This window comes from Phaenicophaeus curvirostris, chromosome 2 (genome assembly GCF_032191515.1).
Source record: "Phaenicophaeus curvirostris isolate KB17595 chromosome 2, BPBGC_Pcur_1.0, whole genome shotgun sequence".
NCBI lineage: Eukaryota > Metazoa > Chordata > Aves > Cuculiformes > Cuculidae > Phaenicophaeus > Phaenicophaeus curvirostris.
The window spans coordinates 87389492-87677849 of NC_091393.1; the positions used below are offsets into that span (position 1 = coordinate 87389492).

At 37.3% G+C, this 288358-nt stretch overlaps 3 protein-coding genes across 17 annotated transcripts in view; all 3 read left to right on the forward strand.

Annotated features, from left to right (window-relative positions):
• ESRRG (estrogen related receptor gamma) overlaps nucleotides 1–39240 on the forward strand; it is a 402243-nt gene extending 363003 nt beyond the window's left edge. For all 14 annotated transcript variants that reach the window (XM_069852777.1, XM_069852783.1, XM_069852780.1 and 11 more), the window contains 2 exons: nucleotides 23766–24035; nucleotides 35565–39240. In XM_069852777.1, coding sequence (XP_069708878.1) covers nucleotides 23766–24035; nucleotides 35565–35809 — 515 coding nt within the window. In that variant the 3' untranslated portion in view covers nucleotides 35810–39240. The remainder of the gene's footprint in view (nucleotides 1–23765; nucleotides 24036–35564) is intronic.
• A 33125-nt stretch (nucleotides 39241–72365) lies between these two features.
• On the forward strand, nucleotides 72366–228505 carry LOC138718343 (usherin-like). 2 transcript variants are annotated; one of them, XM_069852768.1, is made up of 29 exons: nucleotides 72366–72426; nucleotides 73058–73737; nucleotides 78880–79045; nucleotides 107595–107724; nucleotides 108906–108969; nucleotides 111485–111779; nucleotides 112861–113045; nucleotides 116119–116340; nucleotides 117628–117721; nucleotides 126886–127081; nucleotides 127901–128031; nucleotides 140297–140492; nucleotides 143733–144374; nucleotides 149486–149669; nucleotides 154742–154905; nucleotides 158969–159127; nucleotides 163242–163736; nucleotides 165310–165582; nucleotides 166999–167156; nucleotides 168427–168571; nucleotides 178263–178493; nucleotides 210872–211002; nucleotides 217046–217172; nucleotides 217564–217665; nucleotides 219175–219363; nucleotides 219872–220002; nucleotides 225373–225646; nucleotides 228177–228307; nucleotides 228425–228505. In XM_069852768.1, the coding sequence occupies exons 2-28, from the start codon at nucleotides 73217–73219 to the stop codon at nucleotides 228251–228253; spliced, it is 5682 nt and encodes a 1893-aa protein (XP_069708869.1). In that variant the 5' UTR covers nucleotides 72366–72426; nucleotides 73058–73216; the 3' UTR covers nucleotides 228254–228307; nucleotides 228425–228505. The 2 variants fall into 2 exon arrangements, with proteins under 2 accessions (XP_069708869.1, XP_069708870.1); XM_069852769.1 differs by lacking the exons at nucleotides 210872–211002; nucleotides 217046–217172; nucleotides 217564–217665; ... (3 more) ...; nucleotides 228177–228307; nucleotides 228425–228505 and having other exon boundaries at nucleotides 178263–178501.
• Nucleotides 228506–245939: 17434 nt separating this feature from the next.
• LOC138718342 (usherin-like) overlaps nucleotides 245940–288358 on the forward strand; it is a 220836-nt gene continuing 178417 nt past the window's right edge. Inside the window, exons 1-7 of the mRNA XM_069852767.1 lie at nucleotides 245940–246046; nucleotides 246749–246862; nucleotides 249220–249381; nucleotides 273950–274109; nucleotides 274601–274772; nucleotides 279148–279295; nucleotides 285841–285992. Coding sequence (XP_069708868.1) covers nucleotides 249273–249381; nucleotides 273950–274109; nucleotides 274601–274772; nucleotides 279148–279295; nucleotides 285841–285992 — 741 coding nt within the window. The 5' untranslated portion in view covers nucleotides 245940–246046; nucleotides 246749–246862; nucleotides 249220–249272. The remainder of the gene's footprint in view (nucleotides 246047–246748; nucleotides 246863–249219; nucleotides 249382–273949; nucleotides 274110–274600; nucleotides 274773–279147; nucleotides 279296–285840; nucleotides 285993–288358) is intronic.

Sequence of the window (288358 nt, forward strand, 5' to 3'; positions counted from 1 at the left end):
TGTTCGGTTGGACTCGATGATCCGGTGGGTCTCTTCCAACCTGGTTATTCTATGATTCTATGATTAGTCTCTGAACTTGCTACAATTCAAGCTATATCCAATAACATATTGAAGTTACCATGGCCCTTGTGTCTTTCATTAATTAACTGCACTTGCAGTGAGGAGAATTATGAGTCCTTCCCCATATCAGTCTCTTGTAAAAAGCCATTCTACTCTGTGATCCATTCTTCACTTTTTACTACTTCGAAGTTTCCCAGAGATAAAGTTAACTGTTGTGTGTAGATTCAGGAGCGCATCGTTTAATGTCAGTGACTCTTAAGCTATGGATTTAACATGCAATATGCATTATGAATTCCAGATGATCTTCATTCAGTGGAATTGGTAGGAGTCTATTTTGAAGAAGATTTTTTGCATTTTGAGTTATTGAACATTTTCCAGACACCATTAATGGCTTGTGCTCAACACTTTGCCTGATATATTCAGCACAAGTTCGGAGTTCACAGTGGTCGCAGGATTGCATCTAGCTCTTCAGTGATGAGTAAATTACTGTATACTGTAATCCTCATATCTGAAGCACACCATGGTCTCTGTAATGAAAAGGCCAATGGTAAACATGGTGCTTCAGAAAGGCACTAGGCAGGGGATGCAGTTAGAGCTGAGGCAAGCTGTGCACACGTTGTGCACTAATGCCATCAGTATCATAAACCTACAGAGGGCAGTGTCTGACCAGAGGCTTAGATGGGCATTTCAGGAGATAAAAGTCAAGAGATGAGGGTGTTGACAGGGAATATTTGCATACTCATAACCATAATCAGCCAGCATAAATGACAAACATACAATCTTTCATAGAGCCTGCCTAAAGGAAAAAAATATGACTAAAAAGAGTTAATGATGAGGAGGTAGGAACACAGGCTGCATGGGTTTCCCAAGTTCCAGTGCTACAGCCAGCACAGGTGAACTAAAATTTGCCATTGATAGCTACATGGACAAGTGTACTGTCTCCGTGGTAGAAAGTGGTAGCTATTTATATACTGAATGGCAACACTAAACAATTTAGGAGAAGCAGTGAAGTGTGTCCTATCCAATTAAAAATGCAGTGAGAATTTTAGGTAGGCTAAATGTAATTATTTAATTGGAAATTAACTGGGATGCTTTTCCACTGTTAAAATACATATAAATTAGATGAGCTGTAAAACTTTAAATTATGAAAATATTTTGAGGTCTTTGAACGTGGTAATTCGAGCTATATATTCAACTCTTTTTTTTTTTTTTAAACTGGCACTTCATAATATATATTCCCTAAAGCAAGTTTTTTGTTGGTTTGCTTTTTTTTTTTTTTTTTTAACACTATCGGATATCCCTCAGCAAAGCAAATTAGCAATCGGCCTGGAAAATATTTAAGTAGTACAGTCACATTATTTACACAGACACTTCCATTGTGCAGAGTTATATGTTCCCAAATATTTGTAGGATCACTTCCTCACTGTCAATATTCACACTCGAACCTCCCTCTTCACTAATGCTCTATGTGAAAATCCACTTAAGCCAATAGAAAGACTTGCCTTGATTTCACTGTGCTTTGGATCAGTCCCTAAATATGCAGGTCACAATCTGAAACCTGTATGGACCTCAGAGCTTTTTATTTGCCTTCTGCTTGACTTGCCACTTTTGTTTAAATGGGGCAGAGGGAGGGGGGCTTGGTGCAATTCCTTCCACAAAGCTTTTTTTTAATTATTCCTAAAAAGGAAGAGAATCCTACTGTGGAGAATTAGGGTCATTTACTGTAAGCTGAATAAGACTCTGCTCTTATCTAGAACCATATTTCAACCCTTACGGAAACATCAGCATCTGGCCAGCATACGAGGATGTTTATTGTGAAATATATTATTTAACAGTTTATATTATCAATACAGTGCAGATAAAAATACACAGAAAGCCTGCATTTAGTGTTTGGGAGGATTTAAAAACATCCTCCAGTGTGCCTCTGGAAGTAGATTCTCTGATGCTGTGGCTGTGGACAATGATTCCAATTGCTCAAATCATATTGTCCAAAATACACTCCCCAATTTATTTCCCATCAGGCGGAGGAGTTCCAGGTATTTGTTCTGTAAGTTTTGTACTTGTCAAGAGTATTTTACTGTAGTTCTCTAAATTAATCCCACTTTTCTTTTGTTATGAAGTTCTTTTTCCTCTCACTTAGTAGAGGCTTTTTTATAATTGAATTTTGCTTTTTGGCTTTTTTCTCACTGCTTTTTAAGGATTGAAGGCACAGTAAGTCCTATCCTGGTGTTTCCATTGATACATTTCTACAGTACTGAGGTACAGGCTCCATGTTATATCCATACTTGGCTCGTTATCCTCTTATCAAGCTCTTTGCATCCCTTTGTTTATTTGAGAAGACAGGAAGACTGTGAAGGCTGCTTAGTCAGGGATATCAGCGTTGTTGGCAGGGGAGTGATTGCCAGTTGAAAAACAAGGCATTATTGCTCATTTTTTCCCTCTTATTAGTTTGATTACATTTGCAAATCAAATCAATCCATCAGACATGATCAGGCCTCGTCCGCATTTTAAGGAATAGTAATCTCCGTCTAATAAGATGCAAATGTGTCACATCGGTAAGTAACCAATAAATCATCGTCTTGTCTTTGGCAATCATTAAATATCAGAACCAACAGTCAATTTTTAGTATTTTCAATTTGCGATATGCCGCTGGAATATAAAGATAGATGGACGTAATTACACAAACCAAACACTATTTCAGTTCATTCCAGACAGCAAATTTAGTGGAAGGTATAACTGGCTTGTCATCACACTACATTATTCCTGGCGGTTCATGCAAAGTTCACAGACAAGCTTCAAATGGACATTGCTTTTTTTACTTCCCTTAACAACATTCCCACTACCACCACCAAACTTCAATCAGTGACTTGAAATGCTGTAGGACATCACTTCCATCAGTGCACAGAAAGGTACAGAAAGAGAAACGTTGCTCCTTTTCCCAGTGCAGGCACCTTGTGCAGGCATAGGACTGAAATCCAAAAGTTTCCTAGTACTTGCAACATTCTTCCTCTCTCTTTCTTTTCTTATTAGACATTTTAATCTGAAACTTCAGGTTTTCCACGTTCACAGAATATATTTTTCATAATTTTTGCGAGTTAACTCACATACAATAATTTTGGAACATAGTAAAGACAGTGAGAATGATTAACACATCAGCTTCCCTCTCACTCCTCCTCCTCTTTTTAAAGGAGTGGAAACTCAAATTGGTTTTGGTTTTTTTTAATAGATTTTGGATTTGGGAAAATTGATTGCTTCATGTGCATCCCAAGAATTAATTGATACGTCTGTTTTCTGATTCCCAATGTCTTGCTTCTCATTAACGGATTAAGGATTTGTATAAAACAATTTATTTGTATATAAGAGTCTCTGTGCTTTTCAAAAGAGAAAAAGACATAAGCTTATGTCCTGGCAGCACTAGTGGCAAAAGAAACCCAGATCTTGTCTTAAACAGCCTAGCTTTTAGCCAGATATTTTAGACTGATTTAATAGTACAGGGTACAGACCCTAGAAGTACAGGCTTGCAAGTAGACTGCTGATTTCAACAAGAATTTGGGCCTCATTGAAATTACATTATTGGACCTTGTTACAGTGCTGAGTGACATGAGAGAGAGTGCAAAACAATGTCTCCCTGCTATGACACAATTGGCTATGTGGAAATAAGAAAAGAGGATTATGTAGGCTTGTGCTGACTTATGTAGGTTTCCAGCGCACTAAAGCTAGACAGTGGGCTTACTGTATTTGACCTTAAGAAACTTCTTGCCATGAGCTGTGTGCCCTGGATGGACCTGCTGCTGCAGCATCCTGCCAGTTACGTTTGTTTCAGCTACCTTGCTTTGAGAAGCTGAACCTCAGGTGCTTTGGAGTGCCTTTGGGAGAGATCCTCTAGCCTCCTCCATGAGAAAATAGCTTTCAGAGTAACAATTTGATTTGGTTTGGTAAATGAATTAAATGGAAATTTGGGAAGAGGCTTGCTTGTGAGCACACTTGCTTGCTTTATGTTCCATGACGTGTTGAGTTCCTATTAAAGAGCAAAGTGTGAGGAGTGTGATTTTGCAAACAAGATCATGTAAACTCTTGGGTGGTCACTGCATGTTATTCATTCTTAGCATCAAAACTCTTGTTCTTTGGTGAAGGAGAATTGTGAAGACGTACTTGGGAGCTAAATGTGGTGTTGATTTTACATGCCAGATTTAAATAATTCAGAGTGTACGATCATTTAACAAATATTTCTTCTTGTTATTTTGAAACAAAATATATTACTACCTGTGGGTGAATTTTTATCCTCAAACTGCTGTAAATTTGTAGCAGCTTCATGAAAACAAGAGGTTTATTCGAGATCTAAAATGAAGCAACCAAGCAGCTTAACACAGTGATCTTAACACAGTTTCAGCTTCCTGGCACTTTTTTCTCCAAAGATCTCTTTGCATTAACATATTCCTGGATGTTTTATACCTCAGTTGCTAGACTAATGCTGCCTAGGTCTCTTGCAAAAGTCTCCCGTTTCCATAATCTCCAGACACTTTGGTGAGTAAAAGCTGCATGCAGAGGCCACGTGCCTAAGAAGTTCAGTACCAGAATGTTATGTTCTGTCTAACCAATTTACGTACTAAAAAGGTATGTTTAATTTGCTTTTTCATCAAATCAATAATATTTCTAATTGAAAAAGTTGGCAGAACTAGGCTAACTACCAGTGGCAGTGTTTTCAGGAAATCAGAAATGTTGCGCATCTATGCAAGTGACACCTGTGTTGGTGATGCACCTCGGTTACAAATGTGTACAGAAACAAACATTACTCAGGTGTAGCATCTGTACCAATTGATCACTATGCTATCAGAATTAATCACCTGGTATTCAGCTCAGAGAATAACATTTACATCTTAATGTATGACACTTATTCCAGCACACACATGTACTACTAAAAATGGTACTATTCACTCCTGTTTGAAAGTGTGTATCTGTTTTCATAGGCAAAGCCTAATAATTTTGTTCTTAGCAGATTCCCAAGCATTTGGGATGGCTGCTTTTATTGAGTAACATCCTTTCAAAGACAAACTCATACAGGATTGTGTAGTACAATAGATTTCGTCCCTGGAGTTACATCTCTCAAATGTTGCTTTCACTTTCACATGAAAAAGGGATGCTTGAGGATCTTCAGAGCTCTGCAGAAAACAACCCATGTAAAGATAAATAAACAAATAAAGTTTGGCACTGTACAAGATTGGCAGGCCTTCAACAAGACGGTCCAGCAGTGTTGCAGGTGCATTGGCTAACAGTGTGGAGAAACTTGTGTGAGAATAGACAAAATTGTAGCGCATGCTCCCAGTTCCTCACCAAGACAAGCATTCTGTTAGTGCTGCTGCTGCGAATGGAGCTATGAGGCTGGCAGAAAGACTCCGGCCAGGTGCATCAACTGCAAGATGAGAATTTTAAAATATTAATTTTAAAAGAAAGAAATGTGGATTTCAACTTTTAAGTTCTGTAAAATTGCAGAGCTAGCTGGATTTTAAGATATGGCAAAGACTTAGCCATTAGCATAGAGTAATCACCTTTGCTGTTTAAAAACAAAATAATAACAATAGAAAAGATATTGTACATTGACACATGGAAATTTAGTGCTTTTTCAGAGAAATTTTGTAGGGATTTTTTATTATGTGGCTAATTACTTATTTACATGTAATAACACTAGCAGAGCCATTACAGTCCATTGGGTAAATAATATGCATTTTAAAAACTATTTATAAATATGTATTTATTTGATGGACCAGAACGGCTTTTTGAAGTCATTCTCATCCACTGAGTAAATAATGTGTGGATTGCTTTTAAAATAAATATGTATTTCTCCAGTAAACATTCTAGGCAATAGGGTAAATAATATGCATTTTTCAAATATTAAAACCCCCCACATACAAATGTATAGAAACCTGGCCTAAATATGTAACATTCTGGGAGATCAAAATGACTTGAAAGGTGTCAGGCATAGCTTCGAAATTTCTGTTTTGAATTGTCAGTCTGTGTCACAACCTAGAGTTAATTAAATGTGGTTTATGCATTTTCATACATACAGTATAATATCCATGTCTGTTTTCAGTTTTATAACACTAGTGCACTTGACCCTCTTATTCAGTGTTACAGAGTCAGCACTATGTGGTCAAGATCCTAGTTTTACTTTGTGTTCATCTTAATGCAATGCAAGATGCATTCCTTCTGTGGGCATAGCCCTACATCCATAGAAAAACACCAAAAAATAACTGGTCACCTTGGTAGAAGTCATCTCAAAGGACGGCAAAACTTAAACTTCCTCTTAATCGCAATCTGGTTATGTTTCTCCAGTCTTTTTCTGAGGATTGGCTAATGGGCAAGGTAAGATAAAACATGAAACCAATTTAATTATGTGGGCTTCATTCAGGGCCTATTGACGTGATCAGGACTCTTTCCATCAGCCTCAGAGGGTTTTAGTTCAATCCAGACGTAAAGACCTGCCATAATCTGTAGAGGCCAACACAAGAAGCTGAATCCCAAGTCCTTTTCTTGACTCTGCCACTGACTTGCCATATGACCTTGGGCAAATCTTTTAACTTCCTCTTTCAACTTTTGTTGAAACTGTGATTTATACCTCCATTGTTAGGAGTCCATTGAGAGCTATAGATTTAAAACATTAAATTATGATTCACAGCATGCTAGGATTGAAAGATGTGAGCACAATGCATCATTGGTTTCTTTCTTTTATATACTGCAGGCTGGAGTATATCCATCCTTTTCTAAACATTTTAGCCAGTGTATGCTTTCATCCATTCAATATACTTTCCACAAGTTGAATATGCTTTGTAGGCCTTCTTTCCCTAGAAAGATTAGGTTTTGTTTTCAAGTATTAAATGAAGAAAGTATCACTCCAGCCCTGTGAATTAACGTATACAAGGCCGAACATAAAAAAAATGAGACTGACTGTAACTCTCTTTTTTTTAACAAATTAAGAAGATCAGCTATGATCACTTTCCAAATAGTGCCCTTCTGAGTTGACACACAGCCACATAAGATGCTGCTAATGTTCAAAGCAATTCCACGCATCATTTTCTGAATGGCTGTTGAGGCTCTCTGTCACTTTTACTTTCACATTTTCTACCAACAAAAAATTAGTTCCTTTGAGCACCAACTTTATATTTGGGATCTCTTCACCATCAGTCTCAGTCAGTAATTGAAAAGTTTCTATCATGGATTTCTTCAATTTCACAAGAAACTTGATGTTAATTCACTATTCATTCTTGCGCACCAACATTTTCCAGACAAGGGTAGGAAAATGTCTATATTTGAACATGCATCCACTCATACTGAGTGAAATTGAGCCTTGTCTCACTGTGACAGGTTAGAACATGTCTCTCCCCCCACTCTTGGTTCCCGAGCTGTAAGGCTAGTCTCAGTTTTTTTGTGTTGTATCATAGCTTGCACAGAAAAACTGGAAGACAGAAGGGAATTAAATGACTCCAACAGAATAACACATAAAATCAGTGGTAAACTTAGGAGACTAAGTTGTCTTTCTCCTATTCTTCCTGTATAGTACACTTCATGCTTCATCTCTTCCTCCGACATCATCTGTGATACACTCCTGAAAACTGCTGATTTTAGTAAGTCAGTTGTTTGACAAGGGTGTATCTGGGAAGTGCCAACTATAAATGACGTGTGACCTGTGTAGTCAGGATAGCTGAGTGGGATCCATTGTCAATCTACTAGTTACTTTGATACTGAAGGAATGAAAATGTAAATGCATAGTGAGAAATTTTCAGCTGACACTCTATTACAAAGCCAATCGTAGCAGCAGTGAAATATTACAAATGAGGTTTTGAAGTCATCTCTCATAGCTATTCCTTCACAAACATTACTGAGTTGTTGTTAATTTGTTGTTGATATCCAGCATTGCCTGAGAGCCCAGCAAACATGATGTTTTCATAGAATCATAGAATAATTAGGGTTGGAAGGGACCTTAAAGATCATCTAGTTCCAACCCCCATGCCATGGGCAGGGGCATCCCACTAGATCAAGTTACCCAAGGCCCCATCCAATCTGGCCTTAAACATCTCCAGGGATGGTGCATCCCCACCTTCCCTGGGCAACCTGTTTCACTCTCATGGTGAAGAAATTCTTCCTGATGTCTAGTCTAAATCTGCCCCCTCTTCAGTTTATACACATTCCCAATTGTCCTATCACCGCAGGCCTTTAAGAATAGTCCCTCTCCAGCTTTCTTGTAGGCTTCTTTCAGGTACTGGAAGGTCACTATAAGATCTCCTCAGAGCCTTCTCTTCTCCAGGCCGAACAAGCCCAGCTCTGTCAGCCTGTTTTGACAGAACACCTGAGGAAATTCTCACCTCCTTCCTTCTCATATCACTGATAAGAACAGACAAAGTGCTCATGGAAAGACATGAGTGGCTGGTCACTGTAAAGAAGAATCAGCCATAAACAGGCATTTGCAAGCAAATCATAAGAAAAGAAAAAAGCCAAAGGAATGAAAATCTGGCGATATTCACACATGAAAATTGTTTCAGACCTCTCTAATGGCACAACCCCAGAAAGCACAACCATGCTTTCTCTGTAATTTCTAAAACTACTGACAAATATGTCCAAACACCAGATGCTAAAGCTCAGCACTTTGTGGTTGCAATAATGTAGAACATAGGATGAGGAATGCAGAAGAAATCAAATCCCAACTCTCATGTCATAAAGTAAAGCTTTGCAGAGCACTGAGAGCTGCGCAGTGGGAAAAAAAAAAATGTAGGTAAATTAGTGTGCACCAATTAAGGACAGAGCATCCACTGGTGACACTTTAAATTGACCTACCGGTGTCCAAAAGGAATAAGAGGGTCTGACAGGAGAAGAATGCAAAGAAAGGAAAAGCTGAAAGCAGTGATGAGAGAAACGTGATTATGTGAGGTAGCTCAGAGGATACCCAATGCTTCCTTTGTAAAGCACATAAGTAACTGAGATATTATTGACTGCCTACTTGGTTGTTATCAGTCATTGGTTTGCCAAGACATAGCAGTGGGAGCAGCTCATCGTATTGAACATGAAGGAAGAGAAAAAAGGTGGTGATCTTAAAGATCAGCTAGAGAAGGATATCTGTACATTAAAAGATGGGAGACTTAAAACGTGAAGATGATGAGGGATAAGGTGGCACAACTGTAAAAGAGAGAGTATTAGTAACTTAGTCACTCTGTGGCCATAATGAATATGACTGTTAAATTCTCTGTATAATTAAAAGAGATAGGAGCATTCATACATTTTGTTGAAAATGGATATGATCTTTTCTGTCAGTGATCTGAATAAGATTGTACTATAGTTTTTAATTTAACAGATTAAGAAGCACAATTAAAATATCATGAAAAAGATCATAATCTCAGCCTCTGAGTTCTTTTTGCTTATCCCTGCCAAGCAGATAACAAGAGCCGGTATATGTAACAATTACCTCCACTACTGTAAATTTACTCTAGTTTGTGGGCTGAAGTGTTAATAAATACCTTGCAGTATCCCAGAGGGAGAAGCTTTCCATCTAATTAATAAAACTGGGAAGAATACCCAGGACACTGAACCATATCTTTCTTATTAGTGTTGGCTTCTACAAAGGAGAATCCCTGAATCTCAACACATTAGTAAATGTCATACTCCTGGGTTGCACAGAGACCTCTTGAAAAACTGCTGATTTGCTGTGGAAAAAAAATCACCATAGACTTTAGAAACAATTCAGCTAGGGAATACCAAGTGTAGAAAATCAGTGTAAAGCATGGCATGTATTATAGCAGCTACAGATTTGTGCCACATTTGGCGAAACTTGAAAGCAAGAACATGCAATTATACCTCCAGTTCTCTTCTATTCTTGTCTGCATTTATGCTAATATATTTCTCTCTGTCCAAGTATGGTCTTACTGCAGTTAGCTTTTTTCAAACTTAGCAAAAGCTCTTCCACATGTTCTCCAAAACAGTTTCCTAAAAAACACTTGATACAGATGCATAAGCTGCATATAACTGTATATTAAAAAAAAAAAAATAATCTCTTGAATAAGGAAAACGTTTTAAGGCCAGTACTGAAAACCTTTGACAAAATATGTAATGCTGATTCCCTTCTCCTTTGCAGTACCCATATTTGGAAAACTTAACAATTTCTCATTATACCTAAGCCAGTTCTGTTTCAACGTAGTTTGCAGTAAACCCTAAATTAACAGCTTGACTTTCTAACCAGCACGTAATTCTTTGTTGTACTTTATTAAAAATCATAGTGGTAATCATACAGTATGGAATTTTGATATGCATTCTCTGACAGGAAAGACATTTACCAAAGTAAGTAAAAATTCACGCGGTTCTTTTGTGGAATAAAAACTGTAGAGTGGGATATATGTGACCATATATCAAGGATCCCCAGCACTGGTGCCGGAAAACCTGAATCACACGTTCTTTTGCCTGTTTTCACTTACAGCTTTGTTGACCAGCGACCGTTTGTGACTCTGTTCCCTGTTGCAGAAAATAATTCTCTGATCTGACCTGGGTGATTACATTATTATTTTATCCTTCAACAAGACAGTTTTCTATGTTTAATATAAAGTGTCTTTAATAAGCAAAGACTACAAGTAAATGAGCAGGTTATCCTTATTCATTTTGGTAGCTTTTAGTGTACCTTGAGTTTGCTTAGTAAGATCACATGCCTACACAGGTCTAGGCAGTCACATGCTTGTACATATACCTTGATGATTTTATGTATATAGTACTGTGGCTCATCTGTATCCATTATTTTTGTCTTTCTACAGTAGCTGTTCCTGAGTGAGAGCTCAGCTGCTGTGATTTTGAAATTCTTTGCCTGGGGCACACCTCTGTAAGCTCTTCTGTTTTGAACTCTTAATTGTAGGATTAATCTCCAGGCACCTCAAGGAAGGGCAGCCTAAATTCTGAGGCTTCAGTTTTTAGGAGACTGGGAACTGAATGATAGGTCACCAAGATAGAGTCTACTTTCTTCAGCAGTGATCACCCTCAAGGGAGGAAATGTGGACCGCATAGTAGGCAGAAGCCTCAGGAAAACTTTTTCCACTTCTTTATGCTTAGAGATTAGACTAGATAAGGAAGAAAAAAATTATTGTCTTTTTTATTTGGGTTCATAGCATTAGATCTTAGCTTTTCTGGCTCTCTGTATAAGCATCAGCTCCTACTTGGCTTCAGTGACATCGTTTGGCAAGGAGTTTCTGAGTCCAGCTATGTTATGAATTAAGAGGTTTCCCTCCTTCCTTCCATTTTGAATTTCCTGCATTTCACTGTCTGTGTTCTGAGATAGGGAGGATAAAAACTTTAAACCTATCTTTTATACCATTAATATGTATATACTTTTACTACATTCTCTAATTCATCGCTGTTTTGAGGAAAAAGTTCTTGCTTTCTGAGTCTTGTCATAGGAGTTTCCCCAAGTAACTTGTTCCGCTTTACTTTCTCTTGAATCTTCTCAAAATATGTCATACTTTCTTTGGAAAGGGCTGAGCCATTCTATCATTAATATTAGAAATCAGAGAGTATTGTTGGTATTTTCCTTTTAACCTTTATTGTCTTCTGAGGTGTTTCCTCAGCCATGAGCATGACATCAGCTTCACATCTGACCTTGAGCTGCTGTAAGGGGTACTAATAGATGCAGTTTTTAAGCTAATGTTTTCACACTCTTCTCTTTACTCTTTCATTGGTCAGCATGGTGCCTTTTTCTCACCTAGAGATCATTTAGTTTGCCACTTCTCACTCTGAAGGGACTAACAACCCATGCTTGGAAGGCTGTCTGTCTTAAATTAAAGAGGGCATTGATGGAGGTCACCCCCATAAAGTATATTCTGGTGATGCAAGTACCAAGATCATATATAGTTCCCTTGTTCGTTTAACTTGCACTGAATTTTGAAAAGTATTTTCATTTTCAAACTGAAAATAAAATAATGTAGGACAATGTTGCATGAAATTGCATCTCCGATGCTGCCTCCAGTGAAAGCCTATCATCTAACTCTGTGCATCTGCTGAGAATAATGCTTTTAGAAATCAGGGTTGTTTTGCTTTTTTCAGTCTTGGAAGCAAGTGACCTGGATTCACTTTTTAAGAACATGATTTCCAAACTTGTTGACTAGGATTCTTCATTTAGAGGATGAGATGATTTATCCATAAAAAATCCCCTTTGTCAAATCTAATAGATGGATAAAGTGACCTTCCATATAAAAATTCATAGTCCTTAAATAAATGTAAATTTTTTTGAGAAGTATAAGAGGATTTTACATCTTTAAGAAACCAAACAAATTCCAAACCAAATAGGAGAGACAGAGAGAGAAGGTTGCCTTTCTGAAAGCCGCCAGCTTTCCCAAGCGTCTCATCCTCTCCCCTCTGTCATCCTGAGGCAATGTGCCTGCATTTGTGTGTAGATTTATAGTTTATCTTTATCTATGGCTTCATCTGTAGGTAGCTATTATAGCCGCCTTGCCTGGATATTGTTTGGGCCTGATAGATCTGTCTGTAGTTCATCAAAGGGGAGCTGAGTGGCTAAAAGCCATTGGGTCCAGCTGAGGATGAAATACGAGCCATCAGCCTTGGTAATGGCTGTAAAATTTCATAATTACACGGCCTTTATTACATTGCATAATGATCCTGAAGCAGTATGGAACAATTAATTAAGATTTTCAACTGTGGCTCTTTCAGAAATTAAAAGGTGCTAGTGGCTGAGAAATGGGGAAGTGTCTTGTCCTAAAAGCATTAGGGATGCTTAAGAAGTACTTCCTGTGTACTTAAAAAAAAAAAAAAAAAAAAAAGAGAAGTGAAGGAAAAAAAAAACAAGAAAAAATATCAACTAGTTAAACAGCTAATGTCAGAGTACCATTTTTGTGCTTTACTGCTAATTCTTTATGTCAAAGCTGGTTCTAAAACTCCTGCAATAGTAACTACCATAAAGCTGTTCTTTCTCTGTTCTGTAAAAAATTTCATGCCTTTTTTTCCCTCACGTTCTGTTCTAGCCATTTGTCACATTTATAGAAGTTGAGCTCTGCACATTATTAAATAAATGTATGGCATGACTTAGGAGGGTCACTTAGCTGCGTATTGGGGTGTACTGACCAAGGATTTTCTCTTACGCACTTTCTCGTGTCTGAGGCCATTGAAATTCTTTGAAGATCTCTGCAGTTTGACAGACATCCCCAAGGATGACTTTTTTTTCCTTACTGTTTTGATATTTTTCTTCCTTCCTTTTTTTCTTTGTAAATGCAGCATGTCAGATGTAATACAGTATTTTCCATGAGATTGACCTCAGACCTGATCAGAAGTAATTAGATTCCTAAGATGCTGCAAAGGTGTCTCATGGGTTTCTGATGTACATACTGAAAGGAAAAGTGTTTATGTATGCATAGGGATACACAGGGAGAAATGGAAGGCCTGGACCCGTGCATGTACACATTACCTGTTGTGGTCAGTCTCTGAATGTAGTTCTGAAGGCCAGCAAATTGTGCTCGAGGTGGGGTGTGGAGTCCTTAATGTGCTGATGGTAGCAAAACTGATGAAAAGACAGCAAAAATAACCTGGGTGTTCTCCATGCATCATCAAAACTTTCAGGTCTTACAGGAAGGAATCTCCTTTTCACTACATGCCTTTCGCCCCCCTCAAACTATTTTGATTCATACAAACTCTTGGTATAACTCTTAGATAGAATAAGCATTGAGTATTATTGTATTTAAATTGACCAGTCATCATGTATGGTCCTATCATTCTAAATATTTTATGAGAAGCTAAGGTTTCCCTGAGGCACCTCTAATAATAAACTTTCTGCAGAAAGGATTATGTGTTTCAAGGAGGTGCTGGCTGCTCGAAGTAAGTTCTCTTGTTGAGTCATTTATTCCCTTAATAGGAATTTTCTGATCTGCTGTCATTCTTGTTCACACACTGGGTGTCACTGCCTCTAAAACACTTGTCATTCTTTAATGGAAACAAAATAGTCATTGCAGTCAGAGCCGCAATGTCATTCCACTACCCCTTGCTGCGTCGGCAATAGTGAAAATGACAGAGCGGCTCTCAGTAGGGGTAATTAAAATGTAAATATTGATATTTTATTATTTGAAATTACTTTCCAGTGCGGCATTTAATATCTCTCCATCTGTGCGGCTCTGTTTAGCGGTCACTTTAGTGCAGCTCTGGGATGCCAAGCAGCGGCTTGATCCCCGTTATGTCAAAATGCTTGTTGCTGCTTAATTTTGATATCTAATTAAGTGGAAAAGTACAGTCCACACTGTAATCCATGGCATCTTAACCAGCTGCTTGGGTATATTTAGAATTAATCTCCACTATGGAATCATCCTAATGTATGCAATTAAGAGTCTGCCGATGGCTAATTAGGTGTATTAGAATCAGGCAGCTTTCTTTTTTTTCCCCTTTCTTTTTTCTGTCTTTTTTCCCTGTGTGTGGACTGTTGTAGAGTTAAGGCACAGCCTCCAGAGATTATCTTAATGGTACATATACTCTCAACTAGGCAAACTAGAAATTTCGCATTCACTTAGAAGAATATCTGTGCCACTCTTCCTTCAAACCAAGGGGACTATAAACATCATTTGACTTTTTTTGGCATCTGCAGCACATTAAGAAAATCAAATAACCAGTAGAAAAGTTTTAAAACCTGGAAAGAAGAAGGAAGAGGTGTAGGACTGTGTTCTGAGCTATAATTTTCCTGCCACAGGGCAAAAGAGCATATTTACCCCAGATTTTGGAACCTGAATGGTTTGCTTTAGCTAGCTCAGCACATACAGGGTTAACAAAGATATGTTGATTGGATTGTAAGCATGGTTGTCTCCTTATGCTAATACATTCCAGTATTGGATTCAAATTATTAACATGATGGGGGAATTCCTGGGAACCTGACTTTGCCTGATGGAAAGATGGAGAGAGCAGTCATTGCCACAGCTCTTTGGTGAGGAAATAACTGGTGGTTTCCTTAGGGGAGCAAAAGGCAAACAACAGTGACCCAGTGCTCTTTGAGGAAAAGTGCTCTCAAAGCAGACCTGTAGAGGTTATTGATAAAAGGCAGCCCAATACATTCCTCTTTTCAGTGAAAGTAAAATTGCAAACAAATCTGATATAAAATAATCCAACAAACTTAGACTTGAAGACTGATGTCCACCATGCTGAAGTAGCTTCATCTCTGAATTTTTTGGTATTGGCAGTCTGTGATTACAGTTGTAGGGAGGCTGATGCATACAATGTCTGAAGAGAGCAATGCCTGAACTGACACTCATCATTGTTACTGCTTTAGTTTGGTTACACTCTCAAGTTAGTGTCCTTTTTTAAAATATTTTTTTGTTCAGTAAAAATGGAAAAAAGGTAAAAGGGTTGTGGACTCTGTTTAATTACATGACTGTAATTCCATTTCTGCTGGCTGAACTGTTTGAAGGATCTAGGTAAACTGTACACACACAGGGTATGGACATGTTGAGATGACTCTTCTCAGCTGAACTGTTACTGTTTTCTGTGTTGGACTTAAAAACAGAGAATCAGCCCTACTCGTGATACTTGTTTTTCATCTAAAGTCACTTTACTAATGACAGAACGTAGCTTTTATTTTTTCACCCATAAATTTGGCTTTAGCATACCTATACTTGAATACATACATCCAAAACAAATTGAAGGAAAAATTATGTGAAATCAGTATTAATGTTGAAAATATGATTGATATTTTACATAGGTTCCATGAAAGAAAACAAGTAGAGTCATAAATATAACCCTGCTCCACTTTCTCCCATCAGATGTCTAGGCACACAGGTGATACCTCAAAATATGCCAGACATTTTAAAAAGCAGATTTCATGTAAAATGCCGTACCCTAGCCACAGACTTTTCAAGTCTAAGGGCAAAGATGGTTTTAGGAGCATGCCGTGTGATGTCATCTGCCTCTGCTATCTTCAATAAGAGGACAAAAAATCCCCAACCCCGCAGTCTAACCAAATCACATTCAAAGGTTACAGTTTAAATAACTGCAAGAGTTAACTTTAAATAAGCAGATCAGATCATATATGTAGTGCGTTAGAAAGATTGCCCTGAGGAATCTGCAAGTTAATATTGCAGACCTGAAGGAGACCTACAACTACTTCGGGCCATATTGGATCGCTAGTCTGAATTTTAAAATTTTTTCATTGTCCGTATCTTCGAATTCAGAACATCACTGCAGAAAAGGAAATGCACAAAGAGTGCCAACTCTCTAACATACAGGAAAAAGAAAAAAAGCAAACAGTTTACTATTTATCAGGTCTTCCTCTGTTCTTAGAGGATCTAGTGATAAATCAAAATATCTGGCTTGTTTTTAGTATATGGCTGGTATGAGTTTGGGGTACAGGTATTTAAAATTGTGGAAGTTCCAGTGGTAAAACCAGGCAAAGGGAAAATCATTATTAATCTGTTTAAATCTATTGTCTTATATTTTTCTTTTTCTCAGTGAATATTGAAATAATAAGGTGTGAAATGAAAAGTACAGTAGTTCAAACCATATATTTCCAGGAATGCCATTGTAAAGTGCTCCATACATGGAGGTCTTACCAAATCTGTCCTGAAGCAAGGATAGCACCCCAGTTTGGTTTTTTTTTTTCATCTGTAATGTTCCACTGCAAAGTATTAGCAACTGAAGGTGGTTATGTGAAGTCAGGGTGACATTCTTAATCAGTCACGTTTCCCAGCTCCCTTCTGTTACTTTTGCTAAAGAAGCAGCTCACAAGGTCTTGTGCTGTAACTATCAATAAGAAATTTAAACATAGCTGCCTAGAAATACTTGGGTAGTTGTAGACAGGTGCGTCTGATTTAAATATTGAAGTCAATTTGAACTATATTGAGTTACATCTCACTATATGCATCTTACCCCAGGAAAATTCGCAAGCTTAAATTGCTCGTGTTTAGTGTTATCATGTAAGGTTTCACAGGGTAAAAGACAGACCTGAAATATTTCTAACTGGTATTCAAATTTTATTAACACCTTTTTGTATAGCTTGAGTGAAAGGTCACGCTAGACAAGCAGCATCTTCACTGTTTGTAAATGTCTAATTTGCTGTTTTTAAATTGCTGTGAACTTCACTTACTTAGTCCTGCTGAATGAATCCAGTGTTGCAAATACTTCTGACAAGCGAATATTTGCTTAGTGAGAATCCATTGTTCATAATGGATTGAGAGGGACATGCACTGTGAATGCATTTTTATTGCCGTGCCATCTCTCAGCTATTGTTTCAGTGAGATGAAAGTAGCGTTGTGATAAAAGCCCCGGGTTTCTTAGTGCTCTGTGTGGCATTTCCCGTCTTACTGGTAGGTCTTAGTGAAAAAATGCTTATCGTAGGCATTTTTTCATGTTATAAAAGATTTAAAAAATATATGTTTTATAAGAACTTGAACAGCAAGAGTTAGGAATACAAACACACTTAAATAAAACCTGAGAAAGTGCAGAGGCTGGGCTGAAGACATGCCATATTTTTCGAATGCATTTTGCTTTTTGTACTCAACTCAGAGTAATTCTTGGGCACCTCTGTGTATGCAATCTGATCTTCCCTCTCCCGCAGCCGCACAGCTAACAGATGGCAGTCACAACTTCTAGCACAGAGAGTGCCACTCAACAGAGCCCTAGTGCTGCTTTTGCGGTGCTCTGCTCTAGGGGCAGAAGGAGATGCTATATAGCAAAGCATCGCTCAGAAAAGGCAGTGGTTTTACTGTGCAAAAGTTATTGGATGAAACTAACTTCTAAACATAACTTTAATTGTAGTATGTCAGTTCTAAATAGCTTGGAAGCTGAATCCAGCAAACAGTGTAAGTTGAGCCTTTGGCTGTATTTCTGGTAAATTGTAGTTTGTGTTTTCAGACTTGATTTTTGATTTTCATGTTTGGGCAGATACACCTTTTGTTTCATGAGCTGACACATTTCACATGAAAATCTTCAGCTGGACTTAAATTTCAGCTTACTATGGCATCATGTGCTGTTATTAGCCCTTTGACCAGGTTTTCCATGAGCAAATGGATATGGAAAAGAACCCCTGAAATAATGAGTTCACTCTGGCATAATAAGTTGTATCTGTTTCTGTTCCAGCTTTCACTAAATTTCATCCATAATCTGTAAAATATGTTTGGTGATTAGTGAGAGCACTCTCCTTCTGTTTAATGGTTTTCCTAGCCACTGAAATGTTTATGGGTCTTGATAAGTATTTTTAGACTACAGAGTATTTTGAAATGCAATTAAAACAGTTTTTTCTTGGATTAATATAAAGAAAAGAATGTCTTAATTCAGATCTGTGTGGGAGATTCAGCTCTAGGCGTACCCTAAAAAAATGAATCATGTCACCCTCTTCCTTGGATTTCTGAGAGAATAACAGTAAGTGGCAATCAGGCTGTGAAGGTTTCCTTCAGCAACTGCTGTGATCATGTCCAGGAAACATTATGTAGCCCTAGCAAAAATCTCACTGCTGAAATTTCCCTAGCCTTTGTTTACATCCCTGGAAGCCAGCTGAAGTTGTGTGATGGATCTGGGCAAGCGCTGAGTGCATGCCAGGAAGGGAGAGGAGGGCAGAGTGACAGCTGTACATCTGAGAGTGCACTGGGTCTGAGTCTGATCTTGAAATGGCATGGAGTTTCTTTCCACTCAATTCTGTGCAGCGGGTATAAGCCTTTGGCCCGCTGTTTGTCATTTGACCATGAGGCCCTGCACTTTCTAAATAATCTGGGATGAAAGAAAAGGTATTTTTAAAAATAAATTTAGAATACCAGTTTGTTCTTTTGACAGTGGTGACTATACATAATATTTTAAATAAGGGAATTACACTAGAAACGTCTCTACCCATAAAACATGTAGAAGAGAGTTAATCTATCAAAATTAAGTGTAAAAAATTTTAAAATCTGACTGATATTTCAACTGTTTAAATATATTGAATTTGCAACACACTAGCGAACATGTCATTTCAAGCATAGCTTTGATTATAAAAAATGTAAATGAAGATATTTGAAGTACTAACCACGGCAAGCAAGAGGAATATTTTACTCATAAAACTAACAGTTACAAAAACAACTGGTAAAGCAAATAGAAGGTGATTATCAGATAAAGCAAGTAACTCCCAGACTTGCCCTCAATTTCATACCTGGTTTGATCAAATATTCATATTTCTAAACACATAATAGAGAAGAAAGAAAGTTCATTCCCTGCGAAGTGATATAAACTGAGATTCAAGTTGAAGTAGCCTGATAGACATTGCATCAGATGTTTAAGACTGAAAATAATGGTAAAGTCCAGCCGCTGTCTTTTTTGTTTTCTGTCCAGTAGTTCTCAGAGTGCTGTAACACAGATCTTACTTTGGCACTTGACCATCTGCAGCTGCTTCACTCTAGCCCCTAGTGAGTTAGTGTCCATGAAGTCCATCTTAATGAAGTAGAGAAAAGGTTCTTCAGGAATATAAAAGATTTACCCTACTTAGCATGGAGCTGCGTGCAGTGTGAAATAGAAAGCAAGTGGTGCATGGACTGATATTTGAAAAGATCTGTGGTTTAAAAATCCCTGTCTAGGAGACTGCATACTGTGTTTAGAGCTGGCTTGGAGTGCTCAGCGCTGCAGAGTGTGGTCAGCTTGCTGCCATTTCTTCCTATAATAAAGATGCTAAGGCCTTTTTACCTATTTATTTCTGCTTCCTTTGAGCTTTGGGTTTAGTGGTATGCGAAAGAAAAAAAAAAACAAGCATATGTTCGGTTGCTCAATCAACCTTTTCTCAATCCACACTCGGTGATCTCAGTGAGTCATTACGGCATAATTACAATTTGAGTGTGATGCCCTGTTTGTAGAAAAGTATCTATTTTTAGCTGAAGAAACACTTCAGTCCCTGAAAGGAGGAGGAAAAAAAAAATCAAGAAAAGAAAAGGAAGAAAATCTGAAACCAGCAAATCAGTGGTATTGTTAACTGATATTACGAGACACCCTGTAGATTTACAGTGTTTGCATTCAGACACATAAAACTGCACTGAAAAGAATGCCTACAAGGGGTTAAATTCATATGCCTGCGCTGCAGCCTATTTCTGTCAACACTCAGCTCAGGAAATAAACATTTATGCTTTCTGAAATGAAAGTGTATTTTTGAAGACTAGCCGTCAGATATTTTTTGCCCTTCACACTTTCAAATGCTTAGCCTTTTTTGTAAGTTGACTGCAAAGTGCATCAGTTTGCTAGGCAAAAAGAAGAAAAAAAAAATCTTGACAAGTGCCCATGGCATCATTGTCAAGCACACGAGCGTCTAGTAGAAGATGGCAGGAGAGTTGGCACAAAACATGCTTCCTTCAAGCTTCTTACCTCAGGGGTACCTGACTCTTGAGAAGCCTTTCAATCCTTCCAAATGACGTTATTGCAAACTGTCATCTGGTTTATTTGGAGTGCGCTGTATCGCAGATAAACATGCTACTTAACTGCAGGTCAAGGTACAGTCATTCTGCTGGCAAATGCCTGAGATACATTAAATGGCATTGACTTGGGGAGGGAGATGGAAAGAGATCAAAGTTGTCACCGATATAGTATATGCTAAGGGGGAAAAAGGTACACAACATTGTATTTTAAAAAGCCATTATGCAGTTCTACATTTAAAACTATGACCTGCGAGTCTCTTAAGGATTAAGGAGCCACACAATGCACAACAAAGTTCAAAACCATCCTGTCATGCAGCATCTCAGGGTGGTTTGGAAAGAGCATACAGTTGTGACTGGGAAGGCTACCACCTGTCCAGGAAGCTGGAAATGTATTTACAGATAATTTTGAGACTTTTTGTTTTAATACAATTGCATTTTAAAACAGAGCATGTCCACTTGTCACAGAACGTGGCTGCTCTAGGGGATTCATATAACAAAAGCTCAGTGAATCAGAACCCAGTTTAGCATGAAATAAGTATAACCTTCAAACAATTAAAAATAAATCTCCATATGTAAATACATATACCTATGTAATTATTAATTTAACTGTGACTTGCTGAACTGCTGTTAAAAAGGGCATTCGGTGTGATACAAAAGACATGCTGGATTCTTTCACATTTTCTGAAAAATCAAAACAAAACTAGATTAAATTCAGCTTGATACAGCTTTACATTCCCAAGAGAGATGCCTTTAAAAGTTAAAACATGCTTTCACAGAGCAGGCTTTTAAGGGAAAGTTACTTCGATCAGGAACAAGATAATCATGTTTATTTGATTTATTATTGGAGAGCAGAATAGTGTGGTTTGTATTTGCCAAATTTTCTATAATATAAAAAATGTGGGGGTTTTTTTAATGTGTCGTAGGAGAACAATTAGTATATTTGCTGCACCAGAAAGCAGATTTTTCAAGACTGCAGAACAATAAATTATAAGCAACATTCCATTTTTCCTCCTCACAGGGCATATGTAATTTCCTTTGACTGTGGCATGCAATAAATGTTATTGAAACATAGCATTATTTATTTGAAAAAAAAACCACAACAAACCTGCACTAAAATAGATAAGTAAATAAAAGAAGGAAATCTGGAGTTTTCAGGGGAAAAAAAGAATAGAGAGAAATTGCAGGTTAAACTTTTTTAATCAAAACTTATTTTATTGCTTTTTGCTTAATTAAGCTCCTCGGAAGTGTGTGAAACATTGTTATATCTGAAAAATTGTTAATTTGTAAATCACAGGGACAAAAGGGCTCCACTGCAACTTTAAAGTTTCTTTGCACGTAAATGTCAATAGAGTGCCTTCTCCATCATCAGCACTAAATTCACATTGATGCCTCTTTTCTTCTCTGTATTGATCCTTCCATGAGAACGTAGATTTGTATCTGTTAATTAATGCGTCCTGAAACAGCGTTTGTATTAATCAGGCAGATAAGAAAAATTGGATGCCTGCACCCTCATGACAACCGTAAAAGTGCTGGCCCTGATAAAATCGTGGATGGACCTCAATAAAAAAGTTCCTCCTTCCACTCAATAAACTAATCATCCTGCTTTTAATTATTCGGCAGAAAGATGTGTGGAGATTGGAGAATGTGTAAATCTATTTACTAACAGCAGTGTCTGGGAGGGAGAATGGGGCTGTCACAGGACGGTGCTGCAGGCTACGTTCTCTGTCCATCTGCTGCTGCAGAAAAACTGGTTCTTGAAAGACGAAACAGAAATGTTGAAGCTAATTGAAATCATGAATTCCTCCTTATAACCTTTCAAATGATTATTTCTTCTCCATTTCCCTCTTATTTATTTTAATTGCAGATGTGTTGTTTTCCACTGTCACCTCTTCAAGGGTTTCCTGTTGTTGTTGGCTCAGTTTTTGTTGGGGTTTTTTTGAAGGCAGAGAGCTATAGTTCTATCACGAGACTCAAAAGACAGTAAGAGAAAATGAAAACAAATAAGGAGGGGGAGGAAAATGAGAGAGAGAGGGAGAGCGAGAAAGAGAGGCAGTATGCAGCCAGTTTTATGTTTCTTTTTTTATGGATGCCTGGTGGTTTGAATGTGGGGTTTTCTTTTTTATTGTATTAGTTTTGCTGCTTAGTGCTTATAGAGAAAATCTTGTTTGGAGTAGATGCCTTGCAGATTTGCTAGTTTATGATATATTCCTGCTTGACTGTAACTCTCAGCTTTCAAAACAGAAAAATGCATTTAAGTGTAATTGAACACCAAAAAGAATGTTCTTGCAGCGGGAACCCTGTCAAAGGACATGTAAGCAGCTCCATAAACAACTAAATGAAAGCCTCAGACATGTCTTAAGACCCTTTAAGGAAAGCTTGACTAATCCCCTTTGATGATTTTATTAAGTACTTGTGGTTGATGGTGCCAACTGGCAAACTACTCGGTTTCACCAACAGGCCAGGAAAATCACTTCCTCTCCCATATTGTTTTGTGGCTCTTAATGTGATTGGGATATTAGCAGTTTGATACAATAAATTAACAGGTTCTGTAAACAAGAGTCTGGAAAGGTAAGACAGTAAAGACCTTTACCCTTAGTGATCCTATTAGGAAAGACAGCAGAGGGAAGGGGAAAAAAAGGCAAAGGTTAAATTCATTAAGAGGCATTTATTAAATTTTTGGTCACCCTCAGAAAAAGAATGGTGTGACTGCTGTTCAGTTTGCACTTTAATATGCCACCCTGTTATTTCAACAAGTGGAGTAGAGTCAGGAGCCATTACAGAAATAATTAGCATCTTTTCTGAGAAGGATAGGTGTTACTTCTCTTTCCCCTGAGGTTAAAGTTTAAAGAGTATTTTCCTCTTTGTGATAATCACCTTAATTCTATTAAAACATCAAATCTTCCCTTTTAAAAAGGTTGTTTTTTCTTCTCTTAAATTCTATTCCTTGGCTTATGGTAATGATGAACAGTCATCAGATCTGTGCTTCACAGCACCAGGTCTTAGAACTAAGCATGAGTATTTTGGAACAAAGAAGGTATCATAGAAATCACAGACTGTCACTGCACTCCCCAAATTAATATGATTTTTACAGAAGGAGTCTGCAAATTCCAGCTTATTTATAATTTTATGTGTCAATTAGAAAATGTTTGATTTTATATGGATTTACTTCCCTGTAGTAGGGTGAGGAGGAGAGGCGCAAAAGCAAAAGGAGTACATACGTATGTTATCACAATGTATATTAAAAAAACCCACAAAAACAACTAAACAAACAAAAAGAGGAGCGATTTCTGACAAATTCAAATGTGCTAAATATTTTTCCTGTATTTTTTTCCTGTTCAGGATTCTCCACTTTGTCTCTAGCTGACCAGATGAGCCTTCTGCAGAGTGCTTGGATGGAGATTTTGATTCTTGGTGTTGTATACCGGTCACTTTCTTTTGAGGATGAGCTTGTATATGCTGAAGATTATATTATGGATGAAGACCAATCCAAATTGGCAGGCCTTCTTGACCTCAACAATGCCATACTGCAGCTGGTGAAGAAATACAAGAGCATGAAGCTGGAGAAGGAAGAGTTTGTCACCCTCAAAGCTATAGCACTTGCTAATTCAGGTTGGCAGAATGGCATGACTGTTGCTACATTTTTAATATATAATTTTTTTTTCTCCATAATATTTTCTGCATGCTTGTTTTAAACGCAGTTTAAGAAATTGTTTGTCAGACCTTATACTAAAAGGTAACAAACAATGCAGTTCAAACTAATAAGAACTTTCTGATTCTAAGTAATTTTGGAATATGTTCCTAAGGGAGTGAAGGATACTGCAGTGTAAGATCTGGAGAGTTATTTTACAGGCAAAGATCCCTTCAAATTGATATAGATGTCATTCTCTGAAATCCATTCCATAATCCAGCCAAGTCTGATCATTGCAATTAAAACAAACAGAAAGGATGCATGAGAATATGTTATATACGTTCTCTTTAGAAGCAGCTACTGAATTCAGGGTGAATTCAGGGAATGGGAGGAGGGAGGAAATTCTTATTTCATCTCTCAAAGGCTGCACCTTACCTTACGGATCCTCTGCATTTATGAGACTGCTTCTGTAAAAATTATTACCTGTGCAGCAAGGGTTAAAAGCCTCAGAAAGATTTTTTTTTTCTGCATTTGAATTTAAAAGTGCTGAAGCAGTGAATACTATCAGATAAGTAAAAATCGGTTTTGCTTTGTTGTTTTTCCTTTTGTGTCTCCTTAATGCTTTATTGTGGCCTTAAGTCCCTTTTAGCATTTGCATAAAGTTCACATAGATCCCTCTTTAATGACGTGCCGATCATTAGATACCTGTGTGTCAATAACATGCTCTGATGCTATGTTCCATTGACAGTCACACCGTGCCCCTCCATCTGCTTTTGTTTTGACCCTATCTTTGAACTTTATCTTGGTTGCTGGCCAGTAGTTTTCCCTTTAATTACAAGAAGGAAACTGTCAATAAAATCTGTTAAATGGGATGCAACGAGTGGCTTGAATGGGCGGACGGCTATTTGTTCAAATTCTGCAGCATTCAAGGTATTGACAGTTTGTTTTCTGGGGCCATATGTGACGATCAATCTCAGGCTGGGCTCAGCCGCGCTGAAAAATGAAAAACCAGATTGCTTTTGCTTACTTGTGGATGACGACTTGTGATTTGGCGCGGTCCTAGTGAGATGAGACCTTCTGCCCAAATTGCCCCCCTGAGAGCCAGGACGCGTGACTGTTTTTAGAAATAATTTTTTAATTGATTTTGTAATTAACAGTTCATCTACAATATTGATGCATGAATCCTCAGATTGATAGGAGGGAAATTGTTTTCAACAATGAAGTTGTAGTTTCCTATTTGTCTTTGTAATGTGATTTAGCACTCTGCATTTTTAATTGGAAATATAATTCAAAAACATGCAAAGCCAAAATGCTTATTAGTTTCTTTGTAAAATATTCTCCACCCCACTAACTCTGCCCTTTAGTATTATCTTATTTCTGGAATAAACAAAGTGCCGAAATGCCCCTCAAAGATCTTTTTTAATTGAAGATTTATTCATAGTTTTTGACCACTGTAAATAGACACTTAAGAATACTTTGCAGCTACAAGAAGGATATTTCTCAAAATTGGTCATGCTTAATAAGCAGAGGCAGAAGTTATCTGGAATTAGCAGTCTAAATTGAGAAGTTTTTTGTAATTAGTTTGATTCTTTAATTCAAAGACTGAATTAGAAATTTTTCTATATTTTACTTCATAAAAAGGATAAGAGGCTAGAATATAGTGTTTAATTCCACTCACATCCCTTGTTTCCCCACCAAAAGACATACAGTGTCAAGTAACAATAAAAGATACTGCTGCCAAAAAAAAGTTTAGTCATACATTGTGCATGAAGTGTGTCAAAATAATCTGTAGCTTCATTAACTTCACTGGGAATTACAACCATGATAATATCAGAGATAAATACAATTCAGCATGCTAAAATTCAGGGCACATTTAAGTTAAAATGTTTCTTTCCCTCATCTTAAAAGAAATAAAAATGCTGATTTAAAGTGAAAGTGTTGCAAGGAGGAGTTAAAAAGCAGCCCAACCACTTGACTTCCTTTTCAACAGAATGTTTTGACTGCTGACATTCAGCATTTCTGCTTCAGGTTTTACGTGCAGCAGGTATCAAACTTCAGCTGTAGCTGCACTAATCCGTAGATGTAAAATAGCACCTGCAGAACTACAGCCCATCAAATAATATCAGACCCCTAGTGTTTTAATTTACAAATGCTGCTAAAATTAATGTAGAATTAGAATTAAAGTAAAATTAAACTTTTTGTAATTTATAGACAAAACCAGAAGTAGCTTTAATTTCACATAACTATGAACTTGATAAATGCAAATGCAGCTCTATCTGAAAAAAGTGGCATTATAAAATCAATCAGTTAGCAATTCGCATTTTAATATTTTTGTTTTAATATATTTTGTTTAATATATGTCTATTTTCTTCCAAAACTTCCACTGTTTACTTTTTCCAGTTTAAAATATATTAGCCTTTTTATCACTGTGGAGAGAATGGACAAAGTATAATAAGAAATCTTAGGCGTTTCAGACATTTTTGCCATATCTGCTCTATCTAGAAAGATTTCCAGGTAGACTCTACTGTAAACAGTAGAAAAAGATGGTTTTATGGTATTGTATCTGTGTTAGTGATTTATGATACAGTGTCATAGTACTTTCCCTGCTGGTGTATAGAAGCTGGAAAAAAGAAATGGTGGATTGTCTTCATAAATTGATTGTATTTTGTTTGAATAAATACTACAAGCTTTGTTTTGACCAACAAATCTCAGTATTGTGAGCATTAAAACACCCCAAATGCTCACTTTTCTCTCAGCCTGGATTCTACTTGTGCAGTTCTTGATCTGAGATAATGCTGCCATTTGGTTTCTCAAAAGTGGGGAGGAGGAGCTGTTTTTCAGGGAGGTTCTCTGAGAGCCATTATCAAATGTTCCCATTGCAGGGCTGGCCAATACCATCCTGCTTCTATAAATTTACAGAAATGCAAGAAGCGGCCACCTTGTAGATCGCCACTGATTTCAAACGGAGTGCATATAGCATCTGGAAAGGTTAAATACATTTGTAAGAGCACAAATTCTGTGTAGACATTTCAGTCCTGTGTGTGTTAAAAGCCTCTACAGGCATGATTTCAAGAGTTAGGTTTAACTTGTAGTGCTTAATAAGGAGTTTAACAGGTTAAACGTGTACGTTGATTTGACGTAATTAATACAGCCTTTATGCTTGAATGCCAGAGAAATCCCTCTCACCACAACATTGCCCTTGTCCTGTCAGTGTCACCCGCTTCTTCCCTCTTTTACCCTCTTTACACAAAAGCAAGTAGGACCCCTCAAGCTGCCGGATGCAACTGCCCTGTGTTCTACCTCACACCGCCCAAATGAAGGAAGCTGGCACCAACGAGCACTTTGTTTACCCACGCAGAAAATCAACTTTGAATGGTTTCCAAAACATGCATGTACCAATTACTTCCTCGTGTGTAAGGGAAGGTGAAATATTTACAAAATATGTTTTAAATGTACACAAGTGCACACATGCACTCCTGAACGTTCCAACACATAAAAGATGACCTGATCGTCTCTTTTGTATTAGAAAATGCTTTCGTGTATCGATTAGGTAATACCAAACAGGGAGTTGCAGGTGAGCAGTTTTTTGAAATTGCCTAATCGGGAAGGACTAAATTGTGCCTCCAGGCCAAATGTTACAACCAAGACCAGATTTTTAAGAGAAGCTCAGTTCCCAGCTAAGACTTAACGTAAGGAACTAAAGTGTCAAAATGCATGAGCAGATTTGAAAATCTGATCTGTATGTATCTGCCTTATAGGCTGCTGACATCTCGAAAAATCTGGCCCAAATATGGATACTAGGCACTTAAAGGTATAACCCTATGCACTGTTGAAAATTTCATCTTAAATGCTGTGTCAGTGGTATCACCAACAGGAGAAAAGGACTTCCCCTCACCATCACAATTTCTGGTCTCTCTTATTAATTCTCTTAAAAAAAAACTCAGCACCCTTTCTTCAGTACTGAAGGAGTGAGAACTAAGCAGTATCTTATGCATTTTAGCTTAATGAAGCACAGTTCAACATTAATGCCAGTAAAGTCTCGTGATCATCTATCCTGGTAAAAAAGGAGTGTATTCCTATAACTTATTTAGCTTTCCAGCCACCGAAACTGTGTACTTGAAACACTAGATTCTCACCATTAAGTAATATTATCATAATAAAATTAATTGGTATAATTCCATATAAGTCACTTATTCCACAAAACATCATCTTTATTCCCAGTATAGACTGGGGCTTATCTTATGTCAGAACATACCGTATTTAGTTTCTACTAATGCTGTATTTAGTTTTCATTTGATTTATTTAGTCATCTTGTTACTGTTAGAATTCATGATTAAAACATCTCTGTCATGAACAGGAATATATAGACTATCTGTACTCATCTGTGTGTTATTGATGTGTTACCAATGTTTATTTTGCCAAATATAAATGACAAGTTCTCTTAATTCTTTCATTTAATTTTGTAAAAAGAATGGTACCATATAGAAATATTTTCCGAAAAGGAAACTGCCAATATAATCAGAGTTTTCATGTTGCTTGAACACAGTTTCTTCCTCATGTTTCATTTTCACGTAACCAGATAGATGGCACCCACAAGTCTTAGAGAAAATAAATAACTGTGCTACCATTTGCTTAATGGTAGCATTAAGCAAATGGTAGCACAGTTAATTAATGATGTAATATTTTTTTCTTTTTCTAGTAGTTGTGTTAGTAACTGAATAACTTTGAGATAGTCCTCACCTAGTTATTAAATAGATAGCTGTTATTGACATGTTAGCAGCCTGAAACTCTCAAAGTGGAAGCAGTGAGGCCAGCCCAGCAGCAGCTAGGAGGACAGAGTTCTGGGTTCCTTATTGCTGGGTAGGACTGTAAGGGGAGTGCTGTGCTGTATCTGCCGAGGACCAGCTCTGTGCTGACAAGCAGATTTTCTGGGTAGGAAAGCAACGGTGTGGACTGTGGTGTCACCAATGCAGTTGCTAATCTTCACTGTTATTCATCCTGCTTTTCCACCGCGCTAAACGAGTGGCTGTCAGTGGTAATTATGGCAATTATTATATCTTGTAGTGGATAAAAAGGATTTTGAAGCATTCATTCAAAATTTTCTTTTAGTTGGTATCTTACGCCCCAGCTCTATCATTTGAGTTGCCCTTTTCCAGAATTTTAGTAGACTTACTGAGTAGGTACTAGAATCAATTTGTAGTATGCAGTTTGTTCTACATCGCAGAAATAGTCCTTTATTTATTGCCCTCACTACTTATCCTACTGGAAAGTTCAGTCATCTCAGGAATAAAAAAAAAAGTTGATTTTCTGTGTTTTAACCTTTCTATGCCTTTGGTTTGCGTTCACTGCTAATCCACTTAGCCCCTGAAATAAATAGGCATGTTCTGTGGTTTCCTTTCTCCCTACAACTTCATTTCCTTCTGTGTTTTAAAAGCTGTTTTGAAGCCTCAGTTTTCATGTCTCTTCTTAAAAATAGGCCAAACCAGTGCAATCCAGACTAAGACTTAGTTTGCTAAAATCAATCATAGAAGCCTTGGTTTTAGTTTTTGTTGTTTGTTTCCACTGTGTGTAATTCCTACAGACAAGGAGTTCTTGATTTGTTCCTCTTTAATTTCCAGTTTATATTCTAATTGAAATGTCTGTTTCAAATAGAGTAATCCAAATGTTGGACCATTTTTGCCTATACCTTTGGAAAATATTCTGGTTTTCTATGCACTTGTCTCCTAGCCTCACCATGCTGACCCCAGCAAATAATTCTGTTCAGGAAAAACAGGAGAACAAGCCTTGTGAGAGGTGGCTGAGGGAACTGAGGTTGTTTAACCTAGAGAAAAGGAGGCTGATAGGAGACTTTATCACTCTCTACAACTACTTGAAAGGAAGTTGTAGCGAGGTGGATGTTGTTCTCTTCTCCCAAGTCACAGGTGATATGATGAGAGGAAATGGCCAGAAGTTGTGCCAAGGGAGATTCAGATTGGACAGTAGGAAAAATTTCTTCACCAAAAGAATTATCAGGCACTGGGACAGGCTGCCCAGGGAAGTGGTTGAGTCACCATCCCTGGAGATATTTAAAAGACAGGTAGATGAGGTGGGTGGAAGAAGCGCTCAGGGATATCATTTAGTAGTGGACAGGGATGGCTGGACTCGATGATCTCAAAGGTCTTTCCCAACCAAACAGCTCTATGATTCTATTAAATGGGTGGTCAAAATTAAGTATATTTGTTGAACCTACACAGGGAGGACCAAATTAAGTTTCTGGAGAAGTTTCAGTTCTGTACTAGAAAAGGATGGGAATTCTTCCTCCTCTTGGAAGGAGGAATCCTCTTGGAATCCTCCTCTTGCTATTGACAGTTTCCATGGGTTCTTTCTATCTTAAGCGATATGCTTTTCAAAATGTCACTGTGTTGTGTTTTTCATAACATTTATACAGAAACACAATGTGGGCAAAGCCTTTGGGAAAATGCAAGTTTCCCTGTGTAAATCTAGGACAAATCTCAGGCAGGAGAGGAGAGGTCTCTGTAATTCTGAAAACACATCACCCATCAATAAATGCTGCACTGTTTTTGTGGAGTTTTTGAATTGGCGATACAATCTAGATAATAAATTCCTCTTATTTGAGACATAATCCAGATTAGGATTTTGTCCTTACGTAAAGCAAAATCCATTTTGCTTGCTGTTCTTACTCTTCATTCCATCCAGTTCTTCCAGGATCCTACAGCATTCTAAACTGACTTATCTGGTTTAGGTTTATGAATTGCTTAGATATATGGAATCACAAACATCACAGCAATTGCTGTCTTTCAAGTATTTGTTGATATTTGCCTCTCTGATGTGCTTTATCAGCATCTTAATGTGTGCGTTCACTGCTGCATACTCCCTGCTGCTTGATTCACTATAATAATTTCTTCCTTTATACTGACTGAGTTTTCTGACAAGAAGAAATACTCTATTTGAGACCCTTCAGTTTCTACTGTTTCTTAATGATGTTATGTAAAAAATACATACATATTAGCCTTTAACTTTCCTAGAGCAGTATTTTGAGAGGTACCCTGCCTTCAGTTCAGATGCTCTCCACTCTTTAGCTACTTGTCACCCTTTTTGATGTGTTCTAAATGATTCCTGGGTGGCTGGGTGTTTGTTTGTTGCATTTGAGATTAAGTTTGAATTTTAAATGAGGTAGATTGCAATCTGAATTTCTATCTGGACTTCTCAGTGTTTTTCTTGGATGAGAACTCTAGTTTTCTCCCATTTCTGCACAATGATATCGTCAATCAGCTGATCAGAAGAGGTACAATTCTATTTTCCCATCCTGTGATTGTGAAACAAAGCATTTTCAAGGATTAAACAGCATTCTCAAAGTAGAGCTCAATGAGTCACTATCCTCATTTGTTGATCCTGCTCTCTCCGTCGCAGCACTGATCAGTAACAACTTTCCCCCTTCTAGACTGACATCCTATGTTCTCGGCAGCTTGCTGTATCAACAAGTCTTGTGTTTGTCTCAATTTCACCAGCCTGGGATCCCTTTTTTGGAGGGAGTTTAAGATCAGTTGCTGCTTGCTTTCAAATGACAACACTTTCACATTACCCTGTTTAATGTAATTCTTTATTTTGACACTGACTTTTATGCATGTTACATCTGGATATAGGTTTCGTATGGATATCACCTGTGTAGGATGTAATTGTAAACTATCCAGACGGTCTACAAAGCCACTTAAAAAAGAAGGAAAAGGTGGTAAAAAAAAAAGTATAATTTCTAGGTTTTTTCTTGGTATAGGAAGACTATTCAAATCTTTGTAGGTAACTTATAATTCAATTTCATATTGTTTGTGGGATTATTTCTTTATTTCTGGATTGTTGCACAGACTGCATTTCCTTAAATTGTAAGTGGTTCTTGTTGACATTGCCCCCTCTAACTAGTGAGGACTGGGTTTATCAGCAATAAGTTAACCTGCTCTGAATTCACTTCTACATCTACCAGGCAGTAGTTACTGAAAAGGTTTCTCTCTTCTTTTATTTTTCCTCCTCTTTTCCCCTTGGCTGGTTCAGCGTTTTCAACCATTTTTCTTATTTTCAAAGGCTTACACCTGGGGGATTAAGATCTACATTCGTTTAATATCGGGAATAAAGTAGAAGTTCCAGACTGCAAGGCTAAAACTTAAGAAAGATTTTTGTAGAGATTAATGTTTTCCTGAGCAATCTGTGAGCTGAATCATGGTCTAATTAAATAGCACAGATTTTGAAATGAGTTTGAATCTTTCCTGTAAATGAGAAGTTAAATTATCCCAGTGATTTGATTAAATAATTTTCAAATCTTTTGAGCTAAATTGTCATTTTAAAAGAACAGTTTGAAATCTTAATCGTTGTTTGGAGTGCCCCTCTCTCTGCTATTTTTTCTTACCCCGTTTCCTATGACAAAATCTGTTTCCCAAGGCACAGCTTCCTAAACTGCTGCTTGAACCACTGTCAGGCAGCAGAATGCTTGCATGAGGCCAGTGGAGAGCTGGCTGGTCACGTTCTTCCCAGCTGCTAAATTGATTTCAAAGGCAGCAACGAATACATTAAGTGCTTTACTACTATTACTTTTCTGTGTAAGCAATTGCTCTGTTTACCAGAGAGATGGTATACAATCACCCCTGCAAGGAGGGGATAAGTTCTCTTGTTTTAAGATGTTTTCCACACACAGTGGAACAGTTTGAGAGCATGGAATGTAATAGCTGTATCAGAGGGCAGGTTTTGATTCACCTTCCTTTCTTATATTTTGTGGGGATATTCTCTTCCTCTTTTCCCTCCTCACTCAATTTCTGTGTAAGAAATATGTAGAGCATGGATATTTCTAATGCTGCAAGCCAAAATACTCTACAAACTACAGAGCTAAAGATCTCAAGGAAGTTTCATCTCTGTGTGAAAAAATATTTTAGTCTGCACTTCATTTGTAAACTCAAACATGGTTGCAATTACAAATGGTGATTCTGGGGAGAATCAGACTGGTTTTGTACAGGGTTTGAAAATAAACATTTGTTGTCAGGTTCTCTAGAAAGACCTGTCTCTTTATGCAGCATGATATAAAATAAATATTGACAAGAACAGTCGGTCTGCGACTAGCCAGGCATTTTTTTGCTGATAAAATGTTCTTATTTGGTTCACCAGCAAACTTGACCCTGGCACTGTTGGTCTGGGGCGAGGAGTAAAAGATGTATGGTTTCTGCACAAACTATGCATAGTTTATAGAAAAATTATTTAAAGTAGCACATCATGTGTTCTGTAGCCAACAGTGAATATCCAAGTACTTAGTAAGAGTCAGAGAGTAAAGATGACAATTTGTTTGGAGTTTGCATTCCAAATTATGCTGAGTGCTTGGACACTATGCTTAAGACATCAGTCACGTTTGTACGTGTGTGTTAGCATGTCTGTATTGATTACATCTGTCTGTAGGACACAGAATTCACGGATTTGCTTTTATTGACACAGAACTATTTAATAGAATTGCTGTATTAGAAGACTATCAAAAATTTATAGATTTGGGGAATGGTCTCACATTAATTAGAACTAAATTTTGCTAGAGGTAATAGTTCCCCTGTCATCTCTTTTAAAATGTTGTAGCCTCTTTTTCCCTATAGAGATATTTTTGTGTTTCTCCACTTTCAGCACAGTGCACTTGATGCGCAGTATCACATCCCTGCAGCATGTGTCTTAACTGCATGCTTCTTAGGGCATGTATTCACTAAGACTCAGAATTATTAAACATGTAAAATTCCCATAGGACTCCATTATGTGTAATTAACAGATAAACTGTCATCAGAATCAATAAAACGTGCTAAATGATCCAAACTTGTATATAATTAAGTGTCTGGTTTAGAGCAGGAGCTGTAACTTTTTTTTTTTTTCTTTTCAATTTGCACATTTGTTTTGACAATAGAAGCTGGAACATTTATGTTAACCTGTTACTTACTGGTTTGTGTTTTAGTTTACATGTTTGTGTTTGAAAAGAAAGAGGTATTTACTGTCTGGCCTAATTATCTGAGGAAATAGTTGCACATCAGCTTTTAGGAAATGAATCTTAGACGCATCTTAATTCTCTGACTGTAATTCAGGTATTTGAAGCACGTGCAAAATTTGATGTTGTTATCATCAACAGGGTAAAACATGAGGCTTTGTCAAAATACTCATCCAGGGCATCAGACTGCTTAATACAGGGCTTGGCAACAGTGATAGAAGTGGGTTCTTCACCGTCCAACTATATGGGAACAGGAGCTTTATTCCAAAACCGTAAATTAAGACACAAAGCAGTATTGTACTTAATAGGGTTTTCCAGGATGCACTTTAATAATGCTGTGTCCCAGTTCCAGCCTGAGCTAAGCTTGCACCGCATAGTCTATCCCTATGACTTATACCCCCTTGCAGCAGTTATATTTTCATGTGTTGCTTTATTGGGTCTGCAAGTCTGTCAAGCATCCAGGTTTTGGTAGCTGATAGCGACTGTTTGTTGTCCGCTTTCACCTGTGACTGTTCTTTCTTACTTGCATTCACCTCACTTTGGACCACATCAGGAGTTTTTTGGCATTTATGACTACATAAAAGTCAGAGAATTAAGGTTGCTCATCCAAAGTTATCTCAGCATGGTCCAGTAACTACATGTTCTCAGGGACATCTTCCCTTTCTGTATCTGTGCTGTTGAGGGTTTTACAGTTTTTTCAGTTAGATCTTTTCCTTTTATTTCACACTTGCATTGCTTTAATCTTCCTGGGTCATGTAGCAGTTTAGTTTACTTCCTGGTGTGCCTTGTGTCTAGGCTTGTCACTCGGTACTTACACCACCAGAACATCTCACCTGGAAAGGTACAGGGTGAGGTGCTTGCTCTGAGTGATTTAGAAAAAAAAAAAAGCAAAACCTGAACAATACCAAGATAAACCACCCTCTGAGTGGGTGCGAGAGAAGGATTAGACCTTGTAGGAGATGTTGGCTTCATAGAACAAAAGCTGTTCAAGAATGTGCTGAGTTTGCCTGTCTGTCTGAACTTGCCTGAGGGAGAAAAAAATCAAACCTGCTTTTCCCTTGCAGTGGTCTTAATCCCACAATCAGCATCTCTGAGCAGGGGGCAATGACCATGGCTTCCAAGTTCACAATCTTGGAGCCTGACAGATTTTTACCAAGCTTTTCCATAGCAGGGGAGGCTTTCTTGCTTCCTTAGTAAAACGCAGACCTCAAGTCATACAGCCCTTTGGCACTATCACTTTTTCAAAGCTAAGAGATGTCTTATGGAGCAGCGAGAGTGACTGTTTTACTTGTTTGAGGCGGATGACGAGGATTACTTACACAAGAGTTCATTATACATTTGTAGTTCCACAGTGGTTCCAGATATTCTCCTGAAGGTCAGTATAGAAATTAGTGGGCAATTATCTTACTTCTTGGAGAAGGAGGATGGATAGAACCCATGAAAGTGTTGTGCAGCCATAACATTGTCTGATTTTCAGTACATCAAACTGAAACCTGATCTTGCTCCTTTTGTTTTACAGACTCAATGCACATAGAGGATGTTGAGGCAGTGCAGAAACTTCAGGATGTCTTACATGAGGCTCTGCAGGATTATGAGGCCGGGCAGCACATGGAAGACCCACGTCGCGCAGGCAAGATGTTGATGACTCTCCCACTTCTGAGGCAAACCTCCACCAAGGCTGTGCAGCATTTCTACAACATCAAACTGGAAGGCAAAGTTCCCATGCACAAACTTTTTTTGGAAATGCTGGAGGCCAAGGTCTGACTAAAAGCATCATGGGCTTCCCCATCATGCACGTTTTAAAAAAAAAAAAAAAAAAAGGGAAAATAAACAGGATAATAATGGCAAAGAAACTTAGTGTTTAATTAAGGAAAAAGTGACTGCACTGATATTTAGCAGCAAGACTGTGAAGCAGCTTTCAACTTTTACTTCTGTGTCCTTCTGATGCAGTTTTTCTTTTCCTTTTCCTTTTCTCTCTTTTCCTTTCTGTTCTTTCCTTTCCTTTTTCCTTTTCTCTTTTTTCTTTGCTGCTGAACTTTTAAAAGAGGTCTCTAATTGAAGAGAGATGGAAGCCAGGCCTGCCAAAGGATGGAAATCCATAATATGGATGCCAGTGAACTTATTATGAACCATAATGTCCCCAATGACAAAGGAATCAAAGAGAGAACCATCATACCTAGCAGTACAGTACAACATGATGAACTGACTGAATGCAGTATTAGATTTCATAGGAGCAGTCTCTAATTAGACGACTAAGCGACGATGCATCGGCTGCTTCTTATCATTGCATTTTCCATCTAGATCAGTTACAGCCATTTGATTCCTTAATTGTTTTTCAAGTCTTCCAGATATTTCTTAGGTTAGATACAATGTAACTTTTTCAGGGAATAGTTTAAGCTTTATTCATTCATGCAATACTAAAGAGAAAGAAATACTGCATTTTTGTGCTGGCTTGAACAATGATGAACAATAATGAAGGACAAATGAATCCTGAAGGAAGATTTTTTTAAATGTTTTGTTTCTTCTTACTAATGGAGATTTTTTTGTACCAGCTTTACCAGTTTTCAGCCATTTATTAATGTGGGAATTTATCTTACTAAAGCAATAGTCGAAGGGAAGGTGCATATTATCACGGATGCAATTTATGTTGTGTGCCAGTCTGGTCCAAAACATCCAGTTTCTTAACATGAGCTCCAGTTTATAACTAAATGTTCACTGACTCAAAGGATTAGATTACACCTACAGTATATAAGAGTAGTCTAACATATAAATACTCCATGTCAAATACCAATCTTTTAAGAGACGGCGACCGTACAAAGGTACAGCTGCTACGTGATTTCTAACTGCTTCAGTTGCAAATGAACAAGATATTGCCTGTTTGCAAAATTATAACCTCACACGCAGAAAAACCCTATGAACCAATAGTAGCTTAGAGGCAATAAGGCAAATGCCGACATTTGCAAAATTAAGAAATCAGAGTAGTAGACTTCTGACCAAATTGAAGAACTTAACACTTATATACCTTATTTATTGATTTAGATTTTATTTTGTAAATGGCAATCTTTAACAAGTAGCTAAACCAGTATATGTGCTTTTCAACCAGTATTGTCACAGCATGAAAGTCAGTCAGTTTCAAGACTGTTACGAGGTGTAATCTAATGTATAAACCAATTAGATGCCCCCAGAAAACTACAGTCGCTAAATAACCAATAAACAATAACCTCCATCAAATGCTATACCAATGTACCAGTGTTAGTAGCTGCTCCCTGTACTATGTGAACATCCTTATTCTATGTACACAGATGTAATTAAAATTGTAATCCTAACAAACAAAAGAAATGTAGTTCAGCTTTTCAATGTTTCATGTTTGCTGTGCTTTTCTGAATTTTTATGTTGCATTCAAAGACTGTTGTCTTGTTCTTCTTGTGGTGTTTGGATTCTTGTGGTGTGTGCTTATAGACACAGGGTAGAATTAGAGACAATATTGGATGTACAATTCCTCAGGAGATTACAGTAGTATATTCTATTCCTTACCGGTAATAAGGTTCTTCCTAGTAATAATTAAGAGATCGAAACTCCAAACAAATACTCATTATGAACAGATACACATTGAAATCATAATATTTTCAAGACAAGGGATAATTTCTGTAACAGTTTATTATAGAATACCAATGTATAGCTTAGAAATAAAACTTTGACTATTTCAAGATTATAGATAAGTCTAATTTTTAAATGCTGTAAATATAGCTTTTATTCAATCATCTCTCAGATGTTGTTATCTCGCTCTGTGTTGTTGCAAAACTTTTTTGGTGCGGACAAGTTTCCAAAACTATTGCTACGTTGTGTGCTTTAAACAAAATAACAATGGGCTTGGTGGATGCTCCATCAGCCTCATGCTAGGAAAAAAAACTGTGTATCTATCATTAGCTATATGGGACTATATTGTAGATTGTGTTTTCTCAGTAGAGAAGTGACTGTAGTGTGATTCTAGGTAAATCATCATTAGCAATTCATTCAGATGGTCAATAACTTGAAATTTATAGCTGTGATAGGAGTTCAGAAATTGGCACATCCCTTTTGAAAACTATCAAAAAAAAATACAACTCCTGGGAAAAAGGTGCTGATTCTATAAGATTATTTATATATGTAAGAGTGCAAAAAAAAGTTTATTTTCCAGAAAGTTTGTGCAGGGTTTAAGTTGCTACTGTTCAAGTACACTATATATATATAAATATATAATATAAATATTGTTTTTGCTGTATCACATTAAAGAACTTGGGCTTCAGGGTCAAAAGCCAATCAACTAGAAGTATACAAAAAACACACAAAAAATGGAGATGTGTTAAAGGCACACGGTGCAAATTTTAGTTTTCATTTTCTGTAATTTTTTGGAGCTGCAAAAGAACAAGTATCTCAAGACTGCAAAAGCATTACCTGAAACATAGCTAAAAGAACTGCACGGGCTTTATAGTGTTCATCTTAAACCTTGCTGGAGAAGAGTTCTTTCAAGACCACTTACTTAATGTGAAGTGTTGGGAAAATTTCAAAGGGTGTATGTTGTAGCCATAACGATTTAATTTCTATTTTTGCTTCATTTTTTAATTTTTTCTTATTTAAAGCAATATGATTGTGTAACTCCCAGAAGTTACACATTTGTTTCAATCAGATCAGATTGTTGTATTTATTCCACTATTTTGCATTTAAATGATAACATAAAAAGATATAAAAAATTAAAACTGCTATTTTTCTTATAGAAGAGAAAATGGGTGTTGGTGATTGTATTTTAATTATTTAAGCGTCTCTGTTTACCTGCCTAGGAAAACATTTTATGGCAGTCTTATCGTGCAAAGATCGCAAAAGGACAAAAAAATTAAACTGCTTATAATAATCCAGGAGTTGCATAATAGCCAGTAGTTAAAAAATGAAACAAATCAACAAATAAAAACAAACATGTCTATAGCTGTAGATGGGCTTCACATCTGTATAGCAATCAACTGTATATTTTTGTGATGTGTATCATACCGTGTGCTCCAACCAATGTCCATTTGTGTAAATGTATTTATTTTATATTGTATATATTGTTAAATGCAAAAAGGAGATATGATTCTGTAACTCCAATCAGTTCAGATGTGTAACTCAAATTATTATGCCTTTCAGGATGATGGTAGAGCAATATTAAACAAGCTTCCACTTTTGATTGCTTTTATTTTATTTTTTGTGCTGTGGGGTTTTTTTGGTTTTATTTTCATTTTCAGAGAAGGAAACAGAGCAATTAGCATTATTTTTGTTCCTTCCATTCAAAGAGGAGCCAGTGTTATCCCTTCTCCCTTAAAGTACAATATGCGTGTAAATAAATGCTATATAAAGCCTTGTCAGAATGAATTCCAGTGTGGTACAAGACATTTTGCATACTCTTAAATATGCAAAATGTCTCATAGCACATTAGAATTCAGGCTGACAGGCCTTTATATAGCACTTATTTAATCTTAAAGCATCTTCACATCAACCTGCATTACTCAAAATCATTGCCTCTCTGTCAATGTCATAAAAGAAAACTTTCTCACTATTTTAAGATCGCGTTAATATCATCTAGAAGTACTTACTTGCTTTCTCCATCGACAACCTACTCTATCATTCATTTCCTTTTGCAGGAGACTCCTTTTATGTGTTGTGAGTAAAAAAGCAAACAAACAAAAAAAACCATTAAAAAATATCAGTATTATTTGATCCAGCTTTTCTGAAAGGAAGTAAATAGCCGCTGGAGCAATAATACAGATTGGTGTTAATGAAGAGCACTGATAAGCTGTCAAGATGCAGGGGGGTTAAGCAGCAGGGCTGCACACGGGCAGGAAGAGGCCTCTTACCTTTCACCTCTGACAGGCTGGAGTCCCGTCCTCTGGGTCAGCCCCTCTCTCCTCTAGACCCTTCTGGAACCATCACAAAAGTGCTAATGTGTGCTTTTCTTGCTTTTTAGCCTATCTTGGTAGTATTTTATCATTGTGTTTGCCAACGTATTTCTCACCTTCGCTGCTGGCCGCTCTCTGGAGGTTCTGACCGATGATGGCACAGAGGCTACTGAACAGAACGAGGATGCTCAGGGACGGGAATTGTTTCAGCCACGCTACTGGAGTGGTTTTTGTGCTTCGCAGTCATTCAGTAGCATGTTTTGAAATGGAAGGGCACCTCTTTCCTCCTACCAGTACCTTCTGTATTTTAACTATCCTAGGAAAATAGGCAGGGTTTTTTGAGCAGGAGTGGTGGAAGGATAGATGAACCCTGCGCAGACTCTTCAAAGGAGGTCAGAATTGGAGTTTTGTGTTGATGCTGCTATGTACATAAGCATGCGTGCACAGAACTGGTTTCCCCCCATTTTTTAGTGTTCTGATTTTGAATTATTGCAAATTACCTCTTCAGAGGAAAACTGAATACTGTGTCTTGACTTATAAGTGAAAAAATATGTTAGGAATTTTAACACACAAAGAGGAAAACAAAATGCGACTAGTGGTACTTCTAGTCTTCCTCAACATGGGATTGTCTCCAATCATTGGTTAAAGTTTTCACATAAAATTAAAAAATCATGATTAATATTTCAGTACCATTTTTCATGAGAGGATCACAGAACAACCAAACAGTCATAAATTTAGCATTGCAGAAGAGAAAATACAGGGAACACTTCTAGGGATGCAGCTCTGTGGAGCTGTTTTGGTTTTTTTCCTTTTCTGTCTTCTCCTGACTAAGTCTCTGCAGTAAAGCCAGGATGGGCACAGAAATCCACCAGAAGCATTTCAGTAGGCAGAAATCTTTCAGTAGGAATCTACAGGGAATTTGACTAGGAGCACAAACCTCTCTAAACTGTGAAAATAATAAAAAGGAGGGGGTGTTGTACTTGGGGCAGTGGCATTCATAGCTGGACCAAGACATCCTTCTACAGTTTTTAATTGCTGCAGCCCCAGCCTGAGGCTGCAGGAACTAAAAGATTGCTAAAATAAGACCAGCAAACTGACAGACTCTTTCAGTTGTGGATATGGCTTAGCTCAGCAAAACTTGATGTGGACTGACATGGTTTACACAGCCCTTCCCCTCCCCTCCTCTACCCACCTCCCCCCTCAATAAAAGAAGCCATTGCCAGCGGAAGAACACGGGGTTGCCACTGTAGGTGCTTGTTTGACAGGTTTCTATGCTCACCACAGTGCCAGCCAGGCCGTGGAGTGCTCTGCTCCTCCCACGCTGTTCCATTGGCACCTGTGCCTGCTCACAAGCTGGCCGATGCCGTCAGTATTGATGCAAAAGGAAAACGCGCCACTTGCTGAGATGGCTACTAAATGGCATGGGATTTGACAGGCTCTGAGCTTTCTTAGTTGCTTTGCATCCAAGTAATCGTCTTACTTGATGTCATTTGGGCTTTTTGTTTGGTCGGCTGTTGTTTTTGTGAGTTCACAGTGTGAAAAGGTCTGGCAAACACCAATAAAAAGTAGTCTGGTGTCGTCCAGCTGATCCTGTCTTAGAGATATAAAGAGCATGAAAATGCTCTGTACCTGCTATTTCACATGCAGTTATATATGCTTCTTAATACACCCATGCCAATGCTGCTGAAATACTGACAGAGGTTAAATATGTTAAAAACAAACAAACAAAACCAAACAAACGAACAAACAAACAAAATTACCTAAACTAAAGTGAAAGATGGATTCTGAAAGGTAACAGAGATGGAAATACTGTCTTTAGTGGGACAAAGACCCACTTTTTTAAAAATGTTTTTTCAACATTACCTGTCCTGGGCACTAATCTCAAGAAAGGGGTAGCTTTCATCTCTATTCTGAATTTTTATCTACAGCCTTTGTTAACAGCTTTTTTTACTTGCACCTTTACTTTGCATTTCATCTCTCTTGTGTAATGTAGGTCTCTGATTTCACATGGCACTTGGCTAATTACTATATCCTTCATTATCCAGCCTGCCTGCTGTAGCTGCATCACAAGGCTTGCGTTTTTCCTGTCTGATAAGATGCTGATTCTGTGTGTACAGGTTGTCTCTGACATATAGATCATAAACTTCCTCCTTGTGGTTGCTATTAAAGAAGAAGGAAGGAAAAAAAAATAACCATAGGAAATGATATGGGTACATTTATTTGGTTTTAAGGTTTTTATTCTTAAGTGTTCAAAAGTCTCTGTGTTGCCACATCCCAGCCATTCTAATTGTTACTATATTGTGACGATGAAAGGCCGCTCGTTCTTACAACTCAGATTCCCAAGCCTAGTTCCTTACAATCTCTGTTAATATAAAAAAGCAAGTGGCAGTAGATTGATTACACACAGGCTCTTATTATTAAGCAGAACAGAAAAGAAAGGAATTTCAAAATATAATCCTCCGTTCCCAGGAGTATTTGTCTTGTTCTCCATGAAGTTAAAGGTCTGAAATAATGTGCCCATCAGGAGCTCAATGTTGCATGTCCATGCCAGTTGGTCCAAGGGCTTGTTATGATGGTAATGACCTGCTGAAACGTGAGCTTTGATGGCAACAATACAATTGCTACCAGCTCACCCGCTGGGAGAAATATTTTATTATTGTCAAATGCCCTCCGCAGAGATTTGTTTTGCCTGTTCCTGTTTAAATTAAATTCAGAGCAGAACTGCATTATTATTTCTCTAGAGTATATTTGAAATAAACAACTAGTTCCCAAATTTAGGATTCCTGGTTAGTTTAAATTTTCTTATTAGCAGAAAAATTACAATAGGTGACAACATAGCTGCAGGAATATTACGGCAGACATACAAGATTTACACATGGAGAGCATGGCCTAAAAGCATAAGAACTCCCTTCTACTTTAGAAATGCCAGCCAAATTAATAATTAATTGTGTCATAAATTCTCTAGCCCTCAAGAATGATGTCAATGCTCTTCTGTGTCACACTAGAGGAATTTTGTCATAAGACTAAGTGGTGTTCTTTATAAAGAGCATTACTTATATGCAGAAAGTGGCCCAAGAAAACAGCCCTTGCCACTCCATATTACAGCAGCTCAGCAAACGAGTGACAGTGGGACTTCAGAGTCATTTACTGCTGCTTTCTCAAGGCAAAACTATCTCCTTATGTCCGTGAAACAGAGCAAATTTTGTTCCCCATTAAATGGGCCAGATTATCTCTTCCACAAGCTAAAGAGACAACACTAAATCCCAGCTCATGTAATTTCCTTCAAAATTGTTCTGCTCAGGCTGGGTGTTCCCAGGAGCGCCACCAGCAGAATTATCCAGCGATTCAGCAGTACTTAAATTGGCAGATGTCGGAGATTTAAGACAGTCCCAAAGCCTTAACACAAATCCTCTACTTCTGTACTGCCTTGTGGCCTCTCCTCGCTCATCAGCTGATGCCACTGTTGTTGCCCACTGCCGAGCAGCTGATCCTGTGGACTGACAAGCTGCCAGGCAGGGCCGTCATTGCCTTGTTCAATCCAGCACCGAGAGCCGGGGAAGAGGAGGGGGCAGCCGGCGCGCTGTGGGTTTGAATCTCCATCTTGCTAGAAACAGTCTGTAACCCTGCCCTTCTCATTCATGAGGCCTAGTTTTCTGCTTGCCTTTTCCTCATCTTCTAAGTGTTCGTGCCAGTGAAAACTGCTCCATCTCAAGACTGGGTGATTTTTGCACTGCACTTCGCTTGTAAATATTTTGGCACTTGACTAGTACAGAGCAGGCATCTCTTACCACAGACAAGGTGATGGCTGTAATCTAATGGTGCGAGAGCAGATTATCTCCCCCATATCAAAATGTCAGAACTCTCTACAAAACTACTGAATCACGGAATCATAGAATCACCAGGTTGGACCCACCGGGTCATCGAGTCCAACCATTCCTATCAAACATTAAACCATGCCCCTCAGCACCTCATCCACCTGTGCCTTAAACACCACCAGGGAAGGTGAATCAACCACCTCCCTGGGCAGCCTGTTCCAGTGCCCAATCACCCTTTCCGTGAAAAATTTTTTTCCTAATGTTCAGCCTAAACCTCCCCTGGTGGAGCTTGAGGCCATTCCCTCTCGTCCTGTCCCCTGTCACTTGGGAGAAGAGGCCAGCACCCTCCTCTCCACAACCTCCTTTCAGGTAGTTGTAGAGAGCAATGAGGTCTCCCCTCAGCCTCCTCTTCTCCAGGCTAAACAACCCCAGCTCTCTCAGCCGCTCCTCATAAGGCCTGTTCTCCAGCCCCTTCACCAGCTTCGTCGCTCTTCTCTGGACTCGCTCCAGAGCCTCAACATCCTTCTTGTGGTGAGGGGCCCAGAACTGAACACAGGATTCGAGGAGCGGTCTCACCAGTGCTGAGTACAGAGGGAGAACAACCTCCCTGGAAGAGGAATAACCTCCCTGAAGAGCGAGGAACATTTAGTGGAGAGGCAAGGACTGCTGGGTACTTTTCCTCTGCAGTAATGCCCCCTCATCTGCAGTTCCCATCCCTTTGCACAGCTGCCAGCCACTCATATCAGCCGTGGTTTGAGTGGCAGAGACCAGAGATCACTGTGAACAGAACTTTGAGCCAGCATGGTTGAGGATGGGAGTCTCTACAGGCTCTCCTCGCAGGCAACACAGGGGAGATTTGCAAGCTTTGTGGGTTCACTGGGCTGGGCACTGGGGAACCTGCTGCAATAGCCCCCACACATACTTTCTAGAGACATAGTTAGACGATAATTGGCAAGTGAAAGGGGTTAAAAGAAAAAATATGTTGAAATCACAAGTACTTTATGAATCACACTCCTAACACTCTCCAGTGCAATCTACCATGCTCCATCTAATTTCACAGCTTCATTGGGGATGTCCACAAGGTGAAGGATGTGCCGTCAGAGGAAATCAATAAGGGCACAATTCTCATACCAGGCTGCAAAGGAGTCACAGATGTGCCAGTATTACTTGCCAGAGGTCAGCTTGGGATCTACAGGGCTCCTTGATGGTACTGAATGGAAAAACTCCAGAACATCCTCAGTAGTTTCCTTGTTCACTGCTACTCTGATTTAAAATTAAAAAAAAAGAAAAAAATACCTGAGTCTCTCAATCCCAGTGAGCATCTCTATATTTTGACACAGAAGTGCTTCAGTCTTCCCCAGGGCCTGCAAGCTTCCTGCTCCACAGACTTAACAGGGCACAGAGGTCTCTCTCCTTGCCCACAGATGAACTTTCACTGAATATTTTGTCCTTCCTACATAACAAAAACATCTTAATGAATCAGATGCCTACAGCCGATCAAGGCTGAGCTGTGTGGCTTTGTGATAGACACGGAATAACCTCCTCAAGCAGGGGTTGAATCTCAGATCATACCTCAGTTTCCACCTCAGTTAATTTGCAGCAAGTTGTTCCCTTTCTGCGATGAAACACTAGCACAACCACACAGTGCTTTTCTATGATCACAACAAAAAAAAGTGGTAAGAAAGAAAATCCTCTTTCCCCAGCCTTTTTGCTTCCCCTTCAGGCTTCCCCTACTCCACCTCTCCGCAGGACCAGCACTGGATTTAAGGGGAGACTGGGGGAGGTAGGGAATGATAATGATAATTTCCTTCCAGAAATTATGCTTTCCCCACCCTGCTGCCCAGCACAGCTCTTGGCTCGTGGCTTTGTGCTCAGGGCCCCAGCTTACACTGTTGTTTTCATCTGACTGAAGTACCTACAGTATCAGCATAAAGCTTATCAGGGCTGGCCCTGGGTATGCCCTGGAACAGAGGTTATAAGTGTCCCCAAGATTTGTTTGAGCGGTATTTAGCAGACATTACAGCTGCTCTAATCTCAAGCTTGAGGCAGGGCATTACAATCTGGAGCTGCCTCACTAGAAATGCAGAAAGCAGTCCTGCTGGTTAATATAGAAAAAGGCAGGGGTCTGATACAACTTGATTTGTGTATTATGGAAAACCTACTGGCTGCATAACCAAATTCTCTTTCCCCTCCCTGGGAAATAATAATAATAAAAAAAGATTAGCCATGTAATAAAGCATCCTGGGTTGGTTCCTTTCTTCTGTGCAAGGTACCCTAAAATCTGTGGCATAAGCTTTGTGCAAGAGCAGCTGCTTCTATGAAGTTTAAATCTGTACAATAGAACATGAAGAGCTTACAGCAGTGCCAGCAACCTGGCCATGAGTTTTTTTTCTAGCGAGTAGCAATGGGGTGAAGGGCTACAAATCCGTAATAATCAGTTCCTGTACTGATCTAGTCTGGCCATGTGAACTTGGACATCCATTTACTGCCTCTTTTCCACCTCTAGGGTAGAGATAAGCTCCTGTGTCCCACTAATGCTGTGGAAAATAATGAATCAGTCCACGTATGTAGAGAAGGACTGATATTGTCTACATATTCCACTCCTTACAGATGGATAAAATAAACTATTCTCAGAGGGAATAGCCACTTTTTGAGGCCGACTCTGCAAGCTATAAGGTAACAACGAAGGTTGCGGACAACTACAGCACTGCACTGGTTTTGCTTTGCATCTCAGATTAAAGTAAAATGAACAAGTTCTTCAATTTTTTTTCCATGACTTTTTGTCCTTTCCCATTTATATCTTATCCTCCAACTACAGCAACAAAAGAAAATGTGTCTTTGATATATTTGAGCTTGTGGTACATTGATGGATTTCGGGCAAATTGTTAAGATGGACTTTGATAATGCTGTAAGATGTAAACGTGCCTATACTTGCAATATATGAGGTTTTACATAGTTCCTACATTGATTCCCTTGCTCCTTTGTCACCTCGATACAGAGACCCACTCACAAGGTGACCATGACGAAAGTGTACAATGGAGAGGGGGATCCCTTCCCCCTCCTTCCTTTGCTCCTTTACATTGACCAAATGTCTTTCTAAATGACTTGCTGAGCCAGGCTATTCTTATATCTTACATATAAATGGACTCTGTCTTACAACCAGAAGATTCAGAGGAAAAAAAATTCAGCTCCCAATGTGAAAAGATTAAGGTCAGTCACTTTACACTACAAAATATTTTCACAAGAGCAGCATAACAAAAGGATCTGCAAGCCTATCTGCGACATGGTTTATAGCTCCAAGAAAAACAAGAGTCTATGGCATCCTTTTAGCGCTGTACCACTTCTTTATAGACTTACAATAGAAACAGCTGGGGTAAGGAAGGTGATGTCAAATAGGAAGTAAAGCTAACTTGTATCCCTGCTTCATTTACTTACTGATATATTTTTTAATGAGGAGAACATCTGCAGCGTAGTTGAGCGTGCATGATTCATAGAAAATATATCACACTTGGCTCACATAGGGTCACACCGCAGTGAATGCAACAGTACCTGGCAACCAAATCACTACAATGTGTGACTCCAAGGCTTTATTCATCTTTGTTCACTCTATCAACATCTAAAAGCAGGTGTCAGAAGCTATGTGACCCAATAGCTTTGAAGCGCAACACACTCCTTGGATTGAAACAGTTCAAAAGTGCTGTTCTTGAAGTCAAATGATCTTAACAGATGTTTCAGCTTCAGGATAAATTATTTGTATTTGGCACTGTGATCCAGCCATACTGCACTTCTTTCAATAAACTTCATTTTGGCAAAACAGTGAATATCAGAAAGGACTTCCCAAACGTATAGAAAAACTAGTTACAATGTATAGACAATGCCAACAGCAATGGGGGTCTGGAGCAGCATTACATACAAATATACAGCGGCCAGAAGGGGTAGCAAACAGAAGTCATCAAGCATGCTCAAGGTTTGGAAGAATCTGAAGTTGAGGTCATGTTCACTTTAGAAGAGGGAAGTAAAATCTGCAGAAAGGAAAAGGGAAGAGAATAAAGACTGTAGCTTGCTTTATTTGTTATGTCCATTTTATAACAGCCCAGTCTAAGGAGTTATATTGATTTATTATTTTTTTTAAGTCAGTGCAGAATATGAATTAGGCCTACAAGGCTGAGAAAGTAGCTGGCAGATGCTGGGATAGAGAGGCATCTTAACAGAAAACCCAGAGCACTGGAATTTGATTTTTTAGATAGAGTGGCAGATCTAACTTAGGTTTTGTTTAAGAAGCAGGATAATTCAGGAAGGTGTGAAGAGCCATAGTGTCCTGGCCCTGTTTTCTGCTTGCCACTGCCCTGGGCAAAGGACAGTCTGAGCTGGGCTCTTCTCTAGAGCTGATGGGGCTGTTTGGGTCTCCACTTAACACCTGCACACAGCACAAGTCTTCCAGGTGCTTTACCCTAATTTGCTGTCAGTTGGTGAGGGTGTAAGTAATGTCCTGGGACAATTAAGCCTGAGGAAGAGGAGGCCCTAATCCCTCTGTATTTAAGACAGAAAGAGGGAAGGTGATTTTCTATATTGACTCAGATGTGTTTTAGATTTTAGGTGTAAGATCTAATCTAGGTACTATTGAAGAGGAATGCTGGCATTAGTAGGAGCCACTTCAAACACATCAGGTTGGTGGTTTATTCTAACTATGATTAAAAGTCTTGGCATCCTGAAACCTGTGTGGATTATCACTGTTCAGACCGGGTGGGTGGTAAAGCACTTATAAGCACATACAGTGAAGGGAATTCTTATCTGGAGGCTTTAGAAACTTATGTATATCATGGAAGGTGAAGCATAATTTAAAGAAATGGTGAGTGGGTACAAATAACAGTGAGAGGATCCTGATCAAGTCACCATGTACTAAGTGTTTAATCAAGTGTAAGGGCTTTTCTTAAGCTGAGAGCAATAAAGTTCCAGTCTGGGCAGTACGCATGTTTTTCTGTGCACTTTGATAGCTGAAGCTGAACTATGTGAAGGGAAGCTTGATGTCTATGTTCCACCTTCTATACTAGCAGTTATTTTTGGAAGCTAATTACCCCTGCTTAGGGAGTCAGGTTAACGTGCATTCGTGGGACACAGAATTAGAAAGCATAAGTGTCAATATACCACTTACATTACTTGCAGAGGCTTCTCTTTTACAATTAAGTCACTTGATTTACTGCAGGTATGACTGCTTGAACTGAAAGAGCTAGGGGGGAATTTTATCTTCAGGGAAAAGGGAAGAACTGACAATACTGTTCACAAACTATACCTAAGCATAACTGCTTATTTCTCTTAAGTTATATAAAGAATTCGATTAATACCTGGCTCCGAGCCTGGTGCGAGGAGAGGGGCTTTGGCTTTTTTGATCATGGGGTGGCTCACGCACCCCCAGGCTTTGTCGCTAAGGGCGGGACACATGGGTCTCCTAGGGGGGCTAAAGCCCTTGCTAGAAACCTAGCCAAGCTCATAAATTGAGCTTTAAACTAGATGTGAAGGGGGAGGGGGTTGAGCCCAGGCTAGACATCAACGAACCTGGACGTAGGGAATTGGTGATTGGGAGAGGGTGCGCGGGTGAGGACCACCAGTACCTCACCACACAGAAAGTGGGGGAGAACACACCTCGGAGTGCTAAGGGAGATGCAGGCACTCTGGTGTTAGCTACTCCAGTTACCAGGCAGTTGGGAACGAACTCTGTTCCCTCTAAGAGGGCTGAAGGCTCAGCAGCTCAGCTGAAGTGCATTTACACCAATGCATGCAGCATGGGGAATAAGAAGGAAGAGCTGGAAGCTGTCGTAGGGCAAGGAGCCTATGATGTCGTTGCCATCACGGAAACGTGGTGGGACGACTCGTATAACTGGAGTACAGCTATGGTGGGGTATAAGCTTTTCAGGCGGGACAGGAAGGGTAGGAGAGGAGGTGGGGTAGCCCTCTTTGTAAGGGAGGACTTGGACTCCATTGAGATGGATTGTGGCGATCAGGAGGTTGAGTGCCTGTGGGTCAAAATCAGAGGAGCCCACCAGAAGGTAGATTTTGTGATGGGAGTCTGTTACAGACCACCCAGCCAAGGAGAAGCAGCTGATGAGCTCTTCTATGAACAGCTGCGGTCAATCTCTAGATCGATGTCTCTTGTTCTTGTGGGAGACTTCAATCTGCCTGATATCTGCTGGGTGTACAACAGAGCAGAAAGGAAGCAGTCTAGGAGGTTCCTGGAGTGCGTGGAAGACAACTTCCTTGCACAGTTGGTGAATGAACCAACAAGGGAGGGTGCCCTCCTGGACCTGCTGTTTGTGAACAGAGAAGGCCTTGTAGGGGATGTGGCAGTAGGTGGACGCCTAGGACTAAGCGACCATGAGATGATAGGGTTTTGTGTTCTAGGTGAAGTGAAGAGGGTAGTTAGCAAGACGATAGCATTAAATTTCCAGAGGGCAGACTTTGATTTCTTCAGAAGGCTGGTTGGCGAAGTCTCATGGGAGACAGTACTCAAGGGCAAGGGAGCCCAGGAGGGCTGGGAGCTCTTCAAAAGGGTGGTCCTAGCAGCTCAGGAGAAAGCCATCCCCATGTTCCGGAAAAAAAGCCGGCAGGGGAGAAAGCCAGCTTGGTTGAATAGAGAGATCTTGAGGGATATCAAGAGGAAGAGAAACGTTTATGGTCTCTGGAAGAAGGGACAGGCCTCTTGGGTGGACTACAGGAGGGAAGTGAGATTGTGTAGGGAAAAAATCAGGAGGGCTAAGGCTCAGCTAGAAATTGGATTGGCCAAGTCAGTGAAAGATAACAAAAAATCTTTCTACAAATATATAAATAATAAAAGGAGGACTAGGGAGACCATACGGTCCCTATTGGACACAGAAGGAACAACAGTGACAGGGGATGATGAAAAGGCTGAGGTACTTAATGCCTTCTTTGCCTCAGTCTTTAGTTGTAAGGAGGATCGTTCCGTCTGTGTACAAACCCAGGAGCTAGAGGAGCATAATGAGGCTCCCGTGATCCAAGAGGAGGTGGTCAGAGCCTTGCTAGCCCAACTAGACAGCCACAAGTCTATGGGGCCAGACGGGATTCACCCTAGGGTACTGAAGGAGCTGGCAGGTGTGCTGGCCAAACCCCTTTCCATCATCTTCCAACAGTCCTGGAAGACTGGGGAAATTCCACTGGACTGGAGGCTGGCTGATGTCGTGCCCATCTACAAGAAGGGTCGCAGGGAGGATCCAGGGAACTACAGGCCTGTCAGTCTGACCTCAGTGCCAGGGAAAGTCATGGAGCAGGTGATCTTGAGTGCTGTCATGAAGCACATGCAAGAGAACTGGGTGATCAGGCCCAGTCAACATGGGTTCACAAAAGGCAGGTCTTGCCAGACTAACCTGATCGCCTTCTATGACCAAGTGACTCGGCTGCTGGATGAGGGAAAGGCTGTGGATGTGGTCTTCCTGGACTTCAGTAAAGCCTTTGACACAGTTTCTCACAGCGTTCTGCTTGAGAAGCTGTCAGCCTCTGGCCTGGACAAGCGCACACTCTCCTGGGTAGAAAACTGGTTGGATGGCCGGGCCCAGAGAGTGGTGGTAAATGGTGTGAAATCCAGCTGGAGGCCAGTGACAAGTGGGGTTCCCCAGGGCTTGGTGCTGGGTCCAGCCCTGTTCAATGTCTTCATCAATGACCTGGATGAAGGCATTGAGTGCACCCTTAGCAAGTTTGTGGACGACACTAAGCTGGGTGGAAGTGTTGATCTGCTGGAGGGTAGGGAGGCCCTGCAAAGGGATCTGAACAGGCTGGACCGCTGGGCAGAGTCCAATGGCATGAGGTTTAACAAGGCCAAGTGCCGGGTCCTGCACTTGGGGCACAACAACCCTATGCAGTGCTACAGACTAGGGGAAGTCTGTCTAGAAAGCTGCCTGGAGGAGAGGGACCTGGGGGTGTTGGTTGACAACCGACTGAATATGAGCCAGCAGTGTGCCCAGGTGGCCAAGAAGGCCAATGGCGTCTTGGCTTGTATCAGAAACGGTGTGACCAGCAGGTCCAGGGAGGTTATCCTCCCTCTGTACTCGGCACTGGTGAGACCGCTCCTCGAATACTGTGTTTAGTTCTGGGCCCCTCACCACAAGAAGGATGTTGAGGCTCTGCAGCGAGTCCAGAGAAGAGCAACAAAGCTGGTGAAGGGGCTGGAGAACAGGCCTTATGAGGAGCGGCTGAGACAGCTGGGGTTGTTTAGCCTGCAGAAGAGAAGGCTGAGGGGTGACCTCATTGCTCTCTACAACTACCTGAAAGGAGGTTGTAGAGAGGAGGGTGCTGGCCTCTTCTCCCAAGTGACAGGGGACAGGACAAGAGGGAATGGCCTCAAGCTCCGCCAGGGGAGATTTAGGCTGGACATTAGGAAAAAATTCTTTACAGAAAGGGTGATTGGGCACTGGTAGAGGCTGCCCAGGGAGGTGGTTGAGTCACCTTCCCTGGAGGTGTTTAAGGCACGGGTGGACGAGGTGCTGAGGGATATTGTTTAGTGTTTGATAGGAACGGTTGGACTCGGTGATCCGGTGGGTCTCTTCCAACCTGGTTATTCTGTGATTCTGTGATTCTGTGTGAAATTCTTATCAAATTGCAAGTTTACATTTATGCTTGAAAGATGGTTATTCAGAAGGGAGTGTATTTTTGCCAGTTTGGGCTTTTCTCTGCTTTTTACAATTGCAATGTTATTGCAGTGAACGGCTTGCTGACTTCTCCTCTAAACAATTAGAGCATCAGCCCTCAAACTGAAGGGATGTATCTTTGTACTGGGTTGAAACGTGTATCTCAAGGTGGACACAGAGATGTTAAAAATAAGTGGGGGAAAAAAAATCTACCTCCATGACTCTCTTGAAAACACTATCTCATGTTTGCTAGGCATATGGAAGAAGTAACATTGCTATGCTTTATCCAATGGACAAAAATTTGTCTTGAAGTATGTCCTGCACACAAATTCATAGTGTGTAACACCTCCTCTGTCTCTCTTAAGCCATTAGTAAGGATGAACTTTCATACCCAATGACAATGAGGAAACTATTTCATGTTATGTGAAGGAAGAACACAACACTTGCAGGTCCCTCTAGGGAGAATCTAAGGTCTCTCACTGAGCAGAGACACCTGTGTGACAACATGCTCTCCAAGCAGCCTTAGAGCTGAGGCATCAAGAGTGGATGTTCCTGGTGCTGCTAGTCCTTCACACCCTTTTTTTGTGGAGAGGAATTCTCACTACAACAAGGTGAGCTGCTGGGAAAGGGGCAGAATAACTGTATTTAATCAGCTAAGTAAGGCAGAATTGGTGTTGCTAGGGCCTGATTTGTAATCATTTTGTGTAGGGAAGAAAAGGAAGGGCAGGGCATTGAAGTGGGGAAAAGAAGACAGTGTGCGTGCCTCCAAGAAGCTGAGCAAGGCCAGGTTATGGAAGGCGTGTGTGTTCATGGCTGGGTGGAGGGGGTCCAGATGTCATGGAAAGTGAGCAGGATTTCATCTGAAAAATTATCGAGTAGGAATCATGCTAAGAATAAAAGTCCTGAGCTCAAGTGTCCCTTCCAGCTATTTCTAGGAAATACTCAGGAATAGCTGTGGCCCAAGTAAAGGAAGGAAGGGAAATCCATGCACAGGCAGGGCAATTCAGGCTTTGGGTAATGGCAGGCAGGAGTTTTGTCACTTGTGGAGATTGTTTTGTGGGGACAATGCTCCACTTTAGGTCTTCTAGGTACTACGTTCTGTGTCCTTTCCTTCTACCTTTGGTTTTCTCTGCAGTCTGCAACATGGGTATTCATTGCTTTTTTATTTTATTATTTTTTCTAAACTGCTCTGCACTAGCTCCTGCTCAGAGTACAGGATTTTCTTAATAAGCACATATGCCATTTTAACACTAGCTAAATGAAGAAAAATCTCATATAACACATCTTCCACTCTGATTTTTTTTTTTTATAAATATACTAAACTGAAGTAATTTTGAAGCAGTTTTAGCAAAAAAACCAAACTAAGTAGAACTGATCTGCACAGATTAATTTTGTTCTCCAGCCCCTGTCTATGGGGCAGCAATCTTGCCATGCTTATTGATTATCAGACAAGACTACTAATCCCCTTAAGGTCATTATGTGTACTTAATTAAAGAGCAGTTAGCGAGCTTCTCTTTACCAAGTTAATAGCAGCTGTTAAAAGTGATTTGTACATTACCAATATGGTAGCCATTAATCTAAAAGTCAATTTGTCATTTATATTTCCCCAAACAAATACATTCAGTGGACTGCAAAGAAGGCTAGAAAGCATTAGCATCTGTTCTTGCAGTTTGTGTAAGGAAGAAACTCTGCTTACTTAAACTGTAAAGCTTAGGCTGCAGTAATTTCCACCTACTCTGTTCTATAACCCACTGTCCTATTCCATCCTGAATTGGCAGGGGCAGGAGAGGATAAAAATGCTGAAAATATTCAGTTCTGACAAGTTTCATGGAAGGTAACGGCTAGATGGAGAAGCTCACAATGCCTTCTCTGACAGAAAGTTTGAGGATCAGTGTTACTTTCTTTGACTTTTTGACTATTTGTGCACAAGAAGTTTCAGAAAATCTTCCCATTAAAGTCAAAGAAGGAGGATGAAGGTACGGTTAGGGTGGCTTAAAAGATATGGAAGGGGAAATCAGGGATATTGATGAGAAAGGAGAGCAGGGGAATGCAGTTCTTTAGAAATCTGAATTTCATTGTTCTGTCAATATCAGATTTTTTTTTTCATTACTCTATGTAAACATGAATACATATAAGTTTTAATATGATATCTGTTTCAAGATTAAATATATATAACAAAGTACTTGATGTTTTCTGGTTCTTATTGCATACCTAAGTCATTTCATGGGACTGATATATATAGGTTGAATCTTCAATATAAATGTTTCATTAGTAGAAACCTATTGCAGCAAGTAAAAGTAAAAAATCTTTAGCAAAATACCACGTGTCTATCATATACTCTGTTCTACAGGCTTACACTTGCTTTTCATCTTAAATTACATATTTATCTAGAAAATTATGGACCTCAACTGAGCTTCTTTTAGGGTGCAGGGCAAGATGGGCATTTCACTGGGTACAGGGGTGTAGGTGTGGGAGTCATTTGTAACAGAAAGCTGCCAGCAGGTACCACTCAACAGTGCTTAGGGAGTGCTTAGCTCTTCCTTTAGGGATTGCTGGCTGGTGAGGAAAGTAGTTGCTTTTCCTGTTTGACTTGAGAAGGTAGGTAGCTTTGCAAGAGTGGAAATTATATTTTCTCCAGTCCCTGAACTTTAAAGATAGAAGACTCAGCTGCAGAGTATTTCAGAGTGGGGAAACTTGCAAGGATAAAATGTCAGTCACAAATGTATTGTTTTAACCTATATCATGGCTCATTTATTTACCTCCAATGTTTTATTTTTCTGCTTTATCCAACTTACATATGTATGTATATAAATCTTTTGCAAAGGTAGAACCCTATGTTGCAACCTTCTTTTCCCATTAAAAAGTTCATTCTATACATGCCAAGGGGATAGAATTCTCATTTTGATCTCTAGATGCAAATATATCCATAAGCCAGGATAAAGCATTATCTGTCCTGATCATACAACCAGTGTCATTCTGGGATAACACCTGCATTTCAGAACTTCTTTACAATGTATTATTTTTGCTTTACTAATAAAGCCTGTTTAGAAAGTTAGCAGGCACCTTGACTTATAGTGAAGGTCTGTCTTTGGCAGAAGTGCTGGTTTAAATCTTTTGTATGCTCTGGTATGTCATCAGCTTTTAATGGTGATGCTGGAAACAAGACTAGGGAACTGATCTTGCTTATATTAAATAAAAAAAAAAAATGGCCCACACCCCCAATAACAAAATAAACAAATTACTCCTACCCTCCTCCTCTCTAAAATTGGCAAAAAAAAAAATCTGCTCAAAGCAAATCAGTTCTCCAGATAAGCCCAAGTTTTGACTGCACAAAAAATTACTAAGAAAATGAAGGTTGGAAACAACATTATAGAGAGGAGAATACTGTGGTGGAAGGGAGGAACTGTGATTTCCTTCATGTTGGTACTATTGCTGAGAAAATGCATATAGCAAGGTGGAACAAATGGTGTGAAGTAGTGCAGCACCCACCTGGGAACAGAAACTTGTTACCTGTCTTTAATACAAGATTAAGAGCACAACCCCAGATGCATACGTTCTTTTTCAATTTATTCTTATGGTCAAGCACAATAGAAAACTATCTAATAATTACTTGTGTATAGCAGAAAAGAAAGATAAAACCTTTTAGTTATGAGGCTTTTTCAGGTTTTGTCAAAAGACAAACTACATGACTAAGAGCTAAACCAACATCTCTCCTGAAAAAAACCTTGATTCCCAGCAAGGAGACAAAGAGGTTTTTCACCACAGTGGGCAGGGGCAGCAACGGGCTTGAGGCTCAGCTGGAGCACCTGTGCAGTCAACTTAATTTTGAAAATGTATATACTGTTAAATGACAGAGATCCCTCCTCCAAATACATTTAATTTGTAAATTTTCAAGCAGCTTATCTGCTAACAATCTTTTAATATTCTATTTATTTATTTAATATTGTTGCTTGGGCTGCTCACATAATCAGATAAAGGTCATTAAACCAAATTTATGATTAAATAGGATAAAACTATTTATTCTCTTTACTCAGCCTACTAATGTTATAGCTTATGCTGACTAGATGTCGATATTTCAAATGAAGTTTCTGCGTTTTTCAAATATCATAATTATATGAAAAAGCTATATTATCTCATTGTGAGGATTACTTTCCACTACCTTATCTACCATAATGTCTGCACATATTGGCCTTCAGATTTCCTCATGTTGCTAACTGCAAACATTTCTCTAAGTCTCCCATCTGGTATCTGCATTAACCTCCACATAGTTTTATTTTGTTATTTTATTCTTTAAGTCACCATTAAGAATTTGAGACTGTTTTATACATTAGGTAGGCATTGTGTTTTCAGGTTGGCTTGTGAAACAAAGTATCATGTTTTCTTTAAATGCCACCAAATTGTTTGCACTATAAGAATGTCACAGTGAACTGTTTTGTGATCGTGGGGTGAATTAAAGTAAGAGTATTATTTCAAAGATATACTCTTTCAAAGATATATTCACTAAAAGAGAATTTATTTGAGCACCTATCTCAAACCTATGGACTCTTGCAGGCTTTCTGGTTTGGGAGAAACAGACCTTCAGCTATGTATTTTCTATGCCAAACTGAAAGAGACCACCCTAAGGCACAGTGCTTCTTGCATCTCCTTTTGCTTTAAAAGCTCTGCGGTATTTGAGGGCTTTCAAAGGAAAAGTTGGTCTTTTGCTGGCTTGTTTGGGTTTTTTCCTCCTTTTTAATTGCCTATGTCCTTGTCTTCAGAGGGGTTTAATTAGAAGCTCATAATGGCCACAGCGATTTGATGGGTTTTGTGTAAATGCAGACTGCAAAATGGTAAAGCTGAGTTCCTCAGACTGTCCCTATTGTTGCAGATAGGTGGCCAGTTAACTCCAGTTTTTAAGATGCCTGACAGATCTGAACCTATCCGTATGTGGTAGGGTCCTATAGGTCTGGAAGTGAAGTGATGATGTGACCAGCTTATGTACAAATGACATCCTCCTGCCGTGGATGCTGAGGCTGAGTCTCCTTATGACAGACTGGTGACCAGAGAGCAGCAGAGTAGGTCTGGCTCCAGCAACAAACTAAAAACATGGTAGGAAAAAAAAATTTTACCCAGAAAATATTTTATGATACTCTCTTTGAAAGGTTCCCAGATAGTTAAAAGTAGAAGCAGAAATAAGATTTTTATAATAACTTACAATTTTTATGCTGAAAATTTCTAATAACATACCTTACAGTTCTTCGAAAGAGTGTTTTTGCTCTCCTCCAGTTTGTCTGCTTTCTTGTATGTTTCCTATAACAATTAGTCATTGCTGACTTCTGTCTTCACTCTCATATTCCTCCAGTTTTTTCTTTTTCCTATTTTCTCAACAGCTGGCCTCAACTTCATCATCCAAAACTTCATTTCTCTAGGCAATCAGGCAAATGAATTGTCTTCATCTATGTTTAAAACAAATTCATTCTAAATTACTCTGTGCCCCTTCAGCGTTAATTTTCCATGACTATATAGTCATTGAGCTTTATAGCATGAACACAAGCAAATATTAAGTTTGAAGCTTTAATGTTTTTCAGTGAATTTTAAATTGTGGGCTACATCTTCAGCTGTAATTTGAGTCAGTAGGAGTCTTCAGAGCCACTGGATATGGTTTACATTTGTGGTAAGAATAGTGTTATGTTGTCTTCATGCTAGTTGAAGAGCTAGCCTGTAACTAGTCAAAATAAGTTCTGGCTGACTACGATCTTGACATCACTAATGAGTTCACTTGTATTCGTGATCATCGGGTCCAGTATTGCATCCCCTCAGTTGGGGGTCTCCATTAGCTGCATTAAGAAATTACCTTCAATGTACTCTAGGAGTCTCCTGGACATCCTAAATCCATGACAAGTGGTGTCCTTCAGGGGTCTGTACTGGGACCAGTGCTGTTTAATATCATCATCAATGATATAGGCAGCGAGATCAAGTGCACCCTCAACAAGTTTGCAGATGACACCAAGCTGAGTGGTGCAGTTGCCACACCGGAAAGACAGGATGTCATCCAGAGGGACCTGGACATGCCGGAGAAGTGAGCCTGTGAGAACCTCGCAAGGTTCGACAAGGCCAAGTGCAAGGTCCTACAACTGGATCAGGGCAATCCATGGTTCCAATACAGGATGGGGATGATGTAGTTGAGAGCAGCCCTGCAGAGAAGGACTTGGGGATGCTGATTGATGAGAAGCTCAACATGAGACAGCAATGTGCTCTTGCAGCCCAGAAGGCCAACCGTATCCTGGGCTGCATCAAGAGAAGTGTGGCCAGCAGGTCAAGGGAGGTAATTCGGCCCCTCTATTCCTCTCTTGTGAGAACTCACCTGCAGTATTGTGCCCAGTTCTGGAATCTTCAACATAAGAAGGAAATGGAGCCTTTGGAATGGGTCCAGAGGAGGGCTACAAAGATGACCGGAGAGGCAGGAGCACCTCCCATATAAGGACAGGCTGAGAGAGTTGGGCTTGTTCAGCCTGGAGAAGAGAAGACTCTGAGGAGACTTTATAGCAACCTTCCAGTATCTGAAAGGGGCCTACAAGAAAGTTTGGGACTGTTTACAAAGGCTTGTAGCGATAGGACTAGGGGGAATGGCTGTAAATTGGAGAGGGGCAGATTTAGACTAGACATAAGGAGGAATTTCTTCATAATGAGGATGGTGAGGCACTGGCACAGGTTGCTCAGGGACGTTTTAGATGCCCCATCCCTGGAGGTGTTCAGCCCTGGGTTGGATGGGTCCTTGAGCAGCCTGATCCAGTGGGAGGTGTCCCTGCTGATGGCAGGGAGGTTGGAATTACCATTCTATGACTCTGCGATTAATAGTAACAATTTTAAAAACAAATTACTTAAATTACTCAACTATGGAACCAAAAATGTAAAATACAGCAAAGTATCACTTCAGTGTAGTTCAATGAGTGAGGTCCTCACAAGCCCACTTCTCCAGCCTGCCCTGTCCTTCTGGTGCGGCAACTTCTCCACTCATTGAACTACACTGAAGTGCTACTGTTCGCTCATTTACGCTTCTTTTGATCTGGGATAGTTGGCTGAAAACTCTTTAATATTTATTACAATAGTAAGCATTTAAATATGAAATGCATTGAAGAATTTTGCAGTTGATTCAGAGAACAGGATGTTCTCATACAACAGTAATGTTTTAGAACATTTCTTACATCTAAGTAAAATAGACCTCTGACATATTTACTATTCATATGACGAAATCAAGATACAAACCTTAGAGTCAGACGGTACCAGATGAAGCACCTTGGTTCCTCATCTCAACTCCAAAGGAACATAATTTAGGTGGACTAAATAAACCCCAGAAAAGCCTCTCTGTACTCAGCACAAAAGGCATATAAAGCTATTCATCATGTATTTAAAACCTGTATGACATTATTCTACCTGCAGCTGCTTAGTTGGGAATTCCACAGCTTTTAACATCTCCCCTCAAGAATTAGGGAACCAGTAAATATTATTAAGTTGCTTAATATTTGAAGCAAGGCTCAAGAGGAAAAGGAATGAACAGGAATATTACTTTGGTCCTATGTATATATTTTTTTGAATTTAATACTGCGTGATGGAAATATTTAATTCCTTGCCTGCTGGTTCAATTTGATATAGTTTGATTTGACGACAACAAAGTTGTTATTGTGTGATGCTTGTATAAATGTAAATTTATCTCAATAAAGATACGTCTTGGAGGGAAACAACATAAGTATCCAAATGAAGTAGTTTCCATTGAGCAGATATACTCATCACAGAATTTGTCCCCCTTGTTGGCTTCCTAAAGAGAGAAGTAAAAGGCTGAGAAAACATGGACTGAGTACTTACATACAGATAGGTCCTCCACATCCAGGCTAAAGTGTGTTGGAAACGCATCCATGAATACTTCATTTCTATATTCATCTGCAATACAGTCAAATAAGCTCTCAATATTTCCACTGGGGAGGGGGTAGTTTCTATAATAAAAAGCTAGTGTTCCGTCTGGCAGCTTCAAAGGAAGGTTTTCAGCATCTTTGAAGTTCCTGATCACTGCCGTCCAGCTGTCATTGTGGACTAACATATCAAACAGATTCCAGATGATTTCAGTGATGCTCAGTGTTTTATTTAAATTTATAGAAGTGTGTCCTACTTATCAGACTAGCAGTGTTTCACATATGCCTTTTATAGCCAGGAGTATTTGGCTTCGTGGCATCATGTGAAACAAACACCCTGCTCCTCATGCTATTTCTGCTCTCTTCATATGTGTTGCTGTTGGTGGTTTAGTTCAGGCTTCCCTGATGTATCAGTGGACACCCTCAGGAGCTTTACGTGACACAGAGAAGAATCCTACTTCTTAATTATAAGAGATTGACATATTGGTCACGAATGTTGAAGACTAGCGGGCACTTCATACTTTATAGAAAAGCCTTTATAGAAAACGCTCAAAATAAAAAGATGGGGAGCTGAGGAAGGGAGCAAAGCAAAGACAAGATGCTGTATCTTGTCAGCTTACTTTTTATTCTATTTGCCTACAAGGAGACTTCCTCTTATTCAAGTAGGAGGGAACACTGGCAATGGGAAGAGAGGCCAAGTCTGATACCGGAAGATGTGTATGACACTGCATGGGTTATGGGGAGCGAACCCTTCACCACAGTTCAGTTTTAGTTATTCTTTCATTTAAAAAAGTGCCCAGGAAGGATTATGAATCAACTTTATTGAAGCAGGCTTCACTTCAGCAGCATCGGACTACTCTGTGAATCTGTCAGAAGAGAAAGAATGTTTCTCAGATTGCACACATAATTTTACTTTGACACTTCAGTTTAACAGTTGAAATGAGTAAAATACAGAGAAACAAGACTTAAGCTGGTTAAGCTGGGTAACCTTTTTTTTTTTTTTGTGTCATCCTGAAGGTCGAGTCAATACTCTGGGCTACGTCCAAACACCTTGAAAGTTCAAGTCAGCTTCAGAGTTTCACAGATTTTGCTGCTGTTGTACAACTGCTCTGAGTTCAACCATATAATGACTTCCAATTTAAAGTTTCTATTGAGCTGCTACAGATATTCATACCATTTGTATGTCCCCCAGCCCTTATGAGTAAGTTTTCTCACAGGTTTCGATCAGGTTATTGATAGAAGGCCAAAAGATAAGATAAATTTCTGAATTGTGGAGGACATAACTTTTTTGGTCTCAAATTTCATTTTTTGGCTATCCAGGCAAATAATACCTTATTGTCAAAAATAAACTGGGAACGATAAATCTTAACTATGAAATATCTTTTAATATGATATATTATAATGTGTTGACAGGATATATCCTTCAACCTGCACAGCAGGTTAAGGACGCATTTCGTGATGGGAAAAAATTATTTCAAAGTGCACTTGCGATAACTACAAATGGGGTGGCCTTAGTCTGTCCCATAGAGAGCAAATACCATTAGAAGTACAATCTAACGCTTGCTTACAAGGATAGTGAGGTCCTAGTTTTGTTTGGCCTTGGAGAAACTATAGTACTTTCACCAATATGACTAAATATCAATGTTTTTGTAGTTCAAATACATTCTTGTTTTTTGCATTAACTGAAAAGAAAAAGGAAAAAAACCAAAAACCCAACCTTTAAAGTTTCTTTATATCTTGATTTTAGGTAAAACCAAGTTGGAAATTTGTACCAGTTGGGCTCTATGTACAGAGAATTAAAAGCCAGCAACAAATTTTGATGGCATTAGAAACTTCTAAGCATTTTCCTTAAATGGACAGGGACTTTGGTTGCAAGGATAAAGATGGAAACTTATGTCTGTTCTGAAATCACTTAGATTTCTCCTTTTTATTTAAAGAGAAAAATCTCCCAGTAGAATAGAAATGATGTGGTGCGGGTGATCCACTCTGCCCACAAATAATGAACTGTCAAAGGTAAAAGAACCACCAACCTGTCATCTCTTCATCTGAACCCTGATGCCATTACTAGCTCTCCTGAAAAGTTAATAAGCCTCAACAGAAGATCAAAGTTCAGTCCTCCTGGGATGGCTGGCAAGATCAGAGCTACAGCTGGAACGGATCTTTATGAACAAGCTTATAAGCTGAAATGTATTCAGAAAAGTTTACATAATATCAAATTCTATTCCTTGAAGGATCTATTAACTGAAACTAGGAAGGAATATCACCAGTCATTATCATTCATAACAGATTTATTTCTAGGGTGGACTACTGAAGTCAGTAGGTTTTGCTTTCTTCCAAATATACAGCGCCTTCTACACGAATCTTTCAAACATTTGTTAATTTTCTCAGCTGTAGGAACACTAGATTGTTATGGAGGAAACTGGATCTATTTCAAAATTAGAAATAATCTTAAAATAATCTCAATTGTTAAACTTCTGGAGTAGACAACAGAAGTGTCAAATCACTGGATGTACAGTGAAATGCTTACATGACTGAGTTAATTTTTAGTGAATTTGAAAAAAATTAAGGTGAATATTTCTGGGTTTTTTTCTTAGACAATTACTTCTTGAATAATTTGTAAAGATTTGTTGAAAAAATAATTGTTGCCTTCTGGAAATTAGTTTCAGCAAAAGCAGTGTGTATTCCAGGTATTTCTGGAGTCTATTTTAGTGAATAGGAAGTAAATTGCACCTTTTCAATATTAAAATAAGAGTATTTATTAGGAATCGTCTTGCTCCTGAAAGCCGGAATGTTTCTCATTCTTACTTAGTTGTACTCATCTTATGCTGATAAAATGTTGGCATCTTTAGTGTTACTTGGTAAAATTTATATAATAAATGAATATTCCATGTGTGGAAAATTGTGGTTATGACTTCTATTCATCCTAAACATCCAAATGCTCAAAGGCACAAATATAGACGTTTATGTGATTTTTTAATTTTTTTCCCCCCTCTTTTTGTCAAGGTGTCCTTGAATGAGAGGATTTAAACCTCGACACTGTTGCTTGGGCCCATGCCAAGCCATGTGTTCTCACTGGTCTTGAGGCTTTTCCTGTGAATGCAGCTGTCACTCTCCTTTGCATTGTATCCTAATGGTATGAGACTTCTCTGTCTAGTCCCTGCCTAAGACTATGGATGTGTAGCTGAGGCTATAGGAACTCCTGGCTGTTTATCAAGTCTCACTCGAGCTTGGTGGTTTTTCATTGCTCTGAGACCACCTCTGCAAGAAGAATCTCTTAATTATGAGATTTATAAAATATATATTAAGCAAATATTCCTGATTAAAAGTATATACTTATATCATATTTAACATAAATTGTGTACAAAATGCAAAGGGATCATTGCCTGCTATTAAAACCTTCTCTGTATGCACAGGCTTCATTTTTTTTAGTGATACCAATAAAGCTAGAACAGTGCATCCCCTAATCTTCAGCTATATCTGTATAAGCATATTGATGCACATACAGTTTATTTCTCTTCCCTTGGGGAAACTGGGATATTATGATCTACCTTTCCTCAGAGATTTCAAAGAGTCAATTGGACCATTGCTGTATCAAATTGTTTGCAGATTTTGCATACTCTTGATAAATACTACAGTGACATTTGCACATATTCATTAGGATGACCATGACAATGCAATGATAATGGTATGAAGTAGTTCTACATCTCACAAAACAAATGAAATGTACTTTCCTATGGTTTTGTCTATTTAGTGATGTCCTGTTTTCCTACTTACACACTCTGTCCCATTTCCTCTGTTCTCTGATGTATCATTATGATCGTGGGTGAAATGCTGTGCCTTCTCAAGGAGATACGTGTAATCATAGGTGGGCTGAATACAGCCAAAAGGAACATATCATGACTGAGTTCTTCCTCCTTTTCCATCAACGGTATAACTAATTTAGATATCCCTCTTTGACTTAGCTGGTTGTTTTTGAGTGGTTTTGATACTTAAAATTTTCTGGGGCCTCTTCCCCTCTAAAGCTGCTGGGAAACAGACACCAGGAAGCATAACGTCTTGAAAGTCATGCCTCTGTACGTAACTGGTTCAAAAGCTGCCAATTGTTCTACAGCCTTGGAAAGAGATTTTAAGGATCAAATAAATACACACCTTGGGATATGTTTCCTCAAAGCAGACTGAGGCCATCTATAGCCTTGCTATGTTTCACGTGGGTGATTCTGTTCTTGCCAATACCCCTGTACCCGACTTTGGCACTTGCTTGACTCCTTGGTGTGTGGATTCAATCTGCTAAATCCTCTGGGTGGAGTGGGACTGCCCATTTGGGCAGCAGTCAGCTGTTAGATTGATTCTGCTGCATCCTCTAGCAGCCCCCTTTCCCTGGGATTGTCCTGACATGCTTCCTGTGCTGTATCCTTACCTCCCACTGGACTTGATTCTCATGCTTTCTAGATTGCCTTAATTATTAAATTTGAATGAGGTTAGATCAGCCTTTCCTCAAAGAGATACTCCACTGGGAGTTTTGTGGAGAACAACAAAAGGACTATTTCCTCTACAGTAACTTCTCTTACTGTGGGAAGCTCCTCTGCTTCCCCATGCCATCACCTAGCACTTTGAAGGACTTTCTAGTCTTTCTCCTTTAGAACATCTTCACCAGTGGAGATGCAAATCCATGATTCCTTGCTGTGACTATTAGATTGTATTTTCATGTTATTGATCCTTTTTCTATTTTAGCTGATCCTATAGGGGACATTTATAAAGATGCAGGATCCTACTATCAATTTTCTTTTGCCATGGGATATTAATTATTGACTGCCCTCTGGCCTTTCATAGCACGGGTCTCTTGGAGCATTCACCCATCATATGACACTTATATTTTTTTGACTTTTAATAGTAGATCTTTTTGTTAGTAATTGCAGCTAGATTTACTGCTAAGTTAAGCACTTTCCTGAACTTCAGAAAAAGGGTTCGTTTTGACATTTGACAGTTAAACTGGGAAATTTTACTGCACTTGGTAATTCGTTGGTATTTTCTTCCTTCCTGAAGACATCCTAGTGCTTTGCTAAAGTGACTATCAATTTTCTTGATTTGTAGAAGAGGAAACTAGGACACAGACATGCACAGTTTCTCATTTCTGAGCTCTGATTAGAATTTGGATTTTCTAACTATTTTGTTTCCTCTTCAGATAGCCTCCCTTAATCTAGCATCTGAATTTTATTATGAGAAAGATGTCCATTTATTTTATTTAAACTAGCCTATACTTATCCTGCAATTCTTGAAAAGTACAAAATCCTACAGTGTATGCTAATGCTTCTCTGAATTTACAATATAGAACAAGGTGCACAAAATTACTTTATGCAAAAATGTGTATGCAGTTACAGCAGATATAATACTTGTTGAAGATAACTGGGAATAATGAACATCTCAAAGTTAGGAGGATGAATAATGTTAATGTGTTTCACTCACAGGTGGAAGTGTAACAAGCTTAACTCAGTGGCTCTGGGGAGACGGCTGTCTCGTTAAATGAAAGACATTTTTTAAACTGTTCTTGAAGAAAAGTGGTGCCAAGGAGCAGAGGAAGCACTACTTTAAAGAAAAGCACGTGGCTTCTACAGGCACTGCATGCATTTAAAAGATGGCATATAATATAACAGGGGAACTTTGGAGCAAAATAGTACTGATGGTAAAGTTCTTGCTCCATATCAGTCTGAAGTCAACTGTGCTATGCTTCTGTGGCAGCTGTGTCCTTTCAGGGCCAGGGGAGTAAATAAGTCCTGGTTGCTGGAAAATAATAGAAGAGATAATTGTTACTTGAGAAGGCAATACTCACTGTGCTGACACAGGTGAGCTGTAAAGGGGTGGGAGGAAGGGAAGGAAACAGGCCTACAGCCAGCTTGATTTCTTCTTAGTTCCTCATGGAGTGGAGCAGATAGGGAGAGAGTATCAGCTCTTTCTTCCTTATGTTTTACTCTTGCTGCTTACCAAGGATTTAATTGGTGCAGTAGGAAGGGTTTAATTGTTCCCCCTGTCATGGGGAGAACTTGAATGTGTTTTGTAAAGGAAAGAGATTAAGATTCTATCCTGCTATTATTGGGTTTATTGCCCTGGCAGCTAGGTAATGCATAGTGATAACATTTTTTCCTCCAGGTGTCCCCCTTTGGACATAGAGAAAACAAAGAGCACTTGAGAAGAAAAAGAATTTACCACAAAGTCTGGAGAACTTTGGACTGAGGTGAGTTCAGGGTGAAAACTTTTAGAGCAAAGGGAAGCTTAATAGGAAGAGAAAGGGAACACTAAGGGTGAGAGAATTAGTGAGGACTGTGTGCTGTGAAGGATAGAGAGGCTGAAAAGCAGAAGAAGAAACTGTTGGGAAATAAGGATTCAGAGGGCAGAAGATAAAAGTTTGAGGGACCTGATGCTGGTTGAAGAGTTGGTCTGAATAAGAAAGTGAAAAGATCACTACAGGAGCAAATAGGAGGAAGATGTTTGGGAAAGTAACATGTCCTTGGGAATGATAAACATGAGTGAATTTACTGTAGTGATTTGCAAGAAGAAACAGGAGGGCCTGTGAAATAAAAGTGAATTTAGGAGCTGAAGGATACAAATGCAGGGGTTTTGGCAAAAGATATGACAAAGATTGGTGAAGTATTTTGAGAACTGTGAAACAGGGATTTTTCAGGAAGGAAAAGCAGAAATTGAGTATTTAGAAGAGGAAACAAGTATGCTTATGTTGTGTGGTGCAGTTTTCAATCAAATAACAAGTTAATCTGTCTTCAAAAAATTGCTTACTTATATGAAACTTGGACAAATCCTAATGTAACTTTCTAGTTTGTCAATGTGCTAAGTCAAAGTTTCACTGGTGGTAAATTTTTGTGTTTGTTTTCTTTTCAATAATGGCAGAACAATTTTATCATTCTTTGAAAATAAGGGAGGGGTAGATTTTTGAAGAAAAATTCTTTGGTGAATCCGTCTGACACTTGAAATAAGGATTGTCTTTTTTTTTTTTTTTTTTCCTGTAATGTCTCAGGTGTAATTTCTTCATAGAATTTTTGCTGGTTGGTTGCTGAATGTTCCTCATGGCAGGGGAGGAAGCAGTCCTTCTCTGCTGTTACCTGAGGACTATGCTGAAGACATATTGACAGTAACTAAAAGCAGAGAAAGGAGGCAGCTGCAGAGCTGGAAGATCTTCCTTTGGGATGAAATGTAACATTGGAAGAAGACGTGGAATCATGTTTTACTGAAAGAAGGCTTGGGGCAAGGAAGGTGAGAACAGCTTGAATGTTCAAAGTTGAGGAGGATGCTTGTTGCTTAATGATGATAAAGCAAAAGAGGATGGAAGAGACTGCCTGGCAGAGCAGCTATGGATTAAGCAGACATCAAATAGGGTCTAAAGAGAAATGAAGAATAGGGACAGGGATTTGACTGTGAGTCTGGAGAAGGTGTTGGTAATCAGTTGATGAAAACAGAGACTTGATTAATTAGGGACACACAACGTATTGAAAAGGTTGAAGGCTGGAGGATGAATTGGAGAATGGGGGTATTTTTTGAGAACAGGCTAATAAAGGAAAAGAGAAGCTGTTACTTGGGCTTCTATGCTGGGATCTGGTGGGAAAGCATATGATGGATGGAGGCTGGGGGGAGGTGTGGAGATGCTGTAGGGAAAGGAAAGGTTGATTATTAGAGCCCAACCACTTCAGCTGTATACGATGGCCCTTCCTGCCTGGACAGGCCAGTATTATAGCCTACCTTGGGTCACGCAAAAGAAAAACTTTGAAAAGTCTTTGCAGAGGTTTCCTTTCACTGGATTTACTGTGTGGAGATGTACAGTCTGGATTGGTATTTTCAGGTGAAGGAAGCCTGTAAAATTTGTTGCCTAGAAGAGTCTTTCGTTTCTGTCTTTCTAGTAACAAACAAAGGTTTTGGTGCTAAAATAAGCGATGTGATGTACTGTACTTCTAAAGCTGTTAAAAGGCTCTTAACAGATCTATAAAATACTTGCCGCCTCCTCCTGTGCTTTCAGAAAATTTTACTCTAATATTTATTTCATTGGCTTATGCAGAATTTCCTCCCCTTTAAAACATAAGTTGTTAATTATTTCTGGGTTGTCATGATCAACTCCCCTCCAGCTATTAAAATGTACCTGCATTGTAGTTTTATTATTACTTGCAAAATACTGGGAAAAATAATTTTGCTAGACAGTTAAATTTGAAATAAATATTGACTCAGTTATGCAAATGGATATTTTATGTTAATTTCCTGCAAATATTCAAAGGATGTAGTTTTATGAGAAAAAGCACTCATAAAACCAAATCTTTATGATTATCCACTGAAAGTGAACTTTGAATTGTACACTTGAGCCCAATCTTTGAAAGCCATGTTGCACGAGTTAGTCTCCATAGGTCACTTCATATAATAGCAAAACTCATAGCATGCGACTAGTCAACACTGCACAAATAAAGCTAATATTGGGATAAGGTGTTTGCAAAACATGATACAAATGGAAGGTTTGGATACATCACAAGGTACTTCAGTTTTTCAGAACGCTTTAGGAGCAGCAGAAGAGGCAAAATTTACGAATGAATTAGTTGCAAAGACTTTTCTCACAACTAATTAAAATATTTAAAAGCAATTGTGATGTGTCAGAAACATCCATGCTCTTTTGGGGAAAGAAATGGATTACCTGAAACTCTGCCTCAGTAGTTCCTGGAGTTATAACTCAAAGGAATTATTTTAAGTTGGTATTGGACTGTATAAGTATAAAACACACCTGTACAATAGTATGCTCTGCAGGCTAGTTTTCTCTTATTGGAGTTTTCAGTAAGTGTTTTGCTGCATTCCCTGTCTTGCTTCAATCCTTTTCCCTCTCCTACCAGATTATAATAATTACAAAGTTGAGCACATTGAAGTTTGGAAATGATTGCGTGAAGTTTGCTCTACATGCAGACTTAAGTATCCCCTGTGGTTTTACCACCTCCAAGAAGATACTTCACCAAGCATGTGCAAAATTGATATTTTTGAGGGCTTGTAACTTCATATAGAAAGATGACTTCTCATATCAAATCCCTGCTTCAGAACATACAAATTTTAGACATGTAGCCTTCAAAATGTTCTGGTCGAGGCACAGATTGCTGTATAACAAATTAGGCTATATGATTTCTTTTCCTTAGTAATACGCTTCAACTTCCTGGAGTGGTCAGTGGGTCCAGAGACCCTGCTAACCATGGATTAATAAAGCAGGCATTATGGAAAGCTTTTTGAGGTGATGCCATCTGCCATGATAAGGTGCTGAATCATTAGGATTAGGGTCCCAATTCCATCACAACTCTGAGGCAGATAACATTCTCCAATGGCATTTGTGTGCCTTAAAGAACCTCAGTTGCTATTGAAGGCTTTCTTTTCTGATGAACAGTTGTAACTAAAAGATTGAAACATTCAAATTGAGTAATTTTTCTTGTGCTGCAATTTTAATTCTGCTAAATGGGCATAATAAATTCTTCACAGGACTTAGTTTCATGATACTAGCACACTTTCTTGCCTAGTAAGATTCCATGTTTTTATATAAGTATATTAAAGAGCCTTGAAAACACTTGTGAACGGGACTCATAATATTTCCTTCATTTTCACGCTAAGGTTTTTTGTTTGCAGCCACGAACAGGCATGCAATATAAACTGTACCATAAAGGCCTTTGGATGCCTTCTCGTCTATTTAACCTCCTGCAGGTAGCTTACTGATAGTATTCCAGATGTAAAAATTGTGTCCTTGACAAAGCTGTTGTCATCTTTGACCTGGGTAATCATGCTGTTGGCATGCAATGTGAGTTTGCAAGGTTTGTGCTATCGTCTTGTGTATGTAGATGAAATATGTAAAGGAGGAAAAAAATGTGATCTCTGCTGGGCTGGTTATCTTTGGGGACAGAGGGTGTGACCTGAGTCAGTGCCATTTTCCCAAACTGAGCACTACAGAAGATGCTGTGGTGCACTTGGGAGATGGTGAGGCTGTCAAGTATTTGCAGAATATAACAAAAAGTGCATTTTGTGATTAAAGCGCCTCAAATTTCCTTTCGGACACCTTTTAGACCTAAAAGGGTTCTTGGAGCAAGTCTTCTTGGTTGCTAGAAAGAAGTGAGACAGAGCAAAATCTAATTTTTATATTTCAGGAATGCCAGGAAATACAAGTCATAGTCCATAATTTTTAGCCATTTGTTGAGTTTCCATTTTTGCCAAGTGAACACTCCATGACTCACAGCTGTTCCTATCTTGTTTGACATCCTGAGATGGTTGTTAAACTGGGTTTTTATTTCTGCATTGTTTTCCACCCTCTTTCCATCGTGTTCTAAAAGACGTGGCTTGTTCCTGATGTGCACAAGCTTCTACTTTTGTATTGTTGATGGTATCGTGGAAGCCTATGGTCTAACTGTTTTCATCTAGAAATGCTTTATGTGTTGAGGTGTTGCACGGTGCCTCAGACCAATGCTTTCCCCCATCCCTTCTGCAGTAAATAAAGTTCTTTACATTTGAATGCTCAAGCAAACCCTATTCTGACAACAGAGCTAGACGTCTAATGGCTACCAGAACATGAAAACACTGAAATATGACAGATAACGCTTTAGCAGGAATTACTATTTATCTTTTATGACCTTTGGAAAAAGATCTGTATTAAAGCTGAGATTTTCTAGGAATGGTTGAGGAGCTTGTTTGATGCGGGATGAAGGGCTTGTTAAAATGCATTAAGAGTTATGACAGAGGATGATTTCTTAGCAATTTTGTGTGTTGCCAAAGAATGTTGTCGCTATGTAGCTAGTAGAAGTCCAGACATTCTAAGGTGACAAGTTAGTGGAGGCAATTTCAACAAAATCATTGCGAAAGATACCAGCCAGTTTGCAGCTCGTGCAACTTCCATAAAAAAGACAAAATTTATAGATGCTTTATACCCTCAGGGAATGTATTAATTGGTGCTTCTCTGTCCAGAAATACATATAAACAACCTATTGTAGCTCATGCTCAGCTCACCGATGACAACTTTTCAGCTTGTTTGTACTTGCTTTGCATAGCTGTACCGAAGAGAGAAATGAGCTTCATGTCAAAAAACATTTGAAAGACCTGACAATGTTTCTTCTTTGCAATTTTTTCTTTTTTTTCTTTTTCTTTTTTTTTCTTTCTCCCTGTGGAAAGCATACGTATGGCACTTACCTGCTCCTCTCTGTGCCCTCAGGAGTCGCTGGGGGAACTGGGATTGCTTAGCCTGGAGAGGAGGCTGAGAGGTGACCTTACTGCTCTCTACAACTACCTGAAAGGAGGTTGCAGCGAGGTGGGTGCAGGACTCTTTGCTCGAATAACAAGTGATAGGACAAGAGGAAATGGCCACAGTCTCCACGAAGGGAGTTTAGATTGGATATTAGGAAAAAATTATTCATGTGAGGCACTGGAACGGGCTGCCTGGGGAAGTGGCGAAGTCACCATCCCTGGAGGTGTTCAGAAAATGTTTAGATGTAGCACTTTGGGACACGGTTTATTAGGCACAGTGGTGTGGGGCTGATGGTTGGACTTGGTAACATTGGAGGTCTTTTCAGCCCTAATGATTCTGTAATTCTTCTGTCAGTCCTCCGACTCTAATCTCCCACTTACTTTCAGCGTGTAAAAGAAATTCACTCCCCTTTCCGGACGCGCTGAAGGGCTGACCCTAAAACTTGAGGAAAATCGGACCAAGAGACAAATAACTCGTCGCTTCCAAAACTTTACAAGGCAGACCTCGACCGAAGGCCTCGCACCGGCCCCAGCAGGCGCTCTGACCCCGCCGGCTGGACCGGGGACCGCTGCCAGGGCTGCGTTAAATATTTCATAGCCGCCCTCCTCGCCCCGGGGGAGGCAGGGAGGGGGTGTGAAACCGAGCCGGGGCGGGGTGGGGAGAGGAGGAAGGCCGGGGCTGCGGAGCCCGCTGCCGCTTTAAAGGGCGGCGGGGGCCGGTGTAGGGGGGGGGATGAGGTCGTTGCCGGGTAACGGCGGGCGGCGTCGCGGCCGGGATGCGCTGGGTGCCGCGCAACCAGCCGCCAGCCGCGCTCCCGGCGGGGGCGGATAACGCGGAGTCAACTTTATTTAACCGGCTGCCGACGCGCGGTTCGCCTCCCGCCGCTGCCCGGCCTGCCGGTGAGCGCCCCCCTTCTTCCCCCGCCCCAGCGCAGGCGTTCGCCCTTAGGAAGACGCACACGGGACAGATGGGGGGGAACGCGGTTCCTAATCGGCTTTGCCGAGCGCTGACGGGAGCGGGGTGAGGTGGGCAGCGGGGTGAGGCACGAAGCGGCCCCGGACGCTTGAGGGTGCGCTGGATGCGCGTCCCCGGGAGCCGGGGGCACGGGGGTTCTCCCTCGGGGCGCCCTGAGAGAGCGCGGCGGCTCCCGGGTAGCTCTGTAGAGCCGAGGTAAGCACCGGGGCGCCGCACACGTGAGACCGGGCCAACTGGCGTGAGAAACAACCCTCAGGGAAGGCGTTTGGGCGCTGGAGTTGCGCGCCCCGGTTTGCCCCCCGCGCGGCGTCAAGCCGAGCGTCGGGCTGGCGTGACGCGACGGGATAAACCGCGCTTGGACGCGCGCGTGCGGGCTCGGGTCGGCCTGGTCCCGTTGCCCTCGCTGAGAGGCGGCGTGGCCGTAGCCAGCGGGAGGGCGGGCAGCAATTTGGAAGGAGAATTCGAACCCTTAGAGCCCCTAGCAAGGCCGTCACCTCTGTTGGTTCAAAGGGGCACGTTCCTCCCATGGACTGTGTCTGTTTTTGTGGTTTGCAGGTACCAGCCGTCTCCCACGTGTGTCTTGCTGGCTGGAAGACATAGATGTGCCCTGCGACTGAGTCCTTGGATAAGTGTTTTGAAGATGAAACGCTACATAAACTCTTAAAGCATACCACCTGAGGACATTGCTACCGACATGGACATCGTTATTTATTTATGGATGCTTTAATTAGGAGGAGCTTTTTTGTAAACATGAATTGCTGGGCTCTTTCCTTGACGTGTCGTTTCTTGTTTCATGCTATTGAAACATTAATCTTAACTTATTATGACTCTTCCCTGTTGGTCAGCTCTCAGGGACATTTCCCTAGGCTTGAAAATGTGGGAGCTTTCAAGAATGTGTCAATTGTGCCAACTCAAGCCACTTGTGGGCTGCCAGACCAACATACTTTCTGTCATAGCTCGGTAGCTGTTGAAAGTATTATGTCTTGCTCCCAGAGGTTTTGTGTTCAGGAATGTCCGTACAGGTCATCGCCTTCTTCCTACAAACTGCTTCTTTCAGAAGGCCTTGGTACCTGTATCACAGAGGACAAAAGGGACTTGCATCCAGGGTCCTTCAGCAACAATTCCAGTTTTATTTTTCATAATCACAAGGATTGCTTCTCTACTCCCCGTTCTCTGAGACTTGCAGCTTCATTTACGTTAACTGTATGGTTGAAACCTGAGCAAGAAGGTGTAATGTAAGTAGTATTGAAGGTGTTTACTTTCCTAGCGCTCTTAAAAAAATTAATCATTGTAGTCATGGTCATTATTAGCAAGCTATTTAAAATTTTAAAAAGGTACAGTGAGAAACTGTGACGTTTTAAAGCCGTATTTAGGCTGGGGTCTTAGCAAATGTCAAGACAAGTAGGTTCGATTTCAGTGGCGTTGACTCAGATGATAGTCCAGTTACTTTCAGTGGGAACTGTTCATACATAATGTTCGTGTCTATTCTTAAAAAGCTAAACTGGTATTTCTAATTCGTATTTCTTCTAAGGCTGTTAGAAAAACATGTCAGGGATTTGTGCTGTTGCTGTTTTCATGATGGCAAAAAAATGATACAAAATTTTACAAGTTTACTCCTTAAAAAACAAACAAGGGAACTACCCAGATCTTCCAAAACGAATATTTCAGAGCTATAAAAAAGTGGTCATAGTCTTTCTGGAAGATCTGGGGAACACTGACTAAACAAGAGATCATGTTGCTACTTCAACAAAAGATCCCACTATTCAAAGTTCTAGAAAAGTTTCACTAAATGGTCACAAAATAGATGTGGCTAAGTGTACGCTCTTTCTTATTTACCAACACATCACAGTTTTAGCAAATATTGTTGTTAGGAGTGGTCCTTCAGCTTGACTGAGCCTTATTGTAATGAAAAACTTGCTTTTTGAAAAATGCTTTGCAAATCCTGCAAAAAAAGTTCCTTTCATCTATCACAAAACACAGATCCACCGTACTCTTCTAACCCTGTTGTGCAGATCCTCTTAACAGTGAAGCTCACAAAAACTATAGTACATTCACTCAGAGTGAATGTCAAAAGAATGTTGTACTCAGAAAGTAATGATCTACTATGTTGTAGTATTCTTGATACTTATTTTGCATGCTGCTGGGAAGCAGTAAGTTGTTTAAGGGTGTGAAAATTATCAGAAACAGTAGAAATGCCTAAAATTGTAAAAATATATGTAAACTTATAGTCCACTTTATGTAAGAACAACTACCTTAAAAAAAATCAACTTAGCTATAGAAATTGTTATGGAGGGGAAATAAATGAGATCTGCAGAGCAAAAGTGACTTTAGTTTGATCTAAAGCTAAATCAGCTGGGCTGAAAGTATGTGTAGCTTTGGCCTTGTGTCTTTTATAGACAACATTTTTTATATAGTATTTGAATCTTGAATGCCAAGATGACCCCATTTCTGGGGTTGTCCTATGCCCTGAGTTCATGTCCACATGCATGTGGGTGTGTCAGAGTTCAATTGACCATATGCCTAGCTTCAAGCAGAAATGTCCTGCTAATTTCTAAGCAAACTGTTGGAGTGATGTGTTGAGTGAGAGCCACAAAACTCTTGTCAATGGCATAGGCTTTTGCTTGCATGGAGCCTAAAACAGTGAAATGTATGTCCTTAGTTTCAAATGATTAAGCACTGTGCAGAAACCAGACTCAACCCATGTCTGATTATCCATGCACTAGTGTAAAACATTAGCCTCCAATTGCTGCTGTGTTAATAACTACACAACGTACATATTCCTGTTCACTGGGTTTTATAGATCACTTTAAAATCTAAATGTTTTATTCGATTTTTGCAATAGATCACTTCACTCTGCCTTGTGAGATTGCTGCTACTCAATATGTAGAAACGACAATGTTAGAAACCAGTCCTGAAGACTGAAGTTGGACAACAGTTATTCCAGGGCTCAGGGTGATATGTATGCCACCATGCAGTCTCTTTTCCACTGTTCACAGAAAGAAGCATGCTAATTTTTCAGTTTTCATAGAATGAATGCAGAGCTCCAGTTGTGGTGAAATAGTAATTGCACAAGGTTAGCCACAGAAGAGAAATAGTTTAACAGCAATGTAAAATGTTTTTGCTTTTCATTGGTTTGATTTAGTGAGTTCTTCAGGTTGGCAGAAGGAGTTTAACTTACCAGATGCCCTGTTTTTTGCAGTCTGATGGGGAATTGTCCCTGTTAGATGTCATTTGTGAAACCTGTTAAACCTCATTATCGCACAGCAGAAGGACTTAGTGGAACCGGTACTCATTCTAGCAGTCATTTCACTGTCACCAAAACACTATGAAGATGAGCCAGAATCAGCTGCTCATTTTACTAACAGAATAATTGAAAGCTTAAGAGGGTATTTTTTTTACTGGCAAAGTACTCTTACAACAAGTACAGCAGAACCGTGATTTTTGAACATGCCATTCTGATGTGTTTCTTCATGGTGAAGGTTAAATACTCTGGCTGCTAGAGAGTGCTTAGGAGAGAAGTTAGGAGTGTTTCTATGTAGTATCCCATTGTCTCCTTGTGAAGACTGATGTTCCTCTGTTAGGCATATGCCCATGTAAGAGAATAGCAGGATTTTTCTCCTTGAAGTTATTATGTTGGCTGATGTGAGAAGAACTGGTGCAAGGATCCAAGGTCTGAGGATCTCTTAAAGATTGTGGTGTTCTGGGGGAGCAACTATTTGTGGGTAATCAAAGACAGCAAGAATTTTCTCCATCTATTTCATACTAAGTTTTCTTACGTGAACCTGGGAAGGAATAGGCTTTCATACAAATAGAGAGGAAAGTCAGGTTGTGGTACAGATTTCTTTGAAGCCATAATGTTCTTCTAAGATGTATAGCATAGGTATCTGTAGATATGCTTTTAAGTTACTGTGTACTGGAAATCTTGAAAAAAGTGCAAGAGAATGGTGAGAAAACACTGACGTTTGTTCTCCGGTCTTTAAATTTACTTTCCCTTCAGGCAGTTAGTGCAATAAGTGAGCAGAGCTCTTGTTCCTCAAGTTTATCCTTTCCCCATGCCTCCTCTCTTACTACGTGTACTCGTCAGTTCTATGAATACTTTTTGGTAAGCCTTGGGAAAATACAGAAAATTGTTTATGAGGATGAGACTTTGCAGTGGAATAAGATAAGAAAATGAGTAGAAGCTTAGCATTTATGAGTAATCATTACAGGCAGTTTATATCAAGTAGGTGTGTAGTTTGCTAGCTGTAAGTTAGGTGACCAGAAGATATTTGCAGTGGGAGGGAGGTAGGCTGGGGCTTTTCAGACGCAAAAGGGTCAGGGGCAATGGACTGATTGTGGAGTGGGCAGTAAATTTTTTTTTTTTTTTACCTTTATTTATCAAAAGGACTAAAATAATATCCTATTGCTTTATACCCATGCAGATATTTTACATCAGGAATTGAACTGAAAGGGACTGTTTCAAGGGATACCATACATCTCATTTTGAATCCACGTAGAAGTTCTGATTTTCAAGTGCTCTAGTTAATGTGTGCGGATCACCAGTGCAGCCACTTTAGTCTCTTGCGTATTTTTCTCTTTGAAAGATGACCATGCAGACTAGAGTTTGCTTGTTTTCTCCCCTCCAACCTAACACTTGAGAATTATGGTGGAGACAGGAATTGTCTCCATGGGGCTGCAGTTTGTCAGAAGTTGCAAACTTCACTGGGAGCAGTGGTTTCGCTCTGTAGTCATAGATGGAATGGGAAATCATGCTCAGAGTCAGGAGTAATGCTTATGCCTATTTCACCTGTGTTAGCAGTAGTTCCCGTTCCTCCTCTGTTTTCTGCTCTGCATTTTTCTCTTTTGGTAGTGAGTCACAATTCACATTTGTTCTTTCCAGTTTTCAAAGTGATGTTTATCAAGGTCACTTCCCTTCTTAAAGTCGTGATACCTTTGGGGATAAAAACAATGTGGGGATGTTTGTTTTAGATAACTAAAATAAACAAAAACCTGGATTATCCAGTTATTGTTTATCCAGAAACTAGGTAAATCCAGTTCCTAAATATTTTGCTACTTAGCTGAGCCTTCTCTCACGTTTATTATCTAGCAAAACTAGCATGTTTACAAGCAAACAAAATATTGAAAAGATCAGTCGACAATATATTAAGAAACGTGTTTATAGTAAGGTTTGGAAAACAGAAGTCTGCATTTTGCAAGCTGCTTTATTGACAACGTTCCAGCAGGCCAAAATGGTAATAGCTAAAATGTATTATTTTTTCCCTTGGATTTAAAGGTGAATTAGTGTATAATAGCAGTATCAAAGAGCAGCCTTTTGATAGTTTTATTTCATAAATGCATGGTAGGTGAAGGCGCTCATTGGTAGATAGGGGTTTGGTTTTTTTTCTGAAATATGTCTAAGTAAATCCTAGTCTCAAACAAATTTTATGTTTCTGTCTTGTGACTTAGTGCTAGTCTGGTGTAACTGTTAAAATATTTAGCTTTTCATAGATCAGTAAATTGGGGACTGAATTTCTCAGGCAGCTGAAATGGGAATGTAGAACTTTTATGGGTTTGTTGTACTGATGATAACCTTACTAAAATATGTAGGTGTTTTACAAACATGTATTGCCTGAGCTTTCTCAGAACCCTTGTCATCATAGTGATTGGATTGACAAAAATATTTTGGCAGGTAGGTTTGTAACATTGGTTGCTATTTGTTATATTTGTCATGTCTTATATGTTGGTGTTACATTTGATATTGATATGAAATCCTTGGGGGAAAAACAACCTAACAAGTGGCTGGGTACCCTTCTTGGTTTTTTTTCCTGATTCTGTTGGGTTAAAGAAAGGCTGTATCAGAGAGGGAGAATAGGGAAAGTGGTAGTGTTGTTTCCTTACCTGGACAGATTTGGTGGAAAGATGGAAATTTTTTTTCCAGAACGTCTTGTTCATACTGCTTTTTGTGGTTATATTACATTTGTCTTGTTAGACTAAGAAAAATGTTAAGTGCCTCCACAGTCTGTACTGTGTTGTGTTGCACAGCTTTGTACTAAAAGTGCAGCAGAGACCTGCATGGTTTCTGTCATGGAACCCTGAAGAGAGGAGGCAAAGTGGACCCCTCTTCCGCACCTAAGTAAACTGAGGTTGCATGCACTAAATTAAAAAAATCCAAAACCATATCCTACAGATTAAGACAGAAAATATCTTTGTTAAAGTTCTTGTATGCTTACTACATCCTGTGACTTTCACTTTCAGTGAGCGTTGTCTCAAGAGCTGTGTTTTTAACGTTTATTTTAATGTGTTCTGGTTAGCATCACTTTACAAGGTAGCACCTTGGCAAGAATGTGTATATGTGTGTGCCTCTGACCTTATGTTGTTTTTCTTGGTTATTTCCAAAGGTGTGTGATAGAAAAGGCTATTGATGGGCAGACTGTGTTCAAACTCACAATCTCTGAGAAAGAGACCATGTTTTATTATCGCACAGTAAATGGTTTGCAGCCACCAATAAAAGTAATGACACTGGGGAGAATTCTTGTGAAGAAATGGATTCATCTTAGTGTGCAGGTGAGTAAAATAAAAACCATTTAGTCTTTGTTGAAATACAACATTTGTGTGAGAATGGTGTGGCTGTATAAATATAAAAGGGTAAATTGGGGGATGTAAATGATAACTCTTGAGTCTTGTACATCAGGATGTTAATTTGGGAGCTCACTTTGAGGCAATTACTAGTTTCACACTGGGAAGAAATGCTGTGCGTATTCTTCTGAACAAACACTGAAAATTCTCACCGTTTTATATAAAAGCTGCTGATTTCTAAGATTACCAATAAGACTCAGGTCTCTGAGATTATTTCCTAAGAAAAGAGAATGCCATCCTCATCTGTACATGCTAATGTACTTATCTTAGAGATGTGTGACACTTAAATTTAAAAACTTCAGTGCACATAAGTAAATGTGTTCGAGTTTGAAGGATCAATCACGCTACTAAGTTAGAGCTATTAACTTTTATTTTAAAAATATGATTCAGAATTATTAAAACACAATACTTGTGTTCTAGAAGTCTTCTGTTGACGTAACTTTTTAATAAGTGTACAAATATCCACTGAGGATAGAGCAAAATTGAGTTTGTTAAAATATAAACTGTAGGTACAAAAAATCAGTAAACAAACACAGAAGAAATTAAAATTCATTTATTTGCATGTCTTATAATTCCCAACAGACACTCTAGTAAATTCTATTTGTACGCCAAGTTCAGCTAATAATTATAAAACACAATTATCAGGTACTGAAATGTTTATCTTCTTCCTTCATTTCCTTTATCCATTCTATTAAATTTCATTTCATTTACAGCACAATCAAGAACAGTTTTGCCGCTTTCTTGAAACTTGCTAAAAGGTATTGACTGTGATTTGGATTTGTAGTGCTGATCTTGTCACTTGTAAGAAGTATCTAAGCTGACGTCTTGATTTTTTTGCAGTTTTTCTTTTCCAGGATAACAGCATAGTAGTGTGAATAAGATTTTGCCTGTCGGATTAAAAGAGTGACCTTAAGGTAGAACTAATGAACTTTACACTTCAAACACTCCAAGGGTGCTGTATTACTGCTGCTGCTGTCAGCCTCATTTTGTACAAGCCTTAGAAATGCTACAGCCTGGGATAGCAAAGAGAAGAGTGAAAGGGCTGGATTTAAATACACACTTACCTTAAATTGTATTACAAGGAACTCTCAAGCACTCTGTAGAATTTGGCCGTTTGTTTCTTTGGGGAAAGTTGTTCACTGCATAGCAGGAGTAAGTAAGAGTAGCCTCTAGGCCTTTAAAGGACTACAGGCTTAATATATTTTCCAGGTTTCCAGGCTTAAGGTAGAACCTTACATTCTGTGATTTGTGGTATTGTAGGATTCAACTTACCATTAAAGATGATAGTGGCTGCAGCAGGATCCATTTAGCACTAGGTCTGGCTATGAAACTTTGGGCAAAGCGTTTTTTTTTTGGTGGCAATGATGTGGTTTTTGTTTGCTTGTTGTGTTTTTGTTTGTTTGTTTTAGAGACTGAGCAAACGTATTTATTTCTGTAAGTGGAGAAATATGTGGAAAAGTGTCTATGTGTTCAGATGATACTAGTAGCTGATGATAATGTATGATTCTATATCATGATTGCATATATTTGACTATAGATGTTTCCTTAGTTTGACAAAAAATTCTTGAACATAAAGCACTATGTAGATTTATAGGCATTAGTTAAAGGCAGTGGGAAAACCTGGAGTTTGCAGCTGAAAGTACAGATCTTACCGTAAGCGTGACTTATGACTTCTCTGACCTGCCAGTCTTCTCCTGAGGTGATGCCTATGCAGTGGGTATGAGCACTGCAGTGTGGAGGAAAGACGGTTCTGTAGGTGAGCTACGTGGGACAAAGGCAATGAGAGGGCTGAGTGCAGTCATGGCCTCCTGCTACTTTGAGCATTTCCAAGTAGGTCATGCTGTTTAGACTTCCATGCTGTCTTCTAATACCTGCAAAGGATTAGTGTTCTCAGTTCTGTATTGCTGTTGTAGGCGTAACCTTTGTTTTGTCGCACAGAGAAAGCCCTACAGCCAGGTTTTGTGGCGAGTAAGTTAGAAACTTTTGCATTCATCTTATAGTTGTGCTGGTTTTGAAGTAGGGATGGCGTTATCAGTGTTGTTACTATACAGCTGCCTCCTACAGAAACAAAAAGGAAATCATTGGATGTGAAATGTCATGTATGTGGCTGTGATGTTTAGCCACAGCTATTAGGTTTAACTAAACTGACAGCAGATTCAGCACCTTTTTTTTTGTTCTTTGCAGAATTTGGAACTCTTTTTGGCATTCTTTTTACTGGGGATCTACCCAGAGCTGGGTGACATGTCCTGATGTTAAAAAAAAAAAAAAAAAGAAATAAAGATCTGTCCAGACTTGTTTGACAGCTTGCTTGATATGATTATTGGACTAAGAGAAAATAAAATTTGTGAATGTTCTTTTATGGGGCAGCTAAGTGCTCTTCCTGATAAGAGAGCTGAAAATGTGGAATGAATATTTGCATTCATGTAGCAGAACTTGTATATGTGGAAAAAGTGTAGTTATAATAAAAATAAAAAGACAAATAGCAGCATAGCCATACTTGGAATTGTAGGACTCGTCAAAACTTCATCTGTAAATTTAGGAGGGAGAGGGCTGGGATGCAATGGTGCTGTGCTAAACAGAATTTTATATAAAGAAATTTGTATTCTGTATCCATGAAGCATAGTAGGCACAAGCTATTTAGATTCTTTTAAAAAGAAGTACGTACTTCTACAATTCTTGGGTAATCCAAGTCCGATACCAGTAGTGACTGAAGATATACGTACAGATTTTGCTTGTTATGAAAATGTTTTAACTCTGTGCCAGAGATGTGGGCATCTGACCTATTGACAGTTGGTTTGGTTTCCCCAAAATTTAAGTTAAAAGCATTAAATGCTACAGTTAATAACCCTGGCCTTCAATATGCATGATTTTTCTGGTAAGTGAAGTCTATTTGATCCTTGTTTTCCCTGAGGCTACAAAGCTTTTTATGTCTAGCTTTTCTTTTAAATTCTGTGGTGGTTTAGGTCTGTGTAGGAAATGCAGATGACAACAGTGGGACAAAACAATTGTATTGTAAACTGTATTGGATATAGCTTGACCAGATACTCTCCACAGTGCACTGCAAAGTATTGTTCAAAGCCATGCACAGTGTTGCTTGTTTGGCTGGTAGACAGAGAAGAAAATATTTTTGGCGTGATGCTTTGTTGCCTAGTGGCTGCAGACCAAATTACCCAACTAATTTGGTTTGAGTCTGATTCAGAAAAAGAGATTTCTACTGAATGCTAGCACTCACTAATATGGTTAGCAAATAGGGATGTGTAACACGTTCTTCCACTGAGGAAAAAAAAGCAATACTTGTTGATTGTCTCACAGGGAATTTATGCATCTTGTTTGTGGTGGTGCATGCGTGAAGGACAGGGTGGGCTGCCTGGTACACACAGTGACTCCAACTGAAGAACTGGGGGTTGAGGCACAGGGTGTTGCATGCCACGTTGGTGTGAGGAATAAGAGCTAAAGGAGGCTGTAGAATTTTATTTTGATAATGTTCATGGCAGACTGGTGAGTTTTTGCATTTGTTTTTTAGCAGTTTGGTTATAGTTTGTGAAGAGTGTGTGTGTGAGTGATGTAGCTGACCTTGAGAGAAACTGCCCTGCCAAGGAGCTAGGGTCCAGGTCCATCTTGGAATACAGTTATGCCTAATAGGAGACAGATTTGGGCTGAAGGTCTCCAAAGCCCAATAGTCTGTAGGAGCTGAGTGCCTGCAAGCAGGGGAGTTCCTATGGTCAGTAGGAAAACCTGAAATACTTGTGCATAAATCTAAGCAACAGACATCATGATGGGGGGGGGTGTATGGTACTGGTTGCAGATGTGAAACGGAGTTTAAAGAAAGCAGGAATCTGGTAGGATGACAGATATGTTTGCAATTCAGGTATAGAAACATATGCCTATTCAGGAATGATAAAAATGAAAGCTAAATGGTGTAATAGCACCAAATAGTAATTAAATGATAAGACGGAAGGAAAGAAGAAAGGGCAGCACAGATTGAAAATAATTTCTTTGGAATAAAATAATTCCAGGGGAAGAGAAGGCTAGTAAATGACATCTACCAAGGTAATCTAGGAATTTACATCCTTGGGTCTGGATTTAGATGTGTAATTAGTTAGAACTACTACTAAGAACTGTGTCATTGGAGAGACTTATTCTCCAGTTTATAGCTGAGAAATTAAAGTTCTGCTAACGTGAGCAGGGCCCAAACATTCCTGTATGTACTGCGTGAAGTATTTCTTCATCAACCAGTCACTGAAGCAGAAAAGTCTGGATACCAGCTTTAAGTAATGAGGGTGTTATTAGAGATTTGGGTGTCAAAAATAAAGTTGAATATTCATAACTAGATTCAGATGAAATAGAAGAATAAACATTTCTTTGGTTCTATAGGTACACTTTTCGGTTCTGAAGAGAACAAAAGGATAGGGCTGCTTTAATAAAACAAGGTGAACTGTGGAGCCCAGAGATTGAACGGATCAAAAGTACTGTAGGTTATTAAAAAATAAAAATAAGAGAATTAAGAGGAATCTGTGCCCGTAAGAAAGGAAAAAATTGCAGATGTAATTCCCAGGCTTATCTGAGTGAATAGGCACTTTTGCAGTTAGAGATGGCAGAGTCTGGAAGCATGGGTGAATGGGGAAGCAAATTCACAGAGAACGTTATGGAGAAATAGACATAAAACTGTGCAGATGTCAAGCTGAATTCAACTTTGCCATGATTGTTAAATAGTAAAAAGTTCTTAATATTTTTTTTTTATGTGAGAAGGCAAAACCTGTGTACAGTGAAGGTGTGCTTTAGACTAAGGATAATTTGAGTAAGGTCCCCAAACTAAATAAATACTTTTCTCCTGTTTTTGGTAAGGATGGTGGTAACAATCACAGAACAAAAACAAGCTGGGTAACAGAAATGAGCTTGTTGAAAGTGAATCAATCAGATGGTCTTTGTCCAAAAACTCTGAAAGAGCTCATGCATAAAATCCTTTGACAAGGAGAGACTTCATGCAAATCTACCAAATCAGAGGTGGAGCTATAATACTTAGATTTAGGAAGAGTGTCATGCCTTGATGCTTGCTAGTCGCCAAGCACCTAGGCCCTCCACAATCCTGCCAGTGGAACGGGGAGAAAAGTAGGAATAACGAAGTGAGAAAACTCATGAGTCAAAATGAAGACATTTTAATAGCTGAAATAAAAAGAGGGTGAGAGAGGAACACATGATGCAAAGGTAGTCACTGGCCACCTCCCACAAGCAGACGAGTCTCCGAGTAGCAGCCGCTTTGGAAGTAAAACCCCTGGCTCCTCAAAGTCCTCCTTCTACCACAGATTTTACTGCTAATCATGAGGTTATACAGTCTGGAATATATTCCTTTGTTCAGTTTGTCATCTGTCCTGGCTGCATTCCCTCCCCAGCTTCTTGGACCAATGCTAGCTTACCACTGAGGTGGGATTGTGGGGCAGAGTGGGAAAACAGAAAAGCTTGACATGGTTGACTCTTCAGCAATAGCTAAAATAAAATTCTCAGTGCTGTTTTAGCCACAAATTCAGAACATGGCACATACAGGGTGCTGTGAAGAAAGTTAACTTCATCACAGCCAGAGGCTGTACAAAGAAGAAGGGAAAAGGATGCTGGCAATGCAGAGCTATTTGTCTTGACAAAGTGGCATATAGGGATTTAAAAAAGATCTTTGGAGGAATAGATAAAGATGTGGAGCTAAATGAAAAAGGGGATAAAATGAAGCATGGATTTACTGAAGATAGCTCATCACTGTCTAACCTCTTAGCTTTTTTTGATGAGAAACCTGATTTTCAGGCAAAGTAAATGTATCAGATTTCCTCTATCTGGAGTTCAGTATCAATGTGACAACGCATGAGAAGTTGTAGGGTCAAAGGGAATGCTCATGGGGAGGCTTGACCATAGGTACAAGCAAGTTCCTTTGAGCAGTAATCCCTGGGAGGTGGGAGAGGCAAAAAAGCAGTTGAAAGTCTTGAGAATTTGTCTTTGGACCAGCCTTGTATTATATTTTCATTAATGATCTTGGTGGAAATATTAAGAGTATGCTGTTATTACTAGCTGGTAACATAATGTGGAGAGGTGTCATCAGAAAGAGGAACAGTAAGATGTCATACAGGACGAATAGCAGGACTGAAAGGACTAGGGTAACTGGCATGAAATAACATTTGGTATTACAAAATGCAAAGTAATGAACTTGAAATCCCTCATCCTCAGTGAAGCAGCTAATGATTAGAAAATGAGTGGAATAGTCTCGTGTAGTGATGTTGAGTTACTGGCATGATGTGGCCACAGAAAAGGCATATTGGGGAAACCTATCAGGAGAGGCATTCTGGGTAACGAGAGAAAAGCATCATTGCTACTGCTCCAGACTACTGCTCCAGATTTGGTGCAAAGCGTTAGGTACAATTTCAGGCATTCATGTTTAGGGAATGTAATTTAGAACAGAGCTACTAAGCCTGTGATGATAGCAGAAAGCGCTATGCAGACCTCACTGAAGATAATTAGGAGAACCTTCATTTGGGAATTAACTGTAGTGAGGAGTAGGAATTCATACAGTTTTCTTCTAAAGCTGTTGGAGTGTAAACACCAGGCCAAAAAAAAAAGACTATTCAAGTTGGAAGTGAAGTCTGCTCTATTGCAGCAGAGTACTTCTGAAAAAGTATTCTGATCAGAGTACTGAAGATAAGAAAATGTCTGGGTTGGGAATTTTTGTTTTAGTTCCCTAACTTTTGTAAGAAAGGTAATATTGTATAGTGCATACAACAGGAAAAGATGGGGATTCATGTAAATCGGTTGCTATGTAGGTGGACAGTAGGATTTTTTTCTCTGCTTTTCCTGCATATTACTGTACCAACCATAGCCAGCAGGATGTTGGACATGAGTCACTAATAGTCTTAGAATGGACTGTTGGAAAAGCTACTTAAAACTAGATGGCATCAGTCTAAAAGTAACATCATATTTTTTAATAGTTTATGCAGCCTTCTTAATATGCAATACATTGCTGACAGAGCTATTTACTATCCATTTCTTTGTTTATTATACCAATTAAGCATTTGAAAAAATCATCCTGGAAAAGCTCTGCTGAGGTAAGTTGAAGTGGATTTGCAACAAAGTGATTTTTGACCATTTTTTCTGCACTCTAATTATTATAACATGACTTCTTTTTCTCCAGTGATGTCTGCCTGTATTTTCCACTGCTTGGGATTTGTAAAGGAACTTTTCTTTTTGTTTTGCAATTTCAAACAGTTTTATTTGGGGTTTTGGTTTTTTTTAAGGCTATAGGTTTTGAATCCTGTTTCCTTGAAATTACTGCCACTATTCTAGTTGATTTCAGTTGAATAGGATCAAGTCCTTCAGGCTTCTGAAAGTTTGAGTCCTTTTGTGTGTTTGATCTAATGATATTTCTCACTGTAATTTTTTTAGTTTTTTTAGGAAAAAAACTGATTGACGGTACAGAGTGGATTGGAGTATATATAGCCTTAAATGAAGAGATTCTGATATACACTGAAGTGAAACCTCAAGAAAACTGGTGGTGTAAAAAATAAATTTTTAAAGAAATAAAAAATATGAAAACATAGCAATGCATAAATAAGGACTATTGTGTGCCTTATTATCTCTATGTAGTGATACCAATATCAGATTTGTGTCACTTGGTAATAGCAGCTCCATTATGTATTTTCTTTTCAGGTACACACTTGTTAAGTGCATCTCACTTTTCCTTTTGTACTTCAGACTTTATTTAACCAGTTAAGAAGAGTGGAATTTAAACATGAATTTTCAAATACAGCCAAGGCTGCTGCAAACAGGAGATTCTTTGAGATCATGGCAGATTGATGTATTTGTTTCATACATAGTGTCTGCAATTATAAAAATAATCTTTTTACTAGCCTTTATTTTGCCTGATCATATCTATGTAACTCTGCCATGTTTTGGCAGACTGCTGCACATTAAAAGCTTTAGAAAGTAAGTTTAAAATCTAAATGCAGAGAGGTAACCCTGACTGAATTACTCTCCTGGGAGGAAAATGCTCTTAGAGTGCCTATTGAAATCAGCATTATCATTTCAATACATGTCAAATACGAGTAATTTCTTAGTTTAGGCAAAATTTCTTTATAAATCTTTAAATTTTCCAGTTCTTTCAAGAAAAGGTTAAAGTACTTATGATTTAATGAGACTGCTTTACATCATAACTGTTTGACTATCAAGAGAAAACTTGTCCTTTCCAATTTGTGAAATACTTTTATTTTTCAGCACAAGTTTTTGAATACTTTAAAATATATATTTAAAGCAAAGAACCTGAGACTTGAAAGTAGGGAGGAAAACACTTACTCTGTACACTCTCTGTGTATAGGTAACTAAATATGAGCTGTTCTGGACTGTATATTCCCTAAGTTTAGTAAGGATGTGAGAAAGCAAGGAAGCATTTTAATTTAACAAATCACTTTGATCTCCTGTTTGAAGTCATCACATGCTACTACGAGTGGTTTACCAGTCCCAAGAAGAGAGGGGAGAGTTTGCATCAATTCTACACAATAGAGCTTCTTGTCCATTAATTGCAACTGTGTGTAGAAAATATTTAGGAAGGTGCAGTTTGTCTGTGTGGTTGGTGCTGTGCTCACAATAGGCAGCAGAAATAAACCACATTACAGTCTGTATAATGTATTTGAGTGTCTGTTTAGAGAACTGTTCATAAAAACAAGGAGCATAGCTCTCCAGGCAGCTGGTTCATCATTTGATCTGTTACATTTGCAGGCCATTCAGATACTGCTGCCTAACCTGTAGCCTTGGTGTTCTTTGATAATAGTAACTTGCTGCACTGCATCCAGAAGTCCTGCTGTAGTGACTGCCTCTACTTCTCCTGATCCATGGGTGCTAGGCTGTCAATTGTGTTGCTTTGAAAGCTTTTTTTTTTGTTACAGCTTCAGCTTCATGGGAAACTGGGATATTTCCTAGACACCTCTGTTTTCTCTTTGTTACAGTGTCTCTTAAAGTACTTATTTTCTTGCTGGAATATGAGTTCCGTCAAGTTCTTGCATAGTGGCAGATTTAAATTTACTGTCTAATGGCTCTCTGGGAACACAAGACAAGGAGCTTCATCTGAGCCAAGATTGTAATTTGAGATTGTAATTTCAAAAATTGTAAAAATACAATTTTTGTCAATGTCATCATGACCACACTTCATGAAATTGCAAATGTTTCTTAATTGCAAATGCAAATCCCGCAGAAGTCTGCACAGACTCTATATTACATATAGATGGAATGGAATTAAGATGACCAATGCTGGGAGGAGGTAGGTATAGATTCTGTGAACTATTCAGTACTGCTTTGTCTGGAGAGTTTCAGATGAGATTTGAAATCCATCAGGTTTCGACTTGTTTTGTAAGCAGTTTGTTTCCTTATGCAAAAATATGAGGCAGCAAATTAAATTGTACTTTTAATACTGGAAGCACTATGTTAAAAATTATTTGCCTTCTTTTCCCCCTGTAATCTCAAATCTTCAAATGTCCTGCAGTTCTTAAAGTTCCATTTTTGTCATTAAGTGTCTTTTTCTTTTTTATTTAATTTTTAAGATAAAAATGAGAAAAGCAGAGGTGGTCTGTGCTACTCGAGAATTGTGGAGTGGGTTTCTTACACAGGAAAATAGCTTTCATTCATCTTAAGCATACCATAATTTTCTTTTAGCATGGTTAGTAGCTGTTAATCAAAATTCTAGTGACCATTATATTATGCAATACATATATTTCTGTCACGTGTAGTTATAGTATGTAAAATATCACTTGTGAACATATTTTTTATTGGGGAAAAATGTTATTTAATGTTATGGTGTCATATGAATCTAAAAGGTATGCTATGCTGTGTGGAAGTAGCTTGCCTACTACTTAGAGGAGAAGGTTCTGAAAGTTAAAGAAAAGATGGTGTTCTGTAAGTGTTTGATTCAATATTAAGAATAATAGTAAAAATTGCATATCTGGAGTTAGAGGAACTGGGAGAGAGAGATAAGTGTGCTGTTCAACAGCATCCTGTGAATTAAATAGTTGATTCCAGTGATACAGTTTATAAGTGCTTACATATGTATTGCTTGATGTAAGTTTAGGTGCACCTCTGCAGCGATATGACTGCTCTTCCATTTGTGTGTTTGTGTGCTCTTGAGTTGTGTAGGGAGTAAACTGTGAGAGACTGGAAGTAGCTGCACAACAGCTGATATGGCTGTTGGTATGAAACATTGAGGTGACGCTCGTGGTGTACATCAGTGTTGTCAGTTTTGTGTCCATGGAGAGTTGTTTTTGATACAGATTTGTCTTATGTCTATTTGGAATCTTGTATTACTGAATTTGATTCCTTTTGGGGACCAAGCCTGAGATTGTACACTGGAGTATCACAATTTAGAGCACACTGTTTGCAATATGGGCAGAAGTTCCTCCAGCAGGTAGTTCTTGGCATGCACAGTGTATGAGCTGGAAACTGGCAACAGGTTTTAACAGCTTTGGCAAAGATAGGTCACAGATACTGCACCATTTTCCTTCCCTCTTTATGCTGTGCCAGTTGCTGTGCAGATGTTTTCATAAGGTACTTAAAATGTTTTTAATAAGAGTCTAAAAACTTTGAGTACAGCAAAATAGAGAAGCTTCTGCTTTATCTGTGGGGTTTTTTTGTTTGTTTTTTTTTGTTTTTTAAGTAACTACTACATTTGATTTAGGTTTCTTTAGCTTAAAGACTGAGATGTAAGTCAGAAGTCTGATCAAGAAATGGAAGATAAAAACTTTCAGATTGTCCTTTATACAACCTCTTTTATTTACGTGTGAACTCTCTCATGTACATCTTGCATTAACACCTGTGCATGCAGCAAATGGAAGGTGACATTAATGACGTGTAGATCCCATACAAAGTAAAATCCATATGTGCTGGTCACAGTCCACAGGAGGAATCTCCTAGTAAGTCTTCTCATGTTTCGTTTTCTCATGGAAGCAAAGAATATTTCCTGGAACTGAACAGCTTGTCAGCTTAGCTGGAAAATCATAAGTTCTGGGATGGAAGAAGGAGAAGAACTCCTGTCCATGTATCTCATTCTAACATCTGACTTAAATAATGCTGTAATTTTTGCTGGTTTAAGGAGTCCTGTGTTGGTTTGGCGGTCTGTCTAGATACTCTGTGTATGAAAGAAGATTAAATGCATAGGAGACTAGACTGTATTGAATAGGCACTGACTGACCTATTTTTAGTTTAATGGTCTACTGCTTTTTTTATAGTTTATATTTTGGTATTGCTAGTATCTTGTGGCAATGAAATTATGGCTGTATGAAATTGCTCTTTATTTTAAGCCTTTATTATCTGTTAATTTCTTTTTGCTGTTTTCTTTGTTGTGTTCTATTTATCATTCTCATGCTATCTGATGTTTTGGTAGTAGAACTTGGTAAAATTATAATTGTTTATAAACTGGATCTCTCCTTATATTGAAGCCATTCTACGGTTTGGTCGTCCTCACTGATCTTTTCTGAAACTTTCGGGGTTATACTGTTAGAATTTTGGGGATTCAAGCGTCAGATCTCCACTTGTTATTCCAGACACTTTGCACCATAAATTTCCAAACAAGAGTTTTGTGGTTCTGTTTTTCATTTCTTTCCCAATAAGGAATGTGTTTCCTCTTTTGTCATTGAGCATTTTGCTTATTAGTGGATGACTATCTACAGTAAATCCAAGACCTCGTTTTCTGAGCAGTGATGATTCAGAACATAATGTTAAGTTTACATAGTTAAGAATATTTTTCTAGGGTCTTCTACCTTGTGGTTAACACATTTAGTCTGCTGCTTTATTTCCTATTCCTTAACAATGTTGATTTCTTTTTGTAACTTTAAAGTAAGCTTTGACTTTTACTGTCTGGATGTATTCACTACATCCTTTTTAATCTCATTAATGACTGTTTTCAAGCCTACATGAAATATTAAATAGAAGAGATTGTTGGAGTTACCTACTGATAAACTTTTGTCTGTGTGAAATGTGGCAGTTTAATCTCTGCAGAGTTTGAAATCTTTCTGGAAAGCCAGTATATTTTGCTAGTCAGCTATTCTGTATCCACATGCATCATAACTACTTCAAGGAACTTGAAACTGGATCTTGATTTCCTTCCACAAAAGCGGTGTTAGATTTTCCAGAATACAGTATTTATCCATGTACTTTTCCAGCCAGTTCAACGTGCATGGACTTGACTTGATAGATTATCAGAACAATTGCTTCAAGACCTGGTCACGGATCATGTCTATAATCTTAATTTCTGCATTATTCTTTGATTTGTGCAGGGCTAATTGGAAATTATATTTTCTATTTCTGCTGCTTTTGTGATCTCCCATTGAAACTGAAGGTGTTCTTTTTTTCTTTTTAAAAGATTGGCCACAATACCAGCTTCTGTAGTATGTTTTAATACACTTAGCTCATTTACTTTATCAAGATTTGAACTTTCTTTAAGGTATAGCAACACTTTGTCAGTGGTATGATCTATTTAGTTCCTAATGTTCAGGTTTAAACATCTTAGGCTTTAGATTTCAAAGATAGCAATATTTTGTAACAGTCTGGTGTCTACATAGAATCATAGAATGGTTTGGGTTGGAGGGGACCTTTAAAGGTCATCTATTCCAAACCTCTGCAATGAGCAGGGGATATTTTCAACTAGTTAGGTTGCTTAGAGCCCCATCCGGCCTGACCTTGAATGTTTCCAGGGGTGGGACATCTCCATCTCTGGGCAAACTTTTCCAGTGTTTCACCAGGCTCAATGTAAAAAATTTCTTCCTTATATCTCATCTAGATCTATCCTTTTTTAGTTTTAAACCATTACTCCTTGTCCTGTTGCAACAATTATAAATCCTCTTTAAGTACTGAAAGGTGGCACAAGAAGGTGTTCCCAGAGCATTCTCTTCTACAGGCTGAATAACCCCAACTCTCTCAGCCTGTCTTCATAGGAGGAATGCTTAGTTATGACTTTTATTGAGATACATTTAAGTTTTTTTTTTTCCTAAACATGATTGGTTTATATCAATATTGCTCCTAATCTGACATTTCAGGACTGCAAGCTTCTGTTTCTTTCCACTGAAATTCTTACCCTGAAGATTTCCCCTCAGTACTCAGAGGTATGTGCCCTTTATTTCTAGTTTCATGACCATGTCCCATGGGACTTCTGTGATTCTTAGGGTTAGAACTGGTCAAAAGAAAGTCTCTCATATCTATGAGCTTTTCTATCAAGACTGCTAGAGTCTTGATAGTAGATACTCTGTCTATTCAAGTTACTGTTTGTGCCTTATGCATGTACCTCTTGCCTGTAAGTCAGGAAATTATGTGTGTATAGGTTGATAGAATAGATTACCACTCTTCTGCTGGACTTCTAAGTTTATTTCATTATATTTGAATGGCTTTTATCCTTTTTCTTAATCTGTGTTTATTGACATCATCTTTGGTGTTGATCAGTAATCTAGCCTTTCTGTGCCTTATCTTGAGGCCTGTATTCTAAAGTTCACAGGAAACCACCAGGAAAAAAAGCCTTCTGAAAAGCCTTTCCTGGTCCTCTCCTGGCCCAGCTCCAAAAACGTGTGAGGGAGCTGCTGCATAAACTTTTTCCTTTACCTTTTTCAGAAAATAAGCTACCAATGGTGAGTTACCAAAGCAGTCTTCCTGAGTCAGGTTTTGTCCGCTTTCAATTAATGGCACTAGTTGGATCTACTGTAAAGCTTTGTTGGCAAGATGCTTAGTAACTCTGGAGAAAAGCAGCTATTAAAAAAAAAAAAGAAAATTGAAGCTGACAGTAAATTGTCATCAGAAAGAGTACTGGGGAGTTACAGTACAAAGGAATAGTTGAACGACCATTTCTAAAGGAGTTTGTGATGGAAGTAAGAAAGTAGGGCACAGGGGAGGAAGGAAAGGCCTGAAATGAAGTTTTTGGCAAGAGTATGAGTGGAATCAAAGGTGGAATTTTTTTGGATCCTTGGCCATGAAGGGAAACTAACTTTTCTTGAAAGAAAAGATCAGACTTCATTTGCAAAACTTGCTTTACTGCTTGCATAGAACTTTTGTGGCTAGTCATTCAGATGGCAAGAATAATTGCTTGCTTATTGTGTAAATCATCACAAAAAACTGAAAAGGCAGAGGGATGGATTTTCAACCTTCTAGTCCCAGCAGAGCTATTCAGCTGTCGTAGAACCAGTGTATTCTTGCATTAAATTTGGGAATGACTTATCAATCCCAGTACAAACAGTGCAAATAGTGCAAAATTCTGTACATATAATCGGTTCAAAAGACTAGAAACTGATTTACAGCAGGTAGAATAATACAGGGTTAATAATTGTACATTAGTAACAGCTCCCTTCATTTGTGTGGGTATCTGCTTATTCTTTGACGAGTGAAGCATAGAGACTTTATTCAGAAGGGCTGTTTCATTTGACATCTACATCTCATCCCTAATTTACATGATTACAAGTAGTTCAGGAAAATTCAGAATCAGTGGTTGTATTTTAAATGGAGGGGGCAGAGAGAATAATGTGCATTGTTATGAGATTATCTGAAATGTGCTTTCAGACATTTTGTTACAATTAATTTTGGCAAGTCTGTTTTATGTAACTGTTTTAGCTGCTAAAAAGCAGCTTGTTGAATCCTTAACACTTGTCTCCTTTCATGTTACTATAGTGATCGTCGGATCTTGGATCTGATTTGTTTTGTGACTTGGGGAAAATAGAGTCATTATGCAGCAAGAAAGCAATTGTTCTCCATGTATTTTCAGATCTGATGACTGGGATCCTCTTATTATCTTTTATTGTTTGGACCTCATTTGCAGCACAAGAGTCACTTATTAAACCTTCCCAAGTAAAAAGAATAGAGATTGATTGATGGTTAAAATTAGTACTTAGAGCAAAGCTTATTTGTTAATGACTTCAATTTTTAACAGAACTTCTATTTGCAATCTTAAGCTCAGATTCTCTCTGCCACACCCCTGTCCAGATACACTTTTTCTGTCCTGAGGCATCTGTAATATATTGATAGAGGTCTACTGACACAGACAATAAGGTATGTTTTTCGTTGGTACAGTGCTGCTTGGGGTAGATTGTGGCAGAGCTGCAGTTCACAGTTTTAATATCACTTCATACTACAGAAACACTGGTAATGTACTCACCAATAAAAGATGAAATGAGAATTGCCAGTTGATAATTGGAATGCTTACTCTGTGGCTGAAGGATCGCTAATCTCCAATTAAACTGTTTATTTTAAAGCAACATTTACTTATTTAAATACTAATTATTTACAAATACCATTTCAAAAGCTGTCTGTCTTCACAATGATCTTTCTTTGCCTTTGGCCTTGTTTATCAGATAACTGGCAGTGTGGTTATATCACTCAGTTTTTAACACAACACATGATTCTTATTTTGGATCCTTCTTCTTGCTCTTATTTGCGTTTTTGTATCTTGATGGCTTTATTAATGTCTTAAGCCTGTAAACCACCTTATGGATCAGTCTGCATTCTAGTTGCTTTCTGAATTCACTGTTTGGAGTCAAATTTATATTAATACATGGCTTGTCCTTGAACAGAGAGTTAAGTTGCTTGAGGAGCACTTCAGGGTTTCATGTTTTTTCCCTTCTCCCCTCCCCACCTTTTTTTCAAATTTATGTTGTTCTTCAGGGAATTTAAGCTGAACTAGTGGATCTGTGCACAAAAAGAAAAGCTTGGATTGAAGGAAAACCATTTCCCGTTGAGAAGGGATTAACATTGTAGGAGATAGTAAAAAAAGAAGAGTAAGGGAGAGCAAAAAGAAAAGCTAAATATCTTTTATACAAATGCTAGGAGCATATGTAATAAGACTGCTGAATTGGAGTGACATGTTTTCAAGGATAAGAAAGATATTATTGGAATAAGAGAGACAACCAGGAAAATGAAGGGGGATTTAAAATGCCAAGATATACAGTTTTAGTGAAGGGAGAGCTAATATAAAGCTGGAATAGATGTAACAATATTGCTGAAGGATGATACTCGATCAGAAGGAAACATCCCTGCTCTTCCCCTCCCCCATTCCCCTTCCTTTTTAAACCAAGTTCAGTGGTTTGCGTACCAGGTAAGGGCAATTCGATGTAGTTGTGATTCTTGGCTGTTACGCTCAACTTGCAAGTGGTCAGAAAAAAGGCCAAGAAGTAAAACCATTTAAGACATAAAATGGGTCCCCAAGAAAACCAGAACTTTGATTTGAAGAACTCTGGGTTATTGAGGAGGAGACGGTGGGAAGAGAGATCGTTAGAGATCAGTTAGAATATTGACAGTTTAAAACTACAAATGAGAGCATGTCTCCACTATTGCTGTAAGTTTGTTGCCTTTATAATCTTATTGAAATAGTATAGAATATTGTTGTTGTTATGGAAAGATTACAGAAATAAATCTGTATATGAAGATAAGAAAGAAAACCAAATGTTCATAAAATCATGAAATTTGAAATGGTCGTGGGGTGGAGGTATGTGCCAGATGGAGGAAGCAGCCCTGAAGTTATTGATTTAAGCAAAGCTAACTTTGAAGGAGAGCAAAATGCTCCTGGGATTTTTGCCTGCAATCCTATGATGAATGGGAAATCCACTCCACACAAGTCGAGAGTACATAGTGTATGAAACACGTAGAGAGGCCACAATTAAAATTCATCCCAGTTAAGTCAAGAAAAGGAAAGGCCGATATAGGCCTGAGGCAAAAGAAGGAAAGGCAAAGAGACAACTTGCCCCTCCCGACCTCATGCTTTTTCCTTCCCCTTTGCTCTTCTTTACCAATTCTTCTACTGTCCCTTTATCCTCTCCAGCCCTTCTGTTTTAAGACAGTTCTGTCGCTGTGGTCCCCTGATGAGGTTTCTTCCTCAAGTCTGTTTTTTGTACACTGAATTTCTCAACACATGGGCATAACTGTTCAGAGTACTCATTACACGGATGTGAATCTCTTTTCCCCCTGTCCCCTCAAAATACTTAACACTGTGCATCCCCTTAAACATGATTGCAGATTGTATGTACTCAACATATTTCCTCTTCCCTAGCTTCCTTTATCTGCTTGTGTCTCTTGAATGCTTTCAATTCATTGTACAGTGAGAGAAGCAATGAGGTGGCATGAGCTGAGGAGGGCAAACAAGTGTGTACCTATCAACTCCTGTAGACAGTGGGGCTATATGAAAATTTTTATGAAGAAACCACTGTACTGCACTAGAGCATCTACCACAGAAATGGCAGGCCTTCTCTGAGAGAGAAGGGTCAAACAAATGCGTAAATTGTTGCTAGGTGGTGTTCATTTTATTTGTGCAAAGTTAGGACCAAACTTGGGTCTTCGTTTGGGACCTGGTATGCAAGATGTTTTATTGTCAAGTATCCTGCATATACACATTGCTATACCTCTTGTTTCAAGGTGTAAGGAACAGCTATGAGGAAGGAAGTAAATTTAACATATTTGAAATATGAATCTTGGAGGGTGTAAAATAGCATTGCTGAAGCTGATAATTTTATAGTAGCTGAAGATCTGTCCCTTAACTAAATAAAGCAAATGGTTTGAACAAATTTTTATCTGGCATTTTATTTTTAAATGCAAACAAAGATGATAATGGCAAAAGTGGATTTCAGAGAGATTTAAAGGGACAGTGATGAACGATCCAGTGGTCATTTTCTGTCAGTCAATCTATATTCTCTTTTTTAAGTCACGGTGATTTGTTAACTGCAGAAATAATTGGCAAAAGGCAAAGATGACCATGTGCTTTTGTGGCATCCAACTAATGACTGCTTTCTGAAGATGGTATGAGGAATCATAAAGTTTAGTTGCATGTGTATTGTGATGATAGTTGCATCTATATTTAAAGCTTTCTGTCACTGAAGCGCTCTTGGTGTTGTCAGATGTCTATTGGACTGGATGAGCTGCAACTTCTTGCAATTGAATGTCAATAAGACCAAAGCAATTTTGGTTGATTCATAGCACCAGCTTAAGCATATTCACTTGCACAGATTACATTTGACAGATAGTTACCTTCAGCTGAACTCTGTGGTTAGAAGCCTTGGTATACTCTTGACAGTGAGCTTAGAGCTGATGCCTTATGTTTATTTCATATCCTGGTTTTGCCTTCCTAATACTGCATGTGTATGTCTACATTTAAATAAATTCACAGCTGAAGTACTAGTCTGTCCACATGTTATTTCTGGACAGAATGTTGTGATGAGTCAATTTTAGTATTTAAATAATGGTAGATTTTCCCATGTAGGTGGTTTTAATTTCAAAAACCTATCTAATAGAGGATTTTTTTCGGTGGTGTTGTCAGTAACTCCTACAAAAGGGCCTTTCAAAGTCTAACAAGAGTAAAAGAAAGAAAAAAAGTAGAGGATGAAACAAAAGATGAAAAAGCATCCCTTTGTACCGTTTTCCTGGTATTCTACTGGTTTGCTGGCCTGCAGGAAAATATATTCAACACAGATGTTCTTGCCCTGTTATATTAGTGAGAGTTAAAATCCTCCGGATTCTGCAACAAGATTGTACATGGTGTCATCAAGTACTGATGTGTGTGCATATCTCCTATAAATCTTAGAAAGAAAGGCACCTTTCCAAGCCTTTTCTTGTAATGGTTCAAAAGTAGTTGAGTTAAAATATAGTTTAATTCACTTGTTAGTTCAACTGCTTATTGTGAACTTGTGCATATTGAAACTTCATTTGGAGCATACTGAAGAAGAATTAAATTTCTGAATTATTTCAAACCATGTACTCATGCAGGCTTCTACTCAGCATAAAGCAGCATTTTGAAGAAAAATTCAGTGACTTAACAACAAATAGCTTGTGTGTGTAGTTTCTGTTCACTCATAACTTCAGTTTTAGCTTTTAAAGGCTGAAGGAGGTTTTCCTGTAGAGTTTACTGAGGTGATGAAAGGAAGATTCTGGATTTTTTAATTACCTTTCTCAGGAAAGAATAGGAATGCAGCATCATCCTAAAATTCTGATATTGATAAACTAAAAATAAACTACTTAATTTAGTAAAACATTTGTAATTGCATATGAGGTCTGATGCAAAAACATAGCTCAGGAACCAAGAATGGGAGAGGAGAGACAAGGAGATGGTTATAGAAAATGCTCTAACCTCTCATGGTGAGACAAGGCTCAACTCAGTGGCTTCACACAGTACGAGTGGCTGGGTGCTCAAATATTGACGTTTGCCTATCCTTAGTGGGAAAACGTTGGAGTGCCAGAGTGAACAGTGAGTTAACACAAGGTTTCTTGTGAAACTGAAGAAATTCACGATGGAAGCTTTTCAATTATTGACTCAGGCTTATGGTAATGAGATCACAAAGATCAATTCTGTGCTCAAAGGAACCCATTTTTTGTTGGTAGAAGATGTGAAAGCACAAGTGACAGATCCTCAACAGCCTTTCAGAAAATGATGTGCAGAATTGCTTTGAATGTTAGCAGCACAGTGTGCAGCTCTGTGTCAACTCAGAAGGGCACTATTTTGAAGGTGATCATACCTGAATTACTTAATATGTTAAATAAAAAGGGTTACAGGCACATTCTCAGAGTTACAGAGTTGAATATAGTTTTGACTAAGTTGGATAATGAATCTCGGTTTAGAATTGCAGTGGCGTGGCTTCCTGCTGAAAGGGGTAGAATGATTGGAAGTAAAGGAGTCTCCCCTAACCACGAATGCTAGATAAGCACTTGAAGTCCATGACCATGCTATTATGTAAGTCAGTGATTGCGATGAATGACCCAAGCCCTCTTTCTTTTCTTCCTGTAAAATACTCTTTGGCCTGAGACCAAGGATGCGTGAAAAGCATCAAACTGAAACCCACATAGATGCCAGGGTTGCAGCTTGCCTCTGTTGTTGTGTGCACTTTCCTGTAACCTTGCAGCCAAGTTGCTTCAAAGTTTTGAAGTAAAGAGGGTTGGGTAGCAGGTTTGAGTTTGCTTAGAGGTGCAGAGTTCTTATATCTTAAATACTTCATTATTTGCCATGTGAGGGTAGTATGGGATTTGAATATGGAAACACAGAAATTTAGAAGAGTGAATCAAGCTGTTTAATAATAGATAAAATAAACTTTATCATTTGTCTATGTTTTGTACTTACTATAAGATAATGAGCAAAAAATTCTAAAACCAGCATGAAGATTTTAGGTAACTGCAATGCCTGTTTGAGGTAGTACTCATTTTATCCTGCAATTGGTAAGAAAGAGAAATGCATTTGAAACTGAGACAGGGTCCCAATAACATGGTTGTCAGCATCTTTTTTTGGTCTGTTTGAGAACAGGATCCCAGACAAATTCTTCCTGACATGTTTTTTTTTTATCATACGTTTGCTACATAAATTCATTATCTCTTGCCAAGGTTTAGATCTGCCAAGTTCCCCCTGTGTTGTCTCAATTGTCATTCCAAATAAAAAAAAAAAATGCAAAGAGCGAAAGACTGAAACTGAACTCTTTATCTTAGGGTTGTAAGCTTTGCCTCTGAGAGGGGAGAAATAAAAAAAACCCCAACACAGGGAATTTTGATGTAAGCCATCTGCCCAAACAGCCCTAGCAATATCATCACTGCCAAAATGCACTTGCACTGCAAAGTGTATAACAGTGTTTATTCCTTAATTATCCATTCAGTAAGGTTTTAAACTTAGATTGTGCTGCTTGTGGTGAGTTGTAGGCAGAGATAAGCAATATAAGACTGTATGAGCAGGCTGTGCATCAGTGCTGGTGAGTAACGTGTGGAGTAGGAGGTGGTTGTGAATGGTGTGGAATCCTGACTCATCTGCAGAGCTTAAGCTGTGGAAACTGCTTCACCTCTTTATTTTCTAAAGCAGACATAAGGTGGCTGACAGAGATTACCTGAAGGCTTGGGAGAAGTAGAGGAATTTTTGGATAAACTGTTTATTTTATTTCCTGTTTGCATTAAAGTTTTTGAGAAAAATAGTCCTCGGGGTCATGGAGGCTTGGAATCTGCTCCCACCTGTATTAACTTTTTTTTTTTTTTTAAAAAAAATCCAAGCTAAATGTGAATATAGTAGATTAAACAGGGGAAATATAAAATCGGTAGAGTAATGCAAAATAAGAAGAATAAGGCAGAACTGGAGGCTAGGAAAGGAGCCTTTGAGATGGATATTCAAGATGTGTTGATTCTACAATTTATTCTGTGAATGAAGGTGTTGAATTGTGGCAGAAAGTTGTTTGCCATTTCTGATGCATAAATTTAGGGGCAGGTAGACACCCAGATTTTAAAAAATATGTAAAATGCAGGATTGTGATTTTTGGTCACTAGGTCTGCTTAAATCACAGCTGATAGTAAAGTCTGACTCATGCTAATGGTTTCATCTTATTCTCCCCTCCCCTCCAATAAATTCCATTCGTTTACTTTGTATTGCTTAAGTCTGTATCACTGACCTTTCCTCTTTACAGAAATTCCCTTACGAAATATTAAAGCTGTGTGGAAGCCTTTGTAACTGCAGCTTCAGCAAGATTTGCAATTATGCAAGAAAGTACCAAAGTGTATACCTGTGTGTCTCATCTCTTTGATATGCAAAACCCCTTTCCTGTGTCTTTTATTAACTATTACGCTTCTGTTCCACACCTGCTTTTGCATGGTAGAGCTGTGAACCTACGCGTCCCCCAGTGGCAGAACATGCTGTAAATCTTTCTATGAGCAGCAAAAAAGAACATATTTAGACGGGTTGAAGGTGAAAAAGATTTTTATGCTCAAGTTTCTGATTAGACCATTACAGCAGCATCACTAATTCCCTTCCTTCCATCCATTGTCTTCCCTCATCTGTTGTCATCAGTGACCACTGTTGATTTGTTGACTCTATTAAAATATTCAAGGAAGCCACGGGCCTGTCATTTTGGTCATAACCTTAATCTGTTTTCTCACCTTGGGAGAAAATGTGTTAATACGCTGTCTGTTTCTATAGAGTGAGCTCATTGAAAAAGTTCCTGACACAACAAATCTGCAATGTATTTAGAAGAAAAAAAGGTTTGGTTTTTTTTCTGAATCCTGGTTATTTTAACAGATAGCAAGCTATATTTCGGTAGCAACTTCTGTAAGAAACATACCAAATTAAGTGACAGGAAGCAATTGTAATGGTACATTGTGTAGTAATTTTGGAGCTGGATGAGTCACAACTTCTGATTTCTTCTAATCTCTGATTTCCTCATTATTTCTGAATGATTAAGCAGATCTTTTATGCTAACTTGTGTTTTCATTTATATCTCTGTAAAGCCTGTGTAACTTTATTGATTCTGGAGTTGCTTTAGCTTTTATAGCAAATAAGGGAAGGGGTAATTTCTGCTGCTTTGCTGTTTTGGAAAATAAATGGACCATCTTTTTCATGCATTACAGGTAAATTATGTAGTTAACGAATTGGTCACCAAAAAGCACTTAAATTCTTCATGTAGAGTATCAACTGCTTTATAATAATAAAATTATTTTTCAGGAACTTCTTACTGTGCAAATAGAGCTTATTTAAAGGATAAACTTATATAGGCTTGTTTAAGTTTTCTTACGCTTTATTTTCTGTTCAGTTATTTTGAGGATAATTTGCTTGTTTTCTTATATTGGGGCAACAGACTTCACATTTTAGTTTGTATTTAATTTTTAAATTTAGCTTGCATTTGCAGCTAGCAGAATTTGTATCTGTCATATTAAAAATTAGCTTGCTGGGGGCTGGGTTTTACTGTTTGATTGGGTTTTGTTTTATTTATAATTTTAGTTTGGAGGTGCGTGATGTTTGGAAGAACCATAGACCCCATAAATTGCTTTTTCATCTTGTTTGAAAACAGCGGTGTCTGTTACGTGTACCGTAATGTATTCCATTCCCTAGTATTTATCTGAAGATGAATGTTTGGGCCTTGTCCTTGTTTTATGTGTGTCGGTCATTCTTGCCCCTGCCATCTGAGACTTTCTTTGATGGTATAAATAGCCTTAAGAGCTAAAGTTACAGTTGAAGTGTTTGCCATCACTAAACTGGCTGGATGACTAAATAGGCCAGAGTTGGTATCATTTGGCTTGAATGACTGGAAAAGAATTTTTCCTTTCATTTTCAGTGCCAGTTTTCTCTCTGTTGTGGAACTCCTCATTTATGGGCTGGAAATCTGGGAAGAAATCCATCTGGTTTCTTCATCTGTCTTGTCAGACACTGTGATCTAGTTATTAGAACAATAGAGGATGAAGACAAAACTTAAAGATTAAATTGTATTTTATGGTTACTAGAAGCTATGATGAAGAGTAAAAAAGAATATTTAACCAGTAGAAGAGATTAATGTTGCCTTGAAATAACATGCTTTAACTTATCTGTAATATTTTAATAAATCTTCCGTGTGCCATTAAATATTAGGATAGGAAAAGTAACCTAAAGGGAAAGATTGTAGTTAACTAAAACACACTTATGTCTTTGAAACATGTAATAATTGTAAATTCTAAACCATTTGGGGAAGAGACTACGGCATCTGTTGGTGGAATGGCATTTAGTACAATCGAGTTTTGATCTCTGGTTAGTGATCTTGAGCTCTGCTGTGATATATTTAGGTATTCTTTATTTATTTTTTAAATGGAACATAAAGGATTCTTTTCCATGTCTCTCCTTCCTATCTTATTTTTAAGAAATAATTTTGCAGAAGGTATGTGGGTAGTATTAACATTAGGACTTATCTTTAATGGAAAAATCTTACTGATGCAAAAAGATTGTGGTGTCCACTGAATAAGAATTCACTTAACTTCATTTATTTTGGCTGAACTGATGTAATTCAGTTCTACATGGAAGAGACTGAAATTGTCTCAGTTGCGTTTATATATATGTAGCAATGTGTTCAGCCTCTGTGTTAATAAAGAGGAATATTAGGCTTTTTTAGAAAAGCATATTGAGAATTTTTATTGAAATGCTGAATCTTTTATATGTGTTAATCTGTTTATTGATAACTCTTATACTATTTATTTACTTATAAATTTATTATGCCATTTTTCATTATATCTGTAGAAAACAGTATAGTTCAAGGCTTAAAAAAATAAATAAAAGAGAAAGGAAAATCCTTGGTATTCTTTCATTGATCTGTACAGTGGGAGCATTTGGGAAAAATGCAACTTTTTGCATTCAAGGAACAGCTATACAAAATCATGCAAAAGGAATCCATGGAAAGCTACGAAATGTATAGAAATCGTGGCTTCCTGATGAAGTCTCCGAGCTGCCAATGGTTTGAGATTCAAAGAGTATTCAGGAGCAGCACCATACATGCTTATTCTGCTTTTTGATATATGCTCCCCTCGCTTCAGCTTTTTGTTTGTCCCTTAGTCTTAGCCACTACAGCTATTCTGAAGTGCAGTGATTGGTTGTGTTGCTTCTTTTTTGCCACACAGGTTACTGCAATGTAGAGGAAGTTTGTGTTAGCAGTTAATACATGAAAATACTGGCTTTTGTTTACGTGATAACTCTGCCTGATCCAAACAAAGTGGCAAAATTCATACGAGATTTCATCGTTATATTTTCATGCACAAGATCTGAGTAGCACAGATCTTTAGGTGGGAAAGTGAACAGTTACAATCACTTTTTTGTCCCTATCTCATTTTATTAGCAGCTTGTTCTTCAGTGTGTCCTCATTCATTCTGCACTACAGTGACCCATAGGGCTTGGAATTTTTCCTAGGTAAGAAGTGGTTGTGTTTGGTGTTGCTGGTTCTGATGAGCAGTTTGCTTGTGATGGAGGGACTATAAGAGCTTCATTCAGGATACGCTGAAGGAACTTGCCTATCAGCTCATTGGCCCAGTACCTCTCATCTTTGAAACTCTTCTGGATCACAACAAGAATGTTATTAGAAGATGGTGTGTATCTTTCACCATCTCAGTTCACCATGAAATGGATTTTCCGTTGCTTGGGATTGGTCTTAGGCTCTGAATTGGCAGAGGCTAATGTAGTTGCAGGGTGAATTTATCTTACTAACTAATCCTTGCCACCTCCCTCTGAGGTGATTAACTAAGTATCTGACAGATGGGGAAGCATGGGAGGGAGAGATGGCTTCAGACCTGGGATTACAGTGCTAGTGTCCCAGGCTTCTGGTCCTATGCTATGCACAGCAAAGAGAGCAGCCTTTCTTACCCATCTTGTGTTACTCTCCTGGGGCAAATTCCTATAGAATGTTATTAATAAAGTCAACAGAGGAGTGATCCTATTGTCCTAGTCAGGACTGAAATTCATCTTTTATTTCTATGGTATTGTATGCAATTTAATGCTAGCGGTCAGGAGACCTTAAATAACCACATCAAACAGCTGATTCAGTGCCAGCCTTCCTTCTTACTTAGCTTAGTCTATACTGACACCAAACTTTGAGACATTCCTCTCCTCCCACAGTGGAGAGCCACTGGGATTTTTTTATACCACACATGGTTTCCCTTCTACATTTTCCTCCCATGTCAGATATTCATACCCCCTTTAATAACCAGCAGGGGGATCATTACATTGAGCTACTGCCAAATGCATAATGACTGCTGCCTTTGCCTTACACAGTCACTGCACTACTGATATCCAATTCAGCATTGTAAAGTGCTTAGGGCTACCTTGGGGATGTGCTATATTAAACCCAACTATTCTAAATCCTATTTAATACAACGAGATTGGTGGTGGGGGAGGGGGGACAGAGATTTAAAATTGTCGTTAGTCACTTATTTTCAACAAGTAAAAATACCTGGTCATTTAGGGCTCAATTCTGTCACTCTAAAGTGATAAATAGTTTCACTGATTTTAGTAGGAGGTGCATGAAGGCATGCACTCTGCTTACCAATGAGGGAGGCAGAATCAGGTCCTATAGAAGCTGCAGCTGAGACAGTAAATTTAGAAGGAGCTGATGGGGGTGAGTATACCCAGTTCTGAATTCCATGTACAAATGTTTTACAGTGAAAACAGGAAAGTGGAAACATGCTTCATATCTGACTAAAAATAAAGGCACTCTTAAACTTGTAAAAGACAACATTTTTATTTGAATGATATGACAGAGCTGCCACAGGAGTGTTACCTGCTATAAAGAAAGCTTAAGAATTATTACCTTTATTAGACCAGTGACACTGAGCTTTAGCCATACATTTCTAACTTCTGTCCCTCTACAGAGACAATTTTCTTTTCTTAAATAAACTGTCATGCTAGTGTTAATATATTGTTGGCTCCCTCATACTCTGAGAATACTGCTGATATAAAACATGTATATGTTAGATTGGTAATAGTATCTTTAGTGTAGCTGACTAGAACAAATGTGTTTCCCTCATGGCTGTGCTAATGTGATAAAGGAAAATTGGCTGTTCATCAGCTTTTGGCTGGGTAAAGACAGTAGAGATGGAACTACATTCTTTTTTATGCATTAATACCACTGAGAACTTTTCACTAGTTATATTTCATGTGTGGGCATGTTGTGCAAAGATGTTGTAAAACATGAGATAATGCTACAAATAACAAAGTAGAAAAGCCTGTATCTTTTATGATGATAACAGTCAAACACCAAATGACAGTAACAGGCTGTAAAAAATGTGATGCGGAAAGAAAATGCAATGTAACCACAGTACACACATATACTTAGGCCCTTGCAAATAGGGCATCAGATGTTTAGAGGGCTTTGAATTAAAATTAAATAAAAAAATGTTGTATTTAGGTCATTGATGTGTCAACACAAAAGATAATTTAAAATGGAGAGATGTATTTTGAGTGGTGAAACTCATATGCGATAACTTTTTGAACAAATCTCAAGGCTTAGTAATTATGATAATAGCCTTCAAATTTCCGTCGGTGGAAGGGTAATAAATATTCCTGTCTAAATTCGGGAAATATTGACTGAATCTGGAAATGACAATAAAGCTCAGCATGCATCTGTATGTTTGAAAGTGCAGTTTTAGGAGAAAAATTCATCTATACAATTTTGTGTGAAGCTTGAACAAAAAAAACCCCCAAACACATCCAAAGAAACCCCTCCATCTCATTTCATATTTTCTTTTTTAAAGTACTGATAGATTCATGTTGCCTTAGGCACTGACGCTGATCATCTGAGCTCAGATTTGTAGATAATTGTGTGAGTTTATCTTGGTCTGAAATTTGAAAGACTTTATAGCAGAATAACAGTGTGAGTGTTTATGTTGTGGTTTTAAACTGATATTTTTCCAGGTTCGAGATGTCCTCTTTGTAACAATTTATTCTGGCTTGTAAAGCTTCAGTCTGTACTCACATGTATATTGTTCTTATAGAAGCGATTATTCTAGGTTTATTTTGTTTTGATTATAGTGGGTATCAAGACAAGCTAAAGCACTTGAGTTTTATTTGGCCTCTCTAGGCATGATTCACCAGGCATCATATCTGCAAAATGGAAATAACGCTCTGTAAGCTGGCAACAACAAAACGATGTTACAAACTCTGAAGGCTACCAAGCTCTCATGTGAAATAAGCCATATGCAACCTAAATATTGCTAAAAATAGAGTAATTTCAGTTTTGCAAGTAAATAATTTTCTGAAATAAAGGAGATTAAGTTTGTTCAGTGAACAATTGAACAGGTCAAAAGTTTTTAATACGTTGAACTTAGTTTCTCTAATTAAATTCATTAATGGGGAGCTGAATGTAGCCACAATTGCCTCCAGTTTTCATTTTGTATATGCCTGTATTTTTAAAATGAGTATTAAGTTTCTTAACATATAAAGCTGAAAAGCATGCCGATATTATTAATCTTTTTCTAATTTTATGTAACCTAAACATGAGAATTTTTTAATTTGAAAAAGTACTTTGTAAAAGCTCAGCGTCTTGTGACTTTGTGGAGCTGGGAGAATGCCATAAAGTATTTCTATGTATGTTAGCTCAAATTTAAAATGAATTGGCAGGGAAGGGAATGCTTGCAGAAAACAGTACCCTGGGGTGCTGGCTGAGTGCATATTCTTAGCCAAGGGTTCCCTTGATGTAAGGGAATTACCCACTGGGTGTAAAGCAGATGTAGCCAGTTCCTATACCATTCCCTTCAGCTCTTGTAGAAAGAAACATGCTAGGGTTAGGGCGGCATTTTGGAGGGGTGTTAGAGGCCTAGCTGAAACGTGCTGCATTTGGTTATCTTGAGTATGGTAGATAGCCCCCTGAGGCCTGTGTGAGCTGATGTGTATGAGAAGAGCTCTGACAGCTGTAACATGTGCCCATGGCCCGAAGTGGTGATGTAGCTGTAACCAGCCTCATACCTTGTGAAACGGACTCTTCTCCTTTTCCTCTCTTCCCCCTCCTTACCAGATCACTGTACCGTAGATTCTTCTTTGATTTAACTGCTGTAGAAATGCTATGCTTTGGGCATGAGCTTATTAAATGGGTTGCTAATGGATGGGCAGAAAAGAAGTAACTACTTTCAGTAGGCACCAAAAATAAAGGCAGACAGCAAGCAAGTTGAATTAATATTAGTGGTTAATAAGTGGTAGACACCACATGTAGAGAAATCAAAGTGATTGCATATTGAAGTATGTGTTTGCTTCTTTACATTGATTCTATAGGTGCATCATAGTAGAATTAGTTTCTTCCTGAATGGCTGGGAAGATGATGGCACACCTTTTGATTCAAGGATTCTTGTGGGATCAGTTGCAGATAAAGATGGTACACTGCAAATTGGACAAAGCTTCACAGGTAAATCATAGTATTTTAGTGGAATGCACTGGAATATTCAAAATGTGATGCTCACAGTGGGGTTAAAATATGTGTATGAGTCATTTTACATTATCTATATGCTGAGAAGTAATATCTTCCTGTAGGAGAAAATTCCTATTGTACAGTTAGTTTTCTCAAAAGATGGGCTGAAAGATGTTTTGTAAGCGATCCTGTAGATTCACTGTTTATTCTATGTGTTACTGCATATAAGTAGGTTTTTCTGCATTCTCCAAAACATAGATTGGTAAAGTGACACATTCCATTAATTTATTATCGTAGTTTTTTTCTGGGTAAATATAGAAAACTATTTTGGAGTGGAGTTGTGTGTGGCCACTAGACTACGCTGCTCTCAGGGGCTGGTAAGAGAGCTGAAGATTTCTGGCTGTTCATGTTCTTCAGTTCTATCAATACTCATGTGAACTGCTAGTAGAATGAGAACCCCTTCAGCCTTTAGTAATGCCGGACGGTGTTACCCTTTATCTACATCTAGAATTTTGTATGCACTACAGAATGACGTGATCATTGCTGAACAGCTGTGGGATGTTTTATTGCTCTCCACAAATTCTTGGCTCTGCAGATGTAAGAACACCGATCAATCATCTTCAGGAACATGCACAATTTAAAGCTAACCCCTAAAATATAACTGTATGTCACTTAAACAACTTTATTGTGTTCTTGGTCAAGAATGTGATTCTGTGCCCCATTTCTTAAAGCTTATGTATTGAGATGTGTTTTGTTATGATTTTGATTCTGAATACTGGAGAACTAATAAATGTATAAAAGAAAGGAATATTTTAAAATGCTTTTTATCTTTATTGTATAAATTGATAGGTACAGTTGTACCTGCTGTATCTCTTCTCTAATTAGAGGTGGCACATGGACTGGCTCATTACTTCTGTCTAATGAGCCGATCCTTGTGCCACCTCTCTAATCAGAAAAGAGATGGGTACAAAATGTTCTTATAAAGTTATTATAAATCATTCTTTTTATCAAAAAATTAAGTCACTACCTTCTATAGTTTTGTCCAGGTCCAAGACGGTTTCATTCAAGAGGGGTAATTGTACAAGAGAGATCTCTTGAGTGCTGAATTAAAGGTGCTCTCATGCAGTACAAAGCTGCCTTCTGCTCAATAAATTACTTATTTATAGCATATTTCTTAGGTTTAGAGCAATTTGTTGGAAGAATGCAAGATTTTCGATTTTACCCAGTGGCACTTACAAACAGGTAAAGAACTTTTTTTTTGTTTTGTAAAAACTGAGAGTGTGGTGAGAAGAAAGAATAAGTAACAATATGCTTATTTCCAAAAGTATAGTGCTTTCCTGATGCCTTCTTTAGATTATTGCTTATGATGATGTGCTTCACTGAACTGCTTTTCGAAGATGACTTTTAATCTAAAAAAACCTTGACTTAAAATAAATCCAGCAACTTAATGGGTTTTTGCTTTTCAACTTTTGCTTAAATATAGCTAGTATATATCCTGCTAGGTATGGTATATATGTAGTGAAACTCAACACTCTAATAAACGTGTACTTTCCTTGTTATTGTTGTCCATGTTACAACGTGACTTAGTAAGTATTCTTGCAGAAAGTAGATTTAGTTGCTAGATTTTAATGCTTATAAACTATCTAGGTGTTATCAACTCATCATGATTCTGACATAATCATGTGTGCTGCTAAGCTTAGTCCTACTGGATGACACTTGATGAGCTTTCCTAGAGCTCCATGTAAACTGTGGGGTGAGGAAAGGGAGCCTAGTGGGCCAGTGCAGTTTAGACCACTTTAATACTAGTGATCCACATGGAGAGGACAGGCACTCCAGCTGGTCAGCATACTGGCTTTGTGGTTGCAAGTTTGGCTCCCGTGCTTAGCAGTTCCTTTCCTCTGGTTGCAGCTTCCCCGTGGTATCAGACATCTACGTCAGGTATTCTTGATGCTCCTCCCATCCCCCCGACCCTGAGGTGCTATTGTCTTAACTGTTCATTACTTTCTATATTAGATTGTCACCATAAGCCACCAATATCTTCACTAGCTCAGCCCACATAGCCTTGGGCAATTGCTTTGACCTTCTCCATCCCTGAGGCCAAATTACAGTTGCCACTGCAATTTCTGTTGCCCTCCAGCCTCCCTCCCTAGTGCATTACAAGGAAATGTTACCTTTGTTATCCAGCTCATGCTGGATTAATCTAGTCAATTCAGACTGGCCAGAAGTAGTCAGGTCCTATTTGTCTGCATGGTGCTTCTGGGTAGGCTACACGCAATGACGCTCGTGACTGCAGACCTTAAGGCTACTTAATGATAGTCTTTTAGTAAGATGTAGAGCAGTTTCCTAGGAGCTCAGCTGTCTGCAGGACATTAAATTCATAGAGGCTCAGTTCATCTTAATGTATTAATATAAATCTACGTTCCAAGTTACATGAAAATCATATTGTCTGTATTTTTTCAGGGTATTGCTTGTCAAATGCTTTGAATGACTGTTTAAGTTAGTGAAGTGAAAACAGTTTAAAAGGTGAAAGATAACATTTTTACAAAGTGTTGTGACCTAATGATGTCTTTGTAGGTGTAGTTTTATATGCACAAATAATGTAATCCAAAACGCTTATCTGGGATAAACTGTGAAGGAATGCCTTGTCTGCATATCAGTTAATTTAAATCTATGGCTCTCTAAAACGTCCTGTAACTTTTTGTTCTGTGGAATTTCTAGTGGCAGCTAGAAAGTATTTATTTGCTTAATAAGTATACAAAAATTATGTTCTTACTGATAAAGTAGGAAGATGTGAAAAAGTAAGAGACTTTTAATTAAAAAATTCAGTATCTTCTAGGCTCACAAAATCCTTCTTTTACTCTAGAGAGGAGCAGATAAAGGTTCAGTAACGTGCCGATGCCATAAAATCATAGAGTGGTTTTGGTTGGAAAGGCCCTTAAAGATAATGTAGTTCCAGCCCCCCTGCCATGGGCAGGGATACCTTCCACTGGACAGGGCTGCTCAAGGCCCCATCCAACCTGGTCTTGAACACTTCTAGGGAGGGGGCATCCACAGCTTCCCTGGGCAACTTCCCTGTTTCAGTGTCTCATCACCCTTGTCATGAAGAATTTCTTCCTAAGGTCTAATATAAATCTCCCCAGTCCAATTTAAAGCCGTTACCCCTTGTCCTATCACTATATGCCCTTGTAAAAAAGTCCCTTCCCATCTTTCCTGTAGGACCCCTTCAGGTACTGGAACGGTGCTATAAAGTCTCCTTGAAGCCTTTCCTTCTCCAGGCTGAACAACCTCAACTCTCTCAGCCTGTCCTCATAGCAGGAGGTACTCCAGCCCTCTGGTCATCTTTGTGGCCCTCCTCTGGACCCTTTCCAACATTTCCATATCCTTCTTAGGTTGAGGATTCCAGACATGTCATTCATATCTGCTTGTCTACCTACCCATCCATACATCTATTTCAGTTGCTGATATCAGAGGGAACTAAAGTGACTCAATGGCTTTGATATGGGCTGTAAGAAGCAACTAGAGTCGTCATAGACTGGGGCAGCTAAAAAAGTGGGCATTTGTATTGAAGTTATTGAAGTCTGGGTGGCCTGATTCCTAGCCGATTGTCCCATTTATGTGAGATGAATCCAGGCCTTTAGGACTTCTACTGTGGACTAAGCTGAATCTTGTTTATTCCATGAGCCCAGAGATGCAAAATAGCCCTTGTCCTTTTTTTTTTATCATGTATGTAATTATTTTTTTTTATGTGCTGTGACAGAGACATTTTAGAAGTATTCTCTGGAAAATTTCCTCATTTACATACACAGTCTGAGTGCCGCTGTCCTGGAAGTCATCCCCGAGTGCATCCATTGATACAGAGGTACTGCATCCCTAACGGTGCAGATGATACCACCAATGACAGAGTGTTGAGGTTGGATGCAGAAGCGCATCCTCTCTATTACATCAATGATGATGACATTGGGACCACCTGGATTTCATCTGTGTTTGCTAGTACTGAAAGTCTGGATCATGGTGTTTCTATCACAATAGATTTACAAAATGGACAGTATCAGGTAATGAGAAGATTACATTAGCTATTTATTAGATAAAAACTACAAAAAATATTTTTGTAGACAATTCATTACAGTTTTGAACAAATTAAAACCTTATGCTTTAAGACATTGTCCTTTGGGGACCAGGAAGGAAACTTCCTTTATTAACATGAAACAATGCAAAAGGCAATAGAAGGCAATTTAGAAATATTTTGCTCTCTTTTAACTTCACTTTTGTAAATTTCCACTTTAATTTTAATTTCTATTAAATCTTGAGGTGTTTGTTTTATACCTCTAGGAAGCTGACTGCAGTTTAATGGAATTTAATGTGTCTGTAGAACACCGACCTATCAGAGAGAATTTCTGGTTTGTAGATGTTCTTCACTAAGAACTTCACTAAGCTGTTGAAGAGTGTCAGGATGTCTTGGAAGGAGGGACTTACCAGTAGTGAGGCTGCATTCACAAGAGGGGCTTTACCAGATTTCCATTGTTAGCTTACTTTTTTTCCTTTGTTTTCATTAATGGGGAGCAGAGAAAGAATATGATGAGAGATTCTGGCTACATGAGTAAGAATGAATCCTTTAATTAAAGACAATTTCAAGTGTCTGAAGTTCTAAAATTTGGCTTATTTAAACATATACTTTTCTACATAAGCATTATGCTGGGGGAAGCGTGCAGAGCTTTTGATGAGATTCCAAACTAAAAATAGAGAGATTCCTAAAGAAAAGTCTTAAAAAAAATTATTTGAAATCAGACAAACAACTCATCAAATATTTGGCAACACAAAGCTATGCCCTACATTTTTTTTTCCGAAATAATATTACTGTAACAAATCATGGAGTTGACTTTGTAGCACGTTTTCAAATGTTCTCGGAGGAAAGGTGAAGTTCTAAGGCAGCAGTTCAGTTGTTCTGTAACAACATCTGAGACATCAATGAACTTACTTAAAAAAAAAGGTTATCTTTGTTTTTATTTGGGAATATGTGAACTGAAATATTGGTCTTTGTGAGTGGTAAAGCAAGCTGTATTGTCACACTGAGAAAAAAGTTTATATTTTTTTTATTTTACAATATCAATTTATAAATTTGTTATCTTCTTGTAGGTATTCTATATTATACTGCAGTTCTTCAGCCCACATCCTGAAGCAATAAGAATTGAAAGGAAAAAAAGAGATGATCTAAACTGGGAAGACTGGCAGTATTTTGCTAAAAATTGCAGTATTTTTGGAATGGATAACAATGCATCTCTGGAAAAACCAGATTCTGTCAACTGTCTCCAGCTTCCTAGGTATGAGTGACTATTATCTGCATAATACAGATGTTTTTAACAGGTAACATCCTGACACAATTCATTTCTATGTCCCAAGGAGATAGAATCTTTTCATTTGGTATACTCATTTACTATGGGCTGCTGAGTATATAAAAGGTCCCAAACCTGACCTTTCAACTGAAAATTGCCAAAAGGTCATCTGTCATTTTCATCAGACATTGAGGAATGTAACACAATTGATTCATGTTATTTTTGAGCTAGACCTCTCAAATTTTACATGCTTGTGTTTTCAATGGTTGTTGTCAGTAGGATTACAGAACAGTGAGATGAAGAGTAGAAGAAGGCAGGGATATAACATTGTTTAAAGGTATCTCATGAATGCAAAAGTATACCTTCTGCTCTCTGAGAGTGCAACTTGTTCTGAAGCTTAGAAACAGGGCAAACTTAGGGATAAAATGTAGTCATTCAGCCTTACTACTAATCATGCAAAACATGTAAGGAGTGGGTTGAAAACTGCATCTTGAAGATTTCTTATCTTTCTGAGAATCAATATAAAACTGGGGAGCATGAGAGGGGTCATTACCTTTTAGAAACGTGTTGCAAGCCATTTTACAAGACAGTTAACATGTGCAAATTTAGAAATATTTAATATGTACAATATACATTTCACAAAGCTAATGCATTAGATATACAATATGTAACTATATAATTTTACATACATGTGCATATATGTAGACACACATATATATTTTTGAATCTATACCACTACCTGTATTCAGATGCACAATCTCTTGCGTGATTTCAGATGCCAGTCAGTATTAGGCTTGTTTAATACTAGACTGGAAATCAGACAGAAAATAAAGTACTGGGTGCTATAGGCTTTTTGCTTTTTTTGTTGTTTTGCTTTTGTTACCTTCTGAAGACTTTTCAAGTGTCAGCATCTTTGTTCTGTAGGAGTTCAGTATTCTGAGGAGAGGAGCATAAGGTCCTCTGAGTTACACCAGTTTTCAGCAAAGGACTTTGAGCTTTATTGCTGATCCTTGGAGCAGAGGGTGGAGGAGAAGGGAAATATCTTAAGTAAGCCAAATATTTTTGGATAAATAACCTAAATTATGTGTAATGCCCTTTTCAGCCCACTAATAGGTATTACTGTATTTTCTAAAAAGAACTGAGGAGTTAAGCTTGAGCTGTTTCCAGGAATGTTTTGTAAGTAGCACTGCTTCTCCCCATCGATGATGGTGTAAATGATGGCAATGAATGAATGATTTTGGGTATAGCTGATGTACAGAAAGCTTTGTTTAAAAGCTAAGAAAGATACCATGTAATGGTGAGTATACTCTGTACTCAGAAGTTACTGTTGGAAAAATGCTCCAAATTTGTCAGCAGTGTGGCAAAGCTCCCTGCTGAGACATTTATTGGGGGGAAGATGATTTTATTGTAAAACGAAACTGGTTTCTCTCCCTCTGTCATACCTACATACTTGTAAGTGCCAAGACATGTCCAAATTGTCTGTCCAGGATTTAGACAAGAGTGTGCTTGTATCCTGGTGGCCTAGCTGGGTGTCCTTTAGTTGACATGGAAGGCAAGTGACCTTGGCTTTGACACCCTTACCAAGGTTTGAAGGTTCTTGGTTTGGTGACCATCTGCTAGCACTGAATGGACACTTGTGTCCTTGAGGAGGTGAATAAGATTAAAGTTTTTGTACCACCTCTGTAAGTTAGGAATTATGCACTGTCCTTTATCCCCCTATGAGAGGCTTGAGTTTTTGCTTAGTCTGGATGTTGGCTGACCCTTGTTTTAGAATCTCTTTTGTTTTCTTTGTTTCCTGAGAAGCTGCATGTAGATGCCCTGAGATCTTCATGACCTGCTTATCTAGATGCTGGCAGTCTTACAGTCCTTCTGCTGTTCCTTCTGGTGCTTCCATACCAAGATGGTGCCATCTTTCTGCCATTTATGCTTGCCTTAAATTTTCTGTTGCAGCTCTGTATGTTATGGATGAAAAGTACTTCTTTTCACTTTATGTGGAGGGGAAGAGATGTCCATATCCCCCAGAGAAATAAACAGCTATATTCCACTGAGATTTTTGTGAAGCACTGACTTGGATAGGGGCACAGTAAATTCAAAGATCCTTCATGAAGACATAGCAGTATAATGCAGCAGACCTAATCTAACAATGAATCTCACATTTCAAAAGCTCAGAGATATTTTGAAGTTAGGAGATTTACATTGTTTTAATGTTGTATATCTGGTGCCAGGTGTACTTTGGGATACCTATTTTTAATTAGCTGACATGAGTGTGTAATAAGCAGACATTCTTACCTCTTGCAGAGGCAAGTTGTGCTCATGGTTAAACTCTGCCTAGTAAATGTACTGACATGTTTCATACCAAACTGTGAAAATGTGCTGTTTATAGATACTTGTTTACTCAGCCTTTGCTTGATTTCTCAGGACTGTCCTTCCCCTTCTTGTGCTTAAATGTGCAGTTTTACTCTCAATCGTACTGTATTCTATTAAATTCTCTTGCTCTTCACTTGCTGGAAGATCGCATGCGTTTCTAACAGCTCACTCACTGGATGAGATTATACAGTCCAGATACTCTGGAATTCAAAATATGATTGTTTCTGCGTGATTTTTATGTGTTTAGCAGGTATATAATTAACAATATGGGCATGTTAATTATCATATTAATAATCTGAATTATTTCCTTGTGTATTTCAAGCATAATTCATGTTTCTCCAAGATAGTATTTAACTTTTTGAAAACTTACAGAAGATGGCACTGTATCAGTCACACTTTATTCGTATTTTGAAGTTGCCCTTTAGAGGCTTTACTTCTGCTTGGAAACTTAGGGTCTGGAGAAAAGCATGGCAGCTTGGCCCAAACCAAACATATAGAGGATGTTTCTTTCCCCTGCTTGAATTCTGCTTATTGGGAATCCACCAACATAAGAATTTTTCCCAGGGAACACAAAAGAACACCCTATGTATGGTTAAGTGGAGATCTTCTCTGGAAAAAAAAGGATGTTAGGAGATAGAATCTGTGAGATGTGTGATCTTTTGGTTTTCACTTGTCTTCCTCTCTGTTTAAACAGTTTTACACCGTATTCCCGTGGTAACCTAACTTTCAGTGTTCTTACTCCGGAACCAAATCAGCGACCTGGCTACAGTGACTTTTACAATACTCCATCTCTCCAAGAATTTGTAAAAGCTACACAAGTGAGGATTCATCTTCATGGCCAGTATCATACTAAAGAGTCCTGGGTAAATTTTAGGCATAGATACTATGGAGTTAATGAGGTTACAATCAGTGGAAGGTAGGTGTTATGGAACTCTTCCCCCACCTATCACTGCCTCTGACTAATACAGCTGTGCAAAGTATGTAATGACCTACCTAAAATTTAATTAAGTTGTTCTGCTTTTACATTTACAAATGAGAAAGGAATTTGGTTTGAAGCAGTGCATCAAGTTTGAAGTGATTGGTGTACTGTTTTTTTTAAAACATTTGCTCACAAATTATTCTAAAATTAATTGTGCTTATTACACAGGTCTGTCAAAAGCAATCCTTTCCTTGGAATTACCAATGCCTCTAAGAAAAGGCTTATGACTGAAACCATGGCTTGTGCTTTATTTCCGTAGCTCTTTAAGTTTCATTGTAGATTTCCACACATGGCAATTTTAACAGTCTTAGCACAGAGCTCATTCTTTGTTTTAACTGTAGTTTTTCATTTAAAACTGGGCATCTGTCAGTAAAGTATTACATTATCTGTGACTGACAACTTTATTATATATGGCAAGTGTGCTGTCTTGTGGAAGGGCTAATTATGCCCTGTAAATAATATGCAAATTTGGCAATGAAATGGTGTCCAAGAAGCATATGTTGCTAGTTTTGTTAATAAGTATTATTCCTGAATTTTGGTAGTTGAGATCTCATTTTCAGAGAAAGCATGCCATTAGAAGTTATGTTTACCTTAAAATTTCATGCACTACTACTATGTTTTGATTATTGATTTAGATTTGTTATAATGCTTTTACTAAAATAGCCACAGTCTTGATGACTGTATAACAGTAAAGTGATTTCAGCTGTAGCTGGTAAAGCTGTGCCATGCTCCAGAAGAGCAGCTGTTCAGGTAGAGTTGAATGGCTATTGCCTATTTAGTAAGAAATTAACGTTTTAACTGAGCTAAAAATGGGTTAAACTAGAAGATTATGCTTAATATAGTTGAGATTTCTTGAAAAACTATAGCCACACTGTAAGACTTAATATTGATGAATAATTGCCATTTCTTTAATAGTGTTTTATGTACTAATGTTATGTTCCAAAATATGGTTTTCATTATGTATTATACAAGGTAACTGTAGGTCTACTACATGCTGGTTTTTATTTTCTTGGAAAACAGTTGTTGATTAAAAAATATGTTGAGCGAAGTAGTTTTTTGTAGGTTACTGCATTTAAGAACATCCCCTTTGGTGGTGTGTGTTTGTTCTTAACAAAGAAACAGACTATGAAGTACACAAAATTGTCTTTGTGACCATGTTATATATTGTTGGACAGATGTTTTTCCGTGTTTTAATTTTTTCTTCAATTCCTATCACTCTTTCAGGTGCAATTGCCATGGCCATGCTGATAATTGTGATTCAGCTATGAAACCATATAGATGCCTGTGCAACACGGAAAGTTATACAGAAGGAAATAATGTTAGTCTCTCCTTTATCTATGTCATCTATGAATAGCTTCAAAACTGGGGTTTTAGTTCTGGGAAGGGATGTGTGTTGTATGTGTTAGCTTTTATAGGCAAACTCTCCATAGCAGTCTTTGTATTAAAAAGCTCCCCTCCCTCCCACTCTGCCCTGAACCAAAAGCCATTTAATCAACTACTGTTAGGAGTGCTGTGTTCAGGGATTTGATTTCTTTTTAGAGGGTTATACTGCTTTCAAACATTACATGCAAACCTGAATTTACACTGTTGGCACCTAATAAAGATTATGCCTCTACCTCCTGTAGCAACTAGCAAATGATCTATAGATTGAAAAGATAATGAAGATGCACTGTTCACAGCAGGTGTGCTTCAGGTTTTCTTTGGGTTCTTTTGGTTTTAACTCTACAGTAGTTTTGGTCTGGTCCTATGGACTCCAGGCCTATTTAGTAGCTGGAGTGCAGTAGGCAAAGCCTTGGAGTTAATCTTCCAGTTTAGTTTCATTTGAAAGGGAATAGTTCAAATGGTCCAACACAGTTCTGTGATGCAAACCAAAGCAGAGCAGATGCAGAAAATTTGGAGATTTGCTTCAAAACAGCATGCGTAGTACAAGGTAATACACTGACATAGATATGCCTTCTGATGCTTGGAACATCTGTAGATGCTTGGGATCTGTAGATTGCAATCTCTGACTTGAGCTCACAGTGAGATCTTTTAATGCAGTTGTTTTAAGCGTGTCTAACATAGGAAGAGTTGAAACATTTTGGACTTGATTTTAAATATCTCTTGCATAGTTGAACACAGTTAAGAAAATACTGAGACATGTCCGTACATATTTGTTTGGAGGTTATTTTCTTGTGTGTCTTATTCATTATTTTTATCTAACTCTTGATGTGGGTAGTGGCTTTTTAAAACATTGAAAACTAAGCTTTGAAATTATTTATTTATTTAAGGACAGCCTGGAAATGTCAGTTTCCGGTACTTTTTACAGTCAAATATAACATTTGCTTACCTTCAAAATAATGTGTAGCAGCAACATTACAGTTCTAATAAGAGAACAACCTTAATATTATTGTTTACTGCTCTGAGTTTTTAGATAGTTGATAGTAAGGTTAAGTTTCTTGGAATTAATTAAAAGGCCCCGCTAAAAAAATCTAGATACACTCTAGAAAATACATTCCTTTCATTGCTTTGCTTTGCTCTGCTCTTCGTAACAGCATTTCTCAATAAAGTGGGATTTGGTGAAGCATAGTGTGTAGCTGAACCTTACCAAGGTGCAAAATTACAGTTTCCCTACTAGTTTTATAATTCTTGGCCATGGGAGAGCCAAAATAGAGATGTTTGGTATAAGTCATGGTCTTCTAGAGAAATACGTGAAGGAGAGCTTAGAGTAATGGGCAAGATTCTGTTGCTAGATTAATTATTTCTCTCAGAAAAAGGGAAAATGAGAAAGAAAAAGACAAGTAGTTGAGGTTGAGAAAGAAAGGCTTACATCAAAGGAATGAATCTCACAATCCTGTGAATGTTAGATTTCCATCATGAGTATGTATTTTATTCCTTATTTATTTATGCTTTTTGGAAATAGGCTTTCTGAAAATTAAGAAGGATTTATGGAATAGCAAAAGCAATAACAAAGGGGAAACTAATCTCACGTAAAAAAAACCCCAGTCACTCTATGCAAGATGTATTAGTCTGACTTTATGTTTGAGATTGCTCTAATGATCATGTGAAAGATCTTTGTAAAATTTCATAGGGGATCTAAATTTTCTATTATTTTAAGTTCAAGTGTAAAATATTTTGTCTAAAGATCTACAGAAATGTGAAGGTTTTAGATGGATCAAATTAGGAAAAAAATCAAAACTGACAATGTCCTTTTAATTAGAACACACATTGTGAAATGTTACTTTGTAGGGATTAATTATAAATATTTAATAAGTACTGGAAGTTCACCAAGCACTCTTGCAAGACTTATAGTACCTTTTGAAAATAAACCAAATACATTTTAATGATGTATCTGCCTTATCAGATATTTTCTGTCAATGTTAATGGGTTCTTCCAGCACGTGTCACATTTTTAATTTGGCACTTAAGCATTGTAACTATAATTGAAATGCTTGAATTAACTGTTTTCTTTCGGAGTAGACTAAGGATGTTGTTTAATTATTTTCCTCATTCTTTAATGACCATGTCAATATCTTCTAAATATGAAATAAAATACAAGTATTAATAAAATAGAATTGATATTTCCAGTTATATCACTAACTACTTTGAATTTTATCAAGGGTTTCCATAAAACCCAAACAGCTTAAAGGTATTGATTTTTTTACAAGGTAAACATTTAAAAGCAAAACTAAAATTTGTTCTGATTTTTTACTATTACTGGCATCGATAAAACTCTCTTATAGACACGCACTTATGTTTCTCAGGCTCCCACCTCAGTGAATTAGACATTTATTTATTTTTTTTATTATTCTGGATTTGGTGAAACATTTGACAAAACAGCTTTCCGAATATAAAAATCTTTTGGCATGAGTGGGCAAAGTTTTGAGAAGAAATTGCACTGTTAGCAGTCTTTTTTAAACTTTTGTCCTGTTACCATAACTGAGGGGGTATAAAAAAGTTTTTGGAGGTTATTTTTTTTAAATTTTGGACCAGAAATCAGAGATCCCTTGACAAGTTCTTAACATATGGCAGAGTGTGTCCTTGTCACATTTACACTTAATACCACTAAAATTACCATCTTGAATTTATTTGGCGTGTACATCTGGATAACTGGTTTGCAGCAAAGCAATACAAGAAACTAAAAATTCACTTGATTCATTACAAATGGAAATCTTAATTTCATTGTTTGCATCACCATGTTGTGAAATTTGACGTACCAAATGGATTTTAGTTTTTTTTCCACCGAGTTCTTTTTTGATGAAAAAATATGTTGCTATGAAATTTGAGATGATAGAAAGGAGTGCTTAAGAATGACTTGCAGATGTTGAGAGGCCAGAGTAGTAAAGAAGCAGAAATAAATCCTTACAGATCTTGCCTCTCATTTTATGAAAAAAATGTTCAGCTTCTTCATTTACAAGTTATTCTGTAAATGCCTTGTGTCCTACTTTGAGAAATAGCTCTGCCTTTCACAAATGGAAACTGAGGCACCAAGAGTACCATCTAGAGTTTGATAATATTTATATGCAAAGACATATAAACATATATACATGAGTAATAGTATGTTCAAAAACTTCGCATGATGTCACATGAAAAACTGGAAACAGCCCATGAAAATAAAAACAAAGAAGGTCAGCCTTACCATATAGCCTCAGAGACTCCTTTAAGTGGTCATGTAGAACTTAACAGAGAAAGGTGATGGCAAAATATACAGACATAATTGTAGAAATCATAATAGAAAATAGAATATAAATGCTTGAGAGGATAGGAATTGTAGTGAGATTGTGACTAGATACAGTATAGGCATCAGGTCTTCAGCGTTTTCCATGCAAATAATTAATGGTCTTAAATATCTGCTATCTGAAAACTGGGTATGGTATCGTTGATTTACCAAGAACTGGATAAATAAGGCTTTTTGTGTGGTTACAGAAGAATTTATCTAAATCTTAGTTAAAAGTCAATCTGTGTCTTCCTGTTACATATTGGAATTAATGATACATAATACCTGAGGAGCTGTAAATATTAAGGACAGTAAGTGATTTCTCACTTAATTACAAAGACTTGCAGCTTGCAGAACGAAACAAGCTAGCAAAAAAATGCTATTTTTGTTAATCTGTGTGATGTAATTTGTGTATCCAAAGAACAGACCTGGGAAGAAGCCGGTTATAGCAAAATATAAAAAAAAGGAAATAAAGCAGGCAGATGGTTGACTGGACTTTTAGGAAACAGCAAGTGGAAAGGCACCCAGTCCAGTAGTTTTACCTGCCTGAAAATTTTAGATAACTTTTGACATGTCTGTAGAAGTTATGGATTTGCCCATGGATCCATCCCTGGAACACTGGTGTAATTTCACAGTTCAAAGATCCAGGCTTCTGAAACAATTTGTGTTTGAGTATTGCTGAAATACTGAAAGAACTTGTTGCAGTCTCAAATACCTCATGATTTGTTGCACAGGTGATGATATGCCAAAGGAATTGTGAAGAGGTCATTATCCCTTATACATTTTGATCTGATGTTTGTAAGATTTACTTAGGAGGTAGGCAGATGGTAACCAACATTATGGTTGTCACTGTCACCTCTCAGAGACTGAGGAGGCTGTTGCAGTCTGCAAATAATTTCGGGGGCTTATCCACTCTGCAGGTTATTTATTTCATTTAATGTGAAAGGAAACTGAGACACAAATGGGCTGGTGCTTCACTGTTGTTGGAAGTGTCTGTTGTAAATCATGGTGAATCTCTATGATTTTTCACCTATTCCATATAAGTGCCCAAGGGGGTTTTTAAATTTTTTTACTGCACTAAAACTATTTAAAAAACCCCACCAAACACCATGTAATAACTTCTCCAGAAGAGTGAAATTAACTCTAAATACTTAGTAACAGTGGCTACAGCAACCTATAATGTTACAGGAAAAGGGAATGGAAACGCTTATTCCAAATAGTAGAAAGAAGGAAAAATAAACACGTGAGATCTCTTACAGTTTAATATCCTGAGAAAGTCTGAGCTTTGGCAGAACAGAATGCATGCCAAACTTCTTAGCTGCAAAACATACCTTCTCCCTCTCTCTTACTTTGCATAAGTCCTACAGAGCTGGAGTCTAAATAAGAGTTAGAAGGAGCAGATGTCTGATTTGAAAATAGCTTTGAATTTAATCTTGGAGAACTTAATTTACTGAGTGGCCTTATTGTCAGAATTCATGTGATTTTGCAGGACTAGCATGGCTTCAGGTAACTTCACAAAAAAAATACGGGTAAGTGAAAGAGGATTTGAGTGGAAATGCATCTTATGCTGCCTGACAACATCTGTGTTAGTGTTTGCGGTCTCAGTTGTGTCCCATTATTGGAATCTGGCATTAGAATCATAGATCTTATGTTCTTTGCCAGTCAGGTTATTTGTCACTCACTTTGCCATTGAACACAGCAGTAGTATCTTTTCTTAGAATGTTATTTGGCATGCGGTATTTGTAAACCATCTGTTACGTCTGTGCTTAATTTCAAAAATTATGTTGTGTCCTTTTAAGGTACCTGGAATGTTATGATGTAAGCCCATAAGAAACTCCTCTGTTGTATCTTCCTTATTTACTTACACTATTCTAGGTTTTGGGTTTTTTTTTCCCCCCTAATAAAACTTGTTTTTTGAGTTTAATTGCTCCTTGGTCTTTTGGGAGTTCACAAATGACAGACATGGTTCAAAACTCTGCTAACAGGTGGTCTTGATAGATAGTCAAATGCTGTAGTGAGGGTGCTGAGGAAAAGCCATGAGGAAATTAAGATGACTGTTTTCAGAGCAAGGCTTAGCTTCACTGGAGTGGGTATGCCTAGAAGCCATATTTATATGGCTAATGAAGCTAAATGGAGTGAAAGCATACTGTCCATTTGAGTACAGACTAGGATCTTATAGGAAGAAAAAAATAGCATGTGATGAACTATTCTAATATAATCAACACTATAAATAAACATAGTTGGTTAATACACATCATGGAGTTTTTCAAAGACAAAATACTATTTCAAAATGCATGAGAAGGTGGCATTCTAGTGTTGATATTACTTAAGTGAGTTTTTAACTCAAGTGAGTTTTTAACTCAATGACCTATGTATATTGTAGAAGCATATGTATAATGTAAGTATTATAGGTGTGTATATACACTAATTATTGCAACTGAACTTTGACAGGGGTGAGATGGGAACTCCTAAACAGGTTAGGAAAAGAAAAAAGGAAGAATAGATTCCACATGACACAACACAACATAACATAACAGGATGCCACCCAGAGGCAAGCTGTGGCATATTTTAAAAGTATTGGAGTAGAAAGTCCTAGTTGATCACAACTTACTGCAAGTCATGAAGTGTTGTTACCATTGCCTTCTGAAGTATTTCTTGGAATATTTGTTGACTGTTTCTTCAGAGGCATTGTCCTCAGTATTCTTAGGGACTAATAAGGGTCTTGGCACACAAATGCTTAGATAGAATCACTGATGATCTTTCTGTAAGCATGCTGGATTCAGGAATTTTGAGAAAGTTTTTCATAGTATTTTTTGTAAAAAAAATTAATCCTGAATTCATTACTGGAAATAAGTTTTTAATCATAATTTTAGACTAATGAAGTGGGCCAAGATGATCTAGGTATTTTGACTGTCTGGCTCCATTTAATGTTTCCTCAGAAAACTTTTTTTCACTGCAGATGATACTATATCTCAGAATGACATGTTTGGGTTTTTTTCCAAAGGGAAATCCATATATTTAACATCTTTTCTGAAGGGTCTAGGTATAACTGAGAATGAGGGCATCTGCTCATTTGTGAGTTTACTGTTATGAAGAAAGTCTTGTTTTGTCAAGAATTAACATTTTGGGTTTTTTAAATCTGCCACTGGAGACCTTGTTCAGGTTTGTAAAAAGATTTTTGAGAATTTGCCAACCATTTTACACGATAGTCACGAATTGAAACCTGGATCTCACAGTCCCTCGAAAATCTCAACAGCTATGCTTTGGACAAATGCAGTGTTCACATCTGGTGAATGAAAACCTGAGTTTTGCCACATGTACATCATCATGCTACCAGAAGTGAAGGTTGCACCACAGCAAGTCTAGAATTTGAATGCAATTCTTAACCTAACAAACTTAGTAGGATGAAGTAAGGTGTCCAGTGCGTGTTTTTAATACATAGAAATATGAAAACTACTGGAATAGTAATTGTATCAGTCATTGCCAACTTTTTTGGCAGGGCTTTTAAAAACTTTTGTCAAAGTTTTAAAACTCACAGAACAAGAGACATGACGCCCCATGATATGTAATCAGATGCCGTCTTATCCTTATGCCTCTCTTATCCTTTGTGCTTGTGTGTCATTTAAGAATAGGTACAGGTATAGGTGTGCGTAAGTAACTGATCTAAGATGAAATGTGAAATGAAATGATGAATGTGCTCAGCTTTTATGTGGCTGGTCATGCACAAACAGAAATTCGGGGATGGCAGGTTGGTAACTATTCCAGTACTCTTTTCCTTTCAAGGAGGATGTATTACTGTAGACATACTATGAGGAAGAAGGTGCATCAGTGGGATGATTTGACTGGGAGCTCAAGTTTCTTTCTTGTGCGGTTCAATGCTCTAATGAACATTTGTCTCCTGTTGCTGGTGCTGTGCAATGCTGATTTCCCTCAACCTAGGGACAAAGGGAGTGACTAGAGAGAGGAAAGATGCATGTGAATGAGGAAAGGATTTGAATATGGTTAAGCTATGTAACTTGTGTAACAGTTATGGTCAAAACGTTCCTCTTGGTGTACTTAAACTGGACTAGTTGCAATTAGGCAGTGACTCTTCTGATAAACAAAGATCAGAATTCAAGATCTAAAGTGAAGCCCTGCTAATTTTCCTCCTGAAACGGTATTCTTTCACAGTGGTGATATTATTTTTTTTGTTGTTTTGTTTTTAACAGATTGAAAAAGGTGGCTATTCTTACATTAGCTCTTACTGTTATTTTCATTTATTTAAGGTAAAGTTCAGCAGATAATTTTTGTGCTTTCAATTTCTCTCCCAAGTTGCTTTTGTTGTAAGTTGTGAGTGCTCCTCAGTTCTTCAGCTGTCTTAATCTTACATTTTCTAATTCAGTTTCTCATCTTACCCAAAGTTGATGCATTCCCAGCAACAGCTGTGAGTAAAACAGTTTAGAAATTTCAGTAGAGTTTGCTAATTTTGGTGTGTAGATGTTGTAGGGACACCTAAATAATTATAATAGTGCTTGGAACTGTAGACATGGAGAAAGATGAGGGCAATTCGGGAACTTAGGACATAAGAAGTTGCACAAATACTTTACAGAAGCAACTTATTTTGACATATTTAAATTCTTTTTGAAAGATTGGACCTCAAATTGCAATGCATCTTATTTCTTAGATCCAGCAAGGTACCGGTATTTTGGGAATGGACTTTCGATAATGCTAGTTGAATTAGAAAAATTCTTCAAAATAAACATCTCTCCAGTGGCAGCATGTACCATTCTGTGGGCCAATTTCATAAAACCTAGTTGGAATGTTTACCATAAAGATGATGTAATTGTGCGAAATGCTATCCATTCATTGACTTTAAGAAATCCAGTTTGGTTTTAGTTCTTGATGAACCAGTGGGCACAGTAAATTCTCTCCTTGAAGTTTTGTAGAGTCTGTTATGAACTGAAGATTATTCCAACTTCATATTCTTCACAAAGCTCTTAGAAGATACTATTGTGAGTTCATCCAAGTAAAAAATGAGCTTCTGAAGTACTCCCAAACTACTTAAAAATATTTTTACTGGTTTGGATTTAAGCTAATTAAAAGTTGAATATCATTAGTCTGTGTAGCTAATAAGTTTGAAAAGAATTGAAGAAAACAAGATAGATTATTTGTTTATTTAAAAAATGTACATGGTATCCAAATACTGCATTTGTGTCATATTTAAAATATAACTTGATGGAGTTGAATATGACTGGAGATTTGCATTTTGTTTGAATATTTTTCTCAGAAATTTCATGAGATAAATGCAGATTCAGAAATGCTTATACAATGTCACATATTCGGTCATAGCAGACCTTTTTTATGGCTCACAAGGTCAAATGGTAACTGTACAAACTACAGGTACTACAATACTACAAAGTAGAATAATGGGTATTAATTAAAATGCATCCAAATGGATGTGTTAGATGAATGTCTTCTGTCCTTCAAATAGTATTTGCACCGTATTACATCTTTAGAGGTCTGACTAAATCTGAATCTCAGGATATTACCTGGCGTTGAGTATCTAAATATTTATTCTTCTGCCTACCTTCCTATATTTTAATCTGTTTTTGAAAGTAACTTTAAAAGATTTTAAAAAAATAAGAGATGGCTTTGTCATTTCCCTTTATGCTTTCTCACTCAAACCCCCAATGTTTTTAATATTTAAATGAGAGAAAACACACAGGAAGAAATGTGAATATGTAGAGTATAATAATGTTTTTATAAGGTAAAGAAACAATGATTTTTTTTTTTTAATTTGTATTTCAGTGTAATCAGTGTTTGCCGTTGTACAATGACAAGCCTTTTCGTCCAGGTGACCAAGTTCATGCCTATAATTGCAAACCTTGCCAATGTTACAGCCATGCAGTAAGCTGCCACTATGACTTAGCAATAGACCCTTTTCCTCAGGAACACTACAGAGGCAGCGGTGGAGTGTGTGATAACTGTCAACACAACACAACGGGTAAGTCACATGAAAGAGAATGGGCTGGTTTTTTTACAGTCACTTTTTGGCTAGGTCTTATGTCAGATGAAATTAGTAATGCTCAGTGGCTGACGTTCCAATAACTTCTCATGTATATACATTTTTAAACTCTCCAGATAGTGTGGTAGTTAAAATTGTGTCAATACTCAAGCTACAGGAAAATAGCTAAAATTTGATCGAATCTCGCATAAAGTCTTCTGTACTAAACACATTCTAATGAATAATTAGAAAGTTTAGTTTCAAAGCTATTTTCATTGCATGTGCCAAAGCATTTAACTCCAGAAGGCTGTCTTTCTAATCAAACCAGTTTAACAGATAACATCTTAAAAATATTGTTGAATTTTGCTGTCATGTCAGTTTCTTGCTGGTTGAATAAAAGTTTCTATTCCATGTAATGAATCAAGGTTTTTATTCTGTGTAAGCAATATATTTGAATACTTTTGAAACCAATTCTACTTCAGATTTCTTGGCTTTCTTTAGTAAAGGGATAAAAGAAAAGTTTCAGGTTCAATGGTAATTTTTCCAAAAAATGTATAGGCATTTGCATGGCACAGCTTTTATATAAGTGTGGTATTATATAACAGATGGAAGTTTAATGGAGTAAAACATAGTTTGTAACAGGTTCATTGTTTCATATGCTCTGGATCACTAAATTGGCAGGTAGAGATGAAAGGTGCATTAAAATGGACGTCCTGAAAATTATAGAATTCTCTCAAAGGAATAGAGTCTTTAATTTTGAATTATACAGCTAATTTTAATGAATTGGAAGCCATAATGCATAACCTTTCTTTCATGCAGGACGGAATTGTGAGCTGTGCAAGGATTTCTATTACAGACAAGCAGGTGCAGATCTTTCAGCCATTGATGTTTGCAAATCCTGTGACTGTTATGCAACAGGCACCAAAAATAAAAGCCTCCTATGTGATAATGTAAGTAGACTCAATACAGAAAAATGACAAAACATTATAATCAGTTGGGTAGTCAGCAGTAAGATTTCACAAAGTGTATTTAGGTGGTAACTAGTTTATAAAAAATGCTTAAGTTCCGCCTTTTCAAAATGATAATTGACTAGCATCACAGACTGAATGCTGATAAAACACACAAAGCAATTTGAGATGTGCTGTTGATGAGTTCTTTGTCTAGATGAGCAACAGATGTGAAAAATACTGTATGAAGTTTCAGAAGTGAGTAGTAGTTTTGGAATACTAACGGGTACTTTTGCACTGAGTAATATTAAAACATCCGAGTTTGGAGTGTTTCTGAAGGTCTTGATACTGTCTTAAAATTACTAATAGGTTTTGAAAATTCAGGCAATAAGTTGAGCCTGAAACTGAAGTAAAATTAAGCTAGTTTTCCCTGTAATAAGGCAAAGATTGATCTCATTTTTAATTTATGAAGTCAATTTGAAAAAAAAAAAGAAACGTACAAAGTGATGCTGAAAAGAGAATGCCATCAGCTATGCTTTTTAAGCATATGAACATCATTGACATGCAAGACATATAGTCCAATAAGGGATCTATCTGCACCTTTAAAAACACACATGTCAAAGAAAAGTGAGAGAATTCACTGAAGTCTTGAAAAGATATTAAAGATATATTGTGGTTCATGTTCTATTCATGTAAGTCCTGTCCATTGCCAAAATCCAAATTTTGTTAGGATAAGGGAAGAAAGATCTTTGTCTGAAACAATTTTAAAGACGTCTTAATAGTTGAAGTTGTTCTACAGAGTATTGAAATAGGACTTTTTCTGCTTGTTGCCACGTTTCTCTTCTCTGCTCTTTTCCAAACTTTTCTTCATAAAACAGTCTTTAGCATTTTCCATGTGTCTCTTGCTATTGCATTTTATTTAACAGTGAGGTACTGTGTATCCTGTTTCATCCTTGGTTGTATAGTAGCCCAAATACAGGTCCGGTTTGACTTAGTGCACTGTCATAGGACTCATGCATTGATGCATATGCTGAATGATATGTAAATTTAGCACAAAGTGTTTCTTTAAAATAATGCCCTGTAGAACAAATAGAAACAAATTTATAAATTCCTGTCTTCTGAAGATTATACTTATTGCCAGCATTACAAAAATGAAAAAAAAACCCAACTTGTAAAATACAAGTATCATGTTAGGGTTCTTTTTTAAGGAATAGGAAAAATGAAAGCAAATACTGGTTTGTGTGCCCATGGTTTGTGGTGAAATTTTAACCTAAACCAACTTAGATGTGATTAATAATTAGAGGAAAAGTAATTTAGAGAAGTCCCTGCTTTATACAGAAATATACAAGAATGTTGATGATGCTTGACTATGGAAGTATGAATGGGGAGATAAAAAAGGAAAAATGGGAGAAACTGCATTGCTTTATAAAACACCAATTGACTGCTGCAGAGCAGGGACAAATTATTGAGGCATTAAAAAATAGATTAATAAGGCTGTGGACTAAAGGCTGAAATTAATTACGTGAAAGAGGAAGGCGTTGTTGAAAGAAGTGTTTCCAAATCTGACCTGTGGAAGATGGAATTGTAAGGAATAAGGAGCCTATTAATGAAAATTAATTTTCACATCACTATAATAATTTTCAAGGAAATATACCAAAAATGGGACAGAATGCACTTTTGCTGCGTATCTTACCATTTCTGCAGTTCATCAAGATTTTTTCTTTCTGCAAAGTTCCAGTTGTGTCACCAAATTCCATGAGGGAGAGTTTCAAAATGAATTAATTCAATCACAAATTATCTAATGAGTCACACAGAAAGAATAGTTGCTCATTGTAATGCAGATAGTTCACAGCTTACTGTAAGATGGTTACTCCCATCTTAGTTCTTTGGACTGATCATGAGAACTTTCCCTGTTCTATTCACTTGTTTCACTCTACTCTTGGTGAGAAATACGTGTAGATGTGTAGCGTTTTGCATGGGTTCTTAGTTCTCATATATCTGCAGATCTTGCTCACTTATAGATCAGTGTGTGATTTCATTTAAATTTTAAAGTGCAAACTAACATTAAAGACTTCAAAATTATAACTTGATGGCTTATAGTAATGATTGGGGTTATAGAGGAGTGGTGAGCAGTTCATTAGCAGAGAGAGGTCTTCCCTGGAGACTGGTGGGTACAATAGAGAGACTTATCATAGAATAGCTTGGGTTAGAAAGGACCTCAAAGATCATCCAGTTACAACCCTTTGCCATGAGTAGGAACACCTCCTGCTAGATTAGACTGCACAAGGCCCCATCCAGCCTGGCCTTGAACACTTCCAGGGAGGGGTCATCCACAACTTCCCTGGACAACCTGTTCCAGTGTCTCACCACCCTCATCATGAAGAATCTTGATCTGGGCATCGAGCCATTGACCACTACATTCTGAACTGACCATACAACCAATTCCTTATCCACTGAACACTCTACCCATCAAATCCATGTCTCTTCTATTTAGAGAAGGATGTTGTGGAGGACTGTGTCTAAGGGTTTACAGAAGTCTGGGTAGATGACATCTGTTGCTTCTCCTGTGTTCACTGATGTGGTTACCCCATCATAGAAAGCCTCTAGGTTGGTCAGGCAGAACTTGCCCTTGGTGAAGCCATGCTGGCTGTCTCAAATCATCTCCCCATTCCGCGTATGCTTTAGCATAGCTTCAAGGAAGCTCAGTTCCATGATCTTCCCAGGTACTAAGGTGGGTCTGATGGGTGAGTAGTTCCCAGGGTCATCTTTTCTACCCTTTTTAAGAATGAACACAAAGTTACGCTTCCTCCAATCACTACAGCTGAGTCCAATGGGATGAGGTTTAACAAGGCCAAATGCCGGGTCCTGCACTTGGGGCACAACAACCCTTCGCAGTGCTACAGACTAGGAGAAGTCTGGCTTGAGAGCTGCCTGGAGGAGAAAGACCTGGGGGTGTTGGTTGACAGCCGACTGAACATGAGCCAGCAGTGTGCCCAGGTGGCCAAGAAGGCCAGTGGCATCTTGTCTTGTATCAGAAATGGCGTGACCAGCAGGTCCAGGGAGGTTATTCTCCCTCTGTACTCGGCACTGGTGAGACCGCTCCTCGAATCCTGTGTTCAGTTCTAGGCTCCTCACCGCAAGAAGGACGTTGAGGCTCTGGAGCGAGTCCAGAGAAGAGCGACAAAGCTGGTGAAGGGGCTGGAGAACAGGCTTTATGAGGAATGGCTGAGAGAGCTGGGGTTGTTTAGCCTGAAGAAGAGGAGGCTGAGGGGAGACCTCACTGCTCTCTATAACTACCTGAAAGGAGGTTGTAGAGAGGAGGGTGCTGGCCTCTTCTCCCAAGTGACAGGGGACAGGACAAGAGGGAATGGCCTCAAGCTCCGCCAAGGAAGGTTTAGGCTGAATGTTAGAAAAAAAAAATTTACAGAAAGGGTGATTGGGCACTGGAACAGGCTACCCAGGGAGGTGGTTGAGTCCCCTTCCCTGGAGGTGTTTAAGGCACAGGTGGACGATGTGCTAAGGGGCATGGTTTAGTGTTTGATAGGAATGGTTGGACTCGATGATCCGGTGGGTCTCTTCCAACCTGGTGATTCTATGATAGAGAATTCCTCGTATCTGCCACAACTTTTCAAACATACTTTCTGCGGTCTGATAAAATTTGTCCGGTTCATTGCTGGTTATTGATAACGGACTAGTGTAGAAATTATACACATTGATTGCATCTTCCTTGTGATCATATTTCCCAAATATTTCAAACAATCAGAAAGTCCAGGTGAATTATTTGAGTTGCATGGGTTTTATGAAAGAAGAATTGTCTGCCTTCTTCCCTTCTCCTTAACCATTCACACATGAGAAAATTCTGCCAGAATACCACTCGTGATCATTCTTGCTCTATATAGAGAGCTGAAGATTAATTTCTTCTGGCCTTTATACCACAATCCTTGACTCATTTTCATATGCAGCTTTTTACCCAGACTGCTCTACAAATGCTTACATATTCAATCAGGCACAGCACTTTGTAGTCCTTTCATGAATCTGTTATAATATGCCATATATAATGGCATGAAGAAAGCATTCTTTTCCAGGCCATTTGTTTTTAGGCAAAGCTGATAGTGCTGCTATTGCTTTTACCTAGTTCTTGGGAGTACCATTCTGGTCTCAGTGAATTTAGACATCTTTCTTTACTTAACATGCAAATAAATATGGATCATATCCTTATTGGTGAAAAGAAGTTGTACTTTCCAACAGAAGATATTGTTCATAGTTGCAAAGACTTAATTGCCTTCTGTCAAGGTGGCAACTGTATTGTCTCATGTTGCAAGAAAATTCTTTCTAAGGCATGAAGATGAATAAAATGTTACCCTTTCCTCTGAGGAGTCAAATGAAAACATATATTCCAGTGCTACCAAGTAAGACTTTAAACAGGCTTCAGTTTTTGCCTTTCTGCACACTCCCTAAGTATTGCTCTTTTGAATGTCTTCATTTTTCCCTTGGAATTTTTTTTTTTTTTTTTTTATACACAATGGAAAAAGGCTAGCTAATATCTGCATATTTTAAACCAGAGCAGAATCTTCATTTCTCATAAGACTTGAGTAATTCATAGAGGAATGCTCATTCTTATTTTAGATCATTCTCATTTTTTTCACCTGCAGAGTTTTCAACCCATTTATTGCAATTGACAATAAATAAATAACTGGAATGTGTTTTACAAGGGAAAGAATGTAGGTAAAGCAGTTAATTAAGAACATTTTAGTCAACAGACAACAGATCTGTCAAACAGAATAAAGAAAATAAAGGATGCAAACATGTCAATAAAAAGCTTATGTGCATAGTGGAATCCATAAAAAATCAAGTTATGAAACACTGTGTTTATTCTGAATCTTGATATTTACCTTCATGGAAAACCTTTAATCTTATTGCTAAAACAAAGGAAAATGAGCCTTTTACATTAAATAATTCTAGGCTTCATTTCTGGTGGATTTTGTACCATGGAAATGCTGGTTTTCTGTGATAGTTTGTCAGGTAATTTTTGGGATTTAGTCCACTCCTGCCCTTTGGAGCATGAACACCTCATTTTACATTTTAAGCACAAGGAGTCAAAAGCTACTGACACTCCAAAGTCATCATATATGATAAAAAGAAGACATAGCAGGGGAGTGAAATGGATCTTCATTATTGCTACTTATTCAATTTTTAGTTCCTAGAGCTGACATACTGAGAATACTCTGAGGTATTTGGTGGTCCGACCATCAACCTATGTGTGTGAGCAAGCACTTCTTACAGTCTTCATTTCCTAAACTGAAGAAAATGAAAAGACCTCAACCTTCCTGCTCACCCCTCCCAATTCCTGAGACAGTAGTCAAGTGGATGCTCGGGTCTTTGCCGGATTTGTTTCAAGTAAGAAGGTAGCGAGAAGTGTTTAACTAGCATTTATATGAATAAGATTGAGGTTAGTACCAATCAATTGTAAAGCTAGCAATGGCAGGATGAACTGAAATAATTTCATGCAGGAACTAATTATACCTATGGGTCTTGAAATGTAAGTTTTAGGGTATTGTCAGCTGTTCAAGGGAAGGTGCTTCTGTCCTGGTAGAGAGTAAATAACTGAAATGAGTCATGATTCAGACAAACACAAAAGTTTTTTTTGTCATGCGTTCTGGCCTTCAAAGCCAGAAGTTAACTTTGGTTCAAAAAAAACCCCCCAAACCCTAGAAAGTGTCAGCTTTAGTTTTTTATTTAGTGACACCAACCCACATCTATTTATTCTCCAGAATTGAAGAGACTTTTAGATTGCATTTCTGGCAGTTTCTTCTAGTACAAACACCAAACAATAGCTACTTGAAATTACAGAGAGAACCATGGAGAAGAAGATGGTTTTAACTTTCAGAAAAGCTTAAGCCAGGAATTTTTTTTCTGCAAATTTGTTTTTATACTTTATGAATACATATGGTCAACAAGATTTTAAATAGTCAGAAGATATATTTCTGAGATTATGATATGTACGTGTTGAATATGTACTAGATGAGTGCTACGGCTAAATAGTTTGCAGTAACCTAAACAATATTTAAGACAATTCTTTGGGTATGTCACCCTTTGACCTCGGTATTTAAATCTCTTCTTAATTCCTCGTATCAGTTTAGTGACTGGATGTTGGCATTGTTCCTGGACAGGCTCCTCTTTGAAACTGTGGTTCTAGATGTGATGAGTTAAAGTGTTCCCCAATGAAAGAGTGGTATCACTACAGTCTAAAGCAGTGTGAACTGCTCATTATTTCTAAAATTCCAAAATCTTGAGTGGTTGCCTTCCTAGTTAAAGACAATGATGTGGTAGCTGTGATTTGTGCAGGAGGAAATATCTTTCATACTTTTTATAACTGTTTTCATTCAAAGATATGGGACTAATGTGTATTTCATACGTAAATTATAAATGACACAAGGGATATATACTAACTCAGCATCAATGATTTTCTGTATCAGATAACAATTGTAATTATGAGGTCCCTAGATACACCACCACCACGTGGTAGTAATGCTCGACTAGACTCATTTTTATAGTGAGCAATCTAGACAGATATTTTCCATAAGTGATTTAGTACCAAGATGATCACATTAATAGACAGGCTGTTTCTGTCTGTTTACAGTTTGGGTCAGAACCAGACTTGTCAGGCATAAGCAACAGGAGAACAGATTGCTTTCTTTTATTCTATAATCAGCATAATTAAACTCTATTTCTTTAAATGACAGATAGCACTTGGATGAGTGGGAGGAGGGGTAGGTTCAGTAATATTGCCAGTGCACAACTGGCAAAATCCTGGTTAATAAAAGTCTTTAAATACTGTTACCAGTACTCTCAGTTATACTGTTGTTTCCAGAGTAAGCTAGATTTGCAGAAATGAAATTAATAATGGCAATCATAACGACCACTTTGCTTCATAATTCACTTAGATTTTTATGTGGTCATAGGAATGGTTTGTTCTACCCATTTCAGTGTAGTTTCCATGTTATAAACTGTGGTAGACCTATTTCTGCAGCATCATAAACATTTATCAGTTTGTACAGCTTCTTTGTAACAGTATCCATTACGAAGTCTTTCACAGTGCTTCTGGAATATTTTGAGGCTTTTTTTGTCTGTACAGAGAAATTAAAGATATTAATTATTTTTATTTATTTCCCATTTTTAAGATATTTCCCCAAATTAAGCCAAATTATCAGTTTCTTCCCCCAGTTCATGCAGTAAGCAGTCCAGGATTTATCCGCCCATACAGAGAATCCCGTCTAGAGCATCAGGGGCTGAGGCTGGATACATGGCTGTAGCGTAAGTCTGGGGGCAGGGGACAGGCACAACTGCAACATAGCCTAGACAACATGCGAGTGCCCAGACTGAAGTTTCTCTGGAGATTCTGGGCTGTGGTTGTGGGTGAGGGTGTGAATTGAGGCCGTAGGTGAGGCTGCTCGGGGCCACAAAGGCTGATTGGTGCTATCAGGGCCAAGAGTTCCGGCTGTGTACCGTGAACTGGGATGGTCTGTAAGCATATTTCTTTTATCTTCAGTCAGCTACTGAAAATATTAAAGACCTTAGCATTCAGGCCAAGCAGTTACAGAACCCTACAAACTTCCCAGTTTTACAAGTACTTTTTTAAGTACTTTTTTCCCCCTCCGTCTGCTATTTTTGGCTGGATTACATTCTGTACAACTACTCAAATTGTATGCAGTATATGAAGGATAAAACCTGCGTAATATGGGATGTGTTACAGTGGCACGTTTTCCTTAGCTTATATTCATGTCTCTTATAATGCCATGCTTACTATAGAAAGTGGGGTTAAACTGGGTTTATATAGTTTGTTATTCTGTATTTTGGAGGCTAAAATTCAGTGGGTATCTTTCATCTTGATATCAGCAATCTGATAAGCCTCCCTCTCTGACAAAACCTTTTAGTTTCCTATACCTTTCTCTAACTGCCATGAAAGGCACTCCTTTTAGAACCAAGAAACTAGCTGCCACTTGTATTGATTACAGATGGAAAACTCTTTTCAACGTGACAGCAAGGTAGGAGGAAATTTATATATAGAGATCTCTAAACTATTTCATTGGCTGGTTTCTGGAGAAAGCTTGAATTATATTCTTTGGTTGGCCAGTTATTTCTCCCTCATTCTGAAGAGTTATACTTTTTCTTCTGGCATAATTTTTTACACTATCAAGAGAAAGTTTGGGGACATAGATTTTCTGCAAATGAATGGGATGGAAATTACTGCTTCTTGTAATAGCTTGACGCTTAAAATTCTGTTGAAGATACTGATGTTTTTTGCTTCTCTTAGCACTCAGTAATCTACACATTTCACTTGTTGCATCAGGAAATGGCTACTATCTGCTCACAATTAGAATTGGATTTCCATCTATTTATGATAAGAACAGCTGTACTGGAAGAAATGAGACTTTCATCTAGCATAGTATCCTCTCTGATAGTTACCAGAAGCTGGTATTAAGGAACTGGATCCTTCTGTGTTCTTGTTTGACCTAAAGTAGAATCAGTTTTCTAACTATTCAGCCGAGCGTCCTCTGAGTAATTTCATTTTCTGAGAGTTAACGGCATATTTTTCAGTCAATGTTTCTCTCTAGAAGTGATAGCACAGGATATTGGTGTGCAGAAAGGTCGTTCCTTATACTTATTCCTGTAGAAACCAAGGCCATCCTTAAGCTGGTGGAATCCTGTAAGTGAAAGGGACAAAAAAAAATGGTCACACCTGCAGGGAGGAGTGTATAGGACAGGTGATCCAAAACTGAGCAAGAGAGTGTTCTGTTCCATATACATCACACTCAGTATAAAATTGAGGGGTTGTGAGGGTCAAACTCTTTTCTTTGATGGCCAGGGTCCAGTGAGGACTTCATCTGTCTTTTTACCCTGATCCTGGATCCATGTGTTCTTGAATTCGGTGACTGAGTCTACCCTCCCTCCTGCTACTAACTCCAGTCCAGGACCTTTTCCCCAAGCCTGCTCTGCCACATCTGTGGTGATGTAGTCATTGAAGGGGGATGAGTGTGTTCAGTTTAATTTCTTTGAATATATTTTCACTATTATTATCATTATTGTTTCATTACAGTTGATCTAGTGTTAGTTTCAAACACGCAAGTCTTTTTCTATTTCCATTTCCCCTTTCCTTGCAGGGGGAGGGAAGGCACTGGGATACAACTGCTTGTGTTTAGCTGCCCATTAAGTTGGGCCAGGGCTAAATGCTGACATTCTGTGACATATTTCTTTTCTACATTCCCGTTATTTATGATTTTGGGATTACCAGAGTCGAACTTAGGGGTTCATCTGAGTTGTCATGTTTGGTGTTCACATATGGAATTAATCTAGCTCTTTTTCTAATTGCATTTCAAAAAAAGTGAGTTTTTTCTATAAACTTGAAATATATAGAAAACGTACTTTTTCAATCTTTTAAGTTTACTTTCTGATAAGCTCCTGGATGTTCTCTTCTCCTTATATTGTGAGAAATAATGCGTATTCATTCTGTAAGCCATTTGTGATTTTATAGATATATATTCCTTTCATCTTACTCATCTCTTTACAAACTGAAAAGTCTTCTTTTAGTCTCTTTTCATTTGTATCTTTGTTTATTCTCCTCACTCTGCTACCTCTTTTATTTAGGAGAGGGTTACTAGATATACGAATTGTGCAAAATGTTGACACGCAGTGGATTTTTATGACAGAGTGACATTTTCTGTATAACTTTCAATTCTTTTCCTTATAATTCCAATATTCCTATTGCCTTTTTAACTGCTTCAGAGCTTTCAAATGAGTTTTAGGGGGAACGGAGCAGCTTTAACAGCTCCTTTCTTGACTGATAATAGCTAATTCTGGAGTCATCACTGTCTACCTATATCCAGCGTTGACTTTCACCAGGCATTAAGTTTGTACTTGTTGATATAAAAATAACTGACTTTTTAATCATCCATTTGGCTCAGTATGTCTGATATTTCCAGACGTTGCTGACTTAAGGAAAGGCAGTAGAATCATTAAGCGTGGTTTTTCTTTGAAAATAAAAAAGAAAAAAGTGCCAGTCTTTTCCAATATATTAAACTCATGTTTTAATTTCTATTAATTTGCTCTCTATGGAAAAAAAAACTACTGGTCTGTAGATCTCAGGAGATTCCTTGCAGCATTTTAACGAGCCATAATGTAACTTTTATAATTTTATTCATGTTTACTGAGGTTGATTTAGGAAATTAATAACTCAGTAATTTTATATTACTCTCTTATTTAACTTCCTTATTTTGATCTGATTTCCACTTTTTGAAGATGATTTTTTTTTGCATCTAGTGCTTTCCTTCATATAGTAGCTTTTGGAGTAATTTGAAAGTCTTTTGGGGTATTTGTTGAGTGCTAATGAGATATCTTTATATAATACCTGCTGTTGTTTAATCTGAGTGTGCTGTGATCACTAACAAAATGTTTCTTTTACAGTTCTGTATTCAACTAGGTATTTTTCCTCATTTAAGATTAAAGTCAGAGTTGCTTTTCAAATGTGAGTTCTCTGATGAATGACTGTGATGCATGACTGAACCACTTGTAACAAATTACATATCTAGATCAAATCCAGTCTAAAAGGGACTGAGTTGAAAAACCTTATTACTGTGTTTTCTACTCTTGTGGTGTCTCTTAACTCTCTTGCCTTTTTGTACATGCTTATTGTCTTGGTTTTGTTTATTAAATGTTGTTTTCTTGCCATTTTTATATCTTCATTTTCCTGAAAAATGTGGCTGATACATCAGTAATGGATCTCTATCTTGAAAGCATATTGAAGAGGTTTTATTGGACTACACAATCCTTTTATAAGGAAGGGGTGGGAATACATGCTTCTCTAATTTTGATTCAGTGTTTTCTGCACTGAGAATTTACTAGTAGATGTTGAAATACTCTTTTATCTTCTATTAATAAAGCTTAGAGCTTTGCTGTAGGTTGGAGGATGTGATAATAACATTTATTCTAAGCAGAACTTCCAAGTAGCTTTGTGTTTAATGCCACAGGACTCTGTTGTTTCAGCTTTGCCTGACTCATGGATTTAAGATTAAAAAAAACCAACTGTAAAGAGAAATTTTTGTTCTGGTAGCTAATTAAAAGGAAGGTACGTTGAAGTATAACTGTTTTTATTGTAGATAAGTGACCAGTTTTGAATCACTAGTTTTTCATATTTGTAAATATTTGCACCGCAAAAAATACACTGATCAAAGAAAATTACTTGTAACACGGTTAGTTGTTTGCTGCCAGCTCTGCATTTCCCAAAACACTTGTCTTAGATAAGCTAGATCTTGTACCTTGGTTATGAATCCTAAACCTTTTACCAATTCATATCTCCTTATCTCTGTTGTTTTGACTCCCTGTTCTTATCTATGCTGTGTATCAACAGATATCTTCCATCTCTCTTCCAATCCCTGTACCATTGCCCTTTGTCTGTGGTCAGTTTTCTCACCATATTGGAAAATGATGAATATAGAGATTGGGTTTTTTCCTGGCTTTCAGAGTTCTGAAATGGAGATAGCTTTCCAGGAACCCTTTAATCTTGGATAAGGTATGTGAAAAATACTCCCAGATCATGGCCCGGACCTAACAAAGGATGCCTCAAATCCTTCCAAATAGCAATGCATTTAGGGAGTAGGAGAGAATCCCACGACTGATGTAGAACACTTGTATCACAGCTGAACCAAGAAAAGAGTGAAAGGGCTTCAGATACTGAGGGGTTACATCCTACTGTAAAGGACAAGATGGTTTATCTCAGATGAGTAATCAGAAAGGAAATTTTTCAACTTTGCCTTGTTCTTATTTAACTTACATTTTCACTAACATAAATAAGCAAATGATGTTAACAAAAACCCACAAAACTTGACCTTTGGAAATTGTAGTATTTTGCAGTAACTGTGATTCAAAAAAGGGCAGTTTGTTTTAATAGAAGCCACTGGTTTTACAATGCAATTTTGTTATAATTCTTTGCATTTTTCTCTGTCCAGATGTTTACTCAATTCTTTTTTCCTTCTGTTGTGAAAGAACAAGACTTGTAAACACTATTTAAAAACTGATAGTTACACTCTGTTTAATATTTCTCTTTTTTTCTCTCTCAAGAAGTTAAAAAAGTATGTGTTATCTAGGCTTACTTTTTTTCTGTTTCATTTAAAATTTTCTTCTCTCCGACTCATACTCCCATTCTTATTGCTAATGAATGTATCATCTAAAAATAGATATGTTCGTCATTCTATAATATTTTGTATCTTTCTAGATTGGAGGCCAGTGTAATTGTAAGAGACATGTGTCTGGCAGACAATGCAATCAGTGCCAGGAAGGATTCTACAATCTACAACAGTCAAACCTTGATGGCTGCAGTCCCTGTAACTGTAATACCTCTGGGACAATCAATGGAGATATTACCTGTCACCAAAATTCAGGCCAGTGCAAGTGCAAAGCAAATGTTATTGGTATGTATGTGTAATGCAGGAGTTTGGAGCCATTTTTCTTGTTATCTCTGGAAATAAAACACACTTGATTTCTAAATGAAAAGTGTAGTAAACTTCTTTGCTGAAGGCAGATTATAAAAATGAATGAAATTAACTATTGAAAAATCATTAATTTAGTAATTCTATCAAACTACAGCTTGAAGCTTAGTTTAATCAACCCTTTAGAAGTTTCTTTATGGCATAGCTACACTAGCTTACATAGCTCCATACTAATAAGTCACAGAAATAATGTAATTTGCTTACTGCATAGATGTTTCTTTTAGGAAATTAACACTTTTTCAAAATGTTTTATACTTAATGAGTTCTAAGCAAATCGTTTCTATGCTAGTTTTCTTAATAGACCAAAATAAATGGATTTTTTTCTCAAAATATTCTTTGCTACAGGGTCCTTTGTGATAAATCTTTCCATTTTTTTCTATTATATTTCTTTGAACTGTTCCTATGAAATGCAAAATAAGTCAACATAATTCCACAGATCATGTACATAGCCAGGTTTAGTTATCAAGGGCCACATAATTTTAATTTTGTAATTCAACGCCAGGCTGATTATAATAAACTGCTACCTTCTCTGTTATTTATCATTTTTTTTACAAGACGTGCTTTTTTGTTTGTTACTCCCACAGGTATTTTTCAGAAATTAGATTTGATTATAGCAATTTATTACTTCCAGCGTATTTGAGGGGAGCCACAGCCACATAAGGACAAAATTTATCAAGTGCCCCAAATACACAGTATATATAATACACTTTGAAATGTTGATATATGGGAATATTATGCAAGGAGAATTTCCTGATAAAGTGAGCCTTGCATGGTAACTGTACACGTCTCAGACTATACATATGTCTCAAAAAAAAAAAAAAAAGATATCTTTTTCTGCTTTATTATTAACACAACCAGTTTTTTTTTTTTGCAGCTAACTATGGTTGTAGGTTATATTATATTGAGTGTTCAAATTTCTCTTAATTTATAATTCATTGACTTGTGAATATTGACTTATTTGCAATATTGTATTTACCTCTCCCTTTTAATTTCCAAAACAAGAACAAATAATGAAAATAACTCTAAACCCAGTTTCTGTGCTCTTTGCTGTGAATACCAAGTGCCTGTGTTTTCCATATGATAAAGAAAGGTGCTAAGAGTCACAAAATAACCTCCATGACTTTCCATGCATCTTAAAACCATTCTTTACATTCAAGAAAACAGACTTCAGAGCTTTTTGAATTGTATATTCTTTGCCTATATTTCACATTTGCATCTGTGCAAACCTTTCTTAACTTGGTGGGAGTTTGGTATACAAGAAACGCACAATCTGCATCTGATGTATTTGATTGTCTACAAATAATTTAAGTACTTTCTGCCTTGGAAAGCAATAATAATAATAACAATTATTTCCACTGAAATAGTAATACAAGAAATGTGGAAATATATGCTTTCTGCAGATTTATCTGTAGATATGGAGGGAGGCTGTACTTATGCAAGTGTTTGTTCACAGGATAAAGACCTAATTATATCCAGACTGGATTCTTTTTTTCGCTTTTCAAACCAATTGTAAATAAGCTTCTGTATACCAGAACGTGTGTGGCAAACTTTAACAATGAGCTTTCCTCTTTGGATTTCTAATTTGTTTTTTAGAGCAATCTGTCTATTGTCATTTTATCTATTTAAAAAAAACACGATAACAGAAAAATGCAACTATGGACTACGATGTTATGAAACATGAACTGTTAGAGTTAACATAACTGTTAAATCTTACTAATGATTCTATCACCAGTAAAATACATTAGCACCAATAATTTTATTAAAGTAGGTCATTCATCTAGAATAAAAAGGTAGAAGAATGTGAATTAAATGCCAAGCGTGCTAACTCCCCTGTACTTGTTAACATTGAATGTGATGCCCTGTAGGCCTTCCTCAGTATCGTTAGGAATAGATTACCTGTCAGGAATATGTATGGCATATTCAAATAAGCACTGCGCATATTTTTAAAACTGATATGATATGAATCCATGTAGACCAAATTTAATAGTTCAAAATGAGTCATAATTCTTGTTAACAATACAGTTATTTTTAAAATTTGCAGCAATAGTGGTCCTTTTTTATTTTCCTTATTGAAATTAAATGATATGCCTTAGGTGAGTCATTCATCACTGTTAAAGGAACTTGCCTTCTGTTGGAGTTTTTGAGTTTTTGTCCATATGTATAATGCATTTCCTACCATTTTAGTTTTATTTTTCTACATATAAGTTGTTAGATGCGTTTTTGTATGGGTTTGTATTTTTTGAATTATGAGAATATTTTGCTAGAACACTGTTATTTATTTTTATCTGGATGCAAGAATTAAGTGGTGGCTTCATAGTGAAGGGTTTTCCCATTATAAGGGAAAATACATAAATGTGAATTTGCATTTTTCATATAATAATCTAGTTTGCTTTCTTGTAATGTACATTTTATAAACTAAAATACAAATGCAATCCCATGGGGCAGGGATAAAGCAAGCAGTCTTTGAAAACACAGCTAATAAAACCACAGGATGAAGCATGGAGAAAACAGTTTAGACTTTAATATACTGTAGGAGTTAACTAAATCGTATGTTTAGGTAAAAATGTTTCATTATCAGTTCTGGAAAATATGTTTTCTTTCAGTAAGGGCTGACAATAAACACTGATATAAATGGAATCAATGTTAAAACTGAAGGACAGTGTTAAGTAAATCCTTCATTATAATTAGTCTACTTGTACTACATTTACTTAATGTTTTAAATGTAATATATAGAACTATTATCAGAACAGATTGAGAGCCCAGTGCAATTCCCTGTATATCATATTTCTATGATGCAGAGTGAAGAGTTCACAAAAGCATTGATTGTGCAACAGGTGCTCTTCTGGGGCAGATTAATTCTGGTTTGTGTTAGAAATGTTATGAAGAATCTCTTGCAGAAGCATCTTGAATTATATTGAGAAGCCAGCAGAAATTCATCACTTCTGAAACAAATTGGAAAAGTAAACAGATTTTTGGAATGCCACTGTTATTCAATTGATTTGTGCAGCTCTTTCATTTCTGTTAATTATTCTGATGAATAATATTAATCCTTTCCTCTCACTCTCTCTTTTCTTCTAACTGCTGTATTTTTATTCCATTTTCTTCACTGAGACTAAAAATCTTTTCAGTTTTCTTTTTTTATTAATACCTTTTCTCTTTCAGGTCTTAGGTGTGATAGTTGCAATTTCGGATTTAAAGCTCTCAGATATTCTAATGAAGATGGATGTGAGCCTTGTTGGTGCAACAGCCACGGCTCAGTGAACCAATTCTGCAACCCTCTCTCTGGGCAGTGCAATTGTAAAGAACGAGTGAAAGGGCTTCACTGTGACACCTGCATGGACGACTTTTATGGACTGGATGTAACTGGTTGTAAGGCTTGTGAATGTAATGTTGCAGGGTCAGTTTCTGGAACTGTGTGCGATGCAAAGACAGGACAATGTGCATGCAGACCAAACATTGGAGGAAGACAATGCGACGAATGCTTAGATGGCTACCACAAAGTAAACGAAAATAATTCCTTTGCTTGTCTGCCATGTAACTGTCATAAGGCAGGTACAGTAAATGGCTCTCTGCTTTGCAGCCGTTCAACAGGACAGTGTACTTGCAAACCGGGTGTAATGGGCCTTCAGTGCAACCAGTGCATGCTTCATATGTACAACCTCAGCATAAGCAACCTCCTCGGCTGTCAGCATTGTGACTGTGATGCTGCAGGCACATTGGCAGGAACAAGTTGTGACCGTGTTTCTGGACAGTGTATCTGTTTGCCTCAGCGTCAGGGGAGAAGGTGTAATGAGTGTAAACCAGGTAAGGAAACTGGAAGGCAATCTGTTTGAGGTAGTAAGTTGTGCTTTGCTGGATATCATCATAGCTTCTGCAGTTTTTAGAAATGTGTTTAGACAGCTTCGTGTCTGACGTGTCTGACTTACGTTATTAATTATTTTTCCATTTCTTCCTAACTGTGTGAGTGAGAAGGAGCTATTAACATGCTGATCTCCATCAAATATTTATTCTGTTGCCAGAGGTTGAATGAATTGTCTAATTACTGCAGTTTCATAAGGTTAGGCCTAGTTCTTCTCGATACTAAGAAAAAGATACAAGTCGTCATGGCCTGCTCATTGAGTTAAGAGGTAAACTAGCGTAGTCTGATGAACAGCAGCTGTCCTCCTAATGCGAAATGTGCATTTGGTAGACAGAGTGCAAGCTCTTCAGGAAGGGCACTTCATGCATAAAGCTGAGCATGGCGGGAAGTATAGAGGTGGTTGCTTAAACTTTGATGAGACTGGCAAACATGTCACTTAAAAAGCATTCACCTACCTTGCTGTGCTGGGGATGTGCTGGCTTTCACAAGGACTGCTTGTACAGTTCAGTCCTACAAGCAGATGATACTGCAATTGCTATGTATCAGTTCAAGGTTTTGTACCATATTACTGTAAACACAGTTTAAATGGTTATAAGTGGGAAGCTCTGTAGTTCTACTTTATTGTTTTGATTTTTAAAAAGTAGGTGTGTAAAGTGAAACTATAGGTAATATTAACCTACCCTTAGTAATACTATTAAACAGATAGATTTAGATTTAGTTCAAATTAAATATATATGCAATCTATTAAAGTAGCAGGTCACATTAAAAAGTACATTATAGCTCCATTGGTTTTAATATGCCATTCAATAATTTGAACAGAGGTTAAAAAAGCTGCTTAACCTCCATTAAGTATTTTTAAAAATACTTTCATTTAAATTATTTTAGGTACACATACTAATAAATAAGGCTACATTCTGTTTTTCTTAGTTCCTCCTCCAGTGCTATTTGACCTGCTAACCCTCTACAGCAGCCACTTAATCAGAGATCGGCAGAGGAGTGATGTCAAGGCTTCCTGAGTCAGTGACCGCCCTTGTCCTTGAAAAAGAAAGGCCAGGGTTTATGCTGAACTAAATGGTTTAAAAAGGTTTAATTGATAGTATGAACAAACTGGTTTGTAGAAAATCTTACATGCCACACGAAGGAATACGTCCGCTCTAGTTCCTGTTTAAAAAAACAAAAACCCCAAAAAATTAAAAAAAAATCTTGCTGTAAGAATTATTTTTAAGTTTTCTAAGTAATAAGTATAAGCATTTATGTGCTGAATACTGAGCTCTCTTCTGCAGGTGAAAATGTAAATCCTTGGAATTGTAAAAGCATTGTATTGTTCTTAGTGTAGCACAGTGCTACAATGTTTTCACTGACATTTTAGTGTTGATCCTGGTGTGAGCTCATTTAGATGTTTAATATTTAATATAACTTTTGTATAAATATTCTTTGTTAGTATGTTCCAAAGGGGAGTTTTCTATAAAACAGGGGTGAATATAACCTGCCAGTAATACTGATATTTTGTATAAGTATGGAAGAGTTTAATTGGTTTCAAGTACTCTAAACATGTCCTATAGCTTTGCCTTGGGACAAAGGTAAGAAAACATACTCCAAATATATATTTAGCCAACACAGCCTAATTAAAATGCACACAAAGAACTAGTTAAAACTTGCAGGCCTAAAATCAGATTGAGGACTTCTTAGGCTCTTGGGACTTTTCAACTATGTAGTCTGAGTTTCCCTAGTGGAATACAGGTCGTGTCTTTTTATTTTTTTTAATCATTATTATTATGTGCAATTATAAGTCTGTTATAGTTAGTAGTATTTAAAATAACATCGCATATTAGCACATCTTTTGTATGCTTTGATAAAATTTGTCACACTGTTCAACACAGATCAGAATACTGAAAATATGTAAAACAGCATGTAGGATGGGGGCCAGGTGCCATATATTTTATGTATATACTATCTCTCTTCTGGCCAGAAAAACGTGAACTATGTTGTGACAGCATTGCCAGTGTTAATTGTGCATTTCGAAAAAACAGACTGTGGTTAAGAAATGAACATTACTGCCGTAGTTAGTAAGCATGTAAAAGGAAATGTTTGAGTGTTCCTTTTCCATGAGCTATGCAGTGGGAGAAAATGTAAGAGTATGATTTAAAAAGGGAGCTGAATACTTTGCTATGACTTTCATTCTTCCTTTTGAAGCGTATGTTTGATTGACAAATGTGATCAGTTATGGTCAAATTGGAAAAAAATCTGAAAAAGAGTAAGCGTAATACTAGTTATATACATAGATCTTGTAGAGATTTGCAGTGGCTGTCTTAAAATTGGAAATTGGCTCTATTATACAACAGTGGATCCTTCATAAAGCAACTTTTATGAGCCCTTCTAACCTTGCTGTAAATTAAGCTTGCATTAAGTTGTTTCTTACTCTTTCCTGCCAAATTGTAGGTGGTGGGAATAAATAATAATGTTTATAACAAACACTACGAATTTGTCATCTGATGTCTCTTCTCTTTTTGTCTATGTTTAATTGTGTCAATTTACTTATAAATTAAATGAGGGAGGACTTTCTCCTATTTTCCTATCCCTCACATTTGCTTGTAAAGAAATTGTAACTTTACTTGCTACTTCTGGAAAAAGCCCCACTGTGGTAGTATACAGAAACTTAGTTAAGCTTTTTGAACATTTCTAAAAGATTATTATAAAAAAATCGTACTGAATCCTTCATTTCTGTACAGTGGTTTGCAGGCTATGACATTAGGAGAGCCAGGATGTTTTATGTTTAAGTATAACTTTTTATAATTATGAATTTCACTGCTGTGACAAAACCAATATATGCTGTAGTGATCATTCCTACTCAGCTAAAATGAATTTTTAGAGATGTGTTTGTTTACCCTCAAGAATATTTTGTGAGACATCAGTTTCATGCAGAATTTCAGATGGACAAGGATCTGTTTTAGCCTTGAGCACTTATCATTTACTGCAACTATAAACTGGGTCCTGAAGACATGCTTTGACCTTCTGCAGGAGTCCAGGCTTAAACTTATTTCCTATCTTTCTCTTACATTCTTTGAGGGGAGTCATTCATTGTGCTCAAGAGTGACATTGCTAGGAAATGGTCTCCTCTATTTATGCACAGGATGGGCACTGTATTGCACAGGCAACTGCAGGATGAGATAATATAATGCACGCTGCCTCACTAATAACTTCAAGCTATTCAGTCTCTGTGGTGGCTCAGTTTGGGGCCTCTCTGGAATAAAGTGCCAACAGCATGTTTTTTTTATGATGTGAATGTATCTTAACTGGAGACTGATATCACTTCACTGTCCACTTGAGATTTATCTCACTGAGGACCAGAGGCTAAACTTGAACAAAGATCTGAGCAGTAAAATTCTAATGTTTTCAATTTATTTAGTTCCTCTGATATTTGGATATGAGCTCACGGTGCAACTCTGCTGTGAAGGCAGAGAATACCACCCTAGGGGTGTATATATAAAGCTATCTCTTGTAAGACAAAATAAATAATAACGCCTTGGGCGATATGACATGTTAAAATACAATTTTGGGCTCTTTATTATAAAGCAGGACATCGGAAAGTTGTTGGACAACAAAAAGATTGGATAACTGAGAGCATGACTATGAAGAAACTGATTGAACTGGCTAGAGAGGGAAGGTGTCTGAGATGTCTGTGGAAAAATTGTGTATCTGAGTGACAGTTGAAATTATTCTATTGAAGTTGTGCAATAATAATTAAGAGTAACCAGCTGACAGAGATAGAAACTCGTGTCAGTGGCCCTGTCTAAGGACTTGATTGTCTAAGATAGGTACTTGCAGTTAACAAGTGCCAATTATTACTGTCTCACCATCATTTGCAGAACTCATACGCTTTGCTACATTTTTAATTGACTGTACTACTCCAATGGAAAAAAAAAAAAAGCAAAACAATTTGTGTGAACACCGCAGTAAAATGTATGTTAATAATCAGGAAAAAATAGAAAATAATTTTGGAAATTATGTAATTGTATTTCTTACAGGTATTCCATTATTTCAATTGTCTTCTGATCAGACATACAGAAAAGAATGGAAGGAGTTCATAAATAGTAAAATAGATTATACAATTGATATGGCATCTCTAGAAAAACGTGCTTAAAAACTCTTTTGTTTGGTCTTTCAGGCAAGGCTGTGAATTATAGGTAAATTCTTCAATGACCAGATTAGAGGTGTGTAAACTCTAACTGTATTTATCAGTAACGGGTTAGAGACTTGCATAGATAAGGATTACTTTTTAGGTCAAAAGGATAAAAGATCGGAAGCATATGAAATACACTGGAAAGTGAAGTGAATGTTCCAGTTCATAACTGGCAAAAATACAGGGACAAAAAGAAGAAGAGGTTTTAGTAGCAGATAAGTACTTTTTTTCCATCAAATTATTAGTTTCTATAAAAATATTTGCATGAGATACAAGCTATATGTTGAGGAAGAGTAAAATATAAATATTACCTAGACTCTGGAATGCTAATCAAATGCAGGTTTTCCTAAGAAATATCTTCATGTTTCAAGGAGTAAGCCAAGCACTGGCTGAAAAACATTAAGAGACTTTCTTAAGAAAATACATGCATTTCTTGTGTTTTGTGGCTGGCCATTATCAGAGATGAGATCCTGGACTAGAACAGACAAATATCTGTTCTTGTACGTTATTTTTTATGTTCCTGCTGCTTGTGGTGCATTAATTAGTAACTCTTATGTCCTTGGGTCTTTACTTTCCCCACAGACAAATTATTCTACTCCCTCTGTTTTGCATTTACTCTGTCTAAACTACAGTCTAAAGAGAGAATAAAAAAAAAAATAAATCTGAGTTAGCAACTGGAGGATGAATAATAGCTTTGCAAAGTGCCAATGAGAAGATTGAGAAGCTCAGCTCTGCAGGAGAACTATATCGCTTTAGTTGAGTTGGTGTGTGTGTTATCTAAGTTTGATTGTATACAAGGTAATAATAATAACAATAATAGTAATGCTGTGATCATTTTTTGTATATCGCCTGTTCTCAAAACCCCTTTTTTTCCAGGTTTTTATTTTTCTCCATCCAGTGTCACTGGCTGTCTGCCATGCATGTGCCACATAACTGGTTCAGTGAGTCAGATCTGTGATAAACTAACTGGCCAATGTATTTGCCAAGATGCCTCTGTAACAGGACAGACGTGTGAACATTGCAAAGAACTTTATTTTGGATTTGACGCTGTCACAGGGAGGTGAGTGTTTGATTTTTACAGATCACTTATAACCTCCTCATTGCATTTTTCTCATAGTAAAAAGTCTCAGTGACAATGAAAAGATGTACTCTATTTACATTAATCCTCCTTTGAATTAATGTGTGCACTCTGATTTACGTATGGTATGTTATACAACCCTCTGTGCTCCCATGAGCTGAAGGAAAGAGAAGTTCTGCCACAGACTTAAGTAGGAACAACACAAAAGCTTATATAAAATTAATACCATCTATTGTTATAGCTATTTGGGAATTGTTTCTCTACATTTCCCTTGCATCTTCAGCAAGATATGTTGGTTTCTGAGGTGTTAATCATTAACTATTATAACGCAGGTAATGCGCCATTCTTATAACCAGTGCATGCTTTTAAAGATTTCAGGAAGACATTTTAATGGGAAAAAAAAATTAGATATCCCCATCTTTCCAAATTATTTTTAACAGCAGCAGCTCACAGCACCTTTCTTCTTGAAAATCTGCTTTTCTGAAGCTGTGTTGTCTTTTTCAGCACTTAGTTATGTGCCACAGGGTAAATTGTTTATCTAATGTAGCCTGGGGCCCCTAGTTACACTGAAATTATATGGCTATATTCCCTAGAATGTAAGGGGAAAGATATATCTATCGGTAGTGCATTCTTATTCCAGCTACTGCTCTGTCTTTCTTTTATAAGATCATCTTTCCTGCTTAATCCCCACAATCTCAATTTCCTTCTAAATATTGTCTAGAAAGATTCCTCAGCTCTAATGCTATCATTTTCATGCAGACTGATGGTGTTAAAATGTTATAGTTAGTATCTTTTTCTTTAAAATAAATAACACGGGCGGAAGCAAAATTTGCACAATATTCCCCTCTCTGTGTTCCCTTCCTCCAGCTGGTGTGGAGTACACATGCTTTTAGGCAGTTATCAGTGTCATCTTGCATATATTTGACATTATTCTGCAGATTTTTCACTTGAGCTTTTATGTCACTGTCATTCATTAGGAGAGTTTTAAAATTATTTTTAATGTTGTGGGTCACAGAGGCATCTGCTAATGGCCGTAAAGCAATCTATAAAAATTAGGACTTCCTATTTGCACTTCCTGTCATTTCTAATGGTAAGGAATAAAATCTATGTAGTATTAAAGTTCCATTTTAAATATATTTTCCTCACTATTAATGGTTTGTTGGTTTTTTTTACTTACATGAAACAGACTTCTTTTTTCCCCTCAGTTTTAGGAGATGATGACTGAGAGGTTTGTGTCTGGGTTAAGCAGGATCTTTCCTGAACTAGATACTGGCCTTTGAGTGCCTGGATTTTGAACTATCTTGTGACATTCAAAATGTGGAAATATCTAGAATTATCTAGATCCAGATCTTGTAGTAAAGATAGAAATTTTTTAGAGTTCTGGAATTTGTATCAGAATTGGCTTTAATGCCTTAGTGCTACTTAATCCTCATGACAGTATTGAAGACTGCTCTGTAGTATATTAAGGTGATTAACTTGTGTTGCATATGCTTGGCTTCCTTTTGGTTATCACCTTGTTGGGTGATGTACCTCTGTTCCTAAGGCGGGAATGTTTATCCACTGAAAATGGTAATCCACATCTTTGTTTGTCTATTTTAATTCATTTCTTTAGCTGTTAATACACTCATAAAAAGAGTAATATGCTTTTTTTTTCTTTGTGAAGTTGTAAAGTCATTCAGACTATCCTTACTCCAAGTGTCTTAAGGACTCTGTGGTTACAGAATGACCTATCTGCAGTGGCAAGGATGTATTTGTCTTGGCAGAATAACAGAAAAGGCGCAAAAGTTGTGACAAACAGAGATTGTGAGGGTTTAAAATTCTCTCAGAGGAATGTGTATTTTGATTTGTTTTGTGATGTTCTTGAGATAAAACAGCAACTCCACTTTTTTTTTTTTAATGCATTTCAGCTTATAAAGCAGAAAAAATTCCTCAACAATTGAAGAATTAGAAATACTGGATTTTTGCAGTGGTCTGAACAGATCTGTAATGGTTGTGGCCATTGGTACACATTTGAAATGCTTTACTTCTGTATTGTTTACTATAATGAACTGGTCAATGAACATCACAAATTGTTTATCTATATATATATCTTGACAGATTACTGTTTATGAAATCCATTTAGCAAGTGAGCTTTTCCCATAAGGATGAAAAATGAAGATTTTAAACAGATTGCTGGAGAGGCTCTAACTGCACCTAGAGAGTCAATGTAATAAAGGTTTCTCTATATTAATATTACAAAAACCATTTATCCTCACAAAATCAATATTGCAATTCATCTTGGCCTGACATTTCTCCTTCCATGTTTTAAGTCTGTTTTCCTTGATTATATATAATTCTGTTTTAATAAAACTCAAATATATTTGACTCAGAGTATCTTGAAGTGAATCAGAGTATCTTTTAACAAGAATGCTGAAAATATTTCTTACATGAGAAGTTTCAAAGAATCGGTTATTTTAAAAAAAAATATCCTTAATTGACTGAATCCTTAGTCCTGACTGAAAAGCATGAACTATGCATAACAACAAAGCGATTCTAGTGTTCTGCAGTTAAGGAAATGATGCATGTGGTTACACAAATATGATGTATAATCCTATGGAACAGAACGTGATGATATGTATGCTGCTGTTTGCAAGACCTGGAGCCTAGGTATAGGTGGAGTTAGGGAGCCTACCTTTGCCCTAGAAGAAAATGCAACAAGCAGAAAGAAACAGCCCCACCCTGCCAGGCATTTAAAACTATTACTATGACTGTATGTATAATTTGATTTGAATTTGATTCTCATGTGCAAGTGATAATGAAAAGTGGAATACTCGGGGGACCCTTATTCCTAAGAAATGCAGTAATACACAAAAGCAGTAAGAAGCTTGTCTTTTACTGTTTATCTATTGAGACGCTTTTGATAACACCCTCAACTAAATGTGTAATAAATAGCACCATGTAATGAAATTATGAAATAATAAAGTCCAGTCTTACTGAACAAATAATTCTTTGTTTTTTTCTGTAACTATACCATGTTTTTCAATCATGACATTTAAATGATCTAAACAAAACCTTTGTTTGAAGGGAGATTTGGATGCACTGTCTGCAGATGAAAAGACTTAATACAGACTGAAAAAATTGCCCTTTTCTCTTGACTATAAAAGAGAGCAGGCTACAGTATAGTGGTTTCCAAGAGAAAATGTATTTTATTTATTCCCAAAAGGATATTAGTCCATAAAACAAATTTGCAGCTTATTTTGCAGACTTAGCTTTTATCAACCTTTTTAAGGGTGTTGAATGATTACCCAGGAGATCACACAGCACGAGCTCCTGTGGAGTGAAGGAACTCTTAATATAGAGAGCTCTGTGATGGGCAGAAAATGTATGTAAAGAGTTTTCTTAAACTTGTTTAAAAAAATCTGTCACATTTAATGTCAATTTCACTGATTATTGACCTGAATTTTAGTGTCCTAATGTGAAAACAGTTTCCACCCTCTCCTCCTCTCTCTCTTGTGTTAAAAAGCCGACACCTAAAACATAACTGAACTCACTTTTATTTCTGCCTTCATATGGACAGAAAGAGACAGACCAAGGTGATGGCTAGAAATACGGTAATTCAACTAGTGTAAAGGCATTGCCAGCTATTTCCTCAACTCTGGTGAAACTGGCCAAGGAAATATCAGCCTAATATAAATCAACAACCCTTGTATAGTCTTAGGGTTAGGAGAGCAAAGAAGACATGGCTTGACTGTCTCTCCCCTAGAATTCTCCAAGGCCTTTTTGCTACTTCATTATCTTGGGACCTGAAATTTCCTCTAGGCTCATGTACTTTTCTGGCCCAGGGCAAGAAGAGTGAATTGCAGGCTTCCCAGTACATTTTGGATGCTCTGCAGTTCCACATTTCTCCCAGTTCATGGTTTTTTTGGTTTTTTTTTCCAAAACTGTTCTAGTCTGCAGTGAAATATAGTGAAATTAGAATCCAAAGGACAAAGTTTTATTTGCCGTTGCTGGCTTCTCATTATGACTAATAATGGCAGTCTGTGTTGCAATGCGTAGCGTAACAGTGCTTGCAGTAAGGAAAAAAATTGCTTTGCTTAACTTCTGAGATGTTCTGAGTCTTTGAATATTTGCATGATCTGACAATAGTATCCCTGCTATAAATGAATGTCAGTGGGGAACCAGTATATCAAGTGAAAAACAAGTCGATTGTGAGAGTTTCACATGGAAAACCCAAAGCATAAATTAATCCTAAAAGCATGCTACTGATGCCAGAAAGATTTACAGAACTGAAATATGGCATTTGTGTGATACCAATGTTTTTAGGGTTTTTGTTCTTTGTTAATTAAAAATAAAATTAAAAAAAACGTAATTTACACGTTTAATTAAATTTTCTTTTTGGTTATTTCTATTTTGTCTATCAGGCTGCAAAGAAAATGTGTTTTCTGTTATAATCTTAATATTTCTGCTATTTTGTTTCTTTTCACTGTTTTAAGCTGAGTTTTTTTTTCTTCCACTTTTGTCTACATTCGTTCTCCTTTATTCACAACATGTTATTTTTTTTTTCCAACTTCAAGTTGCTTTTGTGGACAAGAAATTATTAATTGATTTATTTTCAACAAAAGCCTAGTTCCATCTGAGTTGGGTTTGCATATTTTATCTGGAAGCCTTTGAAACTGGTTACACATGTATCACTGAACTCCACAGCTCTGCCAGAAAGGCTGTTGGGAGTAAGTGTTGCAGGACTAAATACATAATGTGGTTATTACCAAACGTTATTTTCTTTTTTGTGTATGGATCAATATATATAAAAGCTCTTTAATTTTAAGCAGTTTTTATCTCAATTAGAGCATTATTCTGGAATTGAGGCTTTAATGTTTATTTTTATAATAGGCACCTTTTTTGTAAGTTGTTTTTTTTTTATCAGGCTAATAGATTTTTCTGCTGTGACTCGAACTACAGAACTGTTTATGATTTTTTAATTATGTTACCCAAGAATCTTTTAAACAAAACCCCACTGCGCTTAACTGAAGTGTTAATGTGTGTTGATCACTTCCTTGACTTGTTTTTGTTTATAGATGTCAGCACTGTAATTGTCATCCTGCAGGAGCCATTAGTGGGACTTGTCATCTTGTTACTGGACAGTGTGTTTGTAAACAATTTGTAACTGGCTTGAAATGTGACAACTGTGTTCCCGATGCTAGTAATTTGGATGTCCACAATCTATTTGGCTGCAGTAAAAGTAAGTGAATGTTAGGGCTTAAAAGCATGTCTTCAAATTAATGTTTTTTTATTGATTTAGTGAGTATTACATTAGGTCAGCAGTACTAAAACTCGGTTTGACTTCCCCCCTGCTCCTTCATGTTTCTGGTCCCTGAAGTTTGGGCGATTTGCACTGGGAGTTGCTTAGGAGCATTTTCTAGAGAGATGTACCAAATGCTCTAAGTCATGCACACAGCTTATGCTTACAGTCTGACCCGGGGGGGAAGTAGTCACCATAGTTTCCTTGCGTTTCCCACTATGTTCATTGTAGTGATTAATGCAGAGTTCACTTTTTAGCCACATGAATGCAATAATATTTGTACAATTTACAGTTTAGCCATCTTTCCTGCCATTGACAGAAGATAAGAGACCTGTGTTCAGCAGGTCTGAAGAACAGAAGGTCTGTTGAAGACCTGCTAATTGTGAAATCAAAATCTTCTATGCGGTGCAGTGGAACATTGCGTTTGTCCTCCTGGGGCTTTTTCTTCCAGTTTGGGAAAATATGTGATGTGGTGTAACAGAGCATCATAGATTTGTATCTATGAGGTGGGGCGAATGCCATTTTGATGGTCAGATCATAAATTGTAATGAGACATGTTGCAATGGAACTTCTGCCCTTGCAATGAGTCTGGATATGAAGAGGTAGCACAATTTTAGCCTTTGCTTGTGTCATAAGCAGTCAAAATTAAATGTTGAGGTTTGCTCACCAGTGCATATTCAGTGAGCTGGCAGGGATTTTAAAGAAAAGGAAAAAAATATGTATAAGAAAATTAAATTTTTAGGTTGCCTTCAGTTCAGTGGTCAGAACTGGGCTCTGAAGACATCAAACCATGCAACGCTAAACTGTGGGTAGTACCTCAACCAATTCTGAAAAAGGTGTGTTACATTTTTTTATGACACAGCTTACTGCTGTACATAGTTAACAACCCAGTCTTGGAAGACATGTAACCAGTGAATGACATACTCTGCAAATGCTAATTGGTCATTTCTGTCAGCAGGCATAATTAATAATGGCCATAGTGGACCTGCTGTGCAAGTTAGCTCAGGTAGCCACATGTAATGCTACAACAGGGTTAGACATTCCCAAGTAATCTCTGAGTATGTTTCTGAATCCTCCTTCAATAAAATATTTCAGTGTGTATTCTGCATAGGCGTTTATATGACATTCAGCATTGTGATACATGCACGCTATAGATATGCAAGCAGAGATGTACACACACAGAGAGTTCATTTACAAGGACAGAGAGCTCTCACTTTGGTGCTAGTTTGTATTTAATGGTAAATTGGTTTAAATTTCAACTAACATGCATCACAGAATGCAAAGTGCTCTAAATACGATAGATGAAAGACACTGATTTGTTTCTAAAGGTAATTTTTTTTCCTCAAAGTTTGGATGTGTTTAGATACAGTTTTATTTTTCCTCATACTCTTCTGCTGAAGTTGTAGTACCTAGTCATTGTACAGATTGTTGATTGGCTTGTTTCTTTAAAAGATACAGGATATTTCAACTGAATGTATTATAGTAATACATGGCATTTTTATGATGCTGTTCATCTTCTAAGTGCTTTACAAACATAAAACAACCTACTTATTTATGTTGGGATATACATTGGATAAAGGTCAATAGCAATTCAACTATAAAATTTATAATAATATGACAGATAAAAAGTTAGAAAAATGCATCAGGCAGTATTCTAAATGACAAGCGGAGTCCTCTTCTGGACATAAATGATATAACAATTGCAATCTTCTGGTTATTCATACCAAAATATTTTAACTTGTTGCACAGAAAAGAGAGCTTTGTCTAGTTTGATATTTATAGTTATTTTCATTGCAATGCAGTATTTGGTTGACACATATCATTATTGGTCATGTCTTTGCCAAGGCAAGCAAACTTAAGTTGCTGCCACTGTCCAACTAGCATTATGTAAGGAAAAGACCTATTTTGAATTTTTCTCCCACAAAATATCTCAGATGCTCCATGATAAACCTGAAATAGAGTACTTTGTGTACACGTCTAAAATGTAAACCAGCAAACGTGTGGGAACAACATGCAATGGTGTGAAACTGAGAATGAAGAATGAAGGTAATGCTGGTAAATTTGTGTGATTGCTCAGGTTATGTTAGCGTGCATTACCTGGACAGAAATTTCCAGAAATGTCAAAGGGATTTAGGAGCACTTATTGCCTTTGGTACTTAAACTTTACTCCTTTAGACACTTTAATGTACATGTGCATCCTAACTGAGCTGACCTCAAAAGCTCTAGATGGGCAGCAAAACAACTTCTGTTTTCTAATGGGAGATTATGGTTGTGTTCTGTTCAATCCAACAAACCCTAGAAATATTTTCTGCTATTTCTTAGCTTTGAGGCTGCAGTAGCAGCAGGGATTTTCAATATCTTACTCTCAATAAAGAGCTGCAACTCACACTTTGGATTTGGATTAAAAGCTGAGGTGTAATGTTACCTACTGAAGTTGGGTGAGTCTCTACATCTATCACTTGTATGTTTTGAGGTCCTCATGTCCTTTTTTTGTCTGCAGCTTCATTTTTTGCTTCTTTTCTTCTGTTAGCTTGGATGAACAGGTTTGGATAAATAACTTTTGGTTAATTGTGTACATTGAACAAATATCCACATAGTGAAAATGATAGTTTATAATCAGAAGGAGAAAGAAATAGTGGAAAGCTCTTTGTTTCTAATGTTGACATTTTTCTGTAACACCTAACGTAAATGAGAAAAGCTTATTGAGTGGTTCTGGATCCAGCTCCTGGTAGCTTGCCCTCTGTACTGATTTCTGTACTGCCCTCGACTATCCTCATTTCTGGAGCAAAATGCTTTCCTCTAGATCCACACTCCTTTGGTTTTCCCTCCCTTGGTGAAGAGGGAAGGGTATGGCACAATCTGCCTTGAAATCAAGCTATAGCAATTACTACCTGCCAACAACAGTCTTATACTGTGCTAATGACTGAGGGTCAGAGACTAGTGCTTTCCTTAGTCTAACAGGCTGGCTGGAGATCTCGTAGCAGGACAGGGACTTATGATAATATCAGTATAGAATCATAGAATTATTTATGTTGGAAAAGACCTTTAAGACAGAGCCCAACTGTAAAACTGTATTTATTTGCATGTGTATATCTCTGTATGTCTATCTATGCGTTATGTTATGCGTATGTTTAAGTTCTGAGTAGTAGCCGTTATATTAGAAAGGACCATGATCATACAGTTGAGTTACAAAAGAGACACAGGAGGGACTTTGATTGCTTTTTCTAAGAATGTGAGACTTCTGGCTTGTGAACTTTCAGGTTTGTTTTTCTCTTTATTGATATTACTGCAATTAAGTAGCACATTTTCCAAAGTTAATGGAGGTGATATCAGAGTAGTATTTTGGTAAATAAGATTCTCAAGCCGATTTCTTCAAATTTTAGACACCTCGCTCTCATTCATTTAAATTTCATTGGAAACAAATGGAAGTGAATTGCCTAAATAACCTTCTAAATTTGTCCCTTCTATTTTTTTTGTCATTTAATTAAGTAGGGTTATTGTAACACTTCAGTAAAATTTATAGACAGTTGGACTTTCCATTTCTGTTCTATTAGAGAACATTATGCCTAGCCTGTGCTAAAATTGAATGAATCCCCTGAAAAACAAATAATTATAATTTAACTCTAGACCTCAATAATGTGACCAGATAAACATGTTCCTGTTTCATAGAGGTCTTGAAATAAATTAAAGATCTATATATTAAAAAAAAAATAAAATTGGAAGATTGTGATGTACTTGCTTTAATTTGATGGAGAGATGGTAGATTAAGTTTATTTGTTATTTGTTTAAATGTATAAGTTTGTTTCCTGTACTTGGATAAAAAGATTTGTTGGAGAGCATTTGGGTAGAACAGTTTAGTCTATTAGTGTCTTGTCTGAGAGACTATGTTTACTTTGTGGTTTTTCTTTGAGAAAACATAGCCATTTCTTTGCATTTTTATTTAAATTTGTGTGATTATTGATTACATTCTTTTATACATCATCTGATTTTGTGTATTTTTTAGCTCCATTCCAGCAACCTCCTCCTACAGGAGAAGTTCTTAATTCCTCTGTTATCAGTCTTTCATGGAGTTCCCCCGACTCTCCAAATTCTAACAGGCTTACTTACCAGCTGTATAGGGATGAAGCTGAAATTTATACAACTGAGGACTACTACCCTTATAGTAAGTATTTGTAGGAAGATGACATAAAGATTTTGTGTTTGTGTGTGTACATATGTGCAATTTTTCATAATTATTTCATATTTCTGTCATTATCATACTCTGATTTTGAATACACTATTCTGTTTTCCTTTAGTGAGTTACTGTTCGGTGTTATTAATTTTATTTGAAAGAAATGAGTAGTCCAGTCTAAAGTCTGCAGACTGAGTCACCCAAAATTACTTTTTAATCTGCAAATCTTTAATTGACTCCCTAAAAGCATTCCCTGCAAATATACACAGGCTCCAACATCTAAAAGAGGCAAAGTCCCAGAGAAAGAATTAGAGTGAATTGAATAGGCCATAATGTGCTTAAACTTGCTTTTTTCATCCTCCTGGTTTTAAACTGTTAACAGATTAGGAAAGCTTTTTGTGGTCTCTAACTTTTAGCACCTTCTGTTAAACTATCAGTGTAGCTCCTGATTTGCCTTTAGCAGCAGCACTTCTCTCATGTTGAGGCTTGCAAAGGGATCCTCAGAAGGCAGTCCTCAAGGATTCAGCTGGAAAGGCCATTTTGTGCTACTATTGATCCTCTTATCAAAGAAAAGAAGATAGCTTTGGGTACTGGTTTTATGTATATATGGCACACAAGTGTTTTTTAAGATGACAGGTGTGGTTTAGTACCACTAAGATTTGATTTCTTTTCCAGTGGCTTCTCTAGCTTGTTGCAGTTTCATACCAATGCAGCATTAATATTTTGTAGACGTTGAGTCTAATTATTGGAATGTACCCTGAAGGAAGAAAAAAGACTGTTATTCAGTGGAAGGACAGATCCTTTGGAATGCATCTGGCATTTTTGTGTTCTGGTACATGCTGTTGTGTTACAGTTGATTACTCTGTGGCTTGTGCTCTGAATTTGGACAGTCTACAGTGCCTACCATTACCAAGGGTATGCGAACCTGTGTAAGTGTGGGGATTAAGTGATTCAAAGGAGAGAAAGAAATATTACAAAAATGTTTAGAGAGCTAGTAGAAAATATTCAAATTCCCTAATTTGGTATAAAAGCCTAACTTTAGTAAAAATATGAATTAATTTCAAAAGAAAAGCTATTAAGTTGTCATAATTTGTAGTCTCTAATGTACTTGAAACTGAGTGCATTGTTGAGAATGTTATTTCATGACTAAATCTACATACTTTATAGAAAGTGAATAATTCTGAATGTGTTTAGCATTTATGAGACATCAACACATTTCTATTTAACAAAAAATTATTTTGTAAAAGCACGGATTTGGTTTCAAAAGATGTTTTTGACATTTTCTGACAATCCCCTTAATTAATGACGTGAAATCAACTGCTGCTGGTGTTTGAATATCAAGAATACGTTGTTAATGCTGTCAGAACTTTCAATAATGTTACTTTTTTCACAGTATACTATGGAATGTAATGCTTATTAAATGCCCCGGGAGTGCAACTGTATAAACATTATCTTATGGCTAAATGAAAGTTTTATAGAAACACTGAACTTCCCAATGAAAATTAAGAATAATCTTTTAAATCGGCCTGGTGATCTGGCTGATAGTATTGCAGCTTGCCCAGTTAGAACAATGTTTTCCTAACTGCTCGGGGAAACCAGAGGTTCAGGAGATATTAATCCCTGCCTTGAGGAGAAAATTACATACTTGCTCTAAAACGTGAAAAGAAGCCAACCCCAAAGTTACTTTACAGTTCCAACCCCAAATTATCTTGTTTCTAATGATTTATTTATGTAGCTAAACGTGCGATTGTTCACCTGAGGAATCTAGAACCTTCTACCTTTGTGTTTTCTCCAATTTTATCTAGTCTATATTCCTGTTGAAATAAAGGTACCATCTGGTGATCAATTGTTCGTCAACACTGAACTTTCTCATAATGTTGATATGGTGCTATTTAGTCTTCTGGCAGACAATATCAGCATTCTGGGTGATCCATCTGTTCCAATCCTTACATGTGAGTAGGGGAAACTAATGTGCTTGCTGTTGACATTAGAGGTGGGGCCCTAGAATCTGGGTTGGCCCAGAGGCTGGGTTTCAGGCTTGGTTGTTTGTAGAGGTAGGGCGGTGTTTGTGTAGTAGTTTCAAGAGGACATATGAATTCTGGAGTTGGCTGTTTGGTAGGGAGGCAGTTCTAGATCACATTCTATCTCACTGGTTCTAGATCGTGTTCTAACTTACCTGTTGGCTTTAGTTCATGTTCTGGTTCACTTGCTGGTTCTGGAGAATGATCATGGTTTAGCTCACAGGTTGGTTCAGGACTATTTGTTTCTGGAGTTCTAGCTCATTTGTTCGTTCTAGATCAGATTTCAGGTCAGAATATCGTTCTAGAGCAGGGTTGGATTATGGAGGGAGGAGGTCCTAGGATGTATTTCAGGCAATACTCCTATTTTTTCATCTCAGAAGGATTTGTGGTACTTGCTGCAGATGGTAGCAGTCTCGCTGGATTTTTTTCTTTATTTTATTTTTTGCTTCCTTATTTTTTTTTTTTGTTTTCCTTTGTTACTCTTCTGAGTTAAAGGTCCACAGGATAGGGATCCTATCATTCCATAAAGTGCAGCTCTATCAAGTTTCTAGCATGCTGACTCACACTGTCTCTGTGAACTTTCTTTTCTCTGGCCACAAAATTGGAATTTGGATACATGGCAAGCTCCTACTTGCTGGTGTCCTTCACAGCAACTGCTTGTCACGCTCCTAATCTGAGGATTCTTGCCAGCCTGTCCAACAGTTTTGTCTAACACTTGTCAAATTGGCTATAGTGCCCATTCTTGTGCCTAGAAGCGTTTCAGCCAGGGCAAGTGTGTCCATGCAGCTCAGAAAGGGCTCAACAATTCTAGAGTACACTTGAGTACTTGCACTGCAAGTTGCGGACAGTATGCTAACCTTAAAGTGAAGAAGAAACACCTGAATCTCACAACCAAGTCTGAAATCTGGTGCATCATTTGCCTGCTCTCTGTTGATGCACAGGATGTCACAACCATTGCTGCTGCTGCTGGCAGAACCATTCTGCAGCCTTGCCTCTGAAGTACCAGGGTTTGGAAGGCATGAAGCTGACTTTATTGCTGGACTCCAGTGTTAAGTTTGTGATTGCTATAGGTAGCTGAAGCACTGTAAGCAATTAGTGGACTGACACTGCTGCTCTTGTACTACAATGTCAAGGGTTGAATATCTAGCAATACTAATATTTTTGTGGTCCTCCTCTTTAAGTTGTACTCAAGGCTGACTTGCCAGCACAGACATGAAGAAAGGACTTAGAAATAGCTGCATTCTCACCTTTTAATCTGAAAAAGTTTGTGTATCCATGCTCTGTCATGTAGTATATTACTCAATGTTTGTTATTTCTTAAGGCAAAACAACATATAGTTGTATGGTTATACGTTAAATTTATATTGCACTGTAATGACTAAGATGTGTAACTGCTGCTAGGGTATACCTAGGAGCTATTCATGGTCATGGCTGCTAAAAAGTGCTAAAAAACTGTCTGATGTAATGGAAAGAAGGGGGTGAAGAAGGTAATTATGGGTTTTGGATATACTTTTAAAATAATTATTTGTACTTCTATTTAACTTTTCATTCAAGATCAAATGCTTTAGAAATGAACTATTAAGCACTGTTTTAGAAATGAGGAAGTGAAACCACAGAAAGGTGAAATATTTGGTCTTACACTATGAAATTAATCAAAATCAAAGGTGTGAGAATTTCCAGAGGTTTGGGGTTATTTTTTTAAGCAGATCCCCTTATATTGATGCTGATTTACATTTGAAATAGTTATTTCCGAACAAAGGAGGAATGGAAAGGTAATTGTATTAATCTTGTTCATGATTAAAGCAGGAACTAGGAGAAATTAAGTTGAAAAACTATTTTTCTAGTGATTCCAGTGTGCAGTGGAAGACAGTATAGGGAAAAGGGGAGGTTTTTTTTTCCCTTATTAAAAAAAAAGAAGTTGAGCAGCTACGATGTTCATAATGATCTCAGGAAGAGCATGCAAAATATCTTACATAAATACCTCATGTCTTGGATTAGGGCTGGAATGATTTTAAGTATGCAAATTAACTATTTTTTTTTTTAGTTGTTAGGCTGATACAATTTTCTTTTCCCTGTTTGTTCTAGGTGTTCAGACCTTCAACGATACCATGTTATCTCCATACACCTTCTATTCCTATTATGTCCAAGCCAGCAATGTTCATGGTTTTACTAGAAGTGCCTCAGTGACATACAGAACAAAATCTGGGGTGCCTACAGGAAACTTGCATTTAAATCCCGTCTTTCCTGTTAGTCACCACTCTGTTTTACTTCACTGGACAAGCCTCTCCAATGACTCTGGGCCCATAGAGAAATACGTTTTGACATGTACTGGCCTGGTTGATCTTCAGCCTTGTGGTCAGTATGAAGGTTTAGAAACTTCAGCAATTATTTGGAATCTCATTCCATTTACAAAATATGTTTTTTCTGTGCAAGCTTGCACTACTGGGGGCTGCTTAAAGAGTGCGTCAGTAACAGTAATTACTGCACAAGCTCCTCCAGAAGGGCTACACCCACCAACGATAGAAACCATCAGCTCTACAGAACTGGCTGTAGAATGGTCACCACCAGAGAAGCCAAATGGTAGGACATTGTATTTACATCTGTAAGTCAAAGATTTTGCAAAGGAAAACCAGTATTTTCTCAAATCTAGTTAGAGTATCCTTATCCATGTGACACAAACTGAGAATGAATTGTCAGAGTGTGTTTTGTTCTTTTGGAGTCAATTGAATGTGTTGGGTCAAGGATTTAGCCATTAGTGGCATCTGTTGCAGCAAAAATTACATTTATAATTAAACACTTTAAGTAAAATTAATTATTTCCTAATTTGCCAGATCGCCTATTTCAGACAGATGTGACGATATTGCCTGACAAAGAGTAAATAAACCGATAACAGTTATGGAAAAAATATTCTAAGAATTAACAGAGAAGTCTGTGTTTAAAACCATCCGTCACGTATAGTAACTAATTCTATTACCAGTATAACTTTGTTAGGGATTAGGTGATTGCCAAGACTTGCAGCTCTAACTTGTGTAATAATATTTTAGGTTTTTGAAACTGAGGACACAGCTGTTGTAGGATACTTCTGTGATGCCACAGATCTTATTGTTAAACACTTTATCTTTTAATGTATGTACAATGGAGTTTTGTGAACCTGCACAAATATTTGTGGATGCAAAACCAAGCATTTTGATCTGTTCACAAAACGGACATCTGTGTACGGGGAGCTCAGCTTTCACAGAATCACTAGGTTGGAAAAGACCTACAGGATCATCTAGTCCAACCATTCCTATCAGCCACTAAACCATGCCCCTCAGCACCTCATCCACCCGTCTTTTAAATACCTGCAGGGATGGTGACTCAATCACCTCCCTGGGCAGCCTGTTCCAGTGCCCAATGACCCTTTCCGTGAAAATTTTTTTTCTGATGTCCAGCCTGAACCTCCCCTTGCGGAGCTTGAGGCCATTCCCCCTTGTCCTGTCCCCTGTCACTTGGGAGAAGAGGCCAGCCCCAAATACATATGTTATATGGTAATTTAACTATCTCCTGGCATTGCTATGTCTCTCCTCTTTTTCCCTTTGTGAAATCTCCAGTCGGCTTTCTTACAGTCTGTTCTTACAGTTAAACTGCTTCCAAATCCAGCCTAGATTATGCATCACTTCATACCACAATACTGAAACTTTTATTTTTTTTCCAAAGTGGTGATACCTACCTGTGTATATAACAGGTTTATGTGAATGCAAAACACACACACACACACACACACACGCACTCAAAAATTCCCTACTCACTGCGTTAAAATATAAAAAAAAAAAAAAAAATCCCTTTAAAAATCAGAATCCTGAAGTAACTTCCAATAACATTTGATCAGAAGTTTGAAATGCCATCTTCCAGTAAGGATAGTAGAATTCATACTGTGATCCAGCTGTTTGTTTTCAAATCCTGAAGTTGTATGGAGAGGAAAAAAACACTAATGCAGGGAGTGCTAAAGTGGGCATTTGGATGAAAATAGCAGGAATGAGGAAATCTTCTTATTCTATATTTTCTATGGTGTTTATTGATTAATAGCTCATTAAATATATTGACTTTTGAATTTTAGTGGAACTGTACAAATCATTTAAATGCACTGATTTTTCTGCCTTGCTTTGTTCTCTAGGCATAATTATAAGGTATGAACTTTACATGAGAAAAAAATTAAACCCAGCTATGAACGTTCTTCCTCCCCAAATACGTGTTTTCCAAAGCAGTGGATGGCTCAGTCCTCAACCAGTTATTGAGTCTCCTAATGAAAATGCTCTGGCTCCACCACAGACCAGTACAACAGTCACTGACCTGAAGCCATTCACAGAGTATGAATTTTATGTGTTAGCAGTAAACATGGCAGGTAGCATATCTTCAGACTGGATATCAGGACGAACTGGAGAGGCTGGTAGGTATTGGTTTGAATTTGTTTTATACAAAAGAAACTCGCTAGTCTAGTGGTGCTTCAAATAGGAACAAATTCTCATTTTTTAACTTATTAAAAATAGGTCAGATTATCCCACAACTTAGCATGTTAAGCCAAAACATTTTTTTGCCATAAAATCATGTTGTTGAAGAAAACAATCTCTGTCAGCTAAACCAAAATTTCAAATCAACAAATCTGCAAAATCAGTCAAGCAGTGTTTGGATTCTCCACTATTTTCTCAGTTGTTATTTATATGTTCTTTAAAGGGAGAAAACATTGGTTTTGTCACAAATGTATTAACAGTAGGTGTGAATCAGCAATGTTGTCCAAGAAGGTGTGTATATTCTGAAAGGAGATTCTAATGAGTTTTCCCAAACTGAGGCTTTGATTGTTTAGAAAGTGAATTTTTTAAAGAACTTAAGAGGGTTGCCTTTTCAAGAGGATAGTGCTTCAAATTTTTCAAAAGCTTTTAGGGTTGCCAGGTGTTATAATATGGGCCATTTTCCCCCCAGAGTTTAAGTAGTTCACAATGGCTCTTATTATGACCCTTCCACTTGACATATTATTTAAAGTAACAGCTATCTATTTCAGTACTTACATTAGAAATCTGGGTTTGTTTTAGGCTGGTAGAGCCTATGTTTTGCAGTTAAACATTTCTGTTATATCACGTTTGTTTGCTGCTAACTTGAAAATCATGTGCTCAGTTATTTGCTCCTGCAAAACAGCAGGCTAAACTAATTCCTCTTTCAAAATGGGTCTTTGTGCTTATGTGTTCTTAAATACTATATGTTATGAAAGTGTTAAATTGTATTTGGGAAGAGGTCCATTAGTGTAGATGTTTGTACATAGCAGAAGTGCTGTGAGTTGGTGTCCTATTATTACGGAGTAATCAGGTGGGGATTTAACTGCAGTGCAAACAATCCTTTTACAGATTTACTATGGAAGACAGGGGAACTGTTTTGTTAGAAGTGAGAGACATGTTAATTTCAAAATGACTTAGCAAACAAAATTGCTTTTAAGATGTTGAAGTATTGAACACTTTTTGCTTTTATCAGTTTTTTCCCAGGTTGCATGAAGTTTTTCTTCAAGACTTTTTCATTTGTACATACTATCCTACCTGCTACAGGGGCTAGGACTTTAGTGCTGATTAGTATTTCTTTGAAAGCATAGGCAGAGTTTTATTCTGCATTAATGGGCAGAGCAGAAAACAGGAGAATGATGGGTGAGGTACTTATGTGCTATCAAAATAATCTGACAATTCCTGTTAGATATGAAAATAAGGTTAAAAAGAAAAAGACAAGACTATCTGAAATAGTGTTTTCAAATACAGGAATAAAGCTTCGATTACGTGCATTGCATACTTATTTTATGAATGGTATTTTATTAATTTCATTTCAGCCCCAGTGTTCATGCCATCTCCATCAGTATACCCTCTTTCACCATATTCCCTCAATGTGTCATGGGAAAAACCAGAGGATAATTTCGCAAGAGGGGAAGTGGTAGGATACAGCATCAATCTGATGACAGAACAAAGGTTCTTGCCACCTTTTTCCCAGGTATAACTGTTAATTACATTAAGGTTTTTTTAATAGATAATAATGAAATTGATAAAGCATGATGGCTTCCTTGATGTGATGAATGATTTCCCTGATTTGCTGTATATCCTCTGGTCTAACTTTCCACCTATCAGTTTGTCTTGAGTGCTCTGTAATGTTATACACAACTTTCATGCTGTAAGTGGTATTCCTGAGCTGATTTGTTTTCAGTAGTGGATGAAATTCACAATTAGGAGGGATGAGATTGTGCAACAACATTTAAATTGCCTTGTGCTTTGCATTCTGTATTGCTATATTTGTTGGTATACTTTGAGCCATATTGTTTTCTAGAAATCTGTGTTTTCATTAACAAGGTGCCTGTCTGGCTTCCTGAAAAATGGGCAAATTTCAGAAGTGGAGAAACTTAAAATATCACAACCCCCACTTTATAAATACATGACTTCAAAATACTGTTGTAATTTTTGCAATACTGGGTTTGGCAAACAAATGCTAAGGCAGGAGTAGCAAGGTGCTTAGCAATGTGCAAAGAATCATGATAGGTGTCCAGAATGTGGGAATGGATCTGGTGCTTGGACATCATATTTCCCATTTTGGAGCTGATTTTGTCTTTCCAGTGGTACTACAGATGGGCCTTGGTTTATTTGTCTATGAAGTGGGGATACTATTACTCCTGGGGCTGTTGTAAAAACACATAAATGTAAATTGCTTCTGGTCACAGGTTTGCAAGATTTTTCATCTAAATAAACACCTGATAAAGAAGTTATTTAAAATACAAGAGTTTAGTCAGTTCCTCTCTCTCTGATAATTTAAAATAATGTTAAAGTAAAGGAGATTCAAATGTCTGTAGGTAGTAATTATTTCTCTCCTTCCTAATGCCTGCTGAAAGTGTCACTCATTCAGTGGTGGTCAGATTTCACCACTTAATAGTGTTGTCTTCGTCTTTCGGATTGTAGCTGCACTGTTTGTAGTGATGGCCGCACCACCGCACAGTTTTATGAGGCAATAACTTTGTTTCCTCATTTATCCACTCTGGAACCGGCTTATTACCTCATAAAACAGTGTGATGGGAAGCATTATCACCTAAATCCTAGCTTGTTTATATTTTCTAAAATAATCCACTTCCTCAGCTGGTCTTTGCAAGCTTTACCTCATCTAGATGAAGGAATCTGCAAATTCATAGACAAGTTTCTTATTAGTGAACATGTGATCAGTTAATAGGTGTGAAAATTCTATTAAGCAATTGTCACCTTCCGGACTCTTTTCTTTGCAGGTTTTGCATATAGCTGAGGCTCATGAGCTATCATATGTAGCGACAGGATTAAAACCTTACAGGATGTACAACTTTACTGTTACTCTCTGTAATCAAATTGGTTGTGTAACCAGTGAGCCATGCATGGGACAAACCTTGGCATCTGGTAAGGAAACAATCTGTATGAAAGTGCAAAGCTGACACACAATTTCCTAATGAATACCATTAAGATGATCGTAGTTTGATGTGCAGTGACAGGGGTAGATGCTGTATTAATACAAAGCGACTTGCTTAGTTATTATTTGTTTATCTGGAAAGATTAAAACCAAAATGTTTTCAATTAAGGCTTAAGGTGCACTGTTTTGTGTACTGCTCTCTCAGTTGCAAGTTATGGGTATATATGTTTTTGTTCCTATTTATTTAAATGATAACTGTACGGAAATGTGACTGAACTCATTCGTTCATTTATGATGCTAAGAAGTTCTTAATTTGCTGTTGGAATTTTTTAGTGAGTATGTCATGTTTGCACATCAGGGCATATAAAATGCTTGTGCTGTGCCAATGTCTTGTATAACCCATGAAGGGGGAGTTGCACAGCTTTTCTATTAACTCTAACATATGTACATAGTATATTTGTATGTCTAAATCGAAAGCAACATACATGCATTGGGTCTGCTTTTTTGAAAATGTTTATTTACCCTCCATGATTTATGAGATTTAATACTGTATCTTGGTATATATTTTTAGTATTATAATACTGTCTTTTAATACTATAAATATAAGCTCAAACTTCATGCTTTGTGACATACTGGCGGTCACCTGTGGAAAGCTGACAGCTTAGCATTGTGATTTCCTTTTGTACAGGCATCTAAACCACATTAATTACTTTCACAATATTAGCATTTTCAGTTAAGCAATTAGTGATGTTGTCATATGGATGTTGTGATGATGATCTTTGAAATTACCTCACTTATGTAATTCCGTCTCCCATAGGGAAAAACTAAAAATTTTCACTGTGCAGAATGTTTTCCTAGACTCCCTGGGCTGTATTTGAGTTGCCTGAACTCCATCAAAGCTCCTCTGCCTAATCAGTGGAGATATATAGGAGCTTCTAGTCAGGAAATAAGGAGTTGCCCAGAGTTCAGTTCATACCTGAACTGAAGTGGAATTCAAGCTGTTGAGATATGACCTCCAATCTGCCCTTTGTTCTTTATCTCTCTGTTTATTTAATTGCCTTTCTGTTTGCTCGTGAGTGAAAGATAGATGATTCGTTCCTTGATTCGTCATATCATCTTTGTATTTCATTGGGCAAAAGTTGTTCTGTCAGTCTTCTCTCTTGCTGAATTGTTAATTTCAAAATTTATTTTGAAAATACCTTTTAAAATTTCAGGCAGGCCCGTTTATAGAGCCCCCTACTTGTATGAGCATGACTTCATCCCACACCATGCAGCCATGCAAGGAATGGCATTCCAGTCTGTACTGATAATCGTGGAAACAAATATGGTGTAATTATTATTACTACAAATTATCCAACTTTGCATTTATACATTTATTAAAAGATTTGGAAACAATAGCTTAGTTATGCTTGACAGCTTGTTTATGACCATCTCCTCACTGGCTGTATTAATACCCAGAGAAGAAAGGAGAATACAAAACAGAATAACAGGCACATCCCAATTTATTAGCTGTTTTATAGTACAGCCTTTTATTCTTGCTTGCTGTTGCAAGCCTTGAAAGCAAAGAATCAGTCCTCTATTGCATTCCATTGGTGGTCTTAAAATGTGTTCATATGATGTCTTAAATTTTGACAAACTAAAGAGTAAAACACATTTTCATGGAATTTTATATTTTATCTTTCATCATTCACAGTTTTTGTTTCTGGAGAAAATAGTTTAATAATCTCCATCCAGGTTGGTTGTTTCCGGGGCATCTTATATTTTATAAATTTCTGTTAAGCTTTGTTTCCAAAGAAAATTTAAAAGAAATACTACTTATTTGATGCCTTTTCTATCAAGGAAAGCTCAAACTTGGAACAAAGAAGAAACCAGTCCTGTCATTTGTAAAACCAAATGCTTAGGTCTTAGTCCATTAATATTCTTTTGTGTCACTGAATGGTGCAAAGTGAAATTAAAGTTGCCTTTCTAGTATTGTTGAGGATTTCTGTTTTGTGAAGGAATGTCTCCCTGGCACAGGGACATCCTCCCTGGCTGGATGGCAGTCCCCCTCCACGCCCTGGCAAAAGGAGCTTTTTAGAGAAAGTCTTGACTGAAGTGTTCTCCAGCATGGTGGTCCCGTTGCATTGTATCACAATCCAGGAGCTTTGAATTGTGTTCCAAGTTGGTCTAGGGGTTATACTAAATTAGACTAATTCTTCTCTGATCTTGATGAGCATTAGGGAAAACCATCTCTACTCCTGCCATGTGTGGAGTATACTGGTTTATCATATGGAACATTTAAGTCAGATGACTTAATTCCCTTCTGGAATTTCCAGTGCCTTCCAAAATTTTGCCACTAGAAGTCTCAAGTAATTTTTAAGCTTTGTTCATATCCATTAGGTTAATTTGAAGACTAGCTACAAAAAAAAAAAAAAGATACTTTCCAAAAATCTACCTTCTTTTTCTCTGGCAACATGTTCTTTTATATAATGTAACACAGCAAATGAAAACAAGGGCAGAAACAAAGGTATGAAAGCATTAGAAACAAAAATACAGAGGAAGAAAAACAAGAGTTTTTGGAAGAAATAAAAAAAAAAGCTGCAGTCAGGGGCAGGATTTAGGGATAAGACCTAAGGGAGGAGAAACATCAGAGACAGTCTGCCGATCTTTTGATGAGAAGTGTTTTCTTTGGAAGTAAAACTTAAAATTGGTTAAAATAATCCAGAGGCAAAAGTAACAAGTAGATCCCTTCTAACCTGCTTCAGTATAGGCATCTGTAATGGGGATTTCTCATGAGTAGCTTTCCCGGTGAAGAGTGAAAGAAAACTGAAATCAGCCATATGTCCTTACGTCTGGCAGACTGGCAAAAAAATCTCCTCACCAACATATACACCCATGATATTTGTAAATGGTAATAAAAGAAGCCAATTAAGCCAGAAGAATGTGGGGAGAAAGAGTGAAGAAGCAAATAAAATAGAATTAGTAATAAATGAATTATTTCATAAAAAAAGCGGAGTGGAAGCTGTCACAAATACATATGAAACTAGGAAAAAGAATCGATGTGATAAATGAAAGGTGTGCCTGATGCATGACCATCTCCAAGAATGGTAAAAAGTGTCGGAAGATCAATGTTACATGGTAATGCGATAAAAGGATGAAAGATCAAAGCAAGCATGACAAGTTAATGGCAGAAGAGATTTAACCCATTTCTGTAACTCAAGCAGAAGGTGACTGGACAGAAATAGGACCTCAATTTGATATGTTTGGATACAAAAAAGATTCAAATAATTAAGAGTGTTCATATTTTTTTGGTTAGTATTTTGAATGTTAAACTAAGGATGTGCATTCCACAATCCATTTGTTGTTTTACATAATCTTTATACACGGCAATGTTGTGCACTTGCTATGGAATGCTTTGGCTGACAGATGAGGCAAGTTCATTTTTTAATACTTAGTTTGAAAATTTGAAATGCAATTTCAGCTTTGTTTTTGTCTTTGGTACTTCAAGATCATCAAGTGGAACTGCATGTATTGAACTGAAAGCAATACTGGACAGGAACTCTACATTATTTTCATCTCAACACCTGTCATCTTCACTGAATTTATTTTTGAGAATGACATTCAGCCTGTTGTTGTTACCAGATCTTAAGCTATTTTCAAAAGCCCTTTCTATCACATGTAGGTTTCTGAACTGGTACCTTGGAATCTTTAAAACTGTACTAGCTGGTACCAACCAATGAAAGACCTTGTCTCTTAAAAGTGTTTTTTGACAGTGTGTTTTATAAAATTATTAGTTACTTATGTTATTCTTTGCAGGATCTACCAAGACAAAACAGGTGTGTTTTCCAAATTTTTCAGTCAGCTAGAGAAGCACATTTCTTTTCCCCCAGCAATTTCTGCCATTTCAACAGAATGGAATTAGCCATGTGAGTGCTTGGGCTGGTACAATTACTTCTGTTACCCCTCTCAAATCAGAGAGGCAAAGGGTGCCTTAAACAATCTATACATCTAAGTTTCATTAACTACTGTGTGACTGAGCACGTTTCTTGTAATTAAGTTCGTCTTTCCTTTGCTCTTTTTAATTATTTTAAATTTCATTTTTTAAGCTTCATTTAAAAAGCATTTTTTAAGAGACACAAAAGTATGTTTTTCTATTTGCTACCATCTACCTCAGCACATTGTACATTCTTTGCTTTTGATGGCAATTACAGTGTTCAGAAGCTAATTTCTAGAAGATATCCTTCCAGCACCCGCTGCATCTGGCTTCTTGGCAGACTTCTCAAGCAGTTGCATTGGTGGATTTGAGGTTGCCTCTGGGTTTGCTGATGGGCTTTCTGGGCTGTCTTACACTCCTTGATGTCATTTTCTTTGTGATTACCCTTTCAATCTGAATAATTTATTTTTTTTTCCATTCATGAATAAGGCCCTGTGCAAGCACTTTTCAAAAGCCTCCACTCATTTATCATGGCAATACAGCATTTGTTTATGACTGTCATAGACTACTTTTCTACAAAAAGCTATGCCTCAGTTTTGAAATCACATATACCCATTAAACAGGTAATAAGTAATGTATATTTTCCTTTGTTACAGAAGAGAAATATGAGGGCTGTTTGCTGGTGGCCTGAAAACAGAGATTGTTTTGCATGCATGTACATAAGTCTCTTCATTGTGAATAGGACCCAAAGTGATTAAACAAGCACTCTTAATATGTTAATTTATAATTTTAATTACAACAATCTTGTATATATAGTCATTAGTGAATACTAATATAAATATTTTTCTACCTTTTTATTCATAATGCATAAACCAATCATCCAGTTACTTCTCGGCAGTTGCCTGTTTCCGTTTCATAATACAATCTTTGTTCTTAGTTATGAATGCATTTTGTTCATTCCTGTCTTGAATAATCCCTCATTAAGCTAGTCACTTTCTGCTCCATGCTAAAAAGGAAAAATTATCATGCAAATGTGGCATGCCATATTAAAAAGCACATTACCAAACACTTTTGTTGCTGTCCTTCAATTAGTTTCCCTTCTTTGAATTTAATTTCATTTGTTGTTAAACTACTGACTTGATGTATGGACTCATGAATTTGAGGCTGCTGCCAAGAATGTAGCAGGGAAAAAAAAAATCAAAGCCTTTTCAGAGAGCTGCAGAGGCAAAGCTGAAATGAATTTGCTTCACCTTTGACAAGAACACTTGAGCAGCATTGGAATCCTGTGATGATTCAGCTTGGCTAATTATCCAATTATTTATTTAGAAAATAAAGACACTGTTTTACAATTAGAAAAGTGTAAAGTAATCTGAGAAATTCTGTAATGACAGATGACTTAAGTAGCTTCTGAAATAAACAGTATCTGCTCAAACTTGTCTTGCCAAGTGTTCAAGCTGTAGTTAAATTGCTCTCTGAGTTTCAGGAAATTAGTACGTACTCAAAAGTTACTTGTTTCTTCTCCCCTACCAATCACATATTGAGCTTCAGAAAATAGCTCAGTTTGTTTTTTCTCCCTCTGTGTCAAATTTGCAAGATTTTTGAGCTATGTTTAAGTTGCATTCCTCTTGATTAAGAGCTTTTGGTTCAAAGCAATACTTTTTAATTGCCTAACGATATAAGTCAGTTCTTAGGAAAGAACCGTGCATTTAGGAGTTCATTTGCAATATAACTGAAAAATTCATTGCATGGCAGTAAAACAATTTACTGTTAATTACAAGGAGAAGAATTTGCTGTACCATGCTCACAGATTGCCATGAATCATGCAGCACTCCTAGAGATTTATAACAGATGTGTAAGTGGGATGAATTAGCAGGGTTTAATAACAGAGACACAAATCATGCAGACTTCAAGGAGCTTTAATTGATATACTAGAATGTGACGGGCATGAATCACTCAGCCATTCAACAGCACTGTAACATATGGTCAGCTCAATATGCTGCATCTTAAATCGGTTGGTGAGTCGTTGGTTGTCCCATATGGTGGAAGCAATATATTTTTCATGATTTTTAAAAAATACTATGTGTTACATCTATTTTTAAAGAAATATGATCATAACATACCTGTGCTATTCAATTTTCTTTTGATGTCCATTATAGGTGGTTTTTATTCTTTTGGGGGAAGAGTTCAAAATGGGCTCAGAAGAATCTTCTAAAAAGCAAAATACTGCTGTTGGAAGCATTACTTCTTGACTCATTTACAGTTGAAATTACTAATAATATTGGAAGTGCAGAGAAAGAAAAGATCATTTCAGAAATGCTATGGCAATCTCTTGGTGCTCTTGACTAATAAGTTGTAGCAAAAATGAAATGGATGACCAATAGTAAGGGATATAATTTTACCTGCAAGGTAAACTCTGTGATAAGGGAAAATAGATTTTCTTTAATGTTTTATCCTCAGATTTGCCAGATGTTTCTGTTTTGATTTGTAGGTGTGCATTTTGAATTCAGCTGAACAATTATTAGAAACTGTATACTTTTTATTACTGTTACTTTCCTGAACTATTCAGAGTGGCTACTTGAAGGCTTCTGGGGAAGAATGCACAAATATCAGTATGCTGAGCAGTAGTTATTCAAACATATGTAAGCCTGTTAAATTTAGCCATAGTGTAAATATGTTATTCTTGGGACAAGAATCTGGCAGAGTATGGAGAAGCTTGAGCAGTTGTATTAGTAAACCTGACAGACTTCAGAAAGGAGTATTGTATCCTTAGAACCGTGGCTGCCAGAATTTAATGTCAACGATTAAAATTTATTTTGATCCTCACCTAGTGTTTATTACTGTTTGTATACACAACAGACCTTACTAATACAGAGATGCACTATTAGATGGAATTACCATCTGTTCAGAGCGAAATGCTGGCATCTGTCTTTGAGTCTAAAACTAAAATGATATTATTTCAAACAAAACAAAATTAACTGCTCTTTACTTACCAACTTCATTTTTATGTACATGTATGTGCGTACACACGTGGGAAAATCTTATTTGTAATGACCTGTGTAGCAACATCTATATTTAGGTATATGCCTTCAACATAAGCTGTATGGGCCATCTGTCTTTATAGGTCTTCTCGTGCCCTCTGCTACACAATGGCATGTAGCAATCATGGGCTTTTAAATACTGTTTTAGCTGTATAATATATTAAATATATATTATATAGCAAGATGTTAAAACTACATAATTAAAAACCACAAAATGTGACTTTGAATCCACTTTAACGTAGTACATGTATTATTTTGACAGATGTGTCATATCAGAACTTGACTAAAAAAAAATAAAATAGGTAAATATAGTCAGCTAATCTTTCAGAAAGTAGCTACAGGTACCACAGTGACACCTTTAGGAAAATACCTAATGTATGTTTTAGTCTTGAATATTTTTAATTTCAGCAGTTAGTACCCTGCTGGGCTACTGCTAAAGAATTTTTTTTCAGTCCTTTCTGTTTCTGTGCAGTTGGTTTTTTCTATTTCATTTTAACTTATGTAACCTATTATGTACAGTCTTCCGCTGTCTTGACGCATAATAACTCTCAAGCATCAATGAGACTGTAGTTTAAATACTAATGTTATAGCAAGGATGTTACTTTCTGAAAGGGTAGTCTTCTGTTCCATATATTACAAAATAATAAATTGTGTCATGCCAGTGTTTAATGCGTGTACACAGTGCATTAACTGTAACTGTAGTACATTTATTTGTGCTAGAGGAGACTTGGAAATGATTAAAAAATCAATACTTCCCTGTCAGAGAAGCAAGTGTTACGATGCATTTAAGTAGTTAATTGCATAAGCCCCATAAAAGCTTCAGGTTTCGGTATCAGAGATGCTATAATTATGGTCCAAGTAACTGCCGTTTATTAATACTAGACTTTAAAGGAAGATATAGTTATTGTCATGAGTGTTAGTTAGCTGTATGTGTTTTAGAAATAATGAATTTTAGCGTGCTATTTTACCATCAGTAATCTGAACTGGAGGGCTTAACCTCTTATGTTCGCATTTAAAATGCTGACGTACACTAGTTCCCTCCAAAGGTGAAGTTGTGATTGTTAAGCCATGTTTTCTATTTAAACTTGTGCATTAATATCACAATTCATTAGTGCTGTGTCTTACTTATGCAGGGAAGCTTATGACCTCACACTGCATTACTTCAATTTTGACACTGTAAATTTCTACCATAGCATGAGATACTAATTAGATTGTGAAGTCATAAATGATGCCTAAGCAGGAATTTACAGCGCACAGTGTCATTGGCAGTTTCCCAGTTCCCCATTCCCTGCTTTCTCAAAGAAGAATATTTATCAAGTTAGAGGGGTGCAAGGAGAAAGAAGGAAAGAAAGAAAGGAAGGAAGGAAAAACATGTAGCAACATGCTACAGACGAACTGAAAAAAGAAGAAAAATATGTTAATGATCTTGGAAATGCACACATGTTTAAAAGGATGTTAGTAATTCATTCTAAATGAAACAATTTCTTCTTTAAAGAGCTCACACTATGTACACTTCTGTGCTGTGAAGTAATATGTCAGATTTCAAAGGCCTATATTTTAATTCAAGTTTTATTGTTCTTGAAAATCATTTATTGCTTTTTACTGTGTCATTATGGGAACAAGGAATTTTTACAAGTTGTCATCATATTTCACTTCCTGGGTATAAATGAAGTTTCTTTTGTTAAAGCCTTTTCTTTAAAATGGAAAGAAGGGGAAGGAAAAAAAAGGCAAGATAAGGTGGATATAGATTCTGTATGTAGTAGGGTGTTATTGTACGTCTCCAGGTGACATTTTTTATTGTTTCAGTGATGGTCCATTTCTTTCCTACCTGTATGGCCATCATGCCGTTGTCCAAACAGGTCATGCTGCCCTCCAGTGGCTTGCTGTACATTATTTTTAAAAAAATGTTAAAAAAATTAAATTTGGTCATAACTCATCTATAGAGTGATCAACACTATCACAGTGATGGTTTTCATGGTAGGGGAAACATTGCAATACCATGAAACTATCTTATGCTAATACCTTTGTGGAAACAATCTTGCATGGAGTCTTACTGTGTATGAGTGTTGGTGGAGAAAAGTTGGAGAGGATCATTTTCTTGAACCAAGAAATTATCTCAACATATGCTAATGTCTTATGTGTGCACTGTAAGAAAAAAAACCTGATGGGCCTTCAGTATTGTGGATGGATAGCTGTTCTGCTCCTGTTGACAAAGATAAGTTCAGTGATGAAGGAATTCCATTGGCATATACCATACTGCTGAGATGTGACAAGAGTTAATTAACTATTCAGATTCTCCTTTGGTCTTTCACTCAGATTAAATGCTGAAAGTCACACAGATACATACTTACTGTTAGTATGGCATGAGAGGCTAATCAAAGAAAGAATACAAAAATAGTTTTTACAAATATGTTGGTTCAGATTCTTAAAGATTATGAAAAAAAACCCGTTTTGGATATCATACTACAGACATTTATCCAAAGCCTGAATAAACAAATAAGGTATTTCTTGTAGAACTGAAAGTAAGTTCTTGTAAAGATTTAGAATGTTTTGTTTGGAGTTGGTTTGGTTTAGTTTTTGCTTTTTTGGTTTTGCTGTGGATATCTGTGTTTATTCTTAAGATGATCAGAAACCGAAGCAGGACGTTTTGCAAAAAAAGTTATATGCAATAAATAATTTCCCAAATACTATGGGCAACGATACCTATATATTTTTTTCTTTTATTCACAGCTCCAAGAAAACTTAGTGCCCCTCAAGTTGAAGAAATAAACAGCACAACTGTAAAGATAAATTGGAATGAACCTGAAGAACTTAATGGGCCTTCTCCCATCTACCAGTTGGAAAGGATGGACGCATCTTTAGCTACATTGAGTACAGAAGTAATGAAAGGGATCCGTTTCCCAGGAAATGGATATTACAGATTTGCTAGTTCAACTCTCCCTGCCAATACTTACTTTACAGGTAAATGAGTTTAAATGACTTACAAAATATACCAATTGTATTCTGCACTTCTTTTACCATTTATTATTGTATTCTATATAATTTTCATGGTAAAATCCATAGTTTTCATTTATGAGCATAATGTGATTGTTAGTGATGTGCAGGCTATTTCTATTCTCACATAAAAATCCCATAGAAAACGTTATTGGACATGGGGGATATGTATTCCCTTGCCTTTGGACATAGAGATGTACGTGATGGTGAATGTTGCTGCATATTTGACTCATTTCCTAGTGCTGAATAGAAGATAGATCCTATCCTTTTGTGATAAAAAAAAAATCAATGAATTTGCTGTGAATGCTAAGGCATATTTTCTTTTTGAAGATTCTCAGGGTTCCATGTGTACTCAAAATTACTTTCTGCTGTGTTCAGAACATTTGTGTTGTGGTCTTGTTTGTTTTGTCAAGGAAAGAAAAAAGGCTACCAATCTGACCGAAATCTGCTGTTTCTGAGCCGCTGGGTATTATCTCCTCTCTTTTTTTATTGATTATTTATTTTGGAACAGGGCATTTTTTTGGATCAAAGCAGACCAATTATCCTATGGTCTGTGATTCTCATCATTGGCTGATACCTTCACTTGTTGGATGAAGAAAAGATATAAGCCTCGTGGTTTTTGGGAAAATACCTAGATGAACCTTGATGTGTGTTTGAGATGTTGTAGAGGTCTGTAAGTGAAATACTACATTGGTGAGCATGAATGAGTTTTTGAAAGTACAAGAAGAAAGGGCAGAGCTGAAGGTTAAAAATGTGTTTTTAAAAAGCTGTATGAAAGGGGGGTGTGTGCATGAAGTCATGAGACTGATAGTAAACAGGGAAATCCAAAAGGAATCTAGGAAACAGTGAGAACAAGTGTTAGATATCATGCTTATAGTGTGAAGGCGACACTACAGTGCGGTACAACTGAACCAGATACTAAGTCTTGTTTGTTAAGACAAATAAGGGATGCAAAAAACATGCAGCATTGTTAACACCCAAAACAATACCAAAGATCTGAGGAGGATCGAGTAGCTGACATCCCTTTTTTTTCTGTGTCACCACAAGTAATTCTGGCAAGAATATGTGAGTGCAGAAACCTTGGTACTTGCAAGGATGTTCATGTCCAAATTCATTTTTTCTTTAGAACAAAAATCCCCACCTTTTCTGTCTGATTGGCCAGTGAATCTGATTAAAAAGAAAAAAAGAAAGTTGAAAATCACTTCCATTTTTTCTTTTTTTTTTTGCTAGGTGCTTCTTTGACTGATTAATAATAATAACAAGTGATAATGTGTTAGTTAAGTATTGACACCATGTTGACTTGCAAAACCTGTCTCTGTGCAGGAATCTGTAGGAACAGCTGTTGAGCTCCTTCCCTAATCCAAATTGCTTGATACTTTTTCTAATATCAGAGTTTGTTCCCTTAACTGCATATTTAGTAAAAAGTTCTTTCTTGTATTTCTTCTGCTGTCAGTAGTGGTGTTCTAAACACCAAAGGAATTGTGAGCTGCATTTTTCTCTCACTCAAGCTCCAGTCAATCTCATCATTGTGTTTTAGTTAAATAGTTTAATCAGACAGGTAAATAATTACAACTATCATGGAATTTCCTTCTCGTCAGAAGTCTCTGAGAATGGGGATGAGGGTGTTGCACTACTGGGATTGTTAGCGTGCCTATTTGTAACCAGGCAAGCCCAACACTAATCTGCCCAAGCACAGATTCAGTCTAGGGATCAGTTATGCTCCACAAGCTGAGACTGTGGCCTTGAATAAGGTTTATTGGGATGGCTGAGGTGATCTGAGAGAGTTTGGACAGACAGGTTGGGAGAAGATGTTAAAATGAAGCTCCCTTTACACTGGGACCTGGTGGCTGGATAGTGCATGGTTACATATAATTTACTAGTGCTTTGGATTATGTTCTTTCTTTTAAATTTGCCATTAGTCTGAGTATCTGTAGAGGGCCTAGAATCAAAATATACAAAGCAATTTGTACACACATCTGCTGGTAATGACTGACAATCAGGTTAAATCAGCCTGGTTTGGTACCTAAAAACATTCAATACAGGTACTTGATAACTCAATAAAGTTTTTGAGAAATATAAATCTGTGATTTCTAAGTTGATCATCAGTCCTTCTTCCAAAATATGATGGAGGGAAAATTATAGCAAATCCAAGAGAGTTTAGAAAGACAGACCCTTAAGGAAATTAAAAATATTCTTTAATAGTACTCTGCACTTGTTTTGTTGTTGAGACCTTCTCTTGTCAACCATCTCTGAAGATAAGCAGTTGGCAATTGTGGATAGAGATGGAACAGTTTTAGTGTGCTTGCAGGTGTGTACATTTTTGACACAAAAGTGTGCCAGCTTGTCTATGTCAGTCAGCAGTCAGATACTTCTCAGTGAGTCTGGGATCCCCCACTGCTAATCCAGAAAAAAGATAGATGAGTTTATTCATTGCTAATAAATGCAGTTGCCCTCACTCCCTCCCCAGCTGGTCTTACAGTCTGAGGTGTAAGCAATAGGGGCAGATGTATTACCTGGGAAATCTTCCAAATTCATCTTTTAAAAAAATCCCACAACTTATTAGGCAATATTAAGCAGTGTCCTGTCTGTAACAAAGTCTTCAGCTGCATGGGCTGATGTGCTCTGAGTACATATTAGATGAGTAGAAGTCAGAAAAAGAAAAGAATTGTTTCTGCCAGAGCTGTCCACATGCAACTTATCAGCTCTTCAGACTGTGAAGGATTGTTTTATGCATCTGTTAATATCATTTCACTGAAAACTCAAGCTTGAATTTTTAATACTTGTACATATCCCTTGAAGTTCTTGGGTACAACAGCATTCTTTGTATCTATCAAAATGCTACCAGGCAAAGGAACTGTTGCTATTCGTGTTTTAGCTAAGGAATTCATCTGTCTCCCACCTCTGAAATTGGGATATCCAGGTGTTTATCTTCGTCTCTTCCATATGAGACAGCAAACTGGTATAATTTTGACTTAATAGAGGGGTGCTGAAGTTCAGACTCTACTTAATGCAGAAGTTTATACTTAAAAAGCCGTCTAGAAGTGGCTAGAACTAATTTTACAAATTATTTGATTCATGGGGTTTGCTTTATAAGTACAGCTTGTGTGATGCAGCTGTTGGAATTGAATCAGTGCTGCACTAATGTTTTTTTGTCTTTCTGGCTCCTGAGCAAAGAGAGGTACTGTCTTATTTTATACAGGGTTTCGACAGGCAAACTTGGAGTTCAAAGAACTGTAAACAGTCAAGTGTCTGAATATCTTTTACATTCAAATTATAATTGTATTGTCTCTAATGACTGAGTCTAATTGCTAGATCCAAAAAATGCCTAAGGGTGAAGGTAATGATTACGACTAATGTGGCCTTAGTCACTAACAAATGGGTGAGAATAGTTTGCTGTACAGGGAAGTTAGAGCCTTCCTGTACTTTCTAGAGAGGTGTGCCAAGACTTACAAGTGAGATCCTTTGAGATTATTGAATAAAATCAATGGAAAATAAAATGTTGCACCACTGAAAAGTGTGTGTCAATATCAAAAAAAAAAAAAGTCAACAGATATTTTTATGAAAAGAGTTTTCCTTCGGTTCTTTTTTGCTCCTTTGTTGAGGGGTAGGACTTGAAGTGTCTGAATAGATGAAATAAAAACTGATGTGGGAATTTTGACTGGTGCAATTAAGCCCTGCTTAGGATCAAGTTTGATTCTAATTTGAGGTACTACCTTCTCTTCAGAATTCAGAACACATAAATATCTCCTGAGAGTGAAGCAGCTTAAACTTCCTCTTTTAAAGAGAGTAAGGGATCACATTTTTGTTGGAAGACATGCTGCCCTGAGATGTCTGCTCCATGTTGAGTGTATTGGTGGATGCTGTGCCTTCAGATAGAAACAGTGCCACTGCTTAAGCTTTGTAGAATATCCTGTCAAAAAACCTGTGCACTAGTATTTGCTAGAGCAAGTATACTGAGTTAAGCTTCTAAGGACAGATAAAGGGTAGTTTAGTTTTCTGGTTTTACTAAGAAAATTGATGCCAAACTCCTGAGTTCTTTGAAAAAGGAACTTCTGGGCATGAAGAGCAACTGGTTGAAAATTGGAACTTGAATGTGTCTGGGATGAAATGACATCTGAGGTAGGAGTTTCAGGACTGCAATTTAGCTGTCTAAAGTACAGTCAAGTACAATAAAGTACAGTTGTAGAGAGCAGTAAGGTCACCCTTCAGCCTCCTCTTCTCCAGACTAAACAGTTCCAGTTCCCTCAGCTGCTCCTTATAAGGGTTATGATCCAGACACTTCACCAGCCTTGTTGCCCTCCTCTGGACACACTCAAGCAGTTCAATATTCTTCTCGTACTGAAGTGCCTAAAAGCGAACACTGTATTCAAGGTGTGGCCTCACCAGCAGTGAATACAGGGGCATGATCACTTCCCTGCTTGGATTCCTCTTGGATCCTTGTTTATAAGGAATGTAATTTATACAATATTTATCAAAATACAATCCACTCTGAAGATACATACTTTTGTGTTTGGTCTTGCTTTGAATCCAAATTTTCTGAAATAGGATACTACACTTAAAAAGAAATGAGTCTTGCCTGGAATATGTACTCTTTGCCAACCTCTACATTATGCAAATTCAGCTGTGTGATAATTAGGAAATAACTGTATGAGGTAAGATGTTCATATATTCAGCATTACAAGTAGAGCTTTTTTACAATGACATTTTTAGTGTCATGAAGTGGTCTTAAAAGTGTGTATTTAAAAAAAAATATATCTGTGCTAGTGTTTTTACTGCCAAAATCTGACTCAAATACACACACACACATTTGGCAGAGCGGAGAATCTTTCCAGTAACAATGTTTCTTAATGAGTTTTCAATGAGACAGTGCACAAGCCTGGTTAACGTTTGTTCTGAGCAAAAGTGCTGAAAGTGACTGTGGTCATTGTGTTTGATCTCCCTGTACCTTTTCATCAGAGTGAACTCTCTTTGCAGTAATGTGAAACAAATTCCACTCCACATAATCTTGCACAACCATTTTATAGTAGGAGATGCAAATATTTTCATTAGCATGTGGAGCCAAGTAAACAGGCCTTTTCTAGCACCCCAAAATAAGTTTATGGAGTGCATTATGACTGAAGACCAAGAAAATTAACATAATTGGAGGTCTAAAAATTATGGAAGAGGATAGGCTTAAGAAAATGGGATTGTTCAGAAGAATGAAGACTGAAAGGAGACATGATGATTATCTTAAAGAATATAAAAATGGACTTTTATCCATTTCTACTGAGTACAGGAGCAATAGTCTCATGATAAGCTCAAAATGTAACAAGGTAGTTTGTCTTCTCCTAAGAAATTTTTTTTTAAAGACAAGCTGGTTGAGCGAAGGAATACATTGTTGTGAGAACAACCCCAAATCTCTGATACTGCAGGTTTTAAAGAACACAGTGTGCATTTGTCAGGAATAACCTGGGTAAAATTGATTCTGCTTTGGAGTAAGTGGATTGATTCTGTGACATGTAAGGATGTTTTCCAAACATATACTCTATTATACACTCAGCTTAACCCAGTGAAGTTGGGAAAGATGTACATTTCACCAAATAACTCTTAGAAGGATAGAGCTACTTTCCCCAGGAACTTTGCATAGTTGTGGGTCTGATTTACAGTTTTCTATAAAGATGGAAGGTTGCATGAATGGGACAAGTTTTGCATCTATTCTGTTTTCTCTCTCATAGATGTTTTCTAGCCTTTCTTTTTATGATGACTGATAAGGTTTGAGATGGCTAGAATTGAGTTTTAATCACTAAATAACAGAATAATAGAATAATTTAGGTTGGAAGAGATGTCGTCTGGTCCAGCCTCCTGCTTTATAGTGAATCCTCCTAGACTGCTTAGTCCTTTGTCTAGTTGAGTTTTATATTCATATGTAGTCAACTATATTTCCGAGGATATTTCCCACAACCTCTCTGGGTAGTTTATTACATTTTCTAATCTGACCAGCCTTTTCATGATGCTTTCTCCCATTATACATATGAAGAATTCTCTGTGTTTGAACTTGTGCCCATTGCCTCTTGTTCTGTAACTATATAGCTCCAAGAAAGCATGACTCCATCTTCTTTATATTCTTCCTTAAGTTAATTGAAAAGGGCAATATCATCTTCTCCAGCCTTCCATTCTTAAGACTGGACAAACCGTGTTCTTTCAGCTGCTTCTCATACTTCGTATACTTCGGCCTTCTGATTATCCTGATGCCCATCCACTGGATTCATTCTAGCGTGCCAATACATTTTTTTATGTCAGAGTACCCGAAACTGTGTCGCAGGACTTGCATTTGCCTTTGCTGAATTTCACAAGGTTCCCATCGCCCATTTCTCCAGCCTGTCAAGAATCTTCTGAGTTGCAGTGTATCAAGATTTTATTGCCTGCAAACTTTTTGATAGTACCCTCCATCCCATAACCCAGGATTCATTTAAATTAATAAAATTGTTGAACAAAATTGGTCCCAGTACTAGTTGCTTGTAAATGCTGCTTTCTGGGGTTTGTGCCACTTGTGCCAAGCCTTTGAGTCCCACTGTTCAGCCAACTTTTTACCCATTTCTGTAGTCCACCTGTGTTACTTCTATTTTTCTAGCCTGATGGCAAAGGTCCTATGGGAAACCATGTTGAAGACCTTGCTAAAGCCTAGGTACACATATTGCTTTCCTGTTTGGCTGCTGGACCCGTCCTTTTATCATAGAAGACGATCAGGTTGGTTAGGTATATTTTGCCCTTAATATTGTAAATCTATGTGGACTCTTCCAAATCATCTTCTTGTCCTTCCTGTGTCTGAATATGACCACCTACATAATGTCCCTGGGAACAAAGGTTAGGCTGACAAGTCTTTAGTTTCCTTATTCTGTAGGCACAACTTTACAGGAAATGCTGTTAAATTTGTTTGCATCAACCTTGGCCTATAATAATGAAAGAATGGGAACAGAAGGTGCGAAATCTGATCTTTTGTTTAGTTTGGCTTTATGTATTCTTTGTCTCTCTGCTGGCATTATTTCCTTGCTTAGCTTTTTAAGAATCATCCTTTCTTAATTTCATGACATAGAACTAAAGAAGATAATCAAGATTTTTTGACAGAATAACTATTATAAAAGAATTTCTTACACCAAGCTTTCTAATACTGAGAGAGAAAGAAAGAGAGTGTATTTGTTTAGCTGGCATGGAGAACACACTTTGTATCTTAGGGAACTTGCAACAGTGCCATTCACTTTTCAGACTTTTGTATTAAATCACACACTAAAGAGCTCTTAGACAGCTCTTATTTTATTGCATCCTTTCTGTCTACGTTGTTGCCACAGGACGTCTACATAGAACATTTAAATTTTTGTGCCAACTTCTAACATTTTCTCCTCTCTTCATCACAAAAGAACAATTTGAACCAATGCCTCCATCTTCAGTGCAAGAAAGCAAGATAAAGGTCTTCTAGATCAGTCAAGTGGTTGGTTTCAATAAGAATGGGAACTATCCTTTTTTTCTGTTTAAGAACTGTTTGCACAGACAACATTTCAGTTAGAATTTTTTCTTATTACCTAAAATAAATTCACAGTTTCATTCTGAAAAATGTGTTCCTTTTTTCCTTCCTTCCAAATTCCAAGAAGCATAAAGATAAGGAGTGAGAGAGGAGCTGTCTGTAGAGAAAAAGGAGTGATCCAGCACAACAAAGTGAACTGTACTGCTTTATGAACAAAACAATTTAAAACATTTTCGAACACGCACAACAGGGACTTAGGCAGCAAATAAACCAAGCTGATGCTGACCTTTACAGTGTTATGGGGGTAATATTTTCAGTAAGATGAGCTGGTTTTGTAAGACACGGACATACTTTCTATCAGTATCAAGTATCTGCATTTTCCATCTTTTTTTTATTTTAAAAGCGATTTATTGTGACCACTACAGGGGAGGAAAAAAAAGAGATTTTCCCATTCTGTATGATTTCTCATCTTTACTTCTTGCAGTTTAATGGATCAACTATGCAGCACAAGATTTGGCATGCAATTGGATTTTTTTTTTTATCTTGACTTTAGTGCCAAAGTACATTTTTGCCAGTGTTGTCTGACATTCTGCGCTGCATGGTTAAAATCAATTTTTTATGCTTGTGCAAAGAAACTTTCAGAGCATGAAGTAGGCATACTGAGGAAGTTGGAAAAGCAGTAGCTTTCCTGTTGTTATATCAAGCTCCCAGTGGAAAAAATCCCTTTCCCATACTAGATGCTAGTTGCAGCTGTCTGCTTGTGCAAAACCAGCTGCACAATTGGGTCTTTTGATTGTCGTATATATACCACGTGACCTGTACTCTGTAAAACAGCAGTTCTTCCCCTTTTGTCACAACTTTGTGCCTCCCGTAATTCTGTACAAGCGTGATTCACTGTTCTGGCATGTAGTGGACATTCTCTCTGTAGGTGACAAACCTAAGAATTAGCAGAAGAAAAAGTTTTTATCAGTTACTTCAAAGCACATGTGTTTAGTCAAGGGTTATAAATTGGTTACTCTCTACCAAGTTTCTTTATTTTATATAAACTAATTTGACTAACCACTTATGTACTAAGCTATTTTATACAGGATTAATTTCCACCAGTAAAGCATGCCTGTGTATTTTTGTTTCTTTTCCTTTGTCCTCTCCAAACACAATGCTGATAGGATTTGATGTAGGAACTCTGCACAGGAATCTTGACAAAGAATACTCAGTGAATTTAAGGAAAGTGACTGTGGAAAAAAGTATTTTTTGTTTTAGTATCTGGTCAGGCCTCTGTTCAGTAAGAAGTTCTCATGTCTTAGTTCAGGTCGCTGAAGAAGCCAAAGGTGGGATTACACTCTGTGTTCACAAGGGCAAAAAAAGGGGAGAAGAGGGTCCAAGGAGATTTTCTGTTCTCTGTGCCTTTTCTGTGTGCAGCAAGGATAGTGGGTACCCTCACGTATACCTCTGAAAATAAACAGTTAAAGAAGTGCTGTGTTTTGCTTCAGGCAGGACATCTTCTGGGATTCCTTTTGTGCCTGTGTGCCACTAAGAAAAGGTGTGAGATGCAGGGACTTGTTGGGAGGGAGATTCAGGGAAATAAAAGTTGCTGAAAATAACAAGCACGAAGAAAAAACTAGAAGGTAGAAACTGCAAAAATAGATGAAGTTTATTTAATAATAATAATAAAAAAGAGAATAAAAGGAGACGTAAAAGATGCCAAGCATTTCTTGGAAATTTTGTGAGAGATCCATGTACTCTGTGTTAAATGGAGGTGAATTTCATTTAACTGCGACTATGTAGTTAAAGCAAAGACTGAAAGCGTACATATCCAAGAAAGAACTTGAAGCAGGTTTGAGCTTAGAAAATGGTAGTTCAATGGGTGTTCAAAATTTAGAATGAATGTATGAATGCTTCTGGAAATTCTCAGACTTGAATACCTGATGGCACAGAGATAGGTGAAAGAAAACTGACAAATCCCAGTGCTTCTCGTTTGTTAGTGCAGTTGTGAGTATTCAACACTCTGTAAGATATTCTTGTGTACTGGTATAATTGAACTTTTAATCCAGAGTAGTTTTAGAGAGAGGAATTTGGTGAAAATTAATAGCCAAAAAGGAATATTCCTGTAGCTTTGATTTTAGTAAGTGTCAGATTTCTGATATTTTTATTTCTGAATTCTTATTTTTTTAATTTGTGCTAGATCCAGAAGGCAGTAACAATAACGCTTAGTCAAGATTTTCATCTAGCCTAATCATGCTAAATCATCTTGTGTTTTTAGCAGTACAGATACACTGCACCTGCTTGGAAAATATTGGATATTTCAAGGCAGTATGGCGTAAACGGCATGATTTGTGACCTCTACCTCTCTCTTCAAAGTTCTTCCTTAATTGTGACTCTACCTCTTTCTTCAAAGTTCTTCCTTAATTACAAATGATACCTAGATCTTGTCCAATGTTTTCCTCACCCTTTAAAGTACCATTACAGTGAGGAAAAGCCTGTTTCTTTACCCTCTGAAGAAAGGTTCCAGTATATGGACAAAAGGATCCTAATTTACAAGAGGATACTCAGAATGACGTGAAGGAATGCAGCATGACAAACTCTTGTTTGTATTAGATTGATTATTTATATTGAGGAGCAGGTTGTGGGCAGGCACAGGAAGAATATTTTCTGTTTCTCCTGTTTTTGGATTCTATGGAGTGTTTTAAGCAAGGATGAAGCAAAGAGAGGTTTAGTTCTACATTGGCTATTGAGATACTTCACATGAAATTAATCCTTTCTGGCTTGTGTTCAGCCCTTATTTAGATTATTTCTCTAAAGGCTTATTTAGTCCAATGACTTGAGGGAGACATTGCATTTGACTAATACTGAGCCTTTAAATTATGCCTGCTTTTAACATACAAATTCCTTCCCATGTTGTGTTTTTAAGTGGTGAAGATGTAACTACTGAATTATGTATTGACTGAAAGCATGTGAAGAGTCCTGCATTGATTATGATTGCATTGTGAATTTGATCAGGAAATTTTCATAACAATAATATAAGGAAGCTTTTCACCTTCTAATTGATTTTCAGGGTGATTAAATTAAGACCTTGTCTAAGTACAACTGTCCTTATCAATTACTGGCAGAATAGAGAAATTAAAGGATTAAAAATTTATGTGTGTTAAGATTCAGTATTTAAGGTCTAAAATCAATCAGATCATAGACTGAATAATTCCATTATGACAAAACTATCATTCAGGATTAGACTGTAGTAATTTGGAGAAAAAAAAAGAATGCCTGCACTAGTGCATATGGAAAAATTAAGATGGCAAAATGAAGCACCTAGAACTTAGGAAATAGAGTTAAAATTAGCAGCATGAACTTAATTCAACCGTGTTATTTTTATGTGTTAAGATGACATACAATCAGTTGATTAAAAACTAGCTTATCTATAGGTTCTGTCTATGGTATGGACCAGCTCTTTCCTTTTTTAAAAAAAAAATCAAACTCTTCCGTGTATGGCTTGATGTATATCTTACTGTATGAATCTAATTCTTGAATAAATACAAATTTAATATTTTTTTTTCCTGTGCTGTTATCTCTGGAGTATCTGAGTGCTTTGTAGTCGTTGATACTCACCTTTAGAGCGCTTAAATTATTGGTTTCATTTTATGAATGAGGACTTTAGGTAAAGAATAAAAAGAGGACTGAATGCTAATTTTGAGTGCTCAGTTTTACACAGGTAGTACTTGAGTTTTCCGAGTAGTTCATGTGTTTAAAGTAGTTTCCACTGACCTCTGTTCAATTAGAAACACTTAACACTTCCATAGATCTCTGTGGGGTGTTTAAATGCAAGCACTCAAGAAAATGAAGAATGCATAACAAGTGAATAGCACTGAAAGTTTACCTTAAGAGTTTTGCTCTCCATTGCCTAAAAACTTTGTGGCTGACCTAGGGACAGATTTCTCCAGAGAGACATTGAACTGTGCTAGCTATGAAACTCTCCGTTTGCTTTCCGTACTCCCTTTCCTCTTTAATCAAACATCCGAGGAGCACTACATCAAGTAAGACCATGTTCTGTGCAAAAACTCCTATATGAATTCTGTTTCAGTTGATGAAGAGGAGGCTCCGGGGAGACCTTATGACAGTCTTCCAGTGGATGAAGGGGGCCACAAGAAAGCTGGGGAGGGGCTGTTTACAAAGGCTTGTAGTGATGGGGCGAGGGGAAATGGCTTTAAATTGGAGAGCAGATGATTTAGACTAGATATAAGGAAGAAATTCTTCGTGATGAGGGTGGTGAGGCACTGGCATAGGTTGCCTGGGGAAGTTGTGGATGCCCCATCCCTGGGGGTGTTCAAGGCCAGGTTGGATGGGCCCTTGTGCACCCTGGTCTGATGGGAGGTGTCCCTGCTGATGGCAGGGGGGTTGGAACTAGATGGGCTTTAAGGTCCCTTCCAACCCAAATTATTATATTATTCTGTGATTTTACAACATCATAAAATCCCTGAGGCAGATGCCTTATGGGAAATGTGTGTTTGTATAATTGTAGAGTATATAACTATTCATCCTCTATTTGTGTATAAATTAATTTTTTGCAGACAATTTTGATTTTGAGTTTCCTAAATTTTGAGATTTTACTGTTGCAGATGTAATGTGGTCTATATAGTTATTCTGAGTGTAATTAAATAAAAAACCTCAATGTCATAGGAGAATCCCAGACATATCCATCATGTGGAACATTGCTGACTAATACAGATGTCAATGGGTAAGAACCTTAAATATTCATGAAATCTCTTTTTGATCTGAACTGTTAGACACACTGACTGCTTGTATGAGATGATCATGTGTGTGTGACAGAGTGCATGCTTTTCCACTGTGTTCCTCGTTTACTAGCAACATATATTTTCAACTGGATTTGTAAGGAGACTTTTTACTAGTGGTTATAGGTTCTCCTATTTTTCTAATTCCCCCCCTTATCCCCCCATTTCTCTTGCTTTTCCATCATTTGCCTGTTTTGACACTACCCATGATTTGTTTCTTGCTCCATTCTTCTTTTTTCTTTCCTTCTGGTTTGACCATTTTGTCCTTGATTGTGTTCCTTCCATGGTCTTCAAAGTGTGGCCATCTTTTTCTTCATACTACTAGACACCATGTGGTAGAAAATTAAGAGGTTGAGGGAAAGTCTGTTCATCTTCCTTTTTAGTGTTTAGATTACCATCAGAATTTGGTGGCCAGGACAAATTTAATGGAAGAATTTTCTTAGTCCCTAAATTTCTAAGGTGCAAAGTCTCCATGCAAATGTAGTTTTACTGTGAGGATTTTACTACCATATTCTAGCTAACCATCCTGCAAAGAGCTGTTTCCTGGCATTGATAAATTTAGACTTCCTCAGCATAACTGCGCTCTGACAAATTCATGTTTCTGCTTCACAGAACGAAGGAACTAAAATACTTTCATGTAAAAGTGTGCAAATGAGTGATTTGAATTACTTTTCCCAAGTAATAATGAAAAAATATTTGGCAGGAAGCAAGTATGGTTATAAAATATTTTTTTTTCCTTAAGAGAAAATATTTTAGAAAAATCTGATGTAACAATGGTGTCAAGGACCTAGGAGGTATCAGCTCTAAGTGCTGTTGCCATTTCAATTTGCAGACCTTGGGGAGGAAGTACCTTCTGTATCTGAGTGTTAGGGATGTGTTTAATCAATGCACTAACTTAAAAGTTATGTTGAAGTTGCAGCATTTTAATTTGACTGAACCATTGTTAGTTATTGTCTGTATGTTTCCCAAGTTTCCAAAGATTGTAGTAAGTTTTGTCACAGGATGGGATCTTCAGGAAAGAGCACACAACGCTTTTGATGCTAGAATGAAGTGCTTTCTCACAAATTACTTGCTAGTGTTTTTCTTCAGTAAGTAAATATTTGAAAAAAATGAACTAAAGACTATAACATATATTCAATCACCTAGTGGCTATATGTAGTGAAATGTAACCCCCTTCCTTATTTCTTGGACCGTACAATGCTGTCTTTTTCAACTATGGAAACAAGTACCTCTAAACCAAATTGTTTTTCAAGATACTTCTCCAGAATGAGATAGGCTTTCTTTTCTAGAGTTCTTGTCTTTTCCTCAAGCTGTCCATACTTTTCATGAGATGAAAATTCATAGATGAAAATTGACAGATGATGAGGCTGCGCCTCAAATGCTGTGTTCAGTTTTGGGCTCCTCACTACAAGAAGGACATCTAGATGCTGGAGGACATCTAGAGAAGGGCACCAAAATGATGAAGGATTTAGAGCATAAGCCTTATGAGGAGTGGCTGGGGGAGCTGGGATTGTTTAGTCTGGAGGAAAGGAGACCGAGGGGAGACCTACCTAAAAGGAGGTTGTAGCAAGGTGGGGTTTGGTCTCTTCTCCCTGGTAGCTAGTGACAGGACAAGGGGAAATGGCCTCAAGATGTGCCAGGGTAGATTTAGGTTGAACATTAGGAGGAATTTCTTTACTGAAAGGGTTGTCATGCATTGGAATAGGCTTCCCATGGAGGTGGTCAAATCACCATCCCAGGAGGTATTTAAAAGATGAGTAGGTGGCGTACTTGGGGACATGGTCTAGTGGCAGACTTAGCAGGGCTGGATCAATGGCTGAACTTGATGATCTTAAAAGCCTTTTCCAATGGAAACCTTTCTATGATTCTATGATGATCCCTAAAGCAAATATTGATGGACAGTATTGTAATCTTAAATACAGTATAGTATAGCAACTGAGAATTCAGAAAGCAACTGTCAACCTAACTATTACAATGAAAAGAGAAACTTGCCAGCTGGTGGTGTTCTGGTTTAAGGACCGTTTTATATGGTGTGATATACTAAATTACTGGAGGATTTGTTAAGCTTGATGCTGAATAGTTGCATGGCTTTTTTCTTTAATTCAAAGGCATTCCAGAGAATAATATACTGTATTGTATTAAAATCATAGAAAGTAACTATACTCTATCTCTGTGTATACCCAAAATGAGATTTGATTGGAAATAGTTAGGTCTGGGCTTACTGACTTAAGATCTATAATGTCTTACAATTAATTGGGAGCATAAATGGAGAGGCTGACAACCTGGAACCTTGAATTCTTAAAATTGCTGACCCAATTACTGCTAAGCCCTTTGCTGACATGTTAATATGTCTCTTTAAACTGGTAAATCACCACTATTTCTGTGTGTGCTAGAGTTGATCTATCAGATGAAGGAAGATGTAAGTTTAATTTAAATAATTATTGGCCTATTACGACCTTTTCATTTCACTTGTACTGCTCCTCTCAAGGTAAGCAATTATATTTTTATAGTGTTGGATGGTAATCAATGTACAGGAGCTATCTTTATTGATTTAAGTAAGGCCTTTGATCTGGTAATCACCAACTATTGCTATCTAGGCTGGCCTTAACTATATTGGATATCACGATGGTTATTTGGTTTTAAAATATGCAGAATTTAGAATTCTATTAAGATGTTTCAAGCAAAGTAAAAAAAAATTTGAAATCCTTAAGATTTCATTTCATAATCTTCACCAGAAATTTGAAAGAGAATATTTTAAACCATATATGCCATTTTTTAACTTATAATTAGTTTTAGGTTGGCAACCTGATTTTTAATTTTTTTTATTTTTAATACCAAGCAAACCATCCTCTTGGGGTCACTTTACTCAGTGGGGAAAGTCTGACCTTTCTTTATTTTTTTTTTCATTTGCTACCCCAAGTAGGGATTTTGGGAGGAAGGTTTAGTTCACTGGTTATGAGTTTTTAAAGTTTATTTTATAGTGTGGATTCAGAGTTTCAAAATTCTGCTCTCCCATCTGGGGAAGGAGACTGATCTGAAATTCTTATTAGTGTATTTTTCTTAACCAATGTGCACTTCTTTTCACATATCTTTTGTGTAAATTTTTTAAACAAAATTCATATCCATGTATTAGGTAAAACTACTAATTGAAACATTGGACCTTTATCATAGTTTGTGGGTAGTACCTGAGTATCTTCCAAAGTATAGTCAAACTCACAAGTAATTAGGTCTCATCTTTTTCCTAACTTTTCACGCACCTCCTCTTCCCTAGCATTCTTCTCTGGACATGTTTTTGTTCCCTACCCTCTGTCTTTAGAAAGCTGTGAAATTTGTGATCATTTTGATCTGCTCCTCTAATGAGTTCCAGGGCCCCTATCGTTTTTGCAAAGGGAGTTCAGTTATGCCCTGGTGAGCCCTGAAACTAACAGCACTTGTTCAGAGAGGTCACCAACATAATGAGAAGGGCACTCCTGAGATATCTTGAACCACTTCCATGGATGGCCATGAAGGTTAATATTGGGACCTTACATTTGACCTAATATTCTATGGAGAGTCCATGTAGTGAGCAGTGCAAATGGGATGTACACATGGCAGAGTGTGTAAATAAAGCTACTGAGTGCTGGATTTTTTTTTATTTCTTTTTCTTTTTTTTTTTAAACGTGAGTTGAAGTAGTGCGTCTCATTCTGGTTTTAAGGGTGTGAGTCCTTATGACCAGATACATATCTGAGAAGTAGTGACATAATCTCCTTGCTAGTAGTAGGTGGAAGAAGGCAGGCTTTTGTATGCTGCTGTCTCTGCCAGCCTGTGCTAAAATGACTAGGACTTGGTGTTCTGAGTTGTGTTCATGAAGGAGTTGATGATACAGCAGGACTGCTAATTAAGCACAGCAATGTTCTTCCCAGGCTCTGCATTTTTTGATTTCATTACCTGTAAGACCTCCAAAACTGTTATTTTGAATTAACTTGCTTTTTCTTTATTTGTCTGTTGCAAAGGCATTCTATTCTTTAAATGCATATTTGTACTATTTTGGACTTACAGCCCATGCACTGTAACCTCAGAATTCTCCTGTCAGTCAGTGTTCTATATTTATTCTTGTTTTGTATTGCTAATAGGTTTAATTGTGCAAGCACACAGTACTGCAATTAGCTTAATCCCAGCCTTGTTGTTCAGTCACGCACACTATTTTTTCAGTCTTTTGGTCAAAGGCTAAATGAGATGAAATGTAAAGGCTGAGACTGATCAGCAGGCTTAAAAATTTTACCTTAAGCCATACCATGATCCCCTTTCAGGATGGCAGTTCAGAATGGAGCGGCAGATACATTCAAGTAGGAATTCTTTTATCTCTAAATACTTATAGTAGGACCATATTCCAATATGGCATTTAATTTTAAAATAATGTTGGTAGTAAAGTAAATAGAATCCCCATCTGCCAACGTGGCTAAGAAGTGAAAATAAAAATGACTAAACACTGGGACAGGTAATCTTAAATTGAGTAAAATTATGGGGTTTTCTCTCCTCTTTGGACAAAAGAATGAAGTTAAATTCCTTGCGCCTATGATAAGCCTGGAAGTCATAAAGACTGTTTACTTGTGTTTTGTGCTGCTGCTAAGCTTTTTTTTTTGTTGTGTTTTTGATTTTTCTTACCCCTTCTTTGTCTGGCAGCCTGCCAGGTTTCTTTCCCCATAAGGAGGATTTTTTGTCCTACGCAACATCATCTCTCTATACTCTTCCACCTACTTTGGGAGAGCTCTGCCAAAGCTAAAAGACAATAGAAAAGCTTTAAATATTTTCCTTATAGCAATAATTTGGCACTGATATTTCACACAGCTGTAAATCTTGTATCAGACTCTTTCTGAAAACTTTTTGTATTAAATACCTATATGGACAAAATATTAATTCATTTCAGTCAATTATGCTATAAATATATACAAATATGAAACAGCATGTTCTTCTAAGCAGCCCTTGCCGTGCCCTTCCCCCTCCCCCCCGCCATGTTGTACCACATGTTGTTTCTCAGATTGCAGGAGAGGGTAGAGATTAAAACTATTGTCATCTCGTTTTTGGTACTGCACTGTGTATATGATAGGTATTTAATACTGATGATAAGAAAACCAGGCTGCTAAGTTTTGAATTAAAACTGTTGAACCAGGTCATATCCTGGATGTATATGCTCTTAGGACTGTACTTGCTGATCTGAATTTCTGTCTTCCCACAAAAGTTCATTCAGCTCTAGGAGGGTACCAGTTTATTAACCATTCCCTAATACACATTGTAGATGGCAGGTGCTAGAGTTCTTTGTCATTGTGCCCCAAGGCTAAGGCACTCTGCCTGAAGATATTAGATCAGCCAATTTTATCTGTGTTTATAAAACTGGCATTTCTATTTTCTCAAGTCTTCCAGGTAGCCAGAGTGAACTCTGTAATTATTTTTTTTTCCTTTTCTTTTTTTCCTCCCCTGAGACTCATGCAGAATTAATAATATGAAGTTATTTTAGATGTTTATATTATATTGCAAGTATTTTTAAACTTATCATTTACAGCAGGGAGAAGGGAAAGCATAAGCAAAAAAATATATATATTTCTTGGTTCATCGAGTAAATTTTCAGTACGATATACCAGCATTAAACCACACAAGTCCCGTTAATCTTAATGGTCCCAAGCTTTCTTTTATTCATCACAGCACTGGTTGCACTTGGTCAGCTCTTTATCAGTTTGAAATATTGACAGGAGGAGGAGGCGTTCCCTTAGTCAGGCCTGACTGTTGCAGTGCTCTTAACTTAGTGATCCTGCAAATGCTCCTATAAAAGGATTTATTTCAACAGATCCAAAATGCATTAACGAGATCATCTTGCCCTGGTGCTAGCTGCCTTTACACTGGCTTCAATTTGCAAAAGCATTGATTTTAAACATTGATCATTACTTATAAAGCACTCTATAGTTTTTTACTATCTTATTTATTAAACTAACTTGTTACCCATGCTACTGCTAAAGTCCTATCTTTATCTTATTAAGAAGTGATGACTTGCTCTCTCTCTTCTTGCAGAAGAGATTTTTCCTTTTTGCTTGTATTCTTATGGAGGAGTTAGTTAATTTTGCTTTATTTATTAGAAAAACGGTGTTGACTTTGTATTAATTGTGGGGAAAAACAGGCCTTTGGCAGCCTTCTGCTTTCTGAATATTTTTTAAGGTGTCTTTCTCTGCTGTCCTACAGAGTCTGTACATTGTACAAGCAAGTTGATGTAGCATAAAGTATTTCCCTATACTAAGCCAGGTAGGGAACTACAGAAATACAATGAGTCAATGTTACTTATGTTGATGGTGCTCCTAGGTGCTGTACAGAATGGTATTCTTGCAGAGTTCAGATAGTAGCACACTATCTATTTCAGGGAGGAGAAATAATCTGAATTTGACCTGATACTTTATATCTAAGCCTGTCTTTTCAAAATTCTTTGTTCTGATCATGCTTACATGGAGATAAACTGGGATCAGTGTTGTTATTCTAGGGTAGTTAGTCATACTACCCGATGCTTAGAATGGAGTGTGTCTTCGTATTTTCTTGAGTAAAGAAAAAATTGGTTGAATTGTAGATAGTGACACATTTTTATATAGATAGTTTTTTCAGGCTTGGTAATTAATAGTGCTTTTTTATTCTGGTTTAGTTTTAAAGTTAGATGATTTGCTAAAAATGCAACTTTGCCAGCAGAGGTGCCGGCACTAATGGAATGCTTTCTCTTTCTTCTGTAGTAAATAGTGAGAATTTTGGTGTAGTGGAGTTTTAGTCCTTGTGGGCTTTTATTTTATGCATTTTCTAGTCATTCAGTGACTTGCTGCAGAGAAGGGGAGGGAGAAGGGAGAATCTGTTTATGCGAATTATAGTCTTTGTTCCCATCAACCTTCATAAATGGATGAACAAAACGAAGACTAGACTGGCAGGTACAACTCTCGTAGGTAACATCTTTTGAGCCAGAAACAAATTATTAACTGAATTGTGGAACTAGGGTGAAACCTTTTTGGGAAGATTCAAGGATGGAGTTGGGGCTAAGTCTTTTTGGTAATGTCTACCATTGGGAAGATTTATTGCATTGTAGAAGGAAAAGAGAGACTTTTATCTTTGGATGAAAGTCATCCCTTCTGTGAAAGTTTCAGCACTATTCAGAGTGAGTTCCCTTACAAACAATTTGCACATTTAATTAATATGTTTTGGAGGGTTTGTTCAGTATTTTTAAAAGATGAGGTGTATAATAAGGACACTGCCTCTGCTCTACATCTTTCAAATGTAGGCGTTTCTCCTCTTTATTTTCCTCCTTTAGGATTCTTTAATCATTGTTCCATTTTATTTTATATTTTTTCTTTCCCAAATTCTTCTAGTTCAGAGATTGAAGTATGCCAATTTGAGATGCTTAATCCAAACCCATGGTAATTTTTCATGTTAGCATCATTAATTTTCAAAAACTTAGGATATCCCTGTGTAAACTTGTTTATGCTTCTGTGCTGCATCCACTACGGGGGGGAAATGAGCTGAATGGGAATTCTGGGTGAACCAAAGACTGCGTAATTGGTTTTATGCCAGACCTGCCTTTCACATAGGCAGGAAAGGACCAGGGAAATGTCAGAGGTGGAAATCAGGGCAACACAGTACTCCTGCAGAATTGCAAAGTGACTGCCAGCTGCAGCCAGCCAGAGAAATGGACAGTGCTCAGGGTTGCTTTAAGACAGAAATGCCCGGTTCTCTTGGCTTTATAAGGCACTGACTGAACTCTTCCTATACCTGAGAGCCTCAGGATTCCTACTGCTTATTATAGGAGGCAACATGTTAATAGTTCACAAGCAGTTCCTTCCGAGAGCTCTTACTATGGGACAGGGCTGAGCTGGGTGTGTTTCAGGGTACTCTGGAGTCATCGTTGATAGCCCAGTACTTCCTTTCTACAGCAGTTTGGGATCCAGATTAACTGGCAGTCCCTGTGCCTGAAAGCCCTGCAAGTCAGCAGCCTGATGCAGTGGCAGCACTCCTCCACCTTCATAGCTGAGAACCAAATATTATTCAAGAGCCATTGCCCGAAAGTAAGGCTGTACTATTTTACACTAGATAGGCCTTGCTGCTACAGTCACACGCTTCACTCTTCTAGTAGCAAAATGTAGTTCAGATTGGATTTTTTGTAGAGGCTTTTTTATTTAGTGTTATAAGGTGCCCCTGTAAATAAGGTTTTTGCATTGTTGAGGATGAGGTGAGTGATTTATTTTCCCTTTCCCTTACACTGCCCTAGCATTGCAAACAAACCTTCAAAATAATAATGGGAGTTAAATAAACTGGCTGTCATTTGAATCCTCAGGCAACAGAGGGGACAGAAATAAAAAAGTGACTTGGAACCATTGTTACAGCACATGGGCAAATATCGTTGCTTTTGTTTTGTTTTGAATATGGGTGTATTTCTATGAGACACTGCAAGTGGTAAAGATATGACAGTGGTCATGCTGGAAACAAAAGAACATAGTCTCATACTTCTTAGTAACATTGTATGTCCAATCACCCACTTTTTTATTTAATCTGCTATAATATTGTAATCAATCATGATTTTCTGTGTTGCAGAAAGTCTCCTTCTTTGAGAGAAAGGGAGAGGGAGAAGAAAGAAAAAATTATCAGTGAATTTTGTAGAAGGAGAGGAGAAATTTCCTTCCTACCATCATTCAGAATTAGTCAGCCATGTATTCTGTAATCACTCATGTCTTAAGCAATAATGTAAAAATCAACACAAAGGCAGGCTATAGCAAAGTGGTCTTAATTCAAGAATCCCATAAGGAATTAAAATTCTGAAAAGATGACATAGAATCAATCGATAACTGCCTGAAAATATCACAGTATATGGAAGCTAAATGACATCATGCTATGTGAAAGAAATTGTTAAGGAAAGTATTTTCAGTATTGTTCTTGTCTCTATTTAGATTAAGAAAATTGGTTGAATTTAAGTCTTTACATGTGTCTTTTATATTAGGAACAAAAAGTCGTCAGTGTCTGCCCTAAAGAATTAATAGTCAACAAAGGGAAATTTTATGGAAGGTGGTTTTTTAATCCTTGTTTAATTTGTTCCTTGTTTAGCGTTGCAATTTAACTTAGTTTAGGCAAACAGAATTATGATGGTATTTAATAATGTTATGTGTTATATCAGTTTTCCATGCCCACAGCTTACCTTTGTACTGCTGTGACCAAAAACCAAAGGAGAGGGAGGTTTTGAGTTGTTATTATCACTCTGAAAGTATTTCATAGTGTGTGACTATTCAGCTGATAGATAAATGCTATTTCATTATCACACTAGTTTTGTTTTATGCTTCTGTATATGCTTAACTCTTACAGTGAGTGCGGGGGTTTCATTCTTGGGAATAAGCCAGACTACAAATTGATGATGAAAACTCCACAGCTGGCCTACTGTACTGGGTCATGTTTTCTGTGGCATACGCTTTACAGAAGCTGGGCAGAGCAGAGAAGGGTAGTGAATTTGGTGAATGTGACCTTAATGTATGATAAATAACACAAAATCCCCTGTTTGATTATTGGGCCTTGTACTTACGGTGACACACCACGAACGGAAATGGAAATGGTAACAGCAGTTAATGCTGGACGAGTACTACATGTGGTTCTCCCCTCTCTCCTTAGTTCTATTTTCTAAAGCAGTCCAGGGGCTGTGACGGGTGTAGGAATTCTTCTGTGCATTTGGAAACATTAGGGAGAATAAACAGGGGTCATACATACACTAAATTAATTTCTACAAGAATATTGCTAGATTTCTTAGCCTCCCACATAGACTTGCCTCTGTTTTCTGTGTATTGTAGATTGTGCACAGTAGTTTACTTTTGCAGTAACAGAGTTAGTATCTTAGCCTTATCCTGTTGACTGTCATGCCCCTAATCACATGATCATTTAATGACAGCAGGGCTGAGGCCATCTTTCAGGATTGTAGCTAATCCTACACATCTGGTGCAAGAGAGGTTGGATTGAACTTTTCTTTTTCCATTCTGTACTGATCTGTAAGGGTGATGCTTTCACTGAAACTGCATTTGAAGCATTAAAGACAGTGTTTTGGTAGCTGTGGATCCTGTTCTAAGTAAATTATTCTGTGTAAGTGCTACAAAGTGTTTAGATATGTTTTCAGTGAAGATTTCATACAAAACCCCATAAAGCACTTAATTTACAGAGTGTACAGTTCCTAGGTACAGAGCCACATGGGTAACAGAACAAAATGTAAGGGAATGTTATTAACTCATTAAAGTAGGACCTGCTGCACTTCAAACATGTAGTTCCATTAGGCAGCAAATATCATAGATATTAGAAGACAGTGAGTGAAAACTTTACAACTACCTACACCGATGGAGGCTGAGGAAATAATTGTTCACTGTCAGCAAGTACGTCATGTTACGTTCAGCACATTCCCCTGTAAACATGAGAAAAGTGGATTTGCTATCTATATATTAAAAATTGCACCTGATTGTTCCATAGAAATCCTTTAGTGAACTTAGTTCCTGCAAATGAAACTAGTTTTAGGCTTTGTTTGGAAAAGCTTATTATGTCAATAATAGTCATGGGAAATACTGCCACAAATACTCCTAGATGAAAATATTGCATATTCCTTTCTGTTTATTCTTAATTTGGCAGTTTTGTTGCAGTTTATTGCTCTGCCTTAAAGCCCTGCATAAACTTGGATATGTAGTTAGCTGGTTTTGCATTTGGACTATGAGTAACAATTGTTGCTGAGTATGTAACTTCTAACTGTGATTTTTGCTGAGTGCTTGCTCTACGGTGTTGTATTGATGTCTGAAAGGGGGGTTTTCCTCCTTGTTTTGTTTCCATTTTTGTCCTGTGGTATTCCTCAAAATACTGATTGGTTTATATCAGTTATTCTCCTGTTCCTTACATACAGGTCTAATCAGTAATCTTCCCTTGCTGCAGGATTTCCGTCTTATTGTGCTTCCAGCTTCTGTGATGCTGTGTGATGGGATTCTGTCTTGGCTAGTGCACTGTTGTCTAAATTTGCTGTGTTTCAGATCATTACACTGACTTTAATTTTGATGTATTTGTGTTTAACTCAGTTCTAGTCTTAGTCTTTCCCCTTGATCAGTCGAATTACTGTCTGTGCAGTGTTACATTTGTATTGCAGCTGGAAATACTAGGGGCTTATAATTGAAGTGCTATTTACAACTACTGACCTCCAGCTCATTTCTGATTTCGCTGTGATGTTGACCTTTTATAGATTGCACAGTTGTAAATCTTTGAAGTGATTATCCTTGTCGTCATATTTCTAGTAATTATTGTATTAACACCTAGAAGCCTCTCCCACTTTACTCTCATTTCATAAGATGACAGGGTTTAATGCACCAGTTCACATATAGGTAACAGAATATAGTTCTATCTCTGAAGAATTTATCCTGAAATGGAGAAGAAAGCTTGCCTCTTTCCCCCTGCTTTAAATATCATTGAATTTAATGAAATTGCTCATAAAGGATTCTTAGCCCTGGAAACTATTTTCTTCCTTTTCTAACAAAATCAGAGTTGGTTTAACTTCTTTCTAACCTATGTAAAGATAAATACATAAAATTAAAGATTACAGATAGAGAGACCGTATTTGACTAAAATTTTTCTCAAATGTTGTTCGAGTTGGACAACAACATCAAAGAAAAGTGTTAGCTGAATATTGAGCTTTTGTTTACTCTTTGTTTCCATTTCGCTTCAATTTCAAGAGCAACAGAAGAACAAACTTGCAGATGATCCTTGCCTAAGCAGGACTTGATTCCTGAAGTTTAAAGGTTACAGTTATTATTTCCACTGTGGTAGTTATGTTCTGGAGAGATAATGCTGGTTGGATGTATGGTTGCTGTATACCGTCCCAATGTACACAAATGGAAGACAGCTGTGATTTCTGTTCCTAGATTTGCTTAACAGATGAATTTGAGTCAGGACACTAGTTTCTTTAATGACTGTATTGCTTTAAACATCTGTGTAAATACATGGATGTTGAGTCAATGCCAGAGGAATACTAACCAATAATGGTATTACCTGCATCTCCACATCAGGCTTCACCCTGATCTCTCATCTGTGTTTTCCTGAGGACTTCACTTAGTTGTTTAGCTAAATGTAGATAGTCAGACTGTCCAGTTACTTTCAGGTCTTGGTAAACTCTTTGATAATTCTTGTGTCAATATTTTGCAGATTGTCCTAGTTAGGTTTCTCTTGTCACTTAGAAGTTGTGAAATAACTTTGAAAAGGTACATCTTTGCTTTGCACTTCTTCCCTTTTACTTTTCTTCAATGTTGTCTTGTTTGTGTGTTGAACTGTTTTGGAAAGCCTCTCTGTTCCTTATCTGACTTTCCTAGACAATCTCATATGTTTGTATTATGTACTTTTCCTTGTGGACTAAGTGCAGCAGTCCAGTCTTTTTCACTTTATCTTCACATAAGGGTATTCTTGTGCCATGATCTGCTCTGAGCAGGTTTTCTTTAGAGAACTGTATACATTAAACTTTTTATTTTTATACAAAGTATGGTTTGTTTATTTTTTTCCCACGGTATAAAGAACTGATTGGACAGGTCTGGAATGGCCCAATTACTTCTAAACTGCAGCTATTGATGTGCAGAGTGATGTTAATACAGACTGAGAATCTGCTCTTCAGGGAAGTTTTTTGATGTTCCACATAATATGCAGTATTTGGAGAAGGCTAAACTAATACCTTTTAACGTATATATTAGTGTTTCTCAAATGTCAGTAACTATCTAGTGTCTAGGTAGTTTTTCTGAATACACATAGGCATTTTGCTGATTTTATAGCTATTTTAAGGCTATGGAGAACAAAACAGTAATGAATTTTTCAAACATTACAGAATGTTACACAACTGATATTGGCTACCATTCGTCAGGAAGGACTATAGAAGCGAGGGGTTTAAATGATGATCCTTGAGTGTTTATACCTCAGTCATTGGCTGAGTAGAAGAGACTCAAGGTCTCCTAATTTTCAGTCTCTTGATTTAACACTAGGTATTACACTATTCCTGAAAAAGCATTACTCTCCAAGTGAGGGAATAAAGTGCTAATAATACATCAAATCTTATCAAATAACTTTACACTTATCTTAGCTTTCTTTTCACCAAGGTTTGCTGTAAATCTTTCTTACTAGGGAGAAGCAGGACTTGTGTCCTTGCTAAAAGGAGAAGATTGATTTACTATATTCACACCGAACCAGCAGCTTCCGATCAGTATGCAATAATGAATTGGAATATCCTGTAGGTTTTACCCCCATGCAACACTTTGGGAGACCTTAAAGACTGGAGTATGTTACAGAAGTCCATTTGATAGAAACTCATAAATGTGTGTCTTCTGCGTAGAATACAGCATAAGAAATATTTTAGTGTGTGCAGTATTCTTATTCTTCAAATACTCTAATTGATTGTTCATTGGGCTCAGTCAGCCAAAAGTGGAGAGAAACTTTGTACAGACATCATTAGTTTTTCTCCATTTAAAGATTAATCATGAAGAGCTCTGGCTCTTTAATTTTGTAATTTGTATATTTAATGGGCTGCTGCAGAATCTATGACAGTAATTAGCATAGCCTGAAAACTCATTAATACGCAACAACATGATTAATGCAGCATTAATGCAAACATGACTGAAGTTATTTAGGTTATGTAGTAAGAAGATTAAAGCTAAAATGTCCTGTTTGTTTTACCAGTAGTGGGTATAATGGGGTAGCAAGCAAAATAAGAAAAAACAGGTATTAAATTAGTCATTTTAGTGTAAAAGCAATCCTCACTTCTCATCAAGAGGATTTTGGGGTTTGCCTGATGGTTGGTTTCCACAGGAGATGTTACGTATTTCCCCCTTTCATTCACTCATATTCTGTGCTTAGGCTTGTAGTTTGACTTAGCTTTTGGGGAAGTTTGAGGTATTATGAGTACATAAAAAAAAGTATTTGATTTGTGCCGTTCAGAATAAAGTTAGATTTTTTCAGAATATGGAGGAGTTTTACAGTCTAATTTTAAAAGCAATGGATTTTTAACTTCTGTTTTTACTATAATCACAAAAGAAAAGGTACTGGTGACCTGGAATTGGGCAGTCCAGTTACAGTTTGAAAAAAGCTGGGGTAATTATTTTTGTGTGTTTGCTTGTACAAATATATATGTGTGTGTATTTATGTATCAGGTCATAAATATTTGACATTTAAGTCTATAATTTAAATATCCACTAAAAAACTAAAGCAACTTAAAAATTAATACTATTTACTTCATTAATATAATTGCTGACTTAGTGTAACATTTGTGATGATGAACTTTGAAAATATTTTCAAACACATTAAGGTAAAAGTAAAAGAAGGAGCCTGTTCCTATACCAAAGACAAAAAAAGTTGTTGGACAGAATTGGGAAGAATAGGTCCCAGCTTATTCTCTCAGCATCCAATGTGCCATCACAGTGTGTGAAGAACTCCTAGTATTCAGCAGAAGTTCTTCAAGAGTATGTCCAGGAAATTGTCTTCTGAGTTCTTAGAATCATAGAATAGTTTGGATTAGAAGGGACCTTAAAGATCATATAGTTCCAACCCCTCTGTGACGAGCAGGGACACCTCCCACTAGATAAGGCTACCTAAGGCCCCATCCAACCTGGCCTTGAACACCACCAGGGATGCGGCATCCACCACTCCTCTGGGCAACTCTTTCCAGTGCCTCCCCACTCTCATTGTGAAGAAATTGCTCCTTATGTCTAGTGTAAATATGCCTCTCTCCAATTTATAGCCATTCTCGCTAGTCCTGTCATTACAAGCCTTTGTAAAAAGTCCCTCCCCAGCTTTCTTGTAGTTTCCCTTCAGGTTCCTTTTCTCCTTTAATTCCACTGTCCGTTATGTATAGTAGCTTTAAATACTAATCCCTGTGAAGTGTACCTTTATTTTTTTTTTTTTTGAAAGGTGCATTTTCTTAAAAAAACCCAAAATATTTGAAAATATGTTTTAGCTATTGTAATGACATAGGACATGCACAATCACTCTCACAGAGAGTAATGACTAAATATTAATTCAATGGAAGTAACTGAGAATTTTACTCCCCACCTGTCCCCTCCCCAGCTAAAACCAAATTTCATTTTTTATAATTTCTGTTGGAAAATGTACTTTGATTAGGCAAAAGCACTTGTGCGCAGTCCTAATGTTAAGCAAATGCTTAACATTTGTTATCCTGAAGGTACTGCCGAGAGCCTAATGCAGTAGTCAGTATTTTATATACGGTTTCTATTCATTTTAGTTGGTGTTATGCACAAATAAGCACTCTAGTAAGTATAAAGAGATGACTTTCTTTGCCAACAATTTTCTTTTCATTCAACTGGAATGTACAATTATAGAATTATTTACATGGTTTCATATAATGATATAAGTAGAATGGAAATGCAAATTGTGTTTGTACAATTGTACAATTCTGGGAGAAATTGCAGTGAAAATGGATGTGCTTCACAGATAATGCAAAATTCATTTGTAATATTGCTTTGTAATTTTCCAGATATTAGGCAGGTCTGGTTTCTTTCATTTTTTTTTTCCAATCATAATGTACCCAGTTTTCCTTTTATGATTTCCTAAGTCCACAAAGAAAGTATCCATAATATACTAGGATATCTAATTATAGTTCTTACTTTTTAATCTTAAGCACATGGATTTGGATTTTATGTATTTATGAAAATATAACTAACACTATTCGCCTGAGTCCAGGCGGGAAATACATGGCTATTTTTGATGCTGTTAGGTAGGTGTGTTCATGTGGGTCTAGGACAACTCTCTACAGGGACAACCCTAACCCTAACTCTTTCCCTTATTATTTGCAGACCCTGAACAACCAGTTGTAGAGAAAGGTACTTGGTGTTTTAGCTGAACGAACGGGACAGAGAGATTAGTATTAAGAAGGTCACTTTGCTGAAATCTCTCAGCTGTTATTCTAGAAAATTTCTTCAATAAGCTTATCTCTGTGCCTACCTTCTCCCCTCAAGCTCAACATTTCAAGTAAAAACAAAAATATTTTTTGAGTATTGTTAGTTTTTTATGTTTTGAAATGCTGCTTTAAAAAACCAAAATCAAACAAAAAAACCAAACAAATACCCTCCTAAGTTTGATTCAGTTAAGTTGGAAAGACGTTTCACAGGAAGACAAACCTCTTTAGTCCAGGAGAATATAATTTCTTGGTCAAACTAAACATATTTTAAACTTCTAATTTTGCAAGAAAGAAAACTTTGACATTAGTCAGAAGTGAATTTTACTGCTGTAATAATTATAAATTATTAGTATATGTTATGCTAACAAAGGAGCTGGTCTAATTTATTAATATTTTCCCTCTCTCTGACTACCATCTGCCTCTTCTAAAATCAAAATAATCCCATGTGCTCTGTAAACTTGCTTTAAGCAAAAAACAAAACCACAGCCAGCCTCTCAAGAGCACATCCTTGCCTGTTAAATACTTTTGTGCAGATCTTGCAAGCCATATGGAATTGCAACAGAAGAAGCTGAATCCAGAAGTGAATATGAGTCTATCTGAAATGCTGCTGAAGTTCTCAGTCTTGCTAAACTTACATGAAGGCGTCAAAGACATGGCATAAAAAATTGTTCCATATGCATTTTCTCTATGAGACAAAAAAAAACTGGATTCCAAATGATCTGACAATACAGTACTAGTATATCTTTTTACTTTTAGTATCTACCTGTTACTGAAAGGAACTCTGAAAACTGCGCACACACAGGGCAGCATGCTGATACTGCTTCTCAGATGAATGCCTTTAAAATACCTGCATTGGTCACTCACATCCCTATTTCTCTACTAATCCAAATGTGCCATCTTTGAAAGTAGGATAAAAATTCTAATCGCAATCCACTACTGCACGAGTTGAAACAGTGTAGATCCTGACAGAAGGTTAGTCTGCCCTAACACTTTGGGATACTTTAGAATATTAATAATAATATTAGTAATTTATTTTACGTGTCCTTTTATTACTGTGTCCTGATTTTTTCTTGTACATTCACTGTATACAACACTCTTATTACATTTTGTACAATGCTATTGTAATTAAAGAAATTCAATTACTGAAATAGAAGAAATTTATTTATAATTAAAGGAATTCTGACATCTTCTTGAATTGCAGCTGTAATTTGAAATGGAATTAAAGATTTTATTCTAATGACATACATTAATGTTTAATTTGAAGTAGAATTTCCTGTTGTTTTTTACCTCAGAAATGATAACAACTCCTTGTGGATCTATCATTTTTTTCACATAACCGGACCTTTAGGTGAATTCTTCAATTGCAATTCAAGATTCAGTTGATTGAAAGTACATTCACACTATGCTGCGCAGATGGTTATGTTTCCCATCCAAGATGTAGTGGCCTCAGTATTATGGCTTAGATACAGTTCCTGCATGTGACAGTACTAATGTCACGATTTTGTTTTACTTTATTCTCTTTATCTGTTCTAGTTAACATTGAAGTTAAGGCTTTAGACATACATACTGAAATAGTTAACATAGGTCTTTTACAAACTTTCTTGCAAAGTCTTTCTCCAGAAATAATGGAAAGTTCTTCTGGTGATGTAATGTAGTTTTCAAGTTATGCAAAACTTCAGATTTTCAAAAGAAAGTTTTCTATGCTCAGGTTAAGAAGTGATCAGTGTTGATCAAGCAGAAAAATCAAAAACACTTAACTTTTAAATGTCTGAATAGGATTTCTGGCTAAGTTTTGTTTTGACCATGACATTGAACCTGGCCTTGAGAAATCTTTTCAGGTTCGTTTTTTTTTTTAATTAGTATGTTCACATGAAAAATATTAATTTTATGAGTTTTTATCTTCCAGTGGAAATATTATCTGTGGGACAGAAGTTTGCTTAGTATTTGGTATCTCCTTTGTACTCACATCTAGAAATACAAGAAAATGTTAATATTGAGGTGTGAAAGTACTTATTTAGAGCTTGATTATACAGACTTTCTTATCTCATGAGAAACTCCAGGGTTACCTGAACTTAAAGGGGCAAGGGTCTTTTTCTGAATTATGCAGGACGTGACAAATGAATTTAGAAGAATTTGCTATATGGGCTGTGACTGAAAATGTTCCTGACTCATCAACGTTTTATATGAAGCTATGGCAGCTCTACAGGCAGGAATTAAGGTTTGTAAACCTCCAAAAAAAGAAAGCTCATTGTATAAATACTGCAAAATTTTGCATTACTGCAATGATGAACCATTTAATTTACATTTTCTAACATGATGTTATAAAATTACGGTGTTTTTTGCAGAAACTCAGTTCTTCTGCTTGTATTTGTCCTTCTGAGTTAGGTGTAAGAAAGGATCCTCTGGTCTTCAGAAATGTCTTGGCAACTTGATAAAAATACTGGCAGTTTTTAAAATTATATGTGCTCTCCAGTGCTGGGACTGGAGGCCAATCAGTCTTTCCTTTTCCAGCACATACTGCAGCTAGAAATACCTGGAAACTCAAAGTACAGCAATAGTAGTCATTTCTGAGCCAGGCAAAGCTGTGTTTTTCCTTAAGTGTATGGACGCTATTTATTGAGATTTCTGCTTGTTGGTCTTGCTTATGTACAACTTTTTCTTGCATGTATCTTAATAGTGTGACTGATTTTCATTGCCTGGAGATATGTTTCTTATCTGTGAGTGCATCGCACAGTTTGCATGAAAACATTTATGTGATTAAGAAGCAGGGTCAAAGGATATTTCTTATGAGTATGCACAATTGTGCATCAAAATTACAATTCTTTAATTTTTTAAAATATGGATGCAGTCTATAAGAATAACTTTTGTCACTTATTGTTTTCTGCCTGACGTAAGATAGTGAAAAATATGTGTGAAAAGACTGAGTAGTTTGATGGAATTGGGCAAAACCCTATAAATCATTCTGTTCTGTAAAAAGCATTTTATGCAGAAATGTCATGAAATGTATGACATAGGTAGATGTTGCTACTGCTGCCTTTTCAATTCCCTTTGCAAAAAATGATTACAGTAAAGGCATGGCTTCATCACAAACTCAGTCTGCAGTACCTGGATTTGCACATTAGAAAAGTTTGACATAAGTTTTTTTAATTTTCTTATTTGTTTCTGTAAGATGATGTTCTAGAAGATAGCTTTAAAGAAAGGCATTATAGTCATAAAAGATTGGTGTTTTTTTCCAAAACTTGTTTATGCATAATTATACTCTCAAAACTGGGTACATAATGTAAGATTTTTTTCATTAATGTGTCCTTAGATAGTTACTGAGTAAGTTATGCCATGAACAACAATATTCCAGAAGCTGTTTAATTAGCTTGTTGTTTTGATGTTTTATTTGTGGTAAAAAGTAATGTAGAACACCTAAGGATTTTTTTCTTGTATGTCATTTGAATGACATTTCATATGCTGAGACAATACTTTATGAGAAGCCAAATAAAGGGCTATTGATAATGATCTGGAATGTTCTTAATTAAATTTATTTCATCAATTATTCCTTGGGATATGCCCAATTTTTGTTAAAACTTGTTATTTTTCATATGTTCTTTGTGCACTTAGATATATGAAAGTGCACTTTGCGCACTTAGTATTTATGGAAGAATATATATAAATATACATATAAATATGGGTGTGTATGTGTATGTCCATATATCTTCTCGAACCAGCCCCCCACTCTTCTTCATAGAAATCCTTCCATGCAGGAACCTCATTCCTACTTTACAAATAGAAATATTAAGGAGCAGGTGCAGATCCACATGTAAAATACACAACAATTAGAACAGTACTCTAATATTTGAATTACTTTTTTTTTTTTCAAAAAAAGATGTTACTGAACAGCACAAGTCACAATGGCATATCTTTTTTTTATGGATGAGTAAGGGTTCTGAAATCAGACATTTCACTCAGAGGCTGGTGCAGTTTGGATTAGTAAAATTTCTTCTGGGGTTTTAGGTGGTTTTTTAGGATTTCATTTGCCATTTTACTACTGTTTTTTAAAAAAAGTCTTGTTTAACACTGTTAGAATACATAAGAATAATTTCCGGCATTAACTATCTGCTTACTTTTTCTAACCAGGTATTAAAGTGAAATTTAGAACCCAGGAACCTGATGGTTTGATTTTTTTCTCTGCATCACCTGGGAATCAAGAGGAGTACATTGCACTTCAACTGAGGAGTGGGCGTCCTTACTTTCTTTTTGATCCACAGGTACAACAAAAGACAGGATTTTATAAAACTAGCTTATGTTATTTTTTTCAGTACTTCTTTACATACTTATCCATTTATTATCATTAGTATTACTACTACTACAAATTGACTGGCTCTTCAGAACCCTTCAGTAACTGGGCATTTTGGGGAAACATTGAGACACCAAAGCTTTGCTTATTTTTTGTTATGTTTGCTGCAATGCATGGCTTTAATTTTGCGTTTTTGTGGGTTGGGTTTTTTTGTCAGTACCACACCACTACAGCTTAAAGTACCAAGATTTCAAAGATGGGCAGACTAGTTTTTGAATTAGTGAATGTAGGTCATACTTTTTTTAGTCAATTACTTTTAAGCCTCCCATCTTGAGACTTTCTTTTCTTACTGAAATTAGCACAATGCCATTAATATGATGGAAGTAATCTTTTACTTCTAGTAGTAGTGACCATATCAAAGACATAAATAATAAGGAAAATATTATCAAGTAAATTCCACAAAATTAAAAATAAGGCCACATTCCTTGCATTTCTGTTTGGGAATCTTCTGTTTTCTATGCATCCCAAAGTTGGATCTCCTCATGGAATAAAAAAACATTACATACATAGTCATATTTCATGCATGTGCAAGAAACTGCAAGTAATTATTGGGTTTTTTTAACTATATTGACAGAATGTGGTATCAAATGCATCCATGTATGTGCATCCTTTTTGTAAGGTTGCTGCTGCCTCTATTGTTGGAAGGTCTAATCGCTGTATCAGCCCCGTGGTGCCTCAGAGTCTAATTATGTGATTGGCACTGCATCTACTGCTCCAGGGGCTTGAACAGGAGTGCTTCATGGTATAAAATGGTGGGGATTTAGAGATTTGACAATCCACTGTTAAACTTTGCTTCCTGAACTCTGCCGTGGTCCAGGCACTGATGCTCCATGACCATGCAAAGTTGGTGTACAGCAGTGAAGCTCCTCAGCTCAAGACAATCTGTAGGGAAGAATGGTGATGCACAGAGCCTAGTGTGCATGTGATCCCCATGACAGAAAACAGTAACTCTACTTCTGTACCAAAGATACAGTTTTCTATTATTTCCACTGCATTTGTCTGTGGACATTATCATCTTTTCCTTGCAAAATGGATCAGTGTCTACTTCAATTTTGGGACCAGGCGTAAGATTGTTGTTAATGTTCCCTTCATCAATATTTTTATAGCTACTAGTTTACACTTATACTTTCACTTAATTGAAAAGGAATTTTGTGTTTGTTGTTGGTTTTACTTGGAGCATGTATCTTTCAACTAGAATTTTAGTATTTCAAGTAGTATTCCTAGATCTCCTTGCTGATTTGCTCCTTCTGAAGTATCTTTATGTCAGCTAGGTTGGACCTAGAAGATGTTGCATTTGTTTAGATTCACAGTGTTTGGGGGATAGAAAGGAACAGGGATGTGTGGGAGTATGGCTGGTTTGGGGCTTTTCTTGTAACAAATTACTTGTTGATGAATATATCTTTGTTTATCTTTGTGTTTCATTTGAATCAGCTTGGGACAACTCTGTCCCATGCTGATTTTTACAGCCATCATTTCCCTCCTCTTATGAAGTCTAAATTAGCCTATAGTCTATAAATGGGTAGTTCAATGAGTGTTTGTAGAAAAAAAATATCTTTCATTCAAGGTATAGTGTAGATTTGATTTATTACAGATACATCTTGAAAGATAATGCTTTCTAATTTCTAATTAATAACATGAAGGAGATTCCTGTGCCTTTGCGGATTCAGAAGTAGAGCACTGTGGTTTACATCAATATAATTCTTCTGGTATATTTTTTCTAAAACTTCTACCTGTGAAAATTCACTTATTAAAACTTTTCAGTCTTCTGTATCCTTAATGTGATGTTCTCTTTACTGTCATTGCCTTTGTTACTCTGTTTTCTATATAGTTTGTTTCTTTCTTCTTTTTGCCATCATTTACTATTCCTGTCCGATAATATCAGGCATCATGTTCTGGAGCAGCAATTCTAAATCCTTCATTTGCGCATCACAGTTTGCATTAGTGTGCAAATGCTTTGATTACTTCTTATTGACATCATGCGGTTTCTTAACCAGGTTATATGCATTGTTTTCTTCAATTATGGTCATAGCACATATGATAAGCATTTATGGCCCTGCCTCTTTGAATTCTTTTTGATGACAATTGTGACCCCACTGCTTTTATGTAGAGCAGCTTGGTGTAAAAATCTGTGATCCCTTCCAGCTGTGTCCTGTCGCCAGTTAATTATTTGTACCCTTAGTGCCTTTCAGGATTCTTGTATGTATCTTTGCTCATGATCAGCAGTGTGTTTTTCTTTCTTTGTTTGTGTCTGCTCTGGGTATAGCCCTGCCGAGCCTTCTCAGCAGGGGGTCTTCAGTAGCCTAACTTCTTCCTTCCCTTAATGTTAATCTCAAATCCTTTCTTCCTGTCCATTCATAATTCTCTCAATTTTATGTATACCACCATTCATCTAGCTGTTGTCTGACGATTTCTTTTGTTTCTTTTTTGGTGTTATCTAGCTGCTGATTTTTCCTTCCTGTTTGTTTTCCTGTGATTCTTTGCAAGTTTCTACTCATGGTCCAGGAAGCATGAGATTTTTCATTAACAGGTGTCTTCCTCTGTCTGTCTGCCTAAATAAATTTTTTCATAGACTTTCCTCCAAACTCACTGTGTCTGCAAGCCTTCAGCTGTCCATGGAGTTTCTTCTCATCACAATGCCTTTAAATCCACCCCTGAACAACATAAATCAACTCTAGCTAATTTTATAGTTATCTTTCATCAGCTGCAAGTATTTTGTTCTATCTTTTTCCTGGGAAAGCAGCAAATATTTTATACCAAGTGAAATCACTAACAGTGGAAATTTAAGGCCAATCTGGAGCACTGTTTTCTTTAGGGATTAGGACATACTTCTGAGAATAGAGTATTGGGATGCTTCTTAGAATATGGAGGGAACACAAAGGTATGCATTGATACAACTAGAGGGAATGATTATAAATTGGAGAGGGGGAAAATCTAGGCAAGACTTTAGGAGGAAATTTTTTACAGTGAGTGTGGTGAGGCAATTGAACTGGTTACCCAGGGAAGTTGTGGAAGCCCCCTCCCTGGAGATGTTCAAGGCCGGGTTGGATGGGGCCTTGAGCAGCCTGATCTAGTAGGGGGTGTCCTTGCCCATAGCAGGGGGATTGGAATTAGATGATCTTTAAGGCCCCTTCCAACTCAAACCATTCCATGATCCTATGAATTGTATCCTGCTCTTCCATTTTAGTAGGTGATTCATTCACTAAACTTCACAGAAAAAAGGAGGGGCACGTGATACTTTTCTTGTTGCCTGTGGTTTGTGCAGAGGCTGAAGCAGTCTGAGGGTGAGCTGTTACTCCCTAAAAAAGAAAGATGAAGAATACCTAGCTATAAATCCCAACTATACCTTTCTATCTGGCATTGGCAAAACTTCGGTACTTCACCTTCTCAGTCATAGGAGCTTGGGCATTGAAAGAACTTGTCTGGGAGAAGTGTGGTTACGTTCAGACTCCAGCAGCTAAATAGTATACTTGAAGATCCACGTTTGTGATGTTTCCACATGTTTTCATAAGTGTAATCATCAGCATGAATTTCCATGGAGATTCATGTTTGCTTAATTATTACTGAGACCTATGGAAAATTAAGACTTACTCTATGGCTTAGCAAAATAGTCCAGATTTAGTTCCCTATGTCTGATTTCTGAAATTGTCTGAAGCCATTTCACTCAGGATATTTGAATGTGGTCACAGGGTCACTTAAGTAGTTCTGGATAAAATGTTATAAAAAGGCCTCCAATGAACATAGTCTCTTTTTTTTCTTTTCTTCTCTGAAATTAAGAACAGGTTAGCACATATGGTTGTGTGGTCCCAGATTGAATTGGTTACAACTAAATGTGGTTTCTCATGTATAAAACTGTTTAATGCTCTAGACTGTTGCCAAACATAATATGAAGAACCACTTATTCAAGCACCTGATCTTTAGAATGCTGCATCGTTTGTAACAATTTTAACGCTAACTAAGTACACTTTGATGAGACAGCATTTAATAAAATGCTCATTAATTTCATCATTAGCAAGGGTATGCTAAGAAGTAAGCCAGTTTCTTATGTCACGCCCAATTAGCATCCCATGCTAGTAATCCCATTAGTATTGTTGAATTCACTAATGGAAAAACTAATGGGCATGCTACCAGGGCACATTAATTGGGCATGACACCAGTTCTGGTTTTAATTATTAAACTACGATAATGAAATGCATGTTTGTAAAATATTAAAATGTTGAAATAGGAGAGAAGACAATAAAAAATAGTATATGAAAAAGTGCAGATTAGTATGTAAGGATATATAGCTCTGTATTGTTATCATCGGGCAGAGGACTGCTGTGTGATCTGCCTCAGTACCAAGTTTTTGGCTGAATGGAGAGGGAAACATGCTGTAAATATTCATGGGAAAATATTTTTTCTGTAATTGCGTACATATGTACACATCCTGTATATTTTCAGACATAGGATAAACATTGAGAGACCTAAAGTCAAACTGTATTGTCAAAAGTATTGCATACTTATAAATCTATATGCTGAGAAGCAACTTCTAATAGATGCACATCACTAAAGGCAGAATAATAGATTTTAACAAGACCTTTTCAGTGTTAATCACAATAGATGGTTGTTTTTATCAACAGGTTTTCTTCATATGCATAACTTTAAGGTCCTGGAGGCAGAAAGGGTACTAGAAATAAATCAGAACTGTAAAGTTTGCTACTGCAAAGTAATGACCTAGACACTCAAATTATAAGGAACTTTTTATTTTTCTTTCACTTTTTTTTTTTTTTAAATTGATTTTTGAAGCCTGTCTTAAGCCATAAAGTAGCTGCAGAGGTTGCAATTCTTTAATGATAGTTGCAATTCTTTAATGATTCACTACTAATGATATTAGTAGTGCTTATGGAAATCAATGTTTTTTCATTCAGTAGTTGCCTGCTACATAGGACAATTCTATTTTGTGAATTCAATAGGGTAACTTTGAGTTCCCAGGTGGCTGAAGTACAATATTAGTTTCTGAAGGAAGTTATGGGAATTACTGGGAAGTTAGAAGACTATTTGAATATAGATCTCAGGAAAATTCTTGAAATACATTAATTTTATTTTTATTGCATTGTTACATGAATTTATGGGGTATTCAGTTGTTTACAGTCTTGAGATTTAATTTGGCAACAGCGTCTGTTATACTCCTCTTAGTCAGCAATTCAGAAAAGATTTCTCTGCATTATGTCATGCATCTCTCTAAATTCACCCCCTCATATCATTATACCATTATATTTTTTATTTTAACAAGACCAGGTAAAAGTTCTAGTTAAATTTAGAAACATTTTCACAAGCATCCCTAGTACAGTAGAAACATCCTTAATAAATACCCTCTTTTTCCCTTTTCCCGACTCCTCTTCCCCCCATGCAGATTCTCTTGGTTTGATCTTTTCCTTCTTTCACCTAAAAATTTGTCCTTTTGATAAAAGGTTAACAGATACAGAACATGCATCTTCATACAGTCCTACAAATACATCTTTTTTTTGGGGGTGCCTTTGTATAGACAGGCTTTGCAGTCAACAGTCCTGTTAATGCAGTTGCTTTCTATGGATGGCACATTCTATCATGGGCATCAAACTTCACAACCACAGCAATCTGTGAAGTGGTTAAATGGAGTTCATTAAAAAAAGAAATAAAAATAAAAAAAATCTTAGTGATATGACCCTCAGTAATTTGTGCTTCATCCTGCACAGGGTTTTCTATTTTTAATAGAAACTGAACTGCTGGATCCTTGATCCCTCATTTATTATTTGAGAAGGTTAATTTAGTGGGGAAATCAGTCCTAAACATCATTCAGTATTCTGAAAGAAGTTAAACAGAGGACTTCTGTCTTTATTTTTAGAAGTTATATACCAGAGAGCGATATAAAGAGTAAGGTATAATTCTAAATCTTACCTTCATAATATTCTAAATTAGATTCTTCTGTTAATAAAAAGGGATCTGCAGTAGCAGTTACTCCAACTAATGATGGCGGAAAAGAGTACAATGATAACAGTTGGCACCAAATAATTGCTACGAGAATTCAAGCACTGGGAAACATCACAGTGGATGGGCAGTACACAGGTAATCAATCTACTTCCATTTTGCTTTGTTATTTTGATATTACTCAGTGTGTTGCTCACTGGCTTACTTTTCCACTGCCTGTCTTCATCCATACAGCAAAAAATTGATTCAGTTTTCTGACATAATCACTACTGTTTTGTCCATGCCTCTGAGGTGTCTGTTCACTTTGAATCTTTGGTAATGTAATACTAAGTATGAGGCATTCAACTTTTTGTGTTTGCGACTCTATAATTGTGTTAATATTCTTTGGTAGAATAGAAATGTAATATATGAGCAAGTATAAGGATATTGTGTTACATCAGCCTCTTTTGTCAAATATCAATACTCTGTTATTGAATTGAAAAATCTGTTGAAAGCATCAAATACAAGAATAATGACCTGTTTTGTTCAGGTTCCTCCTTAGCCACTAGTGGCAGTACCATTATTGGAGAGAATACGGGAGTTTTTGTTGGAGGACTTCCACAGGGTTATACGATTGTAAGAAAGGATGTAGGTGAGTATGATTCTGGTATATATAATATAATGACTCCTATACAGTGGCACGGATTTTTAGTACTTTTAGTACTTTTTTAGTACTGTAGGCTGCATTGACATTGTGTCAGAAACATGAGGACAATCCTTAATTTGCATAATTATGTATATAATTATTTTAATAAAAATTAGTCTCTACAGTTTCTTGAATTTTATCTTCTGGAATAGATTCAAATATCTATATAGCTGATTTCATGAGTAGTAAAACAGTGTGTGAGGTCTGCGTACGTTTTAATGAATTTTATGCACAGAACTGGTATGCATGTGAAACTTTTGGGTACGTTTTACATTCTAGATTCCCAATTTCTTTTCCAAAATACACATACAAATTGTTTTTATTAGCCTAAGCACAGGGCTATGCATCCCACCTCGTTGCAGAGATACAACATGCTGCCCTTTTTTGGTGCAAATTTGGAACCTTCAGGGATTGTTGCATTGAATTCAGTGGTTTATGAATATATCTGTATTTTATAGCTGTATTTATGTGGAGCTGGATCATAGCTGGCTTCCAGAAGAATAAGTAAACATATGTTTTCATGTAAGCCTGGTGTGTATATATGCATACATATATATATATATATAGAGAGAGAGTATATTCTACCAGCAGATAATACAGAGATGACTGCATGCAGAAGTGGTATACAATCAACTGCTCTTATTGGATTTATATCCATGTTTTTTGTTTTTTTCATATTAACCTGGAGGCCAAATTATTTGTTAAGTTTGTATTCCAACCACTAATAATGATGTTAAACCTAGTTGATGACTTGAGGTGAGATATACTAGAGTACAACTTCCTCTTTTCCTTCTTTATTTCACTTTACTTAAACCAGAAATACGTGCATGTGTTCTAGAACTGATTCATAAAGTAATCCAGGATGCCTCCCTCAAAAACCTTAGCTAAATAATCAAAATGAGATTGAATATAAATGCCTTTCAAGTGAACACCATTTATAAAACCTGCTTTATATTTTTGTCCCCAGTAAATAAAAAAAGATAGCAGCCATGAATTACTGGGTTTTTTTAATCTAAACAAGGGAAGAAAAACTCCCTGATGAAATTTCTAAACATGTATTTATCTGCCTTAGCTTTTGCAATGCTATTTCTTCCTATTAAGCAGATGCATGCCTTTCATCACAATTATTTTTCTGTTTAAATAGAGTAAACATGAAAACTTTCTTTGGAAACTTCATTAAGTAGATTTACAGTGTTGATTTGAAAGTACCTGTATGCAAATATCAAAAAGTGTAGTATTTTCCAGCTACACAGCAGTAGCTACCCTCTTTAGGGACTGGACTTATTCAGAAATCTGGATTTTGCTTGGAGACCAGCTTTATGAAGTGATTGATGGCTGTTCATAACTTCATATACAGACATATATATGATAGGGTGAGCCTGTAAAAAACTTATAAATTAATCCTTGTGTTTGGCTGGAGGTGATTGGCTTAGAAATATTTTCCCTTTTTTGCAGGGATGAAGAAGTTAGTCCAGAAAGGATTTGTGGGCTGTCTCAGTGACATATTTTTGAAAAAATTACATACTCCCTATGAAAACTGGGAATCTTTGAACTGGCAGGATGCTGAAGAGCAAAGCAATGTCTATCGTATTTGGGAAGGATGCCCCATTGACCTCTCTGAAGGAGCACATTTTCTTGGCAAAGGTAATTTGCTTTACTATTGCACTAGGCCAGCATGGTCTTGAGATATATAAGGTGATCATATCAAAAGTACTGCAGTGATCTATTTTTCTAAGCAGTTTTACTTATAAAGGAATATTTTTAAATGGTTTAAATTTTGGTTTCTGGGTTTAGGGAAGAGTGTCGCATGGCAGAGGAATTGCATTTACAGAGAGGCAGTGCTGCTGTAACTCTGTGGAGGTTTGATATGCATATAAAAGGTGAAGTTTCACTTTTGAAGAGACACAGTTGCCTATAACATATAAAAATATGTCAGGTAGCAAAATTCAGGACATTGCTCCACTTTGTTTTTTTGCAATATGTTATGGTTAACTGCCCATTACAAAGCTGATTGATACACTTGTAAAGTTTAGTCTTAAAACCTCCAAGTTCTTCGTAACAACGTAAAAATAGCACCTAGATTTTGCTTTTCGGTTTTTTTAATCTTTTTATGTGTCTGATTAACCTGTGCATGTATTCACTTTCTTTCAAGGATTTCTGGAACTGCATTCAGGAGTTTTCAGTGGTGGACTAGAATTTGAGATCTCATTCAAATTTAGAACAGATCAACTGAATGGATTACTTTTGTTTGTTTACAATAAAGATGGCCCAGATTATCTTGCAGTAAGTTCAGAAATACAAATAACTAATTTCAGATGTAACCTGTGATTTTTATCTACTAAGATATATCCATCAAATTTCAAACTGTAAGTTATTTTTGTAGTTTACTTATTTTGAAATGCTATGCACAGCAAAGAATATGGCAAACAAAAAGACCCCCAAAAATTCTCAAGATATGTTACCTGTGTTATTTATATCATGGACACTAAAGATATCAATATATGAAAAGCAGAATTACTCTTTTTGCTGAATTAGAAGTTATTAGGAAAGCGAATAAAAGACGTACTAAAAAACTTTTGGCTCATTCCTTGGTAAGTATAAAGTTACTCTATTTCTCTTTTCTCAGACTAGAACAAAATAATTTTAATTATAAATCAAAATGGTAATGACAAATTGTCCTGTATCCTAATAAAGCTTCCTCTATAAGGTTTATGTGTTTTTTATAATTAATATGATTTCTTCATTTTGATTTGAAACATAAGGATTGTCGTACAGACAAAAATTAGCAGTCCAGCTGAATCCCATCTCATCCCTATCACTGTTTTCCCAACACTGTAGAGGGAGCTACACAAATACTGTATCTGGCAAATTTGTGAAATACTGTTTTTCAAACAGCCTTAGTTCAAAAATTATAAGGAGTTCCAATACCAAGTCTTGCTAGTTACATGCTATTACTTCAGTTTGGCCCTCAAGTAATGACCAAGATCATGAGCTAATAGCATAGGATGCTATACATACAGTACTGTCCCACCCTGAAAAGACTTGCATGTGTGTAATTCACTGTGCAGAGGCACTGTTTATTTGAACAGTGTTCATGGGGACAAACATGGGGTTTGGGTTCTTCTGGAGGTTCTTGGGATATGTGGTCCTTGTTTCCTTTCTATTGCTCCATGAAAAATTAACAGAAATACAAGAAAATACTTTCTGACTATATAGGAAGAAAGGGACTTGACTTAATTGAAAGTGCAGTCAGAAGCACAGACATAGTACTCATACTTCCAGATTTTTGGCAGTTTTATATTTATATTATTTCTAGCACTGAAAACTGTGATAAGATATTTTTATCTCACTTTACTCCTGACCTCAACATCTTCATAGCCTTAAGATAAGGAATGTTAGAGAGGATGAGCATACGCATGCTTTTCCAACCTTTGCAACTTTGTGTTCTGCACATACATAATGATGACAGAAGGTTTTTCCGTATACTTGAGCTCACAAAAAAGGTTAATAGAAAGTGAAAATGAGGTGTGTAGCATGTTGCGCATGAGCTATGATGTCTTTGTTAGGAGCTTTGGTCAGGAGACGCTTGCACTGCAAAACAAATTAGAAGCTATACCACTTATCCTGAGTGCCAATGTAAGATGGTATTCCCTGACCCTTCTCTTTGCATAGGTCACAGCTCTCTTATTAGCTTTGTGGTTTTGGGATGACTGAACTAGACACATGGCTGGCCTGCTACCAAATGGCCAAAGACCCTGTCTTGTCTTCTGCCCAAGACAAAATTATGTCCTGGAAAGGTGCTCTGCGTAAAGGTCACTTCTTCCATTACTTCCATGCCCTGAGAATTAACTCAAACTAGAGAGGTCAATCTGATTCTCTTTGGATCCAGTCACAGTAATTATGAACTAACTATGACCAGAAAGACTAGTACAAATCATTAGCTCTTGCTCTGGCATATGTTTCCTCGTGAGTTTGCGATTGAAAGAGTGCACCTGTGACTGCTGGTAGAGTTTGCGTCACGGATTTTGATGCTCACAACTTCAACAGCAGCAAAAGCCTAAGAACTGCCAATCTTAAGCACAACAGTGTCACCAGCTCCTAAGACATTGTAGCTGATGAAGCTGATGTTGAATTCAAAAGCTGATTTGCTTTTGCAAAGTGACAAATTAAGAAAGAAGTCTTGTAGGAACATTTCAAAAGAATTGTACTTAACTATCTCCACAAAGTAAAATAAACAGTGTCCAAGATGAAAATGTTACCTGTGATGGAGCTAAGGAGGGGTATGAAATAAGTATTTTGTGGATGCAAAATACGAATCTTTTCATTTTCAGAGAAATGGCTGGTACTCATATGGGACACGTGAATGTGATGCTTTTATAGATCACCAGGGATATCTCTCTGTTGATTGTGAGGAAGAGATTCCTATTCCCTTTCTGTTAATGACCAACCAGTTCTGAGGAGGTTATTTCAGCTGTCTGTGTTTGAGCCTCTGCCCTCTGACAGGCAAGGCTTAACAGGGCTGGCACCAATACAGAAAATATCTTTAACCTTATTGATTTTGAACTGGAAAGATTAGTTACTGGAAACATCAACCTCAGTATCACATACTTTTTCATTCTAAGTTCTCACAAACTGACTGTCATTGCCTAGTTCTTTGAAGTCTCTTGCTCATCTCTGCTGATATCCCTGAATCTCCATATGACTTCCCAGTTCAGGGGAGATGAAGCCATAATTGTCCTGTAACTCTTACATTGGTTGAGACCATTTTGGATGGCAGGTTTATGAAAGTCTCATTCAGGCTCCAATGCAGTCCCTGTTCTATCTGATTTCTATTTCTCAGAGCTACAGCTAGATCTGTCTTTCATCTTCAAAATCGTATGTTTATAAGCAGATTGATGTAGGGACTGTTGCCTGTGGAGAGAGAAACACAATCTTATTTAGGTTGAAGAGACCTTTTGAATTAATTTGTTCCCAATCTTCACTAAAAGCAGAGCCAACTTAAGTTTGCTTTCTGTTTGAGTGTTTCTCTATGCTTGGACAGCCCACAGCTTCACACGTTCTGCAGCTTGTTCCAATCTTTGACCCATCTTCATTGTAGGAAAAAGAAAATAACTTCTGATATCTAACGGTGATTTCTTTTGTTACAATTTGTCTTTTGCCTCTCATCCTTTCTATATGCACCTCTGAGAAAAGTCTGGGTCTGTTTTCTTTATATCCTCCCATAAGGTCATTGAACAGTTAAGTTCTCTTCCTGTTTAGTGTTAAGACTGAACAAATCCTGTTCTCTCAGCTTCAATTCATATTTCAGGTTTTCCAACCCCTGATCAACTTGGTGTCCTCCCACTGAATTCAGAACAAATGTGCCAATACCTTACTTATAGTGGAGCATCCACAACTGGGTACAGTAGATGAGATGTGGTCTTATATGTGATGAATAGAGGGGAAGAATTGTCTCCTTGGACCCACTATCAACCTTATTTCTAATGCAGCCCAGTACATGGCTGGACCTCGTCATTTCAAGGGTACTTTGCAGACCAGTGTTGAATTTGTAATCCATCTTGACCCTCAGTCCTTTCCTTCAAAGCTGCTTTTTATGTCTAGAACATCAGTGGCAGCCACCTTTGCTATCAACTGCAAACTCGCCGAGTACATTCTGCCCAATTTCCCAGGTCATTAGTAAAATTTCTGTCAGTATCAGCCCCTGTATCAGTCTCAGAGAGATGCCAGTAAGTAACCAGCTGCTTGTTGCACCTGCACGTATACCTACAGAAGCTCTTCTTGCCCCTCATGTTCTTTCTCAGATAGAAGCTAAACTTTGGCTTTCCTGATTTCAACTTTGCATGCTCAGGTATATCAAAATAAGAATTGCGTGTGTAGACAACAGTATTAATAAAATTTTGCAGTGGTGCTTACTTTCTCTCAAATACTAAAAAGCAATTATGCTTTTAACTATTAAATTGAACCTGCTCAAGTTTAGGGCAATGATATAATGCTGTTATAATGATGTTAAATTGTCTTGTTCTGCTGAGAGAGGGTAACTAACACATCTGGCAGAAGAATAAGACAGTCTTTGTGCATTTTTTGTTTAATGCCATAATGTATTTTTCAAGATAGATTAACAATTAAGCATTTTTTAAAGTGATCCCAGAATTTTATCTGGAGCAAACAATTTATCTCTTGTTCTTCTGAACCTATGCTCCGTACCCAAGTGAGTGCTAGATCTATGCAAGATGTTGCTTTTTTTCTCTTCATCATGCAGAACAGTTTAAAGTCACTAGTGGTTCTCTATCTCTACCTGCACTTGAGCGTTCTAAATGTCAGTCCAGGTCATCACAAAATGCACAATCATCACTCTGTGCCTGCTTTAAGACTATGCCACGATGAGTAACTTGGAACAGAGATGTGCTTAATAGTGACCCTATGTCAAACACCATGTCCTCTCTCCAGCTTCCAGGTCTGGCAGAATTGCTGGTGTACTGCTGCAGTCATGCAGCTGAAACACTTCCTTCACGCTAGCGTTGTGCTGTTTTAATTGTAATCAGTGAAAAAAAATAGTGAAGAAAACTTCTCCAATGGACTGTTTTTCCAAAGTATACTCATCAGCATTGATGCCATTGATCTGTTCTTCACTTGTATTTTAGAGTCCTTAGCTGCAGAAGGCTATGAACTCATGGAAATATGAAAATTTGTGATCCCAAAGAAACAAAAAAAATCCCTCAGTCTCATGAGCAAGCAGTGAGTGTGCACTCTGAAGCAGGACCTGTATTGCCTATGACATCTCAAGTACAGAGTTCTTTCTTTAGCTGGGGTCTCTCTTAAGGAAATACAATCAATTGCAAATACTGTAATATTAGTGTTATGAGTAATCTAAATATGTCAGGTTGTCAATACTGGTGACAGGCATTTATATTGAATGCATAGTTTTTATTTAACTTAATAAGATTTTGACATGGAAACAGAAATGTCTTTTTGTGAACATATCCATATTTTTCAACCTCAGGTTCATCATCTAGCTGTTTAGTGCTCTACACCTGGCAATTTACAGTCTTGGCCCACTTGTGTTCCCTTCAGTTAGGATAAAGTGTCTTCCAATAAAGCATTTTGAAACTTCTGCAATGAAAATTTAAGTAAATTCTATTTCTATTAGAGAATTGACACATTAATTTCTAAAAGCATATACAAAAACAATTATTTTCTTAAGAGATTTAGAAGAATAAGGATGAAATATCGTATCCATGTATGCTGGAAAAAAATTGAAATTGATTTCACCAGGCAATTAAAGAGACCCTAATCATGTCTGACATTTCATTTCCTTATTATCTTATTACATTCTTATAAAAAATGAATTGATAGATGAAATACTGTTTTTTCATTCTCAAAACCAGCAAAACAGTCCTGGTTCATTGTCTTTTCTTTTTACTTATTTGCTTTAGTGCCAAATCATTTGTCAAAAAATCAGAATATATTTTCCTACATTCTGAATTAACTGTATTTAGCATGTTTTGTGTAAACAATTTTATTGTAATCTCTCCTATCTTGAAGACAAAAATGTTCATTGTCTCCCTTGATTATTTGCTTAAAAACAACTGTCTGTTGTTGGTGTATGTGTGATATCTTTTTAAAAATCTTTTTTTTCTGTTTTAAAATATACAGATTGAACTGAAAAGTGGAATATTGAACATCTATTTAAAAACTGGCATTGCCTTTACACAAGTGGATCTCTGGTTAGGACTGTCTTACTGTGATGGAAAGTGGAACAAAGTCACTGTGAACAAGGAGGGCTCTGTAATTTCAGCAAGTATGAATGAACTGAAAGAGCAGACGTTCGAACCCCATGTTCAGCAGCTGAAAGTAAACTCAGCCATCTATGTAGGAGGAATCCCACCTCACATTCAGAATTTTTATAAAGAACTGGGGTTAGAACAAGGTAAGGTGACACCAAGAAGAACATATGTTTTTCAAACACTGGTCTCATGCACAAGTTAGACATTCTGCTGCTGGTAGGGTAAATTCATGAACACAACATGATTTTTTTCTCCCACCCTTTGTTGCTTTAACTACTAGTTATACCTACCCATCTAGCTTAACTCAGTCCTGATCCTTTCTAATCCTATTAAAATTTTTCCAATCCAGTAATATCTGAAGCGATTTAACTCATAGGAGAGGAATTGGAGAGTAGGAAATGGTAACGTCAGACATCCAAACAAAAGACCTTCATCAGAAAAAGACAGTTATGATAAACTTGTTTCACTTGGTCAGCTGTGTCACTCGTTGATCTGGAATACAAAACCAGCGGAAGGCAGTATACATAACTTAAATCACTGTAATGAGGTGGGATGGTCCAACACAGAAAAATTATTGAGAGTTTATTAGTCCTTGTTTACACGATACTGATTCTGGTCTAAAAAATTGAGTATTAACCCCCAAATTTGGATTTTGGCTGTTACTGTGATGTTTTCCATGTTAGCAGGAGGAGGGGAGACGTTAGCCATCACTGTGATCTTTCTGTTCTGGAACAGGTCAGATTTCTAAGGAAAAGAGAGAAGCATCAATTACAGCACGATGCTGATGGCCTCCACAAAACAATCCACTGTATGAAATGTAGTAAATAAGTTTCTGTTGCGGTTTGGCTGTGTTTTATTCATTACTTATGAAACTAGTCATAAGTCATGGTGTATTTTTCACATACTTTGGGCAAATAAGTAGCAGTCAGTTAGTCTTTAGTAAGCGGCTTTGAATGTGTACATTCAAATAAGCTCTGCAGAGCTGCATTGAAGCCTTGTGATTTCACAGCTGTAGAAAGGTTTGCACAATATCTGTGCACTAGTATTCACAGATAGCTCAAAAAATTGTTTTAAGTATTCTTCCAGCTGTAGGAATCATGTATATTATAATCTTCCTTCAGGTTCTTTGTGCATAATATTATGGCCCAAAAGAGCTAGACAGACATACCCTGTCAATGTTGCCTCATAGCAGATGGTATAGCCTCACGAGTGGATGCGTTCGCAACTCCTGCAGCAAAGAGATCAGTGAACAAAGAATCTAGGGCAAAATAATGTCTGAAGTGAATATCTGAAGTACACGTTGAGGCATATCAATAAACATTACTTTTTCACCAAGCCTCCTCAGCATGCTGCAAAGTAAGGTCATGGTAGCGAATTTGTATTCAAAGAGTCTGAAGATAAAAACATTATCGTGTGTTCCTAAATGTTGATTTAAATAATCAAGATTATTCATTTCAGTTTTGAAACATACTTTTATTTAGGATTATAATGATGTAATGGTATGATAATAGAGTATAAAGACCTTTCCAGTTTAGTAAATATTTACAAAAGGTTTTCTCAATCAATGACTGCTTGGTAGTTAATTTTGAATAAAGGAATATTGTTTTACTCACAGCAAATAAGAGATATATATCATCCTCCTGTCCCACCTCCACGTCATTTACAACTTTATTTTAAGAAATTTCTGCTAGAGACTGTGGGCCTTTGCATGACCCATCACATGCCCTTCTGAGAGGCCAAGATGCAAAGGAGCTGGGAGGAATGTTTGTGATAAATTACACTTTCATTGCTTATTCTGCAGCTACCTGAGAGTAAACAAGTTTTCTTGGCTGATGTCAGTCAGAAATGTTCAAATGCAGCTAAAAAGGTCCTAAAAAGAATATATTAAAATGGGGGCTACAGTATGCGTCTAGCTGCAAAGTAAACACCTGTTCGTTTTGTCCAATGATAAAGATGCCCGCACAAACTGGGATTAATTCTTTCCTCTGCCGCAGACCCCACAAGAAACTGAGCAGACCTATGTGGAGTAGGAGTTAAGCTTAAATTAGGATGTATTCATTTTAAGCAGTAGTTTGTCTAAATTCCTTGTGTTGTGGAGAGAGAAGACGTTTTAGAGGATGATTCAAAATGCTTTTACACATTCAGTGCCTCTTTCTTTTTGCATGAGCTATGTATGGATGTTAAGAGTCCCAGATCAGGTGTCTAAGTACAAATACTACTGTAATTTGCCATCTTACAGTAATAAAGTCAATAAAAATACACAAGATATAAATACTATGCCTTCACAAAGCTGCAAAAAGCACCAATATGCAAGAGATTGATTTTAATTTTTAAAAAGAAGTGACAGAAAACAGAAAGCTATTTGCTTGTGGGATGGAACTGATAACAATGAAAGTTCAGTAAGGCAGGAATTCAACAATAGAATACTGGGAATTTTTACCAGTTTAGTGTCTTGAAAGAGGGTACAGAATGTCATGTTGGAAGTCAACATATTCACATTATAGTCTTAAGTGCTGAAAATATAGAATTTAAAGAGACAAAAGTGATTCTTAATTAATGATTGAAGTCTTATGTGATACTAATCCCCTACTGTTTGCTAGGTTTCGGTGGTTGCATGAAGGATGTTAAATTTACACGAGGTGCTGTCGTTAACTTGGCATCTGTGTCCAGCAGCGCTGTCAGAGTCAATCTGGATGGATGCCTATCAACTGACAGTGCTGTTAACTGCAGGGGAAATGACTCCATCCTAGTACACCGAGGAAAAGAGCTGAGTGTTTATGAGAGTGGTCTACAACCATTTACAGGTAACACATCAGTTCCTTAAAAGAAATACAAAATTTTAATTTTCTTCTGTATTAATGTATTACCATGTTCAGTGGTTGTGTTTTGTTCTTTTTTTTCCTTCTCTATTATTTTTGAAGAATACCTTTATAGGATTGTTGCCTTAAATGAAGGAGGATCAGTATCTAGTGTATGGACCCGTGTTCGTACAAGAGAACCAGGTAAATATAATTTTAAGACTTAGTTATTACCGTTTCTCATTAGTTATCTAATGTCAGTTTGGAGAAAAAAACATGACAACACTTTTGAGTAGGGCAAGTTGCATAGTGTTTCTGGAGAAGTAAAATTGTTCAATGCTTTGAGTAGGTACCAATTACTGTTTTTTTGCTATATAATGTTCAGGCACTTATTTTCCACATGTAATTCAAGGTCATTTTCCAAATATGTATTAGATTATGTAATTATGAGAGAGCAGAGAATGTGAAAGGATTGATCTGCATTGACTGAGTAGAACAGCCATGCATCTAGGTACATTCATACATATACATCTAAACTCATGATACAGGACTCTGCTGGAGTGCATAAATCTGTGTTTTCCTATGTATAACTTCATGATATGAAATCAAATGTAGAGAAAAGAGATACTGGGAAAGAATATTCAAGCTCTGGAAGATAAGGAAGCATGCAGTTGTTAGGAAGAAAAGGGGTTTGTGAGTTTGTCTTTCTATTCCCTGCACATGAGTATGCCGCTCAGTGCTACTGGATGTGGATTCTTTTAACAAGTGGCCCATGTAGGGTATGAAAGTGTGGCAATATTTACTAGAAAAGAAGTGTGTGGACTATGGAGGAGGCTTCAAAGTAGGAACATAATACCTGATGAACCTTAAAGATAAGATTTTTATATATTTCATGAAGAAAATGTAAAGGACCTTTCCTTTTTTGTTCAGTGTTTTTGATAACTTTATTGAGGCATCAAGGAAGATTTAAAGTTCTGCATGATGTATTTTACCAATATTCCCTCTTCTGTAAATTGAAGCCTAATTGCACTCCATCAATGTAGAGAATTCTTTCGATGCAAATATTCAATTTGTGATCTTAAAAAATGATACAATGCCTCAAAAATATTTGACTTGCAAAATTTTGTGTACCATGCAGCAGAGAAAAAATAATGCATGTTTTTATATCAACTATTTAACAACCTTAAGGTTTACCATAAATTTATGTTTGCAAGCTGACCACAGCAATGAGCAGCTACATGTTCCCCAGGGCTGGAGAATAACTGCACTATTTAATTATTTTTGAGTTGGTTTTGTTATGTCCCTTCTGAGAAGACCATCTGCTATCTAATACCATACCTTGCCCTGTGATACACTTCAAAACTAATAAAATCAATATATTACTGTAGCAACTGAAGCTTTCCTAGAGTATCACATCTTTACTTTACACAAGAATCACAACTTCCAGGTATTTTCATACTTTACATTCTGGTACCCTTCTTATAAAAGGCAAGGGTCCATTTATATTTAATGCAACTAAGTGATAAAATTACAAAAAATAAAAAGAGGTTATTTGATGGCAAGAAAAGCAAATGATCTTCAACAGGGCTAGGGAGTCCACATGCATTTACAGCAAACTCATCATCCATCATCCTGCCACAGTGTTCCTTGGGCCTTTCCTCTGCATCCCTTGTGCAGTCATCTGTGATGAAGTTGTTACTGGCCAGACCTTTTCTTGGTATAGTAATATCTAATAAATAGTTAAAGGTTATGGGAAATGGGATGATGGTGGGTTTTTTTGTTTGTTTTAGTGACTGTATTCGTGTATGAGCTTGGCTTTCCAGTTCTTTTAAAAATTTTCCTTTTCCCCCCTCCCTCTTTTTCCTTTTTTATACTATGGAATGATCAGAAGCTGAGGATATTGCAAAATGAACTTAAAAAATCTGCTTTGTCCTGAGATGGTTGCATGGCATTATGGAAATATGAAAAAAAAAATGGAAGAGCTAAAAATATTTTAATTACTTCTGTCAATGAGAATGCACATTTTTAGAAATGTTGTATAGTTGTGGCATTCTGTGGCTTAAATATCCAACAGATAAATATTGAACTCTTCTCTGTTGCAGTACTGTCTTGCTTCGTTCAATTGTATGCATATAATGCCTGAACTTGTAAGCTACATACAATCCACCTCCTCTCTCTGAACGATGCTTAAATATGTTTGATACATTAAATGTTTTTGGAAAATCGCAACCAGACAAGAAGGAATGTTATGTAGATGGAATTTTGATGGTTTTGAAATATAGCTTAAACTGAATAGCTGAAGATGTGCGGTCATATTAAATCAATGCTGAAAAGTTACAACTCTAATAAATTGTATTTATGCTAATGGTTGAGTCTGATTTACTGCAGCCATTAAAAGTGAAGAATAGGGGCAGTAGTCTCCTTAGAACTGCCATTTTCTCTATTTTCTATTATATCCTTCTACAGTTCCACAAAATGTGCCAACTCCCTCAAGAGTTCACAGTATAAATGGTTACAGCATTGAGGTCACCTGGGACAAACCTGCTGGGGTCATAGGTGTAATTGAGAAGTACATTTTGAAAGCATATGAAGAAGATGGTCCCAATGTACCTATCGCTAGTGCTGAGCTGGCTGACACTGGTATGCTCACAGGTAAATGTTGTTAAGTACCATTTTTTAGGCATGTCTAATATTTGCTTATACCTCCTTTTGTTGAACCATAAAGTATTACTTGTCTATTTTTGTGTGTACACAGCATAGATAATGTTTAGAAGGGTAGTATTTGTGTCAGCATCCACATAAATAGCTATGTACTGACTTCAAAGAACAATAGAAATTAAGATACAAGACAAATACTAAAAAGCCTTCACAGCCTATTGATGAATCGGGGGGAAATTCTTTTATTGTTCGGTTGGTTTTTACTTAGTATATATGATTTTTTCCCCTCTTCCCTGTTATTACATCCAGTTCACCTAAATTAACTGCAAATGTGGGTCCCATAAAATCCTGTTTGATCTGATGTATGAAAACACTTCTTATACTTACCTATTTTTAATTGTATAAAGCTAGCTGAGTTTGGTGGGAACTAGGATACATTTATATTACTCAGATGCTTTGGTTAATGTGGAGGTGTATGTGATGTGGAGGTTATTACAGAGTGAAGCAATTTGTGTCTTTGAGTTTATGAGGTCTGATGACTGTTGAGCTATGAGTTGTGGACAGGAGCTATAGAAACCGCTGTACACGAGGTATGTTTTCTGGAGTGCAGGTCTTTTAGGAGCAACATTGGATTCTCCACTACAAAGAGAATATTTTGGGACCTCTCTTCCTGTCAGGATAGCATGGATCTGGCTTTCTGCTAGCAGATTGCCTTTGCTTGCTGCTACGAAGGTGCCTGGGAGGGGAGTACTATATGGACAACAGTCTGAACTGTGTTATATGATGACTGAAGGAGGCAATAGTGCAAAATCTTACTTTCGTTGTAACGAACTGTGACCAATAGATTTGTTGATATACCCTCTGAAATTAAATATGTAATTCATAACAATTTAAAAAATTCTAATGACATAGTGCTCAAAGCTCGTGCTTTGGTTTGGCCCAGCTTTGAATAATGTAACAATCTTTGAAAGTAGCTCAGGCATTATGTTACTTCTACTTTCCCAAAGCCCAAGTAATATGTGCTATATGTGTTGGGTTTTTTCTCTAGCAAAACATATGTATATATTTTTCAAAAGCAAACATGCATATATTTTATTTTCTTTGATTTGAGAGCTCTTGTCTATTTGTGAGTAATGTGCTTACAATAACAAAACTGCATGGATTTTTTATTCTAACTGTGTTTTCTTTGATGAACTTGTTGTTTGAATATTCTTCATGCTGTAAAGCAATACAAATTAGGGCAGTAGTAATTAAAGTAATTAGAAATGTATGAATTAGATACCATATTCACAGATGATGGTCAGAACCAAAATTTTCTTTAATTTTTGTTGGTATTGTGCAATAAGTATTTGTCAGAGTTGTGAAAAAGTCTCTACCAGGCTAGACAGGGAAGAGGCTATCGGCATGCAGGAAACAGAAGACATTCCTTTATATTAAATAGAGATAGTAAATGATCCCAGTTCTTTATTATAGCAGTTAGTTGCAGAATACTGCAAAATAAAATTAAACTAAGAACTTAGGAATGATTGTATTCAACCATTGTCCTCTCTGACAATGTCAGATTTTAGATGCCTAGGAAAAAATTGGTAGGAATGTGCTAAGCCTGGAGTCTTCCTGTTAATACAAATTCAGCTGGGAGTTTGTGGAATTCCTGAGCTGAAAGTTGCATCTGAACCATCATGCTTAATGGTCTGTGGTAGAATTGTCTTTTTTTAATTTATTTATGCTTTTAGCACCTGTAACTTGCTAAGGCAGTAAGTTTTCTGATTCAGTTTTGTGAGTGTTGAAGTGCTACCTTTTATTATTTATAACTTCTACCCAATATTTTAGTTGGTATTTCTCAATTTTGGTACTGTATGAAATATGTAATTCATGTCTTCATGCTGAGGTCAGAGCTGAAACAAGTGAAAGATTAAATCACTGATCTTGAAATGTTTTTACCTTCAGCCTGTTGATTTCAGTGAAGCCTACACAGATCATAGAATCATAGAATCGGTAAACTGGAAAAGACCTTTGATATCACCAAGTCCAATCGTACCTGTCCACTACCAAATCATATCCTGAAGCACTTGATCTACCCATCTTTTAAAAACTTCCTTTTAAATATCTACCCCTCCTTTTAAACACCATCCTGAGGGATGGGGACTCAACCACCTCCTTGGGCAGCCTGTCCCGGGGCCTGCTAACAATTTCAGTGAAGAAGTTCTTCTTAATCTTTAATCTGAACCTCCCCTGGTGTAACTTGAGGTTATGCCCTCTAATCTTATCACCTGTTACTTGGGAGGAGAGACCAACACCTGCCTAGCTACAACTTCCTTTTGGGTGTTTGTAGATAGTAATAGGGTCTCACCAAGCCTCTTTTTCTCTAGGCTAAACAATCCCAGTTCCCTCAGCCACTCTGTGTAAGACTTGTTCTCCAGCCCCTTCACCAGCTTTGCTGCTCTTCTCTGGACATACTCCAGGACCTCATTGTCTTTCTTGTGGTGAGAGGCCCAAAACTGAATATAATATTCAAGCCGCAGCCTCAGTAAAGCCAAGTACAGGTGCACAACCACTGCCTTGGTCATGCTGGCCACGGTGTTTCTGATACAAGCCAAGAGGCTATTGGCCACATGGTTGACTAATATTTAGCTGGCTGTCAAGCAGTACCCCCAAGTCTTTTTCTTCCTGGCAGCTTTCCAGCCCAAGCCTGTAGCGCTGCACGAGGTTGTTGTGCAGGACTCAGCACTTGATTTTGTTGAACCCCGTACTGCTGGTCTCAGCCCACCAATCCAGCCTGTTCAGATCCCTTTGCAGGGCCTCCCTACTCTCAAGCAGATCAACATTTCCTCCCAGTTTAGTGTCATCTGTGAACCTACTAAGGGTGCATTCAATCCCTTCATCTATATCATTGATAAAGATATTGAACAGAACTGGACCCAGCACTGAGCACAGGGGATCAGTACTTGTGAACAGCCACCAAATGGATTTAGCTCCATTTACCACGACTCTTTGGGCCCTGCCACCCAGCCAGTTTTTAACCAGGCACAGGGTATGCCTGTCCAGGCCGGTGGTAGCCAGTTTCTCAAGCAGAGCACTGTGAGAAACAGTATCAAAGGCTTTACTAAAACATCCAGGTACACTCTATCCACAGCCTTTCCCTCATCCATTAAGCAGGTCATCTTGTCGTAGAAGGCAGACATCAGGTTAGTTTGGCAGGACCCGCCTTTCATAAACTCATGCTGACTGGGCCAGGTCACCTGGTTGTCTTGTATGTGTTGTGTGACAGCACTCAAGCTGATCTCCTCCATGACCTTCCCCAGCACCGAGGTCAGACTGATAGGCCTGTAGTTCCCTGGATCCTGCCTCCGATCCTTCTCGTAAATGGGTGTAACCTCTGCCAATCTCCAGTCAAGTGGAACTTCCTCAGTCAGCCAGGACTGCTGGTGGATGATGGAACGGAGTTTGTTGAGCACCTCCACCACCTCCCTTAATACCATTGGCTGGATCCATTCCAGCGCCACCAAAGACTTGTGAATGTCTAATTGGCTGAGCAGGTCTCTAACCATTTCCTCTTGGATCATGGGAGCTTTGTTTTGTTCCCTCTCTCTGTCTTCTGGCTCAGGAGGCTGAATACCTGGAGAACATCTTACCTTACTGTTAAAGACCAAGGTAAGGAGGGCATTAAGTACCGTTATCCTCATTCTTTTTCTGTATTGTTCCCCCTGCATCCAGTAAAGGATGGAGATTCACCTCTGCCCTCCTTTTGTTGTTAATATATTTGTAGAAACATTTTTTTACTCTCTTTCATAGAATAGGCCAATTTAAGTTCTAGTTGGCTGATTTTCTCTCTGCATGATCTGACTTCATCATTCTAGGCCTCCTGAGATGCCTGCCCCTTCTTCCATAGCTCATATACTCTTCCTCTGTTTCCAAGATCTACCCAAAGCTCTCTGTTTAGCCAAACCAATTTTCTTTCCTGCTGGCTCATTTTCTCGGCACAGAGGGATGGCCTGCTCTTGCACTGCCAGGATTTCCTTCTTAAAGAACATCCAGTCCTTTTGTGCTCCTCTGCTCTTCAGGACTGCCTCCCAAGGAATTTTGTCCACCATCCTTCTAAACAGTCCAAATTCTGCCCTCCAGAAGTCCAAGGTGATGGTTCTGCTGACCCCCCTTCTTACTTTGCCTAGAACTGAGAATTCTATCATCTTGGGATTACTATGCCCCAGGCATTGCATCTCCCACAAGGCCTTCTCTGTTCACAAACAACAGGTCTAGCGGGGCACCTTCCCTTGTCAGCTCACTCACCATTTGTGTCAGGAAGTTGTCTTCCACACACTCCAGGAGCCTCCTAGATTGTTTCCTTTCTGCTGTATTATACTTCCAGCAAACATCTGGCAAGTTGAAGTTTTCCACAAGGACAAAACCTAGTGATCACGAAACTTCTCGCAGTTGCTTATAGAATCAGCCTCTTCTTCCTGTCTGGGTGGTCTATAGCAGACTCCAACCAATCCGCTGTTTTGGGTGTTCCACTGATTTTTACCCATAGACACTCAACCTTGTCATCACCATGATTGAGCTCAAGGCAATGAAAACACTCTCTAACATAGAGGGCTACCCGACTACCTCTCCTTCCACTGGCTAGATGGACCAATCTGTGGGCTTTGCAAAATGGTTACCCACAAATATGAGACTCTCAAGACAAGACTGGGCTTTTTCTGCTGAATTATCTTTCCTGGTTAATCAAAAGTTAACACAGAACCCAACCAGAAGATGCTGTCTTTGCTCACTTTTTTGAATTTGCTAAGAAGGAAAATTTTGCTTTTTTCCTCCCTAGTTACAAGGAAATGTCTTTAAAAATTCCTTTGTTGAATTCCATGAGAAGATGCTACCAGTTAAACCCAACAGCCAGGCTTAAAAATGCAACAGGAAAGAGGAAAGCACCACAGCTCTCAGTGGGATCGCTGATGAAGCAACTCTGGTATTTTTCCACTCCCCCTTCAAATTTTCATTCACTGTTAAGCCTAGGCACCAGTTAATCTGCTGCTCGCAAATGCATCTGAGGGCACTGACAATTCTCTTTATCTTATTTTTTTTCCTTGCACCTTTTAAAACCAATCTGTTGTGTTTTGTTTTATACTTAGACTGTAAATTCTTTTGAACAATTACCATGATCTGTTCTGTGCAGTAGAGTCCTGAGTCACAATTGGAGGGCAGTAACAAAAAGTTATTAATAACATTACCATTTCCCAGAAGGCTGTCCTGTGCGTATCAAATTCAGAAGAACCTATTGTACCCTTGTCAAGAAGAAGAAAAACTGAGCTAAATATTGAAGGTAAAGTAGGTCTTTAAATGAGAATTAGCCCACAGTCTCAAATGCCCATTTTTTGACTCCTCAGAAACCAAAATCCTTCAAAATCTGACCCTTATAATATTCAAAATGTCAAACTGTTTTTTCACTTTCATCCATGAAAGGAATATTCAGCAGATTTAGATCCTTAAAATGAGATTCCGACTGTTGAACAAAGAGTTTATTGGATAAGGTAGTATATTTCAGCATGATGTTCAGGACCTATGTTAAAAGAATGAGAGTATAAAGTTCGAGTGTAAATTTGGGGGTTCAAAGAATACGGTGCTAGTCCGTCTTGCCGTCAAAGAAATGTGTAATAACATTGATACACTTTAGATACAGCCAGTCACATTCAACAGAGTAATAAAGGACACACAGGGTCATCATGTCATTTTTTTTCCTAGAGACTGGGTTGTTTTACTCTGTATTCCAGTGCATTCCATATGCCATTACTATGCTGCCATCAAAATCTGGAATATAAATTAGAATCAGTATTTAAACAAACAAAAGAAGCTTTAGAACACATTGCTCATAAATCACTCTGAAACAACTTTTGCTTCTACTTTCCTTTGGAATGCACTGGAATATCGCAGAATCACAGGATCATTGGGATTGGAAGGGGCCTCCTGAGACAATCACATTAAACACTCACATTAAACTTCCAGAGAGCAGACAGTGAACTGTTCAGAAGGCTGGTTGGCAACATCTGATGGGAGACAGTCCTTAAGGGCAAGGGAGCCCATGAGGGCTGGGAGCTCTTCAAAAATGAAATCCTAGCAGCTCAGGAGAAAGCCATCCCCATGTTCCGGAAAAAGAGCCAGTGGGGAAAAAATCATCTTGGTTGGGTAGAGAGATCTTGAGAGATATCAAAAAGAAGAGAAATGTCTATGAGCTTTGGAAGAGGGGACAGGCCTCTTGGGTGGACTACAGGAGGGAAGTGAGATCATGCAGGGAAAAAATCAGGAGGGCTAAGGCCCAACTAGAAATCAGATTGGCAAAGTCTGTGAAAGGTAATAAAAATCTTTCTATAAATACATTAACAATAAAAGGAGGACTAGGGAGAATATACAGTCCCTGTTGGGCGCAGAAGGAACAACAGTGACAGGGGATGAGGATAAGGCTGAGGTACTTAATGCCTTCTTTGCCTCAGTCTTTAATTGTAAAGAAAGTTGTTCCCTGTGTGTAGAAACCCAGGAGTCAGAGGAGCAGAATGAGGCTCCCATGATCCAAGAGGAGGTGGTCAGAGACTTGCTTGCCCAGCTAGACACTCACAAGTCTATGGGGCCGGATGGGATCCATCCAAGAGTATTGAGGGAGCTGGCAGATGTGCTTGCCAAACCCCTTTCCATCATCTTCCAACAGTCCTGGAAGACTGGGGAAGTTCCACTGGACTGGAGGCTGGCTGATGTTGTGCCCATCTACAAGAAGGGTCGCAGGGAGGATCCAGGGAACTACAGGCCTGTCAGTCTGACCTCAGTGCCAGGGAAAGTCATGGAAGAGGTGATCTTGAGTGCTATCATGAAGCACATGCAAGAGAACTGGGTGATCAGGCCCAGTCAACACAGGTTCATGAAAGTCAGGTCTTGCCAGACTAAGCTGATCGCCTTCTATGACAAAGTGACTCGGCTGCTGGATGAGGGAAAGGCTGTGGATGTGGTCTTCCTGGACTTCAGTAAAGCCTTTGACACAGTTTCTCACAGCATTCTGCTTAGGAAACTGTCAGCCTCTGGCCTGGACAGGCGCACACTCTCCTGGGTGGAAAACTGGTTGGATGGCCGGGCCCAGAGAGTGGTGGTAAATGGAGTTAACTCCAGCTGGAGGCCAGTGACAAGTGGGGTTCCCCAGGGCTCAGTGCTGGGTCCAGCCCTTTTCAATGTCTTTATCAATGACCTGGATGAAGGCATTGAGTGCACCCTTAGCAAGTTTGCAGACGATACTAAGCTGGGTGGAAGCGTGGATCTGCTGGAGGGTAGGGAGGCTCTGCAAAGGGATCTGAACAGGCTGGACCGCTGGGCTGAGACCAATGGGATGAGGTTTAACAAGGCCAAGTGCCGGGTCCTGCACTTGGGACACAACAACCCTATGCAGTGCTACAGACTAGGAGAAATCTGGCTGGAAATCTGCTTGGAGGAGAGGGACCTGGGGGTGTTGGTTGACAGCCGACTGAACATGAGCCAGCAGTGTGCCCAGTTGGCCAAGAAGGCCAGTGGTATTTTGGTTTGTATCAGAAACGGTGTGACCAGCAGGTCCAGGGAGGTTATTCTCCCTCTGTACTCGGCACTGGTGAGGCTGCTCCTTGAATACTGTGTTCAGTTCTGGGCCCCTCACCACAAGAAGGATGTTGAGGCTCTGGAGCGAGTCCAGAGAAAAGCAACGAAGCTGATGAGGGGGCTGGAGAACAAGTCTTATGAGGGGCGGCTGAGAAAGCTGGGGTTGTTTAGCCTAGAGAAGAGGAGGCTGAGGGGAGACCTCATTGCTCTCTACAACTACCTGAAAGGAGGTTGTGGAGAGGAGGGTGCTGGCTTCTTCTCCCAAGTGAGAGGGGACAGGACAAGAGGGAATGGCCTCACGCTGTGCCAGGGAAGGTTCAGGCTGGACATTAGGAAAAAAAAATTTCACAGAAAGGGTCATTGGGCACTGGAACAGGCTACCCAGGGAGGTGGTTGAGTTACCTTCCCTGGAGGTGTTTAAGGGACGGGTGGACAAGGTGCTGAGGGGCATGGTATAGTGATTGATAGGAATGGTTGGACTCGATGATCTGGGTGGTCTTTTCCAACCTGGTGATTCTGTGATTCTATGATTCAATCTATTCCACACCCCCAGCTCAAGCAAGGTCAGCCAGACCAGGTTACAGGACCTCGTCCAGTCAAGTTTTGAATTATTTCCACAGATGGAGATACTCCTGTATGGGAAGGGTGTTCCAGTGTTTGACCACCCTCTGAGTAAAACAGTGGTTTCTTGTGCTCAGGTGGAATTTTATATATTTTGATTTGTGCTTATTGACTATGGTTCTGTCACTGGGCACAATCACGAAGAGTTTGTCTCCTTCTTCTTCATTATTGCCTCTTATGAGATATTTATACACATTGGTAGATCACCCTGAGCCTTCTCTTTTCTGGGCTGGTTAGTCCCAACACTCTCAACTTCCCCTCTTAAGAAAATCTTACTTTATCATCTCAGTGTCCCTTTTGTATCATCTACAAACTTACTGAGGGTACGTTTCACCCATAGTCAAGATCAGTAATGAACATGCTGAACAGCATTGGTCCCCATATCAAACCCTGGTGTACACCACAGCTGTCTTGCCTCTAGCCAGATTTTGTGTCGCTGATCACGATACTCTGATGCTTCTCTTGTTCAGCATGTATGAGAAAAACATTTTATAATTCATATCACTCTCATTGTGTAATTCAGGAGATCCGTAAGCCTCTAAATTTTACCAGCTCCCAATTGCAGACGAAGAACCCTAACAAAGTCTATTGTTTGTATATTTAAATAAAATATCCTGCAAAAGAATTCACAAGCATTTGGAATTCCTATTACAGACTCCTCTTTTAATTTTGTGTGTTTTTTGGAGTTCATCCTGCTTGTGTCGTTGCTGCAATTGCCAAGTGCTGAAGTTGTGGCTGCATGCATGATAACGAGAAAATTGTTGTTGATGGCTTCCCCTCTGAATGCCCACAGTTGCTGTTCCCTCCTTCCCTTGACACGTGTTTATAATTACTTTTCACCTTTTAGTCTTTTATGCTCAGCAGATGAATATCTCAGGAAAAGTTAATTTAATGATTTAATATGGTTTATCAAAGTGGCTTGGCTGTGCCTCAGCTTTGAAAGCACTCTAGCTAGGGAGTCTCTCAAAAGAGGAGATAGGGGCTCCTGCCAGTGACTGATAGACCTGGGCTCGCCAGTGGGGCTGTGGGAAGCTCACTGGGAGAGTGGCAGGTGCCCACACTCAGAGAAATGAGAGCTGGCTGGGAGGTTCTACCTCTCAGGGTGAGCTCTGCCAGGCCCCAGCAGGAGCTGCCAAAGCAGCCTCTTTGCTGTGAGCATCACCTCTGGTGGGGTTTGAGAATCAAAGGGCTTGTGGAGGCAACCCCAGGACCCCATGGTGCTGCTCAGGGTCCTACAAGAGCTGAGGGCAGCTGCTCCCCACAGGCTAGGAGCTGTGGGTGGTCACATCACAGGCTGAGGAGCACCTGCACCAGCAGTTCAGTCTCAAACGAGAGCCTGCTGCCTGTGGTGGCAAAAAATACAGCATTCTGTCAATAATTTGACCTGTGTCAGGCCTTATAAGCAGCTTACTACAGCCAGGTAGATTGCCACATGAAATCATTAATGAATTATTTGGTTATTACTTTCATGCACTCAAAATCATATGAAAGCTCTTGGTCTGCACAAATATTTTACACTCAAAACACTCCTATGCTGCAGTTAATGAGAATTTTGTAAATTTGCAGAAAAGAATGCAAATGAGCTAATGTAAACATATATAGGACCAGAGCACTAGGAGGACTCTCAAATCCATACTCCAAACTGGGACACATTTCTAACACTCTAAACTGTTTTATGAAGACAGAAAGAGTCACAACATGCTAACTGGGTTTGGTGTATTTGGCTTATATGTACTTAAAACTAAAATCTGACAGAACATTTCAAGTAAAAAAAGCTGAAACTTTGCGTTGAAAGTATTGGTTTTCAAGAGCTACTTAATCAGGTGTTTGAACCATGCATAAACAGAAGAATGATTGCCATTCGCAGGTAAATTCTTTATTTTTATCATCATTTCATAGAAGGAATCTTTGTCAGAAGCACAGATAGATGACAGAAAACATCTGAATATTTCCCACAGAAGAATCATGGTACACACTTTACGGTGCCTTGTCATGGTGTGGAAGGCTGCATGTATCCTTCCCATGTGAAAGGATATCATGTATTGAGACCTATATAATGATTAAGGCTGTGATTCTCATTGTTGCCCTGCTTTGTCCCCGTGGTGTCTTAACAAGATTTGATCTCTCCAGCTGTCTTGCTGGGAAGAGCTGCAGGAGTATACGAGAAAGTGCACCTCAGACCCTGCTCAAATCTCTGTTTCACTGCAGCAGCTGATGCAACGTAGACTACCCAATAGGTCAGCCCATGCCCTTTGGGTTTCTGAGAGTTATCAGGTAGTACCTGAGCTCCTGATGACTCTGATGTAGAGTGGCAAAATGTAGGTTTGTATCTCCTTTCATTTAACTTGCTTTAGCAGACCAGCAACATGTTTTTCAATATATACATTTTAAAACATAAATGATACTAATATTCTGCAGTATTAAAGTTCTAACTTGATTGAGTTTAGACCTAAATGAATCTTACAGTCCAATACTGTTATATAAATCTGTTCATTTGAAATGTAAATTGTCTGATTAAATAAACATAATTTTTTATCAAAATTGCATCAACTCTTAGCTACATGCCAATACTTTTTAATAAAAAGAAATCAATTTCTCAATGTTTGTGAGGACAGAAAGGATTATTAATAGGTTTTTATAGGCAAGCTCAAAAATTTTGCCAAGAAATTAACAGTATTTCTTTCTCTCTCTGCAAAATTCTAAAATTAATCTTCCAGCAGAAAATAAACAATGACAAAGTTATCTGGAAGGGTCAACAATAACAGAGCGATATATATTATAGAACAATACTCTCTATGGCTAGTTGTCTCTTGGTGCAAAGTTGGACTCTTGGACTAACTTTTTAACTAAATCAAAGCAGCTGAGGTGTTGCCTCATGTTACAAGATGCATCCTTAAACCATTGCAACCTGAACTAAATCTTTGAGGCCAGTGGAGCTTCTATATGGTATATGGGTTTTTTTTCTGTTGAGGAAAAAAAAGGGTCTTCCAAGCCGAAGAAATCCAGTATCTGAAGTAAACCTTTTTTTTGTTTTTATAAACCAAAGAGTTGGAACAGGTGCCCTCTCATTCAAAAATTCTTCAAAATTTTATGACTTTATATATAAATATACTTATGGTAGAAGAGGCTTTTAAAATGCAGATGTATGTGACAGATTGATGTGCACAGGCTTTCAGTCCAGAAATGCATATGTAGAAGATGTGTGTACTTAAACAGTTTTTGCCACAATCTGTTGAAAACATGAAGTCAGTTGAGGACTTCCTTTTCTGGTCAGTGGACTGTTGTTAAGTGGACTGTGGCAATGATGCATCTCGACACACAAATGACTTTGTTAAACAGATGCTGTACAACCTCAGGCATTCAAGTTGGCTAAATAGTCTCTAGTTTTGGGAAGGAGAGATGTGGTGGGTTTTTTAAGAGCTTAAACAAGACTTAAGGTACATCCATAAGATTGAGTGTTGTTTCAGTTGTAATGTATGTACTTCAACATAGGTCCTTATGAAGTATAGTATTAGCAAGAAAACAATGAAAAATCTGGCAAGGAAAAGTCCCTTTGGCAAAAAATACACTCAGCTTGCGAAACAAATGGAATTTGTGTGCATAAGCTCCGTGGTTGACTTTGGGAATCTTAATATTCAGCAGCAGAGGTGAGTTTTCAGGCTGCATATGAAATTAATGCCTTGTTGTGATTAAAATTAGATAAATTTACCTGTAAAAAAACCCCTAGCCTTGCAAAATTGTCGTCTTCCACCATCCTAGCTGCATTTTGGGGTTTTTTGGAAGTGAGGAAAAGGATTTTAGTATTTGTGTTACATCTGTAAGATTACATAGATTTTTTTTGTGTGAGCTATGAATAAACCAGTGGGTTTGAGTTTGTTTTTTTGGAAAGGCTTCTTCAATAAATGCATTTTAAAAAACCTCAATTTATATTTGTTTAACTAATTCATTATGCAGAGTAAAACCTCTATAAGTTACTGTCAGCAACTGTGTCTTTCAATTTCTAAAGATCTGGTGGTGTTTTGAAAAATCATTCTTAAGAAGTGGGATGACAAATTGAAACAGTGAAGTTACTGTTTTCATAAAATTCTTTTAACTGGATGAAGAAATTGCTAAAATATTATAATTGCTTTTGAATCTGTTTTTCAGTGTTTGTGAACAGAATATTAGCCGTCATACCTTAGTGGTGAAATATTTTTTTCTGTGATAAGAAGTACTACTTTTCCACTCAAAATCTGCCAGAATACCATGGAATCTGGCTGTGTTACCTAAAAATATGGGATGTCCCTTTTAGATATACCAAACAAAAGAACTGTCTGTTACATGGAGAAGTGAAAGGAAGAAGCTCAATATTTAATCTTATATACTGTATGCACTAGAATGATGAATGAAGTGGAAATAGAGATGCAACTAACTTTGACTAGTCCACACATCCATTTTACCATAAATTCATTGTTGACCCTTTTCTGCCATCCATGTCAATGTTTTTATCCCTTGTCTGCAAGAATCAACCTAGCATTTTCTCTCTGACACAACTCTAAACCTCAACTTTAAATATTACAAATAATTAAAGATCATTTAAATAAAAGCATAGAAAATTAAATACTAGTTTTGCATATAAAGTGGGCTTAATGTTCTAGGTGTGAGTCCAGATCACTCTTTTAGACTGTTAACTTTACATTCATATTTAACAAATGACATTACTCAGTTTCATGGGGTCACTGTGTCAAAATGTCTGTGTTAGAACTTTAATTTATTTCAAAGGTTCTTTGAGTGGGCAGATAGGAGTGGTGTGTTAGAATGATTTACCATCTCCAAATCCCCATGTGGATTTTAAGGCTTGGTACATAGTCTATGATGTAAATTTTAAGTCTAGATGGATTCAGCTGCTCTGTCGTGGCAGGCTGAATGAATAGGACTCGTATCCCAAATGTGGGAGGCTGACCCTCTTCTTAAATATTGATGGCACCTCTAATTCTGTCTCTTGATCAAAGTGACAATTTATCTGCCGCTCTGCTGTTAGCATTAATAGAATATATGCAAGTGTGGTTGTGGCCAGATTTTGCTTTGTTAGCATTGCATCTTGGAAAGCCTGACGGACTTTTATCAGGTCAGCAATTATTGGCTATAGACAAGAGATGCCAGTCTGAGTGTGTGATAATTGAGGAGTTGGGGGTGGGGGTAAAGCTGTCTTCATTGGATCATAAGCTATTTTTTACTGCAAAATTTATTTTGCTGTGCTATAAATTAATTCTCGCATATCAGTGATGATCTTTGCTATGGGACTGCTGACTTTGTACTCTAAGACAGTCAGGCACTGAGTGTAAATTTCACTGACGGACTAAAAGTAAAGAGGAAATGAGTGGGTAATGAGAGCAGAGCAGCCAGTTCTTTAATTGAATTAAAAGCTGGGTGACACCAATGCAGACACCTGTCCAATTACAGACAGGCCAAGGTGTTTACCATTGCTGTACAAGCGATTTGAAGATGACAGAAATCTTTCCGCCCACAGATTAACATAATGAAGGAGAACAGATTACAGTGGATGCTGGCCAAACAGATAGGTTGGCAGCTGAGAAAAAAGTAGTTTGCTGAAGTATGTAAATAAAATCTGTGCACTTGCTATTGCCTACCTATGCAGCACATCTGCTTCTTTGTTGAAAGAAAACAGTGCAAGAGTATACGTGAAGGAAAAACAATAGTTAGGAAATGAGCAAATTATTTTTCAGCTCAGTGCCTTTGCTGAATACGGTTTTTAACATAGACCTCCTATTGCAAAAGGCTTTGTTTGTGCTTTTTTTTGCTTTTTTGTTTTGTTTTGTCTATTTTTTTCCAAATTCTAACTGCCCTTCACAAACCCATCTGTGCAATGTGCACTCTATTGCACTACAGGTCCTTTATGTAAAACCTTTCTACTTTTTCAAAAGTAAACCAAATAGCCCGATCCAAATCTTCAACAGCTCTGAGCATCTTTCTGGATATGTGCTGCTTCAGTTCTCAGTGCCTGAAGCCATTTGTGACCCTCATAGAATGTCTTCCATCAGGAAGCACAAGGAGCATTAATTCACTGCTTCATAAGAAAGTAATGCTACAAGTGCTAAATGTACAAATAAAACTAAATTGCTTCCTAAAGCACAGCAGAGTGAATAGAGAGATGGCATATACGCTATGCCATGCTCTTTTTAACAGAGAACCTGCAAATGTCACAGAGGATTTGGTTTCTGCATGTGTTTATTTGCTGAAGATGGCTCCAATAGTACCTTTTATGCTTTTCGTGTTTAACCCTCTGTGATCTGGAAATAAGTGCTTTGCCTTGTGTTATGCAAAAAAAGGATAGGTTTTTGACTGATGAAATTTCTGAGCCGAAGCATTTACTATAGATTCCAATATTTTTTTATGAACCCCAAAGTTATGTTTCATTCCATGTAGTAACTCAATGAAGAGTAATAGTAAGGATTAATTTCTTCTACCTGCTTATGTACTTGTAATCCTGAGGGGGGTTGCAGTCTCATTGTACTATGGGAAGTTTGGCCAAGAATTATGGTTCTCTGAGGTACTGTTGTTTTTGAAACTGCTTTACAAAATCCCAGTGTCAGACAGTTCTGAAATAACATAGTTTGCCATATTTTTTTTGATGAAACACTCCATTGATTTTACTAAAAGCTGTGAGAGTCAAGGTTGAGAACGTGGTTTGAAATAAAACTTGACATGAATTGGCCTTATTTGATTACTACTGCATTTTCATTCCATATTACTTTATTGTCAGACCTACTTTGAAATGAGAAGTGCTGATGTTTCTGAACATGACAGTCATTCCACATAGTCCTTCTGTATATTGCAGTTCAAAATATTGTGTAGCTTCCTGAAGGGGTAAGCCGTGATTTGTTGCGTTCACTATGACAAGAAGCTCATCAATATGTGGGAATCTAGCAACTTCTTCTCACTAACGTAATCAGGACCTGAAAAAGCATAAGATTACAGATCTTTTTTTCTTGTAAACACTTGGGTACTGTATCACCTGAATTATATTACTCTAGTAGTATAGCAAATATATGGTCTGTATGTTGCCACTGAAGTAATGAAACACAAGTGGGATGTTTCGTACAAAAAAGAGATTTCAGTTTATGGATCAATAGGAGCAATATTGGAGAGCAAGCATTAAAAAAAAATTATTCTTGAACACAGTGAAAATTCCTTGGAAAAACAAAATGAATAACTAAATAAACTTTATGGGGCAGGGACAAAGAACAGAACTCCTTATTGTCATTGTTAGATTAAAATATATACCTCAGTCTTGAAGAAGTATCTGCTACAGTGAGCATAACTATAGAGACTTGGGTGCATCGTTAGTATTAAGAACAGAATAGAATACCATTTGCTCTTCATTTACTTGGTAAAATTTAAGTCATGTCATAATGGGAATGAAACCTTCAAATCAATTTACATCTCCACCTGTAACAGTGGAAGCTTGTAACACAAAACCTTAATTTTTTTAACTGGTGCACGTGTATGTATGTATGTAATCAGTCTGTACACTCTACATGTGTAACACCTTGCTTTCTTCTGTTGCAGGCGTATTGACAGGCTTGCATCCCTTCACAAACTATGCTGTAACCCTAACTGTTTGCACTTTGGCTGGCTGTACTGAGAGCTTGCATGCATTGAACATCTCCACTCCACAAGAAGGTAAAGTAATTTCAAAGGTCTTGACTTCCACATTTAAGTCATGAATAATAAAACAGGAGAAGAGCTAAATGCTGCAAAGCCATTTGCTGGAAAACCCCAACCTAATTTGATGACAGAGTGCATTGCCAGACCATAATTGCTCCATTTTTTGGGGGGGTGCGAAAATGAATCAAACTCCATACCCTTTAATGACATGCATCTTTAATAGCTGTAATGCAGATTAATGGGCTTTTTAATTGCTGTTACATTGTTCATGCAAGAGCCTTGTCATTAATATGAAGCATCTGAAAGATTAATGAAAGCTTCCTCATTTTACTATGGCTCAGAAGTAAATCTAGAGACAGTCTGACTAAAAAGAATTGATTGTATGGCACAGTATGAAATTGAGAATCAAACGGTTGATTTCCATGGTTTCTTTTAACTGCTAAACACCAGCAATAGGCAACAATTATTTCACTGTGATGAAACCTCCAGATGCCAATTGAGTTATTTATTAATCACTGTTCAGATTTCCCTTTTTTTTTTCTAAACTCTTTTCCATGTGGTTGTGCTCAAACTTAAAGGTTGTGAGTGTAAATTAATGGGTTTTCTCTGCTTGCATTAAGAAATGTAGCAGGAAGAAGAGAAAATACAGTACAGTTCTGACTTTAGAGATTAGGCAGATAAATAATACAGATCAGTTACTGGAGCAAATGTTCCCAAAATGTATGTGATGTGTCTGACGCCTTTCCCAATTAAACATAAAGTCCATCTCTCCTGGTTCTGTCATCCTAAAGCAATGTTAATCCATTTGAAATCATCTGTTATTCCAAATTTACATCAGTAGAATAATGAAGACTTTGACATGTATTTATAGGACAGTAGTTAATCTTCCATGATGTGGAGTAGTTTTCAAAATTCCCACCCTCCCACAGTTCTTTGTTTTATCTTCTCATGTAAACTAGGTAGTAATACAGTACCAGTAAAAGAAATAAAATTTTAGCTTGAAGTTATGTGAATTACAACTGTAATAATTAAAAGAATGCTGGAGTACTGAACTGCTGCCAAAGCAGGCAGTCGTGCAAGGCGTTGCCCTAATGAGGGCAATCCTGAAGATAACAGTCTAACATTGCTAGAACAACATTTTGTTGTGAACATATTAGCAACTTCCAGCAATACCAATCAAACCAAACCCCAGTTATCACATCTTGGAAGTTCTAAATAAACTGACTGAGTTTGTCTGCTGGAATTATCCATGAGCGGGTTATAGCCTCTGACAGCCAGATAGTTAATGGACCCTGTGAAATAAACATGAAATACAGTATGGTACATTTTTTTGTGATGTACTATAGTAGTTAATAAATAAATTGTTTATGTCTTATTTTCTCAGTTAATTGAGTAAAGCAGGAATTTTTACATGTGTTTGAGGAAAACAATTGTTGTTTTCAGATATGCTGTCATATTGGGAAGGTTTAGGCAAGAACAGTTCCCAAAGATCAAATAAAGTCGTGGGAACATGTGTTTTATCCCTCAGAAGAACTGAACAAAAAGTCAATATGTAGAGTTTTTATTTTTGGACTCTCTTGTTGCATGCTTTTCATAACAATAAATTGATGATACAGAAGACAGACACCATATCACACCCTCCAGCTATCCCTGTTTCCCTATTGAAACATTCATTACTTTATATTGTTTTCACATTGCCAACCACTGCTAGTTATTGTTTTAAATTGCTAGCACATAGCTTGTAAATTACAAGATATCCCTCCCAGACTAACTTCTTCTCCCCTTGCTATATTCAGTGGGATTGCTTGTGCTTCTAGTACATAACTCATTGGAATGATGAGAGAACTTGGCTTTTAAATTATTATCCATTGCTAACTTCCAGTATATTATGTACATAAAATCTATGCTAAACAAACATTACTGAGTGTATTGAATTATGAAAAGTCTGAAATAAGCGGTTGTGCCTTAGAATATAGCATCTTCATTTGTGATTAGAAAGAATGAATTCTTTATAGTTAGGAATAAAAAGTAAGCAGGAGAAAATAATTCATATTTTCAAAAGGACTGTACTTGAATCATGTGCCCCTCCCATTTGTTATCAAGCCGGAAAGATAAAGTTATATGAGCATAAATATTATCCTAAAAAGTAAAGAGCATATCCTTGTCTTTCACAGAAGCTTCTGTTTGGGTAGGAAAACTCGCATATAATAGGAAATTTCTCAAAATGCTGGTATCTTGAAAACAGAAAATCTCTTCTGAAATTTCAGCTTTACAAATATCATTCTGGTAGTAGCTGCTCACTGAAATAATTTACTATTTGGAAATATGATATGATATGATACGATATAATATAATATAATGTTTTTTACTAGCCCCTGAAGACGTGCAATCACCCACAGCAGTGTCTTTTCCCACGTCCCTGCTGATGAGTTGGAGTCCACCCAAGACACCAAATGGTATTATTACACAATATATTTTATATATGAATGGAGTACCAATTTATTTTGGAAACGGAACTAAAAATGTTGTAAAAGGTGAGTTTTCTTCTAGGTAGCATGTCAGATGTGTATCTCATTGTTGCTATGAATAATTATATAACTGAGTCATTCTCATTTCAGATGAAAAGAAAAATAATTTTTAGATAGGCTGGATGGACTTTAAACCCTGATGTGTTCCATTTTTAAAAGAATCCTTCATAGGGCTCTCTGTTGTCACTTTCAGAAATTAATGCCACTGTGGTGTAGCTAAATCTTGTGCTATGTTGTCCTCTTTCACAGGACCTCAGTCATCTTTTTAATGGCTTTATAACTTTTTTATCTCATAAAGTCTAGCTCTCAAAACGTGTAAACTGTAAGCTGTTGAAGATGAGATATTATGCATAGTTTTAATAGTTTTTCCTGCTGTCTTCCTTAAATTTTCTTAAATAGACAGACACTGTGTTGCTTTTCTGCGTAGCCTATATTTAATTCATTCATTTAAAGTGTAAACTAATAATCTGTTTTCTTCTGATAACAGTTACACAATGTGTCAATAATGAATTTGTATCAGTACTCTTAGTCATTTTGCTTCTATGTAATAGTTTGTTCTTTGGCAGTACAGTGAAGCATGGTAATCTGACTTCCTATTTGAATGTAATTGGTGTAGTTTAATTAAGTATCCAAGTTATTTGTTCAGACGTTATTCAAACAACAACAACAAAAAGAAAATATTGAGCTAGAATTGTCATAGCACAACAAAAACTTGACTCTGGACTGATTAAACTTCATTTATGGTAGTAGTTGAAAGTAAAAATCATAGAATCAGTAGGCTGGAAAAGACCTTTGAGATCATTGAGTCCAACCATACCTGTCTACTGCTAAATCATATTCCTAAGTACTTCATCTACCCATCTTTTAAATATCTCCAGGGATGGGAACTCAACCACTGCCTTGGTCAGCTTTCCCAGTGCCTGCTAACACTTTCAGTGAAGAAATTTTTCCTAATGTCTAATCTGAAGCTCCCCATGCATAGCTTGAAGCCATTCTCTCTCATCCTATCACCTGTCACATGGGAGAAGAGACCAACACCACCTCGCTACAAGCTCCTTTCACGTAGTTGTACACAGTGATAAAACAGCATCTAGCCATTTATCTAGGCTAGACAACCCCACTTCCCTCAGCCACTCCTCATAAGACTTGTTCTCCAGCCTCTTCACCAGCATCTCAATGTCTTTCTTGTAGCAAGGAGCCCAAAACTGAACACAGTATTTGAAGTGCAGCCTCAGGAATGCCAAATACAGGGGCACAATCGCTTCCCTGGTCTTACTGGCCATGCCGTTTCTGATACAAGCGAAAATACCATTGGCCTTCTTAGCCACTTGGGCACACTGCTAGCTCATGCTCAGTCAGCTGTCAACCAACACCCTCAGGTCCTTCTCTCCCAGGCAGCATTCCAGCCACTTTTCCCGAAGCCTGTAGTGCAAGCATGGGGTTGTTGTGCCCCAAGTGCAGGACTCGGCACTTGGCCTTGTTGAACCCCATACAGATGGTCTCAGCCCACCAATCCAGCCTGTTCAGATCCCTTTGCAGAGCCTCCCTACTCTCAAGCAGATCAACATTTCCTCCCAGCTTAGTGTCACCTGTGAACCTACTAAGGGTGCATTCAATCCCTTCATCCAGATCATTGATAAAAGATATTGAACAGAACTGGACCCAGCACTGAGCACAGGGGATCAGTACTTGTGAACAGCCTCCAAATGGATTTAGCTCCATTTACCATGACTCTTTGGGCCCTGCCACCCAGCCAGTTTTTAACCAGGCACAGGGTATGCCTGTCCAGGCCGGTGGTAGCCAGTTTCTCAAGCAGAGCACTGTGAGAAACAGTATCAAAGGCTTTACTAAAACATCCAGGTACACTCTATCCACAGCCTTTCCCTCATCCATTAAGCAGGTCATCTTGTCGTAGAAGGCAGACATCAGGTTAGTTTGGCAGGACCCGCCTTTCATAAACTCATGCTGACTGGGCCAGATCACCTGGTTGTCTTGTATGTGTTGTGTGACAGCACTCAAGCTGATCTCCTCCATGACCTTTCCCAGCACCGAGGTCAGACTGATAGGCCTGTAGTTCCCTGGATCCTGCCTCCGATCCTTCTCGTAAACGGGTGTAACCTCTGCCAATCTCCAGTCAAGTGGAACTTCCTCAGTCAGCCAGGACTGCTGGTGGATGATGGAACGGAGTTTGTTGAGCACCTCCACCAGCTCCCTTAATACCATTGGCTGGATCCATTCCAGCGCCACCATAGACTTGTGAATGTCTAACTGGCTCCATTTCATAAAAGCACTTCATATTGGACAACTCAGGGGAAAAGGGTACCAAGACCCTACTTTCTTTTTAATACAAGGTCTTAAGATTCAAAGCCATTTCTGGATCTTGAGTTAGTATAAAACATATTTAAAAATTCATATAGTTCAAATTTCTTTGCCTTGCACAGACCATAAGTTGCTGGTGTGGTGGGTCAATTTTGACACTGAAAAATGAATCCGGTTAGAGAACCTCCTGAAGGCTGTTGATGATCGCTGTAATAAATAGTGCACACTTTAAGTCAAACTTTTTCATTCTGTATTCAAAGGTAATGGATTTTTCGTAACCATAGTAACCTTAGTGTATTTCTGGATAAATACATGATGTATATACATTCTGGTTTTATTTTTGAATATAAACTACCACATTATGTATTACTAATAATTTGAAAAATAGGATATAGGTTAGCATAATGACAGCTCAAACTAGTGTGCATTTTTCTTCTGCAAAAAAATAAATATTTATAAAAAGTATAGGTTCAATTAATTTTCCCTCATCCCCCTAGTTTTCTTGTATTCTTGTAGTGCCATTTATCTTTTTTTGCAAGATCTCCATTCATCTCTTATTGCTATGCTATAACACACTATTCTTAAGAATTTTGAACTGCAAATCGTTGTGCTTCCAGTCTTATTAAAATCATTACTATAAGTTCATCTGCAACCTAGTTATACATTGACGACCAGTGTAAAATGTTTAAGGAAGTGTTCACCATAATATATTTTGTTTGCTTGGTTTTAGATTCATGCCTGTATTCTGACTTCTAGCCAAAATGAATGCTTATTGATAGAAAGGATGATCACGTAATTTTAATAATCGTTCTTCAAAAATATAGAAAAGGATAAAATTAAAAAGAATCAGGACTTGTTTCCTCATGTGCTACCTCTAAATCTTGAATGATACATCAGAATACATTCAGCTAAAGTAGTGTAAGGGAAAACCATCTGGCTCAAAAGCTTCCTTGAGGAACTCTTGTTGTTTAATTTAGAAATTGATTTGTTTAGTTTTTTCTATAAATTTTGATAATTTTGGTCCTATTGAGCATTTTATAACTTTGATTTCAATTAATTTTAGGCAGACACAAGAGTACAGTGAATCTTGTTTATTCAAAAGAGGCAGCTAGTGAATCAGATTGTGTTGTTCTATGTGGTATAGCACAACAGCCTCTCTTGCCCACCGTTCTGAACACATGGCGCAGAGATCACTCTGTTTACTTTGGATACATTTTCTTTAGCCACCAGCTTCTCGCCCTGCCTGAAGGGGAAGAGGAGTTGTGTTATTGACCCTAAACAGAGAGGCGAACTTCTTTGTCTCTGACATGTTCCCTATTCATTCACCAAAATTATTTTCCTAATTTAATGACTATACAACTGAGTTCCTGACCAGTAGTCTATACCAGAAAGTCACATATTCTCTCTGCGTTTTTTTTGAAGTGCTGTATCTATTTAAATTGTCTTTTTAAAAAAACTTTCTTTTTAGAAAGGCATCAATTCTGTCTAAAAATTCACTGACTTTCACTTCAACCCATGAAAAGTGCAATCAGTTTAGGCCCATAACTGCAAATACATTGTTAACTTAGTTTCTTATCTTGACAGCTGTCAAGGGCTTGAAGTACTCACTGATTTTCATGTAAATTCAAGTGTTTGTTTCCTCTAGTGTTTGAGCTCTAATTAAAAAGGTAACACTTTAATGCCCATATGCAAATGTACGCTTTACCATATTGAAAAGGGGATCCATTAGGCATCTATTGTCCATTAATGCCTTAAAATATTTTCCTCGTATTGATGAATTTGGTTTCTCTGTTATAAGTAATAAAGCACTGCAATGAAGCCAACTCCTGTACTGCAACACCTTTCTTAACTAAGTGTCTACAATTTTTCTGTTTCCCACGTTTATGCAGGTACTGCTTCCTCATGCAATCTAGGTGTTATTTCATAATTCCAGTGAAAACTTAATGTCTCCAATGGGTAGAGCTAAGCCAAGAGGACATAGTCTAGGATCCCCAGATGGAATTTAGGCTGTATGAATCCCTGCCCTTCTATTCATGCTTTCAGTTTCTCTATGTCAGAGTGCAGAAGCTCCTGTAACCAAGACCAACAGCTGCAGCTCAGGAAAACAATTGCAGTATGCTTCTGCTATCCAAAACTGTGTACCTTACTGATCTGTAGAGAAAACTAGCAGCTGTGAGGAGATGGAGAAGCTTGTTCAGTTATCTTCAAAACTCTTAACATATACACACTGATCTTGCAAAGACCTTTGATTTCAGAGAAATCTGAGTTGTTTTTTTCCTGTGGAGAGGAAAATATGCTTCTCTCACCCATCCAAATGCTCACAGGCAGAACTGAAGCTTGTACTTTGAAACATGGAGATTTCTTAATGTAGATTTCTTAATGTAATTATTTTTTTGGATTTTTAAATTTAGGTAAGGTATGTATTCTTTTTTTCTCTCTTCTTTAAATTAGTCTTGAAAATTTCCACCTGGCTTAGATGACAGAGAAAACAGAGTGGGTTTTATACTGAAAAGTATTAGACTGCAGTGGTCTGAGCTGGTAGTGCCAATATCACCAGCAAAAAGGTGGTCTAATAAATGTAGAACAGTGTACTATAGACAGAGAAAGTAATGATCACAAGTGACCCAAGTGATAAATTTTGTTTTGGTGGAAACCTTATTGTTGTGGAGAAACTTTAGAAAAATGATTAGAGTAAAACATTCCTCTTTTCTTAAATGCTGGGCATCTGATGGACTAAGGAAAGATGTGTGTTACTTAACAAGTTACTTAACAAGTTAAGATAACAAAAAATCTTTCTACAAATATATAAATAATAAAAGGAGGACTAGGGAGACCATACAGTCCCTGTTGGACACAGAAGGAACAACAGTGACAGGGGATGAGGAAAAGGCTGAGGTACTTAATGCCTTCTTTGCCTCAGTCTTTAGTTGTAAGGAGGGTCGTTCAGTCTGTGTACAAACCCAGGAGCTAGAGGAGCATAATGACGCTCCCGTGATCCAAGAGGAGGTGGTCAGAGCCTTGCTAGCCCAGCTAGACAGCCACAAGTCTATGGGGCCGGACAGGATTCACCCTAGGGTATTGAAGGAGCTGGCGGATGTGCTGGCCAAACCCCTTTCCATCATCTTCCAACAGTCCTGGAAGACTGGGGAAGTTCCACTGGACTGGAGGCTGGCTGATGTTGTGCCCATCTACAAGAAGGGTCGCAGGGAGGATCCAGGGAACTACAGGCCTGTCAGTCTGACCTCAGTGCCAGGGAAAGTCATGGAAGAGGTGATCTTGAGTGCTATCATGAAGCACATGCAAGAGAACTGGGTGATCAGGCCCAGTCAACATGGGTTCACAAAAGGCAGGTCTTGCCAGACTAACCTGATCGCCTTCTATGACCAAGTGACTCGGCTGCTGGATGAGGGAAAGGCTGTGGATGTGGTCTTCCTGGACTTCAGTAAAGCTTTTGACACAGTTTCTCACAGCATTCTGCTTGAGAAACTGTCAGCCTCTGGCCTGGACAGGCGCACACTCTCCTGGGTGGAAAACTGGTTGGATGGCCGGGCCCAGAGAGTGGTGGGAAATGGTGTGAAATCCAGCTGGAGGCCAGTGACAAGTGGGGTTCCCCAGGGCTCAGTGCTGGGTCCAGCCCTGTTCAATGTCTTTATCAATGACTTGGATGAAGGCATCGAGTGCACCCTTAGCAAGTTTGCAGATGACAATAAGTTGGGTGGAAGTGTCGATCTGCTGGAGGGTAGAGAAGCTCTGCAAAGGGATTTGGACAGGCTGGACCGCTGGGCTGAGTCCAATGGCATGGGGTTTAACAAGGCCAAGTGCCGGGTCCTGCACTTGGGACACAACAACCCTATGCAGTGCTACAGACTAGGAGAAGTCTGTCTAGAAAGCTGCCTGGAGGAGAGGGACCTGGGCGTGTTGGTTGACAACCGACTGAATATGAGCCAGCAGTGTGCCCAGTTGGCCAAGAAGGCCAGTGGCATCTTGGCTTGTATCAGAAACGGCGTGACCAGCAGGTCCAGGGAGGTTATCCTCCCTCTGTACTCGGCACTGGTGAGACCGCTCCTCGAATCCTGTGTTCAGTTCTGGGCCCCTCACCACAAGAAGGATGTTGAGGCTCTGGAGTGAGTCCAGAGAAGAGCAACAAAGCTGGTGAGGGGGCTGGAGAACAGGCCTTACAAGGAGCGGCTGAGAGAGCTGGGGTTGTTTAGCCTGGAGAAGAGGAGGCTGAGGGGTGACCTCATTGCTCTCTACAACTACCTGAAAGGAAGTTGTGGAGAGGAGGGAGCTGGTCTCTTCTCCCAGGTGACAGGGGACAGGACAAGAGGGAATGGCCTCAAGCTCCGCCAGGGGAGATTTAGGCTGGACGTTAGGAAAAAATTCTTTACATAAAGGGTCATTGGGCACTGGAACAGGCTGCCTAGGAGGTGGTTGAATCCCCTTCCCTGGAGGTGTTTAAGGCACGGGTGGACGAGGTGCTGAGGGGCATGGTTTAGTGTTTGATAGGAACGGTTGGACTCGATGATCCGGTGGGTCTCTTCCAACCTGGTTATTCTGTGATTCTGTGAAGTTTACAAAGGGAAATAACTTAATAGACATCTTTAGAAAACAAAAAATACATAAAATTCTCTTTGCACTGAGCTTGGCATTGAGGGTGTACATCTGCATTTTCTGCAGCACTAGGTACTTGACAATGTTAACAAATTGCGTTCATGTAATTTTCCTAGCAGTATCTAATGGTTCTCATCATGAATCTTTAAAAGGAAGATATTCTTATTAAGACTCAGCCATATGAAACTTATTTTTCTCCGCCAAGCTGAAAGAAATGTTTCCAGTTTTTCAGGAAAGAAATCCCATCAGCTATGTTATAAGGGCAGATCCTCAACTGAGTTAAATGAGTATAGAGTTATCCTAAATTACATGCCCAAGATTCTGAAGAACTGTGACAGTCTGCTTTGTACGAGATTCCTGGGCAACATATTAAGGAGAGCCTTGGAAAAGGAGAAAAAGAGCTGTCTTCACAATTATATCTAGGAGTGTGAACTAAGCTTATGCTCATTCAAATTACTTGACCTGAGTGTGGAAAGGCTTATCCTACAGAACCAGGACAGAATGAGAGCTTTGTTTTTCTGTGAGGAAGAGGCACACGTTAGACATCTGTGCAAACAGGGCTTAGTGTATCTGCATCTCAAATGGGAGCACTTCAAATTAGTACCTGTGTTTTTTTCTGTGTTGCGCTATTCCAGTGGTGATTACAGTACACATTGCGCTCAGCCCTGCACAATCATTACATTTCAGTGAAAAATTGGCAAAGTTTTTTGTCCTTTATATCTCTATGACTACTACTGATTGTTTTAATTATAGATCATGATAATAAAAGCAAAATCCATCATGATATCAATATTGTGCTAATTGCCAAGTGAAACAATTTGAACAAGAAAATCCACAGAACTGTACAGAGAGGATAATTGCAGTAAGATGTATCGCTGCAAGAAGCGGAGTCACTGAGAAGAAAACACTTATTATGTAATACTTATTATTAAGATGTAGTTCTCATGGTAAATTTTCATATAGTTTTTAGCTATAGCCATGTTTAAAACCTCTAATTTCCATCCGTTAAGATTTGCCTTCCTTTGATCATAGGCAGCTTTTGTCTTAAAGGGCAAACAGAAAAGTTCTGTAGTCCTCTGGTACAAGTTTATTTCGCAGCTTCCATGTTGCAGTGAAACACATATAAATACCAATTGGATCCAATCTGTTCTTTCACCAGAGTGTTTTGAAATTAGCAGTTTGCTATCCAGTACAATGTTAGTGCGAGCCTTATGTGTGTTATAATTCTGAATGTCACAAGTCCTCTTTTTTTTTTTTTCTGAAGCAGAGACTTCTAACACCTTTGTGTTCAATGAAAAGTTAGTCTTCACATCTTTGCAGTTAGAATTGGTTGTCTGAAATATCTTACATGTGACCCAATGAGGTGCACCCTCATGCCTCTTATTTATTTTAGGGTCTTGCAATACCACGCTACCATTCCAGACACACTTTTTGCATTTTGTTTAGCGACATATCCAACTAATAAGGTGTATAGGAAGTAACGTGTTTTCCAGGATGATATAAGTAAAGAAGGCCTGTTGCTTCAGGCTTTATTCTGGCCTGAGTATGCATTTAAGTAAATATATATTGGTACACCTGGCACTAGAGGGCAGAGTACGCTGGTCTTACAGGAGAAGTTGCTTTCTTCTAGAAGTTGGGGGCATATAAAAAAGCACATTTGATACACCTGAATTGGCAACACTGATATTGCCAGTGACCAGTGTTATCGTAATTAATTCCGCAGACCCAGAATGCAGATTCAACAGGCACAAAACCAAAGAGCAAATGGGCTGTCTGAGCCGGGCATTCCTGTATTTCAGCCTCAGATAGAAAGATCTGGTACACTCATTGGACTTAATAATACAGATTGGGGGAATTTAGAAGGGAGGGGGGTGGGGTAAGGGTGAAAGCATTATGTTGATTTGTAGCAGCTCTGTTGTATCATTTTCTATTGCAGTGCATTAGTGCAGTGTTAAATAAAATCTGCTTATTTAAAATCCTTTTAAATAGTGTTTAAATATTTCCTGCTGATACAATCTGCTAAAGTAGTTATCCTTGCTGCAGATTTCAGTTAACCTTGTCGCAGATATTAAGCCTGAAGCTACACAGACTTTTAGGGACCTTGATTATAGAGAAAACCCTAATGGTGTCATTATAAAACCACAGCTGGACAAGCTTCTGGAGTCCTTGTCCTTTGATCAGATTTGGGTGACACAGCAAGCCAGGAGAGAACTCACGCTAACCCTGCTGGAATTCCTGAACTCTCAGGTTGCTTGAGCTTTCTAAAAATTAAAATGCAACACAAATTATAAAATGAGAGTGATCGGTACCTCCCAGTCTTCTCTATATACATATGCAAACTGGAGCAAATGGCTTCTCCAGAGCTCATAGCTGTAGAACAGGAAGGGTACTTTTTTATTCCTTTCCTTTCTTCCAGCACAGGAAATATTTTGGCTCTGAGCTCTGTTCTTTTAGACAAAAAGATGAAAAAGATTGATTTCCAGGCATGTCTAAATTCCATGACAAGTTTTAATAAAAAAATGTAAAACTCACTGATTATTTTGTTATGCGATCTTCAAAATTAGATGTCAGACCAACATAGGCTTCTAGTTCTTTATTGTCTCCGTCACAGATATCTAGATTAGTCAGCAGACTTAAAGATGCTGAGATCTCTACAAAGGAGAGTGTGTACTAAGGAGGACAGACTTAAATCAAGGATCCATTGAGTTCAATTTATACGATTTAAATATGACCTTTCTTCGTCTCCCTCCCCCTGTTCCCACAAGCAGCAGAACTTAATGACCACAAAATACTGTGTTGGAGGTGTCGTGTGGATTTGCAGGTATCTCCAAGACATCCCCATTGCAGTTAGACAGCAGTAAATTCTTATTTTGCCACTGTCTGAGATCACTTTGTTGTAAAGTTGCCTGTGTGAACCTCTCTTGGGCAGACTGACCTAGTCATGTGCATCTCATCCACCTTAGTCTGGAACTTCTGAAGGATGTTTCTCTGCATTTTGTCTTTTGTCAGTGAGACCATCATATAGTGCCCTACCAAGTACTATGTTCTCTTTGTGAGCAGTTGTTATTTGGTGACTACTGTTTGCTGTTAAACTTTGAGAGGCCTCCTTAGATTTATAAGAACTAGAATATGCTTTCTTGGCTGTTGTGCTTATAGCCTGAAAGACTTTTTGCGGGATCTTATTTTCAGTAGATTTGCCTGAAACTAGCTTCCTCCTGTGAGATTTGTTTTGCCGGGATCGCTTTGAAATGCCTGGTAAATAATCTGTGCTTAGTTTCAGGTAATGCTGGACCTATGTAAATAAAGGTGTGATGCCCCTTGCACAAATGTACTAAGGCCAATCCTGCTGTTTCTGTTTGAATGTCTTGATATTGATTCATAAGCATGTACCTAACTTATCTCTAATTTAAAAGGCTTGGAAAAAGTCAGGCAGCTTTCTTCATATTGCAGGCTGCAAATGCATCTCTCTGAGATTTTCCTTATGCCCTGGAAAGTACACTCATATTTAGCCTTACTCATTTAGGACTATATGGTCTCTTGAACTGCCAAGCACTTGATGTATATTTGATTTAAGGTAGATATATTCTTCCATGCTGATATTACAAATTGTGTTGGTTTTTCAGCTGTGATAATTATTCTGAATGAGCAGCACATGAACATTGCACTAGACACAGAATCTTCTCTCTGCATCTGATGCCCCAACCTTCCTTTAACACTAGTGGCATATTAATAAATGGTAACAACGTATAGGCAGGTAACACCACAGTAATACTTCTGGAGGGTCCCCCACTGGGGATTCCCCTTTCCCTTTGTTTTACTAAATGTGTTGTCATGAGAGTGTTGAGTCATTAACCATTACCTAAATATTCTCAGCATATTATTTACTGATCAAAACCAGAAGGCTATAATGAGATAATTCTATGAAAAGGGAATCTTCGATGTTTGCATATGTTTCAATAATCCTGATCAACTTCCTTTTAACTTGCCTTTCTAAAATGTTCCACCAATTAATGTTTTTTCTGTTACTGTAAGTCCATACCTTCCTGAGTATTATTCATCTTTCACAAGTCTTGTCTTGTGTGTAAAAACACAAGCCTGAGTATTACAAGTCCATGAATAGTTGGTTATAAGTTTGATTTTAAAAATATTTGATGGTTTGTGTGATTGGAAGAGAATTCTTGTATTTTCAAAATCTGTTTCCCTGTCCTCCTAGGTAATGTGAAAACACATGCAAGACATGAATCATGTCATAAAAAGCATGAAAGGCATTCTTGGATACTTCCTTTCCTGTTGAATCACTGACAGGAATCTAATCAAAGTTTCTGTGCCTAAATTGTTTACATAAAGCTTTAGTCAGTACTGACCTCCATAATGCTTTTCACTAGTGTTCAATGAAATATTGTATTTTTATGACAATATTCTTCTGATTGAAGCATTTACATAAGTTGTAGTTGGGCTTTGAAAGATTCTTTTTAATTCCTTTCTTTTCCATGGTTTTTATTGCGTAAATAGAGTGAAAAACTAAAGTGACATGTTACTAGGGAAATTAGCTAGTGCGTGGGGAAAAATAGTTATGTGAACCGAAAATTAAACATGTAAGAAGAATGTCAGATTAGTGTACTTTAAGTAAGGCTTAGACTCATGGTCTTAAGATGAATGGAAAGGTGGATGACAAACATTTTTTCTGTGATGGCTGCTTTGCTTTGTACCATGTTCCCTTTTTACAGAGGCACATATTAGTCACATTTACAGTACGCATATCTTGGTTTTCTGCATGCTTGTGTATGTTTATGGCTACATGTAAATAAACATCTGGATTTCTAATTTAAGAATGGTGCTATTCAGTCATTTTTTTGAGGAGTGGCACTGCACAAGGTCTGCACTTGTAAGAAAATAATTGATCATGTGGGAAAGAGTGAGTTTTTACACTGGTGATAATGTACTGCTGGTATTCTGTATATGGAAATATATCATTACTAATTTCTAATTCTAATTTTTTCTTTAATCAATTCAATGTGTTTCTGTGTTCTCTCTGTGGGCATATGTGGGTTCCAGCAACAAAGGTGCATAAATGTATTAAATTTTATATGAATACCTTGGGGAAAACTTAGTGGTTCTTATTTTACATTTTTTTTCTAATTGGTAGAAATTAGAATTGGAATCAGTTCTGATTAGATAATAAGGGCAGCTAAGCCAGCCTTGCTAACAGTTGAAAGCTTTCTTGTTAGGACAGAGGGTGCATAGCTTTGCATCTGCTTTGTTAGTCATTGGAAAAGTTTATTCAGAGCTGACTAGAGAATGTGGCTTATTAAGACTTCTGAGTTCTCATTGCTTACCTGTCCAGTATCATTGGCTGGATTGGATGAGTTCATACAAAGGATGTGTAAGTGGTGAAAATTGCTATAGTCTGTTCTAGGAGAAATGTAGAAAGTGAAAGAAATTACAAATAGTAGAAAGTAGGCTGTATTGGTACAGTATGTCAATAGCTTCCCTTTGAAAGATGAATTTCATGGTGATGTCAGCTTTGGAAATATTCAAGACCACTTAATTTTAATAACGTTAGTAATTTGTTTTCTGATCAAGGAACAATAATTTAATCCAATTGACATGATTTTTCACATGTTTTCACAAGCTTGCATGCCAACCTTTTCATCAGCCCAGGGATAGGAATGATATGTACATCAAAATGATTGTGGATCCTTGTGCTGTTCTTAAAGTTAGGGTAGAAGTATTATTTGCATTTCAACTAATGTTTTTAAAAAAATTGAGACCTGACTTTTGAGATTTAATATAATACCATTGTTGTGATGTCGCATAACAATTTTTAAGATGTTAAATAGTACTGGGAATTAAAATAAATGCATAATTGAAGTCTTCCTCCTAAGTGTACATGCAGAGATAAAGTACATGGAAAGCTAGCCAAAGAAATCTTGAATGGAGCTACACTGAAGAAATCAAAAGATTAAATAAAGAAATAACCAGACCAGACAAATGGAGGTGTAAATAGAAGTGTTACCAGACAAATAGAGGTGTAAATCTTAGCTGGACTATGAAAAGAAGTTGCATGGGAGAGATTAAGGCAGAATAAACAAAAGGTAGTTAGAACTAGAGTACAATTTAAAATATTGGCTCACAGAAAAGAGGAAAATCCGGGGAACTAAATATGCTAAATTCAAAACAGTTGAGATAAATTACCAGATGACTTCTTCCACCAAAGAGCCTGTCCTGTGCTTCTTTGGGGGGTACATTAACCAATACTGTAGTGTTCCAGCCAGAGAATGAAAAAACATTAAAGCAACTAGGCTAAAATCATTCTTTGTTCCTACATCTTTTGACCAGGTAACAGAGCAGTGCTTCTTAGAGGTAGAACTGCTGTGGGGAAAAGCTTTATTTTCTGCAAAATCTGTCACTTTCTTGTGCTACCACATAAATTGTGGTCGCAACAGGTATTGGTTTACAGGCTTCAGCAGAAAAGCTGAAGACACGAATGGGTCAGGAAGTTAGTCTGCTCCTCCAGGAAATTCAACTAGAGGAGCAGTACATCACATTAACTATGAAGTGTAAGGAAGTTTTAGTTGCAGGTTCTGCGTTCTCTTCATAAGTTAGGTAGAAGAGTTCTGTTTACTCAGGCACCTTCTGAAAGCACTACCATTTAACATCTGCGTCTTACAGTCCTGTCCCTGAGTGTCACAAGAAAATTCAGAAAGATAACACCAATACTATAACATAAAGCAGTTAAATTCCCCAAAATGACTGCTAATATATAGTGTCTGTTGCTTTTCTGCAAGAAGGAAAATGTTGTGATTATAATATCTAACCAGTCTAGCTGGGGAAAAAAAAAAAGAATTGTGGAGCAGTGGGACTGAAAAATGTACTATGTTCTACACACACAAAATCGGAGGGGGAGAGAGGGCTGGGGTGAAATACTAAAGCCTCTTAAGGGTTTGCCACTTGTGAATTATGCATTTCACTCTCACTAGTAGGCGTAAATGCATAATTCTAATCTGTTCTTATTACTTATTTATAACATGCAGTAGAATGTAAATTCTATGCCTCCTTTGTACAAGCTTAACATGGCAGTTAAGGTATGCAGATATTTCAGGGATCGTACATAGACAACTTTCTTGGTGTAGCACACTTGCAAATTGAAGGGCATAAACTTCAAACAATAAATTAAACTATATCTCCCTCCCCATTTACAGGAGGAGTATAGACAGGATGTAAGAAATAAGGGAGAGGATCAACAGATAATAAGCAGAGCATTCATCTTGAAATAAACTACTCTGCATTATTATTATTTATGGTAGTTACTGTTATTAATAAAGTACATGTGGCATAGAGAAAAAGCCTGCAACAACCACTGAATTTATGAGGCTGGGGACAGATGCATGCTCTTTCTTTTATATCACTGGCACTGATCGATTTGTATTTTTCCCTGATGATGCTTTATGCCATTATAACTGTTTGGTGGCTCCTTACTATTGAGTTATGGTTGCAAAGCACTTCACAAACAAGAACAAGCCTCTGAACGTTATATCCTAATCTGCACATCCTATAGATATACCATAATACAGAGCAGCTGACTGCACCACCTGTGATCTGTGTACCCACAAACATGATTTATTCTGGTAATCCTGGTTTAATGCATCACATCAGATTGTGGCAGTTATCTGATGACTTTACTAGCACTATATGACATAACAGGATAGTGCAACACATCAGGTGGAAAGAAACTTTGGGCTTTTCAGGGTTTTGGTTTTTTGGGTGTGTGTGTGCTTGCAAATAAATATAAAACAAGTAAATTTAAAAAAAAAAAACAAAACAAAAAGGGGCAGGGGAAGAGAAAGCCCAGTAATTTTCCTCAGCCACATGTTGACCATATTAATGGCTGAACAGCTGGGTCTGCTTGTTCCAGTAAGGACAGAGGAGAGCAGGTAGAAATACAGTATATTTTACTATGGTGCTAATTCTGTGGCCAAATGAAAACTAGCTCATCTTTTGTAGTCTTGCAACTGACTGAATTTGCTATAAATTGGCTTGTTTAAAAACAGTGTTCAAAAGCTTAGTCTTCCTCCTACCCTTCTTCCAGCACTACAGTAATGTTTTAGTAAACCCTTCTATTCTCCAACTATAATTCAGATATATACTGCTCGTTTTGTCCTGGGAAGGTGATAGTGTCTCTTGCACAGAAATTCTTAAATCTCATGATGCCTTGTTTGGATGGTGAAAGCTGTTCTCTAATCATCTTGTGTGGATGGTACTATACAAAATGGTGCAACAAGTTACCCACAATGGTTGAAAAAGTCATATATAGCTAAATAAATCTCATAACCTATAAACCACTGATCTGTAATCTTTAGCTGATACCAGCTCAAACAGCCATTGTCAAATTTTTCTTGTTTAGATTCCAATTTGTAGTCTGTGTGTGCTGTCTCAAGTTTCTACTTGCTTCATGATTTTTGTCATTGTTGTTGAATATTTTGTTGACTAGAACAATTATTTTGGTGTTAAAATGATATTTTGCAATTTAGTATGCAGATTTAATTCTAATAACTAAAAATCTACTAGTAAAATTGCTTGTTTTTTACAAAGAAAATATTTATTTTGGGAATGGATTTCCTTCTTCCCATCCCTTTTTCTCTTTTCTTAGGCAAGAAAACATTAAAAATAAAATAAAATATAGCGTTACAGAGTTCTGTCTCTGTATCTGTCTCAGATACAGAGAGAGAAGTATAGAATTCTTGTAGGACTGTGTTCTACAGGTTTTCAAATTACAGTGATGCTTATAAAAATAAATTTTAAAATGTGATGTTGATATTTAGTGTCTCTTCCCCAGAATTTTATTCATAAAGATAAAAGTGAATCTTCTTGTCAGCAGTAGATATTCTATGATTTTGGGTGGGGTGAGTTTCTTTGAAAATTACACTTTCCAGGTTTATGGTATGTCCTTTCCCCCACTCTGTATTATTGAAAGGGATTTCATGGGAACACAGGTTCCTAATTGCTTTTCTATGTACCATTTTCTATCTTACATACCTGTATAAGGTGTCATCTTCTTTGTTTCCTTTTCTCAGGTTGTTTTCTCAGCCTTTCTTCCTGAGACAATGTTTGCAAGTCTGTGCTTTCTCACTGCCATTTCCCAGACTATTTCTGCTTTCTATAATATATGCTCTTGCAGGTCATACTGCATTATTGATTTATATAAAATGGATAGTAATAGTTGCTGTATTACTTACCATATGTTCTTGTATAACTTCACAACTTACTGGCTTCTCTTAACACAGCTGCACATTCACATGGATTCTTCAGTGGGTTGTAAAATTGGCAGTCAGGCACTTTTCTTAACCTGATACAATTAACTCAGCACCAAATGCAAGGTGGATCTGAATTTTGTTTCTCCCACTGCAGCAAGATTGGAATTACTTAGCAACATAGAATGTGCTCCTATTAGTGAGCCGAGGGGTTCTTGATCATACTAATGTGAATCCAGAGTAGTTCTAGTTTTATTGCAGCAGGTATCTGAGATTCAAATTTGCAATGTAGTTGCCTGGTCCAAATATAATTTCCAGTTGTGAACATAAAGTGGAAGTAATACCAAGGTAAAATGTGCAAAACACTTTTTTTTAAATTTTTCACTTTTTTGGGCTTGACATTGACTGAGAGATCATGGTTCTTGTCATGTATACTAAAAAATCTGTTCCATTTCAGCTGGTAGCAATACTGTGACTGCATTGGAAGTATTCATGAATGGAAATTTTCATTTAAATCTTAAAATACAGCTGCATCAGGCTATATGATTTGCAAAGAAATGACAAAGAGAAATAGAACTAAGATTGGTATGACCACAATTATTTCTCTATATGTGCCTGGTAAAAATTAATGTGCTCTGCTATCTTTCTGCTTTCTTCCCCTCTCATCTTCAAACTCACCTTATTTGCCTAATTGTTATAATTGAAGTAAACTAGGGAGAAAATGCATGGTTTTATTTCTAGTAAACAGAGGCATAACTTGGAAATTCATTAGGTTCATTTAATGCTGAGTGTTTGTACTGACTGGCTATGTGTTGCTCTGGCAGCAAGAGAAATCTTTTAAAAGAAAACCCCAAATGTCTGTTTTTTTCTGATTGTGCCTAATGATGATGGGTCAGGGGAACGGTTTAGGGATGTGAGAGGAGAGAGTGTTCCAAGGAGTTTCACACATGCACCATGACTCTTCTGCGGTCAGTGCACCACAGTAGCTATCTCAGGGATGTGGCTTTAAAATAAAAGACTATAATGCTTGTAGTCCACCTTTTGCAATGGAAAAAGAATAATATGCAGGTTTAATTAAAAAGACACGTACCTTTATAGGGTAAGGATAAAACTAACAGCTGTACCCAAAAAAAAAGGAAAAAAGAAACACAATAATCAGGAATGGAGGCTAATGTGGCCTGGATGAAGCGTAACATTTGAGTGATGAGTTTGTTCTCAAAGAGGGTTACTGTACATGAGTTTGGGCTGTTAAGTGACTGAAAGATTTTCCTTACAAAAGTTAAATGTTACAAGAGCATAACCAGGAGGCACTGTTATTAAATGTGAATAAATAGGCTTTATTTTCATTGCTGTTAATATATAATTATAATTATAATTTAAAAGCATTTAAGTACTTTGAAGCTACCACTTTTCTGAAAGTTCTACCACCTGCATGAAATAATTGAGATTATTAAGATCCTTTAGTTTCACATTTATGCCAAAGCGTTTTTCTTTTTGAATGTAATTTTACACTCTTTACACAGGCCAACATGATTATCACTTTTTTGATGTTGCAATATGATACATGGTTTTGTGCTAAGCTCTTTAGTTCCTCAGAGGAGTCCTGAAAGTTGGACCCTTCCTGAAATCTTATGAAGCATTTAAGCCTCAGATGTAATGAGGATTTACTCCTTTGCGAGTAGTTTAGAAAACCAACAGTATTTACTGCTGAACAAATAGCTTCTGCAAAAAACATCAGCATTTGTTGGCCAGCTAGAAGCAAAGTTGTTTAGTCTGTGTGCCATTGTATCAAAGTCTCTGCTGGTTAGAGAGCAGAACAATAGCTTATGGTGTTCCTATAAACAGTTATTTGTGACCCTAAGTTCATTTCTATCTCTCTATTTCTTGCCCTTGTTTTCATGGTTTCACAAAATTATTTTAACTTTCACTCTGGAATATTCTTAATTATTAATATCCAGCAAAAATTTGCTGCTGTCTGGAAAGATAGCTTTTTTTCTTCAGTTAATGGCCTGCTTCCACATTTGAAAGGCCATTCATTGCTATGTTATATTAGGTTGGTGCAAAAAAATATGCTATTTTTATTATTGTAAACTGTGATGCTTATTTTGGATTAAACTCTTATTTAACTGTGTTCATGTTGTATGCCATTTTAAAGTGCAAAAATCACTCTCCTTATTTATGGTAATGTTTTTGTTTTCACTGTTTATTTTTTTAATATTACACTGTCAAATTAAAGATGGCAAAAAAGCAAATTCAAGTGGTTTTATTGTGTGTGTGTTCGAAAGGGGACATAAAGCAGTGGAAGCTGCTAGCAATATCAACCAAGCATTTGGCCTGGGGACCATCGTTGAATGTAAAGCTTGACAGTGGTTCCATAAATTTCATAACAGAAACGAGAGCCCTGAAGATGAGGAGGGTCACGGACATCCTTCTGTGATAGATGACAACCGATTGAGGGCCATTATTGAAGTGGACTCATGCAAAACAACTTGAGATGTTGCAGAAGAGCTAAATGTTGGCAATTCAACAGTTGTTCAACATTTGCACTAAGCTGGAAAATAAAAAAAACTCAACAAATGGGTGCCCCATGAACTGAACAAAAACAAACAAAAAAAATCACCGTTAAAAAGTCTGCTCTGTGCTTCTTTTGTGCAACAAAACTGATCAATTTCTTGCTCACATTGTAGCATGTGACAAAAAATGAATTCTATATGACAACTGATGGTGTTCCACACAATGAATAGACCAAGATGATGCATCAAAACACTTCCCCAAACCAAAGCTGCATCAAAAGAAAGTTGTAGTCACTGTTTGGTGGTTGGAAAGTGGAATCATCCACTACAACTTCTAGAACCCTGAAGAAACCAGCATAGCAGAGAAGTACTGCCAGGACATTGACAAAATGCACCAAGAACTGCAATGTTTACATCCAACATCAATCAACAAGGACCAGTTCTTCTCCATGACAATACCCAAACACATCTTGCAAATGACTGCAGAAACTGCTTTAACTGGGCTATGAAACTCTACCACAGCAAATTATTTGCGAGACGTCTCTCTCACCAGTTACCACATTTTTAAGCAGCTCTACAACTTTCTGCAAAAGCAGGTTTTCCATAACCAAGCAGCAGCTCAAAACACCTTTGAAGAATTCATTACTTCCAGAACTCCAGCGTTCTATGCTCCCAGAATAGATAGACTTATTTCTTGTCAGCAAAAATGTGTAGATCCTAATGGTTCTTATTTTAATTATATTCCGAGCTGCATTAAACTGCTTTAAAGTTGATGGCTAAAACGAATTGGGTTTGCCCCAACCTGATAGAATTAGGTACATGTGCATACTCTTTTCTTGGGCTTGACTGAGTTGCCCAAAGGAGGCAAGTGGTTTTATTTGTGATGCCCTGTTTTTGCTGAAATATTTTCAAGGTGAGTATGACATCAAGTTTACAAGAAAGGTGTGAAAAAGATGCAGCATTAGTATACCACCTTCCCAGAGAAGGTTCTTTATTAGTGATGGTTCTTCCAGAGTCAGTATAATGAAGTGATTCGTATTTTATAAATATGGAAAGCAGGATATGCTGTTTTTAAAGTTATATATGAGTTGTTGCTTGCTTTGAGATAACAGTTGAAAGGAAGAACTGCTAATGATGTCTGATGGAGCAAGCCTGATCTTGGCACTTCCTTTATGAATTTGTTTGGGGGTTTTTTTGGTAATGTATAAAAATCAGATAGGGACATTGTTTTATTTAGTGAATCAGATGTATAGTCCCAGAGAGTTTACCTTCTAATTAAATATTAAGTTATTGTGAGTTAATTTAACAAACTATGAGACAGAAGATGAGAGAATAGAATAAGGATGTGAGTAATGAGCAGAAGTAGTTGTAGAGCCTACCTACATAAACAACATGGTGATTGGAATTCTTTGGAAGTTTTTCATTTTCATACTCTCTCAGCAGGTTTTCTCTGTTGTGCTGCTAACAATCCCTTGCTACAGTGCTGCAGTGTTATTTTCCTTTGAATATGACAATGGGATAGGTATTGTCTCAATTATTTTCCTGTGGTAAACTATGTGGGGTTCCTTATGCAAGTCACATTTCAACTGAGTGCTCACCAGGACAGGACATTCCCATTTCTGATCCTTAGACTAGCTGACTGAAACCCGGGAGAGTGGAAATAGGGTAGAAGAGTGAAGGAAAGAAGGGCATATGTCTCTCTTGCTGTCAACCTGAATACAGAATGCTGCATGTTACAGTAGTAATGTCTATGATGTGTTAATTTGTCTGTGTTATTTTTGAACTGTGATGTAGTCTGATATCTGGATGATAAAATTCACGTTTTGAGTCAAGCTCTTAAATCTGTTATTTCAGCGTTGTGGGTTTTTTAACTCTACTTATGTTTTTCTTCTCTATCTTAGTAACATCTCTCAAATTCTGTGCTAAAAGTAGCACTGCAGTGTTGCATATTATCTTTCAATGACTACCCATTAACTCTGATCAAAGCAAAGTGAGTGTTCTTATTGACCATGCAAACAGGGTCATTCTTTATTCTTTCTGTCTCATGCATTGATTGTGCTACCAGGACTTATGCTGGTAGTTATTAGAAACTGTATATATACACCGACCACTGTAGTAAGATTTACCATGATATTTAAGATAGATGCATCGGTTAGGACGTCCCACATATACCATGTGTATAATGAATGCGATAATATGAAAATCTTGATCTTAGTGATGGCCCCTACAGCTAGCAATTCTCTTGCTGACATTCAAGTAAGAAAAGAATGTAGTTTGTTTGTATTGCCTCGAAGGTCAAAGAGAAGAAAAGGTAGGTTAATCCCCTCTCTCCTCTCTTGCCTTTTTCTTTTGGGAAAGTAAGTAATGGTTTTAAAACAAGTAGGGGGTTTTAATTTAGTTTTATTCTTTTGTTCTGTTTTTGATATGAAAAGTGGAGAATTATTTTTCTGGTTACCTACTACTTTAATAGGATGATTTAAGGGAATCCTTTGCCCCAGGGAAGTATCTTTCTTATTCTTTGCCCTTTGGTGCTCTTTGCCCTTCTGAGTCCAGAAATGAGTACAAAACTAAATCCCAAATTTAGGTTTTGGTAAGAAATAAGAGATTCAAGAGAGTATTTATTGGAAAACTGCAATAAGAAGCGTTTGATATTATTTTAAAGTAACCGAGGGGACTGGAATTGTGGAACACAGGAATAAAATCTGATCAAGCAAATGTGTAAGAAAAAAAGTCAAGTTTTGCTCTAAGTTAAAAAGAAAATAATTATCCACTTATTGGACTCATTTTGTAAATTAAGATAAATCATTTTTTTCAGCAACAGCATGAAATCAGTTGTAAACTAACACATAATTTATGCCCTATATCGTAAAATATAATTTGTTTAACATTAGTTACTGAGTTTTCCATGGACTGGGATGCGTTGTTTTGTAACGCATTTCTGGATAATGCTTGTGGATCCATTTCTAATGTGTTTGAGAGCGATCTGTTTTTCATGTCCACAATTGCCTACATTTGATCTTATGCAAATCATGCAATCAAGCAAATGGAAAACAAGGTGTTGTTGCTAGAGGACCTTGACAAACAGTAGCTTTGTAGTTTAAAGAACCTCATCCCTTCTCATTCAGATTCACATTTGTATCTGTAGTTGATAAAATCCATTGATCTATTATGAAGCACTCTGAACTTTAAATAGGGAAATATCTCCCAAATTAGATTGTGACAAATAATTGCATCAATTATGATGTAATATGGTTTTTGTTGTTCAGTTTGTCAGTTTCTGGTTCTAATATCTTAGAAATACTACCTATACTATATTTGCAGCTCATCCAAACCTTGTTGAAGTCTATGGAGAGATTTTCATTGATTGCAAAGCTCATGCCTTGAGAGGCATTTCAAGTCTCTAATTTCTGTATTTTCTTTTTCTGCTCCCGCTAACTTCACTTTTCTCTTTAACCCTTACACCACCAAAATCTTTCAGATTCCATTGAAACTTTCTGTTTAGAATTTATTAATCAAAATATATTGGCATTATTAAATCAAGGTGATGAATAAAGATTTCCTTTGATCCTGGTGACATGTTGTTTTTTTCATATTTTGGTGGCATGTTGCTTTTTTATTTTTTTATTTCTACCATTTTTTTAACCTCTTTTCTCCCTTCCTTCCTTCCTCTCTCAGTATGCTTATCAGTTTATCCTAAAGGATCTTGCTGCTTATATGTCCGATGTTTCTGTTCGTAGTTATTCCTGTTCTTTTAAACTTTGCCTGTTTCCCTGGCTTGTCTTTTTCCTTTTCCTATTACAGGCACTGAGATACACATAGTTATGTACAGTTACTTGATTTTTTCCAGACAGGAAAATAAAATATCTGTCCATCTTCCATTCTCTTAATCCTTTACAAGGCTCCTCCCTCTTCAAATTTAACTAGATATTTCTCAAAAATTTTGTGCATTCAAGCAGTCTAATCATCTCCAATAAGCATCAAATCAGAGTTTCAGTACAAGCTACTGCAGTTGCTTGATGAGGAATTTTTCTTAAAAGGAGAGAAAAATACCCCTCCTCAGCCCCCATCCCAAAGCTGTGTACAAGGAGATCAGTTATCCACCATAAAAAAATGGGAAAGAAGAAATCTAATTTTTTTCTCCTCTCCCTTCCCTTGTGTTATATTAAGTCTGCTAAGTGAAGCCCTACAATATACTTTCAATTTAGGGAGAAGAATGTATATTCGCTGTATCAATTATATATTCACTATAAATTAATTAGGTGCCGTGGATTGCTTTCAGCTCTTCATTTTAGGACTGCTAAAAGTAAAATCCTTCTAATAACTTCTTTGCCCACCCAGAACATGGAGTATCTGATACATGTCTCTCAGGCTTCTCTCTCTATCTATACTTTTTGTGGCTTCTCTGCTTGCTGAGGCAGCTCGAGCACCTGCTCTAGAGTGCGCTTTCCCTCTCTCACCCACATAAGCACTGCTTAACCCTGGTAGAATCAGCCGCATTATGTTGATTAAACATGTCACTGCATTACAAGCATTCACTTCATGATTTTTTTTTTCTAGTTATGGCATTTTTTTTTTTAACTCACATTTTGCCATGTGCTCCATGGGACAAAATACCACTGGGTCATACTGTGTTCTCAATCAAAATGCCCCAGTTCATTCGTTGCTTGCAGAGAGTGGAGTAAATCAGAAGGTATTCCATTGCAGCAGAGACATTACATGACGAGGAAACTAATAAGAAAGAAGTTGGGTCTACAACATTTCTGCTTCAGTAATGTCTTTCTCATTTAGTGGCAATTTTTGAGTTTGTACTTACAAATATTTTTGCACAGAACGATAGTTTGTTACTATTTGGCTCTGAAAGCACTAGCATTTGTTATATACTGTGAAAACCCAGAACTTTTCTGGCATACTAAAAATGTGTGTCTGTAACATATACATTTTACTTATATTCTTTATACTGTAGCTAAACTTTAATTGTAAATTCCTTCTTAGAAAAATTCAATTATTTTAAAATCTACTATTTGTATTTTAAAAAAAAAAGGTTAGGGAATTAAAAAGGTTAGAGAATTACATCTGCATTATTTTCCTACTATAATTTTTCTGACAAACATTCTTCTATTAATATGGAGAATGTGTGAAGCTAAAGATATTTTAGAATATTTGTTCAGCAAAAATGCTACATTTTTTCACCATTTTTTTTCAGTAACTGAAACTCAAGATAGCTTCATAATAAATAACTGCTTAATAGTGGTTTTGCTATGGCATTAGATAAGTTGTCTTTATTAAAATATATTTTACAAATGTTTGATGTTCACAAAACTGAAGCCAAACAGGCAAAGGGAGCAGACGAGTATGAGTGGTGGCAACAATGAGCTTTCTTTTTGTTCAAGCTTATAGTGAAATCTGCATGGAGTGAATCATTGTCTTCAATGATGCTTGATGTTCATGTATCATGTAGTACATATAAAAGCAAAAAGAAATCTGTGTTAATGTACTTGTATTTGTTTTTCTATTAACTTGACTTGATTTCATCATCTTAAAAGTGTTCAATTGTCACTGTAGCAAATTGATACAGTATGTAGTACCTAAGAGGCTAACATCTTTGTTTCGTTTGAATGGTGTACATTGTAGTGTAAATGTACTCTGCAATGGGGTCATCTCAACTAAAGTGCACTCAGTAGATCTATTAGTAGTCAAAATTTGCAATTATTTTCTATTGAACAATGAGAACCTATTCACTTCTCTGGGACAAATCTCAAACGTATAAGAGATACAATCCTCTTGATTTTCTGAACTCACTACCCTGCGAAAGTTACAGAAAGCCAAGATAAAATTAATATACAAAGTAAATTCATGTTTCTTTTTTTTTTTTTCCCCTAGATTTAGCAGTTTTCACTCCACACCAGTTTCTGCTCACTGCATGCACGCTTGCTGGCTGTACAAACAGTTCCCAGGTCACCTTGTTTACAGCACAGCTGCCACCATCTCACATAGATGCCCCGGTCCTGACAGTTTTGGATTCTAGAACAATATACGTACGGTAAGTAAGGATTTCTTCTTTCCTGACAACACAATAGTGCATCAGTTTATTCAAGAATTCCAGTGAGTTCAATCAGGGGAAGGGTTTGTGACATAAAATTAAATTTATTATGATTAAATGCATAGAAGTGATTACTTTAGTGGTTCTGTGAACCTTCTGATTATCACTTGCCAACTTAATTTCCATTTTGTCTTTACGCAATCAGTATAACCTACATATGGGCATAGCCTCTGCAAACTTCAGTGCAGGAAATGTTTTGGTGATGTGCCCATTTCATAGCCCCTGCTTTGTGTGTTATTGTAATCATCTATGTATTGAATGCAAATACTGCATTAAAGATATGCCTTAAATTTATTTCTATGGTTGCACATTTGAAACTACGTTTTCAAATTCTTAAAATAAAACCCACCACGTCCCCTAAACAAAGCTTACATTTTTCAGTACAGTCTAAATCTGTGTTGGTCTTAATCATATTTTGCTTTTATTTGCAGATGGAAAGAACCAGTAGAAGTAAATGGAATCCTAGATCGCTATATAATCTATGTTACCAACAATGAGCAGAATTTTACAGAGTGGAATGCAATCTATAACAGCACAGCTCCTTTGCTTGATTTTACCATTCAGCAGCTTTTCCCGGGTACTGAATACCTCATAAAACTAGCTGTAAGTTTTAAAGATGCATAGTAGAGGTGTAAAATGGTGAAAATTATTCTGATTTGGTTAACATCTTAAAGGCTTAATAGTTCATGTGTCCACTTTGTTCAAGCTCTTATTTTCTAAAACTAAGGTAGGTGAGCTATCAGTAGGTGTTTTGTTTTCAAAGAGGCCCTCAAAAAATGTGTATGTAATTGAAATACGGTTTTTCTTCAAGGATAAGGTGGATGATAAGTAGTAAAGAATTGACCAGAAATGTATGAAATAATTAAAAAATGTCTTCTGCACCCAAATCACAAGAAAATGTTGAATATATTTGAAAATGTTAGCTTTTTATATTTTTTACTGCTCTTTCTTCATAATATCTGTTTGTAAAAGGAAATAGCAGAGAGAAAAAGAGTTCAGAAGCAGTTTGTTTATTCGAAACATTTTAGAAGACCTTGGTGTTTTCATTGCATTTCTTTATCATTGGTTTTATTTTGTGATGAAATAGAACAGCTTGAGCTCACTAAAAAAGCTGAAAATATGTGCATAAAAACATAGGATTGTCCTGTGTTTTAAGCACACTGTTCATTTTATAACAATATCTATATAAGGATATTTGCTTTGATAAATGCCACAGAAAAATATTCTGCTCTTGATTATGAATAAATTTACATTTATGTAGACTGGGTATGCATTCATTTTTTCTTAACATGCTCTTGAATGTTCTAAATATTATGCCACAAAAAAATAAGCTACCTTCAGGTAATGATAAGGATCTGACTTGAACTTGAAAAAGCAAGGATATTCAGTCTCATTAAAGCTTAGATTCATGTTGAAATTAATTCATTCACACTTAGATATTTCAGCATAGTAAATTGTATGGCATGTAAAATATTATCATGCCCAAAACTGAGGCGCTACTTCAAAAAGTATTTTTATGTCCTTATAAGCAAGCAGGATACCAAAATAATTTGGGCTGTCCTTCACTGTACCACAGCTCTTCTCTGCTTTTGTCCACCTCTTGTGCATGGAGGCACAAGGAGAGAGAATCGGGGAGAATTAATAGCTAGGATCTGGACAGCAAATGAGACTGCTTCTTTTGATGACTTTGCCTTGGAATGTGGTGTCCACATCACAAAGTGTTGTGTGGATGTTGGCTTTACTTCATCAATGTGTACAGCTTTTCTAGAAGTTACTGAATATGTTTTTAGGAACCTTTGTTCATTGTATTTTATTACACTTTCTTTGTTGGGTTTGGTTTTGGTTGTTTTTTTTTTCTTTTGGGGGTGGGGTTGTGTGGCTTTGTTTCAGTGATTTTTTTTTTTAATGTTTGCATTGCATCAGTGCTATCCAGAAAGTCAGAAAAAGATCATTTCTTCCATTGAGGAAGATAACCAGATTTACCTGGATAAAATGCAAGGGTCTGTGATAGGCAGGTTAGAAGATCTTAATGTCCCTGCAGCTTTGACTATGTCAAGTCTAAATGTGCATGAAATGCCCAATATCCTTGAGGTGTTTTTTTAAACATTTGAACCCATTGTATTTAGAACTTTCATTAATTTAGAATTTGAATGTCACATTAGAGAGTTATGAAGCTTAAACTTTCCAAAATGTTATACTTGAAGAAAAAACAAAAAACAAAATCAGAAACAAACCACCAAAAACCCCAAATCAAACTCTTGCACTTGGAAAGAAATGGAAATATTTAGTGTTTCATATATAATTTAATCTGAATTTTAATAAAACTTTTAAAATAAAACCAATAATAGCATACCTTTAGCACTGGAAACTTCATTAAATATTTCCTGTTTTTTTGGTTAGAATAAAATATTTTTATCACCTAGAACTTTTCTCTTTTCCATGTTTCACAGGTAATAGTAGTTTTGTTTTGTATCTATGCAAAAACTGGTTTTGGTTTATGTAGGAAGTTGGAAGTTGAGTTATGAGAAGTTGCAGCTTTGAACACGTGAATGAGTATCCTCATGAGCAGAACTTCCAGCACATCAAAGGCTGCTGACTTTAACTTTTATATGACAAGGTTAATACAAGTACGTAAAATAAAGCTAGCAAAATATTTACCTTTCTATGCACTTACTGATTTTCACAATTGATTACTGCCATTTAATATGTAGCAATTGTACTCATAAATGAGTGCAACGGCTTTTATAAGCAAATCGAATGCTTCTTGCCAAAAGTCAGTTGGGAAGCCTTAAGGTCATGTCTGTGTGGATTGGAGAAAAGAAAGTTGCTTTTGCTCTATGCTCTAAGCTGGATGGGTGTGAGCCTGGCCAATCTGAAAGCAAATGAAATGTGGAAAGGCTGCATTTAGTAGCTGGGGTGGCTCATCCACTTATATGACTTGAGTGCTTTTGTGATTTAACTGTTAAGCTACTGTCTCCCCCCAGCTGGGTTGTCTGAATAAGCTAGCTCAGGTGCTAGCTGGAGGATCAATGTGAGGTGCCTTGTTACATGGTATCTATCTGTCCCTTGGCTCTCTAGACACTTAGGTATTTTTGTAAATTTTGTCTCGACTATGTTTTTCAGTGAAGTTCAGAATGGCACAGTGAGACTCGATCCTATTGTAGGATTTCATGGCTTTGGCAATCACTGGATTGCCAGTGTCCCAGCAATGTCCAGTCCATTTGGATGAATTATGAGGGGTCTCATGCAGATGAGGCTTTCTTTTTTACTGGTTTTCATTAGAAGAATCAGAAACCTCATACCCCAGCAAGTCTCAGAGACATAAAAATTGAGCTACATGACATTCAAGAAATAAATGAACGGGAAAACTGCTATTACTGAGCCCTTGAATGAAAAAGCCACGGCTGCTGAAGAAGGCTCAGTTGAACCGCAAGGTGGTAAGGAAAGTACGAGGAAGAGGTCTTCCAGAACTCATCTTTTTGGCTTCTTCGTGAAGCCAATAGAAGTGAGATCACTTGAAGAATAGTCTACCTTTTCTGGAAGGATGATTTTATTTTTAAATAAACACTATCATGTTTAAATGCCATTTTCAGATGTTCCCAAAACCGTGGTTGCATTCTTTCATCTTTGTTTGATAGCACAAACTGAACACAGGGAGTAATTCTGTAGTTGTGTTGGGAGTGTAATTTCCAGTGAAATCAAAACAATCTTGATGTGTGAAGTAGCCTATTGCTTACAAACAGTTCTTATTTTTACCCATGAGGCTAGTATACACTTTTTGAATGTAGCAGGAAACATGGTGAAACTCTGGTTTGAAACACACTGGAAAACTGGTAATTGAAGCTAATCCTTTCAAATAGAATGTACTAGATTGAGAGAAACATTTTACTTCTGGAAATCTGGACAGTGGGGTTGTTTTTCCTTTGTGTGCTGATGTTCTAGAGAGGGCTACTGGTCTGCTTCAGCACACAGACAACTCTTGAAAACACAGGTTATCCCATAATTTACGATTATGTCTGAATCTGAATCTTTGTTGAATTCAGATTTTGATTGATTTTATTGCTAAATAATAAAATTAAAAATAAACCATACACTGAATCAAAAATCTTTAAATCCAGTGAAGAGTTTGTATATTCTTGAGCATTTTTTTAACTTCCCTAAGAAGTCCTGTCTCTTATCAAAGATCTTAGTACAAGTAATTGTAAAACCAGCACACGTAAGGACCATAGCTGTGTAGTCTTATGTTTGTGCATGTAAAACTTTTATAGCCTTTTTTATGGGACAATAGGCACATATTCTTGTACATGGTATTGTTACATAATCAAGCAAAATGTGAAAATCATGTAATCAATCTTTTCTTCTCTGTTAACTGAAATACAAATGATTTCACTTGTTTTCCTTAAACATATAATAATAACTGTTGCATATTGATTTATAATAGAGTGGGGTTTTTTACTATTTTAATTGCATCTGCACAACAGTCTGTGTGCCGTCGTGAAGTGCAAGTCTGAATGGCATTTTTTCTCAATGACTATTCATTGAGATTATTTTTTTAAGTGTGTGCTAAGTTGGGCAGTATATTCTGCATCTAGAACTTGTAAGAGCTTTTTAGTCAATTCCGGGAGAGTTTTGCACAGTAAATGATATATATTGTACTGTAATTTTCATTAACTGCAGCTGCAAAAGCAGTGAAAATCTATTTGTGATCAGGACTCCTAGTCAAATGCAAATGCTATGAGTCAAGCCTTTTAACAAGATTTTAGCTATATTACACCTAGAAATTAAGTATCATGAGTAGTACATATTGTTCTTTAAGAAAAGAGGTAAACAAATGTATGCTAAGAAAAGTATCTTTCATGAAAAGCACAGACTTGCTAAGTTTAGATTTGTCAAAAGTATAAAAGTTTACAAAAAATAATAGCTAAAATTATTGGTATTACACTGAAAGTTGCTTATTTATTTTCGTTTATATCTTAAGGCTTGCAATGGAGGTGGATGTACAATAAGTGAAGCTAGCAGAGCTATAACAGATGAGAGTACACCAGAAGGTGTTCCTGCTCCAAAAGTCCAGTCATATTCATCTGACTCCTTTAACATCTCATGGACTAAGCCTGAGTATCCGAATGGTAAGTGAACTCTTTTAGCCTCAAGTTAAAAAGATGATTAGTAAAGGTAAATTAATATTCTAAATGGCAGCTTATATGTGGTGCTTAATTTTTAATGATCATTTTAGCACATAAAATACCTGAGATAGTATCATTGTCTGCAGCTAGGAGATTGTGGTTTTCAGTCTATCGTACAGTTTCAGTGGCTCAAAAGTGCTCCCTTTTGATAGTTCTTGTGTACTGCATCTCATTGTTTAATGTTTTCTAGGACAATTGAGCTGAGGAATAGGCGTTCTTGGAGAGTATTAGTCTAGGATGTTCATTTCTGCTTCTAATAAAGCATTCCTTTCTTTTACATTAATTGATATATAATCGTTAGATTTGTATTCTATGTAATTATCTTGAAAGTATACATTTTGATGGCTGTGGAAGTTGAATAATATACTTTCTTTTATTTAGAAATATTTTCCATTGTGAAATATCCATGTGTAAAACTTCTAGATAAATTTTACATTTCTAATGGTATTACACAGTATCATATGGTCTTGCAATTCACCTTGATTTCATTATGATGCTTGTAACGGTTTAATTAATTGCAGAAGATATGCAGAAATCACTGAATGCAAAACAATTTTTTTTCATTGGCTTATCATTTTGATATGTTGATTCTTTCTCACAGTGGTTTCATATTAATTTAATTTTTCCCCTGCAAGCTTTTCCCCATTTTCAGTTCTGGTAAAGCACATCTTACTTGTATAACTTCACTACAAGGCACTTTAAATGATTCCCCCAACACTGGTGATTATAAAGCTCCACATATGTAATACTCTGTAAGGCCTTATACTACTTTTAGGAAGAACTAAGAGTATGTCATCTGCTGTTAAATAATGTATTTGATAATTTATAGTTCTTTTTATGGGAGTCATGTTGGAAGATTTTGTCTCTTAGCCCCTTAGAAACTCTGTAACCCCATTTCTAAAATCCCATCAGCATATGTGGCAAAGGCTCAGAGGAGGGCAAGAAGGAAGAGAAAAGGGGAAGAGTAAGGTATACGAGGAGAAGGAGGTGAGGGAGAGGGAAAAGCAAGGGATAAAGTCTATGTATGTGGCTTAATGCATAAAGTCTGAATAATTTTCAACGAAATGGGCATTTTTCACATGTAATGGTTCATGTCAGGACTTACTGCAGTTATCCTTGAATTGCAGGGAAAAAAACCCAAAGTGTTTAAAGAGTGTTTTAACTAATTAAGGAAGGACAAATATATACAAGCATATATTTATACATGCAGATCAACAATACATAAAAAAGACCTATAGTTTGATAAATAGATTTCCAAAAGCTTCCTTTAAAACAACTAAAAGTTGGGAATATATGACTAAATTTGCATGTTGTATCTTGTAGTTAATACAGCATTTGCCCCGTACAGCTTAGCTCTCCTTTTAAATACAATAAATAGTTTGTTAGGTAATACAATAAATCACTTGTTAGGAAATATATGAATCTAAACTGAATGAGTGACAGATGTGATAAAAATCAGGAGAGCTATATAAAAGAAATTATATTCTTCTGCCTCTTGTCCCTTTGTGCATGGAAACTGGAGGGTTCAGCAGCCTTGATGACACCATTCTTCCCATCTGTATTGGAGTTTTGAACAATGCATTTAGGTTATTACCAAATTTGCCATATAGCCTACTCCTCTGTGATCCCATATACACCCTGTGTAGGCCTCCTGTGTGTATTTCTCCCTTTTATAAATATTCTCTGATATTTTCACAACTTCTTGTTATTTGAAGCCCATAGAGTATTTTTTCATTGTGACTGTAGTTACTTTTTGGTGATACATGAATGCCATGTATGTTGCTGTTAGGGTTTTCTTTAGCATCAGGACTGATGGAAGGGATTCAGTGAAGTCAGCTGCCTCTGTCCTGTTTTGCAGGGAAAGGCTGCTACTTTCCACCTGTGAGCTCTTGCTGAGTGGTTAAGAGGAGGAAGAATTGCACTCTCAAGCATTTGGCAGCCAGAAGGGCATTAGGGGAGAAGGAACTTTGTTTTTTCACCATAGCATGCTCACATTTGCACAATGCTCAAGAAGGGATTTGCAATTCTTCTCTCACTTTTCTTCTTTCTTCTCCCCCAGTTTTTGCATTTCACAAGTAGTATATAACTAACAACACATTTTCCCCTTCTCCTATTTCTTTCTTTCCCATTTCCTGTTTCCTTCCCTCTCCTTATTTCATAAAAAGAATTAAAAAAAAAAAAGCTCTAAAACCTTCTACTTGGCAACTGCTTAATCAGGAAAGCTTGCATTGTTCCATGACATTGTTTTGTACATTTTCAGCATATCTTTTAGGCTGCCTACCGGCAATGTCTTTCATAATCACTCCTTGTGTCAGTATTTTAAAAATGTGTAGGAGGCTGAAAAATATCATAGTTGAGAAGACTGCAATGTGAGAAAGACCACAAAAGGAAATTCCTCCTAATTTTCCTTACTTCAGCATTTTTACTGTTATATTTCCTTAATCACCATTTCTAATGTAGCTCTTGTTTTTGCAAAAGGATAGAAACTGTTTCCCATTTTTTACTTAATTGATTTAAACTTTAATTTCAGCCTACTAGATGTAAGTAGCGCTTTTTGAAATTACTGAACTTGACTTCGTTTCAGGTGGAACACTTAAAATTGCAAAGATTTTCATATTGTAAATTGTCATCTCTTTAGTGTATCTCTGGGGCCACTCCACTACCCTCCTCCTCCTTTTTTTCTGAAACTATATGACAGAAGTTACTGTTTATTTCCATGGACTGGGAAAGCTTATTACTGCTGCTGATGCTGAATGACTGTTTACACTGACTGGGATTTCGACATGGTGGACTTTACTATGCTCTCCTGATGTATATGGAGCCCAGCTGCTTTCCAGCAATTAGAAAAAGTTAAGGAGGATTAATACACTACCCTTAAAATAAAAGGTAGCAAATAGGATCAAAGGCTACTTGACTTCTTCATAAAGATAGCACAATGATGGGAGTCAAGCTTTGAGATAAGGGACTATCTAGACATCAAAGCCTAATGTTAACCATACATGGATATTGAATTTCTGGGCTCCATTTTTTGTGAATTTAAGGCCAATTTGCATTAGTTTTGTGGCAAATTTTCATTTCATAGAAAACAGAAAGCAATATACCTTATTCTTTGTGGAAAGTTACTTCAGAAGTGTTATTTATGTGCCAGGTGTAGGAAAAAAAGACATTTGGAAGACATGCTGGATGTATTTGTAATATGCACATTTTCTTTTGTCTTATATTCAAATCAACAATGAAATGGTTGGTGGAACATGGCCCAGAGGTATGTCACTTTACAGCAGAACCCTTCTTTAATTCTAGAAATGTCTATTTCACCCAAGTCACATAAGCAGGTAGTGTAATATAAGCAATATTGAGCATTTATTTGAGGGCAAGATACGGAGATGCTTGTGAAATGTCATGCAGCATCAAATATTTTGGTTTTAGCCATCACTATTCTAGTGTCTCAGTAAAGAATGACATGTTCTTCAGGATGTATCCATTATAGTCTTGCCATATCATTTGAGGTCTGCTCTTTTGAAATCCATTCACATTAAAAAAGTGACTTTATCTGTTTTCACCAGTGAAAATTTTCCTTAGATGGCCACTTCTAAGAAACTTCACTTTACTTGTGTACAGGTCATAGAAAAAGTCAAGTCTTGATCTGGACCTCATCTTCTAAGGCTAGCTGAAACTTGTATGGGAAATATTAAGTATGGTCAAAACTGATCTATAACCCAGTACTTGTTCCTGCAAATTCTCATGCTTAGGAGAGACTACTTGTGTTTGTAGTCAGTGAAACCGATAGAAGCAAAAGTATGTTTGCTTAAGATTTGACCTCTAGATTGCACCATAAGAGTGAAGTGCTTGTAGCACTTCAGGTTCAAAACTCTTTTTGTCTTTAATGTCTGGAATATCATTGACAGAATATGTCTGGCTCACCCAGGGAGAAGAAAAAGGAAGGAGTAGTGTGTAGCTTTTAGTGATTGATAGGAATGGTTGGACTCAATGATCCAGTGGGTCTTTTCTAACCTAGTGATTCTGTGATTCTTCACTTTAAGCTTAATTTGTGTTGTTGGTTTCTTTTGAAAAGTGGAACATAACTGTACTATAATCAATTGTCTTCAGCGAAGCCAAGATTTAATCTAGCTACCTAGACTTAATAATTACGAAGAAACTGCATCTTTTAGTGGTGACCACGTTGCTTATGAAGCCTTTGAAGTCATATAAATGTGCTGTAATCTTCAATATCTCATGGATGGTAAACTTCAGGAATACCTACCGGGTTTTGAGAAGTAAGAAAACTTTGATCAATTTTGAACTTTTTCTCAGAATACTTTGGAAACATACACTGGTGAAATAGAAAAGCTAAGTTATTTCTCCATGGCCAAAAAGAAGCTTTTCCTAATTTAGAAACACGGCTTCACATGTCAAAGTTGGAATACTGCCCTTTTGTTCTGAAATGAAATTTTTTTTCTTTCTTTTCATTCTTTAGTTTTCTTCATCAGAGCCATATAAGGCAAAAGCAGAAGTAAAATCAAGAGATATCAGCTTGTTAGAGATAGTTGTTTGTTCTCTGACACACTGGGAGCACTAATGAAAACTTACGATGTTGACCAGGAAGTTGCTTCTCAGAATGTTGATGCTGCATAGTGTAATGGTTGCAAGAACACTTTAAAAATAATAGTCCGGGTAGATATGACACCCACATTAATATCAAATGATCTCATTATGATTCGTGCTGGTAACGTAAATATCAAAGGATTTAATAATGATTTGTCAATTACATTAAAGGAATAATGCCACTGGTATAGGTTCTTAAAGTACTTCAGTGAGGTTTTCTAATGTAAAACACCTCCTTAGTGCCAACGTTCATGTTTAAGGATGTCTGTATTTAAATATTTTTCCTCTGAGGTAAATATAATATTTTTAAGGGAGATATATATGATGTTTATTTAATATAGTGCAAATGTCAACCATTAGTGCTGTTGCTTTACAAGCAACTAGATTCAGAACCCCAAGAGATTTTTGCTTTAGAAAGCCTGTCAAATGTGGTAGGATTGATAGTGTGAGATTTACCAGGACTTCCTCCCACACACGTCTCTGCTCTCACTTTTCTAGAAGAGAAAAGAATTGAGGATACAGTGAATCACTACACCATACTCATCTCTGCATTGCTTTAGCATATAAGTCTTTTGAAGTATAACTCTTCAAAGTTCAACTGCAGCAGTTGCATACACACTTCTATTTACAAAGCATTTCTTAATTCAGTAGAGGGGAAAATATTTTCTCAATTTAAACCAGAATCTTCCTCAATGTAGTTCCAAAAAATTTAGTTTTAAGGGAAGGAAAGATGACCTGAGCTATATGTTTTTACAATATGAAGTTGGTTTATATAATGGGAAGATGTGAAGGCATCCTCTGAACTGAACTCACTTCTAATGAATCCTTCTATAGCTTTGCATTTACTGGCATTAATATTTCACACTTAAATAGCTCTTAAAAAAGGAGAATATTCAGAAGTTAAAAAGGTGGAGTAATATCTCTGAGAAGAAAGTTTCCTTTGCAAACTCAGCTTCTAACGTCTTAGCAGTCTTTAGTTCATTGAATTCAAAAAACTATTTATGTATAGCCTGTGCAGGGTCCATACCATCCTATCACGCACTTTCAGGAGAACAGATTTAGATCTCCCCATAAATGAGATAAGCCATCACCTGCAATTTTTGACTTAGTATTAGCAAATTACACCAAAAAGACCATTCTCTCCTCTATCTACAAGTCTTGACAATGCTTGTTTTGAGTTTGCAAATATGTTTTCTTTCTTAATATTGCATAGGTAAGGAGTAGTTTACTTCAGGATTTTTTTTTTACAGCATACTGTGAAGGAAACAGCAATCCATACTGTTTTGTGGTTTTGTTAAGAAAAGTGGGTAAAACCATTTTCCAATAAAGAAACAATGCCAAATTAATGAAGTATCCAGTTTCTTGGCAAATGCAGGAAGTGTGAGATTAATATCAACAAAAAAATAGTACCAATAAGGAATTCTATGTGGTAAAATTATTTGTTATTGATTTATTGTAGTTATAGCACTGGACTGGGCTGTCCTTCAACATTTCAATTACATGTAGATCACTTTTTTTTTTTTTTTTGCTAAGTCTGGAGCTGTTAAGGTATGAGATGGTTTTGTGTGTCTTTCCAGTTCTTATTTCAATTGCCATATGCAGAGTATGCTGTGAAACAGAATTGCCTTATTTTTCCTGATTCCAAGTTGATGTTAACTGCTGTTCAGAAACAAGTTCGTTAATGAGTAATCATTGGAACAATGCAGTGATTTTCAGAAGATGCAGTTTTCAACAGTTAAAGATGGGAGTACAGTACTGCTAAACACTTACCTGCTTAACTGCAAACTGAAATAGTACTAACACCACTCTAATGTCTGTAGCATTAAAAGTTTCCTCATAAACTCTGTAGTTCTTTAGATATTGAATGATATCACATTGTTTTATAGGTATTATTACTAGCTATGGATTGTATATGGATGGTGTTCTGATGCAAAATTCATCACAGATAAGTTGTTATTGTTATGGACTTGCTCCTTGGAGTCTGCATTTCTTCAGAGTCCAGGCATGTACTGCAAAAGGTTGTTCTTTGGGTCCATTGGTGAGTATGTAATTTGCATTCTGGGAGTGTAATAAATGTCAGATGGCAGTGAATATCAGAGTAAATGGTGATGATTCACTCTGGTCAGTACTAACCCATCTGGCAAAATGTGACATTTAAAAAAAATCCTGTTTAAAAGCTGCTAAAGATTTGATAAGTCATTGTTAGGCACTGTTCCAATGTAGAACGTAGGTACAATGAAGAAAGTAAAAAACTGAAGCTGAAACACACAAAACTGAAATTAAATAGAGTTAATAAGTTTGAAAGGTGCAGATGTGGTTTAGCCAGATTTATAAGGACATCTATAAAGAAAGAGTTACTGTTTCAGTAATGAGCAGATTTCTAGCTGCCTGACTGCAAGAACTGAAGTTAATCTGAGAATTGCAGAAGCCAGAAGTGGCAATACAGGAGCAAAATATGATGATTTGTAAATATCTTTTGAATGCAAGTATGCAATCAAAATATTATACTGCATATATGTTGACAGCCTTATACAACACCCAGTTTTTTCAGGATTTGAGAATAAAGGAATATTAAATTTGACATGTAAAAAACAAGACTTTTGAGATTTTTTTTTTTTATTTTGGTAAAGGTTTTTAGACATATAGCTGAGCTGATAAATCCAGCATGATTTCACAGTACTGTAGCTGTTGAGTAATAGAAATAATATGTACTATGCTTGGGTTTGTTTTCAAGCATAACTGATAAAGAAACCTGTGTTAATTCTGATATTTATTTTTTTTATTTAATTCAGCTCTGTGTGCGCACTGTTTATTTAGCTAAGAAAGAAGAAAAGGAAAATCTGGTAGTTTTTCATGTTTTTCTGTGTTTATTTTACCATGAAAATTTACAATGTCACAGGATTTATTTTTATGATATAATTCGTTAGTCACATTTCCAATATTCTTTCCAAGAGTACTTTCTTTCAAATGCTGGTAACATTGTCAATCTGTAGAAGACTAGAATTTATATCCATTAAACATTTTATAGCTTGCTCTGCTTTGAAGGATATTTACTCTTAAAGGCTTGAGTGGCATATTGTCAGTCTTTCTTGTACATTTTTTTACAACTTCACATATACCCCAAAAGCAAACCTGTTTTTAAGGTATTTGATGTGTTGTGGCCTAATCCATTGTGTTAATAGTGATGATTAAGACTATTTGTTACAAGACTATGCATACAGATGAAATATACATGGTTTCAGTACTCATGTCCTATTAAATAGGCATCAAAAGAACAGAACAGCAGTAGTTAGGGTTTGAAAAAGTATTTTTAGTAATATTTTTTTCACATTTCTACTGAACTGCAGACTCATAACTTGACTTTTGCAGCAATTCAAAGTAGGGGTCGCTGTAGCGGATACTCGTCTGCCTCTCATGAGCAGTAAGCAAACTGTTTTCCAAAGCCGGTGATCCATCTCTAATCACAGGAATTGAAGTACATCTTTTTTTTTAGGCTCACCTAAGTGCTGCCAGGAGGTTAAAGCACTACATCTTCATTTGACTTTTTGAAAGATTTTTATATCAATTACAGAATAACACCACACCACCCCCCCAAGAAAAAGAAATTTAAAATAAATGTTTTGCCTTTACTCTAAATAGTATGGGAAACAGCTCCCAGCAGTAACCTGATATGTTTCCAGCTATTTTTGTTGCTGATCTTGTGCTTAATGTGCCCTAATCGATCAATGCATGCTATGTGACTATCCTAAATACTAGATTTCTCCAGTTTATATTTCTGAAAGTGGCTCTGAAGATCTTAAGCAGTTATGAAAGTATTAGCAGTTACCAGGTTTGAATAGCTCTTTTATTTGGGTTAGATAGTTTTTGCTTAATTTTCTTTTATGGTGACTGATTTATTTTTAGGTAAGAATCAAATTGGTAATATATAAATTAAAAATTTCTAAATTTTAATCTATTTCTGGTAATGCCAAGATGTTGCTTTTCTGTTCTAATCGGGTTTTTTTTGCTTAAAAATACCATCCAAAACGTGGATTATCAAGAAATAGGGTAACCTTTAGATTCTTTAGAAGATTCAGGAGATCTGAAATTCTGCTGATTTTGAAATGTGCTAAGACTTGTAAATATCTTCTAAATAAATGGAAATGGTCAACACAATATTTGTCATCTCAACCCACTGCTATTAAAGTAAATTTCAGGTTTTAAGCTTATGTCTATGCTAGTACTTTTTTCCTAAATTTAGATGGATGACAATATTTTCCAAGCATTATTATTCCTTTCCTATGATTTAGTGTAACTTGTATGATAACAGAGTACTTTTTATTAATTTATTAATAAACATATCTGAAAATATAACAGAATTGTGTATAACATGATATTTATAAAAGTAAATATGACAGTTTTTCT

What these genes read in the sequence shown, in the direction of transcription:
- LOC138718343 (XM_069852768.1), top strand. Translation starts at nt 73,217, where the DNA reads ATGGATGCTTTAATTAGGAGGAGCTTTTTTGTAAACATGAATTGCTGG. An exon ending in AATTGGACAAAGCTTCACAG is followed by an intron (nt 107,725 to 108,905) that starts GTAAATCATAGT and finishes CATATTTCTTAG; the next exon opens with GTTTAGAGCAATTTGTTGGA. An exon ending in TGCCAATACTTACTTTACAG is followed by an intron (nt 178,494 to 210,871) that starts GTAAATGAGTTT and finishes TTTTCTAACCAG; the next exon opens with GTATTAAAGTGAAATTTAGA.